We start from the raw sequence: 280134 nt of genomic DNA, 5'->3' as shown, positions 1-280134 counted from the left end.
AATCTTATTATTTGAAAAAGTACTATTGTTGATCTGAAGCCATTTTTAACCAATAAACTTTGAAGATATTTCTAGCAATGATTACTGGATAAGGCTTATTTTAAGTAATATATAGTCTGGTCAGGGGAAGTAATTTATCACAATTAGTATAGAAGTTACCATAGTTACAGTTGCAAAAAAATATATTTTGTATAGACATTATAATAAACATTTCTAAAAATAATATTTTTTTATTAACACTTAAAAATGCAGCATATAAAAATTAATTTGTCAAAAGCGCATGGCAAGTTCCTGACGAAAACCACAGATAAATTACAGACTACATGAATACTATAAGCCTAAAATTAGTGTCAACTGTCTTAATTGGCCCCTACATATATGACAAGTTTGACGTTTACCTAACGTTATTTTGTACTCCTTGTTTTTTAATTCTAATTATAATTTATATAGTATGTTTATTGAAATGATCACGCAAAGTGTATATTATGTCGATTGTTAAACAGAATATATTTTAAATATATGTATAACAGTATTGTAATAGTTTAAATATCTTATGAAAAGCGAAAGCTATTAAAATACTATGATGTCAACTGAATCGCATATAATCTAGTGCCAAATGATACCGCAATGTGAACAAAATATTTATTTTTGGCTCTCACGAATGGCCCGCTCTGTAAAAAGTAAGTACATTTAAATCTTTATAAATTCGTTCTTAAAATATTAAATATATTTACTTTGTTTTCTGTTGGGATTCGTTCTAAACATGGTCTACTAGCACATAAACAAACATTGATCGTGACACCTACATAAGTTGTTTCAACAAATATAAAAATGTACGCTTATTGCTCACTTAAAAAGATCTTTATAGCAGGAGTCGCACTTAGGTATTTAATCACATTATCATGTTGAAAATTAAATTTTATAGATCCTTTTATCTAGAACTATACCTATATTACTTAGAAGTGGCGACTATTTCAAAGAAAAAAATAATAGTGAAATAAATAAATGAAATTAAATAAATTAAAATATACAAGTATTGTTAGGTTTCTCAATATATCAATGAAAATGATTTCAGTATATGTAATCTATTTTGTTTGAACATTTCAGTTACTAAAACTTATACGTCTTAAACATTTTTGTAAATTCATTTATACAGTTATTCTGTATATTTAATAATAGCTGTATTAGTGTAGCTAAACTACAATTAAATTTACTTTAAAATGATTAAGTACAATCAAGTAAGTTTTAAAATGTATTAACATAAAATAGTGTGCAAACTCAACTAGTCTTGTGGCCATATAAGGTATTGCATATAATGATTGCATACATAGGTATAAATTTATAGGTATTGTATCAGTTTTCTTGGAAACACATATAATAAATAATGTATGTTTAAGAATCTTTGTCGTAGGCCAATGTTATTTAAGAGATTGTTATATTCTTGATATAACTGACTAGTAATTAAAATTAAAGAAGTTGATTTTATCTATGCTTGCCTACTAACTTTTTCCATTACTCAGTAGATTGTATATGGCCTGGGAGCCCTTCACTCGATTCTTACAAGAAAATAGTTTTAAAAAATATTATAGAGATTTATACAAAAATGAGAGCTATACAAGGAGCTTAGCAGAAAATTGGTTTGAAAATCCATTTCCTTTTTTATAGGCAGCAATGATGTTGATGCGGTGGAATATGCGATTAGGCCTAGCTGCACTCTGTGGTGGAGCACTACTGGTCATGCTGTATTGGAGTCGGTGCACAGATATAACACTGAGACCTAGTAAGCCGTCAAGTATTTATTTACTGTTACTTTTTATTATAAATGATTCTTGTAGAGAATTCACATTAGGAAAAAAATAACATCACTCATTTTATAGTTGGTTCAATATTAAACAAGGATCAGGCCAAGCACAATAAGGAGAACATAGAGTGCCTGATCAATGGGGAATACTCGGTGGTGTGTCATCGTGATCATGACGAGGTCTATCTCCCCTTCTCATTTATACACAAGTATTTTGAGGTAAGGGTACATTTAATTAGAATTTTATTGCACTACACAAAAATATTGTGTATTTTGAGATAAAAACATAATTTCTAAATTAACCTAGTTATTTTTAATTAACATTAAGAAATGTTCTGCATGGTAAAAATAAATCTAAATACGAAATTATATATCTTGGACTGTGGCAACTATTTATCTTCTATGCGGATCTGCATCGCGTCACATAATTAGCTAAAGTAAACATTGCCAAATAGTTGCTTCATTATAAAAGCGTTTAACTCTTCCACAGTACAGAGATTGTATAGTGGGGATTGAGAACCTCAATTCACTACAATATATCATATAACAATACCACTGTGACTAAACAAGTGCTTTAAAACAATTAGGGATAATGGCCAGTCAGTTGAATTGATGTCGAGATTGTATGAATGTAATACAAATATGTAATGTAAAAAACGAATTGTGCGTTTAAGTCAGTATGACAGGATAAGAGTGGGTGTATAGAGCAGAAATATTTCTCTTTTTGCACCAGTTTTTTTTATTGTAGGTATACGGCAAAATAACGCCAGCGGACGGCGTCGAAAGATTTGAATGGTCGCACAGTTATAGCAAGGTGTATCATCCAAAAAAGATTTACGATCCCCGTGGTACGTTTGCCACCTTCGAGAACTATAACGTAGAAGTAAGGGACCGGGTGAAATGCATCAGCGGCATAGAGGGAGTGCCCGTCTCCACTCAATGGGAGCCCAAAGGTTTCTTCTACCCGACTCAGATAGCCCAGTTCGGTCTCGCACATTATAGTAAGAATCTCACAGAGCCCGAGCCGAGAGTCAGGATAATCGACGATGGAGAAAAAAACTTGGGGAACTGGATCGTCAGCACAGACGCGACTCTATCCCGCGAATTCGACACGGAATTGAAATCGAATATTTTAAGATTTACGACGTCTGACCAGGCCTCAAGTCAGGTGTGGTGTAAGGTTAACATCAGCCAGGACTTTGTGCTAAGTCTGGATTTGCGCTTGAAACCGAACTCCTCCTTGACAGTTGTTTTGCAGAATAAAGATAAGAAAGAAACCGTCTACTTGCATTACGTCACCAGTCTTCAGCTTATTTATGCATTGGTAAGACCTGTTTGTTTTTTGCATTTTACGGAAAATAATAAATAAGCCAACGAATTTGTATTTAATCTGGGAATTTTAGGATGACCACATATATTACGGTATCGGTGTTGAAAACAAGTGGCGGCGACTTACCCGCGATCTAATCACGGACATGCAGAAAGGCTGGGCGCTACTTGATAAGGCGAAGCGGAAATCACCTAGAAGTAAATTTAAGGTTAGTTAAGTACATAAAGGGTGCTTTTTCGTCTCTTTCTAGTGATTATGTTTACGCTGTGATCGAAAGAGACAGTCCCAATATTTAAATCAATTTAACTTTTTAATTATTACATATAATAAGGTTTTGACTGATTTCTTTCAAGGGATTACAGCAATTTAACGCACTATATTTTAGCGGATCGATATTTTAAACCAGTACCTTATCCTTTTTAGGTATGGGCCTCAGATATCTGTATCTTTTTCATGGTCATTTGACAATTTAACACACATGCCAACTTTTTGGGTCTTAGGCAAGCCGTTTTCCCTTGGAGCAATTGTTAAATGCGCACATAGTAAGAAAGTCCAGCTGGAGTTTGAGGCTACAACCTCAGGGATGAGAGTCGCACGCTGAAGGCACCATAGCCAACACTGCTCTATTCTCTATTCTTACGAATCACAAAGTATATACATAAATGTATAACGGCAGATATCCAGTATAATTCTGATGGGTGAGGGCAGCGCGGCCAACATCCGTGTGTCGACAAGCGAGCACATGGCGCATTTCTTTGCGGCCGCCCGTTGGCTCGTGACTACGCAGCGAGCGCGCGGCGGATGGCCCGTGCGAGCCAGGAGGCGAGTGGCGTCGCGGGTGCCAGATCTCAGAGCTGGGTGGTGAGTGGTTATAGTGATCATGTACTATGGGCTATACACGTAAAAGTTATTAAAGATGTCTTGATAACCAAAGATATTTACCATTTTGGTTACTTAGGCTGATCAGACATATTGCAGCACTCTATGCTGCATTGGTGGGTGTGTCTCACAATATGTCTCACAGTATGTCTCAGAATGTGTCTCACAATAAGAAAATAAAAAAAATACGTTTATTTTGGAACATAAGATGATCTAGGTATCACTTATTCCACGTCAATCAATTCGAACCTGTAGGCATCCCAACTCATCAATGTTCGGTCTAAGTCCTTATCTCAGAACTGGCGGCAGTCTTATTTTAGGAGAATATTTATTTTTTAATCGTGTTATCGTCTATGAATAAATGTAGTGCCAAGTTGTCATAGCAATTAAACATCTAAACTTTGCTTCGTTAATCGTAATTGCCACTTGACCTGTCACTCAGCTGTCGGTACTTTAAGCAATAAATCGGCCGTTATGTCGCACGCGCATCGTAAAACCTTATTTATTAGCGCACTAGTTTCTGCGCGGGCGCCTATGCATTTATGAACTTTGGCAGGCGGATGACGTTAACGTGTTGAATTGAAATTAATGGCTCAAGGAGTAAGAACCATTATTCCGTAAAAACGTTGTTGTACCACAAAACAAATAATAATAAGTTGTGAGCATACTTATACCTTGTTACGAAGTACCAAGTATATATATATATTTATTTATTACAAAAATACATACATATATAAGGTGTTAATTGAAAAATTTGAAGTTCGGCCGAGTAAAAATATTTTGGATCACTCTCATCAAATTTTATTAAACAATTGCTATGTATTTCATACAGTTGGAACCGTGATAAAAATCACAGCATTGCGTAGAAAATGTAGACGTAAACTTGATGATTTAACACGTTATTTGCAACGTTGTCGCTTTTACTAAATCACACCTCTTCTGCATAGATGTCGTAGTATCTAGTATCGTATATCTTCAGATACCTATATATGTATATTTAATGTAACTAAAAATTCAATAAAATAATATAAAGTATCCTTTATGTGATGTATGCATTGTTATTTATTTTTTATATTAAACAAGTGACACGCCCCAGCTTCGCACGGGTGCAATGCTGATGAAAAGCAGGTGTTTATTATGTATTGTTATTTCCGTCGCTGGAAAGCTCTGATGATATACGCGACATATACCATCACGGACTTTTCTGTACCTTTTCAATGTGTACAATACTTAGTACATTATTTTGATAAAACTCGTAGGGTTCAGCCTACATTTACAATGTAAGCGGAAAAAAATGTAATTATTTACGACATCACATTAGAAACCTCAAAAATAACAGTACTTTTCCACTATTTAATGGATGTTATTATACATATAAACCTTCCTCTTGAATCACTCTATCTATTAAAAAAAACCGCATCAAAATCCGTTGCGTAGTTTCAAAGATTTAAGCATACAAAGGGACATAGGGACAGAGAAAGCGACTTTGTTTTATACTATGTAGTGATATAATTTATGCATCTTACAATTTATTACTATTGCTTTTTTTGTATAAGTGGGTAATAATTGTCACCTGTGTTTTATGTTTTTGTTTGCTGTATGTTATTGTATTCCGTTTTTAGCTTTTGTGTACAATGCATAAATAAATTGCTATCTTTTTACATACATGAAAGAGTATAGGTATTTTGGTTGCTTCTTGGTAACTTCAACGACTAGCTAACCGTAATATCTCTGTGGAGTTGGAGTCAATAAGATTGAAATGAATAGTCAAAAAAACTTCTAGGCACTCGGCAATGAGCCAAGGACACGGCATCTCGGTGCTGGCCCGAGCCTTCCACCGCAGCAAAGACGTGACGTATCTACGAGCCGCCCAACGCGCTCTGCACCTCTTGGACGTCCCCAGCTCGGCTGGAGGAGTCAAAGCCATGTGGATGGACAAATATGTTTGGTGAGCTTCCAGTCCTCATCGCTCCTTATATCGAGTACAAATGGCCTATTGTGTATATTATTATTTTTCTTCTAAGTATGAGTATCATTGCATTCTTATTGTTTTTGCGACTGAGGTGCAAACTAGCTGCTGTGGACTCTGGCAGATAGACCAGCGCTGTAGACCATTCTCCTCAGGATGGACCAATTACAGCCACAGCCCACACGCATTATATAATTAAAACAAAACTTCTTTAAAAAAATTGTTATCTCTCATTCCTTTTTTTTTATTACTATTATTTTTCTTTGATTATAGTTATTCGTGTGATTGATTCTGTGTATGTGTGTCTTGCTAGTAATAAATGTAATTTCTATGTCTATATTTAAATGGAAATCCCGGCTTTACAGATGTTTACCTTTCAGGTACGAGGAATACCCGACGAAGCCACCCCTGTTCGTGCTGAACGGCTTCATCTACACTCTCCTCGGGCTCTATGACCTTCACGTGATCGAAGGAGACAACTCCATCTCACTCGCCAAGAAGATGTTCGACGACGGTATGCTTTCCCTCAAAACCCTGCTACCCATCTTCGACACGGGCAGCGGGAGTTTCTACGATTTGCGCCATTTCACTTTAGGCGTCAGTCCCAACATCGCCAGGTGGGACTATCACGCGACTCACGTCAACCAGCTGTATCTTCTGGCAGGTTTGGACCCAGATCCCATTTTGATAAACACGGCGAAACGCTGGGAGGGATATATGCAAGGAAAACGGGCTGCACATAATTGAACCATTTCTATTTCACCCCGTTGACTAACTTTCTGGATTGGTCTTAATGAAACTAAAATTTAGAAAAAAGCAGATTTCTTGAATGTAAAACTGAATTTAAGATTGGCTGTGTGTTTGATAGTTTCGAAACGAATCTCAATGTGAACAGAAAACTCAAATATTCCAGATGTGACCATGAAGCTCTTATAGGATACTTTAATTTTAATATATTAGGATTAAATGGGCACCCCTATTGATATTCCAATTCCTAATAAATTCTATTTTGGTGATTTAATTAAAAACCTTAATTGAATAAACTACTTTGATTCTTTAGAGGAACAATTCGTTTCGTGGACATTCTTGCCTGTACACATGTGATGAGATACTCTGGTATCAAAGTGAAAGAGTCGGCTAATGCTTGTAAAACTAACAAACTTCTGAAAAGACGGATCACTTGAATAGATTTTAAAACTAAGACTGAATGTTTCTATTTCGCTGTAAATAATTTAGTTATGTATAATTCACATATCTGGTTCGATGCCTGTATACATTTGGGGTGAGTTATAAAAATTTAAAGATGATGATGATCTTAGTTCTTTATCGTGATGGGCAACAAATGTCTACTAGTGTCGAATATTTTACTTTAATGTGATGAAAGAGTACTTAATGTAAATACACTGAAACATATCGATTTAATTGAAAAATCTTCGTACTTAAATTGTGCCCCAAATCCATTTCTTGAACCAGCCATAGAACCAATGTTGATGATGCTAATGTGATGATGGACTCACTAAAATCGGCTTCAATATCTTCGGTACAAATTTATTACCTCAATTGGTAATAATAATTGCGATTTGTATGATGAAATATATTTTATTTTTCAATCAAAGGGACCATTTAACAAAATTCTTGTCGCTAACCAGAACAAGTATTTGAATATTAAAACAACAAACAAACAATTCTCAAAATAATGAAAATTCTAAAAATTAGAAGTTTTTAAAAATATTTTTGTTAGTTTATTCTGGCAATGTTAATTATTGGAGAGTTCAACATAACATACTTATAAACTAACAATTTAAATATTGCCTACCCTCTTTTTGATTAAAATTGCTGTGAGTACCAAACTAATCGTATTAGTTTCTATTATTAGTATTCCATTACTTTCGGTTGTGACACGAAGCACAAATTTATATTTATTAAATAATGTTAAGTTTACGAATTGACTTCCAATCTGAAAAACCAGTTTAATATTAACTAGCACCTAACAATGTTTCTTTCTTGCCTTAACCTGTGGTCTTGCCATAAATTAAACAATCACATTTCTTGATATTACATTGATATCTATAAAACGGTGTATTTAAACGTTTAAGCGTCGTCTACCGAACTATAATTTATTATTTCCTATTTATTTAGACGTATATTATTTATTATTAACATAAGAATTAACCCCTAGCTAAGTAAGACCTCTGTGTATTGAGAATTCAAGTATTATGTCACGCAATTTTTGGATATTCTTAACACCCCCTCCCCCATTTACCGCGCCGTAATCTTTTTCTGTACCAATAGTAAAACGTTTCGTTACAACCCATTGACTCATTAAACCTAAAATTTGCCATTTATGAGGTGTAAAGTATCGGAAAGTCGAAAATAATATTAATAATAACGCATAATTCAATCCCCGAAAACCCGAAAATTCTTTACATAATACTTGAAAGTAAAAATAACTTGATCACGGCTACCCCAATTGCATTCCAAATGTAGATGAGCTTAGATATTCCTTATAATTATATGTTGACTTAAACTTGTTATTGTATAGATAAACTATAATACTCTTTATTTATTCCTAAAGAACCTGCAATTTAATGGTAGGTGCTAATGGAGGTACGGAGTCGTCCATTAAGTTATACATTAACTTAGTTAAGCAAACTGCAATTAGCTGAGTTTCCTAACATATAAATCTCTATTAGTAAAGAGCAGTGATCTTTGCTTCGTTTTAATGTTATTACTTTTTTCTCTTAATGAACGACTCTGCGTACCGCTTTAAAACGATCATACAATGTTATTTCCTACTTCTTGGAATTCTCAGCTAAATATCCCCGCAAGAGTTTATGGATAAGCGAGCGTTGTCTAATGTGACGTTTACATACAAAACGTCACATTAGAATATGAATAAATAAGCGAATGAATAGAAATCTTATCAACGACAATTAATGCTGTCTCAGCATCTTTTAGAAACTTCAAAATATATATTTAGTAGTGAGAATTTCCAAGAATATCCCTACACCTCCAGTCAATACATATTTTTAAGTCGTAGTTTGTAGCATGATAGGGTGGCACCTGTGAATGACAATAAAATATCGCAATCATTTTTTGTTTTATTCTCCTATACTTATGTTACACAAGAGTTGTATGATTTAAATAATTAACTTTACTAAGAGATTCCTTTACTTACATAATATTTCCAGTAAGTGAAACTTCTTTGTGAACTCCATGTAGTGATCATATATTCACACTGTTTACACGTGCAATGATAATAAAAATAAATAAAAAATCTGCGTTTACTGCACAAGAACTTATGCGATAGAATTGCCATCGATAGTTGTAATGTGTAACTACAAAACGAAAACATCAACCAATAGCCTGTATTTTTTCTCGATCACACTTTCTCACTCCCTCGCTGTTTGAGAATGTGATGAGTGTCTCAAACGCTCTCTCCTTTTTCTTCGACAAAAACGCTGCACATCTTTGTGACGTTCTGTAAAATTTTTGCCCTCATGCACCTAAATTTATCTCGCAGCCCGGACCTACAATAACCTAGATTTTAGCCTTGACTTGTAAACGCTCTCACTCTATATATCCATCACGATATATCATGAGCACACCCCATATACACGTACATACACTGACTTTTACAACATAACACAACAGCCAAATCCGCTATATGTAATATATAGTTACTTGTATAATTTTTGTTAAATATTTCTATGAAATATTTAAATAGAACTTGAAAATTCTGATTTCACAATTTTGCGTCAGCAACTGGGAACACGTATTTAAAATGTATAGATTATGACTTGATAATAAAATTGTTTGATGAAATCAAGAAGTAGGGGAAAGCAAACAGCAACATTCAGGTAGTGTATAATATTGTTTTTGTGTGTAAGTACTAAAATGAAAGGTGTGCTGTAGATAAAGTCTAACTACTCGGGCAGGATTCTGCTCGCAGTAGAGCCCGCTTTTGTGCCAAATCCATCTTGTCCAGGGCGTCTTGCATCTCGGGCCATGGCTCGTAGCGCTGGTTGAAAATCAGAATCTTGTGTATGTCAGGATTGCGAAGGTCCATTGTGCGAGAGATGTTATCGCGGGAGTGGGTTTTGAACACCACGTCAATCTAAATTCAAGATCAATGAGTAAATTAAGTATTTCTTCAATCTAAAGATTGATTGGTTTGGTTCTGTTAAATACCGAAATATATAGAAACCTACCTTATGTTGAGTAGCCCAAGCGCACGAACACACACAGATTAATAAACTCGTGCAAGTCACTAGAAACAATGGAATTGTTTCCCAGTACACCCTCAAAACGTACAGAATATTTAGCCTCTTGGGTATCGGAGTGTCATACTGCGTCGGCGGTACATATTCATGAGACGATCTTAGTATCAGGCGACTCGGGGTGGTGGGACTAGTCAACAGCGCCGGCCGAAGCACCCTCGCTGACCTAACAAATCTGGATAACATTCTGAAACAAATTTCAGAATGTTGAGTTAGGTCCGAGCCAGCACTGTAAATTTATCTATAAAATAATTTGTAAAGGTAAAACTATTCTTAATTATATTCAAAATATGTTATCAACGATTTGACATATTGTAGTCTTTATAATTTTTTTAAATAATTTTGTTTTTCTACAGCCATATACATTTTCTGTAGTTTGAAATATGCGGACAGTATATACGGCTGGTGCTTCTAAAGAAATTTCTCTGTAAAACAAATGCATGTGCAAATCAAAAGTAATTGCTTGACCTGTTAAATAAGGAAGGAAAAATAATACAATTTAGTTTCAAAAGTGTGCCCTTGTACACCATAGCATTGTTACCAGTTTTATTAAAAATAATCTAACGTGTTATTTATATTCACTTCCTTGGTTAAACATTGTTCTATCACCTACTAAATTCGGTTTTCGACAAAAAAATTCGACTGTGCTGGTGATATAACCAGATTTTTTATCTTTTGTTTTAATTATTGTAAAATAAATACATATTCACACCTAAAATCCTTAAATTATTTTAATTTCAAAGGTTTTTTATATTTATAATCTTATACCAGCTAACGTGGATAAATGTAAACTTCTGGTAGCCCATAGGATTATTCTTTTGCTTTTCAAAAGGGGAGGATAAACAATTGAGAACACAGAATTCAATGGAATGTGTAACTCTTCACAGTCAGAGGCTACTTCGAGGTTAAACCTATTAAATTTGCCATTTATATTTAGCTTGTAGCCTTGTATTTCCTTTCTATAGGTTCTTCCAGTTCCCTCATTCATCTTTTTCCAAGTAGCCTACGAGAAATTAGCAGAAAGTCGGTATGTCTTACTACTAAAACTGAAGTGTTTTGCGTAGCGATTTCACATTCTTCTTTAAAACTTTTTGAATCGCTATCCATCAAATTATTCATATAACTTTAGCCTCTGCTTGTGTAGTTCAAGTGTTGCCCAATCTCAAAAAGTAAGTTTCTCCAAAAAAATCTTTGGAATGAACACATTTTTGAATTAAAAAAATTAATATAAAAATATGTTATTTAAATAATTAGGGCATTGGTTTCTATACAAAACTGGCATTTTACTAATAAAATTTTGATATGTAAATGATCGTCTGTAATAGGAATTGTAGACATTTATTTTAAGGAAATTCATTTATTTGAATTTGAGCGGTCAAATGGCCATGGTGGTTAATAAAATAAAATTGAAGAGATTAAGCATACTTAAACAGTCATCAAGCAAATTTAACAATAAACATTTTCTTGGACTGTAGGTAGCAAGCCAGTTCCAATATTTTCTCTAAGCTATTGATATATATATTGAGCTGAAAAAGGGCTAAACAAACTAACAATGATGATTTCCTCCCAACTCTGCACAAGATACTTCAATATGGCGTTTCATACAGCGGTGTAATATAATATGCTTTGTCCTTAAATAATTTGCCTAACAAAATTAATGAACCACCACGCAGATACTACTTAATATCTGCAGAACGAGCCTGATTATAAAGTTTGAACACAAAATCACGTTAGCCTTTTGTCCTTTAAATCCTATAAAATTCGTAAAGTAATTCAGAGGAAAAAGAAAAATAATTAATTAGGGGTAGATGAAGTAATATTTAATAAACTGCTCTTACAATACATAAAAGAATACGTTTAAAGCTTTCATGGAATAGTCAGAGCATGTTTAATGGAGCACTCAAACTTCTATTTTACCGTACTAGGTAAGATTGAGTGTCCTATTTGCATGACCTTTCCATTATTATCTGGTTTAGATGTTATATTTTACCAGCGTAACGTTCAAACTTAAAATACTATCATCGTTGGTGATCTTGATCCCTGCTCTTTAATTAATGAAGAAACCTCATAAATAGCCCCAAGATTTGTTTCGTTTGTTTTCCAAGCGACTGACATTTTTATGTTAAACAAATTCCATATAAATGTCCGTCGTTTGGTGTATTTGGATCAGCTTAAGAAGGTTTGCAGGTGCGGGCCCTCATTAGCGCGGTCTTTTGCGCGTAGTTCATCTTGTCGAGAACGTCTTGCATCTCGGGCCAAGGCTCGTAGCGCTGATGGATGACGAAGAGCTTCAGCACGTCTGGATTGCGCAGATCCATCGTGCGGGAGATGCTTTCGCGGGTATGAGTCTTGTATACTACGTCAGCCTGGACAAAAACAGAACATTTCCTTGTTATTAGCGTTAGCTGTCTCTAATCATGATTTTATTGATAGTATATGGTTGATATAATTGTGTACCAGAGTTCAAGTATAACATTTTTCACTCTTCGATACCTAAACTCATTAATGTCGGTTACATAGTCTTCACGTATAAATAATGTTTTCCATGAAAATAATCAAATAAAAATTGTTAATTCTACAAGTCTATTTAGAATCAAACTTACTTTATGGTTAGAAGCCCAGTAGATGGAAAAGATGCAGAGAGTGAGGCTGGTGCAAGTGACGAGAAATAGTGGAATAATTTCCCAGTACACCCTCAGAACATAACTTAAATAAAGCCTCCGCGGTATAGGTACGTCGTACTGTGTCGGCGGGATGTAATGGCCCGCGTTCCTCCTCAACACCTTGCTCGCTGGGTTAACTTTTAACGCAAATATAGACGGCCGCAATAATGGGGCCGTACGCAGAAATTTTGAGAGCATTCGAAAATAAATAAAAATAAAAAAAACTTAAAATTATTTGTCCCTTACAATCTAACTGCCATTGTTGAATTTTTTTCTTGTGACTTGTGACATCATTTGTAACTATGGGTGCCACGAAATGGTTCTATTTTTAAATTATTCATAAATCAAATTAATTTTTAAGGGGATAGAGTCGATGAACCCTATGAATTTTCTGTAAGATTAAAAATAATAAATTGTATCGTAAATAAAATAAATGTACCCTTTTATTAAGGATTGGCAGGTATTTGAGTGCTGGCTATGAACAACGACCTCTTATATAGACTAGGCGAAAAAAAAACTGTACAAAACGTCACATGAAATTCAAAAGTCAAGTTGATATAAAAGAAAATTACTTAAATTTATAAGACAAACATTATTCGAAAACAGATATATTACTTATAGACAATATGAAAATTAATTTGTGTAATTATAATCGCCCAATTTCATAAAATGAAAATTTAAGGACCATAAAGATAAAGTATTACAAAAATTTAACCCTTATATATTTAATTAATACGATAGTTAATCATTGTTTGTGCTTATAGTTTGGAAATTGCAAAGGTGATGCCATTACGAGCCTCGCACCGACGTATATCCCCAAGAACTAAACGCCGTTGTCGAGCTATCAAGGAATTCTTTAAGAAAACAATCGGTAATCTAATTTAACAATCATAAAAATAAGTATATTTCGTATTTTTTTGATAAAAAGCAAAATTCTCGACAGCTGCCTTTAGCAGGCTCTAATTTTAACCGACATTACGCCTTTGGATTATAACCTGTTTAAACATAAACAACACACTTTGTTTCCAGGAACTCTATCACAAACAGACTCCAGAACTCACTCAAGCATCGTACTTAGTGTTTCCGATCTCAAAAGTAAAATAGATATAATAGAACAGCATCTTGACAAAGTAAGCAAGCATTGTCGAGACCTGTCCTTTCTTGAACACAGTATTTGTAAAAGGGAGAGCACGATAGGCCACGAAGTTAATCAGACCGCGCCAAGCAAACCGGCATGTGAAAGCAGCAGGACACGAGATATTGAAACTAAAATTCTATATGAAACACCCAGAAGGAATTATACTAAATCGGATAAAAGTCAGTCCATGAGTAAATGGGACAGTGGCGAAATAAATATGAATGATAATAAACATTTTCACAAGATTTGTAACAAAGAAAACGTCCTCGAGAGACCATGCAGGAATGACGAAGGTCACCTTAAATATTTGAAACCCATCTCGCATCCTAAACCAAAACGTGACAAGAGAATAAACGAAGATAATTTAAAAACAGTGTACTCGAGTATAAGTCTTCAATCGCCTAGAGAAACATATAATAAGGAGACATGTCATTCGAGGTATCAGGATGGTCATAGACGTCGCAAGAAAGACATTGAAAACGTAACCTTAAGGGAGTACGAAGATACTGAAAGATTAAAACCTGATAGCAAAAGAGAGACTGAACGTCGGAAAACCCGCAAAAAATCACAGCACTATTCCAAAGTCGATAAAGATTTTATAGCGGATATAATTCGAAAACAATATAAGCCGGTCAAATTATTTGGTAGAAGATTATCAGACTTTAGCCAATTTTCCGCACCAGTATGCCGTGATCAAGAATTTACTATCCGAGATGATATCGCGGAAGGCAGTGAATTATGCTCGTGTTGTTTTGAAAGCCATAGAAAAGTTAGGCACCGTCATTGCGAGCGGCATAACCTTAGTGATATGAGAAGTATCTGCGACGCTCGGTTGTACAGTGCGAAACACCAAAGGAGGTACAAACAATCTCATATTAATAACTATAATGATTCTAATCTTTACGATTTGGTGCCAGTTAAAGAAAAGGCCAGTCCTAAATCTCGACGAAAATTTATTGAAGAAAATAATAAGCGGCATGAGCGCTTTAGAGAAGTCTTACCATCCCCTAGAACAAACAGACCACGACTAAATCTTACAGCACAACGGTACGCTTACGATGATATGATACTTCCCAACGTAACGCAAAGGTCATTAAGAAAACCGCCTCTTGAAATAATTGACGATTATTCAAATTTATCTCAGTACCGTCAAATGCGTATGGACCAAGGACCAAAAAAACCGCTAGATGGTGGAACTATGAGTAGTCTAGTAAATATTAATAATGAAACTATGCACACTCAAGTTACAAGTTCTACAGTAGACAAAACTGATAAAGCTCTTTGTGAAATAAAAGATATTTTACAAAGCTTTTTACAAGAAATTAAACGAGAATCAATTCATAGTCACTCCGAGATAAGTAGCAAAAGTATTAAACAATCACAAACACAAGTCAACGACCAGAGGAATTCCAATACGACACCAAAAATTAACCAATCCAGCTTTATTAATAATAACAGTTCAGCACAATATCCGGCGCCTCCAATTGTTCCATCTTTTAATCCCTGCTGTTATCCTGTTTTACCGTTTTGTCCTATTAACTACTCTCCTAACAGTTTTATGGTACCCTCACCAAGTTTTACTTGCGCTACTTGTACTCATAATTGTCAAGAAAATGTATCATATCATAATAATGTAAATAAAACCTCTGTACCATCTTGTCACCATGAAACAGAAGAACTCATCAAAGAAATTTATAAATGTGTTGCTCGAAACGGTAACTCTCCCCGCACCAAGCGCGGAAGTAATGAAAATGTACGACAGATCAAAGTCGAAAAGAAGATATTAACTTCTAGAAGTGTCGGAAGTTCAAAAGCTTCTAAGCATGACGCTATGGTAGAAACGCCAAAAATGAAGTGCCATTCCAAGAGTTGTGAAGCTATCGGATCACGAATGACTAGTGACTCTTGTTACTCTACAAATCCGACTTTATCTGATACTGTTATAGAAAAGCTAAACCTACAAACGTCACGATCTTCATCTGAGACCGAAATTGATAGAAGTTGTGAGGTATGCAATGTTCCATTATTATAAAATTATCTAACGATCTGAAAGACCGTTAATTCTAATTAATAATGTTTCAGACCAAAAAGAACAAACTTTCAAGGGTGTTAAACAGGTTTGGTTTGTTTAAACGTAAAAGGAAGGATGTAATTGAGGAAGTCAGCGAAAGCGAGAGTACGGTAGATGTCGATGTTATGCCACATACTAGGTCTCCCTTTAAGCAAAATATTCTAAATTATAACGTTCACGCTCAAGAGTTCTTTAATCAACCACGAAAAGCGAGATGCTGTCCTGCTCATGACTCGTTGCACGAATATGCTTGTGGTAACGATCATGTTTCCCAGGAATTTCCTTACGACATATGTAAGCACGGACAACACCCGCAGACTTCTACGCCACAACGTTGTCCAATGTTGCGTGTTCCTTCCTGCTGTTACGATCACAATCACCACAACCCACCGCAAGTTCCTCAAGTGCCTCTCTGCCTGAAAGAAATTGAAGTCAAAAGCATTGGCACTCAGAGTGACAGAAAACTTTCACTCTTTCCCCGATTTAAAAAGAAGGCGCCAGCTACTCAGATGCAGCTTCAGCAACATAGTACAATAACGACGCAGACCCCAAAGGAAAGGAACATAATTCTGAATTGGGAAAAGCTAAAACAGAAAGCTACAAAAAACGTGAGCAGTAATTCTGACCCTCTTAAGTTTTCGTTAAAAACACAGAAAGAACTCGCTTTAGGAGATACGAAGATGCGAAATGCTATGTTAAAGAAATTATTTTACAAAAGGAATCCGTTTTCACCCCGAAACCTTATAATACGGACCCTGCTCGGTAAAGACAAGTCCTCATGGGGTGATCCACCCCGAATGTACAAGCCACGTATGTTTATATAAGCAAATCAAACCTATGTATAATTGTAATTCATCTCGTGTCAAGTGTTGCAGTTTGTGATGTTTACAAATGTCCTTTTTTATCGTTGTGTATTGAAAATTAAAGAATGTTTAAGCATTTTACTTAATTGATGAGGCATCGCGCCTGTACCCAGATTATAATATAAATAGTAAATAAATAAATTCAATATTTTTGTTATTAGGGAACTAACTCTTCTTGTTTATACTAAGAAGCAAAGGAAAAGATCCAAAATATTTTGTTTCATTGAACGCAAATGAAACGGAAGCAAGCCTTAATTTCTGATTAGCTGATAGTTTTAATGTAGGTTAAACTTTCACCACTTTAAAATGAGCAAATCAGTCTTAGTTGTACACTTAACTAAATCCCTCTTTTGTCTGTATAGACAACTGCAGTGATTTTTTATAGCAAGTGACAAACCTACAGGCCCATGGTTCTCTTATTTTAGTGGGTGCGGTGCCAGCTTTTTTAGGAGGGGTATACTCTTTCTCTAAACGATTGGAGGTCGAGGTCCCTCCCCCCCCCCTAGTCAGGAGGGATCAACCCAAACAACTCTTTAGAACACTCCATAGTTAATGTGAAAATGATCTTATTTAATCAAATTATCTATGAATCGTGTGATTGCTCTAATGGGCGTAATGGAGGTATCATATCGCGTGTCTAGGTTTAAATGTTGGATTAAATTTTCTGTTGGCTTATCATAATCGAACGGAAAGAACAATCGTTTCGTCTTTTGTTTTTTATTAGGGGCTAGTAATGTATTTATTTATTTATTATAACATTATACTTATTTTCTAAGTTGAGGACCGCTTTCTCTTTACCTCTTTCGCTTTTGAAGCAACAAATATCGATACCTACCTCACTTAGCATCACCATTTAGTACTTACCAAAGGTTTCTTTATATGTAATATCAATATTTTTTATTCAAAAATTGTATATAAATAAATTGAGAGACGTGAAATAATAATATTCCTTTCTTCAACATTTTTTTTAATTTTGTCACATCACAAAGTAATCATTTATACGGCAACGTCCATATCGCTGACACGGCAATGTAGAAACTATTTTTTTTTTATCGGTGGCGGCAATTGGGTCCCGCTCATCCTGCTCATCTGATGTTATGATACCACCGCCCTTGGACACACATTGCCAGAAGGGATACGCTCTTTTCTCGAAATTGAATCGGTTAAGAAATATTTGGAATGGCTGTGAAATGTACTTTAAAACGGTGCAATTAGACACATTTTTACTGTATCAGGGTCTCGGAATTTCCAATAAGAGCATAACTTGCTAAATTATTTGGTACACTAGATTGCTGTGATCTATATCATGAAAATATGTATATAGTAAGTAATCGCACCAAAGACATCTCGCACCGACTCCAAGTCTTCGTCAACCGCTGTCTTCGCCATATTCTGGGTATCTACTGGCCTGAAAAAATCTCCAACGAGCAACTTTGGCAGCGCTGCCGAGAAACCCCGATCAGTCAGCAGATCAAGAGGCACAAGTGGAATTGGATAGGCCATACACTTCGAAGGGATCCCAATCATACTCCCAAGCAGGCGCTTGATTGGAACCCGCAGGGAAAACCCGCGGCGTGGCCGTCCCAAACAAACCTGGCGCCGTACAGTAGCGGACGAGGCAATGAGAGCGGGTAAGACTTGGAGCGAGGTCTTATAGTGTCCCAAAAGTGCAAAAGTGAAAGTTCTAAGTGCAGAGCTCTAAGTGAAATCGGCTAGTTGCTAAAATATGTATAAAATCGTAACATATTGTATCGCTGTGTTCCTGAGCCTGTAAGTGATTTAATTATAATAACTATATTATCCACTGCTATCTGTCCCGAGTCGCGTCGAAAGGAATTCCAGTCTCGCCATTGTTTGCAATAAGATAACATTGTATTAGTTACATGATAACATAGGACTCTAATTCGACAAATTAATTTTTTTTTAATACTACTACTTATCTTATTACATCCTATTTAAACATCGATAAAAATGTCCACAAAAAAAGATGTCGAGTTAAGGTCTGAGAGCAGTATGTCTGAGAAATTGGAGACAAGCATATTGTTAAAGTTTATAAAACCTTTTGATGGATCCCGTGACAAGTTATGTTCATTTATAAATAACTGTGATAATGCTTTTAAATTTTAAGCTTCGCAAAGTCAAAAGCCTCTTTTATTAAATTACATACTATGTCAACTTGAAAACAAAGCCGAAACCGCCGCGTCCATCAAGGACTTTGAAAGCTGGGAACAGTTGAGTCAATTTCTACAGTCCCAATTTGGAGAGCGTAAACATTACGCACATTTACTGTTAGATCTACAAGAGAGCCAACAACTCCCTAACGAAAAGTGTGTCAGTCGCTCTCCTAACTCTTATCCGAGCAGACATATTTTTTAATTGTTCTATTTCGTGCTGTTTCCATTGTGAATTTATAATATACCTATATTGAAATCAATAAATCTTTTTTTTTAAAGATCCCAATCAATTACCGCGTAACAGCTCGTCATCTGTAACTAAATAAAATAACTAGATATAGAGATTGGATTAGTCAAAACTTAGGATTTGCTGCGACGAATAATTTAGATTTCACTCTTCACAAAACCACTCAGTCGTTTCAGTTTCTGTTATGTATTCGCTGTGATTAACAGACACAGTTGAGAATAATTTTAAAAAGGTATATGCTGTGTATAAAAACAGTGCTCTATAACAATGAGAATTAAAACAATAAAAAAAATATTTCGAGAGCCGATAAATACTTCTTTCAATACCTACGTCTATTGCGTCAAAACACAGTATATCATTTCAAAAACAGAAAAACCTTGAATGGTTGAAAGTTGAGTAACCATTATTATGTCACTGTATTACTAAATTATTTGGGTTATTATTAAAATGAAATTCGAAATTTTCAATTAAGTTTCTTAATTTCCTCGTTTCAAGTGTATCTATTACCTATTGTACCAATTTGAAATGTGTGACGAGGATATTGCAAAAAGTTTCAAACAACGGTTTAAAGGAATTGAAAACTTTCTGCGCAGAGTCGCGTTCAATTTAGGTACGTTTTTATAGACAATATTTGTACGCTACAGCGAACATTCCAATATTATACATGAATTTCTAATGTGCTCCAGGAAACAGCGCTTCACAAACCGAAGTCAAAATTATTTCGTGCATACCGATTGACGTGACTGATCTCCAACAAAAAATTGTGAATTTAGAGAAGGAGTTGCAGGATGTTAAAGGATTCGATAAGAATATTACTTCAGGAAACGAATCTAAAAGAGAGAAAACATCTGAAAAAACGACAGCTTTCAACGCGACTGTCCCAGAAACGTGCTTAAGGGCTCCTGAAATATATGACTCAAAGGCTAATATTGACATATCTGACAATTCAGATAAAAAAAGCAAGAATATATTTTGTCCCAAACAACAAGACTCGGATGTTTCCTTCGTCTTCTCTGCATTATCGCTTGGGTCTTGTGGACAACAAACTAAAACTATTGGAGATACTGAGTGTGCAAAGGAAACAATACAACAAAGCAAAAGGCGTAATATATTTAGACGAAAAAGAAAGGTGGCTCGTCAGGAAACACAAAAACCAAAAACGCATTTTGTTTATTACGCTGAAACAATAAATCCACTTCTATTGAGCAGACATTTAAAAAGCCAAGTAAAACCGCAGTTTAAAAAAGACATATTTAGTGCACACCTTTCCAAAATTATGCGAAAGCAATATGATTCAAGGTTTGGACTTGAAGCATTTTCAGATACGAGCCACTTCACGAGACCTATCTGTAAAGATACAAATTCTCCAGCTCGGAATGACTCGGATATCTGTTCTTGCTGCTATGATAGGTTTCAAAACATTGACAATTACATGGGAAATGGCGTTAATTTTATGGTTGAACGTGACCGATCTTATGTTAAATCGAAAGATTTTAACACAGCGTATTATGATTCGAAATTCTATGATATGGTACCTGTGAAAGAATTATCAGAAAGTTCAGAAAAAAAACATCAAAAAGCGATACCAAAAACAATTAACAACATGAATTTCCATAAACCGCCACGAAATAAATACCAAATCGATCCAATTACTCTAAATTATCGAGCAGAAACATATCGTCGTTATCAAACACGACAAGACGTTTTTATAAATGAACCCCTCCCAACAAAAAGACAAAAATACTTGCAAAAGAAAAATCAAGTTTACGAAGATACCTCTAGAAGTTTCTCAGTAAATTGCGGAAGCATCTATACGAAACGTGTGCTTTCACCAAAATCTACCGCCATTCAAGATCAAGCCATGTCAAATGAAAGAGAAAATCACATAACAGTTAACATCAATTCTAAAGATAATCTTGGAAAAACGTCAAAAAGTATTCAATTAGAAGTCGATTTGTTGAATGACACGAAGACTGAAGCAATGCTAAACCAAATCAAAAGTATATTGCAGTCTGTGCTAACTGAAGTTAAAACAAATACTCAATCAAACAAAGGTGAAACAGTGAAAAAGGATGCTATAGTACAAAAGGGTTCCTCTGAAAATAACATACCCAATGAATCTGTTAATCATTTTACTTGTACTGCACCAAACCCTTCATTTTATTCTCCATATTCACAGGCTTACATGCCTTTTGGGCGAGTATGTTTTGATAATGTTCCTTGTCAGCAAGTAAAATGCGTTCAGAATTCACCATACTATATGCAGTCTTATCAAGGACGCTGCAAATGTTCTTGTCAACGAAAAAACAATAGTTTCTTTAAATGTGACACACCACATGCCATAACAACAGCCACTAATACTAACAGCCACACAGTGACTACTGAGGCAAACAATCTTATTCAAGAGATTTACAAGTCTGTGGCGCTAAATTTAGATTATCTTCCTAAAAATAATTATTCTAGTACGAATTACGATAATGAAAAGTCTGAAACAGATATGAAAAGCATGGTGGACGAATCCGAAGTATTAAAGACTGATAAAGAAATAGAAGCCTTGCTATCCATGTGCACCGAAACTAGTTCGCAGTCAGAAGAAAAAGAAACGAAAGAAACTCTTACTGACAACAGAACAAATCAAGATTCTAGAGAATCCAAATTATATCACCTGTATAGACTGGAAGAAAGAAATAATAAAAGAAATGATGATATTAGAAAACAAGATTTGGAGCACACCTACGGCGATGCAGAGAGTCGTAGCACAGTCGTACCTCGAAGTTTAAATGAAACGGTAGGATAAAGATAAGGTTAATTTTAAAATATTAGAGTTTAATTCAATACTTTTTCGTATAAGATCATTTTTTTTTCAGAACAAAAAGGGCTTTTTGAATAGAATCGCGAAGTTTTTGAGAAGGCGTAAAGTGTCACACGATGACAACGTTGCAGAGGTGGATTGCGAAACTTCTGAAGAAAGCGAAACCGATGATTATGAGACTGTCTATAGCGGAAGTGGTAAGGGATCCCGAGACAACAACCCACAGCCTCACAGAACAATATACACGAAAAAGACACCGCGTATTAATATCCAAGTAAACGGTAAAAGGATACGGCGTTCTCCTTATATGGAGCAAGAGTACCGGCGCCATTGGAACGAAGATTTGACGTTTGGTCAAAACGAGCTAAAGCAGGCACGGGATCAAGCCGGAACTAGCCACTCGGTGAGATACCAACAACAGTACGCTCCCTACCGTCGCAATTACGAGGCCAGAAGTGTAATCATCCATAGAGACAGTAGTCATGATCTCGCTCGCGCAAAAGAAAAGAAGGGCTTTCTAAAGAAACATAAGCTGGGACTACGTTGCGGGGAACATTGGAAAAATTTAATCTTGGATAATTAATTGGTTTTAAGAAATTTTGTTCAGTGAGAATTTACGTGAAGTGTGTTTTAAATAAAATTATTGTATTTTGTTAAATCGTTTATTAAATTGCTAAGTTTTAAGTTAATTTAAGACTACTTTTTCCACTGGGTAATGTCTTAAGGTAATTGAGATCATCGATCACGAATCTGAAAAACCATTAAAAAGTTTAATTAAGTAGTACCAATTTGGCTTACTGAGACCATGCCAATAAATTTGGCACACATTTTACCTGTAGAATAGTAGAGGCAAGGGTACAGTGGCAAGGTGCCATAGAGCATGTGCGTCCCAGCCGTAAAGTGGTGGAAAATCTAACAACTCGAGGCTTAGGGCCGCGCCTGACGCCAACGTGAATGCTACCAGCCGCCAACATTCGCGGCGACCAGATATATACTGAACCCCGGCCCATAATAACCAGATTACGGAGCCTGCAACACCTGAAAACATTTTATCCGAATTGACAAAATACTTTACATTTACATACATACAAAACAAAATTTCGTTATTGTCTCAATTATATTAAAATTTATCTGCTTTATTATGTGTTTTGTTTCTTCATAATGTTTATTAAATCCGTGTTATACTCACCAAAGCAGATGTTCACTAGCATATTATAGTCATAGTCAATTCTACCAGTGTACAAATATCGGACATGTTCCACAAAATACACCACTGTTGCTAGTAATACCACTGCAGACAATTTTCTTCTCTTGTGGAACACCCTGGAATTGTTTTATGAAATTATAAGTTATTTAATTAATTACACATATTATATTTTATTTAATGAACTCTGTAAAATTGCATTCCCCATTGCTTAATAATATTCTTTGCTTTTCTTTCTTCTAAATAATAAATTTTTAAATGTATTCCAAAAAAATATTTAAAATAGAAGGAAAGGTACCTTAATACAGCAGCAACAAATAACATAATTACCATAGACAATGCACATGCATAGTCCATGAATTCTGTAAAATAGTTGTCTTTGGTATGGAAAATTGTAGACCACATCCATGCATTCATACACACCTGTAAGAGTTTAACAATAATCTTAAAATAAAACTGGGTACAGGCACAAATGTGATTACTTGTGAGTAGATAACTCTATAAATGTCGCACTTTGTAATTGATTGTAGTATATTCAGATTTAAGCATATTTAAATAATGGCATTTACATTTAAAAAAAAAATCTAGTTCTTTAACATGATTAGAATTAATAAATTTCATTTTTGTTCATCATATTAAAGTTTGGGCTTTTCTCTTAATTCCTTTTTCATTAGAGATTTTTTTAATTAGAGAAAAGTGACAACTTTTCTCTAATTGAAAAAAAATCATATGAAGGCAGAAGATATTTCACATTAAATTTACAATAACATTGAATTAAGTTACTTTAATTAGTAGTCTAGTAATGTATGTATGGTTAAAAGTATGGATTATATTTCTTATTCATACTTACAATAGCAAATACATGCCAAAAGAGAACTATAGGTGTTGTTTTAACAGGAAACTGCTTAATTATTTCATGATACATAGCGACATGGACAGCAAGATTCAGCAAAGAGGCAAAAGTAGAAGCTGGTTCTTGCACACCTATAATTTTCCGGAATGGCCACTGTAATAAAAATAAGTAATAATTAAAATTAGTAATGAGCTAATTTTAAAATACAAATTTTGACAAAGGGGTTGTGTTGCTCATCTCTTTTATAGTATTAATCCTAAAACTTTTGGTATTTAAATATTGTATGTATATAAAAGTAAAAACTTTTCACCTTTCCATGAAACTTAGGTGTACTAAAGCCGCGTTCTTCAAATCCTTGTACAGTTTTCCACATACAATTGTATCGGCATTCATCATCACAGGTCCACCAAGACATTTTACTCCATATGTCTTGAATAGCTGCAGCATGTGGCTTAAATAGATTTTCTAAAACACATACCATTATTATTTATTATATTTAAATACCATTATTATAATCAGATCGAAATTCATAGTCAATTTCTCTTCTATTTTTATTGGCAAGTCGGATAATTGATGGAAAACTAAACGTACCTTTCGTGCAATTTGCATTATTACAATTCTTCAGACATTTATTGTAAAACGGAGATCGATCACCATCACTGCATAAAACAAACTTGGAAATGGACACAAGTAGTATCAATGTGAACCACATTTTATAGGGTTTGTCTAATGCAACAATTTATATCACAGTCACAGTGCAAATCAAATAAAATTATATTTTAGCATTTATTTCATACATTATTTATTATTAAACATATTGATTTCAAAAATGACGGGCAGACTGTTTGCCAATTGCCAGAGACTTACCAAACACACGCATGACAAATTTTAAAGATAAAAGAATGTATCACAGAACACTTAGAGATAATACTATGAATCGATATATATATATGTATTTAAATATCGTGTTGGTGCGCTCACCTCCATGAGACAAAACTCGAACTCGAATTAATTATAAAATATTAGTATGGATAAACGTTTTATTCATTCTGCGAGTGCTTAAGAACTTTAATTCAGAATTAGACTCAGTGGCTCGTTAATAAAATGAATTCTTCAGAACCATACATGGTTCCAAATAAAAAACAGATGGGTTGGTGACAGTTATGGTCTTGTTGGTTTCTTTAGACTGTAATGTCGGTTACTTAAACAATACAGGGTCGGAGTTGTTTTTCTTATGCCGCAGGGACAGGCGTCGTCGTATAAATGCTTCACCACGTGAACATGTATGTCATGATTTGTCACGTGTGACGTGACCATTTCCAAATTCGTTTAGCGGTTGTGAGTCACGTCTGCCGCAAAGTGATTTTGTCTCAAGTCCTGATACAGATCTCCGATATAGTCATATCAAAATTTCTTGCATGGTAGGTTACTAAATATTAGGTCCTTACATATGAAATTGGCGTTTTGTATGGGAGGAACAAAAAGTCGAAAATTATTTAATTAATCAAAGTAGGAACCATTGTTTTCTATGCACTTTTGCCATCTCATAGGTTGATCCCTTTACTAAAAAACCAGCCGGCCGGGAATCAATAAAATCTGTAAAGGCGATTTGGACTGCCCCATCAGATTTTTTTCCCTTTTTCCCTTGCAAGAAGTTGTCCAAATTTCTAAAAAATGGTAATCTGTTGGAGCAAGGTCCGGAGGATGTCTTAGACATTCCAATTGAAGCTCTTCTAATTTGGTAGCCGTCTGTTGTGCAGTGTGTGGTCTAGCGTTGTCGTGAAGTAGCAGTGGCGTGGAGAAATTGACCAGCCTAGGTTGTTTAGCCGCTAGCTTTTCCATCATGGTTTGCAATTGCTGACAATAGACATCAGCCGTAAAAAAAAAGAATTTGGCTGGCTGGCCAGGATCCAACCATTGCGCTGAGCGCTTCCGATTATCGTAAAGAATCCATTTTTCATCACAGGTATTGATTCGGTTTAAAATACCTTCATTATTGTGCCGGTTCAGTAATGTAACGCAGCAGTCGACGCGCGTTTGGCCTTCAATACTTCATTATCAACTTGGGTCCACGGGGCTTGTTCTGCAGGTCGAAATTTCCAGAACGAAAACGTTGGAACCAAAAACGAACTGTGTTTTCTTTTGCAACATGACCGCCATACACATCATTCACCCTTCGAATTGTTTCCGCAGCACTAGTGCCACGGCGGAACTCGTACTCGTAAATAATGCGATACTTTAAGTTTTCCATTTTGTAAAATGAGTGACGCAAACAGAAAAAAACAGAAGGAAAAAACAAATGAATGACGGTCATCGTAGCACAAATACATGAGTAAATAGCTGTACCAATTTGAATTTGGAATTCCTTACCAAAGAGGAGAAAATCGTGATTAAAGTGGCCAGTACGAAATACGCCAATTTATCGCCTAATATATCCTTTATATAATGTTTTATTTCACCTAACTATTAATAGGCAATGTAAATGCCTTCCTAAAAAGGATTTTTTAACAAAAAATAAATAAAATAAGTATGCAAAAAACATTTTGTTTATCAGAAAATTTATTAAACAAAAGAACAACAGTTTTATCATACTGCCAATGAAAATGGCACAGTATTTAGCACAAAAAGGTAAAAACTTACATAATAGTGTAACGAAACTGTACATGATCTCCGATAATAACTATTTACATCGAAATAGGTACTTTTGTCACATTGATAAATTAGCTTTAAAAATAGCCTTTCTCATTTAAATTAAAAAAAGACCTCTTCATGAATATATATGATTATATTTCAAATAAAACCAATATATCTTTTAAATAGCTACAACTCAATTTAGGCTGAACTTTACCCACATTTTAACATTTAATTATTTTTATTTGTAAAACAACTATATCCCAAAAATTATCGGTTAACAATGGGTGAATTTCAGCCTCATACATTTAATTGATGGCATTGGTAAAATATATAAATTCAATGCTTTTATTTCATTTAACAAAATATGATTATTATACCTCAAAAATAATTTTAGGAAACTAAATATTTTCTTCATACAACATGCTTGTTGCAGAGTTGTTCATCTAAATTGCACTACATTATATGTATAAAAACTATATACAGTATATTATCAAATATAATACATTTATATACAACATAGTATATACATTTTTGATTTTGAATATTAGTTACAATTCTTTGGTTTAACAACATTAATTGAAATTCTAAATGTATTGATTAAGAATTTGAAATGATTTAGAAATTGATTTGTATAACAAGCAATTTATTTTTGTGAAAAGGTAAACTGAATAGTCAAAAAAATATAATTGATAATTATTTTAATCTTGTCAATGTGAAGTCAACATAAATCTAACACCAAAGAATGCAGTGCACGGCCAACTAAGGTTTAGTGATTAGTTAATCCTTCATTTTTTATAAGAAATGATTTTGTTTCGCAAAAGCGATATATAAGAAACTCTAACGTAATTTTAATGAGTCCAATGAGTCCACATGTAAAATAGTGATTCATTCATCACAACCTCGTATTAAATGTAAGAAATTCCACACAATTTGTGCTTAAATGTAAAGGGTAACATCGCCCTTTGGTAGAATTCATGTCACATGAAAGTTGGCAACATCCAAACTAAAGTCATATTGTGTGTAGAACGAGCGCCTTATTTATTTTGCCAAAAGCAACTAATATTGACTAGTTTACTTGCCATAATCCAGTATCCATATAGGACAATAAATTTGTTTAAACATAAATTGTCTACGAGTCAATAACACTGAATACACAAAACAGTCTCAAATGAATACACCAGTCTGAACATTGGTAGTCAAATAAACTAAAAATTCCTCCATAAAACACTTTGAAATAGCACTAACTAACAAACGTTTAACACTATATCACTTCACTAATGTTCACATGATGATGGAGATGGCGCGTGAGTGCGCGAGATGCCGCGATCAGGAGAGGCGCTCGCGCAAATGCCGCACCGCCGCGTACACCTTCAATTATTCAAACTTATTAAAATACCAAATAAATTATTTAACTCTAAAGAGTAGATATTTTTGCTTAAATGCGGTATAAGGCCTTTAAGCATTATGTCAAATTATTTCTGTGGCCAGAGTTTAACAGTTCATTCAATTATCTCCACAGGCATGTTGGTTTATATACAATTATTTATTTAAACAGTCAATTAGGCAACTGAAGCTTCATTATATAAAATATGTGTATATGTGTGTGCAATTTATCAACTCCTATTTGGAGGAATTCTCGAAATCGCATTTCGTTTACAACCATAGACAATGTGTAGGTAATATGTGTAAAAAAGTAATTAATTAATGTTGACATAATCACCAAATAAGAAAAAAAACGACCCCTAATCGAACCTTTAATGAACGATTCTGAGTGAGGGTAATAATTGAAACAGCGTGTATACCTTGACAGCGGGCCCCAGTCTTAGCCGAAGGCAATGCACCAGTTCCTCGCAGGAGGCCATCAAGAGTTCGGCGCCCGAGAGGCGTGCCGCCGCCGCCGCTGCGCCCGCCGTCGCTCCCGCCACTCGCGACACCAGCGCTGACACCTCTTTCTGCAACCACAGATACAATTGCACTTTTCATATTGACAAATACCGTTTGTCGAAGTAATAGTGCAATAGGTCATCAATCCGACATACCTGTGTCCACGTAGTGGGATCGGGACATAGGGCTAGTTCGGCTAGGTGATAGGCGACGAGAGATCTCGGAGTGGACGGCAGCATATCGTTCGGGGGCTGGGCGGGCGGTGTCGGCTGTGTGGGGGAGGACGGCGTGGGCTGCTTCACGGCCATCTCCGGCCCAACTGACGCCCCACGCCACCTCTTCCCCCCGCCCCCGCTACTGGACAACGACTCTTCGTCGGACACCTGCCACCACAAAGGTTTATAAATAATTGCACTAGAGAAAGCTTAATTACATAAAACAACTAGCTGCCCCTGCTTCGTTTCTCATTAATGTGACGGTCAGAGACGGTTTTCCAGAATTAAAACTTTTTAGCTTGTTCTGTGAATGTTTCTCTATATGGACCTCAGGGTTGTCAAAATTCAAACCGATTTTGACGTTTTCTGATGTTTTACAAACTTCCATATTCTAAACAGCTAATTCGCCGTCTCCCAACCAGTAATCGGCCTCAGTCCTCACACTTTGTGTAAGTGGAAATAGCGATATTGCAGAAAATTTATTTCCCTTTTCCCCCTATTAATGTATGGGACATGTCAGTTCTACCACTAGTTGAAGGCTAAGAACTATGTTTGTGTATAATTTTGTGCTCAAAAAAATATTGTTTTGGTGCAATGCCAACGAAATTATTGGGTTTTAAAAATGTTTTAGCAATTATTTTTACATTTGAAGAATTATTGAAAATTTCACAGTCTACCTTGCAAATTTAAATAGAAATACAATAAAAACCTACCGGCTCAGTTTTGGTGACTTCTTCTACTCTTTTATGTTTCGGAGGTCGGCCCCGGCCTGGTCTGTAAATTGATATCAAATATTAATTATTAGCTTTTCATATATTTATTTCGAAAGATTTATATTTTAGTTGTACTTACTTTTCTTTTGGCGTATCACTAGTCGGGGTCAGTGATTGGGATGATTTAACCGATTTCGATTGTGATCTGAAATTTATAAATCGTCATTATTGTATAATATAGAATTAAGATTAAAAATTAGAATTAGAATGAATGATTAAACTTATATAATTAAGGAATTTGTCTATGAAAATAAAGTACTTCTAGATTAAGAGGTGAATTCGATAGCCCAGAAGGAAAACTACAATAAAATATTTTATCGTTAAATAAAATATAAAAGATGAAACTGAAGTAGTGACCTGCGATCCGGCAGCACGGCTTCCGGGTTCCGGTATGGGCAAGCGGAGGCTGCGGCGTGTTGTTTGTGCGCTCCGCCCCTCACCGAGCCGAGGCCGCGACATCCGCCCACGCCGCAAGGCCCGCTCACGCGAAACTCTTCGGCAGCTGTGACGATCGATCATGGGGAGTTTTTATTCTCAAACTATGTGAGATCTTTTATAATTATAGAACTTTTTTTTCTCATTACGAAAAATGTATTTTATTTACATGAGAATCTTAGTATGTATATACGAGCGTGACACGTCGCCATTGGCAGTCCCAACTTTAGCCTACTATTTCACTCTAACGTCTCTATTGCCTTTCTGAAATTGTTGAACCCGCTACTTTTAACTTTATAACTACTTAACTTAGATTTTATAACATATCTCACATTCGTATCTGTCATGTTTTCTTCTTGACAAGTAAATTGATTACGATGCGGTTTGTATCTAGGTTAATAATGCGAGGCTCACTTGAAATGCTTATATTATTTGATTCATGAGTAGCAATAGTTATAAACACGGAAGCTGATTAATATAAAATGCACGTTTGCATGCATATTAATTAATTATTTTGGCCTAATAATAATAATACACCTTAAAGTAAAAATATGCAGGAAGTACATTAGAAAAAATACATAGATTTTCAACGAAGTCATGAAAACTAGAAAGCCAGCTTTCCACTTTGCAATGTCGCTAGCGTATATTCAGATAATAATTGTACTAGATTCCTAATGTCATATACTCACTGAGGGGTGGTTCCAGAGGATGCCCAGTCTTGAGACACCATCCCACAGGATGTATGTCAGGTGAGTCGTCGTCCAGCCAATGGGACAGCGTGTCCGGCCACCCATCGTAAGACACGCGCACCTGATGACCCCGCACCGCACTTATCGTTGCCACACGAATTAGAAATGGCACCTGAAAATCATAGTTATAAAAAAAAAACTTAAATGTGCGATAATCATAATGTAGGTATTGTCCATTAACAAACATGTTGAACGTCTTTGTTGGTTTGGCCTTTTACGGAATATTTTTGAATACAATAGAAAACATAATATAAAGATATCATACCCTCTTGTCGACGACCTCCAACTTCATGCCAGGTTTGAAGCCCGCGGGCGGACGAGGTTTGAAGGCTCGGGGCGGTGCCGCTATGGACATCGTGTCCGATAGGTAGGTCTCCCATGAGAACTCACTTTCTTTGTAATCTAAACATATTATACATATTTCTTTAAAAATAACAAAACATGTTATCTCCATTTGTTATTGCTCTCTGATGAAATCAAAATAAATATCAGATACCATTGCTATAATAATATTGATTGTCTTTTAAGAGATACCTTTCAAAAACTCACAAATCAATTTCACCACTACAATCAATCCCATACATTTATCCCTATGTAATGCGAATTCGCAAGAAGACTATAATATAATTAACATCACAAGTAATAATAAGATCTCGATATAAATAAAATAAGAGTAACTCGTAACGTCCGATTTATTGTTCACCACTTGTGTTTGCGAATTAATTTAAAGTGCTTACTTTCATTTAACTTTTTACGAGACCTACTTTCTAAAGCACCTTGAATTACAAGCGGAAGAACGTAACGCAAACAAATCCTTCGACGAGATGTGTTTTATCAATACGATCGTCAACACGGCGCATATTATGGTTTACACCCGTAGTTATTACATTATATGGTGTTATAATGTTTTTAAAATTCAATTATTTTAACCACGTACAGTTTTTAAGTTGGGCAGAATTTACAATTAATATGTATTGTTATGTAAGGCCATCGAGGACGTTGCGCCACTCGTTTATAGGCTTTGCCAGTCGGCAGGTTTCTGATATTGGTGCGAGGACAAATCGAGACGATTATAAACATGTGACACCCATTTCGATCTTATAAACTTTATACAAGTATAAAAAAACACTCGTGTTATTTGCAATCGACAGTTTTTTTCATAACGCATTAAATGTAACGATACTAAAAGTATAAAAGCAGTATTTAATGAAAACGTGCGCAGTATTTAACGAAAATTTAATTAAAGTTAAGCAAGTATAGATAATTAATACTACATATAACTACTCTAACAATGCTCCTTATATTTTTTGCCTTTGCTATTTATTTTAATTAGCTCTGTGATGTTTATTTTTATGGCTCCACTAATGTATGAATAATTTGCGATGTAATAAAATTAACTTCAACAATTGTATATAATATGTTATGTAAATCGGTTAAACTTAAAAAAATAAACGAAACTAAAGAAAAGAAAAGAATGTAACATGATTTATTGATAAAAACAATACCTGTTATACACAATAGACGCTCACTTCGACCAAAAACATTTATTTAATTAAATATTCATCGTTATGGATAACTCGTGTATTGTTTTAGGTCATGGAAACATCGGCTTCGCTAATTATAAACTTACGAACGTTATTCTAGATTGGGAAGACATGTCAATTTCGTAATGCCCAACGCAGGGCCACAGGTTTCTTATCGGCAACCAGATAACATGCCAAGCCTACGGTGCGAGCGAGCGCCGAGCGACAACTGATAAATGTTTACAATACACCAACAATTAAACAATAATTTTCCTCCATTTTGTATTAAATTAACATTCTATTTAGGGGCTCGATGCTGATTCGTTTATAGAGGAAAGGAAAAACATGTTTTGGTTTGTAATACAAAATTATTTATTTCGTTTACGATACGTAGTGGGCATCTAGTTTAAATCGCGTTGGCTTATCATAATCTAAATCATTTGTATACTGATACGCGCAACAAAATAATATTTACTAAGACGCTACTTATAAAATTGAGAAAAAAAAACACCTATTTTGTCCCAACAACGTGTTAAGTAAATATACCAATAACTTTAACAGATAACAGTTATTTAAAGAGAAGGTTAAATTTTGATGATATCGACCACGCGCTTTAAGGAAACCTATCATAATGAATATTTCTGGATGTATCATTAAATAATCCTTGATAAAGAATTAATTGGTTAAAGAATTTCGATAGTGAGATGTTTTTGTCTAAAAATATATACTTACACCTCTCAACGGCACCCTACAAGGTTGCTCTGACAGTTCATGGTAATGCGTTAATAATGTTTAAAACTTCTCTGTGTTTAATCAATACCGAGCCACATATTAAGTTGATTCCTAAGTTGATTTAAACTTCCATCAAAATTGAGTTGTCTTTCTATGTTGAATATATGTATTGTAAATATCCCAATAGTTTTTAAGCATATAAAACTAAGTTGTACCTCGTTATAAATATAATAACAATATATTTTATATATTTCTTTGAATATTAAACACTGAATATAACAGCGAAGATCAAACGCGAACAAAAGTCCTGAGCTCTACGATCGATGAGCCAAAATATCTAAGAAATAACTTTATTTTATTGCAAAAAAAATATTTATTTTTAATTCATTCACCGTAATTAGGTTAGGACCGAAATAATTTAAGGAAGCATTATTAAGACCCTATTGCATTCGTTAGAACACACAATCATAAAAAGATAGTCAACTCTCCCTTTCAATAGCCATTAGAAAAACGATAGATACCGTGTTTGGGAATGTTTTCAAGATCCTGGGCCTCAATGTTATGAAAATAGAAGTAAAATAAACTGTTTCAGGGTTAATTTATGTCTATTTTTTTATTTTCATCGAAGGTAGAGTATACAGGTCAGTTATAAATTGCAGATAAGGAAAAGTATAAAAGAAACAAGACTTACAGTTAGGCGGAGTGAGCGCGTGGCCGTTGTCTTGGGCCCATCCGATAGGGTGGATGTAAGGGGACGCTGGGTCCAACCAGCAATCGTACACAGAGTCCCAGCTGTCGTAATGCACCAGAAGGCGTCCCTCCAGAACGTCGGAGACTGTCGCCGCGCACACCATGTCATTGTGGCGGTCTTCCGCTTCCAACTTCATGCCGATGCGGAAGCTGTGCGGCTTCACCACCTGCGCCCGAACACAAATTACGATGAACCATTGGAAATCCCAAACAATATTTTGAATAAGACGCGATGGCATTTCGAGTCAACCTACCGTGGTATTGGAGAGATGCGCAAAGATCTGTTTAGGGGCAGCGATGGCACGGACTTGTTTGAGGTAGAGCGGCCACGAAAACGTGGCGGCCGAGTGTCCCGAGGGGGGCTTCAGGGAGCGACCGTTCTTCTCGCACCAGCCCACCGGGAAAATGTCTATCGAGTCCACGTTCACCCAGAAGTCGTACACGTCTGGATAATCGTCGAAGTGAAGCCTCATGCGATAACCTTGCACCTCCGCCACCGACACGACGCAGAACTGCGACTGGTGCTGCGGGTCTATCGCCTCCAGCCGCATCCCCACCCGGAACCCGTTCTTATTATATGGAAACGGATCCTTGAACAGTTTCACCGGTGCCGCCTTCGCCTTACACACGTCCAAGTAGCGCATCCAAGAAAATCCGTTTTTCCCACACATCCACGGATACTTCTCGTTTTCTATCGAGTCTTCGTTCATCTTCATCAGTAAAACCTCAGATATTTGTGTCTCTGGCAAAGAATCGCTTTGCCCCATGGCTGTATCGTTTTTCTCGTTCAATAGATCCGAGTCGGAATTTTGTTTCCTCATTAACAGTTTCTTCATTTTGTTTCTCTTTTTTGCTTGATCAGCTCTTTCCTTCTCGCGTTTTTTTATAATTGATTTCTCATGTTCTGTTTGACAACTTTCGCTGCAGAAGCTTTCATTGATGAACTCGGCAGCCATACCGTGAATCCCACAGCCAAAGCAAGTAATGAATTCTTCGGGAGATGCAATTTTCTTCTTTTCTATTCTTTGTTTTAGAGGAGTATGATACTTTAAAGATGAAGCACCTTCCGAGTTGTCCTCGAGGACTTCGATAAGGCCAAATTCATTACTTTTAAAATTAAGCTCACTTCCACGTAGCTTTGCAACACCTTTATTCCAAACTAGCCCCGGTGGATCTTCTTCAGTGGTCGTTTCCTCTCGTTTACAATTGACGTATGTGATGTCATCAGAATTAGACTTCTTAGGTTCAGATTTTTCCTTATACTCTTCATTATCTGAATCTTTATCCTTATCCAGTTTCTCATCGCAGAACAAAGAAGGTACACGATGATCGTCATTAATTTCTAATTCTTGCTGATTGTTTAGTTTGTTTAATGAATGTGGAATTGGGCCAGATAATTTCAAATTTTTGTTGTTTAAATTTTCCGTACACAAGGATATCCGTCTCTTGATATTGTTATTAATGTTTTTCCTTTCTCCCGTGTCAGAGTTAGAACGACGTAATATAGCTGGAGCTGCTATAGTGGCTGGTACCAAGTCATTTCTATCGATGACATTCTTATTTAAAAGGCTTTTGCTCTTTTCGGGAATAGCTAATGTAAAGGATTTTTCTCTTGACTGGCCTCCTTCGTCATCTGCTATTGAAACAGTATAAATGTCATCGTTCATGGATGCATTTGTCTCTGGTATCGATAAGGTATACTCGCCTTGTTCACCAGTTGGTTCGGCTCTAGAACCAGATATACTAAATGTAAAACCCTTTTCTGATTTTGGGCTTTGAGGTACTGAAGTATCTTTGCCATTGATAGATAATATTTTCCCCAACGGTTGTAACGGTGGCATATCAGATGCTTCATTTAGTGTGTCTCGCATGACCGTTATATTCCCTTGAGGATCATTTTGAATCTGACCATTTGCTATTTGTAGATTAATAACTGGACCCTTCGTGGACATTGTAGCAGGCAAGGTAACAGGCAAAATAAACTTGGTGTTTTGTATTTTGGGGATATTCATTGGAGTAATGAAAAGTTTTTGATTATTTGAGTTCACACTTGCTTGATTACTTGAAATCAATATTGACTGATTTTCTGTTAGACTCTTGGTGGGTTTTTTAACTGAACCGAGGTATGCAATAGCCTGCTTGCCTTGTGACGCTGGAGCAATACTAACAGGAACCATAACTTTTTCATTGCCTTTGGGTTTTTGAATTACAATGGGTTGTGCTGCGTTAGCTGGAGCAAGTATAGACCCACCTTTTTGAACAGGTAACTTGGGTGCAATATTTGGCTTATTACCAACATTTGAAATCAAATGTATATTGGAATTACTTGTCACCTGCAATAAGTAATAATATTATAAAAATCAAAGTATTTTTAAAAAAATAACACATTTTTATCCTTATCAGTGTTGCAGATATTCTTGAAAAGCTATCAGAAAAAGTTTCAGGGGGAAACAGCTGTTTTGTCCTAGTCCCAATAACAGAATTACATCTGGCAATGTAAGTATATAAAAAGGACAATCAAAGGAAATCATGAATAAAATATACAGTTAATGTAAATGATTACTTTAAATAAAGTTTTAATCACAATTATGTAAGTATCTGCACATAAGGTGTTGTATTATAAAAGGTTTATTTTCTTATAAACCATTCATTGTGTTAAGTTAAAACAATACTGCTGGATATATAAAATAACTTTTATGAGGTGTATAAGAAAATATTTTTTAAACATCAATAAAAAACATGTCTACTGTACAATTTAAGAACCAAGAATTGGTTTAAAGCTGTCTTATGGCTTAAACTTTTAAATCAAAGTCTGTCCTACATACATGCTCTAAATTACACATTTGCCTAAGTTTTTACAACTATTGCTGTAGAAAAATAATTTATATCATTCACTACCAGATCCCAAACAACACTTACCGGTCTTCTTACAATAATCTGTGGAGGATTTCCACTGGTGCTGGCTTGACTAATAACTTCAGTACTAGTCATAGGTTTAAGTCCAGTTGGAGTCTGGATATAAACAACATGTGGAACAGTCCTTGTGGCACCCCTTAGTTGTACAGCTCCCGAATTTACAGAACTTGGAAGAGCCAACTGAATGGAATTACTTGAGGAGTTTGGTATTTGCACTATTGTGGAATTTGAACTTATTTGTGCTTGAGATACTGCTGTTGGATTATTCATCTTGACTTGCACACTTGTCTCTTGTATCTGCATCTGATTGTTTTGCAATTCTGACCCAGCATCAAGGTTTGTAGGTCTTGCATTTGAACCCATGTGTAAGTGTATTATTGAGTTATGTAGTGTTGGACCAGTGCTTTGAAGAATAGGCATAGAAGGCAAAGCTGGTCCCGCAAGTTGGATATTTTGATTTCCAGTTGGTATTTGAAGTGGTACGTTAATAGTTTCACCCGCTGGAAGTTGCACAGGTACATTTGTAGTCCCCGAAACTTGTATGGGGAGACTAACTGGTGTTATTTGTAGCGGAACACTGCTGGTGGCACCTGATAATTGAACAGGAACGTTAATGTTCGAAGTAGAGCCAGGTATTTGGACTGGAACATGAACTGTTGATAGTTGAAGAGGATAAGGGGAGTTGTTTGTATGAATTTTTACAGGGGCTATTGAATGAGTTACTAAATTGTGAGTAATGGGCATGGAGCTCTGCGGCGCCTGCACCGAGGTAACGATCATACTGTTTGAGATTGGCGCCTGCAACGTAACAAACAATGTCATTGAGGACGCAAATTAATAATATGAATTAAATTAATCATTGATACATCAAAAACTTACACGCAATGTGTTTAGCAGCACATTGTGCGAATTATTTAGAGAATTATGAACACTGGCGGAAGTATTCGTAGCCTTCAGCAACCTTTTTTTCAATATTTCACTTTTTGGTTCATCAAAGTTTTGAAGTAAATTACAATGTTGTCGCTCCATTTCCCCGCGTACAAATCATTTCCGTAATCATTACAGTGGTCAGATTACTTTTAATGTTTAATTAAAAATTATCTGCAAGCCAATAAAAATAAAATATTGTAATGTAAAATTAACATTATCACTTAAGTCATTTTATATTGTACATCGAGGTGAACTTAGTTATTTTACATATTTAAATATTTTAGAAGAACAAGCTTTTAGCTAAAATAATCTAAGAAATAATTTAAATTTAGACATAATATAATCGTTACATTTTCTTTCGCGAGTATCGCACTCTCTCATTATTGTGCAGCTACTTTTGCAGAACCACAACCTTTTGAAAAGTTATAGAAACAATAAAACATTAATATGTTACAAACCTGTTATCATCATACTACGATAGAATATTTTACAGCCAATATTCTAAATATTTTATTAGCATTATCACATTGATAATCACCAAAGAAAATAAATTAAATTCAGCAAAGCGACGAATTTTACCTGCCTACACAACTGGTAATAATTGTGACAACATAGCCAAAATTATATGCAGTGTTTTACTTGAGGTTGGTACTTTCAAAATTATTAACCAATCCCTACCAAGCATTCCCCATGACGAAGCTTTCGCGCCTGATTCAGCTACAGTGTAATGTGGTCCTATATTATATTCAGTGCTATTTCTTAATATCATGTAATATTATGTACTTTGTTTGATGAAATCTATTTTCTAAAAAAAAGGATTTTGTTATATTTGCAGTTTTGGCTTATTATAGGCTATAAATTCGATGACCATTAGGTATTTATTTATAAAAGGAAATAATACACGATATTAATACTACTACATACAATAACACATGAGCAATAATTTATTTCTATACTAAACTAAAAATATTATAAGAAATCCAGATTTTCTAGCCATGATAATATGCATCAAATTAATAAATTATGTTTTTTTACATATAAAATCATTATTATTTTCAAATGGTTTAACTACTAAGGGACAAGGGTATACTATAGCTAATAGCATAGCTATATAAAGTTTTCTAATTTGTACTTTGTGACAACTTCCGTTTCCGTGGATGTAGACTATATTAATTATAAATATAGTGTATATTAAATTAGAATTATGTTTAAGGAAAATTATAACATATATAAAAAATAATAATCAAATAATAAAACGTCAAGATTAAAATTTTTACTTATATTTTTTTATTATACAGATTTGTAATGCATTTCTTTTTTAAATAGCCACACGACTATAAAATATTAATAATGTTACATAATAATATTACAATAGAATAGAGCTATATTCTCATTCGCAGGTTATTAATCTGAACTCATAGTGAAAAGAGGTGGAATAGACAAATAAAATGGAGATAAATTTGAAAGAAAATCAAAATATTTATGTATACTCTACTATCAATCAAGTATTTAATGTTTACAAGTAAATTTTGTAATAATTATGATAACAATACCCTGAGGACTCTATTGTGGTATTCTCTCATTTTCCAGTGAAAAGAACAATAAATGGAACCAGTGATTGGCAAGAAAAAAATGTGCTGTGTCGTATTTGTTTCTACTTATGGAAAGCGATTTTAAGTGATTTTCATCAGGTATGTTTTTATTTGAAGTTAGATTTCGTAATAATATGGGATAGCTTTTATAATTATTACAACCAAAAATACTGTAATAGAGTTCATATATATTTATACATTGCATTAATTATTTTCATTTAGAAATTTTCTTTTCAGAAATGTTAATCCTATAAGAATTTATAGAATATGAAATCTTATGTTTAAATCCTTCTTAATTTGTTATAGCAGTTTAATGTTGTTTATATTAAAGGCACATTGTTATTCCTTCCATTTACCCCTTGTATACCATCCAAAGTGCAAGTTTCTTATTCACATCACAAATATATGCAGATGAATACCAATACATGGCAAAGAAGCTTAAATGTCAGCTCTTGTTGGTATAACAATAATGGTAATTTTTATATAAATAAAATAAAATAAAAAGCCTTCTATTTCCAGTATTTAAAGTTTACACTTCTTACAGTTTATTTTAGTGTTAGTTCATGTAGTTTAATCTATCTTAGTATAATTTCTCTTTCCTTTACTTAATTGTATGTGTACCTAAATTTCTATATATTTTTTACTGGAACCCCAAGTTGGGTGTAGGTGTCCTCCAGTGACCCCCATTTGTCTTTCAGCTACTTAACTCCAATTTGTACATACAATTCCAGAAATTTATCATTATGGATAAAATGACAAGTCAACACCACTACATGCCCGCCGACAGTAATTGTAGCTGCCGTGTTGGTGAAATAGAACATATCAGTTAGTATACATGTACTTTTTTTATTGAGTGATATAATATATAATCATCAATTTATATCGGTTTTATATTTATTTCCACTCTGATACTGTTTTAATAAACAGTCAGTATTCATCATAGAAGTATTAATAATAAAGTTAATATTACAGGTCATTTGTCTGAACACATTGGGTCTCTGTGCCTGTCATCAGAGTACTCAGATGTGACATTGATAGTGGAGGGGCAGAGAATTCCTGCACATAAAGTGATATTGGCAGCAAGCAGTGACTACTTTAGGGCTCTGCTTTATGGAGGAATGAGGGAGTCTAGTCAAGTTTGTTACTATTCCTTACTGTTACGCTATTCTAATTACTACTCTAATGAAGATTCTTTGTCTTATATACTACACATTTAATTAATATTTTAATATATTTGTGTGTGTTGATGTTGTTCAAAACATGATTTTGGTACAAAGTTCATAAAAATTTTACTAATAAATAATTTCATTACTCCTTAACATTAATATGGTTATATTATGGTTAATAAAAATTATATAAAATTATAATAAAAATAAATATTATAATTAATATGGTTAAATTACGGTTTATTTATAAAAATATGTAGCAATTTATTTGTTGTTAACTTATTGATAAACTTGTTGTTTTTAGTCTGAAGTGGAGTTGCAGGCACCACTCCAAGCATTCAAGGCTCTCCTAAGATATGTCTATTCAGGTGAGTTTATAAATAATTGAAAAAAAAGGTACTTGTGTAAGAAAATTTTGAGTCTTAAGAATATTATGTTCCTATCCTTAGGCTTAAAGTAGTAGTACTACTATATATGGGCCATTCTCTACTAACTGGAAACTTGTCTATTGACAGTTGTCCTAACCTTTTTTTTCTAAAAAATAAAAATATAATATGTTAAGTCGATAGATAGTTATAATATATAAATATTTAAACAAGAAACCATCGTAATTTTCCCTTATTTGTCGAATTATAAGCAATTTTGTGAAAAAACGCGGCAGAGGACTGTTTTGCCACCCAGAGGAATGTTTTATCTACCCAGATACCAGTTTAAGTCAATGTTTATATGAATAAAAACACAATATTAGTTATTAAATGTAATCAAATAAATTACCTTCTTTATTAAATACTGTATCACATACAGAAATATTTATATTTATTAGGAAGAAATTGCGAGTTTCGCTCTCTGAGTAACAAATTAAAATAATTATAATCAAAATTAAGCTTAGGTACTAAGAATCAGCCTTGTTTACTTATCAATGCAGACTTATTTCTCAAAAACAGGTACAGGTATATTAAAATAATAAAATATTCGTTTCCCTTTTAGGGCAATATCTGGGTTTGGCAACTTCTTTAATACTTGGTCAAAGGACACATCAGAAACATCATTTTCATCGACTCTGAACCTGTGTCCTTTATCATCACAAATTTTTAAGAAGGTTACTGTTAGTTCGCCTTCTTCCATATCTATCTTATTAATTACTGCAGCATAACAATATTCAGTGTTTCTTACTAGAAATTTAACCAAGACGTAATCACCGATGGTGTAATTCTGTTGGTTAATTGAACTAGGTCCAGCTAGTGCAGCGTCGTAGTCGGTCTTCATTGTGGGATCCTGTGAGTTGTCCATGTTTTCATTTTCAGAGTCTGTGTAAATATCATCTACGTTAAGTTTTGTCTTGTTTTTGTACTGTAACGCTCCTAAATTAAAATGCTAGCACTCGTCTTCACAATTGCAACTTAAACTTTTCATTATGAGTTTAGCGCATCTTGGAGCTGATTCCAGAGGACTTCTTAATATTTCAGCCTTTATTTGATGTATTTTTAGAGTGCCATTAAAGTCTGTCTAAGTCTAAGTCTGCTGTTGTCATCATTTTCATAAAAGATTCGTACAGTTTTTATGCAATCAGATGAAATTTTGTCTTTGCGAGTCCGAAGCTTAGGTACTAAAACTGATTGACGTGCTGCTTTCTGAATTCTTTTATAAGATATAGCACTATCTTTGCTTCGCCATAACTTGTACTTGTGAATTAGTTTACCGGACAAGACTTTTCCGAAAATTTGTTTTTCTTGGCAGGTTTTTAAATTAGAGTAGTTTTCTTTCAGCTGTGCATTCAACACTTGACTTGAATGACTACTTCTCTGCGAGTTACTGGCGAATCACACATTTTAATAAGTTTAGTGTTAGGTGTGTCTACATTTTCCTTTGTCTTAGCTTTTTCCAAACGTTCTAATCTCTTCCTATACTTCTCGGATTTTTTTTGTAATACTCGATCTTTTTGTCTTTATCCTTTATAATTTTGTCACGTTTCTTTCTCGCATTACGCTTTCTCGCATTACTTGCATCACTTCATGGAGTGGTCATAGGACTCATAGGTAGTATTGATGGAGAGACAGAACATTAAGTAGGAGGAGAACCCTCGGTTTCGGGCGTATTTTGTCGTACAAAATTGTTTGTAATTTCTTTCAAAGCTTTTTTTTTACACGATAGGTAGCAGTGCTCTCTCCACTCTTTAGTCACAGCTTTGTGTTCACGTCGACTCATATCTTTAACTAGCTTTCTTGTGCCTAAACTTTCAAAATTGAATTTAAAACGGTAGGGTTTAAAAACAGGTAGTTATTAGGTACATATTATTGTATATTTCAAAATCCATATTAATAGAAAACAAGATCTGAATGAGCGTGGCATGCCTTTGTAAGAAAGAAAGAAGCTATCGACAAACAGTAGGTTAGTGCATACTATAAGGAATATTAATAAAATACACGGACGTCAAATAAAACAGTTCTCTGTTACATTGAACAGTTCTCTGTGTTATAAATTTCCAGAGGACTGTTGCACAGAGGACTGTTATTTTTACTTAAAAATGTCATACCACGTATGAGTTTAAATATATAACTTCATAACACTGAGACAGCTTTCAATTATCACACTAAGCAATTTTTTGTTAAATAAATATAATTATAACACATAAAACACCGTTAAATAGACTTACCAGAGGAATGTTCACTCAACACTACAGAGACGTGGCTACCATACTGACGCGGAGTTGTCACTGCGCAAAATGGCGGCGATTTGTTTAGCATGGCGACCGAGCAAACTTCACACTGTTAACGTTCGGTTTCAAAGGCAATGTGACCAGAATTGTCTTTAATATTTTTGTGGCGCGACATTCAAATTATGACACAGGACTGTTCAAAAAATGTCTGGACAAAATTCAAACACTAGTTTTTAGTACTAAAAAATTATCTAAAATAATAATAGTTTTTTGTTCACATGCATCAAATATTCTTTATGTTTTTATAGTGTTCAAAATTTTACTTTTTTAAATAGAACTTAGAAAAACCGAACCGACTCATACTCGATCCGGAATTAGGACATAACAGAGGACTGTTTTTAGTGGCCTTTAGACCGAATTTATGAAATGATTATGATTCTAAATATTGATTAAGCTTGACTCCTTAAGTAACAGGTTTTATATTATGTGTTTTAATAAATATGGCTATGCATTAATATAGCCAAAGTAAAAAAAAAATGCTTGGACCATGATTTTCCTGTTAGCAGAGAAAGGCCCATATTTAAGTTATAAGAATTGGGAGAGCTTTCTAATTCAACTTTAAAATAAAGAATATAACATTTAATTATTTATCAAACAAGTTTAATTAATTTGGTATGTCAGTACTATTTATCAATTTATTTACAAGTAATAATAATAAATATAGAATGTCCCAGTAATTCTTTTAAACACCTGAGAAAAACTGAAATTTGTATTTGTATAGGTCACATGGGGCTTTCATTGCTGCGCGAAGACACAGTACTCGATATGTTGGGGCTAGCACACCAGTTTAACTACCAGAAGTTGGAAACAGCTATATCTGATTACTTGCGACAAGTCTTGGCCCTTCGAAATGTCTGTGCGGTTTTGGATGCTGCTCGGTAAGATTTCATAAACTGCATAGAAGGCACAATATGATAGATTTATATTTTAAAAAATAATTCACATCTCATAATAGCTACCAAAGAGTCCACTCCTACAACCAATATCTGGAGAACAATTAAAACTAGCCAATGACACTTTCACACTAACTTTAGCATTTCCCTCCATTCTTTATACTGAACTATCTAAATTATAACCTTGCATAACAGATGATACACCAATATAATAACAACACAACACACACTCCCTTGGTCTAAAATCAGCAATATTTTCCGAATTCCTTCCGCCAAAACCAACCTAGGATTCCAAGTATTTGAACACAGCTTATCCGTAGCTGTATGTATTTGGTAGTGGGCTGTGATTGGTTTTAGAGAACGCATCGTTGGGTGCCTTTCTTGAACCTAATTTTATTTTTCTGCTTTTCCAAAAATTTCTGGTACTTTTATTTTATTTCATTGTGTGCTTATTTTATCTTATGTTTTAAAAGTATTTTTTAATTTTAATTTTTTTTATAACACTTATGTTAACTTCAATAACACAAAAACCATATAATTGTATTCTAATTTCTACCTTCAAGTCAAACAATCTTAGTAAAAAATATACAAATTGTTTCTATCAAACAGAATCCAGATAGTTAAATAAAGTAATGCTCAAATGACCAATCCCTTTCCGAGCGGCTTAAGCCTTTGGCGTTCGTAGAGATGTGAGGTCATTCTGCACCTATTATTATTTAGGGGTGTGCAATATGGTAATTTCATCAATTACGATAATGGCATTAAAAATACATATTCTGAACCCAGAAGACTGAAATGACGAAATTTAAACTGGTTTCCGATGGCGACGTGCAATTTGTATAATAATTATGATCTTTTGTAAAAAATCATGTACCAGTATATGATGACTCCATGTATTTGTGTATCTATAGTCAAACTATTTACAAACTGCATACGTGCTAATGATAATATAATAACATATAATATAAATAAAAAATCTGCGTTTCTGCAAGACGTTATGCGACGGAATTGCCATCTAAAGTAATAATATGTATCTAATAAAGTCGATCTCCCTTTCTCACTCTTTCAATCGCTCTCTCCCTTTTCTTTGACAAAAACAAGTTTCATCCGTAAAAAATTTTACTCTTATGCGCCTAGAAGAAATTTCACTTCAAAAACCATTTTGTTGACGAGAATCAAGTTCATTATTTATTTCTTATAAAGGAATTATAGAAATGTTATATCATTATCCTTTACAAAAATCTTACGAAGGGCGCTTAAACGTTACTTAGATCTTTCTAAACTATATAAGCTTAGTACCTACATATAAAAATCTATAAAATAGAAATACTTATTTTTCGAGAGGTATTTTAATTTTGATATATGTTTTATGATTCGCAGACTCTACAGACTAGATGCCTTGATGGATTATTGCTTTAACTTTCTGGATAGGAACGCTACTGAAGTTTTGCAGCATGACACTTTTCTACAATTATCAATTGTAAGTCACATTTAAACTTTTCAATATGAATTTTACTTCATATTAAAATTACAGTAAGTCTTAAATCCCAAAACTGAGAGAAAAATTCATGAAAATCATATTATTATGTATTTAAATCATCGTAGAATTTTAACCTGAGTTGCGAATCCCCATTTTACAAAATATTATTACGAACGAAATATTTGGTAGTTGCAAATACATTTAATTTATATTTGTGTCACAAAATAATTTTTCTGTTATTGATTTATAACACTTTAGTCGTTGAACACATTTTGAATTCCCAGTAATACATAATTTAAAAACGTCTTAAAAATATTAAAGGAATATATAGGTCCATATATCAATTAAATTGAGTTGAAATTGAATAAATTATGTTGTCAGGAAGCTCTACAAGGCCTCTTGGAGAGAGACTCGTTTTTTGCTCCGGAAGTGGACATCTTCAAGGCCGTATGCAACTGGTTCAATGCCAACCAGCAATGGGTCAAATCGGACAGCAGCATGGCGCATGTGGTATTTGATATTTTCAGATTATTTATCACTGTATCACTTAGAAGAATGCTTTCTTTCCAACTCATAATATAAATTAAATTAGTCCTGGTGTATACAGTAAGATAACAACAGTAAGTAATGTTTTTATCAGGAGAAGATCTTGAAATGCGTTCGACTGACTCTGATGAGTCTGGAAGAACTGCTCACTGTAGTGCGGCCCTTCAGCCTTGTGACGCCGGACATGTTGCTGGACGCCATACAGGAGAAGACCCAAACCAGCACAACGGACCTGCCCCATCGAGGGCTTCTATGTATGTCTCTGTCTACTTGAATACTTTTTTCATTTAATTGTGTCAATTGTAATTTGTTCCCGCGAAGTGTTTAACAACGAATTTTGTAATATATTCGATTGGCAATACTTTACACATAAATAAAATTAATCTTATCGGCTCTCACCGAATTACTCTTTCGTGCATTTATTAATTTGAAATGTCAAAATATTTTGTGGTTTATTATTCGAATGAAAGGTTATTAATGATAATAACTGGTCAGTGCCCGAAGAAAACGTGGCGACCCCCAAACGGGGCGCGCGGGTGATAACGGGCGACATGCGATCGGCGCTACTCGACGGGGACACGGAGAACTACGACATGGAGAGAGGGTACACCCGGCACACCATATCCGACGCCCCGGACAATCCCGGCATCATCGTCCGCTTGGCCACCACCACCATTATCAACCACGTGCGACTGCTGCTGTGGGACAGGGATAATCGGTGAGCTAAACGCCCTATCGGTGATTCGCAATGTTCTCCACATTTGGTTGGCCTTTGAATTTATATACACGAATTTGATGATACTGATTATGTAGATGTCTCGGCGGACCTTGACTGGAACATTAAGTTTGTATTTAAAAAGAAAAATTTTTTTTTTTGTAAAGTATTGAAATATGTAAACAATCCGACATTTTCTACTTTTCTATTGGTTTTTAGAGATGTGCTGCATAAACAATAGTTTTTTAATTAATCGATTGTTTTTTAAGTATGAAAAATCGGTAAATAAAAAATATTCAATATTTTATACCGTTAGGAAAGTCGTTTGAAGTCGTAAGAAGTTAGGTTTAGTCGTTAGGAAATACTCGACGTATTTCCTAACGACGGCTGTTTACGAATTACAATACATTACACATTTTTTTTAAATATTAACTCCTGCAACGAAAATCACTCGGAGGTGTTCCAATTAAGGTCCTCCGACACACCTAGATGATCAGTATCATCAAATACCACACACTTTACTATTTCAAAGTATCGTTCGACGCGAGCAGGTCGTACGCGTACTTCGTCGAAGTGTCGGTGGACCAGAAGGACTGGGTCCGCGTGATCGACCACAGCAACTACTTCTGCCGCTCTTGGCAGAACCTCTACTTCGGGCCCAGAGTGGTGCAGTACATCAAGATCGTCGGCACCAGCAATACCGTCAATAAGGTGACAAATTTCATCGTCTCACATGAATTTTGTCCTAATATGTTTCCTTTTGGGTAGATCTAAAGAATTGTCGACGTATGTATGAATGTCCGTCAGGTGTTCCACGCGGTGTCTATGGAAGCGATGCACACGACGCGGGTGCCGCCCCTCAGCGACGGCCTCATCGAGCCCTTGCACAACGTGGCCACGGTGGAACTGTCCGCCGTCGTCATCGAAGGGATCAGGTACCCTTGGATCAAATAATCGCATCAGATCTGCTACGCAATATTCAAGCTCACCGTTGCTTCGTTTGATATCAGCCGTTCCCGCAACGCCCTCCTCAACGGCGACACCGAGCACTACGATTGGGAGCAGGGCTACACCTGTCACCAGCTGGGATCCGGCGCCATCGTGGTCCAGCTGGCGCAGCCCTATCTCCTCTCGTCCATTCGCATGCTCCTGTGGGACTGCGACTACCGCCACTACTCGTACTACGTGGAGGTCTCGCTCAACTATTGGCATTGGGACATGGTCGCCGATCGCACGAGGGATACTTGCAGGTCTCATATTTCTTCTCGAGCGCGGACTCTTAATTAAAATAATAAATACATATGGCGAACATTATGCTGACAGATCGTGGCAGGTGATCTACTTCACTCCGCGGCCCGTGTCCATAATACGCATCGTCGGCACCAACAACTCCGTCAATGAAGTGAGTATTTAACAAGGTCAATTAAACATTTCATCAGCATCATCTCGATGCCTGGAATCTTCCACAGTCCGCTTCACAACACACTTTGTTTTGCGAACTGAGAGATATGACTTCAAAGTAAGAGTAGGTACTCCTTCGAAGGAGAAGAGACGCCCTTTGCGAGTGTCGTAGGCTCGTTTGCCCGTCTTATTCTATAAAAAAATACTTAATTGGTTACGTTATGCAATTGGCATTTTACCGATTTTCATTATTTTTATTATAATTGTGTGGCGTCGTGTATAATGTCTATACGGAGCATGGAGTTTGATCACGTGCAGGTGTTCCACCTGGTGCACCTGGAGTGTCCGGCTCAGGTCGACCGCGAGGACCCCGCGGCAAAGAAGCAGCGTTCCGACGACACCCGCCCCGCGCAAGTCGGTCAGTTCTCTTCCTGTTCGCCATAATAATGTTCGCAATCTGCCCGACCGCCCTTAAATGTATAATTAACGCAGGTCAAGCCAACGCCGCCGAGACCCGCGACAGCCCCTCTCCTCCGGCCGAAGGCAGTCCTCCTCCGGAGGCCGGCACCTCGCGTAGAGCCCTGCCGCCCGCCGAGACGGCCACCGAGGCGGAAGAGAGGTACGATGCGTTGGATTAACTGGTAATCTTTCTGAACAATTGGTAAAGCAGTGAAAAGACTTCCTACGCACGAACTCGTCGAGATGACAGGAATAGTGATGTTTTAAGAGCAAGGGCAAAAGAAATCCGCAAAAAGACTGCAGGTAGATCAAGTTTGGTGAGAGATTTTATGTAACATTTAATTTTGAACAAGTTTATTAGTGTTGTTTAATGTCTAGTCTATAAACGTGTTGTTAAGCAAATATTACTTTAGTCTTATAAGTTATAACGCATAATAGTGTATATATATAAATTGTTATGTTAATTGAGACGCATAAATTGTTTTTTTTGGTTTTGTAATATGATGATGGTGATATAAAGCTATGTTTGTGTTACTGTGTTTTAAATGTAAACATAATGTTGTTCATTAGTACTGGCTTATTATGGTTGTGAACTGAAACTGGCAGCAAATTATTTATCCACATTTATAAATGCAAATAAGTTAACCAGATTCTTACATTTTTGAGAAACTAAAGGAGTTATTTTTTAAGTTTATTTCTATTAAGAAGTCACGCACAACGGACCTGCTAAGAGTCTAAGTGCGGAAAAGGAGTCTCTACATTCTACATTCTATTAAGAAGTACACAACTACTTTTTACGCCACAAAAAAATGTGGCCATGTTGACATTCATGCTTATAAATTCTCTACATACTTAGTACTTTATACATTGTAAAAAAAAATTCTAACTTTACCTATAAGTTTAGTTAAAATAATTATGATAAGGCAATATTGAGATTATTTGGAATATAGGCCTAATTTTATAATATAGGTATAAGATTAATAAACATTTAATATGTAAAATGTTCCCATATGGTAAGATAAGTTACAACTGGATTGATTGTTTACGTCATTGTCCCGAGTCGGCAAGTCCAGGAATGGTCTGTGATAGAATCAAATGTTTAAAATGAGATATTTAGTTTTATAAGATCACACTAAAATGTACATTAAAAGGTTTAAAATGATTAAACTTTTTTGTTCTTTATTAAATTTTTTAACAATAGCATATATTATACATAAAGTAACTAAGTAATTTGTGGGCCTCTCTCTAATATGGTATTCCTATTTCTTCTTAACAGCTCACTGGCATCAATGATATCTGCATTTGTCTCTTCTGCATAATCATCCAACCTGTTTCTTAGCAAGGTTTTTAAATCATTAATTCCATTTCTTTCTAAAGCAGATATTCCTATAATATTTTCAAATTTTATTATTCTTTCGGGTATTATTTCTGTGGGCATGTTTGAATTATTTATAAACTTTTCAATGTCTTTAAAAGATTCTTTTACTTCATTGAAAATTGTGCCTGTTCCTTTTAAATCTAATTTATTAACAGCTAAAATTGCAGGCTTATCTAGCAATTCTGGATTATATAGTTCTAATTCCTTGTTTAACAACAAAATAGTTTCTAAGCAGGATCTTTTAACATGACGAGGGCTTAGCTGAAAGCCTTGAACATCAGCAATGAACAAAAGGAGTTTTGTTCTTTCTACGTGTTTTAGGAATTTATGGCCAAGACCGATATTAACATGTGCTCCTTCAATAAGCCCAGGAAGGTCAGCAATAGATATTTGTCTCTTATCTTCAAATTGAATAATTCCCATGTTAGGTTTAATAGTTGTAAAGGGATAATTAGCTATCCTAGGCTTTGCTCTTGAAATTGCTTTTAAAAGTGAGCTTTTCCCAGCATTTGGAAACCCTACTAATCCAATATCTGCAATTAATTTAAGGTCCAAGCGAATATGGTGTACTTGCCCAAAGTGGCCTAGAAAGCTATTTTCCGGATTACCTCCAGGTCCACCTCGAGCTACAATAACAGTTTCTCCATCTTTGTCAATGGAACCCAAAACTTTTCCGTCTTCTCTGAAGATTGTTACTCCTAATGGAACTTCTAATTTTACATCTGAACCGGGAGCACCTACAATTCTTACTTTTCGGCTATCTTCACCATGTCCAGCAACTACAGTTTTTGCTCGATGTTGACTTATAATTTTGCCTAATTTAGCGTCTTCCTTGCCGACACAATAAACACAACCGCCTTGACCCCCCAGTCCACCATACTTCGGTAATCCAGTCCCCCCAGTTCCACCCTTCACATGAAGCCTAACAGTATCTATAAACTTGCTGCGTAAATACTTCCGAGGGCGTTTAATTTCTTTTACAGAGTATAATATTCTATTAAGAAGAACCATCTCGTTTCATATTCATTCATAGTTTTATGGTCATATAGATTGTTTTTAAAAACTATCGTCTGATTTAATTTGACAAGTCGAATCCATTATCCAATATTAGCTCGATTATCTATAGGTTATATTATGTGGTTCACAGAAAATATAAAGAGTAGTGAGTACTGACAGTTTGTAAACAAACATTTGTGCCAGTGTGAAAAAGTTATTTTCATTCTAGACAAAGACAATATATTATCATAGCTATGTACAAACAATACGCTAGCCTATATTTTATATGGCCTTCTGTAGTACAGACTCTATACACTGTGGTGGCTACATCAGAAAATTATACCTGTGGTTATGTCATGTCAACGTGAGAGTGAAATGTATAATTGTTTAATGTTTAGTGAACACTGAATTGTAATCAAGTTTACTGGAAGTCGTCATTATTTTTAAGTTACAAATACACTGTGTATACATAAATGAACATTTTGTAATATAATTGTCAATAATTATATGAAATGGCTCTTTATTGTGCAAGTATGTATTATTTAAAAGATGTACGCACCGGCTATAATGAAGCTTGGTTTATCATGTCAAGATAATTTAGCTACTACTAAGTTATTTCTATTCAAATTAAATTGTATATTTAAATTCAAAGACACAGGAAGTCTAATAGATCAGGTAAAAATTATCTTTTTAGACACAATATAAAAATATAACCTATTTCTTGCAGTCTCAAATGAAGTACCCGAAGTTCCTGTTGTGTCTCCGTCATCCGGCGCGGTATTTGAAAGGCGTATAATTGAAAAGTATATAATTGAAAATGGTGTAGATCCGATTAGTGGTAAAGAATTAAGTATAGAAGACTTAATTGAAATCAAAAGTAAGTTAAACAAAATGGTATCTGGTATATTTCAAAGCACAGATGAAGCAAGTGTTGTGCTTGCTATATAAATAGAGTTAATTTTGTACCAAAAATGAACAGCATATTTTGTTCAGTCTTTTCATTACTACATTGGACTTTTGGTAATATAACAGATGTATTTTTTGCAAGAGTACCAGCTCATTACATATGCAATGATAAATTTCTATACATATATTAATTTATTTAATTTTAATATACATTAATTAAATTATACTGTGATCTTAAATATTTTTTCCTATAACATAAATTGTAGATCAGACTATTCTAAATCCACTTCCTAAACTACTGAGAGATTATATAATACAATACTATGTTTTCTTTAGATTATATATAATTTAGGCAATCTACATATTAAATCTTTCCATGTCCACAAGTAGTCAAAGCCAGACTAAGGAATCTAAATCAAAACATTAACTTAGTATGGAGCATAATAGTGATGGTACAAGTTATAACCCGAATGAGAGTCATCTTATTAAAAAAAATCCTATATAAGATAAAAAAAGCAAATCAAATTACAATACTTACACATGTACAATGTTTCATACAGTCCCATTTACCTAAGTCAGATTTTCTACTTTATCCAATGTATATTACTAGATTATGTTCTTATAAACTTGTTTTTTTTTTTGCTCTGTTAGCTCCCCCTATAGTGAAACCAAAACCTCCAAGTGCTACATCTATCCCTGCTACACTTAAAAGCATGCAGGATGAGTGGGATGCCCTCATGCTACACACATTCACACAGAGGCAGCAACTTCAGACTGCTAGACAGGTATTTTTCTTTGTGCATAGTTGTGCTAGATTTTGCAAGTCCTGTCTAATCTAGCATATTTCTTATGTGGTTAAACATAGCCTACATAATTTTTACATAAAGTTCAAATGTCTTATAAATAAATAATATGCATTATATATAGTCTATCTTACCAAGGGATAAATCTAATTATTACATCAATCCAGTAGTTTTAGCTTTTCTTCATATAGAAAGTACAAAAATAAAAATACAGTCAAAACCACATACTGGTTTTATTGGCCAAAATCGGGACCTATGATTTGATTAAAATATGAGTAGTCCCTTGTCATTATAAAAGATTTTTACTGTTTGTACAGCACAGTTTAACCAGTATGTTGTTCTATGATTAGAATTTAAATTATAAATATTTCCATTTATGACCATGTGGTCATAAATGTTTTTGACTGTAATAGAAACCTTATTTTACTATTTATATATTGTAATTGATTCCTTTATTATTTAGGAACTTAGTCATGCCCTATATCAACATGACGCCGCTTGCCGGGTAATCGCTAGGTTGACTAAAGAAGTAACAGCTGCCAGGGAGGCTCTAGCGACACTCAAACCTCAAGCTGGTATTGTTGCACCGCAGCCCGCACATGCTGTAAGAAAGTTACCTTACTTTGTACAATCATAATTAATATCATACAGGAGTATTATTAAAAAATCTAATTTTTCAGGCTGAAGCGGCGGCTGGTTCCGGGGGTGCAGTGGCCATCGGTATGTCTGCGGAAGTGGTATCCCGGCTGCAGGAGCGAGCTACGGCCCTCACGCAAGAAAGAAAGAGACGTGGTCGGACCGTTCCAGAGGGACTCGTCACGCCCGAACAGATTCGATCATTCCTCACTCTTGCATCACATCCTGTAGGTTTATTATATATTTTATTCAACTGACTTCCCATCAGGAGTCACTATCTGCTGTGGAAAATTGAATAAAGTTAAAGGCTGAATGTTTTAAAGCTCATATTAAGTTCTCAGATATGTGATACCGACATGTGAATTTGCAGGGTCTGCACTCTGCCAGTGTGCCTGGTATTTTGGCCTTGGACATCAACCCTTCAGACCACAGCCGCATATTGACTGGTGGTAATGACCGCAATGCAACCGTCTTCAATAAAGATACAGAGCAGGTACAATCAAACTTTAGTATATAAATTATTATTTATTGATCAAATATAATCTCCATTGTATAATATTTTGCTCTCCTCACGGTTGCATACAGGTTGTGGCTATACTGAAGGGTCACACGAAGAAGGTGACTAGGGTTATCTACCATCCGGATGAAGACACGGTCATCACCGCATCACCAGATCACACTATCCGCGTCTGGAATGTACCTACGTATGTATCGAATATTTATATAATACTAACTGAAAATGTATAACATCGGTGTATCCTTAAATATTTTATTTTAATTTCTCTAGATCACAGACCACAGTACTACTCCGGTCCCACGAGGGCCCAGTGACTGGGCTGTCGCTGCATCCCACCGGAGACTATGTGCTGTCCACGTCCACCGATCAGCACTGGGCTTTCTCAGACATCCGTACCGGTGCTCTGCTCACTAAGGTATAGTGCAGTTGACATTTGATTCTTTATCGATTGTTAGTTGCTTAATTTTTTAGTTGACCTAATAAAATCAATCTTCAGGTGAGCGACTCGTCCGGTGTGAGTCTCACCACGGCTCAGTTCCATCCGGACGGGCTGATCTTCGGAACCGGGACGGAGAACTCCCAGGTGAAGATTTGGGACCTCAAAGAGCAGAGCAACGTAGCGAACTTCCCCGGCCACGTGGGCCCCGTCACATCCATATCCTTCTCCGAGAACGGGTACTACTTGGCCACGGCCGCCGAAGATTCCTGCGTCAAGCTGTGGGATTTGAGGAAACTTAAAAACTTCAAGACTATTCAGTTGGAAGAGGGATACGCCATTAAGGTACGATTTTCACCAGATTTCACTTGTTGAAACTAGAACGGGTGCTCAATTGTTTCTTTCTTACACTGTTATTATTCTTGTAGGAGTTGTGCTTCGACGGCAGCGGCACGTACCTGGGCGTGGCCGGAACCGACGTGCGCGTCTACTTGTGTCGTCAATGGCAGGAGCTCAAGGTATGTACGGAGGTGTAACGAGAATGAGATCCGAGAGCGGTTTAGTTTCAGCAGCGTCTTTATTATGCGTTATTGTTAATATTATTTATGACTTTATACCCATATGAATGGCAACTTACAGGCGTAATGAGTCACTTTGACTATTGGGTACAGAAAAACGTTACATTGGGTGTCAAGAATTGTTGCCACGCCTGCACTGCTGCATAAGAACGATAATTAATGAATTTAAATATAGGTATTCAACGAGCACACTGCGTCAGCGACGGGTCTGCGGTTCGGTCACCACGCCCACTATCTCGCCTCCACTAGTATGGACCGCACCCTCAAGATTTACGGCCTAGAGTAAGGGCATACGCCAAGTGACCGCATTCAGTCTAATATTATTTCACTAGTACAGTTGAATTTGTTTACTGCAGTTTTGGTTTTAATAAAATACATTTTAATAACTAGGTGTCTCATTTGAGACTATAAGAAACCTTGAAAAGATTGACCAATCCATGTTCTTGAATTAATATTTAGTTATGTAAGGTACATATTAAAATAATTATATTCAAATAAAATGAGTGATTCGAATTATCCTTTTCTTTCAAAGAATTAATATACTTAATGAATGAATAAAAATCACCAAAGCCTCAATAAAACTTTATTACAATTCGCAAAGTGAATACTATTTACAAGTATGTATGTCGTTAATTTTACGCGAAATGAATTACATTAAATGCAATAATTAAACGAATAATAGTTTTAATAAGTTTTTCTGCTGCAATTAAATTAAACTTAGTCTAATAATAATAGGCGTCAACTATCCCACCACAATACAATAAATACAATTCTATTCAAGTGACAAAAATATGGCTTTTATGAGCTTATAATTTAAATACATTGATTTGCAATGAAGTTTTAAAAGGCTAGTACTGACAATTTTAACGCTAGCCTTTTAGAATATGCCATTCAGGGTCTGTTTTACAATGTATGGATAAATTACCAAATAACTATGCCACACATTAAAGAAACGGCAGGTGGTACATGGCAGAGAGGAATGGCGGGATTTGGAGGAGGCCTTTACCAAAAAAAGGCACACAGATACACAAGAAGAGGATTACACTGGAAAATTGTTTAAATTTATATATAATGTAAAATGTATCTGAATAAAGGCTATTATTATTATGCCACACATAAATTCGGAAGATAAAAGTTCCGAAGAAATTTCGCGCTACCTCAGTCTTAAAACGCAACAATATCCTTCTAATATGTAATAAATAGCTTATTTGGAACTTATCCGGACATTGTGAAACAGGCCCTAAGTTATTTCGTCTTAGTGCAAATATTAAGCTCACCTATACAAAAACCTCATTCCACCCATATTAACATTAGCGTCACCTTCACTGCAATAACCGGTTATACTTAAAACCGTAGTCAATTGTAAACAATATTGAATATAGTCTATAAAATTATCATCAACCTACCCTGAAAATTTACTATCTCCTTAATTTCTGACATAAGGAAGAGAAAAAAATAAGTAAATAATGTTTCCGTTTTTGTCGATTAGTTTCAAGGTAAATGACGAAAACTGTTAAGGCAAATCTAAAACAAGTTTTTCATTTGCTTCTATGAAATTTATTTATTTACACAATAAAATTATGCCCAATTATATACATATATAAAATAAATCAGCCATATCTTGAACCTGGCTTACGCGCTACTGAAGCATCAGTTTCTAATCTAAGTCTTACAGATTTTCAAGAAATGCGTTTTTTTATCTCATTCTCATGAAATAAATTATCACTTGTCTTAATACCCTAAAAACTTTCATAGTTTTAAGATGATTTTTGTATTAACTGACCTATCAAAGAAAAAGGATGATGGAAATGTATGGAATACATTTTTGATGCAAGATAGTGAAATCAACAATATAACTTTGTAGGAACAAAGTAGAAGTATTTAATGTATATTTTACGAACTTATAATTTAGTCTAAGTATAAGTAGGTATATTAAATTATGCTAACATGTTTAAAGAGTAACTAATTAAGTAAACTTATGATTTCACAAAAAAAAAACATAAAAAGGCAATATTTCAATTTTATTTATAATGAAATTCCTATTTTTATTCATAACAATATAGAATATTTTTATATCTGCAAATAGTGAACCAATGTACGGTTTGGTTTGCTTATCACATGTTTTTAAATATTCATCAAATGACTAAGGTCAAATGACAGGCTTCTCTTCAATATATTAAATAAAGTTAAATTAGGCAATGTCACCGTCAAACACTAGTGGCTGTGTATTTTAATAATATTTTGAATTGTATTACTTGTAATATTTTCTAGAATTGGGTGATTTATGTAGGTTTATGGGTGATTAAAACATCTTGGAAAATAAATACTTGAATGTAGTGGTTAAATGTCTCTACTCGTTTTTTGTAAGTTTAAAAAAAATGGTATATTTTTTACCATTGATAATAATTGAAGTCTAAATTTTATGGTGAAACCAAATAGCTTAAAAAGTTGGTACTTCAAACAAACCGGCCCAAAGGCAGATAGATGACTTTCATAGATTTCTAGATGTTATATTTCTACCAGCAGGGAGATAAAATAAGCTTGCACCATAATCATATACTTCTAGATGGTTTTACTTAAATAAATTGAACTTTTTATGAATGAGTAAGGAGTCAGTCGTGTAGCACCATAGGGAGGCTAGTGTAGCCCCCGGCTTTCACTTCCCTGCACACCCCCTCGGGTCATGCGAAAATCAGCCACAGAACAAAAAGGATTGCCACCCATAAGAATATCTTCGATAGAAACTGCTCCTCTTCATATTGCGCAGTGCCCCGAGGTGCTGTTAACAGAGTTACTTACAAAATGAAAGACCAAGCTAGTGGAATCACAGATCATGTTTGTACAGATAATAAGACTTAATGTATTGTATCTAATCTTAAAATATTTTGAGATACCAAACCAAATGAAATAAAAAAATATTTTAAGAATTTATTTCTGCGAAGGTCCTTTTTTTTTTGAAAAACAATATTAACTATGTTTGGTAATGAAATGGAATTAAAATTCATTATTCTCCTAATGGTTCCCAGCAGTCAGAGGAAACTCAGTTCAGAATTCTCTGTTTCCACTTAAAAGAATTTTGATTCCTAAAAATATATCAAAAGTAATTTTATATGTAGTTTTACAATTGAATTTAATTGAAATTTGACATTAGCTTCACACAGGGGCATTGGCCCAGCTATGAATTAAACACTAGTTACAATTGAATGGCCTCAATATTGTTAATATTTCAGCAAGGCTTCTGACCTTTTTTCAAGGACATATATGTTCAGCTGCAAAAATATTGACATTGCTACAATATAGCAAATACTAATAGGCAACATCTATACCAAAATCTTTTAAATAAGCTGAACTAACAAGAAAATAGTTTTTAGAATAATCTGACTAACCAGCACTAGGCCTTGGGTCTCCAAAATTAAATGTTGATGTAAATACACCAAACGGGAAGGCTCCAATTCCAAAGGACATGTGAAATCCCTCTCCAAAACTGAAGCCTGGGAATCCACTGTTATTCTCAGGCTCTGTCCTTTGGCCTGCTGGACGGGGAGGGACCTAAATAAATAGTAGTCCTTTAATAAGGAATGTTGTGTTTATAGCTTGAACTTGAAAGACCATGAAACTATGTAAAAATTAACTTGAGGCCATAATGCAAAAGGTAAACAAATTAAGAAGCTGGTTTAATTCCCTTGTAGTTCTTAAGATAGAAAAGTTTATTCAAAGACTAACCTTATTTCTTGGATCCTCTTGCTTGGTATTACCTCGTCCATACAGAGGTATGACTTTATCTCGACTGATAGCTGCTTTACAGACAGGACATACTTGTCGGCTTGGTCTAGTTTCTAGCCACTGATGCAGACACGGCCAACTGATAAAATTATGATGTAAATTACCACAAAGATTTGGTTCTCTAGGACCATGACTTGCAAATTTGCACTAATAAGCTATGAAAAATAATGGAAGTATTAAAACTAAACAAAATATATTCAATTTATCTATTAATAAATTAAAAAGAAATTATAGATTATTAAAGTTTAATGATTTTACTACTTAAATATTTTATGTTTTAAGTATAATTTCAAGGGTTATAAACAATCCACAATTTGGATAAAAATTAATTTAAATATATCAAGAACATACCAGAAGAGATGTCCACACATACTAACTACAGCATCTCTAGCCGTGTCAAGACAGATGTTACATTCTAACATTCGTTCGTCGCGTTTCTCTTCCTCTCCGCCAGCATCACCTCCCGGAGCCGAAGGACTAGGTTTTGCTTCACTTGTTTCTGCCATTGTAGACCAACAAATCGCACTTTTTTTAATATTATTACGTCACAAATACATCGATTCCACAAGTTCTCAACTTATCGAAATCACAACACAGTAAGTGACCTCTAAATATGTCGCAGGTTTATTTTACGATGATATTTTTATACACGATTGATTGAAAAATAACTAGGGCTCAAATTTAAGCACTAAAACACATATTTTTTATTTTTGTTATTATATTTGAAAAACCTAATTTTAAACTCGATAAATTTCCCTTATCATTTACACAACGAGTCAATTCGTGACTGATCCATGATTCTTAATTTCATGAAAGTCTATGGTGATAATCGAAATCTGTCAGCTGTCACTACTTTGCAGTTCGTCTATAGTCATTTCGTTTTTTTGTACGGAATATCGTTGTTGGCCTTGTAGGCCTTTACTTTTGGCGAGCGTGGCTACTGGCTAGGCTGAAGACTGAAGAGCGCAAATATTTTACCGCGAATAGCGGAAGGACGTCTCTTGCGAGACGCAGACTTCGGCGGGGTGGTCAACCGTCTGAAGAGCAGGACGGAAGTCCACTGGAGTAAGCGAAGTACAAAGTTAAAGTCTACGTCTACCCGGTCAAGGCGGATTTTTGCCCTATGATTTTAACTTTGCTTTGCCGCCCTTTAAATTTCTCGTTAGCTATCGTGATTAGATAATCCCGATTCGTTACGACATGTCGGGGCCGCTTTTTTGTCGGGAAGGGGTTTTACGTTACACCAACGGCTTGTGATGATTATTAATTAGCCTTGTCGAAGTGGCGTGTGGACGCCAACTTCACCCACTGGGGGACCTTCAGGTCGTTAAGATAGACGTTCCTCACGTAGTAGCAGTGCGCACCGGTCATGTTTCTTATGAACCGCTGGCGCACCTGTAGATGGTGGATACGGGAGGGGGCATAAGACTACCCTAGCGTAGGTCATGCAGTCCCCATTGCATTCGGTCTTGAGCCTCAAATTCAGCTAATTTCAATAATTCGTAACTCGTAAACTATCAAACTGCAACAAGTCCCACCCTTCTCAGCCGAAACTCGCAGTCTGCCGTTTCCAAGAGGTCCGAAGCTACAGGGTTAATGTGATGCTGATGCGTATAGACCAAATCTTCTAAGATGTTGGCTAATCTCTACTATCTCTATTCCGCGTCGCTTTTTTGATTTGTGTGATGCATAATCCTCTCGAGAACAACCAGGAAAAGTAGTGTCGATAGAAAACAGCCTTGTCCAATACGCACGTGCCCTTGAATATCGTCTGAGAATTAAAATTATTAAATCAAGACCTGATGCTTTACCAGTCTTAAGAGCCATATTATACTCTCGCTACTCGACCACGTGGGAGTGATTCGACATTTCAGCAACAACCATATGGTGGTCGCTGTCAATATCAGTGCATCTTCGGTTTCGGCCATCAGTCAGAACCTGTTCGAAATGATAGTAAGGTGGTCAATTTGGCTTTTCGTGATGCCGTCGGAAAAGTTTCATGTTTGTCGTGTGTTTACCTACGACTCTATGTATTACTAGTGTCCCACCAGGTCATGGTGTTCGTAAAAATTCTATAAAACGTTCACTATTCTTGTTTCGTATCCAGAGACCATGTTTTACCATGTTACGTTTACAGTTAGTATTTTCTCTTCTAACTTTTACATTAAGGTCCTTGATCTTGTTTCTTAATACCATCAAGTGGTAAATTCGAGACCGTGGGTCTCCTCCGCAGACATGTTGGTGGGAGCGTAACATAGTACAATGGAGATATTCCGAGCTCTTGAGTTGAAACGGGCTCAAATGATTCGGCTGAGTTCGGTTTCCAGTCCAAAAGACTTCTTGTCTCGGAGTCAGAGCAGAAGTTATTTCTACACACTTCGCTTAATCCAAGTATTTGCAAATTGTATATAAGCATTTCTTCTTATACTAGTGTAACTGCTTTCCCAGTCCCAACAGGACTTTTACAGTATCACGTTACGTCTAAGGGAAATGTAACTCCTCCATTCGGGAGGAAATGGAGGCAAGAGAGAGGACAAAAGAGGCTTTCTTGCGAGTTGCGCAAGGTGGCTATGTGCTTATGGATGCATATGCCGCTATCGAGCGTGACTTCTAGATTCGTAATTTCGATTTAGATTAAATGTAAAATATACTATATTTTTTGTAGCTGTGGTATATAGTTTTACCAGTGTATAATCCAGTCGTAGAGTACCTACCATACGTTAAGTGGTAAGACACGTAGGCAGTCTATCGGCTATATTTTTTCTATGTACTTCTGTTCCTTGTATTAGTTTTTTGAATATTCTCAGAAAACGTGTCCTAACCGTAACAAGCACACAAAAATTCCAAATTTGTGCAGACGTTCGGAAGTTATATAGACTCATATATTTCGGGGACTCATTAATTTTTATAGATTTTGTTTCAGTCGTAGAGTCTGTCACATTTGACATTACAATTATTGCAATGAAAGATACAACTAACAGTCGTTATACTCGTAATGTACAATTGTACACTATTAACTACTAATAAGTAATCTGTGAATAATACCAAGATCAAGAATAACATGATTGGCAACGATAGGTATTTCAAGTCTTATTTCGAAAAATATTTGAAAACAACTGTGACGTCATTTAATTTTGTAATATCGCAAAGAATTGATATAAAATATCTTACAAAATTTTAAAATGGGTGGATCAGTAAGTTCTGGTCGAGATAACAATGAGTTGATAGACAATTTAGTGAGTGGAAATTACATACGTTCTCCAGGGGTAGAAAAAGTGTTTCGAGCTTTGGATCGAGGTGATTACATGACACCAGAGGCCAAACGGCAAGCTTACAAGGATTTAGCTTGGCGCGATGGCCTACTTCATATGTCATCACCATGTATCTACAGGTAACTTATAATACCCTTTTTCTGTATTTAAAATGTTAACAATATTTTTGTTTGAGTTTGATGCCTATATGTGTATAATTCCAAATTTATTTAGTAATTTTCTAAACTAATATTATATCACTAGTGAGGTGATGGAGGGATTGGAGTTAAGACCTGGCCTCTCTTTCCTAAACATCGGATCTGGGACAGGATACCTAAGCACCTTAGCTGGGCTTATCTTAGGAACTTCAGGCATCAGTCATGGTGTTGAAATTCATCCCTCAACTGTGGATTATGCTACAAATAAGTTACAACAATTTATTAAAAAATCACCAAGTCTAGATTACTTTGACTTTTGTGAACCTAAGTTCTTTGTTGGTAAGTGTTAAAAAGATTATCTTCTTAGTTAAACATTTTGAAACTTTCAAAAATAATAAAAAGCAATTTCTCTATTGATACATTTTTAAAGACTATTTGTTGCTTATCCATGGAGGCAGGTATTAAGTGTTGTGTTAAGGTTCTTCTGTGATCCTTCTTAATACATCAAATAAACATTTGTAAATTTCTAAATTACTGACTATATTAATTACAGTTTGTTGATTTTATAGAAAATTTGTAAAAACAAATATATATCATAGACACACTGTTGTTTATTTGATATCTTATATATATGTGTATTTTTACATCATTTATTGCATCAGTACATGTGTGTGTTAAAAACAATAAACAACTATGACCATTATAAATGTTATCTTGTTGTGATAATATAATTACAGTTATTGTAATATCCCAGTTCAAAAACAAGAGAGCCTTTGCTTTGTTTTTATGATGTAAATAAAATTAACTAAGAAAATAACATCACACAGAGGGTGTGTGAATGTGATCAAAAATTAGTCTAATTATTGAATAAGGTTATTTCAAATATGTTGGAATTGGTTGAGTATATTTTTTTGTAAATGAAATGTTATGATAATTATTATTTTGCATTTGCACAGGTAATGGGCTTAATTTAGCACCCTTGCAGAGTGGATATGATCGGGTTTACTGTGGTGCTGGGTGCCCAGAGAAATATCTTAATTATATTAGATACTTGCTCAAGGTAATTTTAAATTTATTTAGTTTAACTTTAAGACTGTTGAAGTTATAATAAAAAAAAATATATATATATTTAATCCACTTTTTATTCATGAAAGAAACCCTGTTTTTTAGGTAGGTGGAATACTTATTGTTCCTATTAACGACACATTACAGCAAGTGAAGAGAGTCTCGGAAACAAAGTGGGTCAGTAGCAGCTTAATGAATGTTTCATTTTCAACGCTAAGAGCACCTACCGATGAGGATGCCAGAGAACTTTTTAAATTGGGTAAGAATTAAATTTATGATTGATATTATTTTACGACACAATATTTGTTGAACCATTGTACTGTTTGGCTATTAATAAAAGAAACCATAGTTAAAGAACCATATTATAGTCGATATAGAACCACCTCGGCTGGTGATGTTGGCCCGGGCGCGTATTCGTAAAGCTCTGCGAGACAGCGCACTGGAGCGCAGACCCGAGCTGCGGGAGAAGACGTGGCGCCGCCCCCATCGCCGCACACAGGAACCGAGAAGAGTCATCATACCCATCGAGGCCACGCCCGACAACGGTAAGTTCTACATCGCTCTTTTGATTCAGCCGATTGTGTTTTGTTTCAGTAATATTGTTGTCACATATTTATTTCAGAAAATTTAAACGTCCTTCACGACTTGGATGCCGAGAGTGGGGCGAATGAAATGAATGCGCTCCTCAGGCTCGTCATTACTATGGGGGAGGACAGATTGCCCGGACCCGTGCGTTTCGGCAGCGACAGAGGAACCGGGTACGTATATCGCCACAATCGAGACTCCGATTCCTCGGACGACGACGACGACGACTCGGATGGCTCTACCGAAACTGTCGAACCCACCACGGAGACGAACGATCAAAGCGTAGAAAACGAAGACGACACCGGCACATCCTCGAGTCAAGAGTCAAAAGAAGATTCTGAAGATGCTACTCATAAGACTGACACAAAAGACAAAGCCAATAATAAAGAAAGTGAAGATGAAAAGGTTGGTAGCAATGATGAAATCGATACCGATCCTCTGAGCGATAGTTCCTCCGTAGATGATTCCAGAGCTAAGAATAAGCGACAAAGGGTGACGAAGACGATCGTCCAGGTGACGGGGCTTGGTAAGAATCCATTCCAGACCGTGGGAATTATGACAGCTACGGCGACGGATTTCGAAGACGAACATAGAAAAGAGTGCGAGGTCGGCAGCAGTGACTCTGACGATGTAAGTTCACCGCCTACTCTGGTTTTTTTCTTTGGCCTATGAAACTATCTGTATCTGTCGTTTCTTCAGGATGAGAAGCCTGCCGGGACCCACTACACTTGCGCTGAAGACACTTCCCAGGAGGCCGGACCCTCGACTGACATGGAGTGGCAGGACCTCAAGCATCCCGGGGTGAGGATAACGAATCTATCTTCTCGTCTTATGCTCAATTGTAATATATGTATTTGATTGATTGAAAGAAATGGTAACCATTTTTTGCCCTTTATCAGTGTATTTACATTTTAGGAGGAATGTAATGGAGTGCACAAATGCAAGGCTAAGAGGCAGAAGCTGGACAGCGGCATCGGGGAGAACTCCGGCAGCGCCGAAGAGGCCACGCGGAGCGACAGCGGCTCGGACTCGGACAGCTGGACCAGGCTCAACATCTCTTGCTCTGGTGTCGCAGGTACTACTTTCTGAACTACGGTCTACGTATAAGAAAAGTGTCGTCGTGGGTTCCAACTCCGTCCGTGCATGACGCGAGCGCCTCCGGCGATGGAGATATATTTAGTTAAGAGCACCAAACACAGATCCCAATCGTTCCTTTAATGGCAGATCGCGACGACGATTCGTCCCTGGAGGAAGACGAGGCGTCGGCGGAGAGGCGCGCCCGACGCAAGTCCGCGGAGGCTCGGCGCCGAGAGATGGCGCTCACCGTGAAGCAGGCCGTGGCCTCTCTGCCGCTGCCGCATCCGCTGAAGATGTAACTCGCCCCGATTGCTATTTATTGCTTTGCCAACATTATCGACCTACTTATCGAATGCTGTTTCGCCTCCTCTCTTTCAGGTTCGTGAACTGGGGGCGCTCCTACCAGTTCTAAAGGCGGACCGGTGTCTTCGTGTCTATAATCCGAAAGGAGTTTCGATGTTGTTTTCACTTATGGAATAGAAGTTATTAAAAAAATGTTGAACGTTAAGCGATTGTAAATTTAACCAGAAAAAGAATAATAATAAGTCTTAGGCGTTTTGTACATCACAAACTCGTAATAGATTCGCTTTTCGTGTAGTTTTTGTGTGGATTCGGGCATTTTGTTCGTTAGATGTCAGGCGGACGGCGTACGCACGTGTTAATCCTCTCTCCGAAAACAACACTGCGCCATTTAAAAATAGGTAAATATGTTAAAGGGCTAGAGATATTGAGACTTTTTATTTTAATTGATACAGTGTTTTATATGCGTTTTAAGACTGCGGGTGTCGATGAAGTAACATTAGAGTGTGATTACAATGTACGAAAGATGTTTGAATTCTAGTCGATTTACTTCTCGGTTGAGGGTTGGAGACGAATGCAAAATATATGTGATGTATTTGCATTTGCGAAAAACCTATTTCAAATATTACTTTAATCATTTAACAAATAAGTAATAAATGGATTGTTTTAAGCTCGATGTTGGTCATTTATGACGTCCTATAGTAATGTCTGCCGCGTATATTTCGTCTAAGCGAAACAAATGTCGAGCGTTGATCCTTAATTGAAAATTGAAATGCAAAAGGGTCAAAGATCATTTGTTTTATTCGCACTTTAAATATGTATAACTTTGTTGATGGTACCTTTGTTTTATATCTTACTAATATTAATTCTATGTAATCAGCGTTCTAATAAATAATTATTCTTAAAAGTATTTTTATTCATAAATACGAGTTTATTAGGTTAGTGAGTGTTTGCGGTGGGTGCAAAGTTAATCTAGATATGTACAAAACACTAGGGAGCCTCTTGCGTACGGCTAGCACCACCGGTCGGAGCGTACTTGTCCGTTGAGCCGTCGCGGCGCGTGATTGTCGGGATAAAAGTCGTCCGCCGCGGGCGCGTCGCACGCGCTCAGACCGTTGAGCACCTTCCTCGAAGGCCGAGGAGTCGCTCTCCCGCCGTCTCGGATCCTGTCCCTGCCCTTGTCCGCTCCGTGACTCCTCTTCACCGGTCTCTTGACGATCTCCTGGGCCTCCGACGCCGGTCTACTCTGCTCCGTTTCGCTTCCGTTCATCAAGGAATGTGCGCTTTTCGCTTTGTGCAGCGACAGCCTTAGAGGTTTGCGCGGCGGGGTCGGCCTCTTGGTGTCGTCCCTTCTCTCGTCGTTTTTCTTGTAGTGGCTCAACCTCGAACAACTCTCGGACCCGTAATCTAATCGCGGTGAGCTGCCGTAGATGTCGTTGGGGAAATCCGATTCCGATTCAAATTCTGAAGACTTAGCACTCCTAGAATAGGCTTTGGAAGTTCTGCGACTCGATTTATGCGCATTTTCGATAACCTTTCCGTCTATTCTGTTGTACACGTAATGCGATTCTATCTGGATGTCTTCGGAGCTGTCGTTCTTTTTCAATTTCCGTAATCGTTGCGAGCGTTTGAGTTGCTCGATTATTGATAAAGTTTTTCTTTCGGCCCAGTTGGTCTTTTTTATGCTCTCTTCTATCCTCTCCGCCGCCTTTTTGATGTCTCGCCGAGTGTCCAAGTCGGATCTATCGAGGTCGCCGTCGGACCTAAAGTGTTGTTCGGTTTTGGAACGACTCAGTTTGTCGGTTTTGAGGCGTTGCTTCTCCATGTGTCTCTGATTGCGCTCGATCATGCGGATGGCGGCATCGGTTTCGGTGCCGTAGTCTTCTGCGTGTATGCACTGATGGGAGAGCGAGTGTCTCATTCTGCCGGCGCGATGTTCGAGACTGTGCGAGCTATGGGAGCGAGGATGAGGCGCGGGGGAGGTCCGCGGAGAGGGCGCCAGTCTAGAAGACGCCCCGGAGGCGTTTGACCGCGGCCGCATCACGGGCAGATTCGCCTCGGAGCCATCCAGGCCTGGCAACTTGGCCACGATTGCCGTTATGTCGGGACCCTTCTGAAACACTTGCACTTCTGATTTAATACTATGCCTTGAAGTTTGCGGATCAGATGTGATATTGATGTTTGTGACGTTCTTCTTTGTTTTATTGACCGTGATACAGTTGTCGTTGCTACTGCCAGGGCGTAACTGGAAATAAACAGCGTGATTTTACTTTTTGGATCTCACGCTTTTTAGTTAATCATAAGTAGGTACAAACATAATATATTACTTACGTAATTAAATATTAGAATAATATAATATACCTGTGTATGTCTCGCCAGCAACTCGGCGACCTGCTCTTCGAGGTAGGATATCCGGTGCGTAAGTCGCGTGTTGTCACACCGAAGCCCATCTTTAGCTTTCTCCGCTTCTTCTGCAGAATTCTTTAAAGCTTCTAGCTCTAACCGCAATGATGCCGCCTCGTTCTATAAACCCATTAATACTAATTAAAATACAAAATTATTTGGTTTTTGCGAGATCTACAAATTTAAGTTACGGTTTTTTTAACGATACAGCTTACAACTTTACAGCGTCAATATTGGGCTTTAAGCACTCGATCACCTCGATTGTTGAAGCCCATACTATTGTTAAATGAAAGTTATCAATAAAAATACAAATAGTCAAGGTACCTGTGTGAAGGCAGGTGAGGTGTGTGTTGGTCCGCGTAGTGCTACTAACCGCGCTGGGTCGCCGGACGTGCTTACTCGGCGTAATTCTTCTAGGCTGCACTGTAGGACACTACTGCCATTAACTTCGAGTAACCTACAAGGAAATAGTGTTTGTTAATTCACTATCGATTATGACGTAATCGGTATTTCAGAGATCAGACGACTTGGTAATAAAATAGAGGAATATGACAACTTAATATTCTGCTATATTGGTAGTACACCAGGTAAATTTGGAGTGGGCTTCATCATTAAGAAGTCTCTTAAAAACAACATCGAAAGCTTCATCGGCCTAACAGAACGAGTGGCAATACTAAATTTAATACTTCACGAATTTAAGATATCCATTATACAGGTATATGCACCCACCGAATCCGCAAAAGAAGAAGAAATAGAGGAATTTTATAAAACTATCGACAAAGCTATGGAAATAACACATAAGAACATTATACTAATGGGCGACTTTAATGCGAAGGTAGGGGCTCCTAAAGAAGGTGAATACTTAATAGTGCATCAACATGGGGACGGTGAAAGAAACGATAGAGGACAGAGACTTGTCGACTACGCACTTGAACACAATTTAACTATCATCAATACATGCTTCAAGAAAAACCGTAGCCGGAGATGGACGTGGCGATCCCCAAATGGACTACACAAAAATGAGATCGACTATATACTATCCAACCAACCAAAACTATTCAATAACTTTGAAGTCCTGAATTTAAACTATCCGTCAGACCACCGATTAATTAGATCAACATTAAAAATAGCCAAACAAAAACAAAGTAGAGTAAAATTTACAAGCAAAATCAACTTTCAACTGAAGACCAAAGACGAAGTAGTAAGATATAACAATAACTTAACCTCAATGCTACCCTACCCTTCTTACAACTTGAAAGATACATCAATACAAACTTATCACGACAAAATAGTAAATGCTATTAGCCAAAGCTTGCAAAAAGCTCGAGAAAAGGGAAGAGAGCCACACAAACACCACAAAATACTATCAGATCGCACCGCTCTATTACTAAAAAGAAGAAAAGAACTACAAGAAAGAAATAATAAATCGAGATCAATGAGAAATGAGCTTTCCGCCCTCTACAAAGTGACAAATAAATACATAAAAAGAGATTACGCTAAATACAGAGAAAATACTATAGAAAGACATCTACAACACACAGGAAGCACAAAGAAGGCCTTTAAGGAACTTAGAACGAACAAAACCTGGATAGGAGGATTAAGTAAAGACAACAGAACTTTGTGCAAGCGCACTGCCATTATCAATGCGGCGACAGATTTCTATAGAAAGTTATACAGTGATAACATCCAAAATAATAACATCTCAAGCACCAACGAAAATAACGACGAAATAAGTATAAAACCAGTGGACGAAATGGAAGTCCAAGAAGCAATAAATAGCTTAAAACTGGGAAAAAGCCCTGGATCGGACAACATAACAAATGAAGTATTAAGACTAGCACACAAAACATTAGCTGGACCACTAGCGGAACTATTTAACTTAATACTGCAAAAGACTAAAACGCCCATACAATGGTCTGAATCGGACTTCATACTCATCTATAAAAAGGGTGATCCGAAAGATATTGGCAACTACAGACCAATAAGCTTACTCCCGAGCCTCTACAAACTCTTCTCAGCCATTATAAATAAAAGAATCAGCAGCACATTGGAATTAAAACAACCAATAGAGCAAGCAGGCTTCAGGAAAGGTTTCTCAACTGTGGACCATATACACACACTTGAACAAATCATCGAAAAGTACCAAGAACAACAAAGACCGCTATACATAGCGTTTATTGACTATCAAAAAGCATTCGATACAGTAACACATGTAAGTATATGGGAAAGCCTAAAACAGCAGGGAGTTGAAGACGTATACATACAAGTCATAAAGAGCGTATACAAAAACAACACGGGCAAAATTAAGCTAGAATCTCTAGGACCAAGTTTTACTATAGAAAGAGGCGTACGGCAAGGCGACCCCTTATCTCCAATAATATTCATAGCAATTCTGGAGGCTATCTTCAGGAAGATAGATTGGAGTAAGTCAGGCCTATATATAAAAGACAAATACATAAGTCACTTAAGATTCGCAGATGACCTAGTGCTGTTATCAGAATCCAGCACCCAGTTACAACAAATGATAGAAACTTTACATTCGGCTAGTATCAAGGTGGGTCTGAAAATGAATCTCGCTAAGACTATGGCAATGACAAATCGGCGGAGAAGAATATTAACAATAGATAATGTGCCACTCGAATATACAGATTCATACATCTATCTAGGTAAGCAAATTAGTTTTCATCCGAAAAATAACGAACTATAAGTGAAAAGAAGAATACAACAAACTTGGAATAAATATTGGAGTTTAAAGGAAATCTTTAAAAGTGGCCTGCCTATTACCATAAAAACAAAAATTATGAATTCTAACCTTCTTCCAAGTTTGACTTATGGTTGCCAGACCTGGAAATTCACTTCAAAAGTAAAAAATCTTATCACCACCTGTCAAAGAGGACTGGAACGCAGCATGCTTAAACTAAAGAAATCAGACAAAATACGACACACAATAATAAGATCAAAAACCAAAGCTACAGACGCACTGAAATACGCACAAAAACTTAAATGGAGATGGGCTGGCCATGTCGCGAGGCTTAAAGACCGAAGATGGACCACAGAAGTGACCTTTTGGAATGGACCTCAAGGTAAAAGAAATCGAGGAAGACCACATACTCGTTGGGATGATGAGATCAAAAAAGTAGCCAGCCCAAACTGGAAACAGACTGCACAGGACAGATACAAATGGGCATCTTTGGAGGAGGCCTTCACCCAATAATGGGGTTCCTACAAATTATATTATTTAAGTATACTAAAATCTAACCAAGCCAGCTAATAATACAATAAAATAATGTAATAGTAAATATTATCTAGTAGTAAATAGGATATATATAGTAGCAAATATTATATAAGTAGTATAATAATAACAATAAATAAAATAAGATGGTATTAATTTTAATTAGATAAGTAAGCGTTTGGAGATGGGCCAATGTAAATAGTTATATTTGTAGGAAATAAAAAGGCTTTTTTATTTTTATTTTATTTTATTTTATTTATTTAATTCACTATCAAAATTCAAAAATATATAGAAACAGTTGCACTGCCTTGGGAATGTCCATTACAGAGAGTAGGATCTCGATGTAATTTTTGAAGTTGTGCTTATTTTACGATGCGCGCGCACACCGTCACAAATAACTGACACCTAAAGTGAGCAATAGTCAAGATTTTAAGTTTTTGAAAAGATTTATATATTTGTATCTTACTACGCCAAAGAAGTAACAAGATAATGCGTGTACATAAATACTCACACGTTTTATACTAAATTGTTTTTTTTAATTTTATACTTAATCGTTATTTCATCTTACAAAACTTGTCAGATTTTATATGCACTCAATTTTTAAAATAAAAATAAGTTCGAAATGCAAAAGTTATACGGTATACATAATACAATACAAGAATATAAAGCTTAGTAACTAACTCGTAACCTGATTTAGGATTTTAAAAAATAAACTAATCCATTTATTAATTGCAAATGGTAAAAAATTTAAAACGAACCTGTCGCCCGCTTTGAGTGCGGGATGATTTGACCAATCAAGGACTATTCCACATCCTCGAGAGGAGGCGCCCCACGAGCCTTCGCGAGCTTCAGCCGCCAACAGAGTCGCGTTGCCACCTAACTCTCGTACAATACTGAAAACGACATTTGAGTAATTTAACTTTTACCATTTTCACTTTTAAACACATGACTGATCGTCTAATACAAACACAATATTCCTACATTTATTTTATCCTTTTGAGAATAGAAATCGACATGCATCATAAGATATCATGTGTCGATTAAGATTGTATGGGACATGATATCCCGCCTTTTCATGTAGGGTTGTCACGTCAAAACACATTTGTATGTTTATATTTGTTAATTGCAGCTGAATTCGTATACTTTTATGGCTTAGATTTAACTAAGACGATAGTAGGGGAGCCTAGCATGGTAAAAATTTACTCGACCGACATTGTTAAGGTTAAATGCTCAAAAGATAAAAAATTTAACTCTTTGAAACGGGAACGGGTAAAGGTTTTCAAAAATTACTCGAGCACGTCAGACGATATTAAAGGTTTCAGGTTCTCCAGTAGTAATTAAAAATTAAAACGTTTTGAAACTGAAAAAAATAACTTGTGGCCTTGAATGCTCGAGCGCGTCAGATTATTATTATGCAGACGTTTAATGCTTAAATGTGGATGCATTTCCTTTAATCTGACCATTTTAATAAAGTTTCTTATCATATGCTGTGGAATGATCTCTACATTCAAAGTACGATTTGAGAGAGAGTGAAAAGGGCAGTGACGCAAAGTAAGAAATACATAGTTCTGATCGACTGCATCCATCACGTGTTTTAAGCTAATTCGGCTTGTGCACTGTCTTTCAAAACAAAAATAGATAAACCGCGTTCGATAATTTTCAGGTGACATTAATTTTGCATCTTTATGGTTTACCTTTGTCATTGAAATTGGCAAATTGTTAAAGCCTTAATCTGACGCGCTTGAATTATATACATATTAGAAAAATCTTACGACCGATATTTACATATCCGATCGGCTGGAACTAGACGTTTGACCCTATATGGTATAAGCAACTTATAAGTGTTCTGAAAACTGCCAAATTTAACAGTTGTATAGATTAAATTGTAACCAATTTAAATTGTTTTGAAGGAGTTCGATTATGTAAAGCCCTATAAGCTAGATGCGCTTGCATCGATAGGGCACGGTGTCGTGTCGGGCGGGCGTATTTTATTGCTACGAGTCACGGTCGGGCCGCCCGGCCTGCATCAAGGGCCACTGACCGTCATGGCACTAGAGATCACAAAAATGGACTTTAAAATTGTATAAATGAAGTAATAACAACTATCGAGTCGCAGGTTCAGTTTGTTGTCTGGAATACTGAGTATGAAGCAAAAAGCTGCCAGAATGTCAGCTCAGTCATTGTTAAGATATCTTCACACATTGATCGCAATGCCTTTAGTTTGTAGCTCATAATATATACCTATCTTTCTCACTGCTTTTTGTTTATTGTCTTCAATATAGGTATAACTTAACATAGGATTAATCGACTTGTACATACTTGTGAAAATATATTTGTATCATGTAGAAACTTACATGTAAGCAAGCATACATGTAATAATATGCGAGCGCCTTTGGCATGCAGAATATAAATTGATACTCTTAAGATTTCGACTTTCCTCTATTGATATAGTGACCTGCATTGGTAAGATTTTCCCAAGATAACCCGGAACGGCGATTAGATTAGAAACGTGCTCCGCCCACCGAACAATAGATGAATACTGTCGAAATTGCTTATAACTGGCTAAATATTTCAATTGGGTCATTGACATCGCAGCTTAAACCCACAATCGGAAAATTAAAGGTGAGGAGATTAGTTACAGCTAGTCAGATATGAATAACTAATACAATGTGGGAAATTTTATCATTTTCAATACCCCGGGTTAATCACATCTAAGTAAATTAAACATGAATATAATAAAATGATTATTACTCGAGCAGTTGATTTGTATTAGGAGATTTACGCTAAATCGGAGGTAGGTTATTACCTATCTTAATCCGTTTCCGAATATCTAATATAGACCTAATAATCCACATATTGATTTAAAACCAATCGACGGATTGTAATAGCCATCTGTCGATACAAGCTATCCATGGTAGGTCGGCACGGTGTCGGCATTTTCATACAAATGTCTATCAGTCTATTTACGACTGATAGACATTTGTATGAAAATGAAAGTTCAACTGTGCCTATATCCTATCTTAAGATTTTAACTTACACCAGTTATCAAAATAATTTGTTTGGTTTATATTGATTATAAAATATGGTTGTAAAGAGCGAAGAGATTGCATTCCATCCGTCTCCAAAAATGAATTGTCTTCGTAGGGTTTGGTTATTGGGATGCAGATAGGAGATTGAGCGACTGGGTTCGGGCGTTAGGTGATTGAATGCTTGCCCCAATTTACACGATTTTGGCAGTGTTGAGAAAATGTGGTAATATTATTGTATGTAAAATGATGTAATTATGTAATGTTACTCACTTCACTGTTACCTAAGGGGCTTACCTGTATAGTGTTTGGTTGGTGAGGTCCGCTCGTTCAATAAGCAAAGAGAGAGCCCGCGCCTGCTCCCCCAGAGTTAGCAGCTCCAACTCCTCCCGTCCCACTTGGTACTGCAGTTCCGCTTGCTCGATCCGAGTGTCGATGTTACTATGGATTAATATAATCGCCTTCAGCTCATAGATGTATTTTCTTAGCAGATAGCAAGAAGTGAGTGCAGCGAAGCTCGCCAATGACCATAATTTTTTGTACACAGCTGCTGTGTATGCTCAGTAACTTACTCAGTAACATGTGTTTTTTCAAGCCGCCTCCGCAACTCTTGTATGTTGGCTCGCCTGGCGTCAAGCTCTGCTCGGACTGTGGCCGCCCTTTCTTCCAGCGCTCGCTTTTCATCCGCAGATAGAGATGCGGGGCTATCTTCAGAATTTCTCATAGGCTTTGGTGATACAGCTTCAGCTGCTAAGCAGGCAGCACTTAATGATGCACTCAGTTGCCTTTTGAGACTAATGAAAACATAAATATTACAGTTGCGTTCAGAAAAACCGTAGTCACAAGTACAATTTGACTTTTGTCGGGAAATTAAAGCATTGACGTACTTATGTATTAAGGTGTCCTTGTCAGCAAGAGCTCCACGCAATGCTTCCAACTCGCGAGTAGAATCACGTGCGCCCGCGCTGCGTCGCCGGGAACCGCCCAACGACACCTCGATGCTGGCCATCTAAACAGTATTAGTAATTTACCATCGTGCATAGAAAAATAATTAAAAAACCATATGACCTGTTTTTTGGAGATAAAGTATCTTAATATGTAATTTGAAATAAAAAAACATCTGAAATCTTAACCCGAAGAAACTCTTTTCCAAAAAAAATCCTCATTTGCGTATAATTATATTTACTATTTTTTAACGATACAAAAAGTCCGAGTCATCCTGTATTGTGACTGCATGCAAAGGATAATTAAAACGACATACATGATAAAACGCGGTGATCGTGATAGATTAAAATGGATTTATAGAGCCGGTCTTACTTGTTTTTGCGATGTTTAAGCGCATCAATCGTCAGGTGCTTACAGTTGGGAGCCGTGAGTGAGCAGACATGACTAATTGCTTTTACGCCTTTTGACTAAGAGACAGCGAGGTAGCAGTTCGATTACTTCATCATTGTTCAATATAAGCTGATAAGATATATTTGAACGTTGAGAAACTACTAAACATTGAGAAATAAATGTTACTCTTTGTTTAAAGACGACATACTAAGACACTCACCAAATCAATACTGTATTAATAAAAAATAATATATAATATAAATATTCTATATAATAATAAATAATTACAAATGTAATGTTTAAAATAATATATCCTAAAGTAACGAGGCCCAGTCGTGTGAATCGAACCGTGCGCAGGAAGGCTAAAACAACATTTCCAACTTCCACCATCACTTAAATGAGTAAATGATATACCTGTCAGGAATCAAAAGTTTCACTATCTATGGAAAATTTTAAGAAATCGTCTATTTTCTGCGTAAGATCTATGAGTATCTGTTCTGTATAATCTTTTACGTCTCATAAATTAACGAAAATTACCTTATGAAAGTTACGAAGCTTGAGGATATTTAAATGAATTGAAAAGAAACCACTTCATATATGTTTTAAAACAACGGTTTGTATACGTAATATTATGGTACATTAACATATAATAGTATAATTATGTGGTCGCATACACATGTAGGGAAACGTAGTTTACTCAGAAATAGAGCCGCTTTCCGACTACCCAGTTATATTTGAATTAGGTACGTCTTTCACACTTCTCTTCTATCTAAGATTGAAAGATATGCCAGTGTTGCACATTGCACAACTTATTTGCGGAAATTACATTTAGGTACGGATTGTAGGTAATCTAATTGTTAGGAATAATATGTGGGAAGATACAGTGTTGATGTTTATCATCTTCTGGCTATTATGTGCGTCTTATATTAAAAGTTTTATTAATAAATTACAAAACTTTCTTTTTCCAAATATAGTAAACTGAAGCTGGCACGGGGTTTTAAAGGATGGAATTTACGTGAAGCATTAAGCAGTGAGGCGATCGCGAGGTGCAAACTGGTTATCTTTGAGCAGAGTGCACAAAGTAACACTATGTTATTTATGGGAATCACATAAACATTCAAAATTACCACTTGATACATTTAGACGGCATGTTATGGAACGCGGCTTTGCGCAGTTGTTGGTGATATTCATAATATATATTCTTACTAGTAAGTACTTTATGCATCCTAGGACTTTCGAACAAATATTAATTAATGATTACAATTAAGAATTTTACTTTTACTTTTAATACCCTTATATTCATGTACAAGCTGCATTCGTACTTTCCATTATTCCAGGTCTCTTTATATTATGCAAATTAAAATTATTAACATAACTTGCACGTCTATTGACTACATTAAAGCGAAGCAACCTAATAAAGACGTTTCTTCCAAAGCTTGTTATTTCCAGTCAATAATTTATTTCACAATAATCTATGTGATAATGTGATTTTAAATACAACACATATGCCTTTCCTGCAAGTGCAGGTTTTTAGCCAGTCATTTGTAATACATAAAGTCGTTTTATATTTTAGTTAACTGCTCCATTTTCAAAGGTCAAAAATTACGTATTAAGAAGTCAACTAAATATTTTTCTATCCGAATCTTAATTATTTCAATCGATTTGTACGGGTGTATCTATATCTATTCAATAATTATATTTAATTGTGATTTCATAATTTTATTAATCAAATACATAATAATAAAGATAAGTATTGCAATATTGGAATAATGCTGTATTTTAACTTCGGGTTTTGTTAAACAGAAAGACGGAAGACCCAGCGACAATGGTGTGAACCACATTTAATGTAAAAAACTTAGGTTTTGTTATTCAATTGCGAAGGTTCACTTTTTCCGTTAAGATTGATGATGTTCATTAATAAATTCATGGATACGTAGCCTTAGGCATTACTTAACCGCTTTTTATGTAGTTAAAAAGAAAATTATAGGGTTAGTTCTTATATTTGGTCCTAGGCTAATGGACCTTCATTGTACGATGGTAATGTTATAGATCAAACAGATTTAACTTAGTTATTTAAAATACTGAACGTTATTCTGTTACAAAAGGCTTAATATTCTGGTTACTAAGTCACGCAGTGCTTATAATTGGAGGTAAACGGGCAGGAGACTAATAAATTAATAATTAAGGACAACGTACTGTAACTGCGTGGCCGCCTTTAAAAAACTTGTAGGTACGCTCTTTTCTCGATGGACCCTAAGTCGAATTGGTGGAGGTTTTATACAATAGTTAATTATGTCGAATGACTGTTATTAGTAAAATTTCTCAATAAATGTGTTGGTGTACCTACGCGAATACAAACAGTATACTGTTTTATTTATTATTTAATTTATAATTTGTTTTTTATTTACTACAAACTTACTGTGATGTGTCGGCCTGTCAATTGTCCTAATGCTATTTTTAACGTTATTTTAATTCAAAGCTTAAACATTAACTAAGCACTGTATTGTAAACTATAAAAATAATATTACAAGTCCCGTAATAAAACAGATATGGTAATCAGAACTTTAATCAACGAATGAGAACTGTATAAGTATTAAACATTAGTTTTGCTGTGGGTATGCAATTAGTCTCGCAATGTTTAGGGCGTCGCCACAGAGTATAAACAATTACACAAAGATACAATCAGCACTTGGTTACCTTAAGACCTATGCTGTCGACCCAGCTTGGAAAACCCTGTGTAAATAAAATTAATATAAATCAGTGGAGCTATAACTGTTTTAGGTCTCGGCCTCAGATTTCTGTATCTGTTTCATTTCTGAGTGATCATTTATCAATCTAATAGGCAAGTAGGCGATCCGCCTTCTGTGCCTGACACACGCCGTCGACTTTTTGGATCTAAGGCAAGCCGGTTTTCTGACGATGATATGACCGTTACAGTGAATGTTAGATGCGCATATAGACAGAATGTCCATTGGTGCACAGCTGGAGATCGACATCACGACCGCATGGATGAGGCCAATACTGCTTTTATCTGTATTAAGTACGATAATAAACACGCCCATTGTTAAAATTAGTTTTTTTAATTAAATCAAATTTTTCTTCGACACAAGCAAAGGGTTTTGCAGAATTATATGTTGTTGTGAACGCTATGAATGTTTTGCTAAAAAATATATTAGTTACCTTGGCCTCCAGATTATCAAGGTTGACGACCCCTCCTGTCTCCAGGGCTTGCTGCAACAAACAGACCACTTCATTGTTATGTTAATTAATGTTTAAGTACAACCACAAAGCTCTCTTGTACTTTCGCTTTGTGCTCTGTTTCGGCATTTCACTGCATGACTATTATTAATCAAAATACATAAAATAAACGATTTAACTCAGTTATATCTCGCAAGCCCATCGAATTTTTCTTTACTCCCAAAAATACTGCAGGGCTACTGCTATTACGAAAATAATATTACTTATAAATCAAAAGTTTATTTGCCATATTTTTCTTACCTTAAAAATAAACATTAATGTTCTAGTGGCGTTTGCTATTTTTAGAATGTAATTAGTTTTTAACAGAAGCATGTGTGAAACTAGGAAGCATTGCATGACTATTTTAGTTGGACTGCAGTTGTCGATATGCGGTACGAAGAATTTCACATTTATATAGCAACTAATAGTAATCAATCGCTCATTTCTCCAAAACATATACTTTTAAATTATGTGTGTTGTATTGATGTTTTTAAATGTCTTACTAGAGACGCCGACCGTTGCTGCTTGCTGAGGTCATGTTGCGTGCGATCCTCGCCCGCATCAGAATATTGACCCGACTTGCGACTGAAATAAATGGATGAAATTAAATGAAATTCTACGTGTATGTGCCACAAATAGCAATATGTGTAAACAATATTTAGAAACTCTGCGTAATTATTTGTTTAGTGGTTTAAGGGTTGTTGAGTGCAGATTTTGATGTAAGAATTTATAATAGTTACGTAATTTTTGATCCAACAAATACAGAGTCCCTTCATATTTATAATGAAGGTAAATGCACATGATGTAAATAAAAATTATTCTGTAAAACAAACCTAATTTAATAATACCTGGCAAGTTTCCTGTGGGCTCGCCGACCACCGCTGATCATAGAGAGGGTGCTCATCACCGCCGACATCTTCGCCACTCTCCACACTCATGGAACCTGAATAAAACAACACATTTTTGAATAACATTTGAAAGAATAATAATAATAGAAGAATTTACACATGATTTTTTTAATGAAAATTGCAAACGAAAAGTTTTAATACTTATCATATACATTTTTTTGTAGGACGGGTCTAATAAGTAGGTAGATAGAACATTAATGGTATAGGTAGTATTACGGAACCAACGCTACACACAACAAATGATACAGCGTAATGCCTGTAATTGCTGAACACATCAGACCTTGCACAATGCCCAAGAAGGCAGCATAGACCGCGATTTGTTACACAACTCGTGGAAAACGTTAATTTAATAATTACTTCACAACAACTCATATTACACGCCATTCTGTTTATGACTCAGCTTCATGGGAACTACCAAACTTTATTCGTAATGAAACTTTTAAAATAAACATTATTGTTAGAATAGATTAGTGTAATATACGCAGGAAAACATTAAGAGTCGAGACAAGAGATTCAGGGCGAACGGCTTTTAAAAGTCAAAAGTTAAGTCACGAAAGAGCTGATTTTCTATATAAATATAATATAAAATTTCTTATACATGTATTCATATACACAAAGTTCCTATAAAATTTACATTCAATAGGCATGTGGAGTGTCACACGTACGTAATGTTTATCTGATTACCTAGGACACCGCGCCGATTATGGTAACTTGAACTTATTTAACAGCTATTTCTAGGGACGTGGGCGATTTCGGACGTTTGAATGTGATAATTTTTATATTTCTTTCATTGGTTGAAGGCCAACAGTTTTGTAATGTAAAGCCCTTGAGGCAATTATTTACATTATAAATGTGTATCTCGAATAAGTAACCAATCGAATTAAAAGTAAATAGTATTTAAAGATGTCTAGTATTAATTAATTTCGATTTTCATAGCAGTGGAAGCACTTCGTTTAGTAAACGATTTCCGGTTAGATAGCTTAATTACCCGCGCCCGTTACAACTCACATCCCATCAATAAAGCGTTATCGCGACGTGGCTTGTGCCTTGTCAATTGACGGTTGCCGCAAATTATCTATAGACTGTCAAGTATAAGTTGGCGTTCCAGTGGCGGCGCCTCCTACAACCCTCTGTGTTGCCACTTTTTTTGTTTAGTTTGGATTGATGGATATTCTTAGATATTACATTAAAGGTAAATAAAAAACTCAATAACAAAAAATTATTTTTTAAAGTAATTATGGTCTGTTAGAGGCATTATTCCTTCCATGAATTCTTCAGAGTCATCTGTGTCAGAAGAATCTGAGTCGCTGCTATTCAAATCAATTAAAAATGGTTCCATTACTGTTTCAAGGCGGTTGTCTGTCATACGATAATTATTTTCAACATTTATAACGTGATTACAGTGTTTCTGCCATTCTTCAGCAGTTATTTTGGAAAATGCACTATGGATTCTCTGTTCCATGTTTTCAGAGAGGCCAGTAACATTTGTGTCTGTAAATATTCTTTTGAACGAACTCCAAATGAATTCTATTGCATTAAAGTCACAATGATAAGGCGGAAGTCTTACAGCCTTATGACCATGTTTCTTTAATATTTCATCAATTAAGTAGACATTCTCCTCCTCCATTCTGGAAGGTCCTTGAGCTGCTTGATTAGGGACTTCAGTTCTCGCTGTAAAATTACTTTCCATGATTTTTCCCTCTGAAACTATACGGTTCACGGTTCTTTCAGAAACACCTTAAATAAAACAAAAAATATTTTAAGTTATCCATCAATCACATTTACTTTCAAAAGCAATTATTATTTTTCCCTAAATTTGGGGATATAAATATCACTTTTAACTGGCAATACTTTACCTGTCAAAGCCGCTGTTCGAGCATTCACTTGTTGAAATGGAATAATCGGCCCATTGTTACGTTTCTCCTCTTCACAAAAACGTTTTACAGCTAGAATAATTTCTCTAGCTGCACTCCGCACTACTTTTGGCATGTTTCGTAATGATTTTTTCACTTTAAAACACAAATTATTAGCACCGACACACGTGAGGCTACCAAGCTGTTAGAACTGTCAACACAACTGTCAAAATTAGTACCTTTTTCTGCCACACGCCAACTTACACATGACAACCTATACGATGTGTGTACGTTGGCGACGTAATCGTATACTTCGTCTCTTAGAACCGCGTGTGTTAATTGATGCCCGTCTATCTATACGAATATTACAAAGCTGTAATAAACGAGCTTACATAAGAAACTACTGGTTCAGATTAAATAATTGTTCTAAACATAATGAATAACTTATATTAGAAAAGGCATAGTTTGGAAATAACATGCAATGCAACATTCAACAAAGCCTACATTTGAGACCCTTAAATGAAGGCAAGTTTGTACATTTTAGTAATTTAACATTATTTTCGAATTCGCGTGAAACTTTCTGTTGCAATAATATGGCTATTTAAAGTTATTGTTTGTTTTCGAATATAATTTGGTAATACGAAATTGAAAAAAAATGTAAAAGTGTTGATCTTAATGTAGCCAAATTTTTTGAAATGTAATGAATTTTAAAGGGTAGATCGTTTCTCACCAAACTCGAACAACATTGTTTGACAATAATAAAACACGCTGAGTGTCCAAATAAGTATCTCACACTCCCATAAATCTCGCCACACAATGAAACCATAAATTTTTGTCTAAAACCACAATTTCCGTTTAAGCAATCAGTACCTATACAAATAATGATAGATTTACTAGCATTTTACAAAGTATCTACAAGATTGCTGGTCGCTTACAAATTGAGTTACCAAATGTTATGTTTAGAATTACTTTTTCGAATAGGACGAGCTAAAGTAACAAATTTTCATGATACCAATAACAATACACAAACCGGTCCGTCGATGCTGGAATGGGGCAGCACCATGGGCTGTTTGGTTCAATATTTTTTTTTATTCAAACAGCGTGCATCAAAAGAGAAATTTCTTGTAAATCAAGTATTTGGTCTTATCATATTAAATAGGGGACCGGAACAACTTTTTGTGTGATTTCATATTTGATGTAATTTTAATTAAAAGGAAATTAAGTATATTTAGGTTTCGCCTTAATTATTGTAGAAATGCGCTGAACAAGGAAATCATCGATTATTAGAAATCGAGTGCGAAATACGACTAGAGTGCGAGTTTGTCGCGATGTCACTACCTGCCATTCACTGCAAGTCGTTTCACTTTGCCTCGCAATTTTTTTATTATAACCTAAATTTGCCAAAGCATTCATGCAATAATGTTAGAGTCTTTTTCCATTTTCAAACGGATACATGTGTGGTTCAGCACAAAGATTGAGAGCAAGAATTTACGAATTTATAATATCTATTAAAAGGAAAACAACTATGTTATTGATATATGATAAACACACGCCTAAGTTTTTAAATTTGTTTAAGCTTTCACTTTATTAATGTTTATACATTATTATTTAAATGTATGTTGAAAATATTGTTCAACTATTATGTTTAGTAAAAAGAATATTAAACATATACAGAATTGCGCCTATCGCTTGTTAGGCCATCATTAGGTTAAAGGAATGATGTTGTACTCAAAAGTAACGGTATCTCTAAATCAACTGATATTTATAACGGAAATAAACAATGGATTGTGTGATAAAGATTGAAATTAGTTGTAGTAGTCAAGTGCCAGAGCGGCTGAGCGTGACTTCAGGTGCAGGGCGAAGGGAGGGCCGACGGAGCATAACGCGTTATTTTCTGGCTCCCACGGCTCACTCTGGAACATCGCTAACCTCCGCTATTTCGAAAGCATCCTGTTTTTGTTTTATAACCTTAAACCTTGAGTTTTTATTGTAACTGTAGAATAGTGCTTGCTTTGAACATGCTTACAAGTTCCTAGTTGGAATTCCATTAAATATAAATCCTGCTATACGTGCAAGCCTAAACATAACGATAGTGGTTACAAAATGTGTGTCTGCAAAAACACATATTCATTTCATATAATTTGTCCCTATTATGACCACTAAACAGGTATTTAATAAGCCGCGCGAGTGACGTGTGCTGTTTCAAATATAACTCCTAGTATATATGTATTTACTTAGTGGTTACGAGAATTAAATTAAGTAGAAACCATTTTATGTAAGTTATATTATTGACACAGTCTATTTTTACAATGTTTAATTAACTAATTATGTAGTTATATCGACTGAGTAAAAGTTTTATTGCGTAACTCATAAATTATTATATTAAATGAGTCCTTGCCAAGTTAATGTCTAAACGGTAACGACCGAGATCAGTGATCTTATAATATTCGCTTTCAAATGAAATAGAAACTACAGCAAAAAGCAACACGTAAGATATATTATTGTATTTATACCAAAGATATTTCACCTATACTTTCTGCGTAATGAAAGACTGCGCACGCACGCTCATCATAATGATATGCCTATAAATTAAAGGCTAAATTACCCTGAAGAGTATAATTAAACATCCCCGTAATTGTACTTAGATTTATTTCAATGTTAATAATAATTAAATCCAATGTGGCTCGGCACTGGCAGGACATGAATGAAGTCCTCACGGTACAACATGTTTAGCCGGCCTTGAAGCAGTAACGACTGACGATAAGGGCCCTCTTGTACCAAGGAAATGTAATGCATTCGCCAACCTACGGCCTTTTACCGGTAATGAGTATGAAAACGTTCTGTTACCAGTCTGGAGCATAGGTGAACTCATTTAATATAATTATGGCGTTTGAGATTAAAAGTTAAAAATTTAAATTTGAGTTTCTTTATCCATAACTTTAAACGGAAAACTGGTAGTCGTAACTTTTATTCGGGATCAATAACTTCTAAATCTATTTTCAATATTGTTATCAAATACTCAACTAGAAAGTCGTTTAAAGAAATAATTTGCTCATTCGACATTCATTGGTATTCATTATTTATGACAATTTACGAATTAAGCTAAAGATTTACGACTTAAACACTTATAATAGTTTACGTATCATTAAAAAATGTTATTTATACAGTTGTAGGTGGAAAATGTCGTAGGTAGATAACTTATCGAAAATTATATTTATAATATATGCAAATGCTAAAATGCAATATCCAATTCAACCTTACAAGTAGTATACGTCTAGTCTATAGGTATTGAATTGCCCTTTCGGCCCAATTAATATGACAATAATAGCTAGCAAATCATTTACATTGGAATAAAAATGAAATATGAAACAATGAACCGGACAGTGGCTCAGCTCCTATAAATTGAAATAGGCGATAGTTGGATTCTATCCATGAGAAATGGTTACGCACGCTTTTTTTATGTAACTTAATAGCGGCAGAGTTTGTTGATGTCAGTTAGATTAATGACTCTAGCATTGTAGAGCGGGGCCTGCATTATATTTTAACATTTTTATAAACTGGTTCCACGACCAAATTCTTTCTCTCGTTTCGGGTGTACGGTGATGATGTGAGTAAAATTGTTAAGGTATATTACGACCATTTAGTCTACAGGATATATTTGTAAAATGATAGTGAAACAGTCGATAATTTCCTTTCACATAATTAAAATAAGTCTTGAATATATTTTTTTTAAAACTAGGCCTCGTGATCTTGTGGGAATGTAAAATGTTTGGATTACCGACACCCTTTAGAATTTAAACGTAACGTATAAATCATATTATTCCATAACATTCATTGAAATTAACTGAAGCATAAAAAAGCCCTTCTGTAATTAAAATTGCACCCTGCACATGCTCGCACACAAAAGAATTAACACTACTAGCACATACCTGCAAGGACGATAGGGTTATCACACGATTATTGAAACAAAATAAATTCCTAAATTTACTGAATATTTTTATTTTAATGAATAATTATGCGTAAAAATCTTATTATTAGGACAGAATCCTTTGTTGTAAGTATGTATAAGCGAAGTTGTTGTGTTGTGTTCTTGGTGTTTTTTTTTTCTATTGTTCCATATTAGGATTGACAGGAATAAATCGCATGTTTGCGATATGGCCGCCCGTTGCCTAATAACTTATATTACCTGCTTTTTATGTGTATCATTTTTGTATTATATGGTAAAGAAGTATTTCAGAAATAGAAGCAGTGAAATGTATTTTTTTGTTTGTTGAAAAAAAAATTGTGAGATATATAAAGTCCCTGGACACGATGGCAGGGGAGTAAAGTAAAAAAAAAAAAATATAAATAATTATCAGAAATAAGTCATACTTAATCATACTAGTTAAAAATGTCATTGCTAATGATAATATATACACATACGTAAACCAATCAATACCTGCTTCGACATTATACTAGGAGAAACAACCAAAGAAAGAAATTAAAAAACGGTACAACCCTAGACTACTTTATAAGTTTAATATGTTGATTATGGCAAACACGCGTTTATTGAGATTAGAAACCGTTATGTTTATTGTCAAAGACCGTCGCACTCGAACCCCAGTTTATATGTGATCATCCCTTCCTAATGATTAAACGTGAAGTTGTTCTGTTTAGAACGGATTTTATAGAGGGCTGCAAGTTATGGGCGATTCACTGTTGTTCAAACAGTGATGAAATTAATACTAGCTAATATGAATTATAATGGAAAACTTTACAAGTTAAGAAAATTGTAAATACTGTATTTTGATTGTTATGTTTAGTTTTTAATAAAATATATAAAATACAATATCTAATGTGACAAGCATAAATAGGCAAACATAATAAACACAAAGAGATAAAATAGAAATTCGCTAAATCTTAAGACTTGTACCACATAAAAATACAGAAAGATAGACCGCTAACAGTAGCATTGTGCAGTTTATATTTATATGAAATCGTAAACGTCACTCTGCCATCATTGTCGGCCACTTGTGTGAATTGTGATAAATTGTATCTAATGCTTCACCGCTATTATAACGGCTCAAAAGCTCTAATCGAATTTAGTTTAGAGAGGTATTCTTATTTTCACAATCTCATCAGCACTGAATTCACGCCACCACTAAGCACTGCGATGATTCTGATTACCTATGATAAGATATAAAGAAGCACAAGTCTTTATAAGTTCCTTATTCCTGGAAAAATAAGTACAATAGAGTAATTGAGGCAGAGAGCGTTCCTTGTTTACGCCAATTGACGGTGCATTGTGTTCGCCCGCGCATACTACCGCTGATTATTTGCGATGACGTCTAATTTTCTATTGTTCCTTGACTTAATCCGTGACTATTGAAGCTTTCCAGTCAAAATATACACTGCTGACATACAGAATACCGTATCCAATTGCTCCAAGTGGCACAATTACTTAATATATGGTTGTAAAAAGGCAAACATTTTGAAAAAAATGTAAAAATAAATTGAAGCACTTTGAATTAAATGGTTATCTTTACACACGCTATCAAACTTCACGAAATCCTTCGCCCATATCGGATTCAAAAGGTGCAGCGTGGTTTAAGGTTGTAATCAAAGCACGATCAAACTTTATTAGTTATCTTAACCGTTGTATATATACTGAACTTATTAGTACTTACATCTGTAATTGTTGTATATGTATTGAAATATGGCGTATATTGTGTTAAATAAATTGAATAACCTTTACTTTACGCATTGTTGAGTACGGTTGTAAATGATTCATACGAATAAAATAATGTTACGCATTATAACTTAGAGCTTAATTATAAGAAATATTCGGCGAGCATAGCGGAACCGTTAGAAGCAGATGTGCGACGCGGTGGCGCGTTGAAGTCTTTTGTTCTGCGCTCTCATCGCAGTTGAATAGAGGCTGTTTTAAAAAAATAGAGCAATCATATCAATCAAAATACCCACGAATAAGGTCAATGAACTATATCACCTATTATGTTTATTAAATCCGTTAATTGCTGTTTAAAAAACTCAACTTGTCAAACTCAATATTTTTCTTATCCTTTTATCAATAAATAAAATATATCAGTGGCGCTACGTTTTTAGGGCTGGGCCTCTGATTTCTGTATCTGTATCATGGTCATTTGCCAATTTAATAGGCGAGTGAGTGATCTGCCTCCAGTGTCTGACACACGCCGTCGACGTTTTGGGTCAAAGGCAAGCCAGTTTCCTCACGATGTTAATCTTCACTATTCGAGCATGCGAGTTCGAGAATGTTAGGTACATGCGCGTACAGAAAGACCGATCATTGGTGCACGGCCCACACAGCCCGGGTCGAACCTACGATATCAGAGATGAGAGCCGCAGGTCACTAGGCCAATACTGCTCACCGTTTTATCAATCAGTTACCATTATTAATTACTTTTCAGCACAGTTATTATAAATAAGAGTTCAAAAGGGGCAAAAGTTTAAAAAAGATTATTCAACTAAATTAACAAAGTAACAGAATGAAAATAAAAAGTATAAACGTAGATGAGATTGATGGTAGCGTCATGCCTTTGCTCATATGTGATGATACGTGCGAATAAGTGATAAAATGCAAGAAAAAACGTCGTCTAAATTTAAAAATGAAAGGCTTATTGTTAACATACGATACGATTAGACTTTTAGAGTTCCTGGAGCGGAATGATCATATCGCGTGTACGAGCTTCATTATCAAAGCTCTGAGTTGTGTAATTCATACGTTTATCTGGCGTAGCTTGTGTGAGCCAGTGGGAATTATACCTACACGTAAACATCTAATAACTAAATTTAATACTTACTTAAATATAAACGTATTTTTACGTATTATATCTAATTGCATAATTCATGGAAACTTTGATTTCCATATAACTAGATAATGATCCCTTACAGGCTGTTATTAAGGCCAACGCGCTTCACTCTGATTGCCACGCGCCTGGGAGAAAACAAATAAAAAACCGACGTATTTAAACACGCATCTGACGCTAATGGCAAGCTAATTATGCTGTATAATTAAAAATTACAAGACTCCCTTTACTTAGTAGTAGAGTGAGAGTTTTGAAGTGGCGGAGAGATGTAAAATATATTGTTTTTTTTTTTGCAAAAGTCATGCATCACAGCTAGTATGCATTATCTCCAACTCTCGTTGACACGCAACCGGCGACATCGTTCGTTACGTTACAATAATTTCGAGATGTGATTCTGCACTCGCTCCTAATATGAATTGGCTCTTGCTGCACGTATTTGTATTAATGTTGACAAGAAATTTTATGTTTCCTCATTTTAAAAGAGTCTAATTTTATTTATATTTAGGCTTATTTTACTTTTATCGTTATTTCATTTTTTAAATTATATTATTGGTGAATTTTTAATAATTTGTATTTGAAACATGCTTGGTTGACTATCTTGTTAATATTGGAGACAAAACAAAAGCCTAAATAGAAAAGCATAAATAAAAATAATAAATATGTGCAATTAATAAATATAGGTCGCAATAAATCTAAAGTTTAATTATTGTCACTGAGATAATCAATCAAACACAAATCACTTAGAGCAATATAAAAATATGTGATGTATTATCATTCAATATAATTTGTTTTTTACTTATATTCCTTAATTAAAAATATCACGAGTATAGAGAACATAAAAGTATTAAACACATGTTAAAAGCACTTACAACAAAATATTTAAATCCTTGTGTTTTACAACATTCTCACATACACAAAACACTTAGGTAACAAAATTATTCATATCCAATAGAATCAAGAAACGCGCGTGTGAATTGACGACGTACTGTGTAAAGGAGAGTCGCGCGCTAACTGCGGCCATCGCAGAGCTCGCTCAGCAGGCCCCTTCGGCCGCGTGCCCTTACACAAGCCATTGTTATGTTTTGTTTTTCTGTTTTGTAAAGTTATATTAGTTGAAGAGATAAATATTTATTTTTAAACGGAAGTGAATAACAATCGTGTTTGTAGCATAGCAGAGGTTGTTAGCGCCTCTGCGGTAGTTAATAGTTAGACACCTATATTTATTTAAATTATTGGAATTTGTTGTGGCTTTTTAAGATTTAGAAATTATTAAAATTATTATTGAAAAGGTAATCTTTATGCATAAATAGGCCCGTTACATTTCGCCATTAAATGTCTTAGTAGAAATAATTATAGATTAAAAGGTATCTTTAAAACTAGCTAGCATTAGCTCCTAGTCTATGGGAACTGACCCCACGAACGCTAATGTTTTTTTACTTTTGTATTTGTACCTCGGGCATCCAAATCGCGAGCTCGCGAATGTGCACGCCTGCATTCCTAACAACAATATTGTCTATTGTTCACTTCAATTTCTTTACGTTCAAAATCACACGCATGCAAATAAATGCTAAAGGTAATATACATACTATATTCTCAAATTCGCAATATTGGAGTGTTTGACAAATTCAAACAGGCAGTAAAGATGCATGTTACAATGAACACAGTTGATTAAAGTTTAAGACGGCTAATGGCGACGTGTATCTCGCTCGTATATATACATATAAATATTAAGTTTCTCATGTAAATAAAATATTTTTGTAATGAGAAATAAACTTCTTTAAACATTATTATATAGTAATCATTTAAACAACTTTTTCCCTTTATTGAGTAGGCTGCTAGATGCGCGAGGTAGGCCTTTTTTCTAAATTAGAAATTGCACTAACTTTCTATCACGTTGGACTTGTTAAATTGTACATTATTAGATAAAAAAAGTTCACCTAGTTTAATTTAATGCTTATCAGTCGCGGTTTAGGCAAATTTAATTGCCATCTTGTTATCGCTCATTGGCATTGTCAAAAATAAATTAAGTGTTATTCAGAATGAACGTGTGATGCGCATAATCTGAGAATGAGTTGAGAGCTGCGCGCGTGCATTTTTGTTCGTGCGCCGCCCGCCCGCCACCTAAGCGCCGTACGCGATCAGGGCGCGGGCGGCTCTCGTCTTCCTTCCGCCCACACCACCAGACGAAACTGTAACGCGAGAACTGAGTGCACGCCGATCGCGCGCCCTTTACGAGCCTTGCAAGAGGCACACCAAACCATTTCCGTGAATTAATTAAATGGCAGAGATAAAAGATCCTCTGGGATTTCGTTAAAGAAAATTATCCCTTTTACAAAAAAAGATAAGTTGCTAACTTTAGATAGTCTAGTACGCGGAAATTGCACCCTGTGTTAGTTCCGAGTGTTAACATTATGCCTATGTTCTATTCTAGTAAACTTATCACTATTTTATACACATATAATATTTTCATAAATATATTGCATGGGGAAGGTAGGTATATTAATTTCTTTGAATATACCTGTGATTCATTACATTTTAAATTATGGATTGCAAAAATAGGTCAAAATGAAAATAGTTTCGACATCAGCAGCACCCCATAATAATAATCGATTAGTCATTAAGCTGTTAAAGTGACTAAAATAAACAATAAAGATTTTAAAAACATTTAGAGGATATGTGTCAGTATTCATATTAACGTAAAAGTCGAAGGAAAATGATAATAATTAAGAAACCTGTTTTTCCACCATTTTCCAAACTAAGCAATGACTATTAAAAAATTTGACGGTCGGCCGAATAAAGAAAATATTTTAATTAAATAACTAAATTATATATTTCAAACCAATTATAGTTATCAATATACCTTTAAAGTTAAATTAATAAACTTTATTCCATAATATTTCGAAAAAAATTATCTGTGTAACGCGAGCTTGTCCCTGGCCCAAGGATCGATTACAATAATTTGGCAACAATAGAGCCAATGTATAGATATACATTTCGTGTATTTATTGACATACGACCTTGGAATATTTGTAATTACATTTTTGGTATTATGTATATCTTTTTCATATCTGTCGTGATCAAATGATGAAATAATGGTACTGCAATGAAAATTGTTGTATTTATTTTCAAATTTCACAATCAACATAGATTATTCCTTTTCAACCTTTATCTTAATGGGGTTAATTTTTAAGGTTCTGTTATAACCGGTTGCATATTTATCCTCATTACTTTTATGTTCCGCTTTGATCTTTGTTTGATGTATTCCCGCAGCATAGGTATTCTCATAGTGATTCTTATATTCTTGTCTAAAATTATTAATATGTCTAATATTCTTAGGTTTTCTTGATTCATCTCTGCATCTTGATTCATCACCATTCATACCTCTTTTGTGCTTATTTTCTCTTTTATAATAATCATGTTTATTACTGTCATGTAATTTGTCTCGATATCTATTCCTCTCATGTTCTCTCAAATTATTTCTTCTATTATCCAAATTTAAATGACTTTTATCTTTAACATTATGTCTACTACTATGCCTTTCATTATATTTGTCTCCTCTATATGTTTCAACATTATCCTTTTTTGTCCTTGAAGAGTATGTGTTCCCCTTGCTTTCATATCTTTTATTTGTAGTGTAACTTCCTGAAGCTCTTGACTTATTTTCATAAGAAAACATTTGTTTGTTTCTGTTGAGACTTTCGAGCGATGAACTCCTTTCTCTTTTGATGTCATCATGCAGGATCTTATGAGCATGGGTTGTTTTTTCTACAGTTTCCTGTTCATTAGGAATTCCAGTGTACATCTCCATCTAAAATTTAAAAATAAAATAAAATACGTTTATTTTGGAACATAGGATCATAATGGTATCACTTATTCCACGTCATTAAATTCGAGAAAAATTATTTATCCATTGTAATATTAAGATCCTCGCCAATGTATGAATGTGATTTATCTTAAAAATTACCAAACAGATGCATGACAAGAAAATAAGCCATATTTAAATCTTACTTGAGTTCTAATGACGTCACGTAAAACATCTGAGTACTTCTTCGTTTTAGCAGCAACGCGATATTTTGTGCGACGCCGCCGCATGTCACGCAGTTCCGAAAGTATTTCAATGCGGGATTTTGCCTTTTTTTCAGTTTTCACCTCATTTACACTGTGAATAACAAGCAGAGATATTAAAAAGTCCAAACACCTGTCACAATATTTTCTATGATTAACAGATATGCTGAAAACATTTACTTACTTGTTTAATGCTAAATCAGAAATGTCATGGCTGGTTGGATCTGATGCAACAACAGCATCATATATTGCACGACGTTCGTCTACTGTATATGTTGCTTGCAAACGCTCCAAGGTTAGTGGTGCAGGACCATCCCAAACGTCGCCTTTTAGAAGTTAAGGAAATATCTTAACATTTAATGTAGATTGAAATTATTATTATTTAACATTTAACAATCATATGAATAAATATTATGTTTTAACATTAGGTAGACAGATTCCTTGCTCAATAATCATATACAGATTATTAAGTAGTTAAGAAAAATAAGATCTGAAATTGAACATTATCCTGCCTCTGTAAATGAATTATTAACAATAAAAGGATACAGCATGTTGGTGAAACACTTTTTAACAAAAAAGATCCCAGATATAATTTTCACTGTAAAAAGTACAAATTAAAATCTATAATTACTAAATAACTTGAATATAACCATAAATAAAACATACCTCTTTTAAACTCTGGATCAGTCTTAGAAGCATTTTCGATGATAAAGTTAATATCTTTTGAATCTGAAAATTGTGCAATGTGATTTAAAGTATGACACTAAAATTGCTTAATTTGTAATTACCTACATGTTATTGAATATTTTCATACACAATTTTAATTAACTTACTTTAAGTTAATTATAATTGTCCATTATTACTTATTATCAAATATGAATATCACAACATTTACTTTACCAGCCATATAACATAAATCATACTTAGTTTAACAATGGCATTGGCATTAGAATTCAGCGGTTCTGGCAATAACTTTTCCTCTGGAGTGTAACCCTGGATTCTTAACCAGCATTGCTCTTCATGTTCCTTAGATTTTTTGCTAGATATTTTGTGTGCAGTATCGTGAGTACAAGTTTTCATTTCAGCGTTCTGGAAAATAGTATATTAATGTAATTATTTTAAAGATTCCAATACGTGGTAAAGGTAATAAATTTTCCTTACAGAAACTAAAAACTGCCGATTCCATTGTAAGCTCTGCAAGATCATTGTTATTTCGTTATCACTGCGATAAATAAATGCTTTCAAATCTGTTAGTTCTGTATGTCTGTTTGAAACCATATTTATGAAATATTTGATACTCTTTATGGTATTCGTTAGTTATTAGATAAGCAAGTCGGTAATAGTAATAATTAATAGCTAAATAATTAACATTCTGAATACTTATTTATTAAAGTTATTATACCTATTTCACTTCAAGTCACTTGAAGACTGAAGAGTGAAGACTGAAGACCGACGTCCGACACATATCAATTTAAGACTGTCAAATTTGACATTAATACTGACATACTGTCATAAATCGTTAGCAAATTGAAAGAGCAAGGAATAAGGATTCGTTTTGTTGACAGTAATATTTGTGAGTGTGGAGAAGATATTGGTGACCTCGACCATCCTTTCTTTTCTTGTTCCCAGTATGACCGCACCTCCTTTCTGCATTCCTTACATTTACTACATGGTCCGTTTTCGACTAAAATATCCTGCCTTTTACTTTATCCTTTATTGTATTATTATGTATTATCTTCTTTCATAATCAATAATAATAATATTAAGATTTAATATTTATGTAAATATTATGCTTTTAACTAGCTTATCCCTTTGGTTTTTTGATGTTTCTTTATTTTTTCTCGCGTTTAGTTTCCCTAGCTTTCACTTGAAACTGGCATAAAGTTATAACTATTGCCATAAAAAAAGAGCAAGAGTTCGTTGCAAAAAGCTCAAAGGAGACTGTATTTTTTATGGCAATTGTTTAAACTCTATGCCATTTTCAAGTAAAAGGCCTATTATACAAATGCGTCAAGGCAATTACTAAATGTTATGTATTATATTATGTAATTAGTCAAATCAATGAATAGTCTGATATATCTAGCGTTTGAAAAAATAAAAACGATTTCTACAATCCGATATTAAATCGAGTCCTTGGCCAAGTCACTTAAGATTTAAGACAGTGCTTACAAGCTCAACCTTTATGAAGGTGGACGAATGTGCTTATATGCGAATATTCAAATTAATATACTATCAAAAAAATGATATGCGTCTACCAAGTAGGAATTTAATAGAGACAGCGTGAAGGCCAAAGCCGATCTATGACAGTTAATGACAGTAATGAATTTAAAACACATGTTAAGATATTCACTAACACTTAAATTATAAAATAAACAGCAGCTCTGATACGATAAAGGCTAGTTAGGCAAATAATAAACGAGGAGACTCAAAGAACTCCTAGAAAGTATACCGATTATAAGGTGAAATGGCAAAATAATTAGTTCCGATCTCGTAGTAGCCTCCGCATTTGAAACGTTTTTTGCTAACATTCCATTGAAAATAACGTTTTAATCACCATCAGCTGTCCTTTTATTATTGTAAAATAATGTTCTTATATGCAATCATCACTAAGAGGCTTATTACACTACGCGATATTCAGACAGTCTTACTAAGATTTAGCCGAATGTAATAAAAGTTATAAAGTGCTTTTTACACTATGCGATATTCAGACTGTCTTAAAATCTAATTAGCAAGCTCGTTATTACACTGGACTGAATACCGCACGCTAACTCATTTTTACACATTTGCAAAGCGTACGTAGTCGGTGACGGATGTCGCCATGTGACTTAAGAAACTACCTTAGAGTAGGAGTTGCCGAGTTTGAATGACTATTAAAATGTTATATTAGTAATTTATATTATTATATGTAATTTAATAGATACTCCATACATTCAATATGGCAATTAAAATGGAATGTCTCGGTACAAATCAAGAACAGAACCAGGCTGGCACACTTTAGTATGTTGTCATTAGAAAATCGCAGAAAATTTATTTAAATTTATTGACACATCGTTTGCAGCTAAGATATTCTATAATAAGATTGATTGTCCGAACCTTCTTTCTAAATTTAAGATTCATGTTTGTTTTTACCAATGTATCAGTGTGTCGAGCGTTGGCTAACTTTATCTATAAAAAAAAAACATATGTGCAATTCACACATGGTAGAAGTGAAACCTTCAAAAACATTTTTTTTATTATTAATCATATATAAATTAATCATTTTCCATTATCTAAATGTGTGTGTTCTTTTAAAACAGTATATTTTAATGATAAATTTTAATTTATAAGTTTAATATAAATTTTTAATTTGGGAAAAACTAAAACATCGAAAGTTTGAAATTCGATCAAATGAAAAAGCGGCAGTAAAGAGAGGCTGTATAATGCCTGCTATCTCATTTTCTCCCACGTTAAATCATATGATGAATTGATGTTTCTGTCTCTCTTTACCGCTGCATCCGGTTTGAAATCACGACGATTCGAAAGAAGTTTATCTATCTCATTTTCTCCCACGTTAAATCATATGAATTAATGTTTCTGTCTCTTTTTACTGTCGCTTTTTCGTTGCATCCGGTTTGAAATCACAACGATTCTAAAGAAGTTTCACTTCAATAAAAAACATTCCAAAGTACTTCTTTTTCTTGCGAACACGCCATGGTGCACGCGGCCACAGAAAACAAACATGTACGAACGTCTTTGCTCTGCGACTGCCGCGCGCTGACTGAATGGTTAAGCATGCTAAAAGGCTTATTACACCACGCGATATTCAGACAGTCTTACTAAGATTCAGCCTAGTGTAATAAGAGTTAGCCAGTTAGCCTGTCTAATTAGACCGACCGAATGGGTTCGGCGGTGCTTACTGGCTTACTTGCTGAATATCGTGTAGTGTAATAAGACTTAGCACGCTAAACCATTCAGTCAGCGCGCGGCAGTCGCAGAGCATAGACGTTTGTACATGTTTGTTTTCTGTGGCCGCGTGCACCATGGCGTGTTCGCAAGAAAAAAAAGTACTTTGGAATGTTTTTTATTTTTTATAGATAAAGTTAGCCAACGCTCGACACACTGATACATTGGTAAAAACAAACATGAATCTTAAATTTAGAAAGAAGGTTCGGACAATCAATCTTATTATAGAATATCTTAGCTGCAAACGATGTGTCAATAAATTTAAATAAATTTTCTGCGATTCTCTAATGACAACATACTAAAGTGTGCCAGCCTGGTTCTGTTCTTGATTTGTACCGTGACATGCCATTTTTATTGCCATATTGAATGTATGAAGTATCTATTAAATTACATATAATAATATAAATTACTAATATAACATTTTAATAGTCATTCAAACTCGGCAACTCCTACTCTAAGGTAGTTTCTTAAGTCACATGGCGATCCGTCACCGACTACGTACGCTTTGCAAATGAGTAAAAATGAGTTAGCATGCGGTATTCAGTCCAGTGTAATAGCGAGCTTGCTAATTAGATTTTAAGACAGTCTTACTAAGCCAGTCTGAATATCGCATAGTGTAATAAGCCTCTAAGTCTTATTACACTGAATCATGCGGTATTCAGTCCAGTGTAATAGCGAGCTTGCTAATTAGATTTTAAGACAGTCTGAATATCGCATAGTGTAATAAGCACTTAAGTTTATATTTAGCCACATTAGCTGCAATGATATTATAAAAACATTAAAACAACTTAAAATAAAAAAAATGAAATATTTGTGGGGTGTGTCTGTATATATTTTACAATCAGTAATCAAATGCTATCAGTTTACAACTACTACTTTAAAGAAACAAGGTATATACAGTAGGAAATTAAATATTTCTGAACGGATAATTTAGTTATGAGGATTAAAATAAAGCAGCGATAAGCGGTTACTTATTAATAAATAATTATTATTGACGTTAATTTTCGATTCCTTAAAACGATTTTTTAGTGTTTCTAAAATGTCAGTCTTGAATAACTAATAAACAATCTGTGGCTTCTCCTAGCTCATAGTGGATTGGATTGGATTGTAATAACATGTCAAAATCATAATTATTCTTGTCAATTCCATTTTTCAACCTTAATATTTAAAGACGTGTGCTTTTTAACTACAATTTATAGCCTGAATGTTACTGAAAAATGGCAGATTCAGAGGTATTTACTACACCGTAAAACATTTATTCGATTTTTTTTTACAAACCGGCTTTTATTGTTATACATTTTCACAGGTATTAAAGAAATTGAAGGATGTACCATTTAGAATCCAAACCTCAAGTCTTAAACAGCGCCGAGAAATTATTGAAGAGATACAGGATGTTCTGTCTACACCTGGTAGGGAAGACATTATACTTTAGAATGTACTTTTAAAACTATACCTTCAAATAAAATTATAATACATATTTAAATCATAGCCTTCTGTGCCACAACAAGGCACTGCTCAAATCTAATCCATTAATTTGAATACATACATACAATCCTTACACAGTCTTAAAGATATGTCTATGTGATATGTATGAGAAGTTGTACTACTGAATATATAATACCTAACCTATAATATCTTTAAATAATTTTCACAGGTATCACTGAAGCAGCAGTTCGGTTTGTGTGTCGAGTCTTGACTTTAACCTTGCATCGCTACAGAGATTCTACCTCACAGTCTTATGTAAAGGGGTTGTTAACCTATCTTGCTGTCAACCACAGGGAATGGACCTTAAGAAATTTTATACCTGTTCTATTAGACATATCTGAACAGCTTAGAAATACAGCCACATCGTAAGTAGTGTTTACTCTATCATATAAAATTTAAATTATTTAGATTTTCTTTAAATGGCCAGAAATAATATTTGGATTAATTCATACTGTCTTTAATTCAGGAAGAACACCAGCCAAAGTGGTCTTTATGCTCTGCGCTGGACAACAGTTTTAGTAGAAAATGGAATTAAAGTGGAAAATGGTGAAGTTGACTATACTCCACTGGTACTATGTCAAGCAAACTTGTTGGCCGTGGTTACTGCATTTGGTGATAAACGTAAAAACGACAAAGCTTACACTATGGTAACTTACATAATTGATCTTTTTCCATTTTGAAAATGTGATGTTGCAATTCATACCTTAAATTTTTTTTTTCTCTTCTTGTACAATAGTTACATGCATCCTGGAACTCAGTTGGAGTAGAGAAACTAGAAAAATGGATTGAAGTTCTCTTGTCTCAAGCTCCTGATTCTGGACCACATATCTGTGTCACATTTTCAGCCCTTTGTAAACACACAAAACAAATAGATAAACAAGATCTAGTGCTGAAGCATAAGGTAAGAATTGTGGAATTGTTGAATACTGGCAAGTATTGAATTAAAAATTTCTTGTATTTTTAAAATGGATCTTGATTTTTGTTTCAGGTGAAAATTCTGGAATCTTTCACAAAAAGTCTAGTTAGTGTAAAGCTGCGACCAAACCCTAATTATATCCGTAGCTGCTCGGACCTGTTGCATAATTTACTTAAATCAGATATTCAAGACCACCTCCTACCAGCACTACATAAGGCTATGTTAAGGAGCCCGGAGACCATCATTGAGGCTGTCGGAGTTGTGGTATATAATCTAAATATACATCTGGATGCACTAGCAGTTGACATAGGAAAAAGTTTAATAGGTTTGTAATTTTATAAAATATTTGGATGTTTTAGGTAAATATGATTAACAATTACTACATAATACTTTGCAATGATGTTAGAAAATTCAGACCATTTTCACGTTGAAAATGGACCCTAAGTACTTTAAGATAAGAGATCAAATATGAAGCAAAAAATGTATAGTTGACTCAAGTCAAGCTACTACACTTTTAAAGTAAATAAAACTACATGTAATCCTCCATCTATGCCCTCGCTTTAATCTTCTCGTTATAATGATCTGTTTCAGTAAACACCCACTCGCGCGACGACTGGACTCGTGCGGCAGCGAGTCAGGCGCTGTGCTCCGTGGCGCGTCGGTGCACGGCCTTAGCCCCGGCTAAGATTCTACTCGCCGCCGCCTTCGCTGAATATAACGGGGCCAGCGGGAAGCTCACTTCTAGCGAGGACAAGATTGCGGTTCTGCATGTATGTGGCTGGGACCGTGAAAATAATAAATTAATACTTTACCTGAATAACTATGGAAATTCCTCGTATCCTACAATTTCGTAGAATAGACTTGTTTACTTATAGAAATGATGTTATGATTTTTTATATTAAATTACCGGTGTGTCAGCGTTGTTTTGAGATTATGAAAGTTATATGGGAATAGAGGAGTTTTCTACAAACTAAATGAAAGAAAATGAATTTTCCGTCAGGCCGTCGGCACGCTGAGCGAAGTGAGTGTGACCGAAGGGGACTTCGCAGCGTTGTTCGAGGAGGCCACGACGCAGATCTCGCGAGTGATGGACGCAGAGTCGCACGAGCGCACGCTGTGCGTGTCCCTGGACGTGCTGCATCGCTGGGCGCAACGTGCGCGTGCGCCGCTCTCCGACAAGATACTGCAGATGTATCAGGTTCATTCTGCCACTGATCAATTTTACTATAATTTTAATCTTAAATCGATGAGGCGAAGAGCTCAAGACGTCGATGACTATTTTCAATACAAATTATGTTTGTTCAGAAAAACCTACCCGCGAAGACCACCACGCAAGCAGTGAGGATAGCGTACACGTCGTTGATATCGCGCATCGTGGTCTCGCACGGAATCCGGCCGTCGCAAGCCGACGCCCTCAAGTCCATCCTCCTCGCTGCCGTCGAGAAAGCGGCTCAGCAGCCTTTACAGGTATTTTTTTACTATTTATTGGCTTTAATTCCTTAATGAATTAGCTCGATTTAAAAATGTTCATTCGCGTATTGTGTCACACAGTATTTGCAGTCAAGTCTCGGTCCATCTAGTGTTTGTAAGTGAAACTTAAATTTCCAGCACCCGATAGTGAGCGAGGCAGTATGCGCCATGGTCTCGCTGGTGCAGATGGACTCGGGGGGCGACCTGGCCTCGCGCACGCAAGTGTGGAGCGCGCTCTTGCACGCCGACAGACACGTGCTGCTGCACGACCGGCTTCTGCTCGCGGCCACCGACGATGGTACATATCGCTCGTTCAGCCTCGCTAATGCCTTCAGCTTCGTCGAGCTATTTAAATGTTTACTATGTGTCGTACGTTACTTTAAGTTTGCTCTAAGGTAGCACTATAACATTTACCCCTTTATAGTCCTAACGCAGGTGGTGTTGCTATGCAGATCCATATTGGAAAAGTACCAAAACGTCGCCGCCGACGGGGACTCCCCGGCGTACAGAGCCTTTGTATTGGTGTTGCTGTCCACCGTCAAATCGGTCAGAGCCGTCGCCGTCCGAGAGGTGAAGGCGACGGTGGCCAGAGAGGACAGATCCCTGTTGGCGAGAAATTTAGTGCTTAAATTGAATTCGGTGCTAGACGAGGGCAAAATATTTAACGTGAAAGAGAAATCCCCTCCGGAAGAGAAGGGAGAGGTGACCGGAAAGATGATATTGGATTGTGTGCAAGCCATCTGCTCTTTCAGAGGTCAGTGTTCGATATCCGTGCCCGTGGGACTTCTGGACCCTAAACGAAGTATCGCTGACGATTTTCATTCCGCTAGGCTACCCACCGGAAGATACGGAGCAGCTGGCGATAGACGCCTTGCCCGGTTGTCATCATCCGCTCGCGGTGGCTCTGAACGATCGCGCCTGGGTCAAGCTCGTGGGCTACCTCGGCCTCGAGCCGCGAAAGCTCGTCGCGGTCCATTGCAACGCCCTGAAGAATACGTACATCGACGGATTCACTCCTAACGAGGTGAGTTGGAAGATTTGATTTGGCCGATAGCGAAGCGTCTCTCTCGACTTTGATGTGACCGACGTGTCGTCGTTCGCAGACGGTGTCCAACGTGGTGTCGACGCTGGCCCGGTGCAGCGAGAGCGTGGGCGGGTCGGCCCTCGCGGCCGCTCTGAGCTCGCTGGCCGAGCCCGACCTGCTGCGAGTCACCCGCGACGAGTACTTCGTCTACCTCACGCCGTCCACCGACCTCTACGACAAGAGCGTCATCCCGGGGTGAGTCTCGGCCCTCCGCTCCTCCGCTCCTCCGGCCGCCGAACGGTCCGGCCATTCCGGCGAATCGATATTTACAAATTAATTTCAGAAACGAGGACAACAAAGAGATGAACCTGAAACGCGAGAGCAAAGCGTACAGCTACAAAGAGCAACTGGAGGAGCTGCAGCTTCGGCGCGAGCTGGAAGACAAGAGACGCCGAGAGGGCCGACTCAAAGAGGTAGGAGACGCGCCGCGCCCCGGGCTCCAGGGCGGACGGGGTCGGCACTTTCAACGATGATGCCTTTTCAGGTCCCGCTCAGCGCCAAGCAGAAGGAGGCCGTCAAGGTGCAGATGGCCAAGGAGGCGGCGATCAGGGATCGGCTCACGGCGGTACGTCTCGCTAACATCGAGCTAAATCAGCACATTTGTCATTCGACACGTATGACGTGTTACGTATACGCTCCGCAGCTGAACGGGCGCGTCGTGAGCGCAGTGCGACTGGTGGAGGCGGTCGGGCGGGGCTCGCGCGCGTGCGTGAGCTCCGAGGCGCGGCGCCTGGTGCCGGCCTTGCTGCACGCCTTGCGGTCGCCGCTGGCGGCGTCCGCGCTGGTGCAGGCCCACTGCGGCCTCGGCCCGGTTCTGCTCCCGGAGCACCCCGTGCTGGCTCAACACGTCGCCAGGACCACCATTAGGTACGACTTCGTCGAGTCGAGTCGCTATAATGTTGTATATTTATTAAATAATAGTAATAAATACTTCGTAGACTACACAAGCCACAATGCGACTTGGAGCCCAGTTGGGAGGAGGAAGAACTGAGCCAGGCGGTGGCCCGAACTATCAACCTGGTCAACGAGGCCACGGCCGGTGCCAAGAGTGACGTTGGCGCTTCACACAAACCCAAACATTTCACGGCACCTGGGTTCTGTTACGTCTTTCCCCTGCTCCAGAAAGGTACGTCGTCTTTCATTAGAAATACGGTCAACTGATTGGTTTTATATTTAGGATTGAATGTCCAGGTCTAACCTGCGGCGCGACCCGCACCGACGAGTCGATGGTGGTGAACGGGCTGGCGGTCATCACCCAACACGCGGCTCTTCGCGGGGACTCGGACGACGAGGGCGACGCCGTCCGCGACATGCTCTACCCCAGTCTGTTCCCCGTCGACCACATGTTCAGGCTGCTGATCGACCTCATCGGTGAGAAGCGACCTTGTCATCCTCTGCGTGAGGGTAAGGTTTCGTGTGAGCTGACTTGAATCTGCACGATAGGGTCGAGCAGCGGGCGCGTGGCGGCGGCGTGCACGGTGGCGCTGCTGGAGACGGCGCGGTGCGCGGCGCGGGCGCCTCTGTCGCAGGACGACGTCAACTGTCTGCTGGCCGCTCTGCAGAGCCCTGCCGAGGTATCGCCGTCGATCCGGCACTTCCGCATTAGTGCGACGCGAGCGTGACTTCCGTTGACGAATCGGCTCCCTCAGGTGGTCCGCGATGCCGGTTTGCGCGCGTTGGGCTGCGTGCTGCGTCGTCTGCCGCCCTTCCTCGAGCGGGAAGACAGCGCCTTAGATCTCACCAAGAGGCTCTACGTCGCCACCTTCGACGTCTCCGAAGACAACCAGTGAGTATATTGTACCTAAAAGAAATTCAAAAGAATCGATCCGATGCGATACGTTTATGTATTATTGAAGATGCACCCTGCATCATCGTCAGTCACGATCGTTGCTCTCGTTGGGACATCGCTCCACTCGATCGATGATAAATATAATTTCGCAGGAAACTAGCCCACGAATTATGGTCGTCGTTGCCGCGTGCCGACACCTGGATTAGTGATGGCGAAGAGGAGTTAATACGACTTCTGCTGGAGGAGATCCAACACCCGTCGGAGCCCGTGCAGCGCGCGGCCGCTGCGGCGCTGGCGGATCTCGTGGGTCGAGCGCGGTTGGCCACCTCCGAACCCCAGCAAGTGCTTCAGCGCCTGCATCAGGTCTACGACGACATGTTGCCCGTGAGTCTTTTGATTCTTAGTGAAATTATGATTGTATTTATTGTTTGTCGGATTAGTAATAGTTCGCTATCGATAACTAAATACTAAAATAATTATCCCAGCTCATCCCCGCGAAGCTGGACCAGTTCGGTCACGAGACAGAAGCGGCGGTGGACAACTGGGGCAGCCGCCGCGGAGTGGCGTTGGCCCTGAAGGCGCTGGCGCATCGCCTCCGCGCCGACGCCGTGCCCCACGCCATGAGCTTCTTCGTGCAAAAGGCGCTCGGCGACCGGCACGCGACCGTGCGTGCGGACATGCTGGCCGCCGCCATGGCCGTGGTCGACATCCACGGGAAGGACACCATCGGCACGCAGCTGCCGGTCTTCGAAAAGTTCCTAGACAACGCGCCCAAGTCGGGCGGCTACGATGCCGTACGCCAGAGCGTGGTGTTGCTGGTCGGGTCGCTGGCGAGGCACCTGCAGCCGACCGACGCCAGGGTCAAGCCCATCACCCTGAGGCTGGTGTCCGCCCTGTCCACCCCGAGCCAACAGGTCTGGCGTCCGTCGTCACGCGTAGCTCGGACCGAATTCTACGAAATAATAAAAAATATTTTACGAAACCTCTTCGTTTACAGGTACAAGAGGCCGTGAGCAACTGCCTGCCCCACCTCGTCACCTCTCCCGCCCTCGAAGGTGAAATCCCTGCCATAATGAATAAGCTCATGAAGCAGCTGCTGACGGCCGAGAAGTATGGAGACAGAAAAGTGAGTTCGAGTGAAACTACTTTTCAATTCGTTTCTCGCTTGCCATTCACTCGTGTGCTTTTCAGGGCGCCGCCTACGGCATCGCGGGCATCATCAAAGGCTTAGGTATACTGTCGCTTAAACAACTGGACGTCATGGGAAAGCTGACGGAAGCCATTCAAGAGAAGAAAAACTACAAATATCGCGAAGGTACGACCGAAACGTTTCTCAGATGACCTGTGGTGATCTCAATGAAGAACTTATCGCAAGTATGCCATCGCAGGCGCGCTGTTCGGCTTCGAGATGCTGTGCTACAAGCTGGGGCGTCTGTTCGAGCCCTACATCGTCCACGTGCTGCCTCATCTGCTGCTCTGCTTCGGAGACAGCTCGCAGTACGTCCGCGCCGCGGCCGACGACACGGCCAAGCTCATCATGAGCAAGCTGTCGGCGCACGGCGTCAAACTGGTGCTGCCGGCGCTGCTGCAGGCCCTGCACGACGACAACTGGAGAACCAAAGCCGGTAATGGTGCTTCTCCGAAACCCGTCGTGGCCCGTTCGATTGACGCTCTCCCATTATATGACCTTATGTGTTCGCGTGGTGTTCGCAAGGTTCCATCGAGCTGCTGGGAGCCATGGCCTACTGTGCTCCGAAGCAGCTGTCGTCGTGTCTGCCGTCCATTGTGCCGAAGCTGATCGAGGTGTTGAGCGATTCTCACATGCGAGTGCAGCAGGCCGCCGCGGAGGCGCTGAAGGTCATCGGCTCCGTCATTAGGAATCCTGAGATTCAAGGTATCCTTCGGATTGTGTAAAGTAAACTGAACCAAATGCTTATAATATTAGAATTCGTTGAAAACGGTTTCTTTAAATCTCTCCCACAGCAATCGTGCCCGTGCTGCTGCAAGCACTGCAGGACCCGTCCAACAAGACGTCGGCGTGTCTTCAGACGCTGCTCGACACCAAGTTCGTGCACTTCATCGACGCACCATCGCTGGCCCTCATCATGCCTGTGGTGCAGAGGGCTTTCCTCGACCGCAGCACGGAGACCAGGAAGATGGCCGCTCAGATCATCGGAAACATGTACTCGCTGACCGACCAGAAGGACCTCATGCCCTACCTGCCCAATATTATACCGGGGCTGAAGAGCTCGCTTCTCGATCCGGTGCCGGAGGTAATTCGAGACGAGAGATCCTCGAGATATCATCGCGGAGGATTCGACCCTCTAAAGCCGACATCTCTTTCTCTTCGCGCCGACATCCTTGTAAAGTAGCGTGTTCGCATCGCAGGTCCGCTCGGTATCTGCGCGGGCGCTAGGCGCCATGGTGAAGGGCATGGGCGAGAGCAGCTTCGAGGAGCTGCTGCCGTGGCTGATGCTCACGCTGACGTCGGAGTCCAGCAGCGTCGACCGCTCGGGGGCGGCCCAGGGTCTCTCGGAGGTGGTCGCCGGTCTGGGCGTGAACAAGCTGCACAAGATCATGCCCGGTGGGTCACCTCGGCGATTCGCCGATTTTAACCTTTTTTAACGGTGGATAAAAACGAGTATCGTTTCGCAGACATCATCGCGACGGCCGAGCGCACGGACATCGCTCCGCACGTGAAGGACGGCTACATCATGATGTTCATATACATGCCGGGCGCCTTCACCGACGAGTTCACGCCCTACATCGGCCAGATCATCAACCCCATACTCAAGGCTCTCGCCGACGAGAACGAGTACGTGCGCGAGACCGCGCTCAAGGCGGGCCAGAGGATCGTCAACCTGTACGCGGAGTCGGCCATCGCGCTGCTTCTGCCCGAGTTGGAGAACGGCCTGTTCGACGACAACTGGAGGATCCGATACAGCTCGGTGCAGCTCCTCGGAGACCTGCTGTACCGCATATCGGGCGTATCGGGCAAGATGAGCACGGAGACGGCCAGCGAGGACGACAACTTCGGCACGGAACAGTCGCACAAGGCCATCATCACGACTCTGGGGCCCGAGCGCCGCAACCGCGTCTTGGCCGGCCTCTACATGGGTCGCAGTGACGTCGCGCTCATGGTGCGCCAGGCGGCGCTGCACGTCTGGAAGGTTCTCCTCTTGCCACTCTCTACCTTTCGGTCGACCGACGGAAACTAATTGCGGTGCGCGTGCGCAGGTGGTGGTGACGAACACGCCCAAGACGCTGCGCGAGATCCTGCCGACGCTGTTCAGCCTGCTGCTGGGCTGCCTGGCCTCCACCAGCTACGATAAAAGGCAGGTCGCAGCGAGGACGCTGGGAGACCTAGTCAGGAAGGTATTTTTTTTCGAATTTACTTTTCAATTCAGTCTATTTATGAAAATTGTAGAAGAATCCAGTCCCTCTTTTTCTAAAATCTGTTGTTTTATACATTTGGGCGGTTGAAAACCTCCAGTAGAAAGGAAAATACTATTAAAAATGCTTTATAATGCTGCAGTAAACTATTGACATAACAGATTGACTCAAATTTGTCATCCATTATAATATAACATTTTTAAAAAAAATTCATTAAATAAAAACGGCACGAACTGAAAAAGCATATAACTGCCTCTGAAACCGAAGCAAGGTGATTGGGTGACAAATGTGCCCTTTTGTTTTTTCTTACTCAACACATATAAAAATTTATATTCAATAATACAATGAGTACAATATAATTGTTATATCATTAACATATTCATAAGTCATAGATTATTATGTAAATTTTAGGTTTTATGAAGATAATACTCTTTTTTTCGGTTTTTTAGTATAAATATATAAAACGATGAAACAAAATTATCAAAATAAAAATATCTCCAGCGTTTTACGATGCGTAGGGATGCTAACAATATGAGAGAATATAATATCATTTTCATTCTATATTAACAGACATACAACCAAAGAATGAAAGCTATCAATAATAATGTTAATAATGCTGAAGAGAGTACAAAACTAAGAAGGCCTGAATAGGCAAAATGAACAACCTTGGCTCGTAGTCCGTATTCTATGAAAAAGAGTTTCTCTTTATTACTTAACCTTTCGGCTCTTCTTGTCATAAAAATCTTTTTCCGGAATCGTTCTTCAATCATCGGGAGCACGGCAATATCGCACAGGTGATGCAATGGCTTACTTGAGATAAACTTATTAAGGCAGTATTAGGAGGGATAATAGTAAAATCTAATTTAAAACTCTAGCTTGGATGCAAGGATATCATTCGTTGAGAAGGATAGATACGTTTATAATGTAGTTAGCTGTTCCAATTCCAAGAAAGTAGAGTCACAGGCGGCAGCTTGTCTGTGATAGAAAAAATAACACGGTATAACCGTTCGATAAAGGAAATTAAACTCATTAGCTCATAATTAGATTTTTTTACAAAAAACGTTTAACTGTGTCTAAATACCTATATTATTAAAGCCTCTTAAGGCCGAAACTAGGAGTGATAAACTCATATACTGATAAGGATGCATGTCTCGTACTGGGCGTTTTTGTGTGGGCTGTTTGTTAATTGCGTTTATGGTGAAGAAAAAACCCCACGAAGGTCGACTGCGGAGCGCATCGCCCTGACTGGCCATCGATCTGAAGAGCATTATGTCACCACTGACGATGGATACGTTCTCACCGTGTTTCGCATACCGGGGTCCAGGGGCCCGATACTGCTGATGCACGGAATCCTAGACACCAGCGACACGTGGGTCTTGAGGGGCAACAACTCTTTGGCTATTACGCTCGCCAACCTTGGCTACGACGTCTGGCTGGGCAATTGTCGCGGTAATTTTTACTCCAAAGATCATGTCAAACTGAATGCAACGGCTGATGCTAAAGCTTATTGGAACTTTAGCTTTCACGAGAGCGGCTTGTACGACCTGCCCGCGACGATCGATTTGGTTCTGAAAGAAACAGGTGTGGAGAAATTAAACACGATCGGGCACTCGCAAGGCACGACAATATTTTTCGTCATGGGCTCTCTTCGGCCTGAATACAATGATAAGATAAACGTTTTGCTCGCTCTCGCGCCGATCGCACACCTCCAGAACGTGCCACCGCCCTTGTCATCGATAATAAAAGTCGCACCGGCGTTGGAAGCCGTCCTCAGTGAGGCGAAACAGTACTATCTTCTCGGTGACTCGCCGAGTGGCAAAGCGGCGAGATCAATTTGTAATAATCCACTATATGGCTATCCCGTGTGTGCGTACGGAGTAGCGTTTCCCGTTGTGGGAACCGATGCCGAGGAATATCCGCCTGCTATACATTACGAAGCGTTTAACTATTATCCCGACAACGTGGCCGTGAAGTCTCTTTACCATTTCGCTCAGGTATCATTGCGGAAACAGTTTGCTCAGTATGACAACGGAGCTTTGGAGAATTTAAAGATATACGGCAGTGTGTCGCCACCAAAATATGACTTGAGTAAGGTGAAAATGCCCGTTGCATTGCTATGCGGCGCCAACGATAAGTTGTCGACGCTGGATGATGTGGCACTATTGCGTGCCGCACTGCCCAATGTCATTCAATACACGGTTCTTAACTGGAAGCGGGCAAACCATTTGGACCTAGTGTGGGGTAAAACTATGGAAAAATATTTGTTCCCTGATATATTGAAAATACTAGCCAGATATAAAAATTTACGAAAATGAATTTCATTGACTGACTTATCAGTGCCATCTCGCTCGACTAGAACCCGTATCAGCTGAGCGTTTAAATAGGTGACATTGATGTAAAAAATAAAAGAAATTGAATCAAGTTTAGTCTTTAAAATTATTCGTTCATAAAAAGGCATAATGATAATGTTGAGCAATTATATTTTCTTAAAATTACACTGGTTATACCATATATACCCTCTCTGTTCTGCCAAAGACAATTATATACCTTAAATTTCGACGATAAAAATTCAAAATGTCTAGAAAACCCCCGCGATATGTTGATTTAAAATCCTTTCTACGCCCTGAAGCCCAGGCGGTCTTTGAATAGCGACTACAACATGCAAAGTAAAATAGACCCAAACAATGACGGAGGTAATTGGTCAATGTTAACTTTCTTTTAGAACACTATTATAATAATTGTAAGTCATATTATTACTTTGCTTTTCATCATCTTGGATTAAAATGACAAGGTTAATGTTAAGAAATTTTACCATAAACGTACTATAGAATCTAAAAAAATATGTTTTTTTTACACACATAATTAATACATAATTTATTTTATAAGTAGTATACTCGTAAATATACAATAAAATATCAATTAATTAACAAAAAACTTTACTGAAACTATTTTTTTAACTCTTCTTATTTATTTATTAGAAAAATTCAAAATACTTATATTTATACATTATCATAATAATAGATAGTGGCATGGAAACAATCAGCATTGCAATTATTATTTATGAGAGAGCGCTAGATTAATATGCTTAATACATTGTCTTACGTCTATAGTATTATAACATACAGGGCATGGCCACGATCCCTACGGTACTAAGGACGCGACGTCGTATTTTACTACCATGTTGTTCCCACTTCCCATAGGGAAGAAACGCTATCAAACAGATGAAGACAGACCGTGTTTGTAGCTCAAAACTTATCTGTCTGTTTATACAAAGTGAAATGGATTTAATTTTAGGTTCGTTAACAAAACACGTTTTTTATATACTGGGATTGCAATTAGACAACTCCAGAATCCTAATACAAGGCTTTAAGAAAACACACCTTAAGCTTAAATCTGAAGCTAATGGTTAGCTCTATGGTTAGCTCGGGGAGCGCGTCTTGCCAGAGATAGTGCCGATACTGGAGCGCGGCCTGCGCTCGGAGCGTGCGGACCAGCGGCAGGGAGTCTGCATCGGCCTCGGAGAAATTCTCGCCTCGACGTCGCGGGATGCAGTTCTCAGCTTCGCCGACGGACTGGTCAGTATTACGGGAAGAAGCTTCTTTTTCTTTTAAATACGAGAGTGGCGTGACTTCGCCTTATGTTTGGTCAGGTGCCGACCGTGCGCACGGCTTTGTGCGACGAGCTGGGCGAGGTGCGCATGGCTGCGGCGCGAACCTTCGACGCGCTGCACGCCACCATCGGCAACAAGGCGCTCGACGACATCCTGCCCCCCATGCTGGACGCCCTGCACCATCCCGATCCCGCCGTGGCCGATGCCACGCTCGACGGCCTGCGCCAGATAATGGCGATCAAATCGCGTGCCGTGCTGCCCTACCTCGTGCCCGTCCTGACGGGCGGCGGCGGCGGCGTGGCCGACACCCGAGCGCTGTCCGCGCTGGCAGCCGCCGCCGGCAACGCGCTGGCCCGCCACCTGCCGCGAATCCTGCCCGCGCTGCTCGCGTCGCTTCGCGCCGCGCGGGGCACCGCCAACGAGGCTCGCGAGCTCGACCAGTGTCGGGACGCTCTGCTGCCCGTCACCGACGACGCCGGCGTCAGATGGTGAGTATCTTCTCCGTCGCATGGAGAGGTCGATGGTCCCATCGGACACATCTATCTATGATGCCTACTTTTCCCCTCAGCATAATCGACTCGCTGCTGGAGTGCTCCCGAGCGGAGGAGGACGAGCGACGTCGCGCGGGTGCGGCGCTGCTGTGCGCCTTCGTCACGCACTCTCGGGCGGAGCTGGCCCCGTACGTGGGCGCACTGCTACGCGGCCTGCTGCTGTTGTTCGCGGAGCGGGATCGCGAGCTGCTCCAGATGGCCTGGGAGGCTCTGTTTGCTCTGACGCGTACGCTGGATTCGGAGCGGCTTCTAGCCCACGTGTCAGACGTGCGGCAGGCCGTGCGCTTCGCCGCCGCCGACCTCAAGCCGGGAGAGTTGCTGCCCGGTTTCTCTCTGCCCAAGGTCCACTATTTCTACGTATCGCTTTATGATATTTACTTGTTTCTAAATTCACTATAAGTATTTGTATTCCGAAAACACTTTAGTTGGAATTATTTTCTCTTTAAGTTGCTTAAATAATACACGCACACATTTCCTTACACCAAATGGTGAAATTTAGTGATTTTATCAGGGTATCGCTCCAGTCCAGCCTTTGTTCCGTGAGGCTATTCTTCACGGCCTCCCAGAGGACAAGGAAAACGCCGCACTAATGTTGGGAGAATTGATCAAGCTGACGCCGGCGCCTTCTCTGCAAGCCTCCGTGCCCCACATCACCGGCCCGCTCATCAGAATTCTCGGCGACCGCTTCAACGCCAGCGTCAAGGCGGCCGTGCTCGAGACCCTGGCCTTACTCCTGTCTAAAGTAAATCCATTTTTATGCTTCCACCCACGTTTTTGCTGCGAGTGAATTCAGACTGACAGCGAAATCTCGATCCACAGGTGGGCCTCATGCTGAAGCAGTTCCTGCCGCAGCTGCAAACGACATTCCTGAAGTCGCTGAGCGATCCCAATCGGTCGGTGCGCATCAAGGCGGGCGCCGCGCTTTCGCAGCTGGTGGTGATCCACACGCGCGCAGACCCGCTCTTCGTGGAGATGCACAACGGCATAAAGAACGCCGACGACCCCGCAGTCCGCGAGACGACGCTGCAGGCGTTGCGCGGCATCATCACGGCCGGCGGCGACAAGATGAGCGAGCAGCTGGCGCTCGCCGTGCTGCAGACTCTGACCGGGCCGGCGCTCCTGGCGCACCCCGACGATCCGCCGCGAGGCGCGGTCGGCGGATGCCTTGGCGCCCTACTGCACTGTCTGCCGCCCGCCCACCGCGACGCGGCCCTTCAGCACCACATCCTGGCCGCCTCCGACGACCGGCTGCTGCAGCACGGCCGCTCGTGCGCGCTCTTCGTGGCGCTCAAGGAGACGCCGCACCACGTGTACCGGGACCACTTCGAGGAGAAAGTCGAGAAGGCGCTGCTGCAGCAGCTGGCCAGCGACAAGACACCCATCGCCTGCAACGCCTTGCGTGGCATAGGCTACCTCGCCAGATACCTGCTGGATGGAAACAGACCCGTTCCGCCGACAATTCTCTCGCAGTTCGTCAGGGTGAGCTCGAATCGATCTCCGCGCCTCAGCCAATCGCCGAGCGACAGTTTAACGTGATGGGTCGTTCGGTCCGCAGAGCATGAACCACGGCAGCAACGACGTGAAGCAGCTGATGGCACGGGCCAGCGCGGTGCTTGGGCGGGGCGGAGTGGCGGCCGAGGGGCCGGGGGCCGAGCTGCTGAGGGCGCTGTTGCCCGCACTCGTCAACGGCACCAAGGAGAAGAACACCTACGTCAGAGCGAACTCGGAGCTAGCACTCAGGGCGCTACTTCGGCTGTCGCACGATGAGGAACACTACGAGGTACTTCTTGGAGGAACTATGAATATTATTAATTATAATAAACTGACATGGGAGGACTTACGCGAGATCGATGATGATAATCACTTTGGGGAGTGTGGTAAATGCAGCACCCGTTCCTGTATGTGCGCCTCGCGCGCGTTACGGAATTTTTATAACTTATAAAGGAATATAACCAATAATTTATTTCATATAACCATCATGTTTTTGCAATCGTCCATTACTAAAAATTATGCTAATTACTGGTATGTGCTGTTCTCACATCACCATATTTTATTTTTGATTTATTTATTGTTAATTTTAAATATATTATTTGGTGTAGAAATGCATGTCGCTCCTGGAGGAAGGTGGTAGAGAGGCCTTAGCAGATGTCGTGGTGCGCGTGCTGCGGCGCGCAGTCACAGAGGGACGAGAGGAAGACCTTGACTGCACACTGATTACCTGAACACTGTCCTTAAGTTATCTTCATATATCTGTTTATATACTTGCCTGTTTTTTATTTTCCATATTACAATATCAACAGAATGATATCTTTGAGACAGGCGGGATTACCTAATAATATATTTGATTGGAGCTTAAATTTTATAAACACAACTATTTTTTTTTTTGAGATAAAACTAATATTATGTTTCATCATAAAATGGGTAATCAAAGAAAAGTAATATCCACATATAAGTAGTGTAAGTTATTCAAGACCTAATTCAGTATAAATAATTATTATTTAATATAAAAAAGTTTTTAATTGATTTATGAATATACATATTTAAAATTGGATACAATCTTACTTTAACTATGGAATGTAACATAATTTTAAACCATTTCTTAAAATTCTTCTTTTTTAGGGGTCATATGAAAACCCTTGTCCTCCAATAGTTTATTACATTCATCACGTTTTAAGTTAGAAAGAGGAAGTCGCTCCAGCTCCATGTCACCATCTCCAAGCAACACTAACTCTGGTGGTGCTCCACTAATGAACTTGACCTCAAGACGATCATATAAAGGTGCATCTTGCATGACAAAGTTTTTAACTTCTGGTAGACGATTTAAAGAACAGCCTCTGCATGTCTAAAAAATCAAAGAGATTTTTACATATTAGTAAAAAAAGTTAACATAACTAGAGTTTTTAGGTTCAGTCCTCACCTCAATTTTGGCTGATTTGATATCGGAGAGCAGATACGCAGAAGTAAAGGTTATGAAACTTGTACAAAACAAAACTCTTAGAAAACTCATGACTACTACTTAAATCAAGACAGGAATATGAACTAGTCTTAAAGATCACAAAATAGGGTGGGTTTAGAGCTAATCAGCAAAGCCGCCGCCCACAATTACCGTGTATCAGGTTTCACTTTCAAGTCAGTAGACAATACTGCAAATTTGCGATTCGTTATATACAGCTATTTAATTTCTTGTTAGATAATTTCCCCATGAAAAGAAATTTATAGTATGTAAATTATGAAATATTAGGGATTCATTCTATTTTATTGACAACGTACTCTACGGTATGAACTATGAACCATAGATCAAATAAAACCCATAAGCCGCCCATAGATGATTAGATCATCAACTACTAATAATTAATCTGTGGTAGCAACGTCAAACTTACTTGATAAATGATAGTTGAAGTTGATCTGATCATCTGACCAAAGCTTTTAATTATAAATAAAAACATTATTGGGTGCTTTTTTTTACATTTAAATAATTTGAAAATTGGTTTTTATACTTTATTGGCCACTTTACGTCAAGGAGAGTGGTAAATAATCGAAAGTGACTGAACATCAACAAAACCTTTGCTTGGCTCTTGTTCATGCAAATGTTCATGCTAAAATGCAAGACGAACACAGGAGAGCTATACAAAACAACTTTGCTTCCCTTGTCGAACAGACTGATTTGGATCACATGGTTTCGGCTCTGTATGAAAAAGGAGTCTTTTCGGAACAAATGATTGAACCTTATAAAGTTAGTGAATTGATTTTTAACATAAACTATAATGATAATTTGAAAGTAATAATTATGAACTTGTTGTAGGACTTAACTAAGGACGCAAGATCACGCAAACGTTTAATGTATAGGGATATAACAAGGCGAGGTCCAGATGCATTTAGGAACTTATTGGATGCTCTCTCAGATGCTGGTTACTGGGATTTGGTTCGAGACCTTGATCCCAATAGTTCTTTACACACAAGAAGAACCAAAATATCAGGACCAAGCACAAGTAGTTACTTATATATTTAAATTTCTATTTGTTAAACCTATTAAATTTATCTATATTAAAATTTCATACTGAATTTTTGTAATAATGAAATTTTTATTCTAGGTATGTCAAATAAAAATGAGTATGTTAGTATACGTACTGAGAAGAAAAAGACCAAACCACGAGTTGATGTATATAAAAGTTGGTAATTAGACTTTTAAATGTATATTTTAAATCTGAATTTGATAAAAAAATAGTTTTTATTTTTTAGATGATTCCACACCTATTCCTAAGGATACAACAGATCTTAATATGGTACCTCAGTACAATGTAATTAAGTCAAGTAAATTCTTTGAAGATGGTGAAGGTAAATATTTAAAGAATATTAACACATGTTATTTAGCATGTAATCATATATATAATAGTTATTTTATGATTTAATTTCTGACTGCCATTTGGTGAACAAGAAATCAATATAGATAGCCTTAATTTCTGTACTGTATTTTTATATTGCAAAAACATGCTATTAGGTCAATTTATTGCTTGAAACCAGGCACTTCATTTAGAAAAGAAAGATTTCCAGCGATCCTAAAGGTTGTAGAAAATAAATACTTCATTAATGGGCCTAAGTATATGCTGCTATAACATGATTCCTAGTGAAATATTGGAACTGCCTTTCAACAGATTCAAAACACATTAAAAGAACATAAATGTATAAAGGTTACTACACAGTTAATGACTACCTAGAAGATAAAAACGCTTGGCAATAGTTCTTATTTGTTTTGTTATCTTAGAAGTGTCGTGAATATGTGTGTAATGGTGAATGTGGTAAATCACAGAACAGATTTTTATTTTATCTTTTATTTATGTAACGTTAATGACGTAGTGGTTTATGATATTTTCCTTTGAATAATTGAAATGTAGAATGAGGGTAAAACTTGCTAAGTTTCTTGCCCGTTCTACTCAGAACAAGGCCCCCTGGTAGTTTTGCGAACGGATGTCGTAGTCTTGCTCTTTCCCGAATTTTGTTAACGTTTTTGATATTCATAAGCATGCCCTAACACGCAACTAAACTGAATAATCGAATTTTGATTTTGATTTGAATTAACAGCTTAGCTATTTAACTAAATGGCGCCGTTTAACTAACGATGACGTTTCATTACTTGCCTAGCCTGTTGACTGTTATTTTTTTTACTTCCACTTTCTGCCACTCTCGAACTCAAATCGAAACTCTTCAAACTGTCACCACCAAAGTGGTGGCCAATATGGCGACGGAAAACCACAACTTTGGTGGTGTTTCATGAAAAACACAGAGCAATTTAATTTTAAAGACATTATTTTATATGTTGCATCTTAGTTATTTCTGCCAAATAATGATATCGAACCAATGGCTTAGCCAGCCAATTTATTAAATGTTGTAACAAATGCTATGGCTGAATATCTTTCAGGCCGTTAGTTAAACAGCTAGGCTGTTAATTGACCAGCTAATTAATCTAGTTGGCTGCGACATATACATGATGAGTAGTAAATTATTTAGCTCATTATAGGAATAGGAAAGCTTATTATTATTATAGAACTAGACTGAACTGCCTAGTTTATTCATTCACTCAATCTCTCATCAATTATTGTGGCACATTTTTTTTAAATATTCACGTCAGTTGCTTCACATTAAATGGCATTAAGTAATACACAATCAAAATTTTCTGCACATTTGCACAATATCAATAAAAAAAAGTGTTTATTGGTGACATTTCACATTGCAGACATAAAGTTATACAAGACGCGAGGACATGAAAGAGGCATTATCGTAGTGTTTAGTTACATTGAATTTGTTAACAACATTGAGACATACCGAAAGGGAGTGGATGTTGATTGTCAGAAACTGAAATACTTATTTAGTGAAATGGGCTTTCGAGTAATATCTTATAAGAACTTGACTAGAGATGTATGTATAAATGTATGATTTGTTATAGTTATATATGTATATTTAAATTCGAAATTTCATTATTTAATAATAATAATAATAATTTATTCATTCATACATTACATATTCATAGAAGCATGACATAACTCATTTTTTAAATTATTTTAACAGGAGACAGTTACAACATTAAAGAGTCTAAAAAAAGTAATTGTTGGTGTAGAATGTGTATTCATAGTTGTGTCTTCTCATGGATATGAGCGGAAATACAGCTCGGACACAGACATTCGCTGTAAAGATGGACAACTCATTACCATTTATGAGATTATAGACTATTTTAATAATAAGAACTTCCCTGCATTGCATGGAATCCCAAAAGTTTTTATCTTTCAGCTATGCAGGTACGTTTACTATCACAAAACACCATTTGGTGAATGTTTTTTCACATTTAGGTACATGTGTTTAGTACAATACAAAATATATTTGACTTTATAATAGTGATGTGAATATAATGAAATATTTGCGGTTAATTTTTAAGGGGGTCAAATGTGGAATACATTGATGACCCAATCAGGTTTGTATCACCTGACGATCCAAACTCTCCAGCCGAGCGAGACGGCAATCCCATGACTGATACTGGCCGCTTCTCTCAAGACACACCTCGCACACCTCTCAGCAAGCGAAATAGACTTTTCTCAGATATTCTTATCGCGCATTCAACACTGCCAGGTAATATTTTTATCTATGGTAGTTTTTTTTTCAACCTATCTATATACTGACGGACTCATAAACTGCATCAAACTTCAGGATTACTTAGACATTATTTTTTTAATAAGTATGCAAACTTGTAGATTAAATTATATAAATATGGAGAGACTAGTCCTTAATCTTAAAAAATAGAACTGTACTAAAACAAATGAATATAGCCGGGAAAATAAAATTTACTCGTATGAAATTTGCGTGTTTTTAAAAATTGATTATTATGGAGTTTTTTGACAGTTGAATTATTATTACTAGTAGAATTGTTGGGTTAGCTTTTTAACTCGATCGAGTTAATCATATATCATGTCATGTTCGGACGATGTATCCACATCGTCCGAACAAGCTGATCAATTTGTAGCATTGGTGCGGGAGGGCTTTGATCAACGAACGATTGGTAGATAGAAATTTAAATTTATACCAGTCTACGGTTTCTAGAAATACTACACAGAAGTTTTGTGGAGACAGGTGTTTAGAAAAGGAGACGTGGTACAAGCAGAACTCGAGCAACCACCGATCGTGATGACCGCATCATCCTATATAACAGAGATCTTACATGATCGCGTGGTGCCTTACATGGGATTTCTGGCAAAAATTTTACATTAATGCGGGAGATTGCCCGGCCGCACTTTGTTGTACAATTTCAACAATATTGCAAAGAGGTTGGGATACGTACAATTAATGGGCCAGCACGCAGCCCGGATCTTAATCCCATTGAGCATCTTTGGGACAATTTAAAAAGAACTGTACATGCGAGAAATCCTGTGCCTACGACAGTGGCACAACTAAGAACAGCACTTTGGAGAATGGGACCATATTCCGCAAAGATGTTTTAATAACCAAAATCAAATCTATGCGGAACGTGGAGGTAATACACCTTATAAAAACAAATAAACCCTTGCATAAAGCTTGTCTTTTGTTAAAAACAATTTTCATTAAATTTCTGTGTTTCTTCAAAAAAGTTTTAAGATCCTTTTCTGTACAAAATCTTATACTTAAGAATATTCAGACCCTACGCTGTTTTAAACTTAACGAACCAATCCAGACGTTTCAATTTAAATGTGTAAAAAGTTTGCAATATTTATTTCAAAGTCGTTGTTTTACTTTGATGCAGTTTATGCGTCCGTGTCAGTGTATATTATAAAAGGATGTCAGATTAAAAGTACATATTGGCACGTTGTAGGTAATGTTTCATACCGAGATCCAGAAGAAGGATCGTGGTATATCCAGACGTTATGCGAGGTGTTCGCGGCTCGCGCCCATGACTGCCATGTCGATAAGCTATTCACACTCGTCGACAAACACCTACATGAACGATTTCACATACAGACCTCATCTGTTGACAAATGGGGTTTCAACAAGAGACTCTACCTACATCCTGGTCTCTATCAGGACTAACCGCCTATTTAAATTATGAGGAATTTCATATGACCCGAATATTATGTGATATTGATTATGAGAGATCTGTTTAGCCGGAGCCTTTACTAATTTAAGTTATTTTATTACAACTGTAATGTTACAATAATGGGTTAAACTATTATTGATTCTACTGGATATTGCAATTTATCCAAGATTATTCTAATAAAGTGATTTTATTTAAAAAAAAATCCACAATGAAATGTTGTAATTATTCAGAAACTTGTTTCTATGTTCTTTTATTATATGTATTTCCCTATGATCTCTTTCACACACGATCGCAATCAAATTCTTCCGCTCACGAACTATCGAGTAAAGCAAAGAATTATCTATCATTTTTTATGCTGAGGTTGTGGGTAGCCATCGATTAATAACTATTTTATGTTTGTTTAGTAATTTGTTACATATCCATTGCATTCCCCTTGGCCCGCATAACTAATACCGGTACCCCTCTGACGCAACACCGGAATAAAAGGAGATGGAAAACTTAAACCAACTATTTTTAATTGTGTTGGTTTGATGATGTTGCACCTGTTGCTGTTTAAAATTGCAATTTTAGAGTAACGCAATTTATTCTTTCTAGCAGAATAATTTAATAAATTGTTAAAACAAGCATATTTGTAAGATTTTTTATTGAGCCGTCTATGCGACTTCTAATGCTCTGTTTTCAATTCACATATCTATTTATTGTTAATCTACAATTAATGTATAAGGCTGTAATTAGAGATAATTCAAGCAAGTCAGCTGGTGCCATTGTTGGTTATAGGTTTTGTGTTTCAAGACAAGAGTTAAATTATAGTTACTATAAAAAGTCAGTAATTGTCAGTAAATTGATAATTTATCCATCTCACTCAAAAGGATAACAGGTTAAGGTACAGTCGCTGATATAATTGGAATTTTTTCCTCACTTATACATATAACAAAAGACAATATACAATAAAAAACATTTTAGTTTTAATTTGTAATTTTAAACTTTTAATTGTTTCCTCCTAACAATTAGATGTTAAAATAATGAAAAAATATTTTATCGATCGGACATGGATGTTGTAAAAATATTAAGTTTGCTATAGTTGAGACGTTCTTGGAAACAGAACCCTTTATCACTAACCTTCATGAAAGTATCTTTACATTGTTTTCTCGATTTTTGCTCACTCTCTAGGTTGTCTTTTATAAAATCTGCATATTTATATATTTTCTCTAACCACCTTTGTATCGGATTAATCAAAGAACTTTGATACAGCCAATTCAAAACGGATGTTTTAGACCACCATGTTTGAAATGATTTAAAATCATATGTGACAACACCCCTATACCAATTCTTTTTGGTTTCGCTTTGATCTTGATACTTTTGCCAGTTCACACAACACTTTATAAATTGTGAGTCAACATTTTCCTCAACAATAATTTCAGGAATTTGTGCTAAAGTAGTATTTAAAAGTTGCGGTTGTAAATACATGTTCCTAGTATATATTGAGTGGGAAATATCGGTTGCAATGCTTCCTCTAGCTGCAATAGCTTCTAGGGTTGGAAGCCAAACATTTGATACAACCAAAGTTGAAGTGACTAAAGTTATAAAACTGCTCAAATAACTAAAGGCAATTGTAAAGCAGGCGCAGCAGATAGACTTAATAAGCTCATTCATCAAAGTTTTGTTGCATGTAACTGAGAGATCAGTATATGTAAAAAATCCTCTCATCAAAGCCTGCTTCATTGCCACTTGTCTCTCGAGCCATAAAAGTCCACTTTTAAATGTTTTCTCATTAATGTATAAATTCCATTCCTGAAAAGTTAATTTTATATAAATTACAAGTCTGATAAAGGTCAATTTGTTGCAACATCATTTGGGAACAGCTGAATATATATTTCATGATCATGATTTGTTGGATTTGTATCCCAAACAATAGTATAATCTTCATTTAATATTACAAAAACAAACAGAAAAAGATTAGCCTGAAAACAAAAACAGTACTTACAATAGCATTTAGGAAGTCCGCCTCAAGTTTGTTCAGTTGATGAAGATCAAGCCCTCCTGAGGCTGCCCATTCTGAACATATCACTTCATCATCTTCACCATCGTCTTGGAGAAACTTGTTACTAACCATCTACAAAACATTTACTATACTATATTTAAATGATTTTGTAAATGTTGATTAGAAAAATAATAATATGTTAAGATTACCAAAGAGACTAGAAATAGATCAGCTGGAGAAGTTGCAGTTAAGTAGTCAGGATTACAAAGTTTAAGACGCTCTAAATACAGGATTGCAAGAACTAGTGCACATGGTGAAACACAGGCAGAACGAGCAATGCTTGCTGCCTGGTCTGCATGCAGCCGCCGTACAGAGTGTCCTCTTTGTGCCATTGACCACACCTCACATGATATTTCTGCACAAGAAGAGGTCTTAGTGTAAGTTGCTAAATAAATGAAAAATGTTAAACACAAAAAAATATGTTTACTATATCTTCTTACTTAATTTACTATATTTCTATTTAATACAGTAAATATTAAAACCTGTGACTGGAAGGCTTAGGCATGATAGAGTAGGTAACTGCCCATAGTATAGGGTTTTGGATATCCTTTTTAAAAACTCCTGGTGGTCTCCCATGGTCTACAAAAAAAAAATGTTTACAATGAATTGATTAATAAACATATTTTTATATTATATAAAGAGTAGTATTGTAATGTCTTAACATTCAACATGTGTAAGTAAGGTCTTAGATTTGGGTTAAAAAGTATACAAGAGTTGCCACAGCTAGCCTAGAATTTTTGAAACAAATTCAGATTTTGCTCCAGAGCCTTATTAGAGGGGTAATGGGGCTTCCAAAACTAGTCCAATTCTGTGTGTAGCAATGGGACAAAAATATTTCACATTGTGATTGACGTAACAATCTTTACATCGTACATAAATACTACGTCATTACCATAATATTTTTTCCTATATTAGAAGTGAATTTGCTGTTATACATTAAGGAATACTTAGTCGTAACATTAGTTACATGAAAACCTAGTAACTTTAAACATCATAATATTTTATAATTATTGATAATATTATAAACGTGACAAAATTTAGCTATATGTATATACTAATTATTTGATATATATAAATACCGCGAACAGGCCACGACATACATTAATGACCTTATTATCTTACCTTTATATTGCCTTTTGATCCTTCTTTTCTTCTTTTAGATATACTTGACATTGTAAAGGTGAGAATCTTCTACGATCATTTAAATTCGTAAATATAGATAGTAAATTGAAACTAAGTTGCAAATTACAATAATTTTAAGGCAAACCGCAGGCCGCAGGGCGCAGGCACTGGCAGCTATTACTACAGAGTAGACTGTAGAGTAAAGAAAAAGAGTATGATATATATACTGTATTTAACATATTACCAACATCTGTGAATGTACTTCATAATTATTATGATATAGAAAAGGCTTGAATTTCCAGAGGTTTTCGACTTATTTAACATTATCGAAACTAAAAAAACCATACACTGGTTTGGTATCAAGGTCCAAGACTACTAAGAAATTTTGTAATCTGTTTGTCGGCTAGTATTTCAGGGGGTCTAGACAAGACGGCTTAACAGTAGTGTGTGTTGAAAGTCGAAAACTAAATTTGTATGAAAATGACAGATCGTGTCGACAGTCGATAGCCTAGGCCCCTATGGCGTGAGTCGGGTTACAATAAGCAATTCGGTAGCCAATGGCCAATTAATGTTTCGGTAGTGTAAAAAAACGGCGTTTATCCGCCATGTTTTTGCGTGATGTCAAAAACTGCTGTTTGCATATAATTCAGTACAACTACCGTCATCTTTAATGCCTCCCGTTTTAGAAAAGGTTATCTAGCCTTTTTAAACGTTCTCATATAGTTGAATGATTTAAAAAAACGTTTATATTTTTAAGTTAAAAATTGTAGTTTTACAATGAATCAATGCGAGTTTCTATTTGATCAAAGTACTAACTAAAATATTTTCTTTTCAGCAAAAGAGAAGCAAATAAGACAACTAAAAGTAAACCACAAATGAACAAGATTTATTAGCTTTTAATTTATTTAAGTGTTATAGCTTAGAATTTGATAATGAGGGATGAAATATTTTATAAATAATGTAAAAAATAAGAGGAGTGGAGTAAGAAATAATGGTTGGTTAAGTAACATTACCTCAAAGACAGGAAAGAGTAAAACTATATTCTTACACATTTAATCTTAATAAGTTCAGCAGTTTGAATGTGAATAAGATATTTGAGTGAACTATTATATCTTTAACAATAACTATTATTATTTATAATCGTTGTCTTAAGGAAACTATCACTTTTAATCGTCCAGGATAATATAATCATAGTAGATATCATAGTAATAGTGCACCTGTGTGTGTTAAATTGTAATATCTGTATTTTTTTTTGAATTTTATTTTCTAATATGGTGTAAAAAACAATATCACTATAAATACTGTATATACAGCATTTAGTACAAAATGAATGACCATGTGTTTTTTCTTATATTACTAATTGCTATAATTTACTGAATTACTGGAAATTAACTTTTAAATAATGATTTTATAAACGTGAGTTTTTATAAAAAAAAAGGAGCGAAAATAACACTTTAAAAATAACATAAATATATAATAAATTCTTACAAATGGTCTTCAAAGCGGGCATCACTTTGAACATGAGCTATAATATACGCTCTGCACATTCTAATTCTATCTTTTTGGCTGCATGCATATATCATTTCAGTAATTAATGTGCAGCTATTTAACCACGCTATCGTAGCTGCTTTACTGATGTAATGGGCAGTGGCGTAGCTACCTTGGGTGGCACACGATGCGAAAGTTGGTGGTGTCACCCCATCGAAATTAATAAAGCAATAAATTTTATATGATAAAGGACATAGATCATTTATTGAAAGATCGCAAATATGGGACGGGGAATCCCCCACGACTGCGTCAGGCCCTTTTGCCGGAATCCGGCTAGTTTTTATATTATTTGGGACTTCGTTGTTTAATTTTTTAACTTTTTAAGTAAAGAAAAAAATTTGCAAACCTATTGGGTTGTAGTCGAAAGCAATAAGGATACGAATTTGTTAAAAAAGTTTACGACTACCAAACATAAAGGCATATAAGCGTGAGCCTGGTGTCCCATTCACATATTGAGTTTAGAGCCAAAAAGCTGAATGACCACTTTTATTTATTTTTTATGGTAAAAGTTATAACTTTATGGCAGTTTGATTTAACAACTAGGTCTAGGGTAACTAAACGCCCACTCTTATTTTAAACACGGTTTTATACGCTTTCGATATAATTTTTTTCACTGAAATTCATCAAAGATCACATATATATGCAAAGATGCAACTTAGTGGAATGTGGAGCGTGGACTAACCTTATCTATAGAAAGATTTTATTGATTAATCCTTGTCACAAATTGCAATCAACAATGAACAAACCAATTACATCCATGATCCAATCAACATCAACAATTGTCTAAGTTTCACGAATGGGGCTGTACCGCAAATATGGAGGAACACGTTATTTACTAAAACCTAAACGATTTTAATGTGAAAATGTTTACCTCAGAGTACTGGGCATTGCATTAACCAAAGAATGGTGAAAATGAAAACTAAAAGTTTCTTGTTGTTTTCGACAACCGTTTTTGCTATTAGTATATTTTTGATAGTTTTCCACTCGCAACCCCCGCAGTCATTTCAAAGTATAGTTTCTCAAACCCATCAACATATAAAAAATTTCCAGGTATGTTATTGAATCACAAAATTATTTCATATGCGTATTTCTGACAATATAACCAAATACAAAGGCTAAATTGTGCTGGGTTAGTTTCAATGATATTTATGAGCTTATTTTTAATTACAAAAAAAAATTCTTAGTCTCTAATGCCTGGACTTCTGTAGATGCCCTGAACTTATTTAAGTTTAACATTCACATCACTAGATCAGCACTGCAAGTCTGTATTAAAAATTTGGTTTGTCTGTTGAAATTTATTTATTTTTTTTATATTTAAATAACCTGTTTTTTAACTATTATTCTCTCTGGATATATGCTAATTTTTCTATCTTATACCTAATAATTGTATGGAGCTAACAATGTAAAAGATATTGAGTGACATTGATAATATTTTTAGTACATTTAGGAAGCCTGATTTTAATCTTCATACGAAAAATGAAATAAAATTTATCTGAACATAGCAGGCCTCTTTGACCCAGGAGCAGCTACGGGATGTTGAAGAGCGTCACCTAGTACAAGAAGAGCGTTACCTCAGCCTTGTTGGGTTGGCTGGGCATGTTGAACTTTGGAAGAACACAACTGTTCCTGTGCTTGTAACTCATGCTCGCAACGATGATCATGCAGTAGTTGTAGCCTTTATAAGGGCAGCTCAGAAACTGCCTTACACCATACTTGTCTACAATCTTGGTCTCAAACCCTATTCTTTAAATGTGGTATGTGTGTTAAATTAAAACTAAAGTATAGTAGTTGTGTGTATAAAATGGCAACTACAAACAAAATAATATTTCTAATTATTGGACTACAGGAGCTAGCTTTTGACAATTAGTTGGTTAGCAAAATGGTTATTTTAGACGTGTGACATGTGTGTGTAAATTAAGTCTATTTGTGAAAACCACTTAGGAATCAGTAATATATGTTTATTGAAATTAGTAGATTAACAACCAGATTCCTAGGCCTATTCATATTCAATAGAAATGGGTTCATAATAATTATTTTATTTTTATAATATTAAAATACAATAATTAAAATATATTAAAATAGCTATTATTTTAATTATCGTATGAGCTACAGTTTTTCCTTGCTTGAAAAAATATCAAACATTTTGTTTTATCAACCAGATTTCCAACTACTGCAATTCATCAAAGTGCGTTGTGATAGATTTCGATCTGACAGCATTCCCTGCGCACGTCAACGACGAGAGCATCACTGCCTTTCGACCGCTCATCATTCAGGTATACAATACGCAGCGGAGTGAAGTAAATCTGTGGCACGATCGAACCAGGACAGAAAACTACGAGAATAATTGTTGCAGCACGCGCTGAGTCGCGTGGGCGGGGTGGTGTACTGCTCCGCGGCCAGTAGATGGCGCGGGTCAGCGGCCGAGCTGGAGGCGACGTGGCGGGGTGCCGCGGCTTCGCTGGGCGTGGTGGCCTGGCCGCGGAGAGCCGCCGTCACTTCGCTCACGCACCCGCACATGTTCACCTACTTCCACGCCGACGTCGACGACTTTCTCTTCGTGCAGATGCTCGACACTTCGCGACTGGTCTTGGCCGCCTGCGACCGCCTCGCGCCACTCATGCGGCCGTGGGTGCAGTGCGCTCTCACCGCCGACTGCATCATGCCCGTCGGTCGGTACGAGTTTATAATAAATTAAACTGTATTTATTTTGAAAAGGCACACTAACGAAACACATACAAAAGCAAACAAATAACGTGCAACAATGGCACCTGTTCACAATATTAAGAGGGAAACATTACATTGATAAAGAGATAATCAACTAGATCAAGAAAAATAATCTGCTTTAAAATTGTCATTATTGGTGACGGGTCTGCAGATTAAGATCTGTTCAGAGGAGCATTACAGCTGATTTTGGTCCTCGCTGCCCGAACGTAATAAAGAACTGTGTGTAGAATTTTACTAGACTGAAAACATTTGGTAAAATGTTTCCCTAATATTTATTACCATCATGGTGGTCAAGGTTGACCGAAGGGAGAGAAATAAATAAAAACATTCGAAAAGTCAATTACATCGTCAGTCGGGCTTTAAGACAAATGTTTGTTGACAGGCGCTCAGTCGGAGGGTTGCCGGTTCGACAAGAAGCCGCAATATCGGTATTCGGGGTGCCACGGACAGGACGCATCGGCGCTGAGCATCATCCTGGGGCTCCGCAGCGGGTTCGAAGAGAGCGGCTACACGGGCACGGCGGGCCGATGGGGCCGTGCGTCCGCGCCGACCGCCCAGAGGGCCTTCTCCGCCCAGAGGCCCCATTCCTCCCGCCGCAACGGCTCCTCCACGCCCCGCCCCGACGAACGCTTCGACCGCACGGACCGCTACGACAGCCGCTAGGAAATCGGATCCACTTCCAGCTTTGTTCCGAATGCCCGAGCTTTTGAGTTATGAAACGCTATACGGACTAAATATAACGCTTAACATTTAGCGTTAATATTTTGCGTGCGATATATTTGAAGTAAATTAAAAACGCAAAATGATGGCGAACAAACTTTGATAGTAAAACTTGTCGTGACGTCATTATTAATCTCGTATGAGATGTATACAATTTAAAACTGCAGCCGGGAAGAGATGTCTCGCCAGCACAAATGTGATCTCAATTGTTTTTGGCAATTTATTTAAGAGTTTACTTTTTATTAATTTAAGCCCCGAGATCTTTGCACACTGCGAACAAAATGCTCGGAATATTATTTCCATGCGACGTTGTCTCAACGTATTTGAAGTACAATTGCACAATTTTTTTTAAACGTCGATGTCGACATTACTCTTAGGGAGCGTTCACGAATTTCACTTTTGGGGCACATTCTTGACCCCCCGTCCATGTAACGTTCTTCTATACCCAATAGTAAAACGTTACGTTACCAACCAGTAACTAATTCTAATTGCACCTTTAAGTTGCCATTTATGTGGTTTAAAGTAGCGGAAAGTCGAAACAATAGTATTACCAATAATATACATAGCAACCCCCCTCCCCTCCTCCAAATTCGTTACGTAATACTTGAACGCTCCTCCCTTAGTAAATTATTAAGTGCAGTCAGTATTGTAATATTTTTATTTTTGTAATTTTATACTTACGGAGTACAATATTATGTTGTTTATTATTCTAAGCTTTAAAGGGCTTATTAATGAGTCATTTGTGTCGCTTAGCTCATTACCCACTTGTAAAGTATGAACCGTGTTGGGTTTTTCAATGGCTCTTGACAGAAGAACTGTATAAAGGTAGAAATTTTGTAGATAGTTGGTTTATATAAAATAAAATATTTAATATCAATAGATTCGTGGATACAAATAATAACTTAAGTAGCGATGGGTAGAGTCACCCAGTATTCATAGAAAATGGCTTTTATATCCCGTATTGTACATTGAACTTGTGCTAGTCCTCTTCTATTTGTTAATACATAATACTTAATGCGCTCGTGCTAAGGTCCAATAATTATTTTAGTGTTTGTTACTATGTATCTTAATTGTATTTTGTGCAATATTAGCTTATTATCGAACCCTACGAGTGATAACTTTATGCTCCTTTATTTAAAATAAATGGTCCATATAAAGATTTCAGTGTTTAATATATGACCTGCACATATATGCTACACAGATTTATGAACTAGCCTTAGTTCGGAAGATGTCTATTTTCAAGCCACACAGAGAAGAATGTAGTGAGGATATTATTTTACGAAGTGACACATTATATATCGCTATGGTTTCATTTAAAAACTTATCTTAAATTGCCAATTGTGAACTTTCTGAATATTGATTAACATCTATTTCTTTAGACTCGATCGGCTCCTCTCTTGATTGAAAAACATATTCTCATGGGTTACTGTTGTGGTAATCCCATAGTTTATTATTAGCAGTTGTCCGTCATAGACATAGAGGAAAATCAAAAATCGACTTGTGTTATTGATTATAATAAAAACAAATTATATAACAGCAGGATAGAAAAAGACATATTTTATGTCAAGTTACGGTCAAACAATATATTAATAATAAATTGCAGAAGCTTTAATAATCATAACTTATGACTAGTATTTAGTATTGCCGACTCTAAGGCAAGCATAACTTGATCTGAATGAAATATTTTTCATTATCTGACTTAAATTCATAAATCTATAAAATAGAAGAAACATGAACGGTAAATAGTTTTCAGTAAAATATAGCATAAAACTGAGTTTATCAATCTATATCACATTGTAAAAAATAGGCGCTGAGAGGGTCACTGTTGAACGGACTCCTTCTTCTCGTCGTCTTTAAAAAGAAGCGGGATCATACCGAGGAAGCAGCCCAGTGTAATTCCTAAGACACGGCCCTGCAGAGATTTTAAATATTGAATATGTTCCGTATGGATAACTGATGAACGATAAATGCTTACCAAGTTAGCAAATCTCCTACTGACGGGCATATCTAGCTGCACAGGTGAGAGGGCGGGAGCCCCGAAGCCCAGCAACGCAGCCGCGCGCTCCACGTAGTAAGATGAACCGATGCCAATGACGTCACTGAAAGTGTTACCTAGAGCAGCAGCTGCCATCGTCGACAGTGTGATGTAAGCACTCATGCTACTCTCGATGCGGTCCCCCTGAGAATTGTTTTAACCTTGTTACTAAACTGTCATTTCTTTGTATGCCACATATTTCTTAGTAATTTTTTTAGGCAAAAACCTAAACACAATAGTCATACCTGTTATCACTATTATGTTGCGGAATTATTTTAATATTACTAATGCGCCAATTTGTTAGAAATGAAATGTTATCTAATTGAACAGGGATTTAATATTATCTTCATAAAAACATCTTTCACAAATAAGGTTTTTTTAGAACAAATAAGAACAATTGTAAAAAAGATTTTCATATGAGCCAAGTATTTTAATTGCTGTTCACTTGGATTTTCTAGATATATATAGGGTACTGTCTTGAGAAAATATCCAGGTTTTAATATAAAAATAAAAGTAGGGTTATAGTTGTTTTGTTTGAATATTTTAGTTAAATCCATACTCTCTATAATACAAAGCATATTATGGACCAAGATCAGGACGATCTTTAAAGACCAAAGGAATAATGCTTAAGAGAGTGACTATAGTCACGAGTATTATCTTCAAAGATGTAGGAAATAGCTGTGCATATAAAACTAAGAAAAACCAAGAAAGCAAATTTTGGCTTTAGTTAAAGAAGTAAATGCAGTTATTTATATAAGTTAAGTGTTATTATATATTAAAATTTTTAAAATAAATAACTAGCATAGCAGTAAAAAATGTCTTCAAATTAACATGTACTTATAAATTACTTTAATACTTACTGCAATTATCATAATAAAATTATCTAAGAATCCGAATCCAATAAAAGGTATTGAGTTTGCCAATGATACTGTAAAAATTAATTATGTTATTAACCAGTTTAAATAACAGAGGATAATGTTTGATTTATTTTCATGTTGGGAGGATAACTTAATGATATCTGGGTAATTTATTTCAACAATAAAAGAACATTTTTGTGTTAAATATTCTTTCATTGTAGAAATAAATTGAACATGAAAAAACTTTATATATGAATATAACATAATATGACAATTTGTCTGCTTACAATGTATCAGCTCCTTTGTTGTTGGTTTCGGTACTGTAGCAGCTAAAACAATATTAAGCTATTATTTTTATATTATATACAATACTTCCAGAACAAATACAAAGACAATAGAAGAGATTCACATTTGACTTATCAGTACACCTACCATATTTCTTTTTAAGCCAATCTTCCGGTACAGGACAATAGGTACCAGTTGGGTCTACATCACCCAATGTTGGTACTTTGCTGGGTCTGCCAAGTTTACTCCTCCATCGCTGACCAGCCAATTTGTCTACAAAAAACAAACTTATACAATATATATTAATATGTTTAAGTTTGATATTTTATTGAGTAGTTCTTACTAGACTACCTTCAAATTCTTCTTTAATTATGTTTGATTCATATTCTTTTAATGCATTCAGTAATATTTTTCTTTCATCATCTTTAAGATGAAGAACAAGTTCTGTTGCGTGTACTTTTGTTAGCGGGCTTGATAACTGAGGGGATTCCTCAAAGTCTTTAGAAGTTGGGCCAAGCCCTAAATTTCGTACATTTATAACAATAGGGTGAAACTCCTTGTTAGAGTTCTGAATACAACCGACAGTGGCACTATAACTATGACGACGCGCTTGATATTCACTTAAACCATGTTGAAACTGTACATTAAATATTAGAGGTGGGGCACTACTAAACCGTTTAATTGCCTTAATTAATTTCATAATAAATTATTTACAAATAAGTAGATTCAATTAGTTTTTAATTAAGAATCATTATTCATTATTCTAACTTAAAGCAATACTGAAACTGAAGCCTTTTTAGTTTTTAGTGTGAACGTCAACGTAGGTCAAATAATGTTTACAATTTACAAAGTTATTTTAACAATCAGTCATCAGTGTCAATCAGTGTTAAATTATATATGCTAGCTATATCTGTGGTAGCGCAGCGCAATTTATGGAATTTCTACTTCTTGATTGTATTTTCCTCTACTTGATCTGTGGAATGTATCCATGTAAAATCTTGGTACTAAGGTTCTTTTTTAAAGTTCAAACTTCAAATCCAAAATAAGAAAAATTAAAAATAACTAGTATTACAAGTAAAATTAAGAAATAACTTAAAAGAGAAGAAGTTATAATAAAAACCTGATTTATAACTTTTTAAGGAATAGTGAAAGTTACATTATTTAATATATAATACTCTTAAATTCATATAGTTTATCTTATAAATTTATTATATTTATTGAAAACTAAAATTTTTGGGTGGAGTGCATACAAAAAGAACAATGCATAATGTTGGAAGGACTAGTAGCTTGGGTTCTAAACAATTATCTTGGAAAATATGTAGAAAATCTCAATACAGATCAGCTGAGTGTAGCACTATTATCAGGTAAGTAATACTTAAACATATATACAAAACTGCCAATTCCTTTTGTGGAGAATCGGTTAATGGAATAATTTAAGCAACATCTTCTCTTTAAAACATCTCAATCAATTTGAACTTTTTAGGTAAAGTTGAGCTAGAAAACCTTCCACTTAAAAAAGATGCACTGCGACATCTGGGCTTGCCAGTCGAAATTAAGGCAGGTTTTATTGGAAAAGTCCAGCTCCAGGTACCAGTACGGCAAATCCGTTCTGTTCCATGGCTCATTGCTATTGAGAAGCTATACCTTGTTGCAGCTCCTGTTAATTTGGATGAAGTGAGTAACTTGGATAGTGTCCAATATTTATTTATGTACTTTATACTAATGAAATGATTTCTTAATATTAATGTATGTAATTGCAATCATAACCCTCTGTCATAAACACAAAATGTGGTCTATTTTAACAATAATTGACTGCACCTAAAACAACTTTCAGTCAATCAATAAATCGAACATTTTTTCATATAGATAACATACTTTTGAACATCAAAACAGACTTATTTATTTACTTATCACAGAAATACACACATTTTCCTTACAGCCTATACCAATATGATGTTGATGTCAAGAAACATTTAATAAAATATAATAAAGTACATATATAAAATTAAACAAGTACTATACACAATATCTGTATTGTGAATTCACTCTGCGAACATACAAATATATTGATAGTGTTGGAGACTGCATTCAGTAGGCGCAACGTCCAGGATAATGGGGATCTGTGGAACAGACTGGTTCTTGCCCATAGTATCACAAAAAATCTAGTTTTAATAGTTATATATAAACAAGATTCTTATTTGCTATTGCGTATAGTCTGTTGTATTTTTTATTTGTTTTATTTTTATCTTGCTATATTGAGGCATCTTGGCAAAAAACGAAGTATTTTTTCAATATTTTTGCTACCAGAGATTCTATAGCTCGACCAAGGCTTAGGCTGAAGGCTCATCCATCTCATCTTTATCCCCTTGTTCTTGAGCTGCGCATGTTTTACTAATTTGAGAACTTAATTCAATCGGCGTTCTTGAGAGGTGTAATTGTATGTAGAATGTATGTGAAACATTGTACGGAAGACAAGCTAAACCTACCAAAACCAATTGATTTCGATGCTTCAGGGATATCGTCGTTAAATCGAGGCCAATCGAGGAGTTTACTCAGTATATATATTGAATGCTTTTAATTTTACTTAAATGGCAATAAACTCTCCACCGCTCTTTTCAGTGGGATAGTAACATAGAAGCATTGATTGCTCACGAGCGCAAAGTGTCGGTTCTTGATGCGCTTGAGGCACATTGGCGGGCAGAACATGAGGCCAACGACGGTGGTTATTATGCAACATCCTACTCGTCATGGCTCAATTTTGGTACTGGTTTGCTGGCCAATATTGTAGAAAATCTTCAGGTGAGAATATTGAAAACAAAAAACAACATGTGTCTATTTACTACATTTGTTGTAAAAAAATTAAATGCGATTCAATTGTGTTTATATAGTTTGTCTTGTTGTAGTTAAAAATCAACGACGTCCATTTTCGTTACGAGGATGCCCTCACGTGTCCGGGCCAACCGTTCGCTTGCGGCTTCACGGCCGAATCTCTGGCTGCAGAGTCGTGCGACGCCAATTGGCAACGAGGCTTCACTCCGCTCTCCGAGCCGTGCTCCTTCAAATTGCTCGAATTAAAAAACTTGGCAATCTACTGGGACCCTATGCCGGTTCCCTCGGGAATGCTGGCGGAATGTACAATCTTAGAGCTTACCGTGAGCATTAAGACAAGTTTCAAATAAGTTTTGCCCAGAAAGTTTGTTCGTTGCCCAAATAAAGAGAATTATGTGTGTGGGACAGGAGCGCATGTCCGGCACGTGGGTCTCGGCGCATCGCTGGGTGCTGCGGCCGGGCGGCGGCAGCGCACGAGTGCGCCGCGAGCGCACGGAGCAGCCGCTCAGAGACCGCAACAGGCCCCGCCTCGTCTGCCATGTCACCCTCGATGCCGTGCTGCTGCGTCTTACTTCTGTGGGTGCCATGCGACCTATTGTCACATGATGATGTCATCCATGCCTAACGTCGACTTAATTTTTCTCGTGTGCGCCGTTTCAGCGACAATACGGTGAGATCTGGGGCTGCAGTCGTGGGCTGGAGCGCGTGGGCAGAATACGCGAGGCGAGGGCGTGGCGGCCGGCGGTACCGCCCCGTGGACACGCCCGTCTCTGGTGGCAATACGCTGTTAAGGCGCATCTGCCGCACCATCGCTGTAATTATTTTCTATCGCGTCAGAAGGATCCGATCGGATCCGAGTAACGGACAAACGGTCATCGAACGGCATAAACTCTGTCCCTAAATCCCTTCACAGGGATGGATCCGAAACCGACGTGGGAATCATGTCTAGAGCGAGCGCGCGCGACGCGCCAGTACGTAGACATCTGCGCAAGCACGCTGGCCGATCCCGCCGCCACGCTGCATCCAGACCGCAAACGGGCTAAAGACGACTACGAGTGGACGAATTCTCTCGCCGTGCTCCGACCGCTTCGAGAGGTCTCTCTTCCGTCTATCGACGCCGGTGTGGGTGAAGGTGGAAAGCTTCTGCAGGGGTCGGTGTCCGCAGGTGGCGATGCGCAAGGTGCCGATACGTAGCGCGGGTGGCGCGGAGGGGGGCGCGGGGCGCTCGGTGCTGGTGCGCTGGTTCCCGCAGTGGTGGGGCTGGTACGAAGGCTCGGAACCAGCGGCGCGCCTCGAGTCCGAGATCCTGCACGTCATCGCCGACTCCCTGGAAGACCCCGCGCTGTCGCGGCGCGACGCCCTCTCCGCCCTCTTCGAGTTCACGCTGCATGCCGGCTGCCTGGATGTGTGCGCCGACTCCGACGACGACGAGGGGTGTGTGTATTTCGCCACTCTCTCCGACGTCTCGTCGGGTATAGCGAGTGAATCACTATTTTACGCGTCGTTCAAGGTCTAGCGGCGTGGGCCTGGAGCTCCAGTTCAGCGCGGTGCGCGTGCGCGTGGAGTCGCGGCCTCTTTCCCTTCACGCGTCGCTCGGCGCCGTCTGCCTGCGAGACCGCATCAACCCGAGCACGCTGTTTCCCATCCTTGTGGCGCCGCAGGTTACTTCTTTTTAATTCTTTCTCCTTAAATTAACAGCTCCGAGTACTTTTTCCTTAACGCTAGTGTGAAGCAGGGTACGATCAGAGAGGGCTTGAGTGCGACGAATCCGACGACGACCGCCGCGGCCCGATGGGGTTCCCCCCGTCCCCCCGACGACGACATGGAGCCGCTGTTCCAGCTGACCTACGAGAGGCGACCGCTCGGCTTCAACTGCGATCATAAGTGGGTATAAGTTACCCGCGTCGGAGATGCGGCGAACTGCCCCACTGCCCTACTGCCCTGCTCACTCGCAGTTCGCTCGCAGATTGCGCGTCAAGTCGCGGTCGGTGGAGGTGGTGTGGTGCGCGTCCGCAGCACGCTGGGCGGCGAGTTGGGCGGGCGCCGGCGCGGGAGCGGGCGGCGCCATCGCTCACGTGCGGGATCACACCCGTGCCACGCTCCTCAACCACTACGAGAGGCTACTGCGCGCTCGACGTACGGTATGTCCGTCGGCGTCGCCTCGCCCTTTGGCCGCGACCGCGTGACTGATGGGTCGGTCTGACGAACAGGGCGAGAGGCGGTCGTGGCAAGTGGAATTGGATATATCGGCGCCACAGCTGATGTTCGTAGAGCAGTTGCGGTCGCGCGAAGGCGGCGTAGTGCTGGTGGACTTCGGCCGGCTCCGGCTGGCGAACGCTGCCCTCGCTGACGCGGCCGCCGAGGAGTCGCCGCGGGCGCAGCCCTTCGACGACGACGAAGGTCGGTCCTCGGCGTCGGGCTCACTTTCGACCGAATAATAATGATAAATAATTATAAAAGCTTTTATTGCTGTATTTACATATTAGGTACATCAAATATGCCACCTCTAAGGGCTTCTACTCTTATCTGTTTCGAGCTTTACGCATCCAATGCGGGCCAGCTACTCTTCGCAAATCATCTTCCCAACTTTTCATTTGTCTTTGTTCGGGCTGCTGCCGAACACTTTAATGATAATTAAATAAAAGATTGCTTTGCTCTTAAAAACTAATTTAATGAGTGATCGCGGTGATGGTTGATGACACACTGATGTATAAAGAAAAGCGTCGCGCGCAGGCGGCGAACTATATGTACTTATGCTAATTACAGTGTTCGGTTACTTTCCGAACATGCTCCCGGGCGGGAGAAAAAAAAACACAAAATGCTAAAAATTATACATATGAGAGAAAAAAAATTACTGATAAAGAAAAAAAATTAGTGCTTATGCTACATAACACTATCTTCGATTATCGAGAATGCCTTTCGCGCACTAACACTTTCACTTTCACTGTGAACCACTGATTTTATTTCACTGTTATCACTGCGTTGCACGCCCGGTGAGAGCACCAGACGCCGCTGACGCCGACACCTCCTCCAGGCGACGACGAGCGCTGCACACGCGCAAACGCCGACCAGGCTGTAGCTGATGGAGTATTGATGTATGTCGTGGCTCGATAGCTCAGGCATTTCATCTATGTTGCTCTTCATGCTTATTATTTGGGATTCTAAGCCATCTATAGAGCTGTTCAGTTTATCGATATCTGTATCGTCTTCTTTGAAGTAAGGCATTGTTATATTGATAATGTGGTTGATGTCTGTAACATCTGGTGTAAGGATGTTCGGTGCCGTTTGTATAGTATCAAATTGTTGCCTTAACGAGAGTGTTTAACCTACTACTTATAATGTTATACTGCCTTTCCATCGATGCTTCTGTTCTTTTTAGCAAGTTAAATTCTGACTCTACTATAGAAGTTTGATTACGCCATAGATTTACCAAGTGTTGTTGATTATTTCTAATTAGTTCAATGTCCTCAGAGTATTTATCTGCAAAATGCTGATCTAGCACACCAAACAATGTGTTCGCAAGGTAACCTACACCGTTGATAAGACCGCGACGCTGTCTGGAGTGCTCGGTAAAATGCTGTGTTAATAAAAGTTGATTGTTGTATTGTAACTCTGAGTAGTCGTGATTCATTTGTAGTAAAATCATATGGCATTGTTGATTATGCTCTATGTTAGTACATAGTTTGTCCAAGTGATTTGATAATTTTTTGTATGCTTGTTCACCTTGCCAGTACGGGGCCATATCGTGGTACACAACTAAGGTCCATTTGTCTCTAATAAGTTGCATCTTTGTTATGGGGTCGAAATACAACGATTGGCTGGCGCTCATCTCTGTAATATTATACTCCGATCTAGAAGTAGGCATAATGCTCATGAATGAAAGAAACCCTATCGCCATTGATATAAAGTCGAATTTCTTCTTAACTTGTCTGCTTGGTCGTGTCTTCTTTCCGGCTAATGATTGACCTTTACATGATTCATTCGTTTGCTTGCTTGATGCTTTTTTCTTGTTTTGTTCTTGCTCGTTTTTAGATGCCGTGTCGGCGAGAGGTAATGCTGACAATTTGATGATCGGTCTCCTTTCCAGGTTTGTTCTGATTCTTATCCATTCTGTTACACATTCGGCTGATACTTCGTCTTCCCATTCTTTGACTTCCATCCAAACTTTTTGGAAAAGTAGCTTAAGCTTAGTAACGACTGGCGCTAGCCAGCCCAACGGATCAAACACCTTTGATATTTCTGATAGTAACTTCCGCTTTGTTAATTTTGATGTTGTTTCCTTGGACAGTCTGCACTCGAAAGTAAATGCATCGTTAGCCGGAGACCACCCTAGTCCAAGGGTTTTGATTGTGTTTTCTGATTTGAAATTGAATATTTGCTCTGTCTGCTCTGTGTTCAGATTTTCTAGAATGTCTGCTGCATTAGATGTCCACTTTCTCAGCAAGAATCCGCCTGATTTTAATAACTGATCCAGCTGTGTTACAATCTGTTTTGCTTCTTCTATAGAATGTGCTCCGCTTACCAGGTCATCCATATAGAATTGATTTTCCAGAATTTTCGCTGCTTTAGGAAAACCTTCGCGTTCATCGGCTGCTAACTGCTTAAGGGTCATCATAGCTAGAAACGGGGCTGCCCTGGTCCCGTAACTAACGGTCGTAAGGTGATAAGATCTGATAGGTTCCTCTAGTGAATTCCTCCATACAATTTTTTGAAGATTTTGATCGGTTTTATCTACCAAAATTTTCCGAAACATTTTTTCTATGTCGGCGATGAAGCCGACTTTATATTGTCTCCATGATAAAATTAGTGATTGCAAGTCTTTTTGTAAATTCGGACCTTTGTACATTAAATCATTAAGACTGAACCCAGACGATGTCTTTGCTGACCCACTGTAAACAACGCGTAGGAATTTGCCCGCATCGGCACGCTGCACGCCGTGGTGCGGGAGATAACATTCCGGGGAAGCCCTTTCGTTATCTATACAGAGTGTCATATGACCTAAGTCTAAATATTCCTGCATGAATTGTTTGTAATTTGTTGCCAAATTAGGATCCTTAGCTAGTTTCTTTTCGATGTTTCGATATTGTGCTATTGCTATATGTTTAGACTCTCCTAATTTCTCTTCAAAATTATCTGTCATTGGTAACCTGACCTGGTACCGTCCGTCTTCGAGTCTTTTTGTTGTTTGCTTGTAAAAGTCAATACAATATTGATCATCTGAGGACATTGAAGACTCCTCCGTTATACCCTCGATCTCCCAAAATTGTTTCAGGTCTTCGAAGTTGCTGAGTACAACGTTGCAGTGAAATGATTGGGGCATATTTCCGCAGAGAATCCAGCCAAGGCGCGTCTGTTGTGCTATTGGTTGTGATTGATTTTCGCCCTTGACTATTCCGCTTAAGATTATAGATGCGTAGACATCCGCTCCGAATAGTAGATCGATTGGTCTGCTTATATTATAATTAGGGTCCGCTAATTTTATGTTATCTAAATATGGTAGAAACGGTCTATCGAAGCTGTGAGTCGGCAAGCTTTTGATTAAGTTGTTGATAATTAAAACTTCGGTTTCGAATGAGTAATCATCGTTTACAGACGTGCACTTAATAGTAAGCATGCCTTTGCAATTGTTTTGCTTTTGACCGACTCCAAAGATAGAGCCGTTGCATTTTTGCCGTTGTAGCCGCCTTTTCTGAAATTAATGATATCTGGGATCCTTGGTCAATCAAGACCCTCATTGTTTGCTGTGAACCATCGATTGCCGTGATTTTGACTTCTGCGGTTGCTAAGAGTACTTCGGTTGCCTTTCCCACGGGTGAATGGGGCTTAGTTGCCGCGTTGCTATTTTGTTGAGCGTGAGACTTCGAACTACTTGCGGTTGATATGGTTGATTTTTGCTTGCTAAAGGCAATCTTTGATTATTATACCTGTTATTTAGGATTTCCCAACATATAGTGTAATTTTCGGAACTGATTTGTAGGTGACGAATCAAATTTTCGGCTTCACCTTTTACCTTGCTTTTCAAAAACTGCATTCTTTGTGCGTTAGATAAGGACGGGTTGCGGTCGATTGTTTCTAGGAAAAGGTCCTTGAATGAGGTCCAGTGCTGATAGTTACCCGTAAAAACGGGAATATCCATTTTGGGCGTAGAATATTCGCGATGTGCAACGGACCATAATTTGCTGTTGATTGATTTGATGTGCTCGTTGTATATTCGTTCATTCTTAGAAAATACGTTTTGATATACCTCATCTTCACCTTCTTGGTACATGTCGATCTCCCAGTGAAGAGAGTCGATAGCTGACCAGCGCTGCTGTAATGATTTTAGGGTGTATTCAAACTCCCACTTTTCGGACATGCTACTTAAATCTAAGTTACTTATTGTCCTCTCGAATGCCTTAAAATTCGAGATCTGCTTTCTAAGAAGCTCCCGAAGTTTCTCGTTCGATTTCGGGGGTTCTGCTTGCTGTGCTGTTGCGTCTGGAGTCACAATGGTTACTGCTGGCTTATTACCTGATAGTGGAGAGGCTGCCCGATCCCTTACACCAGAAGTAGATGCCTTTATTGACTTAGGATGTTGAACAGAACCTCTTGTTTGTATCTGGTGGATCAATTCCTTCGTGGATTCATATAAAGTTGTTGCCAATTGATATTCGGAATTGATGATGTACGGATGCTGTCTTATTTCTTCATAGGCACACAACTGTATATGATTTCGTTGAAAGTCAGACCACAGATCTTCCAGATTAGCTAACTTACGTTTAGCATAGTCCGGTAGCCACTTTCTTTCCGCGGAGTCTTTTTTGATATTTCTTTGTAACGACTCGAGAGCCTCATATGTTGTTTTTTGATTTTGAATAAGATTATCGAGTTCCATGCTGAATTAAAAAGTAATATGGAAAGATCTCACTTGATATGCTGCTACTGTAGTGCTGTTGCTCGAACCCGCGCGGTGCTGTCAATGCTGTATGCTGCTGCTGTATGCTGCTGCGTAGCAAGCCTGCCTGGCTCGCACACAGAAAGTGATGCTGTTGTGTGAGTAGCCTGCCTGGCCACCACACGAATGCTGATGCTGCTATGCTATGCAACTGATGTATGCTGTGATATATGCTGTGTGGGAGCTGGTACAGCTCACCGCACTTGATGATTTAATGCAATGGTGCTAGCACTTCGTACACACGAAACTTTCACGAAAACTCGCGTTTCAGGTCCCGCCTGTACGTAAGCTCGAAGGACCAAAAATGTTCGGGCTGCTGCCGAACACTTTAATGATAATTAAATAAAAGATTGCTTTGCTCTTAAAAACTAATTTAATGAGTGATCGCGGTGATGGTTGATGACACACTGATGTATAAAGAAAAGCGTCGCGCGCAGGCGGCGAACTATATGTACTTATGCTAATTACAGTGTTCGGTTACTTTCCGAACAGTCTTCCTCTCTTTCTTTTGTCATTGCGAAGAAGCCATTCCGTCACTTTCTTCATCCATTTATCTTCTGTCATAATGTAGGCCACATTATGACAGAAGATATAATATGAAGTCCATTTCTATTTTAATATTTTACAAGAAGTAACAGCAGTAGTAAACATTTTGTCATATCCTTTATTTCTTTTAGTTTTACTCTATCTTTTAATTTTAGTCCTAGAATACTACTGTGAGTTGTGACATACTCTTAGTATGTTTTCTTGTTTATCAGGGAGTGACCAGGTTTGACATGCGTATGTTAGGCACGGTAATATACAGGCATCAAATACTTTTCTTTTGTAAAACATTTTCATGTTTATGTTTTTCATTATTTTTGACATTGACCAGTATCTCTTCCAAGTATTTGTAATTCTACGACCCACTTTTTTATCCAAGCATTCTTTATTAGCTATCCTAAGTTCTTGTAACATGCTTTCTATAGCAATGTTTTCCTGCTTTCTTAGGTTTAGTGGGTAAGTAGGCTTGTATTATTGACCATGATTCTTCTTTTGTTCCGGTGAAAGTAAACTGCGACCCTCTTTGAGATACCTAAGATTACCCATTTAATTTTAACTAAGGCTAACTCTAGTTCATGTAATTCTTCGTCTTAACTGAGAGATCTCGTATTAAGAGTCGCTATGTGAAGATCTTGGTGTGTTTCAACAGGTTCTGTTATCACGTTGGGCGAGCGAGTCTGATAATCCTTAGAGGGTTTTGGTATTCTCCCACCATGACCAGTCGGCTTGGGAGATTAGTAGTTCACCTGCATAACTTGTCATAAACTCTAATCGTGCGTTTCGCCTGGACAGAGACATTCATGACCCCGTGTTCGACCCCTCCTGGGAGCCTTTTATCTCCGGGGTCGCCGCCGGACCCGCGTGCGCCTCCTTCGCGTTCGCTCGACCCCGAACACCTGCACACCAGCCTCTACGACAGGTATGTCGTCTCATCGTCGATCTCGGGACCGAGCCCGAGTGATCCAATAGCAAGACACAATAAAGGGTCGAGTCTGCCTCAGGTACAAAATAGAGCTGAGCGACATGCAGATCCTGGTTGGAAGAGTGCGGGACAACTGGAAGTACGCCCACACGAAGGCCACCTCCGCGCTGCATCTGTTGGACCGATTCAGTATATCGCTGCAGGTGAGTCGCAATCGAAAACCACGCGCGAGTAAGGCGTGGCGGTGAATAATTGCGAAATCGTGGTAGGCGGAGCGGCGCGTCGTGGCCACGAGTGACCCGCAGTACCCGACCGCGGCGCTTTGCGGCTCGTTGCCCGCGCTTGTGGCGCATCTGTCCGAGCACAAGCTGACCGCGCTGCGCGCTGTGTTGGCCGCGCAGGCGGTCCCGGCGCCCGCCGCTCATGACGCCCAAGCCGCCCGAGCGACTTCATCGTACGTACGCCGCTCGTTACTGCTTGTAATAATTTTGTGTGATTTATATTTCAAGTTACAATTCTCTTCGATCAGATTTCTGGACGAAGACCCGAACGACGACGGCGACGGGGACGAAGACGAGAGCGTAAGCTCCGAAACCGAGCAATCCGAATTCTCGTCGCAGAGTAACGCCACTCTCTTGGTGCTGCAGTTCGCCGTCGATCAGCTCTCCGTGGAGGTGAGAGGGGTGACGGAGGGTGGCCGCGGCCGGGGAGGCGCAAGACTTGAACAAGCGCGTGTCACAGGTGCAGTCCCGAGGCCGCAGCATCGCGGAGGTGCAGGTGTGCGGCGTGCGGTTGGCGGCGGGCCTCGGGCCGGGTGAGAGCTCGCTGTCGCTGTCCGTGCACTCTCTGCTGCTGGTGGACGCGCTTCAGACCTACGGTCCGGACTTCGAGCTGCTCGTCGCGAGCCATCGTCACGTCGGGTCAGTGTCTTCGTCGTCGGCTCTCACGCTTCTTCGACTACGCCAGAAACGCCTTACTAATGAAAGATGTCGTTCCAGAATGGACACAACTTCGGGTAGCATTCGGGGCTCGGAACCCACGTCTCCCACGTCTCCCACTTCTCCCGCGTCTCCCGAGACGCGTGCGCCGCCCGCCGCGCCTTCGCCTTTGGACCTGCATCGCGCTTTATACTCGCTTCACGACACCTGTCAGTCCGCCATGAGTATACTGCGTTCTTCGATACAGTTCCACGTTTGGTGGTTTTTATTCTTCAGCGTACTCTTGACAGTAATGCGTCAGAGACAGAATTCTTTTCGGGGGTCGCATTATTACCAATTCTTTAGAAAAAACGTCCGTATAGTATTAAATAAGGCAAAAATAAATTAATAATTCCGTGAGATTACACAGATACCGGTGGGACCAGCCCTTCTTCCGGCGCCTGGGGCTTCGATTGGGACCCGAAAGCTACGGCAAACTGTCGGGGTTCCGAAGGTCCCGCTTGGGCGGCGCCGGGCGTCGTAGACTCGGAGGCGCTGATTGCGGTCGAACTGTGCATCGTCAGAGGCGAAGGGGGCTCCGAGGATTTAAGAATCGCTAATATTTTGTTTAACAACTTGGACGTCATCGGTGAGTTTTCTCTATTAATGGGAATTTTTCTCTAATGTCTCGTTTCACTTTCTTCAAATGTGACGTCTCCCGTCGCAGCTAACCAGGAGACGATCGTGGAGTTGATAGGCTTTGCGCATCGCGTGGCGGGCGCCACTCCCGCCTCCGCTCCGCCCCCCGATCCGCCGCAAACGCGGATCGCGCCTACCGTCGGCGACGATCTCGAGGTATGGGAAGCGAACGTGACGCCTTCGCGCCGTCGAAGTAAGACTGACATTTTCTGACGGCATCCAGGTGGGCGTGCGCACGGAGATCACGTTTGACTTCCACCGGTTGGGCGTATTGCTGCTTCGAGCCGCGGTGCGCGAGGGCGCCGTCGTCGCCAACAAGATCGCCACCGCCACGCTAGGGGACGCTCGCATTCAGGCGACCTTGCGTAAGTTTGGACATTAAAAAGGGTATCGTCGGCGGCGTAGACCTCTCGGTGACCGCCGATTTCGTTCGACAGACGGCTCCCTCGTGGAGGCCAGTGGATCCCTGGGCGGCGTGCAGGTGGTGTCCCTGTCGGAGGGTGTCGGCTTACACTCGCGCATCCTGTGCGCCGGCCGATCTCCGGCTGCGCCCCTGGGGCCCCTCGGGCCGCGTCAGCCCGACGCGCGGCCGGGCGAGGATAAGGCGCTGCTCTTCACCGTCTCCAGAAACGTGCGTCCGCCAGAGCGTGACGAACTTCCCGGTAAGTCGAGCCTCCTCGTCGTCGGACGCCTTTCGTGAACGAGACTTAACCTTTCGGGTGGTTCTCAGTGGTGGAGGTGAGCCTGGAGGTGCGAGTGGCGAGCGTGTGGTACACGCACTCCGGGCCGCTGCTGCGCGAGCTGCAGAGCTGCCTCACCGAGTTCAAGCAGTACCTGGCGAATCTGGCGCGGTCGATCCGCGCCGCCGCCGCCGACATGGCCATCGGCCTCGTGCACCCGAGGTGACAAATATCTCAATATGAATTCAGATTCGTCTTTTAATTGTTAGTTTAATTTTTGTAAGACTTGTCTCTCTTTCACAGGACAGAGTCTCTGTACGCAAACCCGAAGCTGTCTCAATCTACGGAGGGCGTGTCCCCGCGGCGTCGCACCACCAGTCTGGGCTGCTCGCTCGACGAGCCAGACCGCGACACGCAACGATTGGTGCTGAGGTGGCTTCTCGTTCACTCGTCGTACACTCACTTTGAAAATGTGGCATATTCACAGCGGAGACCCCGTCGATTACTTCGCAGAGTGTCGGTGTCGCTGGAGTCGCCCGTGGCGGTCCTGCCGCGGTTCGCTCGCAGCCCGGAGGTGTTCGTTGCGCATCTGGGTCGCATGAGCCTCTCCAACGAGCCCGGAGCTCCGGGAGACACGACGTATCAAGTGCGAGTGCGGGACATCTCCTTAGTCTCGGTTAGTGTATGCTCTTCTCCGTGAGGTCTTTACCTTAGTTCTAAGAATTGAATAATCGATTCACAACGCATAGAAAGCAGTCGAAGACCATTTACTCGAAAACTAGCTTTTTAGAAAGAAAAGATTGCTTAAAAATTGCTGGTATTTTTATTTTATTTTGTATTTTTTTTAACGTGTATTTTACCAAAATTTTCATGTTTTAGATAAATACATAAAGTCTTTTGTATATGTGGTAAATTTGAAAAAATAAATAACAACGAATTAATAAAAGACTACCCCACCCAGTATAGAAAGGATAGAAGAAAGGAAGAAAGCCTTACTGAGCTAATAATAGCAATAACAAAAATTCACTGATCCATTATAATTAATGTAGGGGAAGAGATAGAAAACTGGTAATCTCGTATTATATTTTAATGTACCACACTAGGCAAATATTTACTTAGATTTCTTATCAACTGACTGAACTTAAAAAGAATATCCAGGAGTTCGTGCGAATAACAGGGAATTCTAGTGTAGGGGCTAGTGCACTCTATTTCAACCTATTTTTCTTTATTTCTTTCTCAAAGTATTGAGAATTTGATCTTCGCGACTTCCTTGCTTCGGCATATCGTATGTATTATTATATGCTTTTTTTATTGATAGCTAGACATCAGTGAACGTTTGAAGCGACAGGCGGCAGGCGGCAGCATGCAGCGCCTGTATGATTCGGAGGGTGGAAAACCTGTACTCCACGACACGGCGCTTCAACTCGCCATCTCTCTCAGTAAAGATGACGGGAAGCCACAGGTTAGTGTTTGTTATGCTTCGCGTCCTCTTATTTGGAGAAAATATATCATGTCCTCCGCCTCGTAGTGCGCCGTGGCCGGTGGCGTGGTGGGTGGGCTGCACGTGACGGCGAGTCGCGAGCAGTACGAGCAGCTGCTCGACACCATGCGTTGGATCGCCGCCGACGCCCCCGACCGCCCCGACGAAGCCGCCGCTGACCGTGTACGAGAAGTGCGTATTTATAGACGTACCTGGCTTTCGCCGTCGCCGGTTGCTTTTTAAAGATTGAATCCGCAGACGAACACGCTGTCGGAGCCGTCGGTGCCGACACTGCGCCTGGACCCCGCGGTGCGCGCCGCCGTGCTGGCCGTGCCGCCCCCCGCGGCTGCCCCGTCGCCCGTCGCCTCGCACGCTCCGTACACCGGTAAGACGTCGCAGAGCGTACGCGTTCGCTTCGTGACGGCGACCACGACTCAACGGAACGGTCCGATCGTTGTTTGCAGTGACGTTCGAGCTATCTACGTTTACCGTGGAGCTCCGAGCCGATCTGGGTGCGGGGGAGCGCAGTCTGGTGGCGCTCACGTTCCGGGAGTTCCTGCTGCGTCACGAGCGCCTACACCCACACGAAACAGCCTTGCAGGTCAGCTATGACGCCTCGATTCCTAACTCGAACCGGTTTTTTTCGTCAGGCTAACCGCCGGCATCGTCGACAGGTGTCTCTCTACTCGATCACTATGGAAGATCTGACGAAGGATCCTGATTCTCGGCACCGGACGCTAATGGAGTCCCACTCTCCGCCGATGCCGCCCAAGGCTGTGTTCGTATCGAAGTCTTGCCCGGATTTTTCGTGTCACATATCTTCGGCCGCCTCCGCTCTACCTCTGCTTCGACCCGACGTCAGGACGCCTTCCTTGCCTTCCGGCTTCAGTGTATCCGACAACATTACTAAAAAGGAGGTAAATATAGAGACAGAACAGAAAATATACTTAGTCTTATCTCATAGATGATTGTGTTTGTTAATGTCTCGAATTTATTTTAATTTTCTAGTCCAGTTTAAATAACTTTTCAGCAATTACGGCAGAAACAAGACAGCAAATGCGGTCCGACTCCGCCTTGTTCGCCCGTGGAGGGGATGCGGGGCGAGGATCGCGGGGCCGATGAGACCGAGGGGGAGAGAGGGGACGACAACCTGGTGTGGGTGTCCATACACACCCGGGATCCGCAACATCCGCTATTCGACAGCCAATTCGATAAGGCAAGCTCGTCTAGTGATACACGGGAAACGGGAACTATGTGCTATCTCAACGATATATGTGACTCTTTTCTCGATAGGTCTCCAGACTGACAAAAGTGGAATTCAATTGCCTGAAGTTGGTTCTCAGCATCGACAGCTGGGTTGCGGTCCTTGACTTTTTCGGCGTCAACGAGGCCGAACGGGACACATTCAAGGTCGACGAAAATGGAAAAGGTACTTTTATCAGTCCTGGCTAGCGATTCACTAAACGATTGAGCGTTGAGGATATTTTGCTTAACCGACTCGTGTTGATATTAGACCTGGCTGACGACGCCGGCGACAAGGCGGCGGTGGCGGCCGAGGCGGAGGGAGGAGTGTCGGAGACGGAGATCCGCGTGCGCTCCTTATCTGTGGTGGTGGTGGGGGCGCGGGGCGACGCCTGTCGCGCTTTGGTGTCGCGCGTGGCGGCTCAGGTGCGAGCGCACCGGGCGCCTGCCGAGCGGCACGTGCGGGCCTCGCTCGGCGCTTTGCTGGTATCTGACTTGGCGCCGCGCGCTCCCCTCTGGCGAGATCGCCTCCGCACGAGGGCCGAGAGCGCGCTGACTCTACATTATCACCGGTGAGGCGCCGTCCCGTGTTTTGTGATTTGTTATGTGGACCAAACTTAGGAGCGTAAGTTTTCCAGATTGAGCTCCGAAGGAGCCGCCGCGACCGGGTACGACACGAGTCTGGAGCTCGAGATGGGTCCGTTGACGTATGTCCACACGCGCCGCTTCGTGTCCGAGTTGCAGGCGTTTGCGCGCGACTTCAGTCTCTTGCGACATGTCATCGTTCAGGCGCGGCGAAAGGTCGGTCGGCGCTCAAGAACATTTTTGCGAGAGAGACGACGATCACTCGAATAACGTTAAGCTTTCTGCGAAGGTGTCCAGCGTCGCCCGCGATGCTTCCCGGTTTCAGCGCATGTCGCTAAAGGTGCGCTGCGAGTCCCCGGTGATCGTCGTGCCGGTGTCGGGGCGAAGCCGCTCGGCTCTGGTGGCCGAGCTCCGTTCGCTGCACGTCGACAATCGCTTCGGGCGAGCCGGAGACCCCGACACGGTCAGCGTCGTGTTAGATCCCGCCAGACGTGAGTGTGCCCACCCATTCTGTTCGAGTCGACTCGATCGATGGATGTGAAGAATCTTACAATCCCACAGCGGAACGAGAGCTGCTGGACGTGCGCGGTATCCGCTTGGAGGGCGTATCGGTTTGGTGCGCCGAGGGGGGGACGGGCCGTGGCGGCCGGATGCGACGCTGCGGCCCGCCGCTGCTGCCGGCACCGACCCGACTCGTCCTGCAAATGGAGAGCAACTGTGACGACACGCACAATGGTGAGTTCGCGCTTTGTACGTACGAGAATGTCGCCGTCGTCGGCTCGCTCGTAACGGCGGTGCGTCTTTTTGCAGTGGCCGACGTGACGATCCACGGCACTCTGACGACGTTACAAGTGTCGCTCGACGCGGCGCAGTACCGACTGATACGCGGCGTGCTCGCCCACAATTTGGGCGAAGCCTGCTCGGAGCTGGCGGCCGTGCCGGAGCCGGCGCCGAGACCGTCGCGAGGTGGGTTAAGGCGAGGTCGCGAGCGAATCGGACACCTCTGAGGACCGTGGTGACATACGCCTCGTTTGCAGGCGCCCGATGCACTTGGTCGCTGCGGTTGGAGTTGCAGAACGTGCAGGTGGAGCTGCGTCGGCCTTCGGTGCCACCCTTGGCCTGCGTGCATTTCATCCGGTCGAGGCTGTTGGTCGACACCTACTCCGACACCAGCCAGGACGTAGACCTCGTGTCGCAGGTTCGTAACTTTTCTAGCTTTGGAATGCGTGTGTGACATTTACGACGTAACAGTTTTTTCAAGAGCAGAAAGTGCGCTTCGTGTTTCTAAAAAACACTAAAATGTGTGCATCGACAGGAAATCCTGGTGAGCGACAGCCGCTACGGCAGCGAGCCGGCCAACCGCAGAGGCAACGTCTTCAGCCGCATCGTGCAGCCGCAGCCTGACCATCCGCACACCGTACAGGCCGAGCTGCACGCCAGGTGTGGCACTTCGATCTAAACGAAAACCTAATCACTACATAGTATAAAACTAAAGACCCATATCGATCTTGAATCCTAATTGACAGAAATTTCGTGAATTATTCGGGCCAATGCGATTAGTGAAGGTAGTGAAGGCTAGAAGGTGGACGTGATCTACACGGATTTCGAGAAAGTGTTCGACCGTGTGGATCATCTCATTTTAGGCATTCGAGGCATTTGCATAGATGCATCTGTTCTTACATAACAAATATAATAATAATACAAGCCTATATTGCTGTATTTACATATTAGGTACATCAAATATGCCTCCTCTAAGGGCTTCTACTCTTATCTGTTTCGAGCTTTACGCATCCAATGAGGGCCAGCTACTTTTCGCAAATCATCTTCCCATCTTTTCATTTGTCTTCCTCTCTTTCTTTTGTCATTGCGAAGAAGCCATTCCGTCACTTTCTTCATCCATTTATCTTCTGCCATAATGTGGCCTGTCCATTTCCATTTTAATTTTTTACCAGAAGTAACAGCATTACTACACTTTGTCATATCCTTTATTTCTTTTAGTTTTACTCTATCTTTCAATTTTAGTCCTAGAATTCTCCTTTCGTTACTATTCTGACATACTCTTACTTTGTTTTCTTGTTTATCAGGGAGTGACCAGGTTTGACATGCGTATGTTGGGCGCGGTAATATACAGGCATCAAATACTTTTCTTTTGTAAAACATTTTCATGTTTCTGTTTTTCATTATTTCTGATAGTGACCAGTATCTCTTCTAAGTATTTGTAACTGTACGGTCCAGGTCTTTGCCCATGCATTCTTTATTAGCTATCAGAATTTATTTATTTCAAACATACACACATTATCTTTACAGCCTACGCCAATACGACAATGTGGAGAAACATTTAATAAAAATATAATAATGTACATAAAAATTAGACGCATAATTAGCATAATATCGCTACTGTGAATTCACTTTGCGAACATACAAATATGTCGATAGTATCGGAGACAGCATTAATTAGTAAGCAAACGGGGATCTGTGCAACAGACTGGTTTTTGCTTTTGATATCGCAAATAACTTAGGCCTTCGCCGTCGCACATATCCCATAGGTACTAAGAAGCCCAGTTCCTGGAGTACACTCGGGTTACACACTATCCCCCTCAAGACTTTCATTACGTAGTAGGCCAACTGTAAGTCCCGTCTGGTTTCCAATACGTTACGTTACGTTTCGACGATTGTATCCAGGAAACGTCCAGATTCCTCTGCGTACACGATAATGGTGAACAACATGCGACTGATGGCCATCCTCGACTGGTGGGAGGCGGCCCACCAGTTCATTATGCAGTCGCCGCCTCCGCCGGCGGATCCCGATCATTTGCACTTGTGAGTTTCAACATCAACCTATAAACTGATAGAGTACCGACTGGCTTAACTGAATACACTCTTTGTTTAAGCAGCGAAGAGAGATCGTCTGAATTCGGTCCGGAGCTCGATAACGCAGTCGAGCGCGCGAGTCGCGAGATCCCCGAACAGATGGAACTCAAGCTGAACGTGACCGATTCACAGCTCGTGCTCGTCGAAGACGCCTCCGTTTGGGACACCAACGCCGTCATACTAAAGGTTACTTTTTATAGCGCTCAAACCTAGTGATCTACATTTGCCTTTACTCACCTCTCGCGTTCGTTGAATCCAGAGCACTACAGTGATAACGTACCGCGACGGTGGCTCGGGAAAGGGCGTGGTGTGCGAGGTGAGCGAGCTGGAGGTGTTCTCGTGTGTGCTGGGGCTGGAGGACGAGACGGCGTTGGCCATCCTGGACCCCGCCGCGTTGCATCTGGCGCTGCACGACGACGCAGCGCTGCATGTTAGTATTTTCATTATTCATATACGATCTTCGATGTCGCTTTCTAATTAAAGCGGCCGTTTCCAGGTAGACATGGGTACCGTCAACCTTCGGCTGTCGTACCACGACATGCGCATGTTCGCTGCGATGCTGCAATCGCTGCCGGCCCAAGCTAGATTAGCGCTATCGGGTGAGTCGCTCTTCGGTCCACCCGTGCGGATGCAGTATTGTAACGTACGAGTTTCGTGCACTACACGGAAATTTTCAAATGCAGATAAGACCGAGGCGGTCGTTTCGTCGGACGAGCCGGCCAACAGCGTGCACATGCGCGCGGGCACCTTGGTGGCGCCGCGATGGCTGCGCTCGCGGTCACGCTCGCCGCCCGCGACCGTGGAGCCCGTGCCACAGCGGCCGCTGCGGTCCCTACAGGTGACGACCACCTTCTCGCAGGTGGCGTCGTATGTGCTCGTTCTTGATTAATTCGATACGACTATTTCTCCAGGTGACCGCCGACTGTGTGACTTTGTGCGTCATCGACGACTGCTTGGACTCAGACGTGCCGCTCCTCGAACTCTCTCTCGCGGATCTGCAGCTCGAACAAGTCGGTGTCCTCATACGTTTAATACTTTGTGTGCAAGTCTATACGACGCGTGAAGTAGCCACGTCTGTAACCCAACGCTTGTTCAGGACTTGCGAGGTGTAGAAGAATCATTCGAAGACCCTCTGCTGGTATCGACTCCGTCGAGCCCGTCGAGCACGGCGCTAGTGGAGGCGCGTAGGCCCGCCGCCGGAGGGGGGAGGCTAAGGGCGCTGCTCACCCTCGACTACTACAACAGGATGCTCTCGGGCTGGGAGCCCGTGGTGGAGCCCTGGAGGTGAGCATCGGGTTCGCGTGCGACGCTCCTCGGTCAACTGGGACCTACTCCTTGATCGACTTCTAGGTTCGAGGGCCGTTGGGAGTACACGTTGTCGAGCGCGCTGTCCTTGCGGCGGCTGCAAGTCGAAGTTTCGTCCTCCGAGATCCTCGACACCAACATCACTTCGGCGCTCATCGACCTGGCGCGGCTCGTGAGGACAAACTGGACTGCCGATTACTACGCTCCCCAGGTTGCAATATGTCTCATCACTTTTACATTTTGTCATATTGGCCACTTTGACAAACGCACATCTACTGCTGCGTCACATTACTCAACGGACTGTCAAATGTATACATTTATATGTATCGAATGTCAGGAGTATCTGTATAGTATATGTAACGTATGTATGTATGAGCGAACTAGGCAAGGACCCATGTAAGGACCTAATGTGACATTTCGTCGTGGTCACAGGGCTCCGGACCAGCAGATCAATCGCCAAAGAGCAGCCCCGCCGGTCATCGACGTCGGTCGCCGTTCGTGCCGTACGCCTTGCGCAACCTTACCGGCCTGCGGCTTTGGTTCACCACTCTCACCACCGCTTCGGACGAGTAAGTGCTTTACCGACTTCCGTTTTGAAGTGAGGCCGTTGACTTTTGAGCGGTGAATATGTCGTATGCGATGCCAGGTTACGAGAGGGTGGAGAGGCCGCTCCGTTTTCGGGACCGGATGACTCGTGGGTGAGCGTGCGCGCCGGAGACACGGAGCCCTTCTCGTTCGGAGCTCGAAGGGGACGCGCCCGGGGCGCCCCCGCGCACGGCCCCGCGGGCCCCGCCACTCTAGCCCCGCTGCATCGCCTCGTCGTCAGAGTGGACGGCTGGTCGCCGCTGGACCCGGTGTGCGTCGACCGCGTCGGCGTCTTCTTCAGGCTCGTCACGCACAACGTGAGTACCTCAGGTTTTCTTTCGTGTGATACGTTAAGAAACGCAACGTGCGGCGCTAACGGAAGTCTCCCTCGATAGAAATCCGGCGGCGAGGCGCGTCTGGTGCTGGAGGTGTCATTGGAGGGGTCGGCCCGTAAGCTGGTGACTGTGCGTTCCGCGCTCTGTCTGCGCAACGACCTGCCGCATCCGGTCGACGTGCGTCTGCAGCACCCCGGTCCGCCCGCGCACGCGCATGGTACGCCCGCTTTACTTTTAGCGATTAATGTTTTACCGCATCGTCGCAAAGTCGAGTTACGAGTTCATTCGCATTTCATTTCGCATTCAACCTTTGCATTTCGTATTTTTTAACCTACTAACTGAATCATCGCAAATAGAATTACTAATTCGAGAGAGAGAGTTTGAGAGAGACAGATCCACGTACTTAGTTTCGTTTCACCCGGTCCGTTTTGATACGTCTTCGCCTTGACGAGTTCGTATGGTTAAAGGCGAATGGGGCGCCTCGGGGTCCGGTCGCAGTACCCAAGTGGCGGCGGGCGGCTGGTGGGCGGCTCCGCTGAGCGAGCGAGACGGCGTACTGTGGACTAGGCCGCTGGTGCGCTCCGTGCGGCCGCTCTCCCCCGCCCCCCTAGATTGGCGCGCAGCGCCCTCAAGCCCGGCCCTTTTGCACTACGAGTGCCGCGCGCCTCACGACTACGTCTACAGGTACGATACGTCGTTTTCGCCGCTTTCTCTTTGACTTTGTTTACTTTGACGATGCTTTGCCGCCGTAGGTTCTGCTGCGTGATCGTCCGCGAGCGGTTCCCGGCGGAGCGGGGCGAGCCTCTGGCGGGACACACGCTGCGGCTGGTGCCGTCGCTGCGAGTCGAGAACCTACTGCCCGTAGAGTTGCAGTACCGCGCCGGATCGCTCGTCGGCACCCTGGCCGCCGGCAACACCGAGCCTGCCCATCGGGTGAGCGTCAGCGCTTCGGTCGCTCGCAACCTCGGAACGGCGCTGACAAGCTTAGTCAATTAAAAACGATCAAACCGACCCTCGTATGTTGCAGGTCGACGTGGAAGAAGGCGTCGAAGTTGCCGTGAAGCTGGAAGGGTTCGGCTGGTCGTCGGCATTGAGCGTGGGCGGCGGCACGGACGGTTCCTTTTCTGCGAGACTCAAACTCCGAGACACGAAAGGCAGGAGGCTCTATCTCAACGCACGCGTCACCGTCAAGAAGATCGACGGTGTTAAGGTAAGAGAGAGACAAGGTTCTACAAGGTTCCGGGTTGTTTGATGGTCATGGCGACGGCGATTAAAAATAAAATATAATAAAAGCACCAATTTTGTATAGCATTAAGGTCACTTTGAATTAGAGCAGCATCACAGATAGAGTTAATAACTTTATAGAATTTTAAATCAGCAATGAAGAGAGACGATTTACAGTGCTTTATATGATTCCTTACGTCGTTTACAAATAATGAAAATAGCAACGTTTGCCAAGACCTATTGTTATTTAACAACTAATGAATGGATCTCGCTATTTTGTGTCGTAGGTGTCGATATCGGCGGCTTACTGGCTGGTGAATCGTACGGGGCTACCTTTGGTGTTCCGGGCGGAAGGCGGCGGCACGGAGGCGGCGGGGCAGTTTGGCGAGCACGAGGTGGCACGCATGGTGGCACCGTTGCCCTTCGCTTTCGCCGATGGAGACGGGCCTACGCTTAGCGTGCGCCTCGGCACCGCCGTCGTGGCCAACCCCGAGGTCAGTTCCGACCCGCGAACGGGTTCCGGTACCCGAGCGAGATGGACGTTGACGGACTCGTCGCTTTCCAGTGGTGCTCTCCGTTCGGACTGAGCCCGGGCGTCACGGTGAAGCGACTGGAGGGGCGCGGCGCGGGGGGCGAAGAGCGCGCCTTCACCGTGGGTGTGAATGTGCGCGCCGCGCGAGGCCGCCATCGACGCACCGACGTCGTCACCTTCACGCCGCGCTATCAGATTCACAACAATACCTCGCGCACGCTGCAGTTTGCGCAGAAGTGCAGCGCGACCACGCTCGTGAGTAGTCGGACCGTTAGCTTTTAAGACGATTTCGAATCGAACGATTTGAAATACATAACGGCTCTCGTCTCTTCGCAAGACCGACCCCGGTGCGGCGGCGACCCACGTCCTGGCAGTGGCGGGCTGCTGTCTGCCGTGGCACTGGGCGCGCTGGGACCGCTCGCCCTTGCTGTGCGCCAGGGTGCTGGCCGCGGCCACGCATGACCCGCTCACCGCGTGGAGTGGAGGATTCAAGATAGACTCACCGAGGAGCCTTCACGTAGCGTGCAGGTAATAACGTCGCTGCCTCGAAGGCTAACTGACGCCGACTCGATTTCCACTGACCGCGCCTTCTCTTCGCAGGGAGAGCGGGGGCTCGTACCAAATTATGCGCGCCGAGGTGGTGCGACATGGAGCGGCGCTGCTCGTGGTCGTGTCAGACGCCGAGTGCGCGCCGCCGCCGTTGCGCATCGACAACTACTCGCCCGTGGCCATCATGTACCATCAGGTGGGGTGTGCCGAGGAAAGCGTGGTGCGCTCGGGCGGACGAGCGCGCTGGGCGCTGCCCGAGCCGGAGGGCGAACGGGTTGTGGCGCTGCGGGCGCCTGGCGGCCCGCGCCTCACGCTCCCGCTGGACGCGCTACACTCCACGCACGCGCTGCTCTACCAGAACTTCATCTACGTTTCCTTCGCGGCCACCGCGCCAGTCGACGCCGCCCTGCCCGCCCGCGACGCCCCCGAGCTCGTGCTGGAGGTGCCGGTCGGCTCGACCCGCGTCCACCTCGCTCCCAAGCGGCACGGAGACAGGTGTGACTCCTATCGGTTTATACGATTAATGGGTTCGGCTCCGACTTTGAATTATTCTAAGGAGGCCTTGGTTCGTTTCTCGAAGGTCTCAACTTTGGCGTCGGGGTCCCAACGGGCAGCTGATCCACGAGGGCAGTTCGCCGCCGCAGCCCACGGACGCCCAATTGTCGGACGAGACGACCGTCTCGCCCCACGTTATGGTGGGTTATAAATCTCGCACGTTTCGAGTGAGTTATACCGTTTTCTCGAAATTCGCGTTGACGAGTCGTCGTGCAGGTGCTGGACATCGAGGGCGCGGCGCCTCGGCCGGGACTCAATTCGGCGTTGGTGCTTCGCCGGGCGGACGGTCGACGGGCGTCGACGCAGGCGTGGCGGCTGCTGCCTGACGGTCGCATGGCCTGCGCGCACAGAAACCTCTGTGTGCAGCCCGTGGGCGGACTCATGGCGCTCACCCCGGGTACACCGACGTCTTTCACTATAATGTCTATTTATATTTAATGATCGTGAGATTTTTGTATTGATGTATTCTTCCGCTTTCGTCATAGGAAGCCGAGTTGTCCTGGGGCTGAGTGGCGGACGCGAGGGCGCGGCCGTGTCGGGCGAGCAGCGCGTCCGCTGGCGCACCCTGAGGCCCGGCTCAGGCCGACTCAGCGTCACGCTTGCCGCCGACGGGCCTACGCGGCTCGTTCGCATCGTCGACACCGTCGCCACGGTAACGCTCCGTACCCGCGTACCGAACCGGAGGATCGCGAACGTCCTTCGTCGATCCTAAAGCTCTCGATCACTGGCAGGAACCGCCGACGCCGATGGAGAGCCTCGCGGAAGAGGAGAAGGAGGAGCGAGGCGACGCGGGGTCGGCATGGGAGTGGGGCGTGAGCGTGCGCCTAGAGGGCGTCGGCGTCTCTCTGGTCTCGCGGGCCGAACTGCTGTACGCTCACTTCACGGCCGTACGGGCAGACTTCGGTCGGGACCGCGTCGCCTTCCGCGTCGCGCTCTCCGTGCACGACATGCAGTGGGACAACCAGGTGCCTCTAGGCTCCCGACCGAGGTGGATCGGCTCCGGCCGTTCGGTACGGCTAGTGTTAAATGGAAATTTCTCTCCGGTTCAGCTGCCGGGGACGCCGAGCCCCGTGCTGCTCTACTGTCTGCCGGATCGCAACGAGAGTGGCGCGGCGCCCCTTCCCGCGCTGCACGCCGCCGTGGAGCTGCAGAGGGCGGCACCGGCCCGATACAACGCGCTTTATTTCACGCACTTGCTGGTCGCTCTCCGACCCATCGCCGTGCGACTGGAGGAGAGGTGACGTAAAGACGATGTCTTAATCGTGGGAGACTCCGATTTTTTTAAAATATCAACAATGTCTTTCGTACACTCCATTGAGACGGACGTACGAGAGCTCTGGCGATTGATACGTTACGATATTTTTTCAAAAGACTGTATTTCGAGGGTGTATAGTGTATGTTATAATAATAATAATTGGTAGTCTTTCTCCGTGCACGTTTCAAATAAGTAACTTTTCAAACGGATCATAACGAAGGCCGGGTCGTAGGTTGATGCTGCTGCTTTGGGAGTGGCTGCAGGTGTCGGAGGGGGTCGAAGAAGAGGCCGCGGACGAGGCCGAATGGGTGACGCCGGAGCACGCGCCGCTGCACGCCACGCGCTACTACTTTGCGCTCATCAAGCTGCTGCCCAGCCAGGTGAGTGTTCCGGATTCTGTGGGGTGGCGATGCGATATGGACATCGACGATAACCTCGCCCATTGTTCGGTCCAGATCCGCCTGTCGATGTTCACGGCCAACAAGCTGGAGGGTGGCGCGGCGAGCCTGAAGCGGCGCTTGGGGCTGACGCTGATCCGCTTCGAAGACGCGGCTGTCGAGTTGGAGCCGTTCCTGCGCGCGCACGCTTTCGACACGGCGCCGGCCCTCGCGGCGCAGGTGTCGCAGCACTTCAAAGACGTGAGTTCTCTAACGTCTCTCGTAAAACGGTCTCGATGGTCTCGGACGCTTCAGTTTTACCTTTGCGTCTCTCTTCCACCAGGAACTAAAGTGGCAAGCCGCCAAGATCTTGGGTTCGGTGGATTTTCTCGGCAACCCGCTCGGCTTCGTCGCGGACGTCTCGGAGGGAGTTTCGGGTTTGCTTCTCGAAGGAAACGTGGCCGCGCTGCTTCAAAACCTCACCCACGGCATATCCAACTCCGCCGCGAAGGTCACAGGTGACGAACACGCTCACAGTCAAATTCGTCCGTTGACGCTGTCGACGCGCGAGTTCACAGTCGAATCTCAACTTCAGAGACGCTGGGCGACGGGCTGGAGCGCGTGGTTTGCGATGAGGCGCACGAGGAGACGCGCCGGAGGATCCGCTCCGGCGCCGCCGGCTCCAGGGTTGCCGCCGGACTGCGAGGCCTCGGCCTCGGAATACTCGGTGCGGACCCTCGAAGCTCCTTTCGCGTCGTCGTCTCGTCTCGAATAACAACATTCTCACGTTTCGGCAGGTGGAATGACTTCGCTGGTGAAGCACACCTACGAGGGAGCGACGGCCGAGGGCCTGCCCGGGTTCATAGCCGGGGTGGGCAAGGGCATCGTCGGGACGGTGACGAAGCCCGTGATCGGCGTGCTGGACCTGGCCGCCGAGACCGCCGCCGCCGTCCGCGACTCGAGCCGGCGAGGACTGCGAGGCGGTCGCGGCGCCGGCGGCGAGCGGGTGCGCCCGCCCCGAGCGCCGGCCGCCGCCCTTCTGCCGCGCTACGACGCCGAGGACGCGCGCGCCGCCGCCACGCTCTACGCGCTCAACGGCCGCGATCACTCGGAGCGGTTCCTGGCGCATCGCATCGTGCGCGACACGCCGCACGACATCCGCGCGCTGCTTTCCGACTCCTACCTGCGGATATTCACCTGCAAGGGCTCCGCGCCGCAAATCGTCATGGAGACGCATCTCGGGTGAGGGGCGACGGGGCTCGCGGGCGACCTCCGAGCGACGAGCGATTCCGACTGACGAGAGCTTTCCTTTCGGCAGCAACCTGGTGTCGTGCGCGGCGGTGACGGCGGAGGGCGCCCACTTCGTGGAGCTGGGCGTGCGAGGCGCGGCAGCCGAAGGGCTGCGCAGGCCTCGCGTGCAGTGCGACTCGCGCGAAGTCGCCCGCTGGCTGGCCCGCCACGCCGCACACGCGCGGCAGCTGCACCACGACCGCACGCACACGTTGGCGCCGCTCGACCTTTAGGGGCCTCCGATCCACTCTTATTCTATATCTGTCTGTTATTTCCGCTCATTTAGTTATCGTATTATACATTATAAAATTAACTGCTCGAACCCAAAAGCACAGTCATAAAGACGATTTAGAAAAGTTTCGCAGTCGACTGAAATGGAGCGATTATCGCCAGTGAGACGTTTAAGCGAGATGGAACTGCTGCCAAAAAATATTATATGTATCTGCTAGGATGGACGATATTAGCAATAATTGAATAGTTATGACCTGTAAGATAATACAATATTATTATGTTAATCTGTTTTTATTTATATCAATCAATAATAAATGAGTTTTTAAAACAATGTGTAAAATTAATGAGAGCGATTAATTTTACACGATATGCGTTCAGAATAACAATTTCAGAATTAGATATTAACGCGTTGGACGAGCCGTCTGCCACAAATAAGAAGGTAATAATTACCTAGAGATGAAACGGATAGCAGTTTGGCCGGATACCGGATATTCGGCCAACCATGTGGGCGAATATCCGGTGGGACTTAGCAGTTTGATATATCGCACACTTCAATCACTCAGGTTTAACTCAAGAAAAGCTACTGACGATTAAAAAACTAAGTTTACCGGAGCATCAGTTAGTGCAAGATATTAGGAATAGGTGTAATTCTACTTATTACATGATCGAACGTTTGTTAGAACAAAAACGGGCCATATCAAGTTTTGGACTATCCTGCGTGTCGGAAGTTATACCACACGTTACTGCTTTTCAAAATACCTAGATAAAACAGAAACTGAGCAAAGAAGTTCTGATTTATCACATAAGCGACCTTCGTTAAAAGCTGAGCACTAATTACTTCATTTTTTTTCTATTGCATTCATTTACTATTGTGTGATTTAAAAAATTACAACTAAATCTAACTATATTTTTTTAAGTCTGGAAAAAGCTTATAAGTTATTATCTCGATGAGTAGTTAAGTGGCTGGCACGTATAAACCTGTTTCTGATTCTCGCAAGAAAATTATCGTAGTTTTCTTTTGTATGTTATTCTTGTAATTTATTTGTGACATTAAGCTATTTGGTAAATGCGTATGTCATTACATTACATAGACTGAATTTTTTTGATTATTTCTTGCTTTAAATTTTATAAAATATTTATTTCGATTGTAGTAGCCAGGGGCACATTGATGCAAGTGCTCTCAATGTACCTACTCGTATCAAGCACTGCAAAGAGCTAAGGATAAAGAAAACCTTCAAAAAGGACAACTAAAACGCGCAAAAGTTCTAAAAACTGCTCAAAATTTCCTAGGTATAACTGCTAATCCCATCAAGAAACTAAAAAAGTCAATAGCTAATTAGCTAGGAGATATATAATATCTATAAAATATGTATAAGTCTTCAAATTCTAGGAATAACTTGATTCTGACGGATTTTAGCGACCTTAAGCATTTTGTTAGAAAAATAGTTTCATGATACCCCGGTAGCCTCAGCGATTTTCTAGTTTCTTTTTTACAGCTTAAACTGACTGGAACTGCTGTGTTCCGTGATATAAAAGACGAAACTTTGGTTAATATTTCTGATATTGTGCTTAAGATACCAGATCAAAATTAGTAAAAAAAGAAATCGTAGAACAATCCCTATTCAATTTAGGTTAAGATTAATTTGTCACCTTTTAACATTTCAATGCAAGCTAATTTAATTTCTTGGTAATAAAATTTGGTATCTTTTGTCCATTTCCTTTTATAACGGTGTTACGTCAGAACCTGTACACAGGTATTGCTTATGGCAAAGGGAGTGCAATGGATGTGTAACACGCTATTTATTTTAATATATAATTTATTAATTTTACGCGATTATTATTTAATAAAACTGCTTTGGACTTAACTAGTGGGGTGAGATGAGATTGGAATAAGAGTCCGCACCCGGTAGGTACGACGTCTGAATGCGAACTAACTTAAGTGAATAAAATAAAATATGTATAATGAAAATGAATACACTAGCAAATCGTATTGCATGGTGTCATTTAAATTGCAAATACCTGTAAGGTTGTAAATCGTATAACATTTAATCGAGGTGCTGTACTATGCGGGAGGCAGATGAAAATACTCGAAGGTTAGATGTAAGTGGGAGTTAAGAAAATTCATCATTATCTCATGGTTTTCTTCTTGCTTTCCAACGAGAATGAGCGACTTAGAATACTAGACTGGGTATTTGTTAGAAGCAAGAAAGATAGATTAAGGCACATCCTGTTCAATTCCTCAGTGGAGGATTAAAACTTTCTGGGCAATGCATGTGTCACTAAATATAAGGTATGCTTATAATTATATTGTCAGAGGAGTTAAGAGGAGTTATGACCAGATATATCAGAACAGTTATATCATTATATCAGAAAAGTTATGTAGTTCGCATTTATTGCAATGCGAGCGTGTTGGCGGGAATAGTCAACCATCGCACGTCCACTCCGACATCACTTGCGCCTGCAGTGACTCTTTAGTCTTTTGTGGATATCATAACACCGCCGCCCGACGTTTTACTTGAATTTTTAGAATTCCGCTCGAGTACCTCATATCGATTATCAAATTATCGGTTAAATTCCTCACCGATATTGTTTTTATTAGTCATTTCGATAGAATTTACGATAATTTTCGAAAGGACAACTATTCAGTATTAATTTTATTTTTTCGTTCGTGAATCTTTAGTGGAATACTTTTCTAATATTGTATGTCAAATTTCGTTTGTAAGTCTAACGTACTGCTTAGCATTACTATTTTTTAGTTAAAAAGTCTAAGTATAGATATTGAAATCTCCGATGAGCCTCTAAGTCTTCTCCGAATCTGTTGAGTGTATGATTTAAGGAATTGAGTGTAGTTTAAGTTAAACCATGGTGATAGATGATACCTACATACTTCTATTTTATATCTTTCTAATTGTAACCAAAGATTAACATTTCCAGCCTGGTAGTTAGATTCTGATATGTTGTGCTTAGGACTGCTGTGAACATATATAGAAACTCCAATACTAATTGTATTGAAATTGTAATTAGTGTAAGTAAGTAAGAGATAAAAATAAGGTCTATGCTCAAATATCGTCTGTACTGCGGGAAGGGTGATAAAAATATATTTACATACATCAAAAATAGGTACTTCACACAAGCAGGATCTCGCTCACGCTCACAGCGTCGTCCTGGCCTGTCGATAATGAGAAAAGGGCGTTTTCATTGCGCGTTATGAATTTGTCGTAATTTTTATCGAATTTTAATACGTTATTCTTTGAAGTTTTTCATCAAAGAGATTGTTTTTACAACGAAATCCAAACGAAAAGTACAATTCCTCATGATTTCAATGAAGTTCGTAAGCTTCAAATTTTATGCTTCTTTTTAAGTTCCAAGGCCTTATTTAGTACCTGGTTTAATTAAGGCCTGTTAAATACATAATTTAATTTTTCAATATTTAATAATATTTTTGTGAAGATATGTTAATTTTTTTTCTATATTAATTGAAATTGTTTTTTTCTATATTACTCTTTATATCTTGTTAATATACAACATTAAATCTGACTGCAATTTAAGCATAATATTTAGTAAAATGACTTATAAAGTTGTTCAAAATATATATATTTATATAATTAATCTTCTAATAACAATATTCCTATAATTCAAGGATATAGGCTTTGTTTAATCACTGTGTTTTAAAATGGCCTAAATCAGAGGTTCCAGAATTACTTACCTCTTTTTGAGTAAATGTTCATAAAAGATTACAATATGTTTTGTAAATTACTTAAAATATATAAACCGAACAATATTGCCTTGGTTTTATTTATTTTAGGCCGAATTAGTTAGGCCTTATTTGTATCGCTTACCTTAGTGTGTGTAGTTTGGTAGTTAATATAATATTTTTTTATTTATTCATAAGAAGATTCACAGCACAATACAAAAATAGATGAATATATACATAACAACATGGGCCAATTATAAATCTTCACAAATAGTTTAATTTAAATGAATATATATAACAAGAAGGTACCTAAACATTTCAAAAAATTTTAGTGTTAAACAAAACAATAATAATAAACAGAAAAACAGAATTTAATTTGTTGACAATGAAAATGAAGTCAATACATTTCATTCATCCTGGTTAAAATAATTTAGTACCAGAGCTCTCCTTGCTGCCTCCACACTCCAAGCGAACATATCAATGTCCACCGTTGAGTTATTGAATTTGTTTGCTGCCCTAACCATAAAGTTCCTCCCTCTATAATTTGTGTTTACTCTCGGCACGTGCAATATGTTCATAATTCTAAGTGTTTTGTTATATGTTCGAAGGCTTATTTTACTCACTAGCTCAGTACAATCGACTTCGCCAGTAGCAATTTTCATAAGGTAGATAGTGTCCGCAATATCATAATAATATTAACAACACGTCAGAATCATATATAATTAACAAAAAATAACAATCTTAACAATGACCAACCAAAAAATGTGACAATCGGCCGCGTAAAAATATTTTGGATTACCCTAATCAAATTTTATTTAACAAAAATTATGTATTTCGAGCAGAATATTTGTCATAATGAATTACGTTTAAGCTATAAACTGCTACGTTTAAGTTGAAAAAATATAAATTTCTTTCATATAATGTAAAGAACATAATATCGTAAATTAAGAAAGGTATTCATAAAACTAAACATCAGAAAACATAGAAAAACTAAAGTATATACACACAAATATCTTCTTTAAAGACAAAACCTATTCTTATTACTAAGTATAATATTGTTAAAAATTCCAAAACTAAAACGTTCGAACGAAAAACGTACTTTGTGTTCTTATGCACACGATACAGACGAAATACACATCATTAATCCTTCGAGTCGTTTCTGGAGCACTGCAGCACTAGAGAACTGGTGCTACGGTGGAACTCGTACTAGTAAATAACGTGATATTTCATGTTCTCCATTTTATAAAAAGAGTGACCCAAAAAAAATTATGTTTTTGGAATTTCTAAGCAAAGAGAAGATTTTTGAGGTCTAAGTGGCAATCTTATATCAGAACTACCATTTACATTAGTATGGAGTTTTTCGGTTAATTAAAAAAAAAACGCATGATTTTTCAGTCCTGATAGTATTTATTTCGTGTTCATTTTTACAGCCAACAGGTTTTAAAACATTCACGTGTTTCACTTAAATTATTTTAAGAAACTATTACTTCACATTCAGTTAATGCCTCACGAAAAACAAAACAGTTCTGCAAATCGTTTGTGTCATTTAAATTGTATTAAAATAATTAATATAGTACAAAATTCATATTATATATATTTACATTTCTTTAACGAACCAATCTTGTTTTGGAATACATATACTATCGTCAAAAGTACTCGAGAAGACCGCCTCTTGCTGAAAAATGGTTATAATTTGTAAACCTCAGCAGGAAAAACACTGCTTTTTAAGGGACTTAATTGTTCGATTTGATCACCAAGAGTTGGATATTAAAATGTAACTCTAATGAACTTATCAAACGTTTGTCATGCTAATCGAAAATGGCACCATATATGCATAAATACACTCAAAGTATTTCAATGGATAATATCAACACGATGCGGTCGTTCAGCATAAAAATTGCGCGTCCTCCGAAGCGCCAGTCCCCGCGTAGTCGGCTCGTGAGCCACACGTCCCTAACAAAGTCGACCACGTGACCTGCGCGTGACCCTCACCTCGAAATTCGACGAGGCGATCTTACGCAAAAGGTCATCAATTGCGACCCTCCGATATGTAAGTCTCTAAATGTCAAACGCAACCGATAAACTCACACGTAATCTGAAAGATGACCGGAACGCCGCTCACATGGCGCGGTCGGTGGATCGTAGCGAGTGCTATTTTCCTGGTCAATCACATTAACGTCATAAACGCCGCGGCCTTAGGCGACGAAGTCGAGTGAGTGTTTCTTTACAATAAATGTAGGGTAACGCGCCTTTTTAATAAACCTTCTCTTTTGCACGTCCGTATCGTTCCAGCATGGCCTCGATCGACTACTCGAAGGTCTCCATCGAAGAGAAGCCGCTCTACACGCCTTCCTTGGAAGAGGTGGCCGACGGTGAGTCTCGCGCTTGGATCGAAATTCCAGAGAGGGAAATAAATGATATCGTAATATTATCGTACTAATAATTGTCCCGTTTCAGTTTTATCTGAGGGCCTCAGGAAAACGTTCGAGATCGTGAACGTGACGGTCGAAGACTGCCCCGACCTCACCAGAGAGCCGTTCGACCTCACGACACCCGGTAATACTTCCGCAGCCTTCTGCGAATTACTTTCACTCCCTACCTTCACTCGTACGACGACGGCCTACGTCGGTTATATTTTATTGAGCAAAAATTATATTTATAATTATGTAAGTTAACAGAGGAGAGATAGGTAATCGCGTAACGAGCGACAGTAGCATCGGAGTGTTTACTTTGAGATCGCAGCGCTATCATTTATCACCTCCTCAGTCAATGGAACGGGGCTTATCTTGTTTGCCTACGAGGCATTTTACGAGCGTGTTTCGTCTGCGGTAGGACTGTCGGGCGACAGCAAACTGGTGGAGCTGGGCGGCCCGCCCTACCTGACGCCGCGGGTGCGCCGCGACAAGGTGTACGACTTGGCCGCTCTGCTGCGGCACCTCGGACGAGACCCGGCGCTCCTGGCCGGGGCCGGGGCCGGCCCGTGGCCGTATCTCGGCGTCAACTGCGAGGTAAGCGCTTCTACGGAGCCCGATTTTTCCCAAGTGATTTGTTTTTAAATGAAAATAACTCGGATATCGAATTATGTAGGTCTAAAACTTGAATTACTCTATGTGACATAAGCTCGTGTGTGTGTAATGTGTATGTGTGTTATGAGCGTCTGTGGTTTGCGCTGGCGCACTTGAATGACGGAGATTTTATCAGGAATCGGCGACACATACCTACCTGTTTCTTAATCTTACAAAAAAGGGAATGAATTCGATGACCCGCTTAAATATATTTTAAAACCGGTCCCTTTGCAGGGCATCATTAACCTGTCGGTGCGGGAGGGCGCGGTGACGCAGGGCACACGCGTCGTTTCGGTGAGTCCGTCGGGCGCGGCCAAGGGCCAGGCCTCGTACGTGCAGCGGAGGCTGCCTCCCGGCGAGACCAGGACGGCGCTACTCGGGAACTATCTGCTCAGCGAGGGCCGGCCGGGCCGAGTTCTCAAAGTGGTGGCCGAGAAACGTATCGGTCCGTCGAACTTCATCACCGCCATTAGAGAAACTCTGAAGGAGCGGTACGGGGACCGAGCCGTCGGTGAGTGTCACGCCCAGCGACGGGGTTCGCCGAAGACCACTCACATGTTCAGTCACGGTCGGGTGTCGCAGGTCTGGGCGGGGCGTTCCTGCTCGCGGCGGGCAAGGTGAAACACCACGTGATGCCGGACTTCAGCGCTTCACCCCTCTGTTCCGACGAAGACGTGGACCGTTGGCTGCACTATTTCGAAATGACCGCGCCCATCATGCACTTGGGCACCCTCGTCACCGGCGACCTGGTGAGTCGACTTTCCGGGCCCCGACGATGAGGAGAAACGATCCACCAGGATGTCGTTGACACCGAATGGCGCGTTGCAGGGCCTGGATCTGCGCGTTCAGCACTTCCACGGGTACAGTGCGCACGGCGACGGAGGCCACTACCACTACGACACCACTCCCCTGCAGGTGCGCTACGAGGGGTACTTCACCCTGGCCTCCTCCGTGATCAGAGTGGACCGGCCCTCGGAGACGCACGGCATCGGACGAGACTGACTCGAAGAGGGCGAGCGCCGGGATCGTTTCAGCATTAGAAAAATAGGGTAACTCTTAACATGTCCAATTGTCTTCTCGATGACTTCGAGAGGCCTTCAGGAGCGGAAGAAGCGCACGGCGCGCACCACGTACTGGCGGCAGATGGGGCACTCGGGCAGGCGCTTGGCGCAATCCGTGCAGGCGGCGATGTGGCCGCACTCCAGCAGCACGCACTCCAGCGGCGCCGCCCAGCAGATCTTGCAGCACTCCTCCAGGGGCAGCCGCTCCACCTCCGCGCGGCACCGAGCGTGTTCGGCGAGCAGCAGCTTCGCGCGCTGCAGCAGATCGGCCCGCTCGAGGCAGCCCCGGTACTCGACGCGGTTTCTGGCCAGCAGCTCCTTCAGCTGGCGCACCGTCAGCCCTTCCAGCTCCGACGCCCGTCTGATCTGTTCCAAGCTCACCGGCCGAGCGGTCTCCGGCTCTTTCTCCGATGCAACATTTGTCGTCGATTCTAATAAAATGAATCATTATAATAGTCTTTTATATACGGCAACTATAATAAAAGAGAGGCGAAGAGTGGCATCTCACCGGTGACGTGCAGCGGTTCGTCGCGCAGACTGGCCGTATCGGGTCGGGAGTGGGGCTCGCCGCGGGAGAGGTCCAGGTCGGAGGCGGAGCGCCCTCCCGCCGACCGCAGCTCCGTCACCTCTTCGTCCGTTATTAGAACGGCTGAATCTACAACGTCATGGTGTATTGTCAATCTATTAAGTGTATAAATATATAAGCATTGACTGTCGGCAGCCGTAACTTGAATAAGTGGCTACACGATAGCAAGCTAGGTGAATAGTCTCGCAATCAATATGTCTTCAGATGATTTGATCAAAGTATAATATACGTCTATGTCTGTGTATTCAGAATAATAATTGACTCGTAAAAACTTGACGTCTGTGATTACTTATATTTTGACGTTGGAAGATCTCAAAGCTTAATTGAAATAATCTGAAATTATTTTTAATTATCGAGAGTATAAATTACATTAGAAAGAACTAAAATTATTTACATTGTTATGAAATAATTATCAACTATTGAGTTAGCGAAGAAAGGTATTCTAATATATATTATCAGTACTTCTGCTGACTGAATCATTCGAGTATATGTTTATATAACAGTTAAAAGTGATAAGATATTACAGTTTGTTATTTATTTGACCAGTTAAAAAAATATAAGCAACCAGGCTTATATATTTTAAATAACATATAATGAATCCTTTCCTAAAGTCAAAACGAAAATATCAGATGTTTACCTGTAGGCAAAGGATCAGCTGGTGGAGTAACAAATTCCCAGCCAAAGTCTTCGAGGTCCTCTATTTCAAAGCAATCGGTGGTGTCCACACGAGCAGTCTCGACTGAAGCACTGCGCGAGACAGGTGCCAGTGGCTGGAATGGTAGCCGTACGTCGCGTTCCCCACCTATTTATTTAGACCCAAGTTAAAGGTTACACAAGATGTAAAAAATTTCAACATTCATACAAATTAACTGTGACAATTAATTGCCAAAGTACCAGAACTATCATTTTATGCAAGCAACACCATTTAGTGACATTGATTTTCAATCAATTATAGCTATAGTTGAAAACCATAAAAAGTATATTTCAATGTTAGATATAGACAGAAAACAACTGTTTAAAATATTTTTGTGTAGTATAACTGTTCCTTTTCCTATTTCCCTATTTATTTGTTTATATTTTTTATTATACATATGTATAGCCTACCTGGAGTAGGTGTAAATCGTTGATCAGGTATGTTTTCATTCATCTCACTGTTTCCAGTTGGAGTGTGAGAATGGGCTGCATTGTAACAGTTGCCTGATAAATAAAACCAAATGAAGAACAGTTTTGTGCCTACTTATATTAAAACTTAATTCATGTTCCATTGCTATGTATGCCATTTTAATGCAAGCTTACTTCTATCGGGATGTGGTGGTTGATGACCTGTATTTCGCAAATCAAATGTAGAAGTGATAAATTCGTTGATATTATTGGTGATACCCTTCAGTGTGTTGCTAAATGGGCTAGCCCCAGTTCGAGAGCCTCGTCGCCGGTATGCTGAGCTGTTTACATGAGAGATGCATAAGCTCAATAGCTCTTCTTTCTCTGTAATAATTAAAAGTCAATACATAAAATATTTTAAATTATAGATAGGGTTTTGGGAAACTCCCATGGTATAAAATTTATTTGTCAGACATTTAAATCACATTTAACAATTAATCTTTTCACCTATAGCAAATAGTTTTTCTACTTTGACTTTTAGAAACAAAACAGAATAAAGATGATTTTTTAAATAATTTTATCTATCTTGAAACATTCCAATTCTGAAAATACGATTAATATTCATAAGTACACAACTGAAAGTGTCAAAACCAGTTACAAAATAAATAAAAGTTTATTTGTAAGATAGTGGTACATTCAAGATGGATTAATATATTAATTAACTTTTAATTTTAAGAGATATTGTCATATTGTGGAATGTATAGACTAAGTTGGCCGATCTAATGAGTATGGTATTATCCATAAAGGTAACCTACCGACACAGCCTCGGGTCGAGATATTTTGATGTTTAAGGAAGCACTGCAGATCGCGCACCTTCAGGTGAGCTATGGTCTGTCGGAACAAGGGTCTGGTGGATAGCACTCGGCATGGAGCACACATAGTTCCTCCTCCGCGTCGTAAACATCCACTGCAGTAATATCGCTCGCATTCTGAGCATAGCCGTTTTCTCTTAAATACACTGAACTGTACAGAACAACTTTCACAAGGCATTTTACATTTATTATTCTAATCACAAAGGACATAGACGATTTCTACGACTAATTTTATACGAGGCAATTTAGTACTAACATCAACAGGATTGTAACATCCTAAAACTGAATCTACAAAAACATTTCACATTCAACAAAGATTTTATTAATGTGGATCTAAAACAGCAAATCATATTTTAAATTACATGTAAAAATTTAAATTTAATTAAATAGTAGAAACGAAACACAGAAACGAATTTACGTTTACAATTACATCTATATACAGATTACAGATCAAGTACGTCTATACCACAGAATAGGTGGAGTAAAAACTATTATAAATAGTTATACCATAGATATCTTATAACAACGGCGCGGCACTGTTGCAATAGAAGATAGAGGCGAGGCGTACGTTGCCCGTTGAATCATACAGCTCAGCACGGATGTCAATAAAATAATAAAAAAATGTTTATTAATTTTAAGTACATTTGCATTCCTAGGTGTAAGATTTGTAAAACCTAAAAAAATACGTGTGTCAGGGTTCCCAGCTTTTCCATAAGCAAACTTAATTATAAATTCCTTAAAATATTTACATTATTCAACCTTATTTTATTTATATTTGAACTGTTATTAACACGCCTGAGTGCATGAGTGTGTGAGTGCAAATGTGTGAGGGAGTGAATGAATAAAGTGTGTAATTACATATTAAGTCTCAGAAGCAGCTCTAATGCAAACTGCATAGGGTGTGATCATAAGCCAGTCCTTTATTCGTGTTTTTGATTGTTGACGATGAGCAAGTAGACATTAAGCAGCCTATTTAATTTATTATAAATATTGTCTGCTTGCATATGGCGTCTGGCGAAGTCGGTACTTACGTTCTGACCGACCACAACATCCCTATTTCTTTTTAAGACCAGCCTACTATCAAACGGGAGCGCTTTATGTGTTTTAAAAATTAGACTCAGGGCATACAGCTTTCTGACGGAAAGTAATTTGCTAAGATGATAAAGCTCTTCCGTTGGGAATCAATCATTAAAATATACAATGTCCAGCGGCTATGAATTAATGTTTGTCTAAATTATACATGCTCATTTGTATTCGTAAAAGACCGCTGAAACCACAGCACCGACAGCGCTCCGCGCCTTCCTGACGTGCACTGGAACCGGTTCGCTTGCGAATTGAGACCCTTACACACGATATCGCTCGCGTTCCCTTAAAACCCATACGGTAGCCTTTACGATAATTCCCGATTAAAGGTGTGGTTTTATGCAGCCCCACTCGTGCCTTCATCAAGTTCATAGGTTCATGGAGCACATTCTTTACGGGATAAATAGCTCCCTGAAACTGAAAGCCACGGAGGCGCGCGACAGCGAAAGGGGTTCGATAAGGATTGGCACAACGGCTTTGCTTACAAGCTATTAGCTAGTCATTAGTTAGTCCTCTATGCCAATAAAACTGCTCTCTATGTCTTTTTACCATCCACAAAGACAGAGATATCATCGTCATGGACAGACTCTAAACTGCAACCACTGGTTTCAGAAATGCGCTTTCTAAATAAATCCCGAGAACATGGTAGCAGTTCTCTTTCAGCCAGAGGTAACGTCAAAAAATCCACCTCAAAAAAGTGGTAACCCTGTACGGGCAAGCCATCCAGTTGCAGAGTTCGTCAAATATCTAAGAGTCACGTTCAATAGCGGCATGTACTTCTGTAAAAAAGTAGCCGTATTGCGCATAGCGCATTGCGCTGCCTCCCATCCACTGATTGCAGGCGCCGACGCGGGTGTAATGGACTGGTGGGCCTTCAGCTAATAGCGATTTTAAAATATTTGTTGTATACAAAGGGATATAACCAAAAGTCTTTTATTAAGAGAATATGATGGGGAGAGAACCATCAAAAGCAAATGATAATAAGACCGGTCTTATTATCAAGTGATATAGAGCTGGAATGCGCGTGCGTCGCGTTATCAATGCTCGCGCTAGCCTGTTCCTATTGTGATTGCTTGCCGTCTACTCTTTTGTTCTCGGTGCAACCCTATTTATTTTTAGTTATTAAATATAGGCATGTCAAAAATGCAAATCTCGTCTAAAGATTGCATAGTGCTCAGGTAGTTTACCCCATTGTTAAATTTAGTTCGTTATTGTTAAACCTTTCGAAAAATTATAACTTGAGTTTTTATAAGTTTTTAAAAAAGCAATACGGCTTTTAAAACGAGTATAGTTATAAGTTTGTTACATTTCAGGAAATTAATGTTCACTGAACATGTAGCACTATTAATTGTTGTTGAACATAATAAAGAATCTTTGAAATTGAATTTGTCACCTCCGCTGACAAATTCAATTTCAAAGACTGTTCTTTAATTCTTCAAGTTAATTAAACTTGTTGGTAGTCAGAAATAAAAGACATCTGCTGCTTGCCAATCGTCTACTTTTCTGGCTGTTTATGGGCCCGCCGAAGACCATAAACGTATCTTTAAATTCTCTGAAAACTAATCACAGATTTTTAGTATTAGCGCCCATCAAAAAATTAAAAGCAAAATAGGTTCTATGACCAATGCTGTTCATTTGCCTGCATTTAAGTTTTGTATAAACTGCATTCCGCAGAATACTCCTTTCAAACTACGCTCGTTTACGTTTACGCTGGAGTTTCTCCCCTTCGTTATTTTCACTGCCGCACTACACGATTTGAATCGTGGTTTCTTGGTAAAACAAAAAATAGTCCTTGCTTCTATCAATCTTTACTAAAGAGTATAACCGCCGATAGACCGCATTCCACTTAACATCAGGTGTAATTGTAGTCGAACGTGGCATATTTTTATCGACCACAAAAATTCGTAAATTCCGTATCTAAATAGCATTTTCTTATGACTTTGATGGATTAAATTATTGACCCTCCACGGCATTGCATGTGCGGGTAATGGATTAAAAACCGATCCATTGGATATCTATTACTAAACCAAATCCGCCTGGAAGCAGAGACTGATCCAGAATAATTAGGAGACAATTACCCAAATTCGCGCTTTCACACTTTCTATTCTGAGTACGCATATTAATAGGATGACGCACAAATAGATAAATCAAACTGCTGATGCACTTGTTTATAGTAGAACAATGGTGGCGTGACTCTATGCTGACTCAACAATTCAACAAATTACTTATTGCCTTAATTTATATATGTCACACGAGTAATCAAATATGTTTAATGTTATGTCATACCACTTAGCTACGTTAAGAATATCGAAGTTTTTTGAGGTTGAACTAAAAGAATAGAAACTGATAATTGTGTGAAACGAAGCCAATGTATTTATTTATTTATTACAGATATACATTATCATCAATATCACATTACTTGTCGTCTAATATGGTGGCCAATAATTAAAAGCTAGTATCAAAGCAAAACCTCGTACACGTGGCAATACCCCACGCCGTCACTGACTAGATTGGATTTATTCATGAGTTCCAGTGACGGTAGACTCGTGAGAATACGCGCATCCTCTATGCCAGGGTAGGCTCGCTATTCATAGGGAGCTTTGATTCTTTCCGAATTTAACTATATATATAACTACTTAGATTATGCTAATAAGACATACAACACTAATCATATAATATTATTATTAACTCGGTAAATACCTGTTGTAACATTACATTACTTAATTATGCAACTTATTAGACTACTCCGCAATTTTCTTCGCGTTTATTAGTGATTTATCCACGTGTCTACGACCTACATTATTTGCTGAAAAAACTATAATTAAATATGACAATAAAATAATGTCTGTCAGTCTGTTTGACAAAGTTTTATGTAGCTCTTCGTAGCGTGCATGTTTCCGTTTCCTAAATATTAAAGAATATAAATTCGATATTAACAAAAGTAATTAGGGAAAAAATAATAAATAGAAAAGGTTGCGAATGAGGCAAGAGGTCATTTAAAAGTGCCAACATTCCATGACGTGACTCACGAAGTCTAAGTGGAACTTTAGAACGTCCTAAAACCCAAGATTATTCAAAAATAATATTGAAATACAGCATTTCCTCTTATATATATATATATTTTATATATATGTATGTGTATATATATATTTTATATATATACACATACATAATTTGTGCAAGTCGATGACCGGCGATGGATGAGTACATTCGCGAATGCAGGTCGCAGATTCGGAAGGTCGCTTCCGCGCAACGCACCGCTGCGGCCCTCGGGTCGCCCTCGACTCGGCACTCGCCTCCCCGCACTCGCGTCCGAGCCTTCGTCGTAGTCGCACGATATGGCGAACGCGCCCTGAACACACGACATCCGTAAAACGCGTGTGCTGTGACATTGCTCAAACGTGGACTCGCTCTTGACCAGCGTCAAGACAATGTATCGGTAAGTCATCATCAGCTCTCACATGAACATCTCCGGCTATGCCGAATTCCAATAGTTATTATCTCTAATTTCCAAGTTCTCTGCGATTTCATTTTTACTGATGCATATTTTATTTACTTCTGCAAAAGAAAAAAATTTCTGTTTCATTATTAGTTTCAAAATATTGATTAAATTGTAAAAATTGTTGAAAAAAGGATGAGAAATAATAATACAAAATTAAGCTGTCCCCTATTTTTTAAATTAAATTACATTGGCGCATCTAATAAGGATTAATTTTCGCGCCTTGACAGTTAGTTTGAATAGAAAATGGCTGCGGTACTTGGTCGGCCGACTGCGTCATCTGTGATAGTCCGGAATTGTTCGACGATGGCAACGGAAATAAACAAAAATCAAAATCAGAATAGTATTATTCATATTAAACACTAATGAACGCCACCAAAAAACTAATGCTTCTAAAGTTGTATTCATCTGTCAGTCCTCAAATCGAGAGCGTAGAACGGACGAGAAGAACTGGGAATTAACTCTCCGTCACTCTTCTAAATTGCCAAGTTTTTGGTTTTACTTGTTGTTAGATGTACACTATACGACCTGCCAAATTTTTGCCGACTTTTAGTAAGTATGTTGCCCGTTCGGTTTCCCGGTCTTTTTATAAGTTAATTTTTAGAAAGCAATAAATATATGTAAGAATTTTAGATACACGATTTACATATTTTCAGCGAATATTATTCAGCTCGCTACTTTAAACACTAAATGTACAACAATATTAAGTAGGTAATTTAAAAAATACGTGCATTATTACATATCCTTTGATGTAAAACTAAACAGTTATAAGCTACTGTTTGAGTACTTGCTAAGTGCAGGGAAATACAATGTCATTTGCAACTTGAGGAAAATGTAATTGATACTAGCGACGACAGCTTGTTCCACTAATACCTAACGCGCACACATCAGCGGTTCACATCAAGCAACGAGAAAGATTCAACACATTACCTTTGGTCATCGGCAAGTTTAGGCTATTGTGTATGTTCATGCGTGTTTCTAACCAAAATAGACGAATGAATTTATGATTGGGATCAAGGATTCAGTTATAATGTTAAACCTAATTAAAATATTAATAATAGTAATTACGGTTTAAGTATTTTTTGCTCTCGACGCTTTAAATATGACTTTGTATTCTTGGTCACGGAATCATGTTAAATAACGAAAAAACATATTTTAACTGCCTAAATACATACATATATACATATTTGATTAATTGCGAAAATGCTGGTAAGGTAAATTCATCATAAAATATGGTCTATAACATGGGTAGCCTGTAAGTCTACTTTATCTTTAAGTTTAATTTTTATTTAAGTATTAGTTGATGAATCACATTTTGTGTATAAACTTAATCATTTTATAGTTCCTACAATTCCGGGTTGTCGAATTATTATGTAATTAAAAGGTGTAATTGAGGTGCGCGCGCGTCGAATACTGAGGTACGTGAAAAATGTGGAGTGTTGTGCAACACTGTCGATGTTCGTTCTTTGTAGCATTTACAATTGTTCTTAAATGACCATACATATTGCTATTATATACGTACGTGGTAATGAAATGCTCTGTATATGTTCACTAGTGAAGGTGTATTATGTATCACTATACCAAAATAATTCTACGACATTCATTTTAAATGAAATCATTTACAGATGGGAATTCACGCAGCAAAGATGCGTTGTCGCATGTATGGTATTCGTTACTCAGGTTAAAGAACGAATTTTCTAATATTACATTATTATCTCTGTTCAAAAACGAAATCAAGCCAAGCAACGTTGAATATTAAAGCCAAAGCAATATTTTCACTTTCTTAGAGTACTCAATGTGAATATGAAACACGATGTTTCCATGAGTATTACTTCTCTTGTTATTTAATAAGAACGTAATAAAGACATTAAAATACTCAAAGAGATGAAATATCTACTCCCGCAAATGCTACAGACGGATACATCCAACTTTGAAGATTTTATTTCAACGTTTGAAAAGTGGTTATTTAAAATATTACATAGCAGTTTGCAGGAATATTATAATAATTGCTATAGCTTTATTATGTTCATCATACCTTGTTATATTAAACTGGGCATAATATGTATGAGATAGGCCTGAATCGAGTTTTATATTCAAAACTTTTTTTTTATTAAAAAACACGAGTAGCTGAGAATTAACGTTCATATAAAAAATAAAAAAATAAAAACGGTTGGTAGGCAGTACTTCATCACTATTGCTGCGTTGTGAAATATAACAAATTATTTTATATATAACCCTAGCCCGTTATAGCTGGCTATCAATTCATTACGTCAGTGAAACAACCATGGACCACGACATACTCGTAGACTTGGACTTATATGTGTGTAAATTTAGAAACACAATTATTGTAAGATCTTTGCATTCAGACAAGGTCTAAATTCTAAAAGTACATGACATTGATCAATACACCAAATTAACCACAAACGGCAAAAAGAGGAAGTCGTAATCTTCTTATTATCTTTTAAAGCTAGTTGACAATATGCTTGTACTAATAATGACTTCTACTTGGAAATCAATGAACCTAGAAATGTATTGTAAGTGGGTCAGAGAGGAATGCAGAGCGCGTGCCGATTCCACATCAACTTTCAATATGCGTGGGTCGCTTTATCATTTTGTCAAAAATGTCATGAAACTTGTCTCTTGTCAGGAATTTAATTAAAAATCGAAATGAATCAGTGTTACCGTTACGATCGGCTATCGGCTGTACCGTTAGCACACGGAGGCAGAAGTGCGGAATGGGAAGTGCTGATTCATTCAAATCACCGCAGACAGCCGCTTATGATTGGGACATATATCTGAATTTCGATGTATTAATTAATATTATCTTAACCTTATACACAAGTGGTCCTGTCTCGGTGAAAGTGTTCTAGTTGAGGAGTCATTGTTTCGGTGACCTTGTGCTGGTCATGAGATCTGGGACACATACTCTGTGACAGTCTGTCTCGGAGCCACTGTCGACCGCCGCGCCGTCGGGAGTTAGTCAGTTCACCTTTCTCTTTAACTTTTAGTGGGCACTTCGGACACTCCATTTAAGTTATATTTTATAAATAGACGATTAATCATAATAATACATTTAAAAATAAGGAAGATTTCTTAGCAAACTAATAAACGCGAGGTTAAAGTTGCAATGTTTTGACAATACGGAAGGTTGCGGCTGAACAATGATGTTTCATAAATGTATTCAAGAATTTGACTAAACGATTAGAATAAGCTAACATTGAACGAGATTAGAGGCCAATAAGGCCACTTACGCTCGTCGCTTTGAATAATATAAGTCCATTTTTTCAATTACTGTCCATTGATCTAAGACTAACTTAAAACTAAAAACTTTTCTGCTAAATGTTACCTCAGATCTACTTACTATCGACTTACTGATCTTCGATTCCTGGCTCGTTCATCGGTCGGCTGTTTCATTTACGAGCTCGTTAAATTATGTCAAGCGGTGACCTCGGTTACTTAACGATTGTCTTAGACCGAAAGCCTTGTTGTCTTAATTTAGGGTAAACTCTTTTCAAAGGGGCAGAAATTGCGAATTGAAGATTCACGGATGTTATGCGTACGATAAACTGATTGTTTACCAGGACTCGACGACGTGTCGTGTCGTGGATTTTGTATCAGATGGGTAATTTGTCTATAAAAAGAAATGATCAATGAGACAGACAAATAATCGTGTTCGCCCCATGTCCTATGCCCAATTTTGCTCTATGAATATCTTTTATCTTATCTAAACGTGAAATAATAAGTGAAACCATAATGAATACAAACTCTAGTATGTCATGTGTAACTGGGAAAACCTATCTAATGATTTGGTTTTGTATTCGCTTCTCGTACTTTTGTGAAGGTCATCGCTAATGTCACCAGGCCTTACAGTAATAAAACAATATTTTAATAAGTTATGTAATATTTAAAAGAGCGTAAATGAGGAAGCGATAACAATATTTTTTTAGAAATAACCAAAAAGAAGTCAAATATTTTTAAAAAGAAAAAAAAAAAAAAGAAAAATATATTCTCGCTGAGGACAGGATTCGAACCTGCGCGGGTAGAACCCATTGGATTTCAAGTCCAACTCCTTAACCACTCGGACACCTCAGCTGCGATATCAGAAGCAAATTCTATATAAACATATTTGGTACGGACTTTAGGTCCCCATACAGAAAATATATTTTCTGAATTAATGTCTAGCTAACTCGTACTGATACTTTAGTTTTGATTAACACGTTTATCTACATTTCAAACACAAAATTTTAGAGTTCAAGCGCAAACATAGTATCTTATACATTGTCAAATCGCAGTCGTAGTTCATCGAGTAGTGAAGATTTTGTAATTGTGTTGGTTGTCAGAGGACATTATTTCCTCATTATCAGTGCATCGTCGCATGCAGGCGTTGTGCGTTGATTTAACGGCATATTTGTCAATGACCCACTTCAACACAATTACGAGCGCACATACCACCGAAATGCCTAATCTTAATACATACATCCTTATTAATGAGCACTGAGCTCTGATATTGTGTGAAATGGTGTGAAGAAGTAAAAGGCTTTTTACTTCTCATTGCACATATCGACAGGGCTGAGGGACCATAGATATATTTTTATTAAATATTAAGATTTTTTCTTAATTACAAAGCTAAAATAAAGATTGGAAGTCATCACTAGCGGGGCTATTGCCTCAAATCGACTGTTACTATTTCAGAATATAATGTTATATCTGGATAAACACATACTGGTGTCGCTCGTATTTGTAATCAGTGGCTATTGTTCCGAGGCGTCCTTATTAAAACACTGCCCATGACAAGTCTGCGTCTGATGTTGACATTATTGCGCGTAATGGAGACTTCATTTAGCAAAACTTGTTAAATTCATCCACTTTACAAAGTACCGAAGATGTCAGAATGTGTCATCGCATTCATAACGGTGCTGCATCCAGACGTCACTAGTGACAGCGTGAAGACATTCTAATGTTGCATTATTGTTTCTCGCAAATATGCCACAATTTATCACGGTAAATAGGCATGTCTACCTATTTACTTTGATTCATTCGCTGTATGAATTTGATTGGTTTAATATTTTTTTGCAAACGAATACTAAGACAGACGTGATTATTTTGTCTTATCTTTTAAACCTTCAACCTTCCGTTTACCCTAAAATTGTAATGATTTCATCTCAAACAACGTTCTGACTCATCTGATGATCGCATTACTTTTTGCTCATCTTTTTTTCAACTAAACTAGTAAACGTAGTTCCAAGGACCGGTTCAAAAACTCCTTGCATTTGTATATTTTATCATCAATTTTAGGATGAGAAAGATAGATGCATTCGATAAAAATAAGCTGCTTCATAGAATGGCACATATTCTGGTGAACTTAAGTTGTCAACCGTGTAATACATGTGAATAATAAATATTTATAGGAGATTCTCATTCTTGTTAGGGCCAGTAAATCACATACCGTCCACACACGGACGCAACCTTAGGTAATATTCTAAGTAGGTTACGTCATGTGAATTACGATGAAAGCCTTAGAGCCACTGCGACGAACCGTATTTGGCTCCGCTCTAAAGGATGTTCCATCCTCATTGGATTCAGTACTGACTGAGTTTTCAGGGTCTTTGTCTTTGTCACGGGAACAGTTTTGCTATGAACTTCCTCTGTTTTTATGTTTACTACGTTTCCAAATAACATTTTGTTATGTTCGTCTCTCTGTCTAAAATGTGGCTCACGAAACCAACTAGACAGGCCGTAAGTGTGACGCTCGCGATGCGTCGTTTGAATGTTAAAACAAAATATGAATTTAATGACGTAAAAACTGACTACTTTACTAAACAATGTTTCGTCATTGTTATCATCTTTAGTTTTATTTATTTTTAATGTAACAATATACAGAACGCATAAACTTTTACGACGTATTTAATACATATCAATATAATGTTTTCCGATAACTTTGTTCGTGAGAATATACAAGCAGGCATCTAACGCTAAGGGTTCTACAGGCGGGTGGTTTTTTAAATAGGTTTAGTACTTTCTGAACGATTAATTTATTTTGCGAAATAAACATCCAGAAGAACTATTTATAATATATACTTAGATGCGGACAAACTATTTCAATAGAAATCATAATGTATGTAATCTTTTATATTACATTTTGAAATTTGATATAAATATTTAGTGATCGTACTATAATGTTAATATTATATTGTAATATTCAATTTCTTGGAATGTCAGTGCAGATCTTTGCCTGCTGAACCAGCTGCCAACTGAAGTATTTCCGAACCAATTCGACTTAGGGTCCTTCAAGAAAAGAGCGTACCAATTCTTAAAAGGCCGGCAACGCACTCGCGAGCCCTCTGGCATTGAGGGTGTCCATGGGCGGCGGTATCACTTAACATCAGGTGAGCCTCCTGCCCGTTTGCCCCCTGTTCTATAAAAAAAAAAAAAAAGATCTTTGCCTTTACAATTCGGCACACTATAATATAGGTACATATTGGTATCGCAAACTACGAATGTTATCATTGTTAATATTAATGATAAAATTAGAATTTAATGATAAAAGCAGGGTTTGTCGCTTAACACGAGGCAATCGAACCTTGATTGGAAAATGATAAAAACGAATAAAGAGTGCTCAACGACTTGTCACGGCTGGCGCCGGCGCCTCCACCGGCTCTCGACTTTTTCATTTTTTTATTTTCACTTCACTGATTTGGAATCGGAGCATTGAATTCACATATCCTACATATGTTACGATTATTTTAATAACAATTTTACAAAATGTTTTGTATATATTATGTAAATTTTTATTTGACCGGAAAGTACCCAAACATAACTAAAAGCAAAATAACTTGTAGCCATATACGGTGTTATGTAAGAGTAAGATTATAATGTTATTGAACAATAGCGTGAAATCGGTAACTTTCCCGCTGCCCGACAGAGGATTGGCTCACGTCTGAACACTATTGATTCATTTATGTACAGAATTATGCCTCTTCACCTATATTCTTCTATCACTTTATGTTTCGTTTGAACGACATCAAGGACATTATTTAATAACTAATTCCCATTATATCGTACCGGAAATAGAACCACAACGGGGCCTTAAAACACCGTGTGAAGCGCCTTGTAGGTGGACAAAACTCATCAATTACCTAAGTGTAACCAAACAGATGATGGTTCGCAATGAAGAGTCGCGACTGGCGGATGTAGTGGGATTCTATGAACTATTTTTATCGCAAGACAGCGGGATGCGAGTGCACCCAGCTCCGCAGCCATTATCTCGATTGCTCTCGGAATAGATCTGTAATCATGCATAATGCAATTCCCTACATGGATTACGTTATTTTTTGCAAGTTTCATTCCAAGTCAATTGCTTCGATTTGTAGGACTGCATATATGCGTGTTCCTCGGCGAAAGAAAAAGTAAACCAGTCGGTTAATGAGATCCGGGCATACTCGTAGCAAAGCTAAGGGTTAAAATTAAATTTATTTTCATTTCGATACTTAACTTTGAACCGGCTCTCATGAATTTATAGAAAATTAGTTATTAGGAACCGTCTACGGATTTTGAAAATGTTAAATTCGAAATAACACGGACGATTAAAATTTGTTGTGGATGATGAAACTTAACACGTATTTATTGGACGTTTTGTTTGAATTATTTAAAAGCGGGTGTCTCATCACTCGCACTAATACATTTTAATTTCATTAATAATTATAACATACGTGAATCTATTGCCACTTGTATTTATTATATTGTATTAAAGTTTGAAGGTGACCGTGTGAACGTGTGATTTCAACGTATTTTTAAATTTAATTGCTTTTAACACCTAGGAGTGAACCCGAGTGAGTGTTGACAAATAATATTGAATTTGTTACATTGCGCTAGAATGGCGAAGCGATTCAGCATAAAAACGTTATTTTAATATTACATAAACGGTCGCTTTGCAAGATTAGGCTTGAAGACGAAATAATATGTATGAATGGCTAGACTTTCACACGGAAGTCTGTGGGGCGAGTATCGAACCCACGGCCATCATTCAATTGGGACGATTGAATGATTGACCGGACACTCGGTCACTGCGCCGAGGCCGTCTGCACACCGATGGCGCTCTGCTACTCCTCGCTAGAAATACGCATCGCTATACAGGGGTACAGAGCGTACACGAGTTTCACAATAATATAAATATTTTTTTAAAATAATAATTTATTTCCAGCCTGTTTCACAGGAAAATCTTATATCTAATTGCGCTAGTTATATTAACAAAATTGGTCAGGTTTATCTGTCGCCGAACTAGGTGTGAACCTGTATTTTCCAACCCCTAAAATATATCAGACAAAAACACTATCATCAAGTACATAACTCATTAAAAATTAGGATCTTATAATGTACAATCTATTTAACATGTAGTTAATTAGTTAATATTATAGAATCTTCCTAAATTCTAAACCTAAATTCCATTCAGTCATACATACTTAAATCTTGCAACTTTGGAGTATAAGCTCAAATCATAAGAAATGCAATCAAAAGCTGGTGTTACGTCTTGTAACGGTGCCGGACTAGAACTTCAATATTAAATGAGTCGTGCCTTCGATTTCGGTGAATTGAGCAGCGACAGTTTGAAAGTGAAAGATGTGCAATTGGTGCTCGAGGCACTTTATCAATAAAAGCATCAATTCGTTCTCATTTATTTCGATTTAGATTTATTGATACTCGTCAAGCCGTCACTCAAATGTTTGTTTGTGAAGTTGAATAAAAATAAAAGTGTGTTATGATCAGTTAAGAGCATATATTGGCGAAGGAGTGCCACATCATCTTTTTGTAATTACGCCTATTAAACCATCCAAAACACTATTTGACCGAAGTCAGTGATAATGCTTTGATTAATCTCTACAAACGAATAAAAGTATGCAGATAGAAGTTTGCAATTGAGCGAGTTACGTCAGGTATCTCATCTATCAGGGTTATTGACCAGTGCATCGCTGCTTTTTTTGCAGAGAAGCCTGCGTCTGCACATTCTAGATCCGCGGCCCGAGATCCAGCTAAAACTAAAACTCAGTTACATTATGCTTTTAAGATAAGATTCAGTTGTCGATTCGTTTGTAACACACGCTTTTGGTTGATAGATGACCTCCATATGAACGAGATTATTTATAAAAAAATGTTTTCGTTTGTTTCAGATCAAAAGGCGGCATGGTGTCGCCAAGGTATTGCTTAAGTTTGTTTATGGCGTTGCAAATCACTCTCTCTGATGCCGGTTAGTATTTCCCTATGCTATTTTAGCACTACTAATTATGTATTACTAATAACTTCAAAGATAAAACTTTGAAGTTATTAGTAATACACAATTAAATATAGCTGTTATAAAAACTTGAAATGAACATACAAAGCATTATACTTGCATTACAACAATATGAAAGTTATCAAGTTTCAATTTCAACTTGTTTTTTTGGACTATATATAATCTAGGTCGCATATTATTTGCAGACGTTATGATTTCCAATAATGTTCTCGTATTACCGTCGAATTCAATGTGGGATGCATGTTTGTTCGTGATTAAGTAACTTGTCGTTTGTCGCTAATTAGAATAGGACGGATGTACAGACAGGTATGCGATTCCCATGCTTACTAGACATGGGGCTGGGGGGTGCGGGTTGTGGGGGGAGGTGCGATCGAGCCGGACCGGCGGCATTCCTCGCGTGACTCAGTTGACGTTGTGGTATGTAACTACCACCGCTTTATTTGCAGTATCTGGTAGGATAACCAAGGTCGCACCGCAAGGGTGAGTCCTCGGAGATTTTGTGGCCATGGCCACGTAACGTATCGAATGAAGTTTAAATGAAAATTATCTTCTTTCTTGCGCTTTCTTATGTAGTGAGGTCAAGCTGGGTTCTTTTAATTGAAGTTGTTTTTGTTAGAAAAATATTAGTGTAAGATGAATTTCCTGGAAAGGAGCATAGAGACGTACGTGGGGACGAAGAGAACGTATTTAGTTGCGCCATTGTCAATTGTTCACTAATGCGATACGCTAATTAGTTTGAATACGACACATTTCTTTGTCTCCTTCGGCGTGTTTATTTTGTCTGTTTGAGTTCTATTGTCATCGCAGTAATTGCTTTCCCGCGTTTTAATTAGCCTTTTAGAACATTGAAACACTTAATTCTTTCAATATCAAGTTTTATTTATTTCGAGATCTCAGCTGGCTAAATGACGGAAAGTGCAACTATCATTCGTAACTTAAGAACATGAAAAATTCTTTCTTGCTAGTTGCTAATGAAACGTATGCAGTTCTTCCTTTTTACATAGTGTGCGAATCGTTAAACGGCTCCTTCTACGCATTGGATCACTTCACAGGTATTTCCAGTCATAAGCTTATCAACTTTATGCCATCTCGTCCGTCGTCGTGGAAGTATTGTGGGGCATACGTGACATTCGCGTTGCCGGCTTATCGCCACCAAGTACTCGGCCAGTACGTTCTGGTCCTTTTTACACTGTTAGTTTCTCTTATAAATGATCATAGTATATTAGTATAAGGCGTTCGCAATTAGGGCTATCGGACCCTTCAAAACTTATCAAATGATTTTGTATTTACTTATTTGAGTTGAGCGTAAGTCCTCACTATAGTATTTATATGTGGAGAAATATGATTAAGTAATATTTACTTGTACAGAAGCCGGAAAATTATATATTTAGAGAAATAACTGCGGCAGGAAGGCTCTGACGGAGTAATTAATGAAATTAACAAGTGTATGTCGCGCGGCGCCACTGCTGGCTTTGGAAAGTTATGCCTTGAATTTGTATTCGATTTTGCGTGTTCATTTTGCCATAAGTAATTTGACTAAAGGCCAATATGATATGCGTGAAATTAATCAAATTCATTAAATGAATTTAGGTATATTGTAAGGTAAAGTCTAATAAAATACTAATGATATAAAAATAAAAGCAGCAGAGAGACGGAACGATAGGGAATAGTTCGGGGCGAAAGTCTATCGATCGTTGGCGTGTCACCTTGTATCTCTCACCTCTCTACCCATACCCGACTACAACGAAATTATACGTTTGTAGGTAAATGTACGCTATACATTGAGTTAAGTGTATGGCACTAAGGGAACTAATGCTATACTAATTATACACTACGAAAGTTTCTTAGAAAATTATTATTAGTTAATGAGTTTTAGAGTCACAAGTGCAGAGGATTTCTTCGGGCGTCGAAGCATCTCAGTTGTCATAGAGAGAAAATTAGATAAAATAAACATATAAGTTGCCTGTCTATGTTGTCTTCTCTGTTCATAATGTGATGAATTTATGTTATCGAATAATTTTATTTATTTATTACGGGCCAGTGCCCGCGACTTCTTCCGTGTGAATTTAAATCTCATTGAACAATTGAGCCAGCAATGGTACGTTATACCTTATGACATAATTTACGTAATTAGGACATTAAATATTACGATAAGATTACCATCCCTTCTTCGTTCTCTTTCGCATCTTTTTTCTGAATATGTTCGTCAAAAGTAAAATACAAGGGCGAGGTCAAACGCAAATACCGGAGAACAACGGACGAGGTAATAATATGCCGGATGACACGCAATATTCCAGGAACACTCCTACGAGAACCGAGACGACGTTTATTTCAACACTATCGCAACCTTAAGCCGACAGGTCGGTCTACGAAAGCCTAGTAAGTGGAACACATCAGTATTAACGTGTTCCACTCGTAAGTCCACAGTTACATAAATTGGGTCGAATAAGGCATGTTTATTTAGCAAACGTTAGATTCCTGCTCGCACTTCGCAGCGGCGCACGCGCACTCATCCGTGTGTGAAACGTTACACATGCGTCAGTGTGCAACATGCACCGGTGACGTAATCAAACAAAATCTTCATTTTGTAACATTTACTTTTACTGCGATACCATTATTATTGAAGTTGACGCGAGCCTGATTTTATAATTACGTTTACAACATTTTAAAGTTTTATTATTAAACACGTAATCAGAAGTAGGAACCTACATTTAGTGCTTTCTTAACGTCCGAACGGATATCAACAAATAACTAGTGGGTACCTAAAATTTAAAAACATGCAGTAATTAATAAGCAGATGAGAAAGTGTGTCGTGTTGTTATAAATGAAAGTCAGCAAAACCATCAATATTGGGAGCACTCTTACGGTCGCTGAATCTAGAACAGAAACACCTATTACGTTCACACCTATTATATTCTGCATTTGATAATTATTTTTCTTATAGAGAACACATGACATATTAAAACAAAAAATATGCATCAATTAAAAGTGTTCACAACAATTTAGTAGGAAACATTACAATTATAAAAAGAAACTAAACATTAACAATAAAAGACAAACTTGCTTAAGAAAAACAAAAGTGCAATTTCAATATGATATATTTCTACTTTGCAATTATCGTCACTATCGGTGACGGGTCTGCTTCGCATGTACTCAGAGCGTCGTTTACTGCAGATAGATTCGATAGATCGTTGGTCCTCACTGGCCGAACATAAAAAAGGACTTGTCGGTGGACGGTCTTTCTTGTGTTCCTCTTTAAGAGGAATTTCACTCGATTTAAACCATTTAATAATTCTACCATGTTATTTAAAATCTTGTAAACAAAGCTAATGAGATCAGGCGCCTTCTATCGCGAAGTGAAAGAAAGCTAGTTTTAGCTCTTTTCATACTCGAATTTATAGCTAATGTTATTATTTTGATGGCTGTGAAAGCTGAAGTAAATCTCGTAACCGTGTTTGCTTTGCCATGTGCATTTGTATTCCCTACGTATTTTTATGCAAACTAAACGTTTATAAATCGCCTCAGAGCTATTTAATATGTAAAACCTGCTTTTCTTTTACGTAATGAATTTAACGATACCTGTTTATTTTTAGGTCCCGTGGGCCCATTGCCAAATGTGACGAGTGTGGATTTAGGACTGAAAGAGGGTTGGTAACTTATATTATGATGTAAACCTGCAAATACTTAATATAATAAATCATATATTTTGTGATAAATAACTCGCTCTAAAAATGTTTCTCTTCCGTAGGCAGCTGTGCCTTAGGCGACGTGGTGTACTTAACCGGAGACGAGTTCCCGGGTACAAACCCTTGCGAACGCTGTGCGTGCACTGGAGGGGAAGTGCGCTGCGAAAAGCAGCGCTGCGAACCGCGCCCTGGCTGCAAAGCCGTTCATCGCCCCGACCACTGTTGCCCCACCTACCAGTGCGGTAAGTTCTGTATTATTACAGAGATCTGATTTTCAAAAAACCTTTATGGAACGACTATTAATAACTGTTCGTTGATAATTCCAGAGTGCGAACAAGAAGGGCGCGTGTACGGCAACGGCGAAAAGCTCGTGGACCCGCAGGACCCTTGCCGCGTGTGCTACTGCCAGGGCGGCGAGGTGGTCTGCCGCCGCATCGCCTGTTTCGTTCGGGACGATTGCCAGCCGCGTCTCGTGCAAGGCCGATGCTGCCCAGAATACGACAATTGCCCTCTCAGAGGTATTTTGATTGTGTTTTCAATAATCGAGATTTTTCTATGATTTGCTTATTTTTGGATCAGAATATATATATATGTATAACTAAGACTCAAATATTTTTATTGTTTCTTATTCTATAATTAACAACTTATTACAAAAATTTCAGGTGTGACATCAGTGCACGGAGTTTCGACGACCCTGTCGCCGAAAGTGAATACGAGTGCTGTGCTCCCTCCTCCCGGACCTATCAAGCCAGGGTTCACGATCAAGGAGATCACTCCGGTGTCGGAAATCCCAGTTACGGATGTTAAAGTTAAAGAGATATTACCTTCACCGAATATGGATGTCGATGAATATTCTTCCTCCAAATCTCCATTGATTCCACGTGAAATTACTTCCGAGACGAGCTCAATTGTCGATGCAAACGTTAAGGCAAAACTTCCCGTAAACATTGAAAAGGCCGAACAAAAGCTTTCGCGTGAAGAGAATGTGCATAACAATGACGACGGTGACTCGACGCCATCTAAAATAAGTTTCTCCACACAAGATTCGATTAACAGTGAAATATACCCTTCAAATATTCCCTCCCTCATTTTGATGGGACCCTCTGAATCGATTTCTTTAAACTCTCTGTCCACAAAGAGTCCCGCTCTCGAAGAAGAAGATTCTTCATTATTTGATCACAACCCCGCATTTCCACCAATACCTGACGATCTTTCTGTGCCTGGTAATCACGAAGATGAAATTCTTCCGGAACAACATTTTGAGAACGATCAAATACCTGGTATTAGTGATATAATGGTAACAAATGACAGAATTATAACCGATGCTCCTATTGTAAGAGAATCACCGACAAGTACCTTGTATATGACAAAGGATCTCACGGGAACCACAGATAATTTAATAGGTACAGATATTTCGTCCGAAAAAAAAATTAACAAAATTGAGCTTTCCAATACTGATTCTTTGACTACAAAAGAAAATCCAATGCTAAATCTCAGATCGGTATTGCCCACTCAAATCCTTAATATCCCTTCCTTCATCACCGATGAAACCACTGATGATATAGACACCACTACTGATGACTCTGAACTACAAACATCATCTGAAAAAGGCGTGGAAACAGTTGATGATGTCGGCCGAGACCGCCAAAGTAGTATCAATGAAACTGATCAAGACTTTCAAACACCAAAATCTAAAGAAAATTTTGCCAGTTATGAATCTAGTACTGAAATATATATAGGTAACCAACCGAGCTCTATATTAATCGAAACGAGTGATCAAAATCCTCACGATGAGTCTGATAATATTTCGGATAGTACCTTAGCCTCGTCGACGGTAGACGCATTGAACGTGGAAACAGAATCTGATATGACCACTCTTTCTAGATCGGAACCTGGTAAAGAAACTTCATTTGAAAATATTGAAACTACAGAATTTACGTTTACATCTTCCGGTTCTCAAGAGAGCGCGACTGAGGAGGTAGAGATGATGAAAGTGGCGACTGACACACACAGAAGCTCCGCGCTCATTAAACCATCTCAAGACAGAAATATTAACGTACTAACAGACTTAATCAACTTAGTCGGTGACGTGGCATCCATCAGTGACCACACCGATAATCCCACAAAGTCGGTGGGTGGCTCGACAACAATTTCTGATTCAGAAGAACTGATTCCAGTCAACCTCGGCTATAAGAGTAAAAACAACAATTGGAATTTGAATTCAATTACTGAAATTCCACATAAAAGCAAAACTATGCAGACTTCTAAGACGAAAACCGTGGAAATCGAAGACGACGACGAAATTGAAAACATTACCGATTCTCCGCCACCGAACGATAAAATTGAACCTACAACTAAACGACCCGTCATAGATGACGTGTCCGATGGCAAGCAACAAAACGTTAGCGGCGCCGGGGAGAATAAAGATATCGAAATTATTACTCAGGCGTACGTGCCGACCGTCAGACGTCCCACCAAAGTAGTAATGGCCAATTCTAGTGAAGCTCTATCGGGTGCGATACAGACTCAACCGACAGACAGCGGCAAAGCGACACCCGTGGCCGCGTCTTCTCCGTCCGCGGAAGAGAACGAGCCGCCTCTCGACGGCGGAAGCCTCGCGAACCTCAATGACACGATTACTGTTTCCGATCGAAACTAAATATTTCAGAGACTAATAGTTTTACGGATTTATTTGAATCGTCAATTGTGAGCGTAGAATAAGTATTTATAACTTAAGAAGCCTCCCGAGAGCTGCTTGAATTTATATTGTATTAGTTGGACAAATTATTTATAAAGATAGATTAATGGCGCAGGCGTCGCGTCTCGTGTTTAAGTAATTTATTTTAGTGAGAAACGTGAATCGATTAACTGAGCTAGTCATTGTGAGGCGCCACGTTGCCATCCCCGCTAGCTGTCGAGCCGGCCGATATTACCGCATACAGCATTCAGTGAAACGCTGTCGTGTGACCCACGAGAGTACATAGCCGTAGTTCCTCTAGGATTAATAATTATTAAACCTCTTAGCCAATCCGTGACCAATTGCAACAAAGTGTAAAACGAACTTTGGTACAAACGATAGTTAAGTGTAAAGAACTTATGAATAACTCTAGACTAGTTTCGCACAAAGTGTCTCCTATCGCACAATGTATGGATATTCTGATCTATATTAAATCAAATACTATTTACTTATAATCTTGTATACTGTTTTGTATATTTTTGCGCTTTTATTGCGTAAAGAGAGAACTCGATATTTCAAACACTTTAATACTGTCACTATTTTAGTTAATCATAAGGATGCTGACCGGTTTCTCTCCTATTATGTACACGAGCTCTCGGATCGGCCTGGCTGAGTGGAGTCGGCCGAAGTGCCTTCTTGCCCCGGAAGACCTTGCCTTTTCCGAGGCAATGAGCGCGTGAGCTCATGCTGATGTGTGTTCCATATTCTCATTGGTTTTTACAAATAAAACAAATTAGACTGACTGTGTTTTTCATTACAATACTAACTCAACTCAACTACAAATTTAATAAAATACTAATTAAATACGTTTATTATGGGATATAAAATACAGGTATCACTTATTCCACGTTTTGAGATTTGAACCCGTAGGCATCCCTACTCATCGGCAAAGAAGACAGAGGATGTAGGCCGAGAGAAAAACAAATATCGAAAATTAATTAGAAATAGCTTGTCTAACAGTACTCCCAGGCCTTTTTATGAACTAGATAATCCTTAACTTTATAGTTAGTTTTTCTTTGATACAAACCTTAAACTTATTAAAAGGCTCACAAAAAAGAATTACTAACTATTGCTAGTCTAGTACGCGACAATAGCAGGCGTTTTTCCGTTTGCGTTTGTATTAACGTTGTGCGTATGTTCTATTCTTGTAAACTTACAAACTATTTTTGTATTTATTTTAATGAATTCTGTTTGTAAATCAGGCTTTTAATTGAAAAAAAAATATGAACGCGATTAATCAAAAGAAAGTTCAACCTGTTGTACTAATTTTACTTTATTCTTAATACTTTTTAGTTACCTCCTGTAATCAATTTCTTTTTGTAAATTAACACTTTCTCTCAATCTGCATTTAAATTCTAATCCGTCACGAATTTATATCAACAAAAAAACTCAATAATTGTTTCTGGGTAATTGGTAGTAAGTTATAAATAAATATATAAGAATTGAAAATAATCCTTATTATAATTCCAGTAATTTATTTATTTGTTATCATTGATATTTTAGAAATTATTATATATACATACAATTATATTTGAGTAAGCTATATTTTGAAGATTTTCAGAAGTGGCTCAAGGGCCAAAAGGGGATCCCAAAGGGCACATCTGAAAATTGTTTTTCATGAAAATAGAAAATACGATCTAGAAGACCTAGATCAAAAAAGATAACAATAAACGCAGTAATTGCATGAAACTTCTACTTTTACTTATGATAAGTGCAGTAATGACCATATTCTTGTAATAAATGCGATACTTGCTAATGTTTGCTGCTTGCTAATGCTTGCATCAGGACCAGAGTCCCTCAAGACTCGGTCCTCGCTCGCCTCCTTTTCACGCTATTCACTGGTGACATCCCTAGGGCTCCCGATGTGAAGCTTACCCCTCTTTGCTGATGACACCGCTCTCTATACCGACCACAAAGATAGAGGTGACATCGCGGAAAGACTCCAGACAACCACGTTGTTAGGCGAATGGTTTGGAAATGGGGCTTCCGAATAAATCAAGAGAAGAAAAAATAATCAGCTTTTTAGAAGAAATGGTAACCCTACACGAGCAAGCCATCCCGTGGCAAAAGTCAGTCAAATATCTAGGAGTCACGTTCGATAGCGGCATGTACTTCCGTAAGTTTTCTTTACTCGTTTGTCCTCTATCGCCTCTATTTTCTCCTGAATAAAAGGAGTCACATGTGCCTTAAACATAAGGTGATATTGCACTTGTGCTTATTAGGCATTGGCTTATATATATAATATTAAATTAAGCAATTCTTCTATAATGTCAATGACTTATTACTAACTAAATACTTATACAGTATTATTAAAATGCTAGATTAAAATGCAGTACTAGGCGCAAGTGCAGCAATATGGTCATCATAAATGGTAGCATCTGCTAGAACTAAATACAGCTATACACTTTAGAGTCGGATAGGGCAACAAAGTATTGAAAAAACTTAGTCTAGTAAGTTTAGTAAGTCTTTAGAAAGCTATTTTATTTTCTTATTGTTCTTTATCATTTAATTGTTCCTGAGACACCGAAAAATAGGTTTAACGCATTTATATAATATGTGCGAACAACTTTTTTGCAAGTGCTGCAGTTGCAGTTAGCGGGTCAGAATCTATAAAAGTGTTAAATACCATACAAATCTCTTGGTATCGGTAGTGTATGCCTGTATATGTAATATAAAAATAAAGATAGTTTAGTGGCAGAAGATGTGGTCTCGCCGTGGCCAAAAGTGGTCAATAGAAAGGCATAATTACCCTCTCGCCTGTAGTTGCCGACTATTGCAAATACGGTAGTTATTTTTCGAAGGCTTTTTCGGTGTTAAGATACTGATTACTCAATGAAGTCATCAATGATTTTGATTTTATTTCTTGGGTTAGGTTAACTTTGGAATACATTAAATATCAATGTTTCATTAAATAATTTGTCGACTCTCATAAAACCACATAGAAACAGATGACTACAAAAAGTATCGTAATAGCTTTCATGTTTAGTGTACTTAAGTAAAATAAAATAAATTTCACCAAATATTTTAGTTGATAGGTACGTTTTCCCATTTGCGTTATAAAACAAGAATTTTGTATAATATTATTAAAGTGAGACAGTTCCACAGTTTTCACCTTTTTAAAACTAAATTGTTAATAAATGTGCCATCAATAGTTGTCTCAGAAAGATCTTCCTTGCTCTCTCATATTCAAAATGAAATACTGCGAACGTTTAGACTTTTACATTTAAAATAACTTTCAAAATGTGATAGTTTTGGGTTTATCAATTACAATCATTACACATTTACAAGGAAGCCTAATTTCGGTGGTTGACATGTGAACAATATTAAGGAGTAGCATTGATGGTCTTACGTGACCAGGAGCGCAGGACAGCAGAGCGGTGAAAGTGTATGGCAGAGGTCCGGCGGCGGAGGAGGGCGGCCGTATATCAGACTCAATGCGTCGCGCGCGCCTCACTCCGCTGCTTTGCTGGTAAGTCGCACTGTTTATTTTCTTTACATCTATTTACTTTGGATTACCTTTTACGTATAAGGATGGAAAATTTTGTTTTTTATTGGTTCTTAATCGCTCATAAACCGTGTTAAATATTTTGTTTCAGTCTTGTTTGTGTATTCTATAAAACTTTTAAAAATCATTTAAGATTCATTCAACACGACCTTAAAATGGGCTCAGTTGCCAATCAATGTAAGCAAAAAACAATAAAATTCTCCCTCTGTGACTTATTTTCAATATTAGAAAAGTTTACATAATTCATATGTTACATATTATTGAATATTACAGTGTGTTTAACTAATCATCTATATTGTAAATGTTAAATTGTTTCTTATTTCATTCGTTTTTTATTTCATTCAATTAAACTTAGAGTCATATTATTGTGCTTAGAATGTTGACTTTAAGATATAGACTTGTTCACTTTAAGATATAGAAAACATTAATTTACCAAGTACAACGTTTTTTTATCTTTTTTATTGGTACCTAAAAATTATTACATTATTATTAATAAAATAATTTAATTTTTACCAGAGAAGCTATATAAATATACATAGTAACTTTATTTAAATCACTGTAACCAGTTATAGAGGTATTTTGGGTTCCGCTGCCATTTTCCACGAGTATTAAGCGTCGTAGATAGTTAAAATGTTGTGTAATACGATATAAATGTTGGCCACGATGTTCCCTACGAGTATTACATAAGGCAACGTGATGAGTATCACGTATCGGCTGAAGAAAAGTAGGCGCATTATATCATTTTGTTATATTTTGAATTATACAAATAATCACCCTAGATTTTAACATGATAAAGGTTATTTCAAATGTATAGTATTATTTGATTTATGAAACAATTAGGTTTGATAGTTAATAAACCAGTTGATGAGTATCACGGATTGTCGTAGAACTTTCTTATCGTGGATTGTTTGTGTAAGTAAAGTGAGGCTGCATCGCGCATACAGGACACAAAGGAAACTTGACAAATTACTTTATATTGGTCTTGCTATTGGTCGTGACTCGACTACTTTCTCCTTTGAATATCAACTGTATTACGATCTGCCCGATTGCGACGCCAACTCTTGCGCAACAAGAAGAGCCTTAGCGGAGGCTTTATCGTTTCGACATGTTATATGAAAGGCGGTGTAAGTCGTTGCGAGTATTTAAAGCAAACAAGATCGTTTTTTCGTCTTAATTTATTAAATTCACTCCAAACTTTCACTTCGTTTAGAACGTTTTCAGTTCATGACCGGTGTCTTTGCTCTCTTCACACTTTTCAAAGCTTTATAATAAAGGTTTAATAAAGCAGTAAACATTTACAGGTTTGTGCGATCGCTACAAAAGCCATGAAGTCGTTAGTTCTGTGTGTCGTGATGGCAGTGGTAGTGGCCGCAGTACCCGTGCCACAGCGAGAGGGCGCCGCCTACACCAAAGAGGCTATCAAGCAGGCACAGAACACATACCTCATTCCCAAGGATGCTGTTATACAAAAGGTTTAACGGTTTACAAGACATTTTGAAAATGCTACAACGGCCTCTGCGCCTCCCGTCCGTGACATAATATCACGTCTTCTTATTTGATTTTCAGGTCGAAGAAGGTATCGAATTAGCGGCATACGAGTCTATCCCCGGAAACCAAAAGATTAATTTGTTTGAAATCCTTGGAGATCAGCTGCCGTCGGAAGTGATAAACAACCTGCAAACCCAGGTCAACCACGTCGGCCAGCAGTAAACCTGCAAACTAGAATAGGAGGCACCGACCACCAATCACGAGGGATTATTATCTCCATGGCATCGCAAAATTCAAAGAAAGCTTAATTGTTGCAGAATCACTTGACCTCTTGTTAATAGTTATTAAAAAGTGATTGAAAATGAATTAGTAGGATTCGTCTGTGATCGGTGAATGGTGTCCTCGGCTGTTGACTAATATTTAATTTATTGGTGACGCAACTACTTGTGATAAAACATCTTTTATACGTTTAGTAGATACATCAACTTTTTTAAATAAATTATTATGAAATTTTACTTGTGTTTCTATGTGTTTTCCTTAACTAAGACCACTTAAAACAGGCACTTCATACTTTAGATAGTATCTAAAATAATATTACTGGCTGTTTAACTCATAACATGTTATAAGATGAATAAACTACTACTAACAAAGAGATATATGAGTTTGAGAAACTTAATTTTTGTCTTCACTTTACACAATACATTACTAATTTCTCGGTGGAGCTGTAATTGCTTAATGTATCAATTGTAGTGAACTATTACAAAAACTTTAAATTGAGATGGGTCTTGTGAGCAATAAGTTTCTACGTTATGAGAGCCAGCGCCAGGAATTTACAATGTGGCGAATATATTATAAAGTATTGTTTCTTTATTAAAGATTTGAAAGGGGTTTCAAATTTTGGTAAATTTTATTTTTATATATTTTTGCTTTATCCTACATTATTTAGCTCACAACATCTTATTGCAAATATTAAAAATTAATAGAATCGTGCTACTCGCAGTTATATAATTAACTAAAATTAATATTATTTGGAAATTAATAGCTGAAGCTACTAAGCTGGCCATCTCCTCTTGACATCGCTTCTTTTTCATATTCATCATATGAAGGAATAGTAAAATATGGAGTTTAATGAGCGCAGTTACTTAATGGTTGGCGGACGCAAGAAGTGCGATGTGGTGACACTCGACGGACGACGCCGCGGTATTTGATACAGTTAATTAATGTCATACACTACCGTTACCCGTCCGGTGGCCGTCGCCTGTGGTCCCACACATTTTTGTCTACATTTCACCGGCTCCAATGACACTTCTAGAATTTCTCAATATTACTTCTTGTTTCTAAAGTCGTAAGTCTAATAAATCGTGTTATAATATGTGCTGGGACAATTACCTTCCAAATTAGTAGTAGAAAAATATTCTACAATGTTGATGTGTGCATCGGTTCGGTGATCACCGTGTTCAATATAAATTATGCGCCAAATTGATGAAATATATTTTTAAGCTTGCTTTATGAGGCTAGATTACATTTTATTTAGTAATTGGTATACCTTACTAAACTTATAGTCATAGACGGAATGTTCACAGTGTAACTGATGTGTCGGTCCACACTTTGTGATTGCCGGTGAAGACAAAGCGAATAATTAGAAGGTAAAATCCAGAGATCGCGACGTAGCCGGCAAGTTGCGCGGTAATTAGCTACGTGTTGCTAATTAGGTAGGACTGCGAGGAGGCTGGATGGCCGAAGGATGCCTTGACAAAAAACCTCCGGCTTCTACACTGGACCTCGACTACCGAGATTCATATAAGCTGTGAACACATGCATTGGTGTGATAACTATTATAAAGAATTGTGAATGTTCTATATAAGAAACGATCAGTACTTTGTATTGATAATAATGGTACTTTTACTATCGCAACACTCATCTCGACTCAATCAGCCGTTTTCGAATAAAGTTACATTCTCCTTAATCCGAAATGAATGGACTTAATTTAGCCTATCTATATTCCGCACTGACATTACGCTGCTGAAATTGCTCACTTCGCTTGATTGGAGAAATTGCTAATCAAAATTTTGTATTAGTATGCAAAACATTGAGGGCTTCTTTCCTAATCTAACATTATATAATATATATAATGTTAGCTCATATTAATATTATTATTAATATGAGCTAATATTTTACTTCTAATACTTTACGTATGTGCTAATACAGGTGATGAGGATGGAGGCGATGATTTGTATGAATACACAGCTTTCAAGCTTTCAACAAAAATAAAAAGTTTATCTTTGGAAAGATTTTTTTTAAGTAAAGAAAGAACATGAGCACAGATTGAATAAGTGTTTTTAATAAAATAAGAATACTTAGAAAACTAAACATTTCAGTTCGTTTAAGTTTCTTGACCGAGTCGTGGTTTGATGAATTAATTAGAGAAATTATCTAAAAAAAGCATGTATACATCATCGTGTTTTTTTAGTAAATTGAATTTACCATCATCAAGCGACATATATCTAGTGATATATATACGCATTCTGCTCTCTTCTAATTTAATTGACTAATACTGTTATATAAATCGCTAAGGTTTCGCGTAAACGTTTAACGTAACTTCGATAATGGTGTGTGTGTTTTTGTGTTAATTAAAGCCTTAATTAAGGCTGCGCATACGCTCCGATGTGCCGTTACATTTCCTCGGCTGCCAAAGGCTCATAGCCTATTTTATTTCGCTTAGAGCGAAAAATTTAGTAAAGTCAATTTTCAATTTTAAATGACTGTTAAGTTCCATAACGACTGATTTAATATTTATATACTTATATATAATACACTTTTAAGGAATCAAACGTCGGTAATTAGATATTTGGGTAAATTTGATGCTATTGAAGCTATCCCTTAATTGTCAATAATGCGAAGTCGCCAACAAAGCATTTTAAAATTTTCTTTTTAATAAAGATTTACAATTTATGAAAGGCTTAGTTCAAGAGAAACGAGCTTCATCATCCTAGAAAATAGCTGAGGCACAATTTAAGATCATTCCGAATACTTGACTGTAATCTGACGTCATAAAACACCGAGCCTGAATGCGTTTCATGTAATTGTTATGATTGCTATTACTAAGAGATAAATACTCATTAAAAACAGCTTGACTATACATAGTTTTTAAGCAACATTTGTTTCTTTAGGGTTTGTTCCCTCGCGGTCGATGAATATTTGTGCTGAGCTAAAATGGATAAAGACAGACATTGTGTAATCATGAGACACTTTGTGAACTGAAAGGCAGATGCATCCAGAGAAACGTGCAGTTATTAAAAGGTACGAAGAAGAGATAATAGACCTTTTGTCGTTCCTAAATCAGTCCAGTTTCTGTTTGAACGAATTAATTTTTTCGCCGGCAAAGGGCAAAGGTTTGCAGAATCATTGAGCAAAGGAAGACCGGCGAGGTTAACTAGAATAAAGTAAAATGAGATAAAGCTCTACGCCAAGTAGCCGTGTTAAAATAATATAATATGTAGATTATGGATGAGGAGCCGGCTGTGGGACAGAGGGTCAGTTAGTGTCGGGCGGTCGTGTGGGCTACACGTCATGGCTACAGTCGCGTCCCTCTGTGCCTTCGTGCTCATAACACTCGCAGGTCCTACGCAAATACGGTCATTGACCCTCAACCCACAAGGATGAACGCCTTATGACCCGTACACGTGAATATCATACTGTGTATTTATGTTTTGTACTCCATTTCGATTTGTTGTTAACTAAACTCGACCGAGAGGCGAGAAATTCAAAAGAAGTCATTTATTGTTAGAGGTGTAGATGTTACTATTATTTAGCTAGTAAAAGGTAAATTTAACCAGTAATTAAAACAGTAGTTAAACGTTAATAATTCATGTATGTTAGTAATTTTAATATTTTTATAGAAACAATATATTTTTTACAGTATCATGTAAAAAACCGGCAATTTTGATGGTATTTATAAAAATCCCTTCATTTTGGTTTGCGTATTCTTTTTGCTTTAATTGCTATACAAAACAAACATTTTTATTATTAATACTTTATATGTTTTATAAAATCAGGAAGATGCGCGATTGCGAAAAGCGTGCGGTCGTTCAGTGAAGAGCAGCTTTTCAAAAGAGCTTAACGCGCCGGCACCTGACAGAGTTCTCTTGCATTTATTGATTTTATAACAAATTCATTTAATAAATATGTCTCGCTTAATCAAATAAAGTAGATTATTGTTAAAAAGTTAAGCAGTCTGGGTATTAAAATAAATGTACGCTTCCTCGCTCATGATACGAACGACATACACAATGGGTATTATTAATATGTTCCGAGAGGTAGTAAGGACCGGCGGGAAGACAACAATAAAAAGTAATTTATTTTTGCGGAGTCCAGACCCAGCCCCAGACCTCGCCCTTGAAATGTTCACCTGAGGTTTCACTGCTATTGTTATATCAGTTAGTCCACTCGCTGATTTCGACGAATCATTTGTGCAGATTTCGGATAATTTTATGTTTTTATTGGCTTAAAATAATTAGCGTGCCATTTTGGTTCACAGAGACGGAACAATCTATTTTTGAGAATATTAGCGTTGAAACAATATTCTCCAATAAGTCCATGAAGTGAAACCTCACTTGTGTTATGTTAATGACTCCCAACGACTGACCTGGTTCCTAACAAACAGTGTTTTTAGTCCAAGATTTTAATATTTTTTTTTATTTAAAAAATTCAATAGTTTAACTTCTTCAGCCGCGTATTACGATGTTATGTCAACCACCGCGTTAATTAATGCAGACACCGCTATGTCACACGAATGGTTTGAAATTCAACTTTAACTCAATACATTAGAGTCCCATCGATTCGTGTTGATCTGAACGAGTGACCAGAACGGGAATAGAGCACCGTTGTGATTGATAATCATATTTCATTATTGAATTGAGCAATATCGTACTTTTGCCTCACGAAATGTAAATCAGGCTTTTTTTATTTAATCCGCTCTCGGGCTGGGGGCTTCCCATACGAATTCGGTTATGACTTTGTTATAAGTACGTATAATTTATTAAGTTACAATTACATAAGTTAGGTTAGGTTTTTCTAAAAACCTAAGATTTCTGTATGAAAACAGTGTTATATTAGTTATTAGGATTGAAAATTTTAAAATACCTAATTAAAGTTATATGTTGTATTATATCGAATCCCTTTAAAGACTGACATATGTTTAAACGATAAATAGAATGACAGAATATATTATGAAACCAGTTTTCGGCTCATTCAAGCCAAATAAAACTCGCGCCGCGTCCATCGAGAGTAAATCATTTTTAAACTGAAACTGGAATTATTATATTTTTCGTTTTGCCTTGTAGTTCGTGGCTCAGCGGTTCGATTGACTACAGTGAGTCGGCGGGTGGCCTTACAATGTTCCCACCGTGGCTGCGACATGGGAAATGACTGTTTCATAGCCATTATTATCATTACTGTGTATCTGCATCCCACAAAACGGGCTAAGTTTTTTTCTGAGTTAATAAAATACTTTACGTAACCTGCCCATGACTACCAAATAGACCAGCTCTACCCATTCTATGGCCAATGTAGGGCTATTGCAAAATATAACTAATTAATTGGTCTACAAGAGCTTGGTCCTTTCTTGGATTCGTTTGATCATCGGTTGGGCACTAGATAGTGGTGGTGGTGGGGGAGATGTGACGGGAGGGTTTTCATTTAAAAAATATTTTAAAGTATCATTTGTTTCATACACAATATACTCACAGGGTAATAGGTTCCATTGTAAACGCAAACTTACTCACGGGAAAGTAACGGTATAACGGAAACCTTTGTTTGTAATTAACAAAACTTTCATCGTTCACTCTCACACTCTTCTGTACTGTTATTCATTATGGAGGTGATTATGTTTAAATTGTTATTTAAAATATAAAAATAATAGTGGAAGTCATAAGGCGTTCATCATAGTAAGATAGTGACTATCCTAAAGCACGCCTATTCAAATGTTGTAATTGTTATTTTCAGGCAGCTCTGAAAGTGCAGGAAATATATTCAAGTTCAACACAGCCTTGGGTCACGGTAAGAATATAAGGTCGTTGTGTTTCATATTTTTTAAATCACTTGAATGTAAGCTTATGAGGCCGAGATCAGAGTCATCTATAACCTAATCATCATCATCCACTTCAGTATTACGACGTCAATTAAAAATATCCATTTATGTAGAGTGTTATGAAAGTGGATGAAGTGAAAACAATAAAGACTAATAACTTTTCAGGTAAAGTGGAGCTGCCAGCGGGTTGCTTGTATGAAGGGCGCTGGTACCGAGTAGGTGCCGTTGTCCGCACGCAAGCCGCTTGCTTGTCTTGCGCGTGCGCGGGTGGAGCGCTCTCGTGCCGTCGCCGAAGTTGTCCGCCGCTACCTGCGCCTCCGCCCCGATGCCATACGCTACACAGCCGGGACGATTGCTGCCCTCACGTTCATTGCCCGGGTAACTTTAACTTTAATTGGTTAAACACGACTCTTGAGACCAGACATTTTTTTCTCAGTAGAGACTTTATTGTAATTGACCTTATTAGCTAAAGTCACTCAAGACATCACACAAGATGGTGTTATTGCAGAATTTTAAAGTGGATCGAGGGTCAGAAAATGGTGACGAAGTGAATAACTCTATTCTACAGAAACTAAGATTATTAAGATAAAAAATTGATTTATGATGCCAGGCCAAAAGCGTAAAATAACTTTTTGGATTAGCTTATGAAACGAAGTGAAATTATATTAACTTGGAAAAATATTCGATTTTAGATGGTGTAGAACTCAGTGCGTCAGATGTGTCCTCAGAAGAAATAATACCTGAATTTCAACATACCACGTTAGGTATGTAAACTAATAATAATAGTAATACTCTTTTCTTATTTTTCCTAAAATATACCAATCCTACATAATAGAGACGAATGAAAAATCAATTCTTCTTCCAATTAATATTTGTTTCGTTTCCAGCACTACCCGCCTGCGTAGAAGGCGGAACAGTATATGCCGCGGGCTCTGCTATGCGCTCAAATATAGCATGTGAGCAGTGCTTCTGCCTCGGTGGGGCCAGGCGGTGCGTGCGCCCCCAGTGTTTACCTGCACAGCCAGGGTGCCAGCCTCGCCCAACGCCGGGGGCCTGTTGTCCCCAAAGATATTACTGTGAACATCCCACTACCCTACCACCTCTCAACCGAAACCCAAATGGTACAATTGACTTGCAGATATGTATATAATAATTGTTGCTTTACATCAATGCACACAAATAGACGAAGTAGAAATATCAAGTTTTAAAGAAATAATATAAAAAGTATACTTAACCGTAGTTTTTTTAAATGTGTATAAGTATAAATAATACCTTCACAGATTGCCAAACAAACGACGGCCAATGGGTAGAGGAGGGTAAACCTGTGGCATCAACGGAGCGCCCGTGTACGCAGTGCTTCTGCTTACGAGGCCACATTCGGTGTCAACATTTATCGTGTGCTCCCAACCTTCAAGGCTGTACGCCACTCGTGCAAGCAGGGCAATGCTGCCCGCACCAATACCAGTGTAATCATACTGAACAAGGTAATTTACATTCTTAAGATTTATTTAAAGTATTTATATGTATTATGTTTTATAAGTTACTAAATGACTTTTCAGATATATCACAACACATCCTAGAGAGTTTTGAAAATGATTTAGAACAAAGCAAAACTGAGGACAGATCTTTTCATTCATCCAAATCTACAAAACGGGAAACTACGCTTAAAACGTTGAGTACTGTAGCGGATAATATCTCAACGGTCACCAGTGATAAGTTGCCCACTACAATAAGTAATGACAAAGATCCATTTGATACCAGTCTAAGCACGATTACCGGTCCTGATAGTACGCAAACTGAAGATGATTTAATCAAAGATGACATAAAAATTACTGAGCTGAGTACTACTGAAGTGACCACCGATAGTTCAACGACAGAACAGCCTGAGAGCTCGGTGAAAATTATGATTAATGGTACTATTAATTGCACTTCCGAATTATCATCCACCTCTTTTTATAATATAACAAGTACCAATGATACTCTCAAAATGCATGCAGACATTCAACCAAGAATTCCCTTTTCTGATGAAACAGGAATTGAAGCTGAGACTTTTCCAGCTAATGAAATTATAACAGAGAGAACTCATAACCAACAGCTTGACGATACTGAAATCTTTGCGATAAACGTGACGAGCTCCTTAAGAACAAATGCCACATTTCCTTCACCAGCTGTAGTACCCTTTTCGTCAACAACAACTCTACCTACTACTGATCTACCTATGCTAGCAGACTCACATAATATCTCTAAGAAGACTAAAGAGGACGCTGATTATGATTATAGAGAAGCAACGCTACCACCATCACTCCCCAATTTGAAGTAAGTAGTAAGTGCAGTCTATAATTACATACCGAATAGTAAAACGAAGATTTACAGTATAAAAATATTAAAATAAAACTCACTGTTTCATTTCGGGCCATCTTTGTAAAATCGTAAGGAGTATGAATCAGCTCACGCCGTGATTGTACGGGCCTTTTAAAAGCAGTGTTTAGTTAGTTTTCAGTAACTCTTGTGAGCCGTCATGAACTAATTAATGTTAACGTTTCCCTCGCGAACTTTGCCATAATTTGGTGTTAATTCAACAAATCAGGGGCGAGGTGACAATTTGATGAATTGTCTACTCAAAAATTATGATCATGTTTTTTATTGTCAGTTTTTGTTTTAGAATTATTCCATTTGTAGCAGCAGATGCTGTTGTTGATGAAGACTTGTCTACGAAAGAAAGTTCTTATCCTGTGATAGAGAAAGAAGAAAAATTTCCCGTATATCATTCAAATAACGATAGAAATGTTTATTCTAAACGGCGTGAAGATGTGTACAGTCCTATACAATATCCGACTTTTATAAATAAAAACGAAACGGAATATGATTTCACTAATCATCTAACAAAAGATATCGAAAAACCCATGGAGTTCACAATTGGAGCTTCCTTTATCAACGCAAAGGAACCTAAACCTGAAAATAACTTACCTGTCAAAGTCAACACGGAATCGGAAATGCCGGAAAAGAATCTTTTCTCACCTCCTATTCAAACTGAAGGTATTTTTCCCCAAATCCACGTTTATGTTTAATGTTTCCCGTTACTAAAACAATAAAATGACGAATTAACATTGCATAAAACCATTTTTAGGAGGATTTATCCCCAAAGGACCCAGTATAGTAGATGATTACTTCGCATTGTATCCGAGTACCCCATCGGGGCCAGTTATACCTCACTTTACTACTTCTATAGGACAAGATCGCGAAGGTACGTCCAAAATATTTACAAAATTAGATATCTGATATTTATTTGACGCTTCTATCTGTTTAATATATTTTTCTTCATGAGACGGTTAGAAATTAGAATAATCTTTTTATTTTAATGGCTTAAGGAAAATGTATTACAAATGACGGAAGACGAGTAGAGGAGGGCGAATCTATAAAACAAGCCTGTTCATCGTGCACCTGTGCCTGGGGAAAGCTTCATTGCTCCCCGCTTCCTTGCAGTGTGCCCTCGGGATGTTTCCGCCAACCACCTGGGTTACTTGATCTGTGTTGCGGGGAACTTATCTGTGAAAATGGTAACTCTTTACACTCACTTAATGTTTTAATTAAATATAAGGTGCTAAAACTTTTGTTAACATCGATTGTTAAGTTAATAGTGAAATTAACAGTGTTATTATAATTTCAGGTAACCATACCAAGTATACAGAAAAATCTAAACCATTAAACTCTACGCACACAAATAAACAAGATATAAATGATAGTAAAAACTACAGCTTAATCAATACGGCAGAAATAAGTATCACCACTTCAAACTCTGAAATTGATCACTCCGATGAAACTGATCTATTGATAAAGAATCAAAATGTTAAGCAGAAAACTACCCCAACGTTAAGTTCAACCACTGCAATACCACAAACATTGCCAGAGCAAATGAATCCACCTGAAGTTCCGCAAACGCAGGTGAACGAAACCAAAGCTCAATTAGACGAGTACGAAGATGATGATGATGCCGATGAAGGGTTTTCGCTCGGAAGCGTACTTCAACTCCTTCTCAGCGAAACATATGAAACAACTTCTACAGCACCTTTTAAGAAAATTCCATCAAATTTAACTCCACTTCCACCAAAGAGATCAACAAATCCTCCATCACCATTTAGCTCCGCGACTGACACAACAACAACAACAACAACGACAACAAACAAACCATCTCAATTTCATCAAACTAATCAGTATTCCTTCATTCCATCTAAAACATTTAACACCGTAAATAGAATAGATCACTTGGTACTCGGTGAAGCGACTGCGATAAGGAAACCAACCCCTCGCCCGTCAACAACAAAATCTATGATCGCAACACGAAAACCTTTCATAAAACCGACTCAGCGACCGATAACAACCAAAACTATCGAAATAACAAGTAAAGGACACGCGGGGCAGACGATGGAAGCCAGGCCACCCAACATGGCTTCGGGATTGATACCAGGTCTGCCAAAATTAGCTGGATGTAATATATATGGGCGCATGTACCGCGTCGGGAGAATTATTGCGGAGCTTTCGACGCCGTGCCAAGAGTGCAAATGTACGGAGCTAGGAGTGCAATGTAGACAATTGACTTGCTAAGGTTTTTGTAAAGACTGTATGTGCTATACCAGGCCCGGAACTGATTTTGTGAGAATAGAAAACTTTTAATTCACGTATAGCATGCTTTAAAAACTGCATTTACATTGTATGTATAAGCTAGTGATAATAATTTTAGTATTAAGATCTGTCAGATCAGTGAGGGTCTACAGGGACCGGGAATTATTTGTCAATTAAACGTGTTTTTTATTTATATGAACGTACATGTAGTTAAGGCAATGTTTAACCGACATTGTCGGGTTTGATCTCAGAAATGGAAATATTTGCATATGTTAATGTATGTACATCAATATACCGCAAGATATTAAATTGTATAACATAGCTGTGACACGTGTAATATCTCCATTTTGAATAAAACATTTAGGCTTGCCTAATCCTTATAAAACGTAACATAACTATATTTATTGTGTGTATAATTCATTAAATTTAAAATTCTCTCTTTTTAGCAACCAAAAGTAATTAATATGAAAGAAAACGCATTTTACAAATGGATCACTTTTATTGAAAATATAAAAAAGTCTTTTAAATACGAATAATAATATTAGGACCTGAACTGACGACGAAAGTCGTTTAATCTATAAAAGATAATTTTTGTACTTAGTCAATAATAAAGACTAGATTAATAATTTCTTTGGTAATCGAAACACTTACTTCTATTTATGTACACTTTCAATTCCTAAGTCGAGCGTTTTGATACAAAACACAATTCTGAGATTTCATAGAAATCGCGTTTTCAAACTCCTAGTCCTGATGCCTGACTCTATTTGTTATATTTAACATCTCGTATAATGTTATCAGAACCGAAATATGTAAGTCGAGTGACGTCACACTATCCTATTATTATATATCATAAGACGTAAAAATACAGTATTCAGAGAAAGAGAGTACTATACCTAATCACATATATGTTAACAAAAAAAATGAAGTTATTATTTTATTTAAAGAGTCAGGCTTATAATATGAAACGTAAAACTTTACATTGTTATGTTTACAACATAATAACTACAGAATATTTTTCCATAAAACGTTTCTTATGGTGAATTTACTATATTCCATTATTTTTATGTATACCATGTAACATACAGTAAACGTATTTTTAAGACATAATATCACATACAAAACCTCTTTCAGAGATTAGTAATGTTTTGGAAGAATTACCTACACTTAAGTACTAAAGTTAGACCTATCAGAGTCATCGTCCAAAATATGTCTGACTCAAAGAGAGACCTGTCCAAAGCTCGTTTTGCAACAATTTGTACATATAAACGCCTACATACGGTACATTAATTATGTTTATTCCAATTTGATAATTGGAAAACCAAAGTAGTCAAATCCTATTATTGGTACAACGTAGAGCATCGATAATTAAATTGTTGTCTAAACCATTGTAGGTATCCGAAGAATAAACCTTTTTCGGCACTGGAAATAACTAATTACAAAAGACTGTAGTTTTACAAATTATATCGTTAAAGGTGATGTGACAACTTCTGTCCGTGTATCGGTCTCGATATGTCTGACAACCCTCATATCTAGGGCCTCGCCTGCAGGGAATTGTAGCGCATCCTCTTCATCACGAGGAGCGACAGCCGCCTTCAGCTGTACTGGTCTGCATCGTACCAGTACGTGAAGTGTATCGCTGCCGACGTCACGGCCACCGCTACTGCACACATCGATAATATTTTGCACCATACTATTCTCCTGTCGCCGCTGTTTTCCCCTGAAAGCGCAAGAAATTAACTTTTTATTTCTGTATTTATTTAAAATATTACATAGTGTATACTATTGTCAAGAAAATTAAAGACTAACCGTTAAAAATGAGAAAGCCGAGCGGCAGACCAGCGGCGGCGCCGAGCACATGCGCCGCCCACGCTACGTGGTAGCCCGAGCCACTCGTTGCAGCACCTGCCCGCACAACCGCCCACCACAGTTCTGAAGCACCTAGCACCACTACGCTCAGCGGTCGGAACCACCATAGAGGTATATGGCCGAACCTGTAATGAGAAAAATTGATGTATCCAACAAACTCTTACACAACATGACATTGTATTACATCATTATTTGAAAGTATTGACCTCAGACACACGTTGGGCAGGTGCGCCGTGAGGAGTGCGTAGACAGCGGCCGAAGCACCCACGACGTGCACCCGCGGTTGCAGCACTCCCGCCCCTAAGGCGCCTGCCACCAGACCGCCACTCCAAAGGATCGCCACACGTACCCATCCTTGTTCGCGCTCGAGACGCCACCCGACCTATTCAAGACCACTTTTATTATTTGCAAATCACGACACAAAATATGGCGATCAAGAATCCACATGGTGATAAAAACTTCGTATAAAGCCTACTCACTGCCAGAGCGACGAGCGCGTTGATAGCGAGATGGGCGGTGCCGGCGTGCACCCAGCCGTAGGTGATCAGCCGCCAGGGCTCCTGCCACCACGCTCCCGGTGCCCACTCTAACCATGCCCGCCATTCCCTGGGTCCGCATAAGTGCAATGCCGCCTGAAGTAACGAAATCATTAACAGGAAACTGATTACTGCCAATAATGTAAAATTTGCCTGGAATTTTGTTAAATTTCCCAATATGTATTGTTTTCCTTAATATTTCAATTAGTATTATCCCGTATACAAATAGGTAATTCGCTTGCAAATTATGATAAAACCACTTACAATAAAAATGATAATGCTGATGATGAAGTAGGGTGGCCGCAAAGCTTCAATGAGGACTTCCTTTCGTTTCTGAAACTTGGTCTTCGCTTGTGGTTTTATTACTGTCTTGCTTAAGGAGCACTTGGATTGTTTCCAAACCCCGAGAGTGAGGCCAGATTGCAATCCTGGCTTTTCAGCCTTCCTCCCTAGCAATCGACGGTTTTCGCCGGGGCTATTGGTTCTGCTATCAGGCCCAGGGTTCAAATCTTCATTCTCTATCCAGGCTTGTGCTGAAGAGGCTTCAACTGGCAATATTCTTCTTCCTTGGTGTACCGGTACTGCTTGGTATTCTTCCCTGTTGAGTCGTTCCATCTGAAAAGTTTAGTTACTCGTACAAACCGCAGGAATTCGTACCATTGTTAAAACCTATGACTTTATTATATTTTGTGTTAGTAACACTTTCAGTTCTTGGGAATAATATTTATGAACAGACCTCTTCGCAATCCTCCGCGTGTGGAGCCATTACTTTCGGGCGATCCTGTTCTCATCTTCCACAGACTCCGGAGCTCAAACCATAGCTTGGGGCTCCTGTTGAAGCAATGATACGCGTACATAAGAGTAGCTCAATTTAAACCACAGTTGGGGAAACTTGCGATGGAATTCCCTCAAAATATTGCTAGCGGGAAAATGGCTATTTATATGTAGTTAATTGCGGTCAGTAATCGCATCATCCGATGCACAGATTTACATGCAGCTGAATGGCGGCGAAGTATTAACTGTGATAACTGATTTTGATATGTCAAATATGTAACGTTTTATGAAAACGTCCTTGGATGCCTTTATAATACTTAAGCCCACCAGTGCTAAGATTAAGAAAATAAAGTCCCTTTTTAGAAAAGGTGTGACTTGACACTCCCCTGCTGTCTGATAGGTTTTTATGTAGGAGCCCAGAATATATATATAAGATAAATAAACAACCTATCTATCTTTATCCTTTTAATTTATATCTAACTAAAAGGATTATTTTGATAAAAATTTGATCTATTTTTTTAAATTGATGCCAATTATTAAATATACATTTATTAATTACAATTGCAATCAGTCTACAGTTCACACTCTTAAAGTATATAAAAAAACGAGGAACACATTATATAACCAAAATATACAAAGCATTTTAAATTTAAAAAGAAAATCAGCCGATATAAACTATGTTACAGGAAATACCGGCATGGCGCGGCAGAAGGATGGGTGGGCTATTAATAATATACTCGTCTAATAATTAATTAATTAATTATTAACTTGTTTCCTACTCATCGTAGAATTACCATGAGGAGCGACACGTGACGAGCGGAATTATCCTTCTAAAATTAACTCTAAATTAGGATAGTTTTATAGAGGGCTATTGAAATTTTTTAAATCAAATAATTTTGTCCAGAATACAAACATATCTATGTGGGTACGGTGTCAATATGATAATAAGTCGCATACGAATTCTACTGAATATGTACATTTAATAATATCAGTTTTATTAGTAACCTTTACACTGCTTCTAATTGTTTCAGTTTAGACTCTATTCGTTGATTTGAGTTTTATGGCTTTGATGATAAGTTTCTCTATCTATCATCTAGCGTTAGATTGCCACACTCGATAAGCACACATTGTAATAGAGTATATTGAGTAGTTACAGGAAATAAATGATAAATAATATAGTAAGAAGTAAAAGAAATTGCGATACTGAGGAGTCATATCAAATGTTTGGCAATAAAGGTTTCGACAGCCACATCTCTCTTCACAGTCAAGACGCTTGCTATCGTCCAGACTCCAGAGCATATTGATAACGTGGGGGCAGATTTCAATGTTAGCCGCTTACTTAAACATGGTCCATCGAAAGCAAACAATGCCACACCCATTCTAATGGGAATCTATTGATTCAGTAAGAGCAGCATTGACATGTAATAAACACTAATTGGTTTAATACAATACAACGGGCTGATCAAATGTTACCTAGTTATCAGGTATCACGCCTTTTTGAGACATGTAATTTAATGATTCGAATACATTTTTTCACTTCTTCAAATATCGTTTTAGTAAATTATACAACATTTTATATAATTTAGTAAATATGTACACAAAAGTTTTGTCTAAACACCATAGACAATGCAAAATGCATTTAATTAAAGCGTAATTAGAAAACAATTTAACTACTTATGTACATATTGTCCTTTGTGGATACAAACAATGTATTTATTTTATTTTTTATTTTAAGCTTGTTTTTATTGTAAAGATGTATCTGTTTTGTTTCCAAATAAATAAATAGTATCCAAATATGTCTTCTTAGTGTTGAGGAAAAGTGAACCCATATTCTATGTATTCTATTCATAATATAATAATAAAACGTATCATCTCAAAGCAGACGCTGTCAATATTTCAACAGCCCGGCTGGGAAAGGCGAAGGACGCATTGAAATAGCGCCCGCATTAATGTGTTATTCTTTGTTGTTGCAAACATGTTTAATAGTTAATATATTATATAATCACTTTAGATTATAGGTATATAAAAAGTATGTCTTTTTGATTTAACAAAATAAAACATAAAATAATTACTTACTAATATATTTCCGTAATGTTTAATCTTCACCAAAAATTACAAAAGATAAAAGCAGTTTTACACCGTCTAGTAAATATAAACAATAAGCCTCTCGAGCGAATGTTTTTTTGCAATTTTCGAGTGGGTACTTCTCGATCACACAAAGGATACTTACATTACTTGGCTGGAATTTGAATACAGCGAAATGAAACAAAAACCTAAAAGTTTGCAGAATCTCAAAACAATATTTTATGTAAATCACTTAAAGAATATTGAACTTTCAAGGTCCACGTGCGAGTGTTTTTCATTAAGTATAGTATTTACTATCGCACAGGTCAATATGAAGATGACCAAAGCTTGTCTATCTTTTGGCGTAATACACTTTTAAAGAAAACACTTTTTCAACGGATTGAAGCTATGTATTATAAATTTATAATTATTTTACATAATTTTAAATTTTTCCCACGTTTCGCGTGCATTACAGCGCGCAGCATTTACAATACCTACATAGCTTTAATCCGTTGAATTTTAATCCGTTGAAAATTAGTAATACGAGTACCTGCTATATATGATTTTGATTATTTTTTTATTTATTTATTCAAGGATAAATAAAATAGTAATATTTTATTTTCAATGTATGCATACTATGTACACATATTATACAATACACTTATTATGTAATAATTAATCATATTATATACTTGTTTAAAATATGTAGGTACATGTATATTATTCATTACAGAAATAAAGAGGCTACAATAATAAGAACTATGTAATAAACTTTTACCAAATTCTGGAATATCATAAATAATGAAATCGACTTACGATAATCAATTCTCGAGCTTCATTATGTCAGAATTATAAAGCAGTTCTTCACAAAATTGCGTTGCATAAGGAAGTCCAACTATAAGATAATAGACACTAATGATTTTTATCCGAAAGAAAATATTATTTTTCTGTTGATTGGCTGATTGCTACTGACGACAGGCGACATGCAAGGTGGGCTTGCAAATGATCACTGCAGCCGTCACCACATAATGGTCGCCACGCTGATAACAACATTTTCACCTACAACTATTCACTTATAATGTGATACACTAATTAATCGACAATTCGTTGATCGTCTTTGTAATTGCAAAATATTTCAAACCATTGACTATAAAAAAGATCACCTGTGTAGTAGATTTTTACACTTCATAAAGCACATACTTGGATGTGTTTTTACTATAATTGCAGTTTGATAAGGTAACCATATTTAATAATCTAAACAGATCTAAACAGAACGCGTCTTCTTTCACCGATATATCACGATCGAATGCAAACAACGTTCGGTCGGAGATTAGCCAGCTGATTTTCAAATGTTATCTCAACTCCGGTGTTATTTCGGACTCGCTTTTAATCATTGTGCAGTAGCAGCAGTGCAGGGCATAGTGCAATCTAGTTCGTAGATTATCAATCGCTCACGTGTCGGGATAATAATATATATTAAATAGCATCGTACACGAGTGTAGAGATTTCGATTAACCCGAAGTCGGCCAATTCAGTCGTTGAGTTAATCTGGTAACCTGGTTTTAGACAATGTGGGTATAGTGACCTACAAATCCGGGTTAGGTCGACGCACGATAACGCGTGATAATGAAACAAATCGCGGTCGCCGGAGTGGGGGACAGAGTGACGTCATTGGTCTTTCAGGAAAATTCATGTCGATTTTATTGTTATATTATGTTAAAGTTAAAATTGTTTGCCGATGACAACCGAGCGTACATTAACACAGTTATTATTTCCCAAGTCTGAGGGCTGAGAGCTCGTAATTACACGCATCGATCGTAGCACCCTACGAGGCTTTCCGTCTCGTCTGCGGGACTGGCTGCACGCCTCATTATAATTATTTACTTCCGCTAATTGACTGCAGGCTGCCACTACCTCATCTCTTTATTGCGGGATATAAATCCTGTGCCTACTAGCCAGCGATTTCGCAACATTAGCTTAGCGTTCTCCACCTGAACTATATTGAGAGTATAATGCGGTTTGTTGCGCGTATTTTGTTACGACGATTGTGGTTTGGCTCTAATCTTAAAACACTAACCGGTTATTTTTAGATTATGACTGAATTTAAAAAATACTGAACGTGTAATACAGACAGGTAGGCTCGGCCTTTATAGATTGACGTGAATCACATGTCTTTATTCATACGCCCAAATGTTCAAAGTTCTGCCATTCGCAAAAACAATGTTCATTGATAACCTTCTAGATAGCGAGTCAAAAAGTTGGAATGAATTCAAGAATTATTGCGTGTGTGCATATATTTTACGACACTAGATTTACAGTAGCAAACTTGCCTTTGAGCATTTGCTATTAAGAATTCGATTCAACAGGCTTATATTATTATTCAAAATGTTTTCTGGTTTTATTGAAGATAGTTAATTTATGTTTCAATACGAGTTACTATGTTTAATATTTCTGACTACAAAACGGTTTATTTGCAAACGAATTGTCACGTAGTACACTTCCGCAAACAAAGCGGTTAACATGTGGCACTCACAGCGATATCGCTGCGATTTAAGATGTCAATGTCGTCTCTTTCCCCCATCAAACTCTGTTTACTTATCGGAGCGAGATAGACGGAAGGACTAAAAGGATGTTATCGTATTAGACCGCTGGTCGCCTCGCCGCTAATGGGTGACCCACTTTAAATGTAAACAATAGGAATTGAGTCACCAATTTACTGACAGTTGTGACTTAAGAAGCACGGCGTCGGTTTAACACACAGCGAAGGAAGTAAATGTATTTTAAATCGCTGAAGCCGTTTCGGGTGGTGATAGAAAGTTAATTTGACGATTATCGCTTTAAGAAAACAGGAAACAATTTAACGAAAGTCGATCCATAAATTCGGCGTCCATGCCTCTCATTTTTTCGTGTTAGATATATAAAAATAATACAAAATATGTAATATGTAAAATGAAAAAAATATAATATCCAAACATGGATTATCCATGTTTCCAAAATTCCAAGATATTCAAATTTGGATAATGTTTGGATTATAGCAGGAAAATCATTTTTTTACAGTTGTCCTTGTGACATGTGACAGAGAGAGAGACAAAATTCATATATCAATTTATCAATTATTATGTGAATGAAAATGCTTTTATCAATAGACATTTGAAATAGCGAAGTACTCACAAGGAAACAAAGAGAGGTTTCTCCCCATAGAAGTGCGCTTATCCGAAGTATGTCTTGTGGATGCACTACTCACTGAACAAACAATAACCGCACATAGGCGTCCCGACATCATTACCCGACATTATCCATCGGGAAACCGGGATCGAGTCCTTTTCTCGAGAGCTGTGAATAGGTTTTACCTACTTGTTTACAAATAAATTATGGGCGACGTCGCGACGGCGGGGTCATCGGCCGCAGCTGCGTTGTCATAGCAACGCCGCGCAGACATACTGCACTGAAACATTACAGACACTCCTGAATTCTGAAACCCTAGTACCACCGGCTGCCACCGGGGCGCTAGCTGCGCGCGAGGAGCTTATTTATAGATTCAAAAAATCCTATCTCAGGTGTAGAAAATCTTTTATTGAACCTTTCCAAGGGATATTGAAATATGAATCACGTCATGTTTAATATAATTACAGAAACATTAATTTATAGCAAAACAGATTAAATATCAATTTACATTACAACTTATTTCAAACCAAAGATTTCTGTCTCTAAAAACCTTTTCAGTTTTGACTCAAAAGTGTGTACTTTTATTTTATTATTTTCTTCATACACATATCATATACTAGTAATAGTATTTTAAGAAAGAAATAATTCCTGTCAACGACTATAACGCCATCTATACTCGTCACTATAAAGTAGCATTTTCTATTTTAGTGTCCAACTTCCAACTAGATGGCGTATTACACATTACACAATACAATATCATTATTATTAAGAATTAATAAAGATAATTTACATTATATTATTCAAAATATAAAGTTTTAATACAATACAGAATATTTTCGTTATAAAATCTTTATAACTTTATATGATGGCGTTTATCGATCAGCGTCATCTACCTGTATTTTGTTCTGTACTATAAATAACAAATATGGGACCACGAAGCTAGATGTCACTACTTGTCTTGATATATTATATTTATTAAAATATGAAACCGACTATTAATACAAAATTCCTTATTAAAATTTCTAACCGACTTAAAAATATGTATTGCTTCAGCTGAAGCTGGGTCAGTTTGTATTCATCAAATTGTGCTTTCCAACGAAAGAAAGTAAGTTTACATCAGTCTACAAAAACAAATCAATTTAAGTGTGCCTATAAAATTTGAAACAACATCCGTAAAAGTTGTTATTCTAGTTACTACTTGAATATATATGTAACAATGTTCAATTCTTCAGTTTCTAATTAGGTACTCCTAATTAAAAACCAAGAATTTAGATGACTGACGATTTGTTCGAAAACTGAATTAATTCCAAAGCCATGCAGATTCAGCATTATGGAAGGCCAGAAGAGAATGTACTGCTCTTCGTAATTTGTTGGAAAAGTGCCTCCTAGTGTCTGCATTCACCTGTTTGATAAAACGCAGGTTGGTTAGAGTTAACTCCGACATCTCGGCTATTTCGGGAATACTTTCGGCGCTATATTTTTATCACGGACATTTTAATTTTACTGCCACTACAGTGTACTAAATGCTCAGTGGTTAAAGAACAATTTTTTGTGATAAACATTTACAAAATCGTATAAGACTTAACATGTAAGAATCCTATTGCCAGAATCTTTCTTGTCTTTTGCGCCATTGCTTTTATTCTGGTACCTATATAAATTAAGATTTAAAAAACAAAACATGAAAATTTATTCAGCCAATAGGCGTGGCACAACTGTAAAGTATTTGTACACTGTACGGTCACTATTCACTAAATCGACGTTTATGTCTGCCATTAGCATTAACTCGTAATTGATGATTATTTACGGCCAGTTTTAAGAGTTACAACTCTTTGAGAGAATAACCAGCCACCTGCATCATATTTACAGTCATGTATTAAATAACAAAATCCACAATTAAAATAAATAATTATAATATTCCTACTAACCTGTAATAACTAAAATTATTAAAAGGAGTCCCTTTAGAAAAGGTTCCGAAGATACTGGCAGCGTTCCCCCTTTGATTAGCTACTTTAATTCTTTCTCCGAGGTAGCTGCCAGGTCTTCGGTCTCCAGTGATGTCGACTACGCTTTTTATATTTCCCTAAAAAGCCTTATAGCGCTAGGACTAGGACCCCACGGACCAAGGGTCTCGACACCAAATGGAATAAAATCATATTCGGAGCCGAGATCCCTGTATTTGCAGGGTGTAGCTTTTTCAGCCGCATCACAAGCCGCACCAGCTCTGTTGTTGATGATGGGGAGATGAAGATGGGAAGGGGCCAGTGTGTCTGAACAGGTGGCATCTTATACCAGCACCCGGCCCATCTTCCATGGAATCCGGTCTATTGCCAACGTCTCTTGCAATTCCAGTCGGCTCAAGTATTAATAGTTATTTCGGACAAAAATCACTTCAGTTAGTATTGTCTTTTAATAACATAGCTTATACACATTTAAAGAAAACACTTTTTACCGGATTGAAGCTATGTATCATTAAACTTATCAATATTTAACATAATTTTAAATTTTTCCGACGCTTCGCGTGTTTTACAGCGGGCCTGGTCACGTGAATGAAGACAAAAGGTGTTGAATGTCAAAAAGTATCACAGCTCTAGACAAATATAATCTGTATTTTTTCCCCGGAGTTGATTTCGACTAAAAGATGAAGGGTTTTTGCAGAAATTGCTAACGTTGTACTCCATTTTCGCGGATTTTTGTTTTGAGATTTTAGTTTGCATATTATCAAACACCACTCGTCTTCCAGTATTGCCAAAAGTCAGCCTACAAAAAATTCAGTTTTACATATAAAATCAAGTAGACTTGGCACGTTGACGGTGGCAAGGGATCGACGTAAGACATCGTTGAGTACGGCATGTCTCGGAGAAGCGGCCAGCCCTTTTTGGTACGACTGTCTGTGATGTCATAGTTTGTCGACATCACTGCCACAGGGACAATTATGTGCAGCGCAGATCGGAACCACAAGCCGCAGACAGGTTGTGTTTCGGAGCGTGTCAGGTTCAAGAAAAGTTCCTGTATTTGACGAAGGGTAAGCGTGAAGCCAATAGCCGGCCTCATGCGTACCCACGGCCAAAAGCCTAGCACGTGCTGAACCTGTACTACGGCTCAAAAGATTGTCATAAGTCATTTTATTGTCTATGTAAATATTATATCTTAAATAATATTACTCGCTATTTAACTCATAACATGTTATAAGATGAATATGTTACTACTAAGATTTCTAAGATAAGATTATTGTTAGATTATGATTATGTATTAAAATACATATTTCAGCAACATATTTGAGTTTCATTCATCATAAATATCGCAATTCTAATTCCGCCAACTCTGTTAACCAGCTGATGCAATAATCGCATCCACGCGCCATATTCGGAAATCCGCCGCCGACCTTGCAAACACAATTTCGTTTATTTTCGTCAGGAGTTCTATTAATACTGGACATTGGTCATCATCACTTTATGTTTTGTACTTTTTTTATTATTCTGAAGACAACTATTGACACACTGGTTATAATTTCTCAATCTATGGATTCTGAGAAACAAACAGCCAATCTACAGAGGCCTTTTATGGCCAGGCCAATTTTAATAATAATAATAATAATTTTAAATTGACTCGAGGTTCCAAAAACTACACTAGACTGTGCACGCATAACAATTTCAGCCAAATCTTAAATATATGCGCACACACACGCATTCATACATTTACCCATACTTAATGTCATCTGAGGCTTGTGTTTGAGTAGTTGTAACAATAAAACAAATTTTTCTTTAAAAAAAGTTTGTTTTAAACGTGTACCACGGAATAATTGTTATTTACCCACCAGACAAATTGGATGAATTTTGTCTTTATTTATATATAACATCAGTTGACAATAATATATATTATATCTGGAGAAGCTAAATACTCCGCAACCGCAAGTCGAATTATTGAATTGCCACCGCGAACCGTAATTACGTCATAACAGAGTCTTACCGAGCATTGTTCAAACGGGCCCTGTGTTTATAAACATGTATCTGATGCTCTACGCTGAATTGGACTTTCCTTTCTTTATCATTGTCATTTGTCATACGCATTTCACAACAGATTTCTTAACTTCACTAATTTAGAAAAAGTTATCGTGCCAAAAGCTACTTAATATGTGGCAGAACCCTTTCATTAATAGACGCAGGATTTGAGCGAAGACCTCGCGGGTGGCACGCTAGTTAGCTATAAAACGTTTACCTTGAACTCCACATTAACATTTCATTTTGAAGGGCCACTGAAGTACGAACATCGTGTCAAATATATTTATTAACATTCAAAAATAACGTTGGCTTTTGGACGACACGATAGCAACAGAAATTTGATGAAATAAGCGAAAATTTGGTAAAAAGAAAGATCTACAATAATTGTTAAATAATTATTTTGGCTGATAGACAAATTATTAAAGCGTATTTTATTTGTGGAACAGTTGGTGGCGGGCGAAGCGTAGACTTACTTCCGCTATCATATTACATTACCATCTGTCATCGACAGAAATTAATAAATAATTTATTGCAATACATATACACATGTTATTTCATTATGAAGCTCGTCTGTTGAGACAAGAAAGAGTTATGCAATTTTTTAACCAGTTCAAGGCCTCAACTCCTATCCGTACGGATGTTTGATGTGATTTGATTTGAACCTGGTAAGAATTATTCTCAATCCTGATTTCATACGTAAAGTTGGCTTGCCCCAAAATAAAAATTATTAAATTATCTAAACGACAGGTGCAGGATGGCTTTGCATTGATTTCGTTATTGGTAACCTATCTACGTAAAAATATATGAATATGAATATATGAAATATATGAATAATTACAAGAATAGGGGAGTAGTTTTGACAAATATACATATGTTTTATCATCTTTTTGTATTTATATTTGGTTTTTATTTTTTCGCTTTAGGGTTTCCCATCTTCACAATAATTTTCATTCATTATCTTCAGGCAAAACGCCTAGAATACATGGTTTTTACGTTTATTGTGAATTTGATTGTTTAATTTGCCTTGAATACAGACGTAGTCGTAAACATTCTAATCATTACAGTATTAAGTAATGTTAATGACATCAATAAAATCATTAGGGAAACGAGAATAAAGTGGTGCCTATAACAATAATTAGTAAGTTTACCGAGTATCATTTAAAGTAAAGTTAAATGTGACAAATATGACAATAAATTTTAGGAAATTTTGAAATATAATATTATTATAATATATATTCTGTAAAATCTTAGAGCTTAGAATTCCGACCTGCATAATATTATACAGCTCCAAACATCTATACATGAGACAGAAATCAGTTAAAACAAATAAGTGAAGATTGAGAACTCAAATGCACAGCTTCATAGGTACATTCTGCACGTACTCGTAGTTCATGGATTCCAACAACAGTTGGTTGAACTACATACAACATACAGCGGACGCTGCACCCGTAGAGTGCAGTCGCTCATTGCCACTTTAGTTCACGTTCTCGTTGAAGATCAGTTTCAGTGAAATGTAATAATTGACGTGAAAATAACAACTTAAAATAAATCGGTCCATCGCTGGCTTTCGTTACCGACACACACTTTTGGAAGCTGAAATGAATTACCGTAAAGTATGTCCGCGATTAACTCGGTCACTCACTCCTGACCTGACGTGGACCGACATCTTTGTTGTGACGAATAACGAATTTATTATACATAATACTATAAGCTAAGCTTTGGCTAATACGTCATAAGCCAGTTTATTGTCCAAAAGAGGAGTCTCCATTAAGAGGAGCGTGTAGTACTCGGGGCTGCGGCAGTAAGGTAATTGGCGAGCACTTCTATTTGCGGAGGGCTCGGCTCCGTTTTGGCAGCGATCGCAGTCGAACCGATAAAGCGGTTATCGGCAACGCTGAAAGTCTACATCAAAGTGTGCCGTAAATCCTGATGGACTTCCCTTTATTGTGAGAATTAGGCGCTCGCACACGACGGGTTTAAAAAACGAGTTTAAAACCCGTCCGTGAGACCGAAACAGACAGAAATTTTCATTTCGAGGTATTTTTTTATTATTCGAACTATCTGTATCGATAATCAATCAAATAAATTATAAATCAAACCGATGTCCAATATAAACTAATTACTAATTACTAAACTAGGTCATTCCTACGTCTTTTTTGTAAATGTGTAAAAAAACGAAATAAATATTTCTTATGTATTTAGAAATCTTAATAACATCGCCCTAATATCCAGCATCTGTAATCGTAACGCCCAGAAACTATCGCGTACAGGACGCCTGTCTTCGTGGGCTTGTAAAGATTTTACGAGGAGGAAGACCGGCGCGAGCGCATCAATCACTGAGCTCGTTACGCGGAGCTGTACGTCTCACTGAAGACCAATTTAAACTAGAACTTTATGTGCAGGAAAATTGGCACATTGGGCGAGGCGGTTTTTATTCAAACTGTTTCTTGTCTATGCTCTTAATTTAAACTTGAATACTAATAAATAATGTCCGCGATATTATGTCAACGTAACGCGCTCATTCGTTAACATATTCACGAAGAAGTATTCGAGAATTCCTGGAATAGCTGACAGGTGAAGGCCGCGCTGGTGGCTGGAGTTTATGTCATTACCTAAATATATCGCACGAGTTCGCATCAGACAGGCATAATGCTTACACTTATTAATACAATACATAGACATAATGCTTATTAGTATATATTATAGTAAATATATATAGTATTTTAATAGGGCTATCACGCCAATTTCAGTTTTCAATTACAATGATACCGCGAGCGAGCGTCTGATAAAAGTTCTCCAGCAGCACACAGAAAATAATATTTTATTGGTAAACATGAAACACTTAAAATTAAAAGCGGCATTAATGGTGTTTCGCTTGTAGAAGCATAGCAGTAGCCCTAGACCACAGACGAGAAAGCCCGCTTCCGGAAAATCTGTATTCTGTACATTCATACTGTAAAAATAGTTGAGGTCGTCCCACGAGGACGCTCCATTCACACCGACTCGATGGACGCGTATATTATTGCTACGCCCTGCGATATTGCCTTCGCGCGTGTGGGGTTTGCTTTTGACTCTGCTACAAATAAATTGGCGAAAAAGTGGTTTATTTATTGCATTATGTACGCTTAGTTTTGCCGGTAACTCGGCGCTCAATGTAATAATTGGGTGAGAAAGGCCAGAACTACACAATTTACTTCGACTATAGTATATATAGCAATATTAAATAAATTTGGGTATAGAAAATACATGAGAAAACCCCGTAAGGCAATTAATAATTTATAATAGATACTCATAGTGAAATATGTACATCAAATATAAAACAAAAAAAGTACATATTATATCTATGTAATATGTGTCAGTGGTGGAGATCAAAAGCCGACGTAAAGAGGGCGGCACAGAAATGTGTCAGCCGAGTTATTTATTGAAAGATCTTTGTATTCGTAATTAGTGAAAGTACGAACTGCGTGGTATTTAGCTCGAGAATTTGTTCAATACTCCGTTGTACACCCGACGCCTCGCCATTCAGGATTCTAGCATCCATTTTTAACTTACATTAACTTGATATTAAAGCGCAAAAATGAATATTCGTCTTCAGCAGGGACATGAAGAAGCATCGCTCAATGTTTACATAGCGATCAAAGTTTGACATTTCTAGTCAATCAGGTTAACTGTATATGTATAGGTCTAAATATTCTTTAGTTATGACCTAGTCTCTGCCTGTAACAGGTCTTCGAGCTCCGCCTATCGTGAACCAATCTGAATGAAGGGACTTGCAAGTAATCCTAATAGCATTTTGAAATCAGATCAAAAACTTTTTATTTATTAGTTAAAATGATGAAGTCACATAGAATCTTTAAGCATATTTTTTCTCTTTCAGACCACTAAAGTTCCTGTAAAACTTTGTACCGATTCCAAAATGCATAAATTTTTAACACCACCAAATATGTTCATACCTCGTAAATGTTAACAATCAATAGAAATAAGAAATATTGTTTTATCAATATCTTATAAGGAAAACGAGCTTCTAAAAGTCATCCTAGTTCTCATATGGCGCATGATTAAAGATTTGAAAATAATATTTTTAATATTGTTACGCAAGCAGTGGGTCGACTTTTTAAAATATTTGAATATTGTCTTTATTTAGCGAAATTGAATTTACAATTTTACAGCGAATTAATCATTGGGCAAATAGTGCGCAATAGAGTGCTTGCGAAGCATGATTCATTTTTGATCAAATTCGTCGGATTATCGATCGGAAACTAAACATTCATCGCAGCTTTGTATAAGATCATCCTCTTGGCATGTCGTAGGTATAAAGTTAGTTTTTAGTGTTATTTTTTATATCACTCTTACACAGCCGTATAAACGCAAATCTTTTTATTTTATTTATTTTACCATATATTATTAAAACTATGTCAACACTATATTGTGCTGACTGCGGTAAGCATTTCTGTATTACGAATCGGGCTCTGCTGCGTTGCAAATACAAACATGCATTTAACAGGTTTTGTCCTGTCCTAACGGGTTTACATAATATCATTCAATTATATGTAAATATCTTCACTAAAAATAACAAATGCAGGCTAAACTAAGCTCATGTCACCGAACTGAAACGTACGTGTTATAAGGGCAGGGGGTCAAATAAGCATCATCATGACGACTCAGTTATTAGTCTAATAGCCGCACCCATCATCAACGCCGGAAGTCGATCCGAAGAAGTGCGATGCCAATTCTAATTTCTAACGTCAATTGTTAATCTTCGCACTAAAATGTGAATGTATGTTTATTATATTTAACGTATGAAACTGTGGAATATTTCATTAGAAATACCGAGAAATCCGTAAGAGCGCAATCGGCACGTTCCAAAATAGTAGCAATAGGATCGTCTCGGCATTATGAACGATGGTCGTACCTATTTACTACAATTTACAAGTATTCGGATGGATATAACAAATACTGGTATAATAATATTTAATATCGCCGTCATTAATACAATATCTTCATGTTAGTAGTCTAGTAGTCTCCGACTAATAAAATCTACCAAGAAACCAAAATTATGACAATTAAACAACTGTACGTATATAGCACCTGTATCTTGATAAAAAAAAATTTAAATAACTCAATCCATAGTTGCTTGTCGTTTAAAAAAATCAAACACACAACGACACGCAATACTCGTCGAGCGAGTTTGCTTATCTTACCGAAGCCGCGTACAAATTATTTGAAGAAATCTATTAGGTATGAAGGTGTGCAATTATTTAACCAATTACCATCTCAAATTCGTAATATTGGAGTGTTTGACAAATTCAAAAAGGCATTAAAGATGCATGTTAGAATGAACATAGCTGACTAAAATTGTTACGGCTAATGGCGACGTGTATCTCGCTCGTATATAATATTATATACATATTAATATTAAGTTTCTCATGTAAATAAAATATTTCTGTTTTGTAATGAGAAATAAAGTTCTTTAAACATTAGTGGTCCCAAAGGCAACATTGCTCATCTCCCAACTAAACACCAATATTCCGTACTCTGATTGCCTCTTGATTCAATAACGCAGATATAAGTGTCGACGACATCACGCCAAACCGCCTTTCATCCAATTACACTAAGGGATAGCGCTTATAGCACTATTCGATTTTTAGCCAAGCCTGTTTAAGATTAAAATTACTAACATTTTTTTATTTCTTCAAGAATCGTTTGATAAACCGACTAAGGTACTAAAAAAATCCACACCCCACATATATATTTTAAAGTTACATTTCAAGTTTCTAGGTGTTTTAATAATATTTTAAATCAGAAGTTTAAGAAAAAGAATTACCTGAACAAAATAGCGGAAATGGCCACGTCGGCGAGAAAAAAGGTCGATGGAAAATGACCATTTTCCGAAAGTCGAGGTTTCGTTGCGGTCGTAGGAATTCAAACACTTTCGTTATAAGATATTATGTACGAGATTTTGAGACTGTTTTTAATCATTGTTAATATAAAATTATTATGATAAACATTTAAACGATATGAAAATAAATGCTTTTTATAAAGATATACAAAATAATACTTCGTAACTTTAAGATGGACCTGAGAGTAAGTCGGTTCGCGAATAAATATTAACAGTCGTCAATCGATATAAACGTCTCCCATTTCGAATTCAATCTTTCTTCAATTCAAGGTTGTCGGTCTGATTTGCTTTCATTATAAAGTGCACATTCAAAGGCTTAGAAGTACGATCCTTAATTAAAGTTATAACACATTGAAATAAGTTTAATCAATAAATAGCATCGCATTCGTACAGAGAATTTCCATTGTTTTACATCAAAACTGCTGATTAGCGTAGTTCACACAAAGGTGTGACTTATCTGTAAATGATTTAAAGAAAGATGATTGGCCGCGAGCTGTGGAGCAATTAGTGCCGTGTCAATAAACATCTTTATTAAAGTCTGGTTAGCACCAGTCGGCTGCTGCTGGGGGCCGATTGTTTGGGCTTCTTGATTTTATACAGTGTTCGTGTCTTTAGTTTTAGGTATTCGTAGGACATTTTATACGAGGAGGGTTTTAATCAATTAACATGATGAAATTTTTGATAATTGCACAAAATTAATAAAATTGTTAAAATGTAAAAAAAAAAGTATTATAACTAATAATATTTTTATTGTATTATACTTCTAGTTATATCACGTCATTCGATTTTATTTAAGTCGGACCTTAATATCTTTACCTCTTTTTATTTTAATTGTTGAAATAACAAAACTTTATTTTAAATAAATTTTGACTTGAGTGGATTGCTAGTAGTAGCATTCATGAGACAAAATAAAAAATGAGTGAACACGTGAAAGTCAGTTAAGAGGAAGAATTGTATTCAAAGTTTGTGTCTATGCTATTGTTTACTTTGATGTCGGTGGTGGGTATCGGAATCATGTATAAAACACGTTATACTTAACCTAATTAATAAACTCTTTTATAATAATGATGTTTATTATTTTAAAATATACAAAATATTCATTTTTATTAAACACCTACATTCAAAGCAAATAGATATTACTGATATTATCGAGAATCGTGTACCTTCTCCAATGTCAGCTCAGCTCCTTAGACGAAAAGCTTCAACTACTGGACAATATTTTGCTATACGACATACTCATTAATAAATTCGATTGTCTATATAACTTTTAATACTCCTTCGACAAAGACAAAAAATACTCCCACAGCACGCAGTTCCTCCGACATGTCTTACCTTAAGCTAAACATTATTTATTTAATTGGCTACCTGCACTTTGCAACTCTTTTCAACACGAAACATACAATTCTCAACTCTTTCAAAAAAGATATCCTTACGCTATCAAACTTTTATTGTCTATAAAGCCGATTACATCAAACAGGCTTCAGTTACACACACATACACACACCCACTCAAATACCCACGTACACGCGTACACACATACACGCATTCTCTCTCTCATATTATATAGTTAAGTCTAGTCTGTACCTTCTAATTGGTGTTTCGATATAAAATTATTTTGTATTATAATAAAGAAAGTTGTAAAGTTTTTCTAGATAAATACATTTATTTATTTCCAATACGGTACCTGCACCGTATTTTACCTTTACACTATAATATTACTTTGTTTGCATATTCTGATAGTAACAATGACAATTCGCTAAAGTTTTTAATGAAATCTAAAATTATAACATCATCACACTATACATTGTTAAATAAACATAAGTGTTTTACAAAAGATTTATCAATTTCTATATATGATTAGAATTTTATGACGAATTAGACACTTATATTACTCTGACTATGCGTATTCACTGAAATAGTAATAGGGCATAACATTATTTATGCTCTTTTAACTAAATAAAGAAAACAGATATTAAATTAAATTGAACAATTCTGTCGGAACTTCGACCGATTTGTGCCGCTGAACTAGTAACAAGTGGTCAGTTTCCAAGAAATTCAAATGTATCTCGGCGCCACTTATCTTGTAATTGCGAACTCTTGACGTCATCCTCATACAAACGCTGCTCTAGCCTATATTATTATTATTACATCAGAACATATATCCGAAAAAGAAATAAAATATTAAGGCAACGTGTTTCGGAATAAACCTACATCCTGTTATTCATTTTTGATGTGTTTTACAACATTTCTGCTTCTATGCAGGAAGCCATTTATCGTCGACAGTAAAATTATGATATCGCGAGACTGACCACATAAAATTCGCAAATTGAGCTCTCAATTCTATTCTTAGATTATTTTACGTCGTAAGATTCGTATCAATTGAAGTAATATCTTTTCAAACTGTTTAAATTATATTATGCCTTTTAAAATACTACAATGTGTCCTGTTCTCATTTATATTATTAATATTCACAGTGGCTCACACGGGACACAAGACATCGCAATAAAGTACAGCACATGCAGAAATCTACTTATGTAATGCTAGAAGACAAATCCCGCGGGTCAATTTGGCTCGTGAAAGTAATATCACGTCTGGAGTGACTGAAAGTTTGCCATTCGATGCTTTTTAAATATTCATCATTATCTTTTGCCTAGCCATTACCTAATCCCGCCGTGACACAATTCATCGTGTCACGTACAATATATTTTGTTAGGAAATATTAAATATTAATTAATTCAAAGACTTTTGTTCCATTAGTAAGTATTTTTTACATCTAGGTGCAACATACATAAGCTTTGTTAATAGATATTCTATATCTTAAAACTACGTTTTTCTCTGTACAGGTGTACATTATGATAAACAGAAAGTGCTGAGCAAGGTGCCATGAATATAAATTATTCCGTAGAATGCATACCGAGCAACTTTCACGGGATTCGTTAAAACTGTCAACAAATAATTTTATTTCCTAACTTACTTGCTTAAGACACCAAAGTCTATTATGTAGAAGCTTCTTATCGGCAGAGGATAGAAGGATGGATGCCTACCGAACCGCAGCTTTTCTACGCTACAATCTTTCGTAACTCGTTTTACGTTTTGTTGAAATTATTATTATTTCAACAAGTTAAAACATTCTATATAATCTGGATACTTGGATAGTTGTACAAGATTTTTGAACTTAAGAATTGATTTCTTGAATTGAAATTGAGAAATCCTCACTTACGATTGATACTATCGCACACAACGTCTCTGAAAATATTATCATGGGCTTGGCAAGGGCAGTAATCCGACTTTAGTGTGTCTTTAGCTTATAGATATATAGATTTACCATACAAATGAGGTTAAGTTTTGTTGCAAAACTTGAACCCGGAACTCCACTTACTTATTCACGAATGACGCGCCCCAGATCTATTGAATAATTTATTTCTGAGAAGAAAAATCCTTTCATATAACTTCATTACAAACTACATGCGAGCGTAGTTTAGCATTGTTTACAATTGTTTCCTGTTACTTTATGGGAATACAATTTATTTTTGGTTTTTTCCAATAGGAAAAGTATTATGTAATAGTAATGAACGGCAAATTATAATTAACGTGCCGCATCGAGTGGCAATTCGTGGCCATTTTATAACAATTGAGCCACAACAGTGCAATACGTTAAAATGTTTACATTTGTGAATCAAAGTAACTGATAGTTCAGCGTAACTCATGGCTAAACCCGCACGTTTAAAAAACTCTTAATTATGTGTAACTGACTAATGTTTGTACGTATGTTTGCACGTTGTGTACACTAAGAGTTAGTTATGTGCTCTCGAATTCCCACGCACGTCGTTTCTCACCCAAAATACAACTTGTTTGTCTCTGGACTTAGGCTTTTCCTCACTTCTTCGAGTCTTTCTGTCTACATTCCGTAATTGAAACTCTGAGCTTCTTATTTTGCTTTTCAACTTTCAAGAGTATATTAAAGCTTAAGCAATACATGGAATTTATATGGCATCAATACAAATTATTCTTGAAGTTACATCTTGTATCAAAATCACTATTTTAAGAATATTTTACTGTTAAGGTATTATACATTTTTAGTGTTTGGTTTAGTTTAATTTTTATTCAGTAATGAAGGTCTAAGAACCATCAAGTACTGAGACAGTTTTGGAGCCTATTCAATAAAAGTTCAAATAAGTATCAATTGCAATTTTTAAGGGTCGATATTCTTTGTTCAAGCGAGTGAATCTGAATTTACCTCTACAGCCATGTGTTATGTGTTCCGACGGAGGTGAGAGATCACCTTCGATCAAGTAAACATGATATTTTTACCACCAGCTAACCTCTGTTTATCTGATATCCAAAATATTTAGGCTTCAATGTCGGTCGGCGGCCGCTGAATAAATATTATTGAAAAATACCCATAGTGCCGATGCTGATACATTGATAATATAAACAATCCTAAAAGCACACATTACAATAACGCAAAAAATAGGTTATTCGATTAAAAAGTCCGTAAAACTTACTTAAACGTACTACTAAAGACTTTTTTACTACTACACTGCTAAAGACTATACTAAAGACAGTATTTATTATAAAGAAATAATATATAAAAAATCTATATTAAACGTGTTCTTGCAGCGTATCGCCTTACATTCTGCACAAGCATTGGCCTAATTTAATCTTCATAATAGCTAGTTGATTCTAGTACTCAAAAGATTTTATGTATTCTATGTCACGTTTCCATAAAAAAATTTAGTAACCGACTAAAGTATTAACAGATTGTTTTATCGTTAAAAATCCATAAATTTCGTGATTTTTGGTTGAAATGAAACGGAAAGGCTTGCCAAATCGTTAAGCGATAATCTATACGAGCAGACCTCCAAACTCCATTTTAAGAAATCGAAACGACTTTCGGACGTTTCAGCATCAATTCCCTTCAGTTTTTGAAACGTGATCACGCATAAGAGACTGCATCTTCCCGTTATTTGTATAGTAGTTAGGGTTGTACATCTTTCCCACTGATCAAGATAACCATAGTGCAAGTACATGTAGCTACTAATAATTAACTTCTAGCAGGTACTACTGTTCCATTTTAATGGGCTGAATGAAGTAGGGAATAAATGTGGAGGACGGTTCTGATGAATAAAAATTCGTCATTTCGTCACCAAATATTATCGAAAAACTTTAGGGGTTTAATGTTTGCGGAATTTATATTATTAGTGATATTTCAGATTAGAAAGATTTTTAAACCTCCTTATTAATATAATACTATCTTTGAAATTACTAATGTATGTAGTACATGTGCCCCTGGGCCAATCGCCTAGCGGTACCCAACGACTTCCGACATCAATTCAATGTACTATCCAATTATTTCTTTAGAGCTTTCCATTGAATATAATAGAATGTACACAAGACGGACAGAATAAAATAAATTTTCAACTAAATTTATTTTTATTTATGTATTTGGTTATCAACAGATTAGCAAATTTTGAAAAATCTAACGTTTTTTTAAATATTTATTGCAAACATAAATACAAAGAGCTTGTGCTAATTGATCAAGTTTTCCCACATTTTGTAGAACGTGAATCCTTAAAAAAACTTTCTTCGTGAAATTTATATATCACTTAATTGCTGAGAAATTGAAAAAGTTTTAAGTTTGTCTAACGAGTGTAGACTTAAGGAACCTGAGGGTCAATTAAAAAGACACGTGGAACTCTTCCATCTTCCCTAAGGAATTGCGTTGACAATACAGGAATCACTGATTCCTATGTAGTAAATTTCTTATCTATCTATTACTTTTACATTTGTCATGGTTTGGAGATCCAGCGTGATCTAGGAGTGATTCTTGATTATTTATTCCAATCCTTTATCCAGCGTTGATTAATAATCAACATTATAATGTATAATTTAAATGTATGCTTTAGCATTAATTTTAAATCTCTTGCAATGCATGCGAGTTTTCGAATACTTAATAATACTAGTTTCATACAACCACAATTCACATAAAAATACATAAAACTGTCACAATTTGTAAATATACAAAGAGATAATCTGTCATCGCTTATGAAAGAATGTATGGTTGTAGGTAAGGTACTTAAATCCAGCTATTTTTTGGCGAATGCGAGAGAGCAGGTCATGTCATATTGAGTCTCACTCTACGCAAGTACATAAGTTCTACTAAATGTACAGTGAATAACGGCAATGATGTATAGCCTATATTTATCATGCATTTAGCAAAAATATATATGATTTGAATAATAATAAGGTAAAACTTAAAAGAAAATTAGAGCGGAAATAGCTTATTAGCATCAATCACTGACCTTAAATTCTATCGTTGAGTCAGATCAACTCCTGTCAATATTTATTTACCCGACGATGAGTCGGTAAGAACCACAATGCAGAGATATCTTCTACTCTTACCCTTTTCCACTTAGCCTTCGTTTAGAATCCGCAAACATACTGACTTTTTTCTATTAATGAAAATAAACTTTGAAAATAAATATGTATTTATTTATTTATTAACACTTCGTTGCATTACATAAAAGGAAAATATTAAACATAATTTAATGACAAGCAACTGGCGGCCTTATCGCTTTAGAGCGATTTCTTTCTTACTTTCTTACTTTCTTAATAAAACCACATAGTTTTTGCAGTTATAATGTTAATTATTCACAACTAAACGAAACACGTTTGTGAATGTGAGGCAAGTGCAAAGTGCCAACAAACCTCGTCTCCCCCAGCTTTACATAATTTTTAGGCAATTTGTTTTGTCATGATCATTTTTTCAGTTCACTTACAAAACCAACATAATCGCCACCGACGACCTTTACAGCGAATATTGTGGAATTTCACGATTAATTAAATGTCTTAATTGATCGCTTTGGTTCCACGACACAAAATGAAATAATAATAAGTGAAGCAAGATGTAAACAAGTCGCTCGAGAGGCTGCAAACAAATGAGTACGGGTTCCTGAAAACCTGTTTACTGTGAACACGCCTATTATCCCTTAAAATGTGAACGAGTACTACCTCAGTTGCAATTAATAATAATAAGGTATAAAAATATGTTAACGGACAGAAAAATACTATATTTAGTTAAATTTAAAAATGTTCTTTGTGACGGCAAATTAACTGCCGGGTAACTGTAACATTCGGCGTTCCAGTCTCGGCGCACCAACAGAGTCAATGGTGCTCGGCACAACGAGCATGAAGAAGTTTAGATTTAGTTTCCCTATCGAATGTGTAATCTATTCAAGTTAGAATCGCATAATTTCGGGGGAATTCAGCAAAGTTTTTGTTGGGAACCCTTCGGTTGAATGCTTGAAAATAATGATATTTGGTATAATTCGGGCCACGTGTTCAGCGGAGCAGTGACTCGTGCCGTAGACTGACGTCGCGCGAACTATTAAGACGACTTTTATTCAGTTAGGGCGCCTACAAATTTGCCGCAAAGTGCCGCACGGTGGCAGCGCGTCTGCAGCGGTGCAGCACTGCTGTCGCTAAGTTTGAGAACCGTAGTGTTGTAGAACATAGTTTCACGATGGACTGTTACTATTAAAGAAAAAGGGTTCATCTTGTTAACCCAGAAAGAGAATTGTCATGTAATGTAGCAAGTAATGTATAAATTAAGCATGTAGGCGCAGCAGACGCGCGGAACTTTGCGGAAAATTTGAAGGAGCCCTTAAAGTTGTTGTTAAGATGATCGGCATTCGAATGGGCGCCTGAAGACCACATGACCATAACAAGATAACAGAATACTTAGTAGGTACATGGTTCTAAACAAAGTAAGTTTTTTGAATAACTCCTCTTCGACAAAAGCTTACACTACTATAACATACAATTTGTAACTTAGTTTGTACGTAAGCGTTTATGTATTTGCGTCTTTGGCAAAGAACTCACTACTGCAGGGTAACTAAATATAGATACCTAACCATGTCTAAAATAATCCAAAAAATTAACTAACCTAGAAAAAATTCCTGTGAAACATGTACTCTGCATGACCACCGTCAAGAGTAACACTGAATATTAGTCTTTTGTTGAGTTTTATGTAAAAACTATTGTTGAAATATAATATACCTAATGACCTTGGGCCATCACCCACACTCAGCCTCCACCAACCCGTTGTCATCGCGGCACCGCAATCATTCAGCTTCACACTCATTTAAATCCGTCATTATACAAGTATATTTCATGGTGACACATTACTTTTTCTGCTCTTGTTTCGTATTTTACTATTTAATTTCCGCTTTTATTTTCGATTAGTTTTTTCTAATTAGAAAGCGATCGTGAAATAATATGTAATCTCTAAGTTATAAAACCTATACTTTCGCACTTTAATTTCTAATGTAATAGAATGGCTCAAGAATTTTAAAATATGTTATACTGAGTGTCCATCGCTTCGACGTCAGCACCCGTGTTGACAGGTTGGTGACTGCTAGCTTCGCAGCTTTTCTCGATTGTTGCTTCGTAAACGGCTATCTGTCGTTTTGTTCATCAATAGATTTTCATAGATACGTGTCGGTGGCCCTGAAAGAGGCGCCGAGCGGACATACAAGAATGCCATATTCCAAGATTAAAATATCTGATTCTAAATAAAGATGACATTGCGGCTGCCATCCGGACCTACTGCGGAATCAATCGCACAAAGTGATAGTTTTATTCTCTATATCGGATTATTAAAACTTTATCGACAATCGATATAAATAAATAAGTGCCACTTGTCACTAAACGTCGGCTAACTCGCTTCGTACAGTTATGAATGTGACGATTGTGAATGCAAATAGTGCTATCAAATGGTACAGAGTACACATTCAACGAGTGCCTACTCCTTCTATTTATACCTTGAGTGGTTCCGTCACTATCTTATACAATATCGGCACACTTATCGCAAATAAGAGAGAACAAGAATGGTCGTCGTCGCGGTCGTTGACCCGCGCGATATTTCACCGGTTATCGTCTCGCGAGTCATGCCCTTTCACTGCACATCCGGTCGGGAGAGGGCCGCTTCACCTCACACTTCACTTCACTCCAGTGTGTCTGTGGACACTTACAGGTCAGAAACTGCTCCTGAAGGGACGCCTCACGCCACTTTGTGCAAATAATCACGTTGGGTCACGTCAGTTGACATAGATTAGATCTTGGCGATGCAAGTGAAAATTCTTGTATATTGGACATAAAAGTAACTCAACGAATCTCATCTCGTATAAATATTTATTGAGAAACCAAATAAGATGATTTTCTTTACATTTATAATAGTGGTGCGTGTAGCGAATGTGAATTACGAATGTCTTAAAATAAAAAAAACAAATAGTTTTCATTTAAACTGAAAACTGAATCTAGCTTTAATTTGAATTTGTAATGATCAGGTATTGTATCTTAATAATTAAACCTTCCTTCTTTAGTTTATTCTAAAAATCAAATATCGATTCCACTTCCAGATGTATTTACAAGAAATTATATCATGCGATGTCTGTTTGGTATTAATTAATGACAGGCACTTGTGAGTAGGTCTAGAGATTTGTAAGCAATGAGTTCACAAAGTGGTTCTTTGTGTGAGCTCGGAAAGCCGTTCCTAATTGGGTTGTATTTCGTATGCAGAACTCTATCTACATAAAAAAAGTAAATAAATAGTACATATAAATTATTTATTCGATGTCAAAATATTGTAAGCGACAATATGATAAAACGAGGCAATTATCAAAATAACTTATAAAATCAAATCATTATGTGGCTAGCGACAGAATACGGCATTTAACGTCTACTGGACGATTTAGTATAGAACGTGCGACGTGTAATGCATAATGCAGCACGCATCTCACGAGAACAGACGCATTTCCTGTGGCTGTATGATGGCTCATCTATTCAAACAGCTTTGTTTATATTTACAATGATCAGCCATTAAGTAATTTACCTTCTATTTAAACAATTAAGGACTGATGTCAAAGGCCCAAAAAACGTTACAAGGTTCAATAAAAACAAATCAAAATGCGACTCACGACTACTTACTTAAAATGTACTCCTTGACTTAATTGTTATTTTACGTTGTAGGCCTTTATAGGGTTTTTCTTATAAAAGTCTTCCTCTCGGCTCGTTCGTATGCAATATTTAGGACATCTGGCTTTCAACTATAAGGGACCCGGGCACTTCTAAACATTATATTAGCTTGCCAAAGTAGGCTTAACTTGTCTAAGTTGAGAGTGGGAAGTTAGACTCGGCACTCGGCCACTTGCAGTTATTCTGAGCTTGTCTCGCGGAAGCAAAATGTCACTCGAATTGCATGCAAATTTATTCAACAACAACAAATGAAGAAAATACTTAATCAATTGAAATGACTTTATCTCCTGACATTGGAAACAATACATCTAATAGCCATGAAACTGTTATCACGGGTCACCGTCTATTCCTTGACTTGACGACATTCTATAATGCTTCTCTGACATGTGAAAAAAGTACAAAAAATTATATTACGACTAATATATTGCTTTTAAATATGTATATAAATTTTTTTTTGGTTCGGTTTTTACTGCACAGTTTAACAAAATAAACAACGTCGAAATGAATGACCACACCCACATATATACCACATAGCATAAGCACCAAAATACGAAATTAATAAATTTTACGACCAGATTATGAAACGATAAACATACGAGTATAACGATGGCTTTTCATAACTCTAAAAATGCTCACAGCGCGGTGTCACGGGATTTCATCTTCGCGTTGTGTGGTTTACGAGGGAACCATTAAGCGATTAAAGGATTAATGCTAATGTACATTAGCCAGGGGTTCTGATCCCGGCGTGGCCACACAGAAACTCCTGATCCCTCCGACGAGGCAGTTTATCTAATGATGACAAAATTCATAAAAATATCCCTGTACAATGATTTTACCTACATATTATTGAATAATGACTTAAACGTGCGCAATGAACCTTGCGTTTAACCATTGCCTGCAGACACTTCGCCTTGTGAATTCCTCCGCCTTATAGAGGCATTCAAGACCACCTTTGTACTATGTTTTACCCGTACCGAGTACGTCCTCGTATATACGTAATTATAAGATATATGGGTTGTCCAATGTACAACATAATATGTATTCACCTTAAATGTATTTCTTTTGGGTGTCTACGGGTAGACGGAGCGAATTTCAAAGTATTTAATTGTGTATGCCCCGATCTCTGTTACACTAATGCATTGCTGTAATTAACAACCTATAGTTTTCTTTAGCGGAGTTTATAATATCCTATAATACCTACCCTTGCTTCTATTCTAGAAATCAAAATACTTTTGAACAAAGAAACTTGAAGTCCGTTACAGCAAGGTTTCCAGTCATAGGGGAAATGAAGAAATTCAAATTTTGTTGCGAGAATGTAATGAGCTTTCTCGTACCGATGATGAATTGAACACAACTCTTCGGATGATGAGAGAAATACGATGCATGAAGGGATGAACTTGACCCAGTGTTGAGTGACGTCACGCCCAAGACGGCGCGCACAATGCGCTCTTTGTTGAGTGGCCACTGCTAGATGACGTCATCCCAACGTCTTGGTTACCAACACCCAATTAATTAAAACATTTTATTTACATTCATAATATATACAGATTCGGACTGGTAGATTGAACACTTGCTGAAATGGCATAAAATTTACTAACACGGTAATAATTATGCACAGAACCAATCACAGTGAGCAGTCAAGCCGAAGCTAGATAGCGCTTCGACAATCGACTGGTTGCTGGAATTGGACTTTACCCAATGGTTTTAATGAACCAGGCATCGAACTTGGACCTGTGCACAATAAAAGGCACGGTAAGGTTCCGCCCACTTGTACTCGCGTGACGTCGAGCATAATCTGAATCAATGAAGCTAAATAAGATGCACAATTAGATCGATTGAAGGTTCTCGGTAAGTGAAATAGCCCCGCACTGATTGTAATTAATCAGAGCGAGCCACCGTCATAAACTTCAACATATTATTATTCTTCGCTGGGGCTATTTCCTTCAAAAGGCAAAAAAAACTTTATTATTAGCGGAGCGGTCTAGAGAATAATTCAGGGGACACTCGGGAGCCGATAACTAAGCAGACCGATCTAGTTCTGATGAGTTTCCTACTTCCGTCCCTGGTGCCTCGACGGCCGCCTCGTGGCTCACTCTTTACCCTGTCATCGACAATGTTAAATATTTATTCGCTGAAACTAATAAAAGCATTTCAGTAAAAAGTAAAATTTGGAATTTCATAGCGGGTGGGCTCCGGGGGACAACTTTACAGCATTTACGAATAAATGCGGATTAGTTTAATTTAGGAGAGACACGCGGCGCGGCCAAACGAAAGAGATGGACTATACGATTCTATAGTCGACGCCAGTACCCCAAAGGGCGTATTATTGTTGTCAGGTTCGGTCTTATTTTTTTAAATAATTAATTACACATCAATTAAAATTTGTGAAATGTTATGCGATAAAAGTTGTATGAGTTGAGAATTCACGAAGTGTCATTATTATTTGAAAAAGTCGCCCGTTCTGGGTGGCCTAAACTGCGTGGCATTCAGCGACAACGATTCTACCCGTCCCGCCCCACTCGCTCAATGCCCAAGCTAAATTAATAAACTCCTAAAGGGCAACCACCACTTTGCACCACTTTTAAACGCTCAGCGCGTCTTTAATCCGCTCCAACTTGTTTCCACAAGAACATCATTTCTCGTTTCCTTAATCGCTCGCAGAGACTCAACTCCGTGGTCTCGTGAATAGTGCGGCGGATGTCGTCGAATTAAATAAGTTCTCTTGCTATTTTCTTGTAAACTGATTAGTTTGTGTTTGTCACGTAAGCACTGGACTCGTCAAGCTGCTTCCCGTGCCATTTTCATAACTTTCTTTGTCTTAAGATTATTAAAATACAGTCAGTGAACGTCAATGCATATAATATGTAAGCTTATATTATATGACAATATTAATGAGTGTTTGTCCGACTACAGCTTGTTTCTTGATAATTAACATAATTAATTACAGCTTCTTAGAATTCTTCTTTCCATCTCGTCGGTGTATTTTACTCAATTCGATTCTCGTTTCACTCGTTTGTTTTTGTTCTTGTTACTCAATTTTTGTTAAGAATTTGGTTAAAACTGAATAAACATGTAGGCAATGTGATTACCGAATGTGTCATTGCACGTGCAAGGTATGGTGGTGTAGATTAGAGGTTTCGAGTTATAATGCTTGATGAATTCCTCGAACGGAGTGCGACTACACGATCTTAACTAGTATTAAACTGTAGAAACAGAATTTCAAATATATATAGTATGCAGATATGTACTTGCAATGCTAATTAGTGCTTAAACCCTTTGTAGTTAGTATAATAACTATATAGTCAAGGCTTTATAGTTTTATGTGTAGTAAACATAAGAGTCCCTGTATATTGGTTGAACCACTTCACTTGCTGCACAGTTTAGTACATACTTGGTACTGCGGTAATTTATATGGCGACGGCCGCTTTTACATGAGCCATATTTATCTTTACATCGTCATCAATGAATATTTCTTTATTTGAGATAAAAAGTCGAGCGGTTCGTTGTGCGCCTAATGCGCATCTGCATACAAACGAACTGGAAGGAGCACCGCCTAGCTCACGCTCATTTACTGTCAGCTTCATTCCCATTTCCACATCCATCGCTGGATTAATACCTCTAAAATACGGGACACATAGCTAGAGACGTCAATGGAAGTTACATATAGTATTGACAACAGGCGATGTCGCAAAGCGCGATAGGGTTACACCCTCATTTAAGTTGTAACTGCTGCTTTATTGTTAATTGTGTTTGCAAATCTGCGCCGCTGTGATAAATGGGTGCGTCGCCCCGCGCCTCACGTCGTGTCACGTGACAACATTGTTGTCGGGTCCCTAATATTTAGTTTCTGAGGTCGCCCTAGTGAAAGTGAGGATTAATTTATGGCTACCGCTACTAAATATTGCTTACAGTGATTTATGGCCAACTCTGTCTTAAACCAGTTCTATTGCGTAGGTACATTTAATGTAATAGAGCAGATGCGTGCAGTCATAGCAGAAATATGTCAAGTTGACTAGATCCATTAGCTTATCTCTCCTTTGTGCTAAGGCTGAAGACCGAGGGTTAGATGACGTCACGGGCGCCAGCGCCGGCGCCGATAGCCGCAGCTACATCGCTAACCGCATATAAATCACTCCGCGTTATCGGGAGCACCGAAAGAACCTTTCTTGTTTGTATTTTGGAGTAAAAATATAAAATAGATGGCCACAAATGCTGTTCCAATCCTTTGCAATCGCTGTAGATGCAATCACGTCATCATAAAACCATAGCCTGCAGGATTAAAATTGACCAAAAACTGGTATTTGCGAAACGCACACAAAATCATGGCCCTCGCGGTGTTATGCAAACTCTGTCAAGTTTTGAAACTTTCACTCAAATTACAATTTACGGTAAAATTATATCCACTTGATTCAACTTCCTGGAAAGTAAAATAATAGAAGTTATCGTATTGTATTCCGTTGTTGAATCGTAAAATTGCTGATTTATACAATTAGATTAATATTTTATTTGATCTTAATTTTTAGATTTAATGCATTGTGTTGTAATAATAAAAAGTTGTTTGCTCTGATACGCTTAAACCTGTCAACTAACCAAAGTCGGGTTTATTGTCGTACTTTCGTGTTTTTTGTTTTTGTTACATATATTAATAACAAGAATAAAAGTATACTATTAACATTTTAGGCTTTATTTCAGGTTTTTACAATAACAGATACCAAGCTGAGTGTCTACCAAGTGTAAACTGACTATAGGTTAGTTAAAATACCGAGTTTCGTGCACACAAACTGATGATGATTGAAAGTAGTGTCAATTTCAGCAAATACTTTTGGAAGGACGCCAGTTTGAGGCGTTTGTTCGATCTGTCGTTCTTTTACTACGAATTCAATTGACTCGTAGAATATCCGTGACTTATCTTTATGTCTAATCGCTCGGAGATACTCGTAATGCAATCTTTAACATTAAAGTTGTGTTTTGGTCAACGTGTCGTAGTAAAATTATTAAGCAACATGATCAGATCAGATCAATGAGCCAAACCCAAAAAATCCTGCGATTTTTCGACGCGTCCTCGATCGGCGCTTTGTCTTCCTCGGTAGCTATTTATGCACTGTTACAATACCATTGTTACAAGAAACAACAACAACATCATCATCATAATCTTTAAATATTAAAATATTATATGGCATAATAAGATTTTATTGAATTGTAGTTTCAAGGTACTCGGAGCCATAAATCGCGTACGAAATGCGCCTGCGCCGCTAACCTCAATTGATCGACGAGCTGCAACGTTGCCTTCTGCGTATTCTCTTGCGCAACAATTTCAAATATTACATTTCAATGAGCTCACATTTGTATTTGTTGCAAAGATCAAAATAAATGCTGGCTCTGGTTTGTCCCCGTTTAAGCTAAAAATCTATTTAACTAATTGTTTGTTGTAAAGAATCTGACTGCAATTTCCATCTTGTTATTAATCTTGCTATAACTAAGTTACATATAACTACAAACCCATACAGAAAGTTTTTGATTGGAGATTTCAGTTTGAATCGCGCTTTCCGCGCTGTGAGAGGAACGTCCGCAGTGCGTATACAAAGCACCGCTCGTCCCATAAACGTCTTCCCGAGCGAATACGGTTTTATTCTCTATTTTTATTGACAGAGGAGCCAGAATGGCTTGCTATTATCAAGCTTCACAACCTGCGAAATCAGACCATGGTGCGCGACTCGGCGCGACGCCAAAACACCGAGGACACGATAATTTCTTAAATTATTAAAATGTTTCATAGAACCGTATCGGGGACGGTCCTTGCAATTAATTTATTATTATTATTATTATTATTATATACATTTATTATCAGAAAACAAGGTTCCATAATTATTTGTTAGTAACAATTTACTTAATAGCTATGTTAGTACAATACATTAAAATCACAATTATGATAATTCAGATTCAATTTCATGTCAATTATTCATTCATTAATAAAGATAAAGTAGTAAATATCATTAATTAAAAATTTATGTTCAACCATATCCCATATTTTAATTATAATTTAAAACTAATAAATTAATGATTTTCCATATGAATTAGTGTATACGACAGGAAAAACAAAGAATTTTATGCCACGAACTATTAGGACATTAAAAGTGCAACCTGCATTTGATCGCCGATACTAATAATTCGTGCGGGCGGATTTCCTTATCAAGTTGAAACTTCTTATTCGTCTAGCCCACAAAGTAGCCATCCCACGTAGCATTCTCGAACTACTTCACACTCTCGAAGTTAACTAAAGTCTCAATTTCCGCATCGCCAGAGTCTTCCTACATTATGCTGTACCAACAACGTTTAATACATATGTTAGTAAATGAAATAAATAAACACACGTCGCTCATCCTAGCAAATGAACCCATCTGAGCAAACCTTTAAAATATGAGCAAGACCTGCAAAGTAGGCCTATGGACTAATCGTAACTCGGTGACCGCTCTTGCCACGCGACTCTTTTCCAAACTGCATATAACTTCAGACACGTATATTCATAGATATTTCAGAACTACGCGCCACACACGATTATATTATATTTTTTTGTACGGGCGTGTCTTTAATCAGCCAAATAATATTCTTCTTTCACGTATCAATTTAAAATTATTTTTAATTATTCGCAATATTCGTGATAATTCCTTTCGAGTGTAAAACAGCAGTACGCGACAGTCATCATTGGTGATTTATTATTATTAATTGTTTATATAAAAATATATTATAATAAGTAGATTATTCCCACGACTTTGTCAGATTGACATTATATTTGACGAAAAGGAACAAAGATAACATTAAAATATATGGCCTATAAATAATCCGGGACGAGTCATTTATACAATACATTATTCTAGCGAACCTTTTCGTCACATAATTCACGACTGCGATTAAACTACTACAACTGTTTCGCCTTAATAACTGACTCACTATGCAGTGGTGATAGAAATAGCATTCGGTACTTGAAATTTAATGCTGTGCTGGGTGTAGCTATTCTCTATTGACTTAAATGATAATGCGATTTCTTGCTTTGAAAATATCGATTATGTGAAGGAACCAACATTTGTTAAGACGGCTATTCGTCAGGAGTTTGAGCCGGAAGTAAAACAAACAAATTAATGCGACCTTATTAATGACGCGGCACGAAGTTGGCGCCAGAGGGACTGCGCCCGAACTCGAGAGGATTAAGAACTTCGCTCGGGCTAACTTATCATAGAAACAGCAACAGTCCTGAATAAATGTATTATCTCGTGCGCATGAGAATTATAAATACTATATTTAACGAGCGGAAGCGGCTGCAAATGAAAAGATGTGTCTCATCAATCGCCATGTATTTATTGTAATGTAATCCTATTTGCGTCATGTGAGGCACTCGATGTTTACAAATTGCACTAATTACTCCTCGCACTATTCTGCATAAGGAGCATTATGTGCTGGTTCCATGCGCAATATGTCCCGAGACTGTTTTTACATTCTGAAATGCGGTTCGATCTAAACTATCAGTTTAGTTCTAAACCCTTAACAGGTAACTCTTTGCTGACTCGATGCACTTTTACAGTTACTTAATGCCGCAAATAATTATTAATTCACAACGTAATACAGACATTGTTTTTGTCATGTCTTCCTATGTAACTCGGTTTTGCATGATCGATGCCCGCGACTGTTGCACTGTGACGCGTCACGCTCTGAGCTTGCATACCTATTAGGTATGTAGACGGCCATTGGGCATTCGAGTAGGCTCTTAACTTCTTCCTAACTAACACGTTTGACAACCTCTGGTATGTATTTTATAAACCATAAGTCATTTATAGCTTCCATATCTATACAGAGATGTACATCCAGGGGCCTACCGCGACCTTTGCTAAGACGACCCAGTTCAGAATAAAGGTTACTAAATTAAATCGATTTTCAAATCAAATCAAAATATCTTTATTCATATAAGTAAACATGTACACTTATGAACGTCAAGAAAAACAAATTAAATTAATTGTAAATTTACATTTACAACTAGTTCGCAAGTCAAGGGCGTAGAGCGGGTAAGAAGAACTGGCAAGAAACTTTCCACCACTCTTTTCATTTTTTTCGTACCTTGAAACTGAAATAAATTGGAATCGCAAGACCCAACAAAATTCTTTTGTAGTTGTCGTCAACATTAATTGTCAAACCTTTAACAATAAGAGATACTTTTTAATTCATTAACTACACTGAGCTATTATGTTTTAATAATAATAATAAAATATATAGAAACGAAATGTTTATTGGTTCTGTGTTAGTTCACAGGTTTTTAAATTTCCGTCAACTTTGACATGAGCTTGGTATTTTGGAGACCTTTAAAACTTTCGTGTTATTAACTATATTATGGGGTAAGTCGTAACTTTTACTTTTTTATAATTAATAGCTAACCTTTAATCTAATACGCAGGTACCTTAAGTATAAATTCTGTGATTAATTGTGTGATATGTGTTCATCAATAATATTACATAAAATCTACATGAAAATTTTCTTATAAAAGGCATAAACGACATAACCCAACTACTCGAACGAGAGAGAATTCGTTAGAAAATTTGCCAATGTACACGGTCAACGTGGGCGGATTACAATAAAATATTATATTTTAAGGAATAGTCTTTTATTGCTTTTGTTATACTATCATCTATTACATACCTAATCCATCAATTGACTGATATGAAACATAGTTTGTGATGTGTTGTCTGCACTGAAATCTTCAATGGACATTAGCTTCGAAGTCGGTAGGAACTCATGGTAGGACTTGGGTGATTTTTAAGATTTTAGTTTTTCTTAATCAAATTGTTTCTCTTAAACATGAGGTAAGTATTGTTTTGTGGTACAAAAAAAATATATATCAAAGTGACTTCTCGATGTTTAACCCTATATGCATATATAACCCTGTATGTATATAATATAACAAAACAACTTATGACTTACGAGTCATAAGTAGTTTTGTTGTTCAAGTAACTTGGATAGTAGATACAAATTAAATTTATATTACTAATTTATGAAACATAAATAATATTAATTTATTTATATCGGTGTAGTCTTCAACTGTTTATTATAAAGTAATAAGACGTCCGTTATATAATGTCACAGATTATTACCGTCACGTTTGTCGTAGCATTTATAACAGTGCTGTGCCCATGAGCATAAAGCGTTCACCGTGGAGGGAGCTCGGCAGCCACCGTTAGCTAGCGGGTTTACGTTTTGTCGACCATCCCGGCCTTTCTGTAATCTAGTATTTTATCATTCCGTACTAGGTCTATGTGAGATTTATTTTTAGAGGTTATTTTTTAGAGTTTATTAAAATGCTAAGTTTACACTGTGACGTTTCTAATTCTTGGCCAAATTAACACTATATACCCAGAAATTCAGCGCATAGCTTTTGCACGATTGCACTAGGAGTACCTACTACAGCTAACATACAAATGCAGAACTAAAGAAAATAAATTTCAGCGATACTAAATAGCACTTAATGCCACATACTTAGCCTACATTTTATAAATAAAAAAATGAGATTCATTTGTTTTTTAAATGTTGATTATTTTGTTATCTTATCAGTTATTGACCAAATTATAAAAAAAATACTTAGAAAATTATTTTTTAAACGATTTTTTATTATGGTATTTAAATCTTGAAGGCCACGAAGGGTTGGGTGAAGGCGAAGGTGTGATCGAATAAAATTGCCTTTTTTTCGAGAACAGTAAGTGCTATATTATTATTATTATTAAGGATTAATGAGCCACCATGAATTGCATTTGAAATTTCAATAATTGTTTCTAGTTTTAGCCGTTAACTGAGTATCAGGACACAGAAATAAGTCGGCCTCTATTAAAGGAAACATTATATAGAGAGACCACTATAAAGTATTGTAACATTAACAACTACCGACTAGAATTAGAAGTGATGAGAAGATTGGTAGTTAAGAATACAAAGCAAACGACAGATAAGTGCTATCTCTTGTTCCCTAATGACCCAGATCCGAGACGGCTCCGTCTACAAAGTTAAATGTGCCTAATGGTACTGACGCTCTTCATTACTTAATGTCCAAGCCAAAGCAGATACGCCTACGTGCCGTGTATAGCACAGGATGGGACAGCTCAGAGCATACTTCGCTAGTTAATGATGTGTCTGACATAAAGATGATATATATTTGAGTAAATTCTATATCGAGAAGTAAAGCAAGCGGAGGTGGTGTAATACTAAACCGCCGCGGAGGGCAGCCGGTGGCATCAGCTTACGTCTCGGGTCAATGCAGCCATTGTAGTGTCGCGTGCTCACAATGCACATAACCCACTCTCGGCCCCGGATATTTCCAGGGAAACATACAGTCCATTGTTTCGCAAAATGGATTCATTTAAGTGAATATTTGTTTTTAAAGTATCACTAGAAAGGCACAGGTAGCTCTAGGGAACCAGTTTCAAAAGGCGTGGGGCGAGGAGGGCGCAGGTAGTTTACAGTTATACTGACCGAGCCCCAGCTCCTAGGACCGGACACACAACTATTATGGTATAACAGTCACCACGACCTCATGTAATGAGTTTTCGCTGGCTTTTTCACATCCTTCCACATAGGTAAATGTAGCATAAATAAAAACTAAGTGGTAAGTATATTATTTAATGTTATTTCAAAAAAAGAAACGTCTTATCATTATTTTTATTTATTTATTAACATTTCGTTACATTACAATATAAAAATTGAACATAATCAAATGAAAAAGAGGGCAACTGGCATCTTATCGCTTTCTAGCGATCTCTTCCAGTTCCAGGCAACCATTGTGAGTAAAGAATAAAAAATTAAAATACATAAGGTAGACAAGAAGTGCAAAAATACATACTACATATACTTATTAAGAAGAAACTAGAAAGAAACAAAAAATAAACTAAACTGATACTGGATAGGAACCTCATCCTCATCCACGTGAAAAACAAAAAGTAAAAAGTGCACACTGCACATGAATCACGAAAATTTAATTCAAAATCAGTCTTACGTCAGTTAGTGATTAGTACGAGAGTTATAGGGAGTATAATATTTAAAAATTATAAATTGTATTATATTGTTATAAAGAAACAAATCGTAAAACAGGACCTCATTTTCCACAGTCCGTAGTCGCAGCTGTACTCTCGTTAAATTGAAACCTTAACAGTTACAATGTGTTTATGATACAATCGATGCAGGAACCATAAACCACATACAAATGCAATGAATGGTGAGTTAAAGTGCTCGTTCCCTCGGCACTTAGCGGCCTATGTCGACACTCGACTGCTTTGAGACGAGAGACGAGTACCACTCGCCACTCGCAATGCGGAGCGGTATTTAAACATTTTGTATTTACTTTTATTTTTTTTATACTAATCGACTTGTTGAGGCTATCGCGAAATTCGCTTAATTATGCTCCATCAAGAGCACACCGCGTATCACTTTCACAACATCACCCAACACAGCGGAATTAGGTATTACAAATTAAATGTATGTATTAATAGTAATTGATGTTCGTAAATGTTTGAATCTTTTTTGTATATATTATGTGTTCCATTTTTCGCAATATCGTTAGTATAATTGTTTTTTGTTTTATATACCTTAAGTTAGCTGTAGGAGTAAGAAAAGAATAAATTGCGGTTTTGTAGAATTAAATCTTCCCTACTATTAGAATCTACGCGAATAAAGCTAAATTACTTAAAGCATATTTTGTAACGTTTTGTTAATCGCAGCGACAGGAGATTCTTGTCTTCTAGACTGCATTTTGAGACGCACTCGTCGCTCTTCGCGCGGAATAACTGCACCCGTTTATAAGCATACAAACTATTTGCATTTTTAAATCTTATCAATATTCAAATATTACCTTAATTGGATTAAATGCTAATAATATTAACAATGACATTTTTCTGGTACGAACGTAGGTATGTTTCCAATGTTCTTATTTCCTACACCGGCTGTGTATATACTATATAAAAGAAAATAAAAGAAAATGAGAGATTTAAAGGCCATTCTAGGCGATCAGACCGCATACAGAAATCTAAATACTTACTTATTCATTTCAGTTTTACCAAATTACGATCCAACTACAAAAATAGTTAGATTACAAAAATTAGCAACAAGTGCCAACTTACAGCAGAGGCATAATACATCGTAATATCCTCAACAATTTTATTAATACCTCAAGCCGTGTCATAATACTCAATAGGATCCTGATCAGTCAATTTGCACTTAGATAGCGAAATATCTGAAAGTAATAAAAATTCCTGCGACACCCTGGCCCGGTTTCGCCCGCCCGTTCTGTAGTGGGGTCGACCCCTTCGACCCCACTACACTAAGAGATACCTATCAGTTAACATTAGCAAGCAATATGATTTATTTATAATTTTATGAATGACAATATCCAATTATCCTCTCAAACGCACAAACCGTCTTCGCTGCAACATCACTCGATTCGACGTTGACTTGGCGCAGCCACAGTTCTCCAGTCGAGGCTGGAACGCGACGTGTGACCGGTTATAGCAACTTCCGCGTCGCCCGACTGCAACTAGATATACTCGTTTACCCTTATTATGTAAATATATAGAGGTATATACTAAAAAGCGACTTTACGTGACTGTATGCTAACATTCCGCATGAGCGGCTGCATATTTAATTTAGCTATTGTTCAATATAACAAACTACCATGATTGTTTACACTTTGCATTTTCATCCTTAATCCAACCCAACGCACATTGGAACACTTTTCCAGTGGCCAGGCAGACTTGCACATTCTACGATGTAACATCAAAACCTTAATATCTCCTTATTTAAATGAAATTACGTAAAGGGTAACTTTGGTCAACATTAAAAGTACCTACTTACTAAGTGAAATAAATAAATTAGGTTAAGAATTAATAATATTCTTTATAAAAACAGATCGCTGCTTGCTTTCGGTGATGGAGTGGCCAACACTCAGGTGAGAATTAGACGCTGAAGACTAGACATAGATAGATAAAAATATGTGAGATGTGATAGTAATTTAAAAAAATACTATTTCTGTTGAAATAAAACAATAGCGATATCAATATAGGTCTTGCGATAGTACTCAAATATATTATGACAATATTGACGCAACAACGCGCTCTTCCCTCAAGCCATTATTTAAATGAATATCATCATTAACAATAATTAAACAAGTAGAACAGATAAGACCGAGACATTCACCGCTCACGTATCGCACTCGGCTAAGGCAATGTTGCATCTGCGCTTCACCTCGGTTCACGCACAAATCGCCATTGTTATTTCTATTTATATAATATTATACACTTCCTTCATAGCATTCTGGAAAGCATTAATCAACAATTGCGGGGAATGAATACTAAGGGTAATTTTTGATATGTACGATTACTGTTAGGCACGAGAAGCGAACTCAAATTGGAAAGTTGCGTCTTTCGTACTCGACGTTCCGTTACCTTAAGAACATGGGGAAAGGATTGTTATGTCAGAGAATGTAGTCGGATAAAGCATAGTGAATGTTATGTCGGTCGCGGTCGTTCCCCGAGGCAGGGCTCGAGCAGCTGCCACGAAACCGGTTTGCCTCCACGGTTCACATAGCTTTTGCCATTGCTAAATGCGAAATGGGACACTATGCGATATAACAATGTCGCAGTAAAAGTAATGACGACGACCTTCACGGGGCATATGAAGCAGTGAACCTATCACGATTGTAATGCTTAGGCGCTCTTCGTGCTATGCTTCATCGAATTATTCAATAGTTGACCTCTGACGCGGGGTCATTGGCACACTGCGTATTGTCACAAATCACGATTTAATTGATAAGATGTATCTATAGTTGAGTACCAGAATAAATAGAAACTGAGAGACGGAGATCTTCTAATCACGAGTGCGCACAATTTGGTAAATATTAATGTAAGACCTTATTTGAATAATAGGAAAATGTAAAAGACTGAATGACAATGGTTGATGTAACTTTTTTCTGACACAAAAGTGATATATGTACTTAACAAAAAATTTGCCTAAATGTGATGATAAAATGCGTACGCGCAGAAATATGTCTTAAGTACAGGCGTTCATTAGCGAGAACAAGAGAAACGAATAAATATTTATTTGGTTTCCTAAGAGTTTAATTTTACAATGATATCTATAAAGAGGACTCTTGTACAAAAAGCGAAATCGATGCGCGACCTTCGCTGACTCACTCCGTCATTACCTAACGACTCGCGCGCACTCTTCTGCACCGATAAGGACAGCTATACGGATTCCGCAAAGCAGTCCTAATTAATACTCGATGTTTGCTTTGTTGAATTTATATTACGATGACTTTGAATTTTTAATGCTGAGGTATATTTAGCCCTGGAATCACAACCACCAACCCATTGAGTACTGAACGCGTGTTAGATAAAAGATTTAAACGCGCTCATGCAAACGGTCATGTTATGGCCGAAATGTTTTTTGACGAATTTTGTTCGAGAACTCGTGTCCCGCTTTCTCATAAGTCATGTATGCAAAATATCTATACTTGCGGCACGGCACATGGGCACGTAATATAGGAGAACGGCACTACGGTATAAGTCGGACACAACTCGGCAGCTATATATCTCATGTCTCAGTCAGAGAACTCGAGGACAAGGACACGAGGAGAATTGAAACTAAGTGATGATACTTCGAATCTCACAATCATTTTATTTTTCAGCCAATCGAATAGGCTAAACGTCATCAGTTTCACTGTATAAATTAACACAGACATACAAAATTAAAACAATATGATACAAATATAGTATACCTCTAACACTAATGTAATTACAAAATATATTTATATGTACGTATGTACAGCCTCGTTCGGTTCGGTCTCAGGCGGACCGGAGTCATTTACAAATCATGGGTAATACTAGTTATTAACAGACCGTCTCCATGGGCAGGCGCTGGGCGGGCGGCTGCGCGGGCGGAGGGGCGGCCGTCGTGTGCGTGAGTGATTCGCCGCACGATGGCAGGTGCGACGACGAAGTGGCGGCGTGCTGCGAGGGCCGCGCGCAGCAGGCGGCGGCAGCGCGCTTCAAAGCGGCCCATGCGTGCGGCTGGCAGCCCACTACCAAGAAGATGAACACGCCTTGCAGGGCGTTGAGCAGGTCGGTGGCGTACCACACGTATTCGGGCCCGCCGGCCGCCCACGACACCACGTCGGCGCCCCAAGTCACACCCATCACCACCACCAACTTAGCGCACACGCGGCCCAGCGCCGCCCGCTCCGAGGTCGACTTGACTTCGTCACGCCGCCACAGGCCGCAAGTGAGTTGACGGGTGGTAGACACGAAGAGTGCGAGATTGACGAGGAGCAGCACGCCCACGGGCCCGAAGAAGTACACCAAAATCTCCATATCACCGTAGAACCAGCAGCGCTGCACGGCAAAGCGAGGGCGCAGGAGATGCGGGGCGGCAGAGGGCGGCAAACGGTCCAGAAGGAGCGCTGCGCCCGCCAGCAGCAGCGGCCCGCCCCACGCGTACACCATGTACACGCGTAGCCGCACAGTCTCCTGCCCGCGCTCTAACGACGTCGGCCGGAAGTCTCTGCGGGCCGAAACTTTCTAGTTAGTTCATGAATTGAGTAAACTAAATCCATGGAACAAAGCAAATGACGTTCTCCTCTGATAAACTGATCTGTGGCTTTCAAAGTAATTTAGTTTCTTCTTAACATATAAAGATTACTTTACTAACTGAACTACGGACGACTGACAACTTTGTATTTTAAGTGATATTTACTTGGCGGGTAAAATAAAATATATACTGCCACCTTTACGCTTTCAATTTAAAATATTTACGTTAGAAGATTAAAATGCTGATCATACTTGAGGATTATAAAATAATGACTCTCACCGGAATGTCCACCAAATGTTAAAGCACATGGTGTTCAGCCAAAAGAAGGCAGAGAGGAAAAGGAAATGCATAGCGACAGCGAGAGCACGACACAGCGGCGTCGGTACTGCGTCCCCTACGAGCTGCGTGGCTGCCAGTAGCGCGTCGCCCAACATAAGCGCGGCCACGTAGTGAGTCTGGCAGCGCCAGTGTAGAGCGTGGTGTGCTGCGGGCAATGCAAATCCTGCCGCGAGCGTGGCCGCGAGGAACGCTGCGCCCACTGCCAACCCCGCACCGTACAGCGCGTGCCGAGCTGCCCGCACGGGGCGTAGAGCGCGGGCAGCGCTTTCACACGCCAGCACGCGCGCACTATTCTCTCCACGTACGCTTTCTGCGCACCATGCACCGCTTTCCAGCTTACCGCCGGGCAACTCGAGCGCGCCGTCTGAAGTCAGTTTAGCTGCACCGAGAGCACCCGCCACTGCGTACTCGCCACCTTCGCACGAAGGCCATCCCCCGACAGAAACGCTGCCGTTCCACGCTCTGCGTATCTCGTCAAGCGCTGCCGAAGCAAGCGTATCATCTTCAATGCAGCGAGCTCCATCTAAAGCGCGACCTTCAGCACAGCACTTCGCTACGCCACCGTCTTCCACCTCATCGGCGCATACGAGAGCGGCTCCAGACTCGGCGCAGTAACGTTGGGGTGGAATTGCCCCGGTAGCCCCACGAAGCAGCAGAGACGCATTATTAGCGAGCAATGCGTAAGGTGCCGCATGTTCTAGAACCACACGTAGTTCGGGACATTCGGGCACTATTGCTTCTGAGAGTCGCCAGTGTTGAGGCAGACGACCGCGCTCAAGAAAGGCACCGCGCGCGGGCGCATACACGAGCGGTGCCCAAGGTGGCGGGTTTTCCCTGGATTCGCAGGCTGCGAGGAGGCCCGCCGCCGCCACACGAGACCCCCGCAACAGATCTGACGGTAGCGCGTAACCTGGCGGACAGCAGCGAGGTACAGCAAGCGGTGCGGGCCGAACACTCTCTGAAGCGGCCCACCACAGCATGAGCGTAACAAACACCCGTACCAACATGTCGCGACTCAACGTCCGCACTTTCACATTCACCACCACCGCCGGCGACACTAAATTAACATGTTTTAAACAACCGGAATCTCCTATTCACACTATTTAAGCTCTTTTAAGATTTCATGCAATGGGACCCGACACATTAACGTAAACATATTTCGCTCGTCGGTCGAGTAAATACCACGTGAGAACCGAGTTTTGTGTGAACTTAACGCGAGCTCTCAACACTGTGATCTAAGCGGTACTAACTACTAACGCAGGTTAGTAATCATACAGTGTTAACAGTTAACCCCAGTCCTCACTCCTCGAGCCGCTGTCAGCATTTGACAATGACGCCGCAATCGCATTGACATTTGACAGTGACAGACGAACCTTTTCTGCAGAATGCAGATTAATATGTTTGGTAATATTTATTTTTTGTATCTATCGCCTTAATGACCTGAGATGTTTTTTGGAATAGCTTATTTTCAACATTTTTGAATGTATATCTCTATGAGTAGGTATAAAATCTTTACAATAGCTGTCCATTATATGAAATTCAGTAACATGTATTAATTTCAATAATTAATGGTATTTATTATTATAATTTTATAAATATGTAAATAAATATATTATAATTTGTAGTCTTCAGTAGTTCGTTTAGAAATAATTATCATTAGCAAATAGAAAAAACAAGTTTTAGTTTTTTTTGTAATAATGAAATTTTATATTTTGTCGTATGGTCTTGTATAAAGTATTATGCCTAGCTGATAAATCATCAGCAGTAATGGTCAACGATATACACACGCAAATAAATAAATTAGTTGGAGAGCATGCCTTTCTCAACCGTGAGGTCATAAACTTCCCGATTATTGACAAAAGGCAAAAAAAAATTATCATTCAACGATTCTAAAGAATTCAAACAAATAGTATTAAGAAATGAAGTTGCAGGTTTTGAATTTCAAAATTCAGATACCAATCGAAAGCCATGCTATTCTTCTCGTTAAATTAGAAAATAGTCCCTTAAAGTTGACCCTAAATAAAATAATTAAAAAACCATTTATCGTAATCATATCTGTTGTTTAAGCGGTTTAGAAGTAGGTAAGTATACACCAACCGTAGATGTCGAAGTCGAGTGGTGGGAGGCCCCATCGTACATACCTGGACCAAATACCACTTAAAATGTGCCTTATTCCCTTGTTTCTTTTTTTATTATTATTATGTTGTGTGTTTCTTTAGTAATAACTGTTATGGTATGTTAAATCCGGAGGGACCAAAAATCAAATCTTATCTAGCAGAAGGGGGACAAGTAAAAAGTACCCATAACCATGCACGCTCGTTTGTAGCTTTATCCAAAGTGGAGGTATGTCAGGACCGTATCATGCAGAGATCCGTGATCTCTGCCTACCCCTGAGAGAAAAAGACGCCATTCCAGTGAAATTATAATTATGAACAAATTATTTAAGCAGAAATATTTAACGTATTTATCGCCAATATATTCCCGAAGCTGTTTTTCAAAACATTTAATTTCAAAATAATTAATTTTGAAGAAAACAGCTAAACACGATGTAGCTGTTCATAAGGGTCTCTAGAGACGGCAGTCACATTCGATATTGTCTATGATAGTACAACGATTTACGTCATTGCCGTCGAATACATTTTATTCTAATTAATGCTAATCAAAGATACTGCGTTAATCTATTGGTTCGGTCGAAAACCCGATACGAGAACATAATTTTGAAACGTCGCCTTGGAATATATCTATGCACCCAAATTGTATGAATAGAGGAGTGGAGGCAAAAGCAAACAACGGTCTCGGTAAAGTTTATATGGTTCAGATATGAATTAAATGTTTTTTGCTTTAACCTTTGTTAATAACAAAACAGATGAGGACAGCGAGGTGCCGAGTCGTTCGCTCCCCCCGACTGACCTCTCCTCCGCTTCATACGTGCAGGTAAGACTTTCCTCGATTGCTTAAATGCCTTACTACACTCCCAGTATTTATATTATGGATTTCTGTCTTAGGTCGTCGTGCAAAAGCAAAGACGTGGTCCCTGTCGTTCGCCATCGAGATTGGACGGCGCGCCGTCAGCAGTTAGTTCTATTTATTTAAGTTATAACATTTAAGTCGGGCAACAGAAAAACTAAATTGGGAAATTGCTGCAGGTGCAGCAGATGACACAAGCGACGGAGGGAGAGACGGGCGCGCGGCTGGCGGCGGCGGCGGCGCACTGCCCCGGCCTCAGAGCGCTATTGCAACTGCAACCCGGAGCAAGAGCCGTCGGGCACGACCCTCCGTCTCGCCGTGGCCCTATTCGCGCGGTTAGTACCGGCCCATTGCCATTCTTTTGCAGTATCGTGTCTTCATTTCCATTCCAATCCACGGTTATATTTTACGTCACCAGAAAAACACCGATAGCGGCGTATGGAAGAAGCTGGGAGACGTCGCCGCTGGCAAGGAGACTTCGTGCGGGGTGGACGGTGAGTCGGGTGCGACCACCGAATTGGGGTTAGGCGGTGAACTGAGGCATGCGGTGTGCAGGGCCGGCACGCGTGGCGCTGTTTCGACTGGAAAGGGGCGCGGTATTGAGCGCGGTTCGCAGCTGGGATCCGGCGGGTCGGGGCTCTCGCGTCGAGCGACTAGCGCGTCAGCTAGCCGCACCCGCCGTCGACCTGCTGGACGAGCTGCTCGCGCTGTTGCGGATCCTTTTCACCCTGCCCGTGCACGTCGTCCTCAGGGTCGGAAGGTATGTAGATTACGAGCCTCCGACCGTGTACGAATAGAGATCATCATTAAAAACATGTTTTCGAACAGATGCACCCTATCTACATCCGTGTGGGCGGCGAGCGGCGCGCTGCAGGCGGTGGCAGACGAGGTGCTGACTCCGACACTAGCGCTGAGCTTCAACACCCTGGCCAGGCCTCCGTTGGTGCTAGCGACACACTTCGCGCTAGCCCTGCGTGACGCTATGCGCCCACTGTGGCTAGCGTTCGCCGACGCCCTGGAACCGCTCTCTCGGGTGCTGACCGGCTTTCGCCTCGTCCACGTCGAGAGGGCTTGCCACCGTCCTCAGCTGCACCACGTCTGATGGCCGAGCCTCGGCCCGTCTCCACAGCCGGTTTCGTAGAGGTCGAATAGACGGCGTCCCAGGCAAACGGGGGGGAAGGGAAAGAGGTAAAACGACACAAGAAGAATCGAGAACGAAATATATTAAAAGTAAACGGTTCACGGGGGCTGCGTGCGTTTGTCGTCGGGTAGGCCGGGCAGCGAGGCGTAGCGCGGCGGGTTGGCCCAGGGGTCGTATCCGAGCACAGAGAGCATGGGCGCCAGGTCAGCCATGTCGGCGCGCACGTCGGGCGGCAGCGCGCCCACCCACTTGTCGAGCGCGTCCAGGTTGACAGGCCGAACCACTTGGTCCGAGGAACGCTCCACGTTGGACAACGCTACTCCGCCCGGCCGATTGATGTAGCGCTCGTGGTGGAGCACAGCTTCGCTCCATGGCAGCTCTAGGAAGGTAAGCACGGCGCGCAGCGTGGTCTCCGGTGCCAGTACTAGCGCTTCGTAGCGCACGAGCAAACAACGGGCTGGGCCCAAAGACTTGCACTGTTGGTACATGAGCTCCACCGCGTGGTTCCACTTTGTCAGACATTGGCGGTAGCTCGTCAGGTCGAAGCCCGTTATCGTCACCTGTTCCAAGAAACACATCTACATGAAACGAGCCATAATGTATGAATTTTATTACAAGTTATTTTAAATTAATTATTTACTGGTTAATGAAAAAGTAATAAGTATTGTAAGAGATCACAAACCTTTCTAGTTATAATGGAGTGTACTGTGGCTCGACCATCTCGGACCATGAATACAAACTTAGCATTGGGAAACAATTCTAACACATAAGTGCCCATTTTCAAGACCAGTGGATCTTTGTTGCAAAGGCGAGGCGCTGGATCGCCGTGGCCCACGATAACCTCGAGGCAAAAGGCAGCGATAGCGTTGTCCAGCACTGCCTTGGACACGCCGGCCTGTTCTAAACGCACGCTCTCTCGCTGTGATTTAACCCAATGCTGGCGCATTTGTAGGATGCGGGGCACCACGCGAGTCTCTTGCCCGCAGCGCACGTCTGGATGCGCGTCCAGCATCGCCCGCATCAGCGTCGTGCCGGAGCGCGGTACCCCACCGATAAAAATAAGTGGCAGCTCTCGACCCTCCACCGGCGCTCCGACCACACGTCTCGCATCCTCAGGTCCGCTGCGGCACGCCCGCAGCAGTAGCGTGCCCGCCGCCACCAACGCCAGCGCCGCCAACGTCCGCCCGCGCGCCCCGCGCCACATCGCACCTGCCGCATTCCAAATTAATTATTGAATATTTATATTTAGTTAAATTACTGTCTGGCCAGTATTATATTTCTGCTTCATGCGGGAACCTTTGGCTATGGACACCAATTGTGTGCAGATCCCACAATGTATTAAATTTAAAAATTAATCCTGATTAAATGTACCTTAAATATAATTTTTAAAAATACTCAACACTTTTTAAAGAGTTTTTGTCATTCATGTGATTAATTAGTCAATTATAATTATATAGTTAAGTGTTTTTTTTGGTTACACACAATATCTGTTGTTATGTTGTTGATTTAATGTTAGGTATAAACTATTCCCAAATTAATTTTAAAACTTACAATAAAAGAATATAGGTCTTGTATATATTATGTTTAACACTTCCTGTAACAAATTAGATTTAAAAACAAAGAGAAATCATATTAATTAATAGTACCTACATCTTAAAATGTATAATACAGATTGGTGTAGGTATTATACACTAGATATTGGATATATGGGTATAAATCATTTCATTAAATTTATTTAAAAAAGTATTGATCTGAAACTTATTTATTCCCATGAACAAGCAAAATTTGATTGAAAGTCAACAAGTTTGTTTTGAAGCACTTAAAGAAGTTACTATGTGCTTCTTGCCAAAGTATCTCAATATGAATAAGGTAATATTGCAGTTACAAACATTATAATTCATAAAGAATAAATCCTTTTAAGTCGGTACTCACCTACGTCAATAACTTCATTGCTGTTAACACTTTTCTATTTGCCAACGCAACATTTTATTTTTTTATTACTGTGACAATTTTCGTGTCTAGATAGACAAAAATATTATTATGATATTGACCTAAAACAGAAACAGAATCTGTAAAAAATATCCTAAAACTCAATATAATAGAACCTTGTTTATAATATAATTTTAATACTATTTAGAGAAAAGGAAAACAACGCTAAAAAAAATTATTAACACGTACTTGTATTACGCTAAGTATGGACAACGCTTGGCACTGGCAGCAAATTTCGGGCATACAATAAACAGTTTAATTTTTCTATTATATATAGTTAAGTTTATACAGTTAATTCCTTATTATCTTAAATACCTAACAAATTATAGTAATCATGTAACAAATCAAATATGTTTTCTGGAGTAGAATAACACAGATTAAGAAAAAAACAGGTATCACAGATTATTCATGAATAGTATACGTATATAGGTTACTCTGTGTAGTAATTAAACCACAGACTAATAAAAAATATTTGTATTTGATAAATATTAACGTTGTAGAAAGTACCAAAAGAGGTAAACAAAATAAATATTATGTATTTTAAATAAAACCAAGAATCTTCACTCTTGAGTCTGAAAGTAGTAATACCCTTTAAGATAAAGGTATGTTATTTAATAAATAGAACTTATAGACTTATAAATATATAAAAAACAAAGTCTAGATTGCAATTACACAATATTGTATAAAAAAAATAAAACCAATATACTTATTTTACTTCCTGTCACTATTTCATATTTAATTAGTAGTAGATTTTGACTTTTCAAGTCAAACAAGAAATAATCTATGAATTATACTCTGTGTATAACGCACAGAATACAGATTTTTATGCATAGCATGTATGCTGAATGTATCTATGTATTTAGTTATTCACTATTGCCGTTTCAATTTTATTAGTATTATTGTTCGAAAGCAAATATTTTAAAAATATGTAACGTACCTTAATAAAACATATCTGATCGAACTTTTCACATTTCTTAAATCGAGTGATGTATCTTTTACAATAAGTTATTTAGTGATAACATCTGTATTGCAATGGGCTCTTGAACGCTAGTGGCGCTTTGTTCCATCCAATATGGCTGCCGCCGGGATTGTTGACAAAAATCACTTATTTTTATAAATATAATATCTTAAAAATTTTACACTCTAATTATTCAGCTTCATTTATGCAACTTATTATTTCACGGAAATGAAAGCAACATGACATTAAAATGAGTTGGACAAGTTGGAAAAATTATCGATTGCATATAGAAAAAACAATACACAAGTCATATAGAATAACTATAGTTATTAATTTAAACAGTGCAGTGGATGTGCTAGATTGATTGTGTTTAAACTATTGTGTTGTAATTAGTGCATTGTGAATAACAGCAGTATGTCGCAGTGTCAGCGGGCGTTATGAGCCCGCCCTGGTGCAATAATTGTCGTTGGGCTCCGCTGTGCTACTCATGGTAAGCCATCGAATGATACTGTCAGGCCTAGTGAAAATAGTAATTTATGACAAAAGTCTTCGGTTACAGCCGTCGTCCGGAAAAAAGAAACTGCCATAATAAGATATATAAGATAGGCAGACAGCAGCTACTGCTGTTTTTTTAGATTTTTGTATATTTTCGCCTTACTTCTTTTTCTAGTCGCATTCTTTGTTTAGTAGGCTAAGGGAGTGATTGGACAAAAGTTTAAGCACTTGATTTTCTCACAGACTTGATTTACCTACACTTTGTGCTTTTTGTGAGTTAAATGTATCATTATATTTGCTGTTTTAAAAGTGGGAAGAACAATAGATGTCAGTATAATCCAATAGAATTTAGTAAGAATCAATATAAACACAATTGATAATTCATTGATTCAGCTTAATTTATGCAATGATAAATTACAATATACACATTCTAAAACACATGTATAGGTACTATATTTTTAAACTGCATATTTTAATAATCATGTGCCTGTTATCATGAATTAGTTTTTAGGTACCCTTAAAAAATCCACTCCACTTTTTTATTTATAAGAATATTATTTGGAGATAATACAGAATAAGTTATGGCTCTATTCTTCTTATGATACAGATAGGGAACAGCTCAGTATCATTATTGTTTGAACATTAATTCTGTTCTTTGATGTCTATGAATTTATTCTTTTTGTATAATGAGGAGACCAGATGGTTGACCAAGGATGCTTTATTGTAAAATGACTCCAAAGTCACACATAGACTCCTTTAATATATCCTTTGATTTTTTTGTTATCAGCAAGAAATGTGCATTTGAATATATAAAATATTTAGAAGCTGTATGGTAACATAACTAAAATTGACCCCTTAAAAACCAATGCTTTTAGAAACACACTGCACCACCACATCTTACCTCCTTTTTACTTATCTTGTTCGGGTACTAGCCGATGATGATATTGTTGATAAATGATAAAACTGTATGTATAAATTTACAAGAGTTTATTGAGAGAAAATAATTACTTGTTACTATTTCTAAATGATAATGAGTGACGCGCGACGTGATTGATGTCTACAAACGTACTAAAAGTAATGAAATTAGGTTAAAGTGTAAAATGATGATGCGGCGAAATGATGTGCTGTGGCTGTGTGCGTGCCTTGCCCGTACATGCTCCCGGGGGCGGAATAGGAGAGAGAAAGTGATTTGATGACCTTACTCTAACATGGTGATTGACAAACTTTCTTTAAAGTTAAAATATATTTTACTTGATTATTGATACTATTCTTATTTGAAATTAATATTAAGTAATTCCCAGATTAGTTTAAATATTTCTAAATAAGTACTAAGCATGATAAAGTCTCTAAATTGTTGCTTCAATTCTAGGAAAAACTACTTTATTATGTAAAGGCGACGAGCCTTTATCACTGATCCTTTCACTTGAAACATCGACAACCGGGTTATCGCATTCACTGAATGTTTTCATACTGATGCACTGACACTGACGCCTCGGTGAGGGCGTCGGTCCGGCGGGGGCGCGCGCGCGGCGGCAGGCCAGCCCGGCCGCCAGCGCCGCGCCCGCTCCCACGATGCAGTAGATGGCCACGTAGTGGTGCACGTCGTGGTAGGAGACGCTGGCCGCCAGGGTCGCGCTCTCCTTCACCTTCTGTATGTTGTCCCGTATGTCCTCCAACGCCTTGTCTGACTCTTGCGTGTCAATGGTCGGGGGTATGATCGGAACGGTTATATTGATGTAGTTGTTAATCGGCGATAATACAGGGAGACTAATGTCAGCCTTATTATCCACTCTGCTAAGACGCTGTTTCTGCCCGTGTAGTATGAAATCATCTGTTTTTATAATACATTTATCGTCTATTGTTAGTAAGCCAGCGCCTGTTATCAGTTCGACGGTAACTTGATCCGAACATATGATTCTCGCCTTTGTTTGATTGCATATGAAGAATAGGTGAGTGTTTGGTCTGTTTGTTTGTAACCATTTGTCTTTACAAAGGTCAATTACATAATTGCACTCATTTGAGGATTTATTCTTTGAACAAAAGGTAAATTCATCTCTAATGTGATAAATGGGTCTTGACAGTAGTTGGCAACACAGAATGTCTCCATTGTGCAAGCATGATGTTGCGTCTGTCTCTGTCATCTCGATGTACGTGTCCTTGTGTATGTTAATAGCTACATATTCGGAAGTAGGCACAATACTTAACATGTTATAACTTTGTACCTTCCTTGGTATTGAAGTAATTCTATACAATTCGTAGGAGTCCCTCAGAACTAAAGGCACCTTGATTTCAAAAAATGCATAACTTTCTGTGAATCTGGTTTTGATTTTTAACAAGTGATATATCTTTCTTAGGTCAGTCATGGTATTGTCAATGGGTAAGCATAATTCATTTGATATTTGATTCGAAATAATATTTAATTCTTTCCTTAGTTGGTTTGGAGTTACGATGTGAAAGTTGAAGGTTCCTTGATAAATATCTGTAAGGGTGTCTAAAAGCATCTCTTGTATGTTTTTTAAACATTGAAGCATGTTGGTTGCCGTAATAGCGCCAAGCGCAATCTCATTTACGCTGACTGTGTTTTGCAGTTCCAATTTCACGCTATTTATAGTTTTTTCAAAATTTAAAGTCTGTTGATTGATTAGTTTTTGCTGTTTATTTAATGTGTCTTCTGTTCTCTTTAAGACATTGTACTCTGACTCGATTATAGATGTTTGGTTCTTCCACAATGCTAGTAAGTGGTGTTGATTATCTGACATAAGCATAATATCCTTCTGGTACTGTTCGGCGAACTTCTGATCCAATACGCCGAAGAGCGAGTTCGCGAGATACCCGACACCATCAATGAGTCCGCGGCGCCAGCGCGTGTTCTTATCTGCTTGGGGGAACCCGCTTGTATGTTGACTCAGCAGCATGTCATTGTAGTAATTTAGTTCCGAGTACCCGTGACGTAGTTGTTGTAATATGATGTCGCATGATGAGTGTTTATTTATGATCGAACACATGTTTGTTAAATGATTAATGTATTTATTTAATGCATTTAAGCCCTGGTAATATGGATTTATGTCGTAATAGACAACGATCTTCCACTCTTCCTTGATAATTTGAACGTCTTGTAGCTTAGCCAGATAGAGACCTTGGTTATCTCTAAATCTTGTTATGTTTGTAGGAAAGCAATGTATGTTAGGCAGAGTTATTAAGAAAACCATCAGAGTCAGGGCTAATGACGTTAGCTTCTTGCATCCTTTAACTCTTGATTTATTTTCAGCTTGCTTATCTTCACTGATGCATGTCTTAGGGTTCTGTACCTCTGATGCAGGAGATGATGATGAGGTTCGGGATCTGTCTTCTTTGTTGATTGGAAGTACGGCTAACTTCACGATTGGACGTTTTAAGAGGCCGTTTTTCGTCCTAAGCGTCACTACTCGTACATGTCCGTCACTCCCTGGATGTAAGTCAACCACTCGACCCAACGCCCACTTCCCAGGCGGTAAGTTATCTTCCTTGATGATAACTACGTCATTCATGTTAATGTTGTCTTGTGGTTTTCTCCATTTACTTCTCTTTGATAGTTGAGTAAGATATTCTGATCTCCACCTGTTCCATATATCTGTAAATATCTTTTGTGTTAGTTGCCATCTTGTACGCAAGTCTCTTTCTGTTTCATATATGGTGAGTGTTGGACCACATGCTAGGAAATGTGCAGGTGTTAGGAAGTCCAAGTCTTCTGGATCTTCTGTTAGAGGGCATAGAGGCCTTGAGTTCATACACGCCTCCAACTGAGCTAACAAAGTGCTGTACTCTTCAAATGTAAGTCTTGTTTCGCCAACTACTCGTTTCAGATGGTGTTTTAGGCTCTTCACAGCAGCTTCCCAAAGGCCTCCTGCAGACGGCCATGAAGGGGCGTTGAAGTGCCAAGTTATCCCCATTTCACTGATCTCTGATATGAAGTTTTGATCAAATTCTTGTTCTATCTTGTTTTTTAGTTCTGTATATTCTTGTTGTAGTACCTTGTTGGCATGTTGAAAGTTTGTGCCGTTGTCCGAATACAGATGGGCAGGTACTGATCGTCGTGCTGCCATCCTGCGCAAGGCTGCTAGAAAGGCTGAGGACGTAAGGTCCGAGACCAGTTCCAGATGCACGGCCTTGGTTACCATGCAAATGAAGACTGCAACGTAACCTTTCATGGTTTTGATGCCACGACCCTTGTTTGCCTTGATAAAAACGTGGCCTGTATAGTCTACCCCTGTGTGGTAGAATGGTCTCGATGGGTTTGTTCGAGCTGAGGGTAGATCTCCCATAATCTGATGGTTGTTGTTATTGTTATGCCTTTTACATTTCACACAGTTGCGGAGCCGTTTCTTGGTGGCTTGAATGCCGCCGAGAAGCCAGTATTTCCGTCTTAGAAAACTGGTTGTCATTCGAGCGCCGCCGTGAAAAGTGTCCTGGTGCGCCTGGTCGATGATGAGATCCGAAAAAAGCGTGTTTTTGTCGACAATTATGGGATGTTTCATATTGTATTCAATTTGAGCGTTTTTCAGCCGGCCTCCAACTCTTAAGATTCCTTGTTCATCTAAAATTGGGCACAAGCTGAATAGTTTGCTCTTACACGAAACTCCTTTCTTCTTTTTTAAATCTTCAATTTCATCTGCGAATTGCTCGTTTTGTACATATTTGATAATTATTGCTTCCGCTTCGTTTATATCAGTTACTGTTATGAAACCTGAGCTCTTTTTCCACGGTAGGCATTTTCGCACCCGTGCCAACACTCTTATTGCTTTTGCCAATGAGCTAAATTTGTTGAGTAGGTATCCTACAACGTCATAGCCTTCGCTTACTTGTGCGATGTGTACTTGTTTTTGTTTTTTCAACTCCAGCTCTGTAGTGGGGATGGGAATATCTTGCTTTTGCTCGTATGTAGGGAGCCATTCTGGGCCTCGCCACCAGAGATTGTGTTCCTGAAGTTGATTGATTGTAATTCCTCGGCTGGCGCAATCTGCTGGATTCTCTTGAGACCTGACATATCTCCAGCATTCCGACGGCATCGTGTCTGTTATCTGTGTCACACGATTGGCTACAAAAGCATTCCACTTGTTCGGTTCGCCATTGAGCCACCCTAAAACAACCATCGAATCGACCCAACCATAAATCTTGATGTTTTCGAAGGTGTTTAAGCATTCTTTGGTTTTGGCCATTAATCTTGATAGTAGCATCGCGCCACTAAGTTCCAAACGAGGAAGCGTAATATGTTTGTACACAGGTACTAACTTGGACTTCCCTGCTATAGGTATAACATAAGTTCCGCCGTTGTAGCTTGTTTTGCAATATACCACACAAGCAAACGCTTTGATGCTTGCGTCGCAAAACCCGTGGAGCTCTACTTCGGAATTTTCTTGTGTTTTTAACCATCTTGGTATTTTGAATAGATCTAAATTGTGTAGATCGATCTTGATTTTCTGCCATTCAGCGGCAATCTCCTCGGACACTTGTTCGTCCCATTGTGCGTCTGATTTCCATGTTTCTTGGAATAATATTTTAAGTTTGGTGGTAATTGGTGTTAGCCATCCTAAAGGATCATAAATTCTGGACATGTCTGATAATAAATTCCTTTTTGTTGGTTTGTTTTCGGGCAGTTTTACTGGACTGAATATAAAATTATCATCCTTGGGATTCCAGCCTACTCCTAACGTTTTCGATGACTCAGCCTGCTTGAAGTCAAAGTTTTGTTGTTCATTTAACCTTTCTTGGAGTTCGGTTACATTGGATTTCCACTTCCTGAGATTAAATCCTCCCGCTCTTAAAAGTTTGATCATGTCCTGTTTTAATTGTTTAGCTTCATCCGTAGTATGCGCCCCGTGAACTAAGTCATCCATGTAAAATGAATTCTCTAAGATGTCAGGCGCAGAGCTGCCTTGATAATTCTTTCTCTCATCTTGGGCGAGTTGTTTGAGGGTCATCATTGCCAAATATGGGGCGACCTTGAACCCGTATGTCAAGGTCACGAGCTGGTAATCTTGTAAAGGTTGTGATGGGTCATCTCTCCACACTATCCTCTGTAGTTGCTGATCATCGGGGTGCAACAATATTCCTCTATACATTTTCTCAATATCCGCAGTAAATGCATACTGATATTGTCTCCACTTGATTATGAGACACTGCAGATCCTGTTGTAAATTTGGACCCCGGCACATGAGGTCATTTAAGCTGTATTTTGTTGTTGTGGCTGACGCGGCATTGTACACTACGCGTAAAGGCGAGCTTGTCGATTCGCTACGTAATACGGCATGGTGAGGTAGATAACATGTAGGTAGCTGATTCGGTATTTTGTTACACGGAATCATATGTCCAAGTGCAATGTACTCGTTCATAAATTGCTTATACTGTTTCGCAATCTCCGGTTGTTTTTGTAATTTTCTTTCTAAGTGGTAAAATTGTGCTACGGCTTTTGTCTTGGATTCGCCCAATTTTTCTTGATAGTCCTTTTTCATAGGTAACCTCACCTCGTATCGGCCATCATCTTTTCTTGTTGTGGATGATTTGTATAGCTCAATACACTCTTGATCTTCTAATGATAATTTTGATGACTCGGTTATTTCTTCTATCTCCCAAAACGACTGAATATCTTGTAAGTTGTTTAGAATAACATTGCAGTGAAACGTTTTGACATTCCCACTGAGTATCCAACCGAGCTTAGTTTGTTGCGCAGTCGGTAGATTTGCATTTGTTCTACAAATACCGTCCATAAGTATATCTGAGTATACGTCAGCTCCTAGTAATATATCTACAGGGCGACTATCATAAAACTCCGGGTCTGCTAACTTGATTTGGTCGAGGTACGACCAGTCTGGTTTTGAAAATGACGTACTTGGTAGATTTCTTATTAATTGATTCATGATGTAGGCGTCGGTTTCAAACTTGAAGTCGCCGACCGTTGATGCGCATTCTATGTTTATCAATCCTTTGCATGAACTTTCTTTCGCGCCTATTCCTGAAATGACGCCGACACATCGCTGTCGTGGAATTTTCAAAATCTGAGCTGCATTTTCTGATATAAGGGATGCTTGGGACCCTTGATCCAGGAGTGCTCGCATGGTATGATAGACTCCATTAACTGCTTTTACCTTGATTAGAGCAGTTGCAAGTAAAGTTTCAGAGCATTTGTTTTGCGACACGTGTGAACTTTGAACTTGTTCATTCGGTGCATTCACACTTGATTTTGCTTGTTGTGCGTTCGATGACGTAAACGCGTGGTGCAATAATGAATTGTGGTCTCTATTGCACTCCCGACACCTATTTTCAGAAATGCATGGTTTTCCTGTGTGTCTATGTAGGCAATTTGGACAAATTTCGTTTTGCAGGACCGTCTTTTTCTTGAGATAAGCGGGCATGTTCAAGAATTTTTGGCAGAAATATATCCCATGATCATTGGTACTGCATATAGGGCACTTAAATATCGTTGTACGCGTAGTAGATATGTGTTGTTTTATCGGTTTAGCGTTCGATACTAGGGCATTGTAATGGTGTGCGGGTTTTTGACTCGCCTGGTATTTTGATACGTTATTGTTGATGAGTGGTTTAGGTGTAGGGTTCTTCTGCTTTGATGTCTCCAAGGTGGTGAATTTCGTCTCTAGAAATTCCATGAAATCAGCTAATTTTGGTAACTCTCTCGGCTGTTTTAACGATTCCATGTAATCGTTATATAACTCGACATCTAATTTTTGAGACAAAAGGTATACTAGCAATGGATCCCAGGAAGTGATGTCTATTCCTAGGTTCTTGATGGCATTCAATGATTCGTTGGCTGTATCATGTAGCCTCTTGATGTTGCTGATGGATAAATGTTGCACAGTAGGTACATTCATGAGAGCACCGATAAGTGAAGTGAATATGAGCTTCTTGTTGTCATATCGATGCGCAAGGATCTCCCAACAGACAGAATAATTTTCTGAAGAAATATTAAGATGCTGTATTAAACGTTCTGCTTCTCCCTTGATTTTCCCTTTCAAAAACTGCATCTTTTGAGCGTTTGAAAGTGATGAGTTGTTGTGGATTGTTTCTGTAAATAAATCCTTGAAGGATACCCATTGCGAATAGTTCCCGTTAAATGATGGTATTTCTATTTTTGGGGTTGATTTTTCGACATGAGCGACTGACCACATTTTCTTGTTAATGGCCTTCTTCATTTTATTGTAATGAGACTCGTACTCGTTGAACTGTTGTTCATATTCTTGGTTAGACCCGCCAAGTTCGCTATCTAATTCCCAATGGAGGCTGTCGATAGCTGACCAACGGATCTGTAAGTTGCGCAGCACATCCTCAAACTCCCACTTCTCTGATACTGAGTCGAGGTCAACGCTGGTAACGGTTCTCATAAACGCCTTAAAATTGCTAGCTTGTTTTTTGAGCATATCCTCTGTTTTGCTGCTGGAGCCCCGGGACGTCGTTGGTTGAATCTGATCTTGGGCTTGCCTCGGCGCCACTGACGGGCTAGGCATAAAAGATGGTGGCTTTATAACTGGTGTCCCGGGCCTGTAACTCTGAATAGTCTCCCTGATTTTGATGTATTTATTCTTTACTTGCTCGTATTGTTGAGAAGTAAAGTAATTATGAGATTTATCTTCGCATGATAACAAATTGATATGGTTGTTGTGAAACTCGTTCCAATATTGGTCTAGAGTTTCCAATCGCTTCTTGATGTACTCCGGTGTCTTGCGGTCGGAACTATCCTTTTTGAAATTAGTGTAGAGTTGATCAATACCCCCTACCACCTGCTCTTGTGTAGCAATAATATCCTCCATCCTCAACATGATGATTTGAGTAGAAGATAAATAGGAAAGATCTTACTTGAATCAGACGTCTCCTGGTCCTGTGTGCACCTTGGTATGCACGCTCCCTGATGTCTTTCCGAGCTCCTTGATCAGCTCAGAAAGTGAATGCTGCTGCTTACTGTATATCTTGTGATACAGTAAGAATCCTCCTTAAGTGGCTAAGAACCACCACGTCACTTCACCGGAAACACTGACACGTATCCAGGTCACACGACGCGTGTTTTAATCCCGCCTGTTCGGAGGCTCGAAGGACCAATGTTCGGGTACTAGCCGATGATGATATTGTTGATAAATGATAAAACTGTATGTATAAATTTACAAGAGTTTATTGAGAGAAAATAATTACTTGTTACTATTTCTAAATGATAATGAGTGACGCGCGACGTGATTGATGTCTACAAACGTACTAAAAGTAATGAAATTAGGTTAAAGTGTAAAATGATGATGCGGCGAAATGATGTGCTGTGGCTGTGTGCGTGCCTTGCCCGTACATATTAGTTATGTTAAAACAGATCAACTCCTTATAGCCATCTTTGCAAATGCTCCATCTGGAATGGGATTTAAAAATTATTATTTTGTAAGAAATTGTCTCCAATGTTACATTAATAATAACCTCCATATACAAGTACCCTAATATTCAGTTGATATGAGATCTAAGAAAGCTCTATATTTTGCTTTGATATGAGAGCATGATTTGAGATATGAGGAATCACACACTAACTTGGTTTTTTGTGCAGCGTCTAACAGTTTCTCTCACCTCAGACTGTACCTGTCTGTGCTTGTTTCCCTTGTTTTAGAATTTGATAAGTTGGGTTTGTTTTTTGCTTTTTATACATTACAGGACATTTTCAAATTTATTTTTATAAACATTCATCTGCCGGGAAAGATAATGTCTATTTAATTAAGGCATGAATTTATAAAATAACATTATGTGCTAGTTGTTAATTTCGTGAGGATGTACGGGCTTAGCACATCAATAATTATGCAAGATCTGTACTTGTTTACACCTGATTGCAAAGGGGTGCAGCTAGATTTTGTCGTGATGTAGGTGTGTATTAAAAAAAGAAGCGAATAAAATCTTTTCCCAAAAATTAATTAAAAATAATTTTAATAAAAATACTAGCAGCAAAATATTTATAGGCAACTTCATAGATATATTTATCCTCCTAATTATAATTATACATTTTTTTTAGCAAATAACAGAGAACACACTAATCCCACAGCTGGAACTTAGACCATAATATAAACTTAAGCAGAAGGAGTTGATTGTTCAAGGGTTTTGTAATAATTTATAAATAAATGTTTCTTTTTAATGCGGTTGCTCAAAAAGTGGCATATTGCAGGGAGGTATAGAGTTCGGAAAGAGGGCTATTACACACTCGTGGTTTTTCTTTGCCTTTCCTGCACTCAGGCATTCTCTTTCCCAACTGTCAAAACAATGTCTGTACGAGCCAAGGCTGTACATTTTACTGGCTGTTCATTTTTTATTTTTTTAGTTCATTAAAAAGGAAACACCAACCACCACCAAGGTTTTACTAAACAAAAATACTTAATAGAAGTTTTTATGATATATACAATTACATATTCCTAAAAAGTTGACTAATAATTGGATTCAATAAGTTAGGTTTCTTTTCATTTCATATCAATAAAAAAATTATTAATAAGAAAAAACCAACCACGAAGCAAAAAAAATCATAGAAGTTTTTCTGATTCAGGCTACTACTTTGTTTCAATATAATAAATTTCATATCAATTAAAATATTCTACTGAAGGCCTGCCTGTATGGGCGAAGTTCCCTTTGCCTACCAGAAAGGGTGAAGAAAAAAAAATCTTTGCTCATATTCTTTGACGGTTGGCGCCATATTCTAAAAATGTTCTTGCGAGTTGAGTTATTTGTTGCACAAAATGAGTAATTTCGACGATATTTCATTTCAATTAAAACCACCCGAAATTGCACAAAATGCTTCGGAGAACATTTTACCGGAAACGTAAAAGTCGCTACATATGTACGTGCAACGAATTTATTGCGTGGAGAGAAGTGAAAAAAAGCAAATATGTAGTTTAATTAAATTGCTTAATTTTTTCGCAACTGTATTAAAAATAGTTGTTCAGTGCACGTGCGGAACCGTCATTGCAACTTGTTCCGACTGTCAACCCTCACCTTCGGCTGCGCCTCGGCTCGATTCGTCGGGACTCTTTGCAATGACAGGCTTTCCGCACTTGTAATTAAATATACTATTTCGTACATTTTCCTTTTTCAAAAAAAAAACAAAAACTGAGGTGGTGTTTGGGAGCTGGAAAATTAAAAATTTAAAGGGCTAAGATCTTGAACTAAGATCGTATCTATGGCTTCAAACAGATATATATCCTTTTTATCCTATATTTCCTTTTGATAATTCGACAGGGTGTGGAGCGCAGTGAGGGCGCGGGCGGCGGCTTCGCCGGCGCGGCCGCCGCGCTCAACGGCTCTCCTACGGATCGCCCGGAGGAACCCCCCAACAAGCGGCCTAAGCTAATTCTGGCGGAAGATGCCTCCGCGTTGCGAAAACGCATTCTCGAATATAAGCTGCTGCGGCTCAAAAATCTTCGCGAAAGGTTAGTTGTCACCGAAAGCTCCGGTCAACTGGCGGCCAGGCGATTCGTACTTAACGCTCGTCTTCGGCTGCAGGTCGACGGAGCTGCTCAAGGAGCAATACTTTCTGGAGGCCGGCGGAAACATGATCGACTACGTGGCGTGGCGTAAGAGGCCGCCTGCGCCCGCGCTCGCGGCGTACGTGGAGGCGCGGCGCACGGGCGGCGGTGCCGAGTCGGCGGCCACTCTGGACACGGCCGTCGAAACGCCACCGAGCGCCCCGGAGCCGCAGGCGGGCGCCGACGAAGTAGTGGAGAAGGCGCGCGCGGAGGCGGCGGTGGCGGCTCGAATAGCGGCTCTGGCGCGAGGGGGCCTCTGGGCCGAGCGGAGGCTCCCGCGGGTGTTGGAACCGCCTCGCCCCAAAACGCACTGGGACTACCTGCTCGAAGAGATGGCCTGGCTTGCGCAGGATTTTGCACACGAGCGCAAATGGAAAAAGCAGGCCGCTAAGAAGGTAATTCGAACTCGACCGGATCAGACGTTCACGAGAAAAACATACAAGGGTACAAAATAATACATTTAGTAATTCAAAAAAATATTCGATTTCAGTGCGCGCGAGCTGTGCAGAAATATTTCCAAGATAAAGCTGTAGCAGCACAAAAAGCAGAAAAAGCTCACGAATTACAGTTGAAAAAGATCGCGGCTTTTGCAGCTAAAGAAATCCGGACTTTTTGGGCCAACATTGAAAAGGTAATGGTTGTTCCGGTTCTAGCAGTGTGAGTGTCAAATGGAATGGTTTGTGACCTCTCTCTCTCTCTCTCTCTCTCTGGCTCTCAGGTGGTGGAGTGGAAGCGGTCGGTCCGCGTCGAGCGCGCGCGCAAGCAAGCGCTGGACGAGCAGCTCAGCTACATCGTCGATCGCACCGAGCGGTATTCGCGGCAGCTCGCCGCCAACCTGCACCCGGAGCGGCCGCCGCCCTCCGACGACGAATTCCAACCGCGCGGCGACTCCGACGACGACGAGGAGACGATCGCCGCCGCCGAACGGGACGACCCCGCCGACCACAGCCGAGAGCTCGACGCGTTGCGACGGGAGTCGCGGCTCGACCTCGGCGAGCTACTGCCGGCGGGCTACCTTCCCGAGCATTCGCCGCCGCCGTCCGACTACGGCGGCGACGAGGATTCGGCCGACGACGAGAGCACCATCGACGAGCAGGAGCGCGCCGAGCGGCCCGACGACACGGCCGCAGAACTGGCCGCGCTGCGCAGCGAGGCCGATCTCGATATTGACGAGCTGCTGCGCCGATATCCGCGGAGGCCCGTCGAAGCCGACGCCGAAGCCGACCTCGACGCCCGGGCGGACGAGGACGAGGCGAGCTCCGCCTCGAGCGAGACAGAATCCGGTGGCTCGGAGCGGGCGCCGCTGGAGACGCTGGTGGCGGACGAGGCTGACGGCGAAGACCGAGTGGAGGCGGCCGCTTCGCTGGCGGCCTCCCTCCAGCCCACCGGCAACACGCTCTCGGACACCACGGTGGGCACGCCGGTCCCGCGGCTGCTGCGCCACACGCTGCGAGAGTACCAGCAGGTGGGGCTGCACTGGTTGGCCACGATGCACGCGCGCCGCCTCAACGGCATCTTGGCCGACGAGATGGGCCTGGGCAAAACCATCCAGACGATCGCGCTGCTGGCGCACCTGGCCCTGGAGCGACACGATTGGGGCCCGCATCTCGTCGTGGCTCCGACGTCGCTCGTGCTCAACTGGGAGTACGAGTTCAAGAAGTGGTGTCCGGCTTTCAAGCTGCTCACCTACTACGGCACGATCAAAGAGCGCAAGCTGAAGCGCGTCGGCTGGACCAAAGCCAACTCTTTCCACGTCTGCATCACGTCTTACAAGCTGGTCGTTCAAGATCATCAGAGTTTTCGAAGAAAGCGTTGGAAATATTTAATACTCGACGAAGCGCAGAACATCAAGAACTTTAAATCTCAGCGATGGCAGATGCTGCTGAATTTCCAAACCGAGAGGTGATCCTTTCATTATTTTATTTGAAGTATTCTTTTTGTCTCTTTTGTCTTTGCTCAGCCGTCAATTAATATTTAAAGTATGGGCTCGGTTTTGCGTTTCGCGGCTATAATGTCGAGAAACGTGAAATTTAATACATATATAATATTATACACAATATATGGTAAAAGCGATGTATTTTAAAAAGTCGGACGATGGCGATTTCAGGCGGCTGCTGCTGACGGGCACCCCGCTTCAGAACAGTCTGCTGGAGCTGTGGTCGCTGATGCACTTCTTGATGCCCAGCGTGTTCGCTTCGCACTCGGAATTCCGCGAGTGGTTCGCGCCCGTGGCGGGCATCGCCGAGGGCGCCACCTCGCGCCAGTCCGACGCCCTGCTGCGCCGCCTGCACGAAGTGCTGCGTCCGTTTCTGCTGCGCCGGCTGAAGGCGGACGTGGAGCGCCAGCTGCCGCGCAAGCACGAGCACGTGCTGCTCTGCCGACTCGCGAAGCGGCAGCGGTTTCTGTACGACGACTTCATGTCGCGCGCCAAGACCAAGGAGACCCTCGCCTCGGGAAACCTGCTCAGCGTCATCAACGTGCTCATGCAGCTGCGCAAGGTGTGCAACCACCCCGACCTGTTCGAGCCCCGCCCCGTGACCTCGCCCCTCCACCTGACCCCGTTGAGTCTGCGCCTGCCCGCGCTCGCCCTGCTGGCCTCCGTCGACGAGCGCCGCGCGGCGGCCGCCCGCCTCGGCGGCGACCTCGCCTCGCTCGAGCTGCACGTCGTCGACGCCTTCGCCGCGCACCGGGCCCGACACCTGGCGCCCCCGAGACGCCTCGTCGAGGAGCTCGCCGAGAGACCCCCGCCGACGGCTCCGCGGCCTCCGCCCGCCGCCCTCCGGCTGCACTTGCGCCTCGTCCCGCGCGCCCCGCCCTCGCGGCTCACCGCCGTCGCGCCGCAGCCCCCGCGACTCCTGACCGCGCCCCCGCGAGCCTCCGAAGCTCCCGCGCCCCTCGTGCCTCACCCGCGCGAAGGCGGCGCGACCGGACGACTGGAGGCGCACCGCGCGAGCTGCATGAGACGCGCGGCTCGCGTCAACGAGCGGAGGTGCTGGCGACTGCCGCTGTTCGGCGCCGACCTGCGCGCCGCGCTCGGCGTGCCGCCGCCGCCGCCGCCCTTCGCGCCCAAGACTGTGGACGACGTGCTCGCGGAAATGCACGACGTCATCGACAGGTGAACTTTTATTTAATTTAAAACTATAATATTCAAGGCTTCATGTTCTTCAAATACATAATGACGTCAAACTGTTCGTTTCCAATCAGGTTTGGCATATGCTGGGCGCCGTGCCGTGCCGAGCCGCCGTCGCTGTTCTGCGGCGGCGGCGAAGGTGCGAGGGCTTGGCGGCGCCGCGAATTGGGGCTGCAGCGGGCGCTGGCTCCGCCGCTGCGCCGGGCGCTGGCGCAGGTGCACGCGCCCGCGCAGCGCCAGGCCGTGGCCTTCCCGCATCCTCGGCTGCTGCAGTACGACTGCGGCAAGCTGCAGACGCTCGACGGCCTGCTGCGGCGGCTCAGAGCGGGCGCGCATCGCGTGCTCATCTTCACGCAGATGACTCGCGTGCTGGACGTGCTCGAGGCGTTCCTGTCGATGCACGGGCACACGTACCTGCGGCTGGACGGCGCCACGCGCGTCGACCTGCGCCAGCCGCTCGTCGACCGCTTCAACACGGATCCGCGCATCTTCGCCTTCATCCTGTCCACTCGCAGCGGCGGCGTCGGCCTCAACCTCACGGGCGCCGACTCGGTCGTGTTCTACGACTCCGACTGGAACCCGACGATGGACGCGCAGGCGCAGGACCGCTGCCACCGAATCGGTCAGACGCGGGACGTGCACGTGTTCCGGCTCGTCACCGCCGCCACGGTCGAGGAGAACATCCTGCGCAAGGCGGAGCAGAAGCGGGCGCTGGGCCACCTCGCCATCGAGGACGGACACTTCACGACGTCGTACCTGCGCGACACCAACGTCCGCGAGCTGTTCGGCGGCGAGAGCGGCGGCGGCGCCGCGGCCGACGGCGGCGACCTGGAGAGTGCGCTGGCCGCGTGCGAGGACGAGGCCGACGCGGCGGCGGCGGTGGCCGCGCGCGCCGAGGCCCATCGCGACCTCGCCGAGTTCGACGAGAGCGTGCCCCTCGACGACGTGGCCGACGCGCCCGTCGACGCGCCCGACGAGTGCGTCGCGCTCGTCAAGCAGGTGAATCTTTGCTTCTTTCCACTTCTTTCTTGTTATCTTCCGATTCTAATATAGTATTAGTCTGTCCTTCATTTCATGTTCATGTTCTCTAAAGGTTTGTTGCCAACTGCTTCTTTCATAGCAAACATTCCAACTATACAGAGGGCTAAGGATGCATTTAATTTTTTCTTAATAACTTATGTATTGGATTTGAGATAATTGCCCTCCTTGGTATGTATTATAGTATATAAAATTGTCTCATTTTCTTTTGTCTTCAGAGTTGGTAAATGTCTTATTGAAATCAAATTGTCTTTAATGATCTCACTGAGTTGTTTTGAATTACAAGACCAATATACTTGAATGAGTCTGAAGCAAAGGTGCACTTCAGAAACTTCAAACTAAAGCCTACTTTTATTATTGCCTCAAATACATTTTTTATGTGTCTTACAAGCTCCTCAAAGGTGGATGAGTGGATCAGAATATGATCAACATAGTTTACAGAGTATCCTGTGATATTGTGCTTTCTTAGAATACTGCTTAAAATTTTGCCAAAAGGTAGACAGACAGCTCCACTAAAAGTGGCCATTTTGTATGACAAATCTTGTTATTTTTTTTTTTTTTTTTGACCACAAAATTAGGACAAACACATGTCAACATCAACTTACATTCGAAAATATAAAAAAATGCGGTGCCGTCCCTAGGACACGTGGACACGACCAGCGAAATTAAGTGAATAGAATAAAGTGTCAAAACAAAAAAACAAACAAAAATCTAAAAATAATAGCTATAAAGAATGAAAACACTATAAACAAGAAAAGAATCTATCTTCCACCCAGACTGCAGTGTAGTTTATATCAAGTGTAATAAAATACTTAGAATTTCCAGTCCTAATAATCAAATCATCTGTTAATGGGAAAGGTGCAACAATTTTGTTAAAATCTCTGAAATCATACGTAAACGAGATTTTCTCCTTTTTTAAATGATAAAATGTCACTGGCGCAGCAAAAGAACTCTAAGATTCTTCTATTAAATTATTCTTCTTCTAAATTTTATTTTCTTTATCTAATTAGTCTGTCTTACTAACAAATTTCTCTATTTTTGTGTGATTGTGTGAATTTCTCAATGATAAATTTATCTGAAACTTGTTGATTAGATTATGTTGATTTTCTTTTTTCGTTGCAAATTCTATTAATTATTCCAGGATATGTTGCAAATTGCAACCAACATCATCTTTGCCTCTCGGTTGTTTTGTGCTCGTTTCTTAAGATCTTCATTTTATTTTATCCATATTTTTCTACTTTAGCGCCTATTCTTCATGCTATTTTTTATTTTTGAGAAAGTTATTAATTTAACAATATATGTATGATAAATCACCGGCCTCAGTTCGTGAGCTAATACATTAGATTTGCCTTCATTTGAGGCCACCATCGTAAACTCCAATTGCAGCCGGTCAACTTCTTTTAGTTAACTGAAATGTCGTTACAATTTAAAATAAACTGCAAAATCAAACGATTGAAATATCATTTTATTACATATATAAAACTTTTATGGAAAATGTATTATACTGACTATTGTCTGTCTGTCTGGCGGCGTGCAGTTGAGCCCCGTGGAGAGGTACGCCATGCGCGTGGTGGAGAGCGGCGAGGCGGCCACGGAGGCCGAGCGCGCCGCCCTCGATGACATGCGGCGCCAGTTGCGCGACTGGGAGAAGGCGCGGGCCGCTCTGCGCGAAGGCCCCGAGGCGCCCGAGGAGCCCGACCGGCCGGACCGGCCCTCCGAGCCGCGCCCCGACGACGACGAGGAGCCGCTCACCTACGACGGCGAGGACGCGCGCACCAAGGTGCGTGGGCGCCGGAGAATCAAGCGCGGTGCGCCGCAGCCGGCGCCGCCGCCGCCGCCCTCGCCGCCGCCGTCGCCGCCCGGCGGCGCGCCGCGAACTCGCTCCAGAGGCACGGTGCACATCAACCTGTGGACGCTGGACGAGCGCGAGGGCGCGGCCCGGCGCCGCAACGGCACGCTCGACTCCTGGCTGGCGGGGGCCGAGGCCGACGACCGCGACGTCGATAATAAATGATTGAGACTGTCACGTGGCGTTTTATATTTCTGACGTTCGACGTTTTGGTGCCGCTCGATATCGACCGTAAATGCTTGGCCCGGAGACGGCGAAGGTGACCGCGGCAACCGCGAGAAGCCACCAAAACGGCGAAGCCGAACGTCAGGGATGTAAGGCGCCCAAGCATTTACGGCCGACCTCGACCGCCGCTCGAAACCCTCCTCTCCCACCTCTCCCCACCTCTCCCGCCTCCCCATCGCGGTCGATCACTTTTATTGAGTGTGATCGTAACCCGAACTGCCCGAGAAGGATGCGGTCGATGGCGACTCGTATGATTGTGAGAAGCCGCGAGGGCGAAGTCTGAGAGTAACGTGCCGTGACGGTTACAGGTGTGGATCGGCGCTTCGCCCGCCGAAGACGTCATGCCGGTGAGTGTTTCCTTTCACGTAGACGATTAGGCCCGCTCGACATGTTTTCCGAACTGCGACCTCTCCGCAGATGTGGGGCCCGCCCACGCCGCCCTCCGGCGACGGCGACGTGTACTGCGACTCGTGGGCTCGCGCGCTCTACCGCCCCGGCGCCGCCTCCGAGGCGCTGCTGCCGCCCGTCCGCTGGCGGGACCCGCGCGCCGCCCGCTCGCCTCGCCGCCTGCGCCCCGCCCCGCGTCCGCCCGTCGCGCCCCCGTCGCTCTTCGGCCTGCGTCCGCGCACCCGTCCCAGGGCCCCGCCCCCGGCGGCGCGCGACCCCGCCGTGCCGCCGCCCGAGTGGAGTCCGTGCGAAGACGCCGCTCTGCGCCGCGCCCTTCGCTCGCAGCGGTTGCCCGCCGAGCCGCCCGCCGCGCTCGCGCCCAACTGGGAGTGGCTCGCCGAGCTGGTCAACGAGGTGTCGCGCGCGTACCGCTCGCCGCGCGCCTGTCGCGACCGCCACGACGCGCTCGCCGACCCAGAAAGGGCGCGGCGGAAGCACCGCAAGCCGCCCCAGGCTCGCCGCCGCCCCGACGAGGAGGCGCCGCGACCGCCCCTCTCGCGCCTCGAGGCCATGCGCGACGCTGCCGAGCGGCGCCGCGCGGCCCCGAAGAGGCGCCACGACGACGCCGCGCCCCGTAACCCCAAACACGCGGCTCTGCTCGCCGACCAGGGGCTCGACTACGACGCGCCGCCGACGCCGATGGAGGTGGCGACGCGACGCGCCGAGCGAATGGCCAAAGAGAAGCTGAAGGGCGGCCAGGCTCCGACCGGCGCGGGGCCCCCCGGCGCCCCCCAGCGCGTCGTGGTGGCGGCCGGCGGCGTGCAGGCCGGAAAGGCGGAGCGCAGGGACGCCGTCCCGCCGCGGAGCGCACATCTCGTTTATCGCCAGCCCTCGCCGGCCGCCCGCCACCATCTCAAGATACTCCATCACGCTCCGCCCCACTCTCAGGTGATTGCGGTTTCCTAGTCGTTCGCGTCGACATCGAATCGGACGACTCACGTCGGTTCTCACGTTCCAGAGCATAGTGACGAGCGGCAGCGGAACGAGCGTGGGCGGCGTGGTGGCGAGCGTGGAGGGCGTGAGCGTCGGCGGCGGCGGAGCGGCGGCGCTACGCACGCTCCAGCTGCAGCAATTGGCTTTGCGTCGCGCCGCTCGGCCTCATCAGCACGTGGTGCTCGCTCACCTGGCGCCCGCCCAGACCGTCGCGGCCCAGCCGCAGCCCGCCGTCCCACAGACCGTCGCCGCCTCGCAGCCCCCGACGGCCCCGGCGCAACAGTCGGCGCCGGATTCGCGACACTGACACGATAAAATATATAAATGATGACACGACAATCTGCTTTTATTTATCCCAAACTCCGTTTCGGCCTCCTTTTGTAGTAAGAAATAAGAAAACATCTAATTTATATGTTACGAGGGTCAAGTCTAGCATTATATTTACAGTATTATAGAGAAAAATAAGCTAATGAAACGTTAATATCGCACCCCCAGATCAATACTGCACTATAACTACTGCATTGTGTGAAGAATCAAATGCTTATCAATATGACATGGTTAATTACTGTAAAAAAACTCACATAAAGTGTTTAATCCTTACTTTTCAAGTTAATTCACTGTTGTAAAACTATTGAACCAATAAAACTTACTGATTAATTATTAAAAATTACTTACTGATTGATTCTGATATCACAAAATATTTATTGTTCGTAAATATTCAACAAAGAATTATCTGTTTCAATTTCAAGAATGTATTCATAAAACAGTAAATAAAACAATGGAATCTATGAAAATCAGCATGCACTTTTATTATACACTGACAGTGTGATCAGCTATATTATGTTATGAAGAAAACAGTCTTACATGTTTGTGGTCGTTTGTGACCTATGGATCAAAGCTAAAAATACGCAATCCTAAACCAATAAATAAAAAACAAAGATTCAAAAGAACGAGGCACAACCTATAACTTCCTACTAACATATTACTTATTTTAAGTGGTAGGTACTTTGTTAACCTCGTGAACATGGCTGCGATAATGGCTTAGCTACCCACATAATGTACCACTCATCACAACCAAGTCCCTGGATTCTTCACCTGCTGCTGCGATGTCATTACTAGAAAAATGTGTACCTAAATATAATATTAAATTTCATTTTAAACATATAACTTGTAATGATATCGTTAAAACCTTTAATAATTGACAACACAGTAGTACATTTTATTAGGTTTTGCACAGATCAAAGTTTCAATTACAACTTAAAAGTATTCCTTTACAATATTTCAACTTATCTAATTTTCTTCTCATTTCTATCCTGAGACGTGGCCCGCGAGGCGGGCGGCCTTTACTTCTCCGTGAGTATCGTCATAATACCCATTAGCAAGTGGGCGCCGGCCGCCTCGCGGTCCCCGCCCCGGCCTTTCTTTCATTGATTTCCTTTCTGTGATTTTTAAACTACAGTCCTCCAGCTGCGATCCGTTGCAAGTCAGCGTGTCGGGCAGTCTTCCAAGATTGATCGCCACGCCTGTAATCTGTTCCAGGTCGCACCTGGAGGAGGCAAAAATGGGGCATTCTCTGACTAGGTGTGTAAAGATGGCCAGGGCAACCTCCGGGTTCGCCGTAATAGCTACGCAGCAGGTATTCACAGCGAGTCCTTCGGCACCCGGGACCTTCCTCAGTTTGGATCTCCGAGCGGCGCTGATGAGCTCCGCCCTTGTTATTGGCACTTCATCAGGGCTTCTACCCCGTGAGCTGCTAGTCTTTTCCTCTTCCGCTCTCCTTATTATTTGGTTGATGTCATCATCGAACTCAAGATTTTTAGGCGGGAAGAATTTCTGTGTCAGCAGCTGCACCGGTTCTTCGAAGTTCCATACACTGCCCTTTTCTGTACGCGTGGATTCCTCCCAGTCTGCGTTTTTTGTTTTGCGGGTCACTTTGTCGTCTCTGATATTGTTTGCGCCCTCGGCTTTTTAACAATACGCGTAGCTCAGCCTCGCCGCTTTGTCCCACCCCTGTCGGTTTGGGCAGCTCTGGCTGAAGGCTCCGTGTTCTGCGTCTGTTCCCTTAATTTCTTTGCAGTTAACGCAGCTGGGAGACTTCCGCTCCCCAAGGATCTGGCAATCGGCCCTCATATGGGCTCCTCCACAGTGACTGCACACTTCTGTATCTTTTTTGCAGTGTCTGCGCGTGTGCCCATACCCCAGACACATCGTGCATTGGACCAAAGGTAGGTACAATAGGACCGCCAATAGTCTTGTACAACTTCATACAAAATAACATAACTCAAGCATATAAAGAATCAGAATATATAGTTAAACTTAAATCTAACACTCAACGAAATAGTAATCATTGGATTAATAATAGAATTATTAAAGCATGTCAGTACAGAGATAAACTTTTTACTCAATATATAAAAGATCCAAACAACCTAATACTCAAACAAAAATATAATAAAACCAGAAATTATGTCAATAAATTAATAAATAAAACTAAAAATAAAACACTAAGAACCAATATAGAAACTAATAGGAACAATATAAAAAATCTATGGGATATTTTAAACCAATTAACAGGAAAAACTAAAGCTTCTATTGACGTAGCTATACAGAACTCATTTGAAAATCAAAATATTACATGTAAAGATATTGCAAATAATTTTGAAACTACCTTCCACAGTAGTATTAGTAATATTGCAACCAACTGTGTATACCCACTGTTAGAGGAAAGCTCATACCGGCGAGCAGAAAATACTAGTATGAGATTTCAGTCAGCAGACCCTAAATCAGTTGCAAACATAATTAAATCATTAAACGACAAAAAATCTCCAGGCGCAGATAGAATACGAGCTATAGACATTAAAATGTTATGCAATAAAATAAACGTTGCCATAGCTAATCTTATTAACACGAGCATTTACACTGGACAATATCCTAATTTATTAAAAACATGCATAGTACTGTAACGAATTCTCACAATCGACCCCGTCGTACAATACAAACGCCTGCTTTGTTACAACATTAATTATATGTACTTCCAGCGCTTATTATTCCCAAGCAACCTTACAGCTTTCACTCTAACGACCGTCCTCGTCAAGCGGATCGGCCCGAATACCCCCGCTTATTTTTGATCGTCTCAAGACGACTCGTCATTTTGTTCGTGAATGTATATGTATTGTATCGAATCAATCAACTTACTTACATCGAGTAAAACATATTTAACAAATACAATCATCAAATAATCTATACTCTAAATTATAAATAATAATTTTAAGCATAATAAAATTGTAAAATAATAACATATCATAAATTCGTTAAATCGTGAATCAAGTACAAACATCAAATAAAGTAGCTTGTAAATTGAATATAACTAAAAAATAGCAAAAAAATCTACAATAATTATCGTCCAATAACTATATTACCAATAATTAACAAAATAATAGAAAAATACATATGTGGACAAATTCAAAGTTATTATAAAAAACACAATATTCTCTCTAACAAACAATACGGATTTCAACCAAATAAAAACACCACACAATTTTTATCCGCATTCACAGATCTTATTAATTATAAGCACTTAAATAAAAAAGATCATGTCCTTGTAGTGTTTATTGACTATAGTAAGGCATTCAACACATTAAGGCACGGCGTAATCCTACAAAACCTAAATGACTGCGGAGTACGAGGAAACCTACTCAAGTGGTGTGAAAACTATCTGCAAGATAGAACTTTTCGTGTTAAAGTGTGCAACGAAGAAAGTTATCAGAAGAATATCCATAACAGAAGGCACGGCTCAGGGCTCAGTTATTGGACCTTTACATTACCTTACCTACGTTAACACATTACCTAACATAATATTGCCAGATATTCCAATTTGCAGATGATACATGCCTAGTAGCCGCTGGGGCTAACATCCAAGAAGCAGAAACAAAGCTACAATCTGATTTCGATCCATTGGCTAAATGGTCTCACGATGTGGGACTTGTACTAAATTCTAACAAAACAAAGTTTATGCATATACGATCCAGTCACAATCTAAGCTCACACACACCCCACCTAATGTTACACAACCACACTTGTGCACATTCCTATAACTCGTACCCCATCAACTGCAACTGCAACGCTTTAGAATTAGTCCGTAACCACAAATACCTGGGGCTTACAATAGATGACCGAATGTCCTGGAAAATGCACATCAATTCTGTCTGTGAAAGGCTAAGAGCGATACTTGCCAAATTCACTATAATAAAAAATAAAATACCTCTGAAAACTCTGTTAATGCTAAACAAAGCACTAGCCGAATCCACTATAACATATGGACTCTCAAGCTACGGGAGAACATGCAAAACTTATCTAAATCAAATATTTGCATTACAATTACGTATTTTAAAAACTATTGCTCCCATAAAAATAAAATCACAATATAAAGAGGACTACAGAAAGTTATTTGCATTTTTCAAAATTATACCTATACTAGAGAAAGTGCAGCTTGTATTATTAAACGAAAACTACTTTACAGAAAATTATCTTAAAACAATTAAAACTCACTACCACTATTCAACACGAATAAAATTAAAAAATGCATTTCTATTACCCAAATACAATTATTTATTTTATTATTACATAAAGCAAACAATTATAAATTACGCATAACAAAAATCAGACTTCGTCATTTAATTCATATTTGAATATTAGAACACATTCTGTAGTCGATTGAGAATTCGAATTCGAATTCGAATTTTAGAACGTCAAGAACAGGTTTCTTGCATCGGCTATGTATGAAGCAGCGGTGTTTCGATTGTTTTAGTGCGTAGTTTGTGCAATTTTTGAGGGTAAAGGTGTTTTGTTGTATATTATGTCACTTTATTAAGTTAATTATAATTAACTAAATATTTTCGACGTCCTGGTGGACAGAAAAACTGTGTCCAGTTTATGTTTCCACCATACAAACTTCTACTATTTAAGATTATTTATACAATAAATAAATAAATAAATAAGAGCCCGTGAGAGGTCGTCCTTCACCGATCTGATAACCAGATGAGACGTATTTTTTATAAAAAAATTTTTATAAACAAATATGCCTATAATT

At 39.1% G+C, this 280134-nt stretch overlaps 29 protein-coding genes and 1 non-coding gene across 51 annotated transcripts; 17 read left to right on the top strand and 13 right to left on the bottom strand.

Moving 5' to 3' along the window:
- The first annotated feature begins 417 nt into the window (after positions 1 to 417).
- On the top strand, positions 418 to 9071 carry LOC110999574 (D-glucuronyl C5-epimerase B). 2 transcript variants are annotated; one of them, XM_045629111.1, is made up of 8 exons: positions 418 to 680; positions 1666 to 1792; positions 1878 to 2020; positions 2550 to 3125; positions 3205 to 3339; positions 3808 to 3992; positions 5794 to 5958; positions 6360 to 9071. In XM_045629111.1, exons 2-8 carry the CDS (start codon positions 1672 to 1674, stop codon positions 6724 to 6726), a joined length of 1692 nt encoding a protein of 563 aa, XP_045485067.1. In that variant the 5' UTR covers positions 418 to 680; positions 1666 to 1671; the 3' UTR covers positions 6727 to 9071. The 2 variants fall into 2 exon arrangements, with proteins under 2 accessions (XP_045485067.1, XP_022124382.2); XM_022268690.2 differs by having other exon boundaries at positions 419 to 680; positions 1666 to 1780.
- A 4621-nt stretch (positions 9072 to 13692) lies between these two features.
- On the top strand, positions 13693 to 17018 carry LOC110999570. Its single transcript, XM_022268686.2, has 3 exons — positions 13693 to 13793; positions 13952 to 16068; positions 16143 to 17018. The coding sequence occupies exons 1-3, from the start codon at positions 13706 to 13708 to the stop codon at positions 16953 to 16955; spliced, it is 3018 nt and encodes a 1005-aa protein (XP_022124378.2). The 5' UTR covers positions 13693 to 13705; the 3' UTR covers positions 16956 to 17018.
- Positions 17019 to 19825: 2807 nt separating this feature from the next.
- Positions 19826 to 22882, top strand: LOC110999579. Its single transcript, XM_022268699.2, has 3 exons — positions 19826 to 20025; positions 20102 to 22203; positions 22283 to 22882. The coding sequence occupies exons 1-3, from the start codon at positions 19941 to 19943 to the stop codon at positions 22808 to 22810; spliced, it is 2715 nt and encodes a 904-aa protein (XP_022124391.2). The 5' UTR covers positions 19826 to 19940; the 3' UTR covers positions 22811 to 22882.
- Positions 22855 to 25164, bottom strand: LOC110999576 (post-GPI attachment to proteins factor 3). The gene is made up of 7 exons (XM_022268693.2): positions 24876 to 25164; positions 24595 to 24749; positions 24282 to 24437; positions 23730 to 23854; positions 23417 to 23550; positions 23061 to 23265; positions 22855 to 22977 (listed from the first exon to the last, which is right to left on the bottom strand). The coding sequence occupies exons 1-7, from the start codon at positions 24994 to 24996 to the stop codon at positions 22908 to 22910; spliced, it is 966 nt and encodes a 321-aa protein (XP_022124385.2). The 5' UTR covers positions 24997 to 25164; the 3' UTR covers positions 22855 to 22907.
- Positions 25165 to 26825: 1661 nt separating this feature from the next.
- On the bottom strand, positions 26826 to 38430 carry LOC110999566 (lethal(3)malignant brain tumor-like protein 3). Of its 2 annotated transcripts, XM_022268677.2 has the most exons (13): positions 38284 to 38430; positions 37775 to 37996; positions 36899 to 37693; positions 34234 to 36312; positions 33921 to 34146; positions 31240 to 31376; positions 30915 to 31086; positions 30148 to 30292; positions 29870 to 29935; positions 29731 to 29791; positions 28958 to 29185; positions 28721 to 28870; positions 26826 to 28286 (listed from the first exon to the last, which is right to left on the bottom strand). In XM_022268677.2, exons 2-13 carry the CDS (start codon positions 37922 to 37924, stop codon positions 28245 to 28247), a joined length of 4251 nt encoding a protein of 1416 aa, XP_022124369.2. In that variant the 5' UTR covers positions 37925 to 37996; positions 38284 to 38430; the 3' UTR covers positions 26826 to 28244. The 2 variants fall into 2 exon arrangements, with proteins under 2 accessions (XP_022124369.2, XP_022124371.2); XM_022268679.2 differs by lacking the exon at positions 38284 to 38430 and having other exon boundaries at positions 36899 to 37485; positions 37775 to 37889.
- An 803-nt stretch (positions 38431 to 39233) lies between these two features.
- On the top strand, positions 39234 to 49499 carry LOC110999562 (BTB/POZ domain-containing protein 9). Of its 2 annotated transcripts, none has more exons than XM_022268670.2 (15): positions 39234 to 39516; positions 40149 to 40242; positions 40390 to 40553; positions 40888 to 40951; positions 44021 to 44177; positions 45573 to 45672; positions 46054 to 46182; positions 46313 to 46472; positions 46714 to 46936; positions 47485 to 47644; positions 47741 to 47868; positions 47944 to 48183; positions 48257 to 48335; positions 48638 to 48752; positions 48827 to 49499. In XM_022268670.2, the coding sequence occupies exons 2-15, from the start codon at positions 40161 to 40163 to the stop codon at positions 48970 to 48972; spliced, it is 1947 nt and encodes a 648-aa protein (XP_022124362.2). In that variant the 5' UTR covers positions 39234 to 39516; positions 40149 to 40160; the 3' UTR covers positions 48973 to 49499. The 2 variants fall into 2 exon arrangements, with proteins under 2 accessions (XP_022124362.2, XP_022124363.2); XM_022268671.2 differs by having other exon boundaries at positions 39236 to 39516; positions 48653 to 48752.
- Positions 49500 to 49955: 456 nt separating this feature from the next.
- Positions 49956 to 51335, bottom strand: LOC110999563 (GTP-binding protein 10 homolog). The gene has a single exon (XM_022268672.2). It carries the CDS (start codon positions 51180 to 51182, stop codon positions 50016 to 50018), a length of 1167 nt encoding a protein of 388 aa, XP_022124364.1. The 5' UTR covers positions 51183 to 51335; the 3' UTR covers positions 49956 to 50015.
- A 197-nt stretch (positions 51336 to 51532) lies between these two features.
- Positions 51533 to 55429, top strand: LOC110999582 (pre-mRNA-processing factor 19). Its single transcript, XM_022268703.2, has 11 exons — positions 51533 to 51698; positions 51895 to 52044; positions 52725 to 52858; positions 53340 to 53480; positions 53557 to 53739; positions 53883 to 54005; positions 54098 to 54216; positions 54300 to 54444; positions 54526 to 54810; positions 54894 to 54983; positions 55219 to 55429. Exons 1-11 carry the CDS (start codon positions 51680 to 51682, stop codon positions 55327 to 55329), a joined length of 1500 nt encoding a protein of 499 aa, XP_022124395.1. The 5' UTR covers positions 51533 to 51679; the 3' UTR covers positions 55330 to 55429.
- Positions 55430 to 55612: 183 nt separating this feature from the next.
- Positions 55613 to 59630, bottom strand: LOC110999583 (E3 ubiquitin-protein ligase RNF185). 2 transcript variants are annotated; one of them, XM_022268704.2, is made up of 4 exons: positions 59178 to 59629; positions 58767 to 58905; positions 58430 to 58592; positions 55613 to 57822 (listed from the first exon to the last, which is right to left on the bottom strand). In XM_022268704.2, exons 1-4 carry the CDS (start codon positions 59330 to 59332, stop codon positions 57725 to 57727), a joined length of 555 nt encoding a protein of 184 aa, XP_022124396.1. In that variant the 5' UTR covers positions 59333 to 59629; the 3' UTR covers positions 55613 to 57724. The 2 variants fall into 2 exon arrangements, with proteins under 2 accessions (XP_022124396.1, XP_045485049.1); XM_045629093.1 differs by lacking the exon at positions 55613 to 57822 and adding an exon at positions 57982 to 58126 and having other exon boundaries at positions 59178 to 59630.
- Positions 59631 to 61781: 2151 nt separating this feature from the next.
- Positions 61782 to 66169, top strand: LOC110999565. Its single transcript, XM_022268676.2, has 10 exons — positions 61782 to 62217; positions 62342 to 62574; positions 63192 to 63295; positions 63406 to 63559; positions 63669 to 63845; positions 63923 to 64515; positions 64585 to 64686; positions 64801 to 64960; positions 65110 to 65257; positions 65341 to 66169. The coding sequence occupies exons 1-10, from the start codon at positions 62009 to 62011 to the stop codon at positions 65372 to 65374; spliced, it is 1914 nt and encodes a 637-aa protein (XP_022124368.2). The 5' UTR covers positions 61782 to 62008; the 3' UTR covers positions 65375 to 66169.
- Positions 66170 to 66267: 98 nt separating this feature from the next.
- On the bottom strand, positions 66268 to 89079 carry LOC110999564. Of its 2 annotated transcripts, XM_022268673.2 has the most exons (11): positions 88950 to 89079; positions 79344 to 79438; positions 78999 to 79080; positions 78439 to 78489; positions 74811 to 74932; positions 74496 to 74717; positions 74221 to 74364; positions 71656 to 71790; positions 67990 to 68122; positions 67624 to 67785; positions 66268 to 67507 (listed from the first exon to the last, which is right to left on the bottom strand). In XM_022268673.2, exons 2-11 carry the CDS (start codon positions 79409 to 79411, stop codon positions 66275 to 66277), a joined length of 2352 nt encoding a protein of 783 aa, XP_022124365.2. In that variant the 5' UTR covers positions 79412 to 79438; positions 88950 to 89079; the 3' UTR covers positions 66268 to 66274. The 2 variants fall into 2 exon arrangements, with proteins under 2 accessions (XP_022124365.2, XP_022124366.2); XM_022268674.2 differs by lacking the exons at positions 78439 to 78489; positions 78999 to 79080; positions 79344 to 79438; positions 88950 to 89079 and adding an exon at positions 75241 to 75462.
- A 2105-nt stretch (positions 89080 to 91184) lies between these two features.
- On the bottom strand, positions 91185 to 93600 carry LOC110999578 (U11/U12 small nuclear ribonucleoprotein 48 kDa protein). Of its 4 annotated transcripts, XM_022268697.2 has the most exons (7): positions 93548 to 93595; positions 93307 to 93339; positions 93069 to 93234; positions 92812 to 92874; positions 92330 to 92471; positions 92089 to 92239; positions 91185 to 91888 (listed from the first exon to the last, which is right to left on the bottom strand). In XM_022268697.2, exons 3-7 carry the CDS (start codon positions 93223 to 93225, stop codon positions 91229 to 91231), a joined length of 1173 nt encoding a protein of 390 aa, XP_022124389.2. In that variant the 5' UTR covers positions 93226 to 93234; positions 93307 to 93339; positions 93548 to 93595; the 3' UTR covers positions 91185 to 91228. The 4 variants fall into 4 exon arrangements, with proteins under 4 accessions (XP_022124389.2, XP_022124390.2, XP_022124387.2 ...); XM_022268698.2 differs by lacking the exon at positions 93307 to 93339 and having other exon boundaries at positions 93548 to 93600; XM_022268695.2 differs by lacking the exon at positions 93548 to 93595 and having other exon boundaries at positions 93307 to 93515.
- A 3593-nt stretch (positions 93601 to 97193) lies between these two features.
- On the top strand, positions 97194 to 112646 carry LOC110999575 (eIF-2-alpha kinase activator GCN1). Its single transcript, XM_022268691.2, has 37 exons — positions 97194 to 97319; positions 97394 to 97496; positions 97742 to 97937; positions 98039 to 98219; positions 98309 to 98473; positions 98561 to 98813; positions 99080 to 99258; positions 99489 to 99686; positions 99794 to 99955; positions 100097 to 100256; positions 100383 to 100712; positions 100789 to 100982; positions 101062 to 101237; positions 101326 to 101455; positions 101527 to 101607; positions 101686 to 101909; positions 101981 to 102168; positions 102234 to 102413; positions 102486 to 102616; positions 102692 to 102828; positions 102984 to 103215; positions 103317 to 103745; positions 103829 to 103957; positions 104023 to 104146; positions 104220 to 104456; positions 104546 to 104725; positions 104815 to 105104; positions 105220 to 105415; positions 105487 to 106001; positions 106069 to 106206; positions 109647 to 109799; positions 109874 to 110322; positions 110403 to 110727; positions 110897 to 111127; positions 111205 to 111864; positions 111941 to 112165; positions 112485 to 112646. Exons 1-37 carry the CDS (start codon positions 97305 to 97307, stop codon positions 112605 to 112607), a joined length of 8019 nt encoding a protein of 2672 aa, XP_022124383.2. The 5' UTR covers positions 97194 to 97304; the 3' UTR covers positions 112608 to 112646.
- On the top strand, positions 106720 to 108997 carry LOC123689402 (lipase 3-like). The gene has a single exon (XM_045629264.1). It carries the CDS (start codon positions 107367 to 107369, stop codon positions 108537 to 108539), a length of 1173 nt encoding a protein of 390 aa, XP_045485220.1. The 5' UTR covers positions 106720 to 107366; the 3' UTR covers positions 108540 to 108997.
- Positions 112647 to 113817: 1171 nt separating the features above from the next.
- LOC110999567 (caspase Dronc) lies at positions 113818 to 118630 on the top strand. Of its 2 annotated transcripts, none has more exons than XM_045629158.1 (8): positions 113818 to 114118; positions 114188 to 114374; positions 114477 to 114554; positions 114625 to 114720; positions 116117 to 116298; positions 116449 to 116675; positions 116813 to 117003; positions 117472 to 118204. In XM_045629158.1, exons 1-8 carry the CDS (start codon positions 113987 to 113989, stop codon positions 117507 to 117509), a joined length of 1131 nt encoding a protein of 376 aa, XP_045485114.1. In that variant the 5' UTR covers positions 113818 to 113986; the 3' UTR covers positions 117510 to 118204. The 2 variants fall into 2 exon arrangements, with proteins under 2 accessions (XP_045485114.1, XP_022124373.1); XM_022268681.2 differs by lacking the exon at positions 117472 to 118204 and adding an exon at positions 118217 to 118630 and having other exon boundaries at positions 113820 to 114118.
- A 579-nt stretch (positions 118631 to 119209) lies between these two features.
- Positions 119210 to 121798, bottom strand: LOC110999568 (protein CNPPD1). 2 transcript variants are annotated; one of them, XM_022268682.2, is made up of 5 exons: positions 121602 to 121798; positions 120962 to 121058; positions 120629 to 120834; positions 120423 to 120551; positions 119404 to 120229 (listed from the first exon to the last, which is right to left on the bottom strand). In XM_022268682.2, the coding sequence occupies exons 1-5, from the start codon at positions 121650 to 121652 to the stop codon at positions 119474 to 119476; spliced, it is 1239 nt and encodes a 412-aa protein (XP_022124374.2). In that variant the 5' UTR covers positions 121653 to 121798; the 3' UTR covers positions 119404 to 119473. The 2 variants fall into 2 exon arrangements, with proteins under 2 accessions (XP_022124375.1, XP_022124374.2); XM_022268683.2 differs by lacking the exon at positions 120962 to 121058 and having other exon boundaries at positions 119210 to 120229; positions 121602 to 121795.
- A 2021-nt stretch (positions 121799 to 123819) lies between these two features.
- LOC110999558 lies at positions 123820 to 127752 on the top strand. 3 transcript variants are annotated; one of them, XM_022268664.2, is made up of 5 exons: positions 123820 to 124199; positions 124655 to 124903; positions 125309 to 125422; positions 125503 to 125818; positions 126256 to 127752. In XM_022268664.2, the coding sequence occupies exons 1-5, from the start codon at positions 124053 to 124055 to the stop codon at positions 126534 to 126536; spliced, it is 1107 nt and encodes a 368-aa protein (XP_022124356.1). In that variant the 5' UTR covers positions 123820 to 124052; the 3' UTR covers positions 126537 to 127752. The 3 variants fall into 3 exon arrangements, with proteins under 3 accessions (XP_022124356.1, XP_045485082.1, XP_022124355.1); XM_045629126.1 differs by having other exon boundaries at positions 123821 to 124199; positions 124670 to 124903; XM_022268663.2 differs by having other exon boundaries at positions 123821 to 124199; positions 124652 to 124903.
- Positions 127753 to 128006: 254 nt separating this feature from the next.
- LOC110999559 lies at positions 128007 to 130603 on the bottom strand. Its single transcript, XM_045629127.1, has 6 exons — positions 130122 to 130603; positions 129918 to 130043; positions 129773 to 129814; positions 129489 to 129556; positions 128569 to 128772; positions 128007 to 128505 (listed from the first exon to the last, which is right to left on the bottom strand). Exons 1-6 carry the CDS (start codon positions 130468 to 130470, stop codon positions 128413 to 128415), a joined length of 882 nt encoding a protein of 293 aa, XP_045485083.1. The 5' UTR covers positions 130471 to 130603; the 3' UTR covers positions 128007 to 128412.
- Positions 130604 to 130937: 334 nt separating this feature from the next.
- LOC111002524 (vacuolar protein sorting-associated protein 13D) lies at positions 130938 to 157994 on the top strand. Of its 4 annotated transcripts, none has more exons than XM_045629123.1 (68): positions 130938 to 131134; positions 131254 to 131444; positions 132390 to 132569; positions 132674 to 132922; positions 133008 to 133175; positions 133260 to 133413; positions 133513 to 133694; positions 133765 to 134033; positions 134116 to 134260; positions 134335 to 134483; positions 134566 to 134740; positions 134810 to 134999; positions 140869 to 140995; positions 141078 to 141201; positions 141268 to 141452; positions 141528 to 141672; positions 141740 to 141918; positions 141997 to 142145; positions 142346 to 142564; positions 142643 to 142770; positions 142838 to 142979; positions 143052 to 143276; positions 143345 to 143516; positions 143598 to 143726; positions 143808 to 143970; positions 144613 to 144756; positions 144823 to 144966; positions 145033 to 145159; positions 145239 to 145375; positions 145449 to 145691; positions 145805 to 145990; positions 146068 to 146203; positions 146288 to 146588; positions 146655 to 146817; positions 146891 to 147092; positions 147163 to 147336; positions 147412 to 147567; positions 147639 to 147799; positions 147917 to 148041; positions 149284 to 149421; positions 149496 to 149658; positions 149732 to 149902; positions 149969 to 150071; positions 150156 to 150310; positions 150384 to 150482; positions 150569 to 150756; positions 150823 to 150988; positions 151210 to 151346; positions 151424 to 151679; positions 151758 to 151914; positions 152165 to 152381; positions 152450 to 152630; positions 152725 to 152907; positions 153209 to 153415; positions 153487 to 153708; positions 153791 to 153981; positions 154054 to 154497; positions 154583 to 154697; positions 154774 to 154954; positions 155043 to 155209; positions 155289 to 155522; positions 155607 to 155794; positions 156045 to 156192; positions 156268 to 156450; positions 156533 to 156707; positions 156785 to 156916; positions 156987 to 157431; positions 157508 to 157994. In XM_045629123.1, exons 1-68 carry the CDS (start codon positions 131038 to 131040, stop codon positions 157710 to 157712), a joined length of 12186 nt encoding a protein of 4061 aa, XP_045485079.1. In that variant the 5' UTR covers positions 130938 to 131037; the 3' UTR covers positions 157713 to 157994. The 4 variants fall into 4 exon arrangements, with proteins under 4 accessions (XP_045485079.1, XP_045485080.1, XP_045485081.1 ...); XM_045629124.1 differs by having other exon boundaries at positions 134110 to 134260; positions 144823 to 144957; XM_045629125.1 differs by having other exon boundaries at positions 134110 to 134260; positions 145817 to 145990.
- A 5294-nt stretch (positions 157995 to 163288) lies between these two features.
- Positions 163289 to 165613, top strand: LOC110995667 (ester hydrolase C11orf54-like). 2 transcript variants are annotated; one of them, XM_022262932.2, is made up of 7 exons: positions 163289 to 163616; positions 163697 to 163776; positions 163862 to 163960; positions 164237 to 164412; positions 164704 to 164980; positions 165052 to 165218; positions 165298 to 165613. In XM_022262932.2, exons 1-7 carry the CDS (start codon positions 163507 to 163509, stop codon positions 165469 to 165471), a joined length of 1083 nt encoding a protein of 360 aa, XP_022118624.2. In that variant the 5' UTR covers positions 163289 to 163506; the 3' UTR covers positions 165472 to 165613. The 2 variants fall into 2 exon arrangements, with proteins under 2 accessions (XP_022118624.2, XP_022118625.2); XM_022262933.2 differs by having other exon boundaries at positions 163290 to 163454.
- On the bottom strand, positions 165486 to 168515 carry LOC110995666 (E3 ubiquitin-protein ligase rififylin). The gene is made up of 6 exons (XM_022262931.2): positions 168033 to 168515; positions 167413 to 167601; positions 167221 to 167313; positions 166754 to 166918; positions 166039 to 166185; positions 165486 to 165961 (listed from the first exon to the last, which is right to left on the bottom strand). The coding sequence occupies exons 1-6, from the start codon at positions 168265 to 168267 to the stop codon at positions 165567 to 165569; spliced, it is 1224 nt and encodes a 407-aa protein (XP_022118623.2). The 5' UTR covers positions 168268 to 168515; the 3' UTR covers positions 165486 to 165566.
- A 3912-nt stretch (positions 168516 to 172427) lies between these two features.
- Positions 172428 to 189122, top strand: LOC110995672. Its single transcript, XM_022262939.2, has 6 exons — positions 172428 to 172611; positions 181836 to 181912; positions 185551 to 185604; positions 185706 to 185885; positions 185970 to 186161; positions 186306 to 189122. Exons 1-6 carry the CDS (start codon positions 172604 to 172606, stop codon positions 188300 to 188302), a joined length of 2508 nt encoding a protein of 835 aa, XP_022118631.2. The 5' UTR covers positions 172428 to 172603; the 3' UTR covers positions 188303 to 189122.
- Trnas-uga lies at positions 176682 to 176763 on the bottom strand. The gene has a single exon. It is a non-coding gene; the product is annotated as a tRNA-Ser (tRNA).
- Positions 189123 to 191769: 2647 nt separating the features above from the next.
- LOC110995669 lies at positions 191770 to 193888 on the top strand. Its single transcript, XM_022262934.2, has 3 exons — positions 191770 to 191849; positions 193187 to 193357; positions 193452 to 193888. The coding sequence occupies exons 2-3, from the start codon at positions 193211 to 193213 to the stop codon at positions 193593 to 193595; spliced, it is 291 nt and encodes a 96-aa protein (XP_022118626.1). The 5' UTR covers positions 191770 to 191849; positions 193187 to 193210; the 3' UTR covers positions 193596 to 193888.
- Positions 193889 to 196895: 3007 nt separating this feature from the next.
- LOC110995671 lies at positions 196896 to 204274 on the top strand. Its single transcript, XM_022262938.2, has 11 exons — positions 196896 to 196992; positions 199377 to 199430; positions 199627 to 199839; positions 200154 to 200225; positions 200349 to 200582; positions 200742 to 200945; positions 201021 to 201777; positions 202124 to 202497; positions 202589 to 202705; positions 202830 to 203018; positions 203129 to 204274. The coding sequence occupies exons 1-11, from the start codon at positions 196944 to 196946 to the stop codon at positions 204061 to 204063; spliced, it is 3198 nt and encodes a 1065-aa protein (XP_022118630.2). The 5' UTR covers positions 196896 to 196943; the 3' UTR covers positions 204064 to 204274.
- Positions 204275 to 204560: 286 nt separating this feature from the next.
- LOC110995670 (rhomboid-related protein 2) lies at positions 204561 to 212704 on the bottom strand. Of its 3 annotated transcripts, none has more exons than XM_045629178.1 (8): positions 210485 to 210710; positions 210138 to 210386; positions 207220 to 207314; positions 206748 to 207098; positions 206427 to 206579; positions 206154 to 206329; positions 205888 to 206072; positions 204561 to 205798 (listed from the first exon to the last, which is right to left on the bottom strand). In XM_045629178.1, the coding sequence occupies exons 3-8, from the start codon at positions 207247 to 207249 to the stop codon at positions 205674 to 205676; spliced, it is 1020 nt and encodes a 339-aa protein (XP_045485134.1). In that variant the 5' UTR covers positions 207250 to 207314; positions 210138 to 210386; positions 210485 to 210710; the 3' UTR covers positions 204561 to 205673. The 3 variants fall into 3 exon arrangements, with proteins under 3 accessions (XP_045485134.1, XP_022118627.2, XP_022118629.2); XM_022262935.2 differs by having other exon boundaries at positions 210138 to 210380; XM_022262937.2 differs by lacking the exons at positions 210138 to 210386; positions 210485 to 210710 and adding an exon at positions 212493 to 212704.
- Positions 212705 to 247083: 34379 nt separating this feature from the next.
- LOC110995674 (probable G-protein coupled receptor Mth-like 1) lies at positions 247084 to 249692 on the bottom strand. The gene is made up of 2 exons (XM_022262941.2): positions 248298 to 249692; positions 247084 to 247991 (listed from the first exon to the last, which is right to left on the bottom strand). Exons 1-2 carry the CDS (start codon positions 249362 to 249364, stop codon positions 247322 to 247324), a joined length of 1737 nt encoding a protein of 578 aa, XP_022118633.1. The 5' UTR covers positions 249365 to 249692; the 3' UTR covers positions 247084 to 247321.
- Positions 249693 to 250232: 540 nt separating this feature from the next.
- Positions 250233 to 252426, top strand: LOC110995675. 2 transcript variants are annotated; one of them, XM_022262947.2, is made up of 7 exons: positions 250234 to 251155; positions 251224 to 251291; positions 251363 to 251431; positions 251504 to 251659; positions 251743 to 251818; positions 251880 to 252084; positions 252153 to 252426. In XM_022262947.2, the coding sequence occupies exons 1-7, from the start codon at positions 251101 to 251103 to the stop codon at positions 252424 to 252426; spliced, it is 903 nt and encodes a 300-aa protein (XP_022118639.1). In that variant the 5' UTR covers positions 250234 to 251100. The 2 variants fall into 2 exon arrangements, with proteins under 2 accessions (XP_045485145.1, XP_022118639.1); XM_045629189.1 differs by having other exon boundaries at positions 250233 to 251155; positions 251743 to 252084; positions 252153 to 252408.
- A 101-nt stretch (positions 252427 to 252527) lies between these two features.
- On the bottom strand, positions 252528 to 254832 carry LOC110995677 (protein-tyrosine sulfotransferase). Of its 3 annotated transcripts, XM_022262952.2 has the most exons (5): positions 254644 to 254832; positions 254398 to 254516; positions 254017 to 254059; positions 253148 to 253674; positions 252528 to 253025 (listed from the first exon to the last, which is right to left on the bottom strand). In XM_022262952.2, the coding sequence occupies exons 4-5, from the start codon at positions 253667 to 253669 to the stop codon at positions 252564 to 252566; spliced, it is 984 nt and encodes a 327-aa protein (XP_022118644.2). In that variant the 5' UTR covers positions 253670 to 253674; positions 254017 to 254059; positions 254398 to 254516; positions 254644 to 254832; the 3' UTR covers positions 252528 to 252563. The 3 variants fall into 3 exon arrangements, with proteins under 3 accessions (XP_022118644.2, XP_022118643.2, XP_022118642.2); XM_022262951.2 differs by lacking the exon at positions 254017 to 254059 and having other exon boundaries at positions 254398 to 254534; XM_022262950.2 differs by lacking the exon at positions 254017 to 254059.
- A 470-nt stretch (positions 254833 to 255302) lies between these two features.
- LOC110995673 (helicase domino) lies at positions 255303 to 275384 on the top strand. Its single transcript, XM_022262940.2, has 11 exons — positions 255303 to 255902; positions 267140 to 267330; positions 267404 to 267821; positions 267917 to 268057; positions 268145 to 269328; positions 269534 to 270541; positions 270631 to 271555; positions 273132 to 273374; positions 273977 to 274015; positions 274086 to 275003; positions 275074 to 275384. The coding sequence occupies exons 1-11, from the start codon at positions 255900 to 255902 to the stop codon at positions 275353 to 275355; spliced, it is 5352 nt and encodes a 1783-aa protein (XP_022118632.2). The 5' UTR covers positions 255303 to 255899; the 3' UTR covers positions 275356 to 275384.
- The last annotated feature ends 4750 nt before the right edge of the window (positions 275385 to 280134 follow it).

This window comes from Pieris rapae, chromosome 8, assembly GCF_905147795.1.
Source record: "Pieris rapae chromosome 8, ilPieRapa1.1, whole genome shotgun sequence".
NCBI lineage: Eukaryota > Metazoa > Arthropoda > Insecta > Lepidoptera > Pieridae > Pieris > Pieris rapae.
The sequence above is the reverse complement of the archived record's forward strand: the minus strand, read 5'-3'. Positions and strand labels throughout refer to the sequence as shown.

What these genes read in the sequence shown, in the direction of transcription:
- LOC110999575 (XM_022268691.2), top strand. An exon ending in AGATACTGCAGATGTATCAG is followed by an intron (nt 99,687 to 99,793) that starts GTTCATTCTGCC and finishes ATGTTTGTTCAG; the next exon opens with AAAAACCTACCCGCGAAGAC. An exon ending in GCTCGCGGCCACCGACGATG is followed by an intron (nt 100,257 to 100,382) that starts GTACATATCGCT and finishes ACCCCTTTATAG; the next exon opens with TCCTAACGCAGGTGGTGTTG.
- LOC110999578 (XM_022268695.2), bottom strand. Translation starts at nt 93,423, where the DNA reads ATGGTTTCAAACAGACATACAGAACTAACAGATTTGAAAGCATTTATT. An exon ending in ATCGGCAGTTTTTAGTTTCT is followed by an intron (nt 93,235 to 93,306) that starts GTAAGGAAAATT and finishes ACTATTTTCCAG; the next exon opens with AACGCTGAAATGAAAACTTG. An exon ending in CAATGCCATTGTTAAACTAA is followed by an intron (nt 92,875 to 93,068) that starts GTATGATTTATG and finishes CACAATTTTCAG; the next exon opens with ATTCAAAAGATATTAACTTT.
- LOC123689402 (XM_045629264.1), top strand. Translation starts at nt 107,367, where the DNA reads ATGCATGTCTCGTACTGGGCGTTTTTGTGTGGGCTGTTTGTTAATTGC.
- LOC110995673 (XM_022262940.2), top strand. An exon ending in CTCAAAAATCTTCGCGAAAG is followed by an intron (nt 267,331 to 267,403) that starts GTTAGTTGTCAC and finishes CTTCGGCTGCAG; the next exon opens with GTCGACGGAGCTGCTCAAGG. An exon ending in GCGTCGCGCTCGTCAAGCAG is followed by an intron (nt 271,556 to 273,131) that starts GTGAATCTTTGC and finishes GGCGGCGTGCAG; the next exon opens with TTGAGCCCCGTGGAGAGGTA.
- LOC110995677 (XM_022262951.2), bottom strand. Translation starts at nt 253,669, where the DNA reads ATGTGGCGCGGGGCGCGCGGGCGGACGTTGGCGGCGCTGGCGTTGGTG. An exon ending in ACTCCATTATAACTAGAAAG is followed by an intron (nt 253,026 to 253,147) that starts GTTTGTGATCTC and finishes TTCTTGGAACAG; the next exon opens with GTGACGATAACGGGCTTCGA.
- LOC110995671 (XM_022262938.2), top strand. Translation starts at nt 196,944, where the DNA reads ATGGCTACAGTCGCGTCCCTCTGTGCCTTCGTGCTCATAACACTCGCA. An exon ending in TCTCAACCGAAACCCAAATG is followed by an intron (nt 200,583 to 200,741) that starts GTACAATTGACT and finishes ATACCTTCACAG; the next exon opens with ATTGCCAAACAAACGACGGC. An exon ending in ACCTCCTATTCAAACTGAAG is followed by an intron (nt 202,498 to 202,588) that starts GTATTTTTCCCC and finishes AACCATTTTTAG; the next exon opens with GAGGATTTATCCCCAAAGGA.
- LOC110999567 (XM_022268681.2), top strand. Translation starts at nt 113,987, where the DNA reads ATGCAAGACGAACACAGGAGAGCTATACAAAACAACTTTGCTTCCCTT. An exon ending in AATATCAGGACCAAGCACAA is followed by an intron (nt 114,375 to 114,476) that starts GTAGTTACTTAT and finishes TTTTTATTCTAG; the next exon opens with GTATGTCAAATAAAAATGAG. An exon ending in ACGAGTTGATGTATATAAAA is followed by an intron (nt 114,555 to 114,624) that starts GTTGGTAATTAG and finishes TTTATTTTTTAG; the next exon opens with ATGATTCCACACCTATTCCT.
- LOC111002524 (XM_045629122.1), top strand. Translation starts at nt 131,038, where the DNA reads ATGTTGGAAGGACTAGTAGCTTGGGTTCTAAACAATTATCTTGGAAAA. An exon ending in CACACCAGCCTCTACGACAG is followed by an intron (nt 140,996 to 141,077) that starts GTATGTCGTCTC and finishes AGTCTGCCTCAG; the next exon opens with GTACAAAATAGAGCTGAGCG. An exon ending in AGTGCAGCGCGACCACGCTC is followed by an intron (nt 153,709 to 153,790) that starts GTGAGTAGTCGG and finishes TCTCTTCGCAAG; the next exon opens with ACCGACCCCGGTGCGGCGGC.
- LOC110999583 (XM_022268704.2), bottom strand. Translation starts at nt 59,332, where the DNA reads ATGGCAGAAACAAGTGAAGCAAAACCTAGTCCTTCGGCTCCGGGAGGT. An exon ending in ATGTGTGGACATCTCTTCTG is followed by an intron (nt 58,906 to 59,177) that starts GTATGTTCTTGA and finishes TAATTTTATCAG; the next exon opens with TTGGCCGTGTCTGCATCAGT. An exon ending in AGACCCAAGGCCTAGTGCTG is followed by an intron (nt 57,823 to 58,429) that starts GTTAGTCAGATT and finishes CTCTGTTAACAG; the next exon opens with CACCTCGGGGCACTGCGCAA.
- LOC110999574 (XM_045629111.1), top strand. Translation starts at nt 1,672, where the DNA reads ATGATGTTGATGCGGTGGAATATGCGATTAGGCCTAGCTGCACTCTGT. An exon ending in GAGACCTAGTAAGCCGTCAA is followed by an intron (nt 1,793 to 1,877) that starts GTATTTATTTAC and finishes CTCATTTTATAG; the next exon opens with TTGGTTCAATATTAAACAAG. An exon ending in CCAGATCTCAGAGCTGGGTG is followed by an intron (nt 3,993 to 5,793) that starts GTGAGTGGTTAT and finishes AAAAACTTCTAG; the next exon opens with GCACTCGGCAATGAGCCAAG.
- LOC110999565 (XM_022268676.2), top strand. Translation starts at nt 62,009, where the DNA reads ATGGGTGGATCAGTAAGTTCTGGTCGAGATAACAATGAGTTGATAGAC. An exon ending in TCATCACCATGTATCTACAG is followed by an intron (nt 62,218 to 62,341) that starts GTAACTTATAAT and finishes TTATATCACTAG; the next exon opens with TGAGGTGATGGAGGGATTGG. An exon ending in TGAACCTAAGTTCTTTGTTG is followed by an intron (nt 62,575 to 63,191) that starts GTAAGTGTTAAA and finishes GCATTTGCACAG; the next exon opens with GTAATGGGCTTAATTTAGCA.
- LOC110999558 (XM_022268663.2), top strand. Translation starts at nt 124,053, where the DNA reads ATGGTGAAAATGAAAACTAAAAGTTTCTTGTTGTTTTCGACAACCGTT. An exon ending in AACCCTATTCTTTAAATGTG is followed by an intron (nt 124,904 to 125,308) that starts GTATGTGTGTTA and finishes TTTATCAACCAG; the next exon opens with ATTTCCAACTACTGCAATTC. An exon ending in CGACTGCATCATGCCCGTCG is followed by an intron (nt 125,819 to 126,255) that starts GTCGGTACGAGT and finishes GTTTGTTGACAG; the next exon opens with GCGCTCAGTCGGAGGGTTGC.
- LOC110999564 (XM_022268673.2), bottom strand. Translation starts at nt 79,411, where the DNA reads ATGTCGGCGGTGATGAGCACCCTCTCTATGATCAGCGGTGGTCGGCGA. An exon ending in AGCAACGGTCGGCGTCTCTA is followed by an intron (nt 78,490 to 78,998) that starts GTAAGACATTTA and finishes TGTTTGTTGCAG; the next exon opens with CAAGCCCTGGAGACAGGAGG. An exon ending in CCTCACCTGCCTTCACACAG is followed by an intron (nt 67,786 to 67,989) that starts GTACCTTGACTA and finishes ATGGGTTTATAG; the next exon opens with AACGAGGCGGCATCATTGCG.
- LOC110999579 (XM_022268699.2), top strand. Translation starts at nt 19,941, where the DNA reads ATGTGTGACGAGGATATTGCAAAAAGTTTCAAACAACGGTTTAAAGGA. An exon ending in CAGAGTCGCGTTCAATTTAG is followed by an intron (nt 20,026 to 20,101) that starts GTACGTTTTTAT and finishes AATGTGCTCCAG; the next exon opens with GAAACAGCGCTTCACAAACC. An exon ending in CTCGAAGTTTAAATGAAACG is followed by an intron (nt 22,204 to 22,282) that starts GTAGGATAAAGA and finishes TTTTTTTTTCAG; the next exon opens with AACAAAAAGGGCTTTTTGAA.
- LOC110995667 (XM_022262932.2), top strand. Translation starts at nt 163,507, where the DNA reads ATGACCGGAACGCCGCTCACATGGCGCGGTCGGTGGATCGTAGCGAGT. An exon ending in GTTCGACCTCACGACACCCG is followed by an intron (nt 163,961 to 164,236) that starts GTAATACTTCCG and finishes CGTCTGCGGTAG; the next exon opens with GACTGTCGGGCGACAGCAAA. An exon ending in CCCTCGTCACCGGCGACCTG is followed by an intron (nt 165,219 to 165,297) that starts GTGAGTCGACTT and finishes GGCGCGTTGCAG; the next exon opens with GGCCTGGATCTGCGCGTTCA.
- LOC110995670 (XM_022262937.2), bottom strand. Translation starts at nt 207,249, where the DNA reads ATGGCTCCACACGCGGAGGATTGCGAAGAG. An exon ending in ACGCGCTCGTCGCTCTGGCA is followed by an intron (nt 206,330 to 206,426) that starts GTGAGTAGGCTT and finishes GGTCTTGAATAG; the next exon opens with GTCGGGTGGCGTCTCGAGCG. An exon ending in CGGCTTTCTCATTTTTAACG is followed by an intron (nt 205,799 to 205,887) that starts GTTAGTCTTTAA and finishes TTGCGCTTTCAG; the next exon opens with GGGAAAACAGCGGCGACAGG.
- LOC110995666 (XM_022262931.2), bottom strand. Translation starts at nt 168,267, where the DNA reads ATGCCTTGTGAAAGTTGTTCTGTACAGTTCAGTGTATTTAAGAGAAAA. An exon ending in ACGATTTACACCTACTCCAG is followed by an intron (nt 166,919 to 167,220) that starts GTAGGCTATACA and finishes CTAAATAAATAG; the next exon opens with GTGGGGAACGCGACGTACGG. An exon ending in CGAACCGCTGCACGTCACCG is followed by an intron (nt 165,962 to 166,038) that starts GTGAGATGCCAC and finishes TCATTTTATTAG; the next exon opens with AATCGACGACAAATGTTGCA.
- LOC110999568 (XM_022268682.2), bottom strand. Translation starts at nt 121,652, where the DNA reads ATGTCAAGTATATCTAAAAGAAGAAAAGAAGGATCAAAAGGCAATATA. An exon ending in GATCAAAAGGCAATATAAAG is followed by an intron (nt 121,059 to 121,601) that starts GTAAGATAATAA and finishes TTTTTTTTGTAG; the next exon opens with ACCATGGGAGACCACCAGGA. An exon ending in CCTAAGCCTTCCAGTCACAG is followed by an intron (nt 120,835 to 120,961) that starts GTTTTAATATTT and finishes CTTCTTGTGCAG; the next exon opens with AAATATCATGTGAGGTGTGG.
- LOC110999566 (XM_022268677.2), bottom strand. Translation starts at nt 37,924, where the DNA reads ATGGAGCGACAACATTGTAATTTACTTCAAAACTTTGATGAACCAAAA. An exon ending in AGATTATTGTAAGAAGACCG is followed by an intron (nt 36,313 to 36,898) that starts GTAAGTGTTGTT and finishes TACTTATTGCAG; the next exon opens with GTGACAAGTAATTCCAATAT. An exon ending in GCCGTGCTGCCGGATCGCAG is followed by an intron (nt 29,936 to 30,147) that starts GTCACTACTTCA and finishes TATAAATTTCAG; the next exon opens with ATCACAATCGAAATCGGTTA.
- LOC110999563 (XM_022268672.2), bottom strand. Translation starts at nt 51,182, where the DNA reads ATGGTTCTTCTTAATAGAATATTATACTCTGTAAAAGAAATTAAACGC.
- LOC110999562 (XM_022268670.2), top strand. Translation starts at nt 40,161, where the DNA reads ATGGATAAAATGACAAGTCAACACCACTACATGCCCGCCGACAGTAAT. An exon ending in GCGGTTTTGGATGCTGCTCG is followed by an intron (nt 44,178 to 45,572) that starts GTAAGATTTCAT and finishes TATGATTCGCAG; the next exon opens with ACTCTACAGACTAGATGCCT. An exon ending in GCCCCATCGAGGGCTTCTAT is followed by an intron (nt 46,473 to 46,713) that starts GTATGTCTCTGT and finishes ATAACTGGTCAG; the next exon opens with TGCCCGAAGAAAACGTGGCG.
- LOC110999570 (XM_022268686.2), top strand. Translation starts at nt 13,706, where the DNA reads ATGCCATTACGAGCCTCGCACCGACGTATATCCCCAAGAACTAAACGC. An exon ending in ATTCTTTAAGAAAACAATCG is followed by an intron (nt 13,794 to 13,951) that starts GTAATCTAATTT and finishes CTTTGTTTCCAG; the next exon opens with GAACTCTATCACAAACAGAC. An exon ending in AAATTGATAGAAGTTGTGAG is followed by an intron (nt 16,069 to 16,142) that starts GTATGCAATGTT and finishes ATAATGTTTCAG; the next exon opens with ACCAAAAAGAACAAACTTTC.
- LOC110999582 (XM_022268703.2), top strand. An exon ending in CACCGCAGCCCGCACATGCT is followed by an intron (nt 53,481 to 53,556) that starts GTAAGAAAGTTA and finishes CTAATTTTTCAG; the next exon opens with GCTGAAGCGGCGGCTGGTTC. An exon ending in TCAATAAAGATACAGAGCAG is followed by an intron (nt 54,006 to 54,097) that starts GTACAATCAAAC and finishes GGTTGCATACAG; the next exon opens with GTTGTGGCTATACTGAAGGG.
- LOC110995669 (XM_022262934.2), top strand. Translation starts at nt 193,211, where the DNA reads ATGAAGTCGTTAGTTCTGTGTGTCGTGATGGCAGTGGTAGTGGCCGCA. An exon ending in AGGATGCTGTTATACAAAAG is followed by an intron (nt 193,358 to 193,451) that starts GTTTAACGGTTT and finishes TTTGATTTTCAG; the next exon opens with GTCGAAGAAGGTATCGAATT.
- LOC110999576 (XM_022268693.2), bottom strand. Translation starts at nt 24,996, where the DNA reads ATGTGGTTCACATTGATACTACTTGTGTCCATTTCCAAGTTTGTTTTA. An exon ending in CACCTAAGTTTCATGGAAAG is followed by an intron (nt 24,438 to 24,594) that starts GTGAAAAGTTTT and finishes TTTTTATTACAG; the next exon opens with TGGCCATTCCGGAAAATTAT. An exon ending in TTTGTTGCTGCTGTATTAAG is followed by an intron (nt 23,551 to 23,729) that starts GTACCTTTCCTT and finishes AAACAATTCCAG; the next exon opens with GGTGTTCCACAAGAGAAGAA.
- LOC110995674 (XM_022262941.2), bottom strand. Translation starts at nt 249,364, where the DNA reads ATGTTGGTACGGGTGTTTGTTACGCTCATGCTGTGGTGGGCCGCTTCA. An exon ending in AACATTTGGTGGACATTCCG is followed by an intron (nt 247,992 to 248,297) that starts GTGAGAGTCATT and finishes TTCGGCCCGCAG; the next exon opens with AGACTTCCGGCCGACGTCGT.
- LOC110995675 (XM_022262947.2), top strand. Translation starts at nt 251,101, where the DNA reads ATGCACCCAAATTGTATGAATAGAGGAGTGGAGGCAAAAGCAAACAAC. An exon ending in AAAAGCAAACAACGGTCTCG is followed by an intron (nt 251,156 to 251,223) that starts GTAAAGTTTATA and finishes ATAACAAAACAG; the next exon opens with ATGAGGACAGCGAGGTGCCG. An exon ending in GCCGTGGCCCTATTCGCGCG is followed by an intron (nt 251,660 to 251,742) that starts GTTAGTACCGGC and finishes TTACGTCACCAG; the next exon opens with AAAAACACCGATAGCGGCGT.
- LOC110999559 (XM_045629127.1), bottom strand. Translation starts at nt 130,470, where the DNA reads ATGAAATTAATTAAGGCAATTAAACGGTTTAGTAGTGCCCCACCTCTA. An exon ending in ATTTTATTATGATAATTGCA is followed by an intron (nt 128,773 to 129,488) that starts GTAAGTATTAAA and finishes AACAATTCTCAG; the next exon opens with GGGGACCGCATCGAGAGTAG. An exon ending in GTAGGAGATTTGCTAACTTG is followed by an intron (nt 128,506 to 128,568) that starts GTAAGCATTTAT and finishes AAATCTCTGCAG; the next exon opens with GGCCGTGTCTTAGGAATTAC.
- LOC110995672 (XM_022262939.2), top strand. An exon ending in GGATTTAGGACTGAAAGAGG is followed by an intron (nt 185,605 to 185,705) that starts GTTGGTAACTTA and finishes TCTCTTCCGTAG; the next exon opens with GCAGCTGTGCCTTAGGCGAC. An exon ending in TTGCCCCACCTACCAGTGCG is followed by an intron (nt 185,886 to 185,969) that starts GTAAGTTCTGTA and finishes TGATAATTCCAG; the next exon opens with AGTGCGAACAAGAAGGGCGC.